At 41.7% G+C, this 284,268-nt stretch overlaps 20 protein-coding genes and 1 long non-coding RNA gene across 30 annotated transcripts in view; 11 read left to right on the forward strand and 10 right to left on the reverse strand.

Annotated features, from left to right (window-relative positions):
* Nucleotides 1–13,182: 13,182 nt before the first annotated feature.
* Nucleotides 13,183–19,959, reverse strand: LOC133452254 (deoxyribodipyrimidine photo-lyase-like). The gene is made up of 5 exons (XM_061731474.1): nucleotides 19,947–19,959; nucleotides 18,851–19,000; nucleotides 18,614–18,735; nucleotides 15,496–15,655; nucleotides 13,183–13,794 (listed from the first exon to the last, which is right to left on the reverse strand). Exons 1-5 carry the CDS (start codon nucleotides 19,957–19,959, stop codon nucleotides 13,646–13,648), a joined length of 594 nt encoding a protein of 197 aa, XP_061587458.1. The 3' UTR covers nucleotides 13,183–13,645.
* A 363-nt stretch (nucleotides 19,960–20,322) lies between these two features.
* Nucleotides 20,323–23,000, forward strand: LOC133453041 (tripartite motif-containing protein 16-like). The gene has a single exon (XM_061732881.1). It carries the CDS (start codon nucleotides 20,362–20,364, stop codon nucleotides 22,033–22,035), a length of 1,674 nt encoding a protein of 557 aa, XP_061588865.1. The 5' UTR covers nucleotides 20,323–20,361; the 3' UTR covers nucleotides 22,036–23,000.
* Nucleotides 23,001–24,887: 1,887 nt separating this feature from the next.
* Nucleotides 24,888–30,627, reverse strand: LOC133452255 (deoxyribodipyrimidine photo-lyase-like). Its single transcript, XM_061731475.1, has 5 exons — nucleotides 30,594–30,627; nucleotides 30,371–30,520; nucleotides 30,134–30,255; nucleotides 27,808–27,967; nucleotides 24,888–25,094 (listed from the first exon to the last, which is right to left on the reverse strand). The coding sequence occupies exons 1-5, from the start codon at nucleotides 30,625–30,627 to the stop codon at nucleotides 24,946–24,948; spliced, it is 615 nt and encodes a 204-aa protein (XP_061587459.1). The 3' UTR covers nucleotides 24,888–24,945.
* A 2,619-nt stretch (nucleotides 30,628–33,246) lies between these two features.
* On the forward strand, nucleotides 33,247–35,998 carry LOC133453042 (tripartite motif-containing protein 16-like). Of its 2 annotated transcripts, XM_061732883.1 has the most exons (2): nucleotides 33,247–33,744; nucleotides 33,856–35,998. In XM_061732883.1, the coding sequence occupies exons 1-2, from the start codon at nucleotides 33,304–33,306 to the stop codon at nucleotides 35,008–35,010; spliced, it is 1,596 nt and encodes a 531-aa protein (XP_061588867.1). In that variant the 5' UTR covers nucleotides 33,247–33,303; the 3' UTR covers nucleotides 35,011–35,998. The 2 variants fall into 2 exon arrangements, with proteins under 2 accessions (XP_061588867.1, XP_061588866.1); XM_061732882.1 differs by having other exon boundaries at nucleotides 33,247–35,998.
* Nucleotides 35,999–37,598: 1,600 nt separating this feature from the next.
* Nucleotides 37,599–45,135, reverse strand: LOC133453043 (deoxyribodipyrimidine photo-lyase-like). The gene is made up of 3 exons (XM_061732884.1): nucleotides 45,027–45,135; nucleotides 42,938–43,097; nucleotides 37,599–37,943 (listed from the first exon to the last, which is right to left on the reverse strand). The coding sequence occupies exons 2-3, from the start codon at nucleotides 43,089–43,091 to the stop codon at nucleotides 37,795–37,797; spliced, it is 303 nt and encodes a 100-aa protein (XP_061588868.1). The 5' UTR covers nucleotides 43,092–43,097; nucleotides 45,027–45,135; the 3' UTR covers nucleotides 37,599–37,794.
* A 1,641-nt stretch (nucleotides 45,136–46,776) lies between these two features.
* On the forward strand, nucleotides 46,777–48,444 carry LOC133452076 (tripartite motif-containing protein 16-like). The gene is made up of 2 exons (XM_061731268.1): nucleotides 46,777–47,445; nucleotides 47,527–48,444. Exons 1-2 carry the CDS (start codon nucleotides 46,777–46,779, stop codon nucleotides 48,442–48,444), a joined length of 1,587 nt encoding a protein of 528 aa, XP_061587252.1.
* An 11,372-nt stretch (nucleotides 48,445–59,816) lies between these two features.
* LOC133452256 (deoxyribodipyrimidine photo-lyase-like) lies at nucleotides 59,817–67,713 on the reverse strand. Its single transcript, XM_061731476.1, has 5 exons — nucleotides 67,525–67,713; nucleotides 65,457–65,601; nucleotides 65,220–65,341; nucleotides 62,457–62,616; nucleotides 59,817–60,080 (listed from the first exon to the last, which is right to left on the reverse strand). The coding sequence occupies exons 1-5, from the start codon at nucleotides 67,711–67,713 to the stop codon at nucleotides 59,932–59,934; spliced, it is 765 nt and encodes a 254-aa protein (XP_061587460.1). The 3' UTR covers nucleotides 59,817–59,931.
* A 619-nt stretch (nucleotides 67,714–68,332) lies between these two features.
* LOC133453044 (tripartite motif-containing protein 16-like) lies at nucleotides 68,333–70,058 on the forward strand. The gene has a single exon (XM_061732885.1). It carries the CDS (start codon nucleotides 68,352–68,354, stop codon nucleotides 70,056–70,058), a length of 1,707 nt encoding a protein of 568 aa, XP_061588869.1. The 5' UTR covers nucleotides 68,333–68,351.
* A 3,420-nt stretch (nucleotides 70,059–73,478) lies between these two features.
* On the reverse strand, nucleotides 73,479–80,190 carry LOC133452257 (deoxyribodipyrimidine photo-lyase-like). Its single transcript, XM_061731477.1, has 5 exons — nucleotides 80,148–80,190; nucleotides 77,195–77,344; nucleotides 76,958–77,079; nucleotides 75,388–75,547; nucleotides 73,479–73,685 (listed from the first exon to the last, which is right to left on the reverse strand). Exons 1-5 carry the CDS (start codon nucleotides 80,188–80,190, stop codon nucleotides 73,537–73,539), a joined length of 624 nt encoding a protein of 207 aa, XP_061587461.1. The 3' UTR covers nucleotides 73,479–73,536.
* A 113-nt stretch (nucleotides 80,191–80,303) lies between these two features.
* LOC133452077 (tripartite motif-containing protein 16-like) lies at nucleotides 80,304–83,032 on the forward strand. Its single transcript, XM_061731269.1, has one exon. It carries the CDS (start codon nucleotides 80,335–80,337, stop codon nucleotides 82,072–82,074), a length of 1,740 nt encoding a protein of 579 aa, XP_061587253.1. The 5' UTR covers nucleotides 80,304–80,334; the 3' UTR covers nucleotides 82,075–83,032.
* A 1,962-nt stretch (nucleotides 83,033–84,994) lies between these two features.
* On the reverse strand, nucleotides 84,995–107,431 carry cpdp (CPD photolyase). Of its 5 annotated transcripts, none has more exons than XM_061732890.1 (12): nucleotides 107,240–107,431; nucleotides 106,246–106,426; nucleotides 106,192–106,206; nucleotides 105,789–106,155; nucleotides 105,237–105,385; nucleotides 103,409–103,591; nucleotides 100,499–100,657; nucleotides 98,837–99,035; nucleotides 89,816–89,965; nucleotides 89,579–89,700; nucleotides 87,525–87,684; nucleotides 84,995–85,826 (listed from the first exon to the last, which is right to left on the reverse strand). In XM_061732890.1, exons 1-12 carry the CDS (start codon nucleotides 107,260–107,262, stop codon nucleotides 85,678–85,680), a joined length of 1,857 nt encoding a protein of 618 aa, XP_061588874.1. In that variant the 5' UTR covers nucleotides 107,263–107,431; the 3' UTR covers nucleotides 84,995–85,677. The 5 variants fall into 5 exon arrangements, with proteins under 5 accessions (XP_061588874.1, XP_061588873.1, XP_061588872.1 ...); XM_061732889.1 differs by having other exon boundaries at nucleotides 105,789–106,029; nucleotides 106,066–106,155; nucleotides 106,192–106,426; XM_061732888.1 differs by having other exon boundaries at nucleotides 105,789–106,074; nucleotides 106,129–106,426.
* Nucleotides 95,557–97,379, forward strand: LOC133453046 (tripartite motif-containing protein 16-like). Of its 2 annotated transcripts, XM_061732892.1 has the most exons (2): nucleotides 95,557–96,678; nucleotides 96,757–97,379. In XM_061732892.1, the coding sequence occupies exons 1-2, from the start codon at nucleotides 95,576–95,578 to the stop codon at nucleotides 97,301–97,303; spliced, it is 1,650 nt and encodes a 549-aa protein (XP_061588876.1). In that variant the 5' UTR covers nucleotides 95,557–95,575; the 3' UTR covers nucleotides 97,304–97,379. The 2 variants fall into 2 exon arrangements, with proteins under 2 accessions (XP_061588876.1, XP_061588875.1); XM_061732891.1 differs by having other exon boundaries at nucleotides 95,557–97,379.
* Nucleotides 107,432–107,542: 111 nt separating the features above from the next.
* LOC133453049 (UAP56-interacting factor-like) lies at nucleotides 107,543–122,527 on the forward strand. 2 transcript variants are annotated; one of them, XM_061732894.1, is made up of 9 exons: nucleotides 107,543–107,697; nucleotides 107,796–107,924; nucleotides 108,019–108,185; nucleotides 111,743–111,891; nucleotides 113,668–113,740; nucleotides 113,826–113,881; nucleotides 117,153–117,227; nucleotides 121,016–121,142; nucleotides 122,375–122,527. In XM_061732894.1, the coding sequence occupies exons 1-9, from the start codon at nucleotides 107,625–107,627 to the stop codon at nucleotides 122,474–122,476; spliced, it is 951 nt and encodes a 316-aa protein (XP_061588878.1). In that variant the 5' UTR covers nucleotides 107,543–107,624; the 3' UTR covers nucleotides 122,477–122,527. The 2 variants fall into 2 exon arrangements, with proteins under 2 accessions (XP_061588878.1, XP_061588879.1); XM_061732895.1 differs by having other exon boundaries at nucleotides 108,022–108,185.
* A 1,598-nt stretch (nucleotides 122,528–124,125) lies between these two features.
* LOC133453048 (TSC22 domain family protein 2-like) lies at nucleotides 124,126–163,327 on the reverse strand. Its single transcript, XM_061732893.1, has 3 exons — nucleotides 161,537–163,327; nucleotides 127,016–127,067; nucleotides 124,126–125,976 (listed from the first exon to the last, which is right to left on the reverse strand). The coding sequence occupies exons 1-3, from the start codon at nucleotides 163,084–163,086 to the stop codon at nucleotides 125,626–125,628; spliced, it is 1,953 nt and encodes a 650-aa protein (XP_061588877.1). The 5' UTR covers nucleotides 163,087–163,327; the 3' UTR covers nucleotides 124,126–125,625.
* An 11,479-nt stretch (nucleotides 163,328–174,806) lies between these two features.
* LOC133453050 (profilin-2-like) lies at nucleotides 174,807–180,965 on the forward strand. Of its 2 annotated transcripts, none has more exons than XM_061732896.1 (3): nucleotides 174,807–175,128; nucleotides 177,587–177,779; nucleotides 179,139–180,965. In XM_061732896.1, the coding sequence occupies exons 1-3, from the start codon at nucleotides 175,000–175,002 to the stop codon at nucleotides 179,234–179,236; spliced, it is 420 nt and encodes a 139-aa protein (XP_061588880.1). In that variant the 5' UTR covers nucleotides 174,807–174,999; the 3' UTR covers nucleotides 179,237–180,965. The 2 variants fall into 2 exon arrangements, with proteins under 2 accessions (XP_061588880.1, XP_061588882.1); XM_061732898.1 differs by having other exon boundaries at nucleotides 179,477–180,965.
* A 9,757-nt stretch (nucleotides 180,966–190,722) lies between these two features.
* Nucleotides 190,723–193,203, reverse strand: LOC133452078 (alpha-2-HS-glycoprotein-like). The gene is made up of 7 exons (XM_061731271.1): nucleotides 192,931–193,203; nucleotides 192,259–192,369; nucleotides 192,051–192,132; nucleotides 191,794–191,948; nucleotides 191,608–191,703; nucleotides 191,349–191,417; nucleotides 190,723–191,259 (listed from the first exon to the last, which is right to left on the reverse strand). Exons 1-7 carry the CDS (start codon nucleotides 193,126–193,128, stop codon nucleotides 190,918–190,920), a joined length of 1,053 nt encoding a protein of 350 aa, XP_061587255.1. The 5' UTR covers nucleotides 193,129–193,203; the 3' UTR covers nucleotides 190,723–190,917.
* Nucleotides 193,204–198,046: 4,843 nt separating this feature from the next.
* On the forward strand, nucleotides 198,047–216,576 carry LOC133452079 (sentrin-specific protease 5-like). 2 transcript variants are annotated; one of them, XM_061731272.1, is made up of 10 exons: nucleotides 198,047–198,213; nucleotides 200,798–201,776; nucleotides 205,285–205,390; nucleotides 205,483–205,630; nucleotides 205,739–205,786; nucleotides 208,089–208,166; nucleotides 208,289–208,426; nucleotides 208,517–208,600; nucleotides 215,947–215,997; nucleotides 216,091–216,576. In XM_061731272.1, exons 2-10 carry the CDS (start codon nucleotides 201,098–201,100, stop codon nucleotides 216,205–216,207), a joined length of 1,449 nt encoding a protein of 482 aa, XP_061587256.1. In that variant the 5' UTR covers nucleotides 198,047–198,213; nucleotides 200,798–201,097; the 3' UTR covers nucleotides 216,208–216,576. The 2 variants fall into 2 exon arrangements, with proteins under 2 accessions (XP_061587256.1, XP_061587257.1); XM_061731273.1 differs by having other exon boundaries at nucleotides 208,122–208,166.
* Nucleotides 216,577–218,788: 2,212 nt separating this feature from the next.
* LOC133453051 (protein crumbs homolog 1-like) lies at nucleotides 218,789–240,700 on the reverse strand. The gene is made up of 8 exons (XM_061732899.1): nucleotides 240,542–240,700; nucleotides 238,735–239,691; nucleotides 234,317–234,867; nucleotides 233,099–233,264; nucleotides 224,165–225,080; nucleotides 222,558–222,599; nucleotides 222,351–222,470; nucleotides 218,789–219,556 (listed from the first exon to the last, which is right to left on the reverse strand). The coding sequence occupies exons 1-8, from the start codon at nucleotides 240,588–240,590 to the stop codon at nucleotides 219,304–219,306; spliced, it is 3,054 nt and encodes a 1,017-aa protein (XP_061588883.1). The 5' UTR covers nucleotides 240,591–240,700; the 3' UTR covers nucleotides 218,789–219,303.
* Nucleotides 240,701–246,296: 5,596 nt separating this feature from the next.
* Nucleotides 246,297–262,685, forward strand: zbtb41 (zinc finger and BTB domain containing 41). The gene is made up of 11 exons (XM_061732900.1): nucleotides 246,297–246,420; nucleotides 248,446–249,699; nucleotides 251,866–252,073; nucleotides 254,332–254,401; nucleotides 254,634–254,781; nucleotides 254,991–255,120; nucleotides 255,232–255,327; nucleotides 255,415–255,521; nucleotides 255,642–255,747; nucleotides 259,779–259,867; nucleotides 260,001–262,685. Exons 1-11 carry the CDS (start codon nucleotides 246,312–246,314, stop codon nucleotides 260,624–260,626), a joined length of 2,943 nt encoding a protein of 980 aa, XP_061588884.1. The 5' UTR covers nucleotides 246,297–246,311; the 3' UTR covers nucleotides 260,627–262,685.
* Nucleotides 262,686–267,169: 4,484 nt separating this feature from the next.
* On the reverse strand, nucleotides 267,170–275,199 carry LOC133453053 (complement factor H-related protein 1-like). Its single transcript, XM_061732901.1, has 9 exons — nucleotides 275,105–275,199; nucleotides 274,811–275,002; nucleotides 274,280–274,459; nucleotides 274,006–274,194; nucleotides 268,706–268,762; nucleotides 268,323–268,484; nucleotides 268,073–268,237; nucleotides 267,502–267,527; nucleotides 267,170–267,392 (listed from the first exon to the last, which is right to left on the reverse strand). Exons 1-9 carry the CDS (start codon nucleotides 275,160–275,162, stop codon nucleotides 267,381–267,383), a joined length of 1,041 nt encoding a protein of 346 aa, XP_061588885.1. The 5' UTR covers nucleotides 275,163–275,199; the 3' UTR covers nucleotides 267,170–267,380.
* An 8,697-nt stretch (nucleotides 275,200–283,896) lies between these two features.
* The window catches only part of LOC133452080 (uncharacterized), a 1,593-nt gene continuing 1,221 nt past the window's right edge, over nucleotides 283,897–284,268 (forward strand). The window contains exon 1 of the long non-coding RNA XR_009783237.1: nucleotides 283,897–284,192. This is a non-coding gene — a long non-coding RNA (uncharacterized LOC133452080). The remainder of the gene's footprint in view (nucleotides 284,193–284,268) is intronic.

Raw genomic sequence — 284,268 nt, forward strand, 5'->3', positions numbered from 1 at the left:
ACGCATTAATAACTCGTGGCCACGCATTAATTATCTCGTGGCCACGCATTAATTATCTCGTGGCCACGCATTAATTATCTCGTGGCCATGCATTAATAACTCGTGGCCACGCATTAATTATCTCGTGGCCACGCATTAATTATCTCGTGGCCACGCATTAATAACTCGTGGCCACGCATTAATAACTCGTGGCCACGCATTAATAACTCGTGGCCACGCATTAATTATCTCGTGGCCACACATTAATAACTCGTGGCCACGCATTAATTATCTCGTGGCCACGCATTAATTATCTCGTGGCCACGCATTAATTATCTTGTGGCCACGCATTAATAACTCGTGGCCACGCATTAATTATCTCGTGGCCACGCTTTATTTTATTTTTTTCAAATGTCACCAGAGGGGCTCCGTAGAATTCTGCTTTTAGTGGGCAAAACATTTTAACAGTCAACTGGCTGAAACCACAGTCCCCAAGCATGACACACTGGAGAGAGAGGATAAGACGTGTATATGATGGAGAAAATTACAGCAAGATTGAGGCTAAAAACGAACCAGTTCAGTGACCGCTGGTCGCTAGTAACAGAAGCATTAACAAACCTATGAACACCTACTGTTAACCTTTTGTATTTCTTATTTTTCTCTCTCGTCTTTTATTTTTTTGTTTATTATTATTTATTTATTTTCATGTCTTTTATTTCATTGTACACGATTGCACCTGTTCTGTTAGTATCTGTTAACATGGATAAAGAGTGTAAATGTGTATTAATGTTAATGTGTATCTGTTTGTGTTCAATAAAAAATAAGTTCAAAAAAAGAAAAAAAGAGGCTGGATGTGGGAACGTAAACGAAACTCTGCTTTCTAATGGACTGGAGATAATTGGACAACTGTCCTACATCCTATATAAGCTCGAGTCCCATCCTGCTCTTATTTGAACACGGTGTCGGAACTTTGGAAACAGAATAATGTTCATTTCTCTGAATGCAACGTTTTATTGGTGTTCTGGGTTGAGCACAAAGAGAAAACAAAGATTTGAAAGTCTCACTTAGCAGGAGATGAGGTGCAAGCCACACTTCCAACAATGCATTTCTTCACGCAGCCTGCATTTGCACGAGAGCAGCTGGATGGAAACCTGCTCACGCCCAGTACTGTGTGAGGTGGTGGAGGAATCTCCAACCGAGCATCACAGCCAGGCTCTGCAGACTCCTCAGCAACTCCACCGGGGTAACCGGGGTAACCGGGGTAACCGGTGTAACCAGGGTAACCGTCTCTTCAACAAAGCGCTGCAGAGCGTGTGGGTAACTTCCCACTGCTGATCACCGGCCTGCTGCTCTGGAAGCTGGAGGAGTAAACTTAGATGTCCTTGCAGGACTTACTCACACTTGTACGTGTGTGTTGGTGCCACCCCTCTTATTTCTAGGGGATAGTGGGGTCTGTCATCATGACTAACGATAACAAAAGAAACAAATACAACCAAAACTTCCTGCATGGACAGACGTCGCTCACAGCGATCAGATCTCTACACCACCAGACACCGGCCAAAGGTTTCCTGATTTTTCCTGATTTTAAGATGTTATTTTCCTTCTGGATTTACTTTACTTTACTTTAAGATGTTATCTTCCTTCTGGATTTACTTTACTTTACTTTTTAAAATGTTATTTTCCTTCTAGACTAACTTTACTTTACTTTCTAAGATGGTATCTTCCTCCTGGTTTACTTTAGTTTTGAAGATGTCATCTTTCTCCTGGTTTACTTTACTTTACTTTCTAAGAAGTTATCTTCCTCCTGGTTTACTTTACTTTCTAAGATGTTATCTTCCTTCTGAATTTACTTTACTTTACTTTCTAAGATGTTATCTTCCTCCTGGTTTACTTTACTTTTTAAAAGGTTATTTTCCTTCTAGATTAACTTAACTTTACTTTCTAAGATGTCATCTTCCTCCTAGTTTACTTTAGTTTACTTTCTAAAATGTTATTTTCCTTCTAGATTAACTTAACTTTACTTTCTAATATGTTATCTTCATCCTGGTTTACTTTAGTTTTTAAGATGTCATCTTCCTCCTGGTTTACTTTACTTTACTTTCTAAGATGTCATCTTCCTCCTGGTTTACTTTAGTTTACTTTCTAAAATGTTATTTTCCTTCTAGATTAACTTAACTTTACTTTCTAATATGTTATCTTCATCCTGGTTTACTTTAGTTTTTAAGATGTCATCTTCCTCCTGGTTTACTTTACTTTACTTTCTAAGATGTTATCTTCCTTCTGCTAAAGGTGTCGATCAGGACTTGTGGACATGTGGGACGTGTCTCATCTTCACACTGGTTACCTGCTCTGTTTACCTCAACTTTGAAACAATGAGTAAAGTGATGAAAATAAAGTGGTTACAAGAATTTATGAAAAAAGGTGTAGCTCCATCTTTCACCCAAAGAGAGCCTAAAATAGTTGGATGTAGTTTATGGAGGGATGGATGGATGGACAGATAATGGGATGGGCACAGACTAAATAAAATGATGAACATACCAGTGCAGCTGTCTTGGGGTTATTTTCAAAGCTGCAGATGCCTTTACTTAGTAGAGATGATTTACTTGACTTTTTTCCTTTTTTAAATGGACCAGAGATGTCTTCGTCACTGAAGTTTCCTCCTTTAAAAACTAAATATTCAACGACTGAAGCTGAGACTCGCTAGGTGGATGTAATAAAATGATGGCAAGAATGAAAAGCTCTGATTTAGCTACACACACACACTCACACACACACACACACACACACACACACACACACACACACACTCAACTTTAATTTTCACTCTGCAGCTCGTTCATTGGTAAAAGTAATAGAAAGGAGGCTGACAAGTCACAGAGCACGTGCACTTTAAGGTAATGAAAGTGTGTGTGTGTGTGTGTGTGTGTGTGTGTGTGTGTGTGTGTGTGTGTGTGCGTGTGTGTGTGTGTGTGTGTGTGTGTGTGTGTGTGTGCCAGAGGGATGCAGAGAGAAAAGAGCAGTGATAAAAAGCTGAATCATCCCAGAGAGATAAGAAAGTAAAGGTGCGGTGCAGAAAAGGAGCAGGATGCTTGGAGGACGGGAGGGAAGGAGGGACAGAAAGACAAAGGCGGCGTGAACGCCGGCGCTGAAGCCCAGGAAACGGGAGCAGCGGGGACTCACTGAAGCACTGAAGTGCTGCAGGTAGAGAGTCTGAACCCCGACGACTTCTGTCTCTCCTTCAGACCTCGTTCATCAAACAGGAAGAGGAGAAAATCCACAACTTCAGGTGAGCCCCCCCCACTCCACTTCAAACACTAAATCTGCAGAGTTCAAAGCATGCACAGTGTTATCATCATCACTAATTATATCTCTTAATCTAATTCCCACCCGTCCACACTCTGAATCACGTGTCCCAGTGTCCTGATGAGCCCGCGGCCAACAACAAGAGAGCTTGTCTGCAGCTGACAGCGACAGTAACCTACCTGGTGTTTATCAGCAGGTGCTGGCAGAGGAGAGGGAGGATCCACATACTCAACAGTTTGGTCTTTTTGCCTATTTGTACTACATTTAGGGCCCGATTTACTAAGATCCTAAATAAAGAGTACTAAATTGCGTGTGCACTGAAAAAGTTTGCACGTGCTGTTGTTGCGTGGTTTGCGGGTGATCAACTAAGATTGCGTGCGCAATTGATAACAGGTGCAAACAGCGCCATGGAGAGTCTGGATGGAAAGCACAGTCACAAGTCACAAGCGCAAAATGAAATTTGACGAGTTGGAGTTAGAGATATTAGTGGAAGAGGCAAATAAACACATTCATGAACTACAGCAAAGAAATTTAAACATTACCAAAAGAAACGCAATATCGGAGAAAACCTGCGATAGAATAAATGCAGTTTGTAACACAAAAAACGGAAAAACGTCTGGTTTTTCATATTTCAATTTTAGGCACAGATCAAAAATACGAAATAGAAAAACGGGCCACAGGACTGAATTTGATTTTAATATTGAATTAGTCGGGTTTGCGTGAGCCGGCGGTGCTCGGCATGATCTGAGGAGAAAAAGACAATCAGACACAGAGCTGGAGAGCGCTTTGATTCATCTATTTATGAGTTAAGTTTTTATTCAGATGTCCACAGTATATTGCAAATATTATATATTATATAGCAAACACTGACAGTAAATGTGTGACAGACGGGACCATCATATGGCAAGAAGAGAAGAGAAGTGTTCAGAACAGCGTACAGAGCGCACACTAAAGGCTGATTTATGGTTCCGCGTCACACCAACGCAGAACCGACGGCGTAGGCTACGCGGCGACGCACACCGCACCGCGACCCTATACGCCGTCGGCTACGCCGTCGATTTAACGCAGAAGCATAATTCAGGCGAAGCTGCAGTCTCTGCGCTGATCCTGACACAGCGGGTCGGAGCGGATTTGGTCATGATGTTTAACCTGTGTTTTGTGATTAATAAGCACGGGTTTTAATTAAATGTAATTTACGAAGGATGATTTCACGTTCAATAAGTAATCAATAAAATACAAGTTGGCACAAAGGCTTGGCCTGCTTGTGGGCGAGTGGAGGGGGGTACATTAAAAGAAGATATAAGGCGAAGAACTAAAGAAAAAGTGGCCTTTAATAAAACTTGTGCAACCATTTTTAAAATAGCATGCAGCAGAATAAAGACTCTCTCTCTGCGTATTCTTTGATTTTGGATGTCGCCTCCTTGCCACGATAACAGCAGCAGCAGATTAGCACCTTCCTTTCAAACGTATTAAATACAGACGCAATCACAATCCACGCAATTACTTTCAGGCTTGGTAAATCTCATTGCGCGTGGTAAATGGAGCAATTTGCATCTTCCCCTCCCAGTATTTAGGATTTCTGCCGGGTACGTCCCATATTGATTATTCATCAGGGCAAAAGTACTAACTGAATTGCGTGTGCAATTTTGCGCATTTCAGAGACGCAGTCCTCTTTGCACGCTGTTAGTAGATCAGCTGGCACTTTGGTTTGCGGGTGCTGTCAAGTGTGCACACGTTTTTACACACGCAAACCTTTAGTAAATCGGGCCCTTATACTATAAAGGAGTAAAAATGTTTATTCCTTGGATGTAAATACACTGCAAAAACACCGTAAGAGCTATAGCTCTTACGGTGTATTTACATCCAAGGAATAAATTTACATCCAAGGAATAAAACATTGTGAACCATCAGTTTGAGAGTCAACCATCATCAGTCGGGGCTACAGAAATGATTTTTTCTCTCTGTGCGGCCCGGTACCAGATGACCCACGGCCCGGTACCGGGCCGCGGCCCGGGGGTTGGAGACCACTGTCCTAGAGGAAGAGGAGGGAGATCACAGCTTTTCGAGAACGGTGCAATGACTCAAACCCGATTTTAAATACTTATAAGAGTAAAGAAATGTCCTTTGAATTTACAAGATCACAAATCACAGTTAATGAAGAAACTATTCAGACTTTCTCCAACGACAAGTGTCTTGGCATTTGACGAGGAGCTGAAGTGGGACTCACGGACGGATCTTTTCCACACTGAGACGCAGCAAAGTAATGGATTTTTTTAATGAACCTGCTTGTTTTTAATGTCAACAGCTGAACGCTTCAGATGTTTCAAACAGCCTTGTGATTGTGGCCTTGCTGCGATCTTGCTGCAAAAACCACCTGCCCCACGGGGGCAATTAAGTTATCCCCTTCTACTTGTATTAATTAAGCTGCTAAGCAGCGGGGAAACTGGAAGTTTTCATTTCTGAAGCCTTAAAAATACAGTCACCCGCACACACAGGACCATCCAGGCTGGACAACTGCAGCAACCGTCCACCTTATCTTCACTTGAACCCCCATAAAGCAGTGGTGGGGCATTTCCATCGGGTTTAACTTTGAGGGTCAAAGTCAGGTCAAAGGGGTGTGTTTAGAAAGGTACGGAAAAGTATTAGGGCCAGGCAGGAGAAAAAATAAATATACTATTTTAGAGGAAGAAGATTTTTCTTTCATTATGCACTTTGAGAAAAAAGTCGAAATGTTGACTTTTTTCTTGAAATTGTATTTCAACATTAATCTCGAAATTTCAACTTTTTTCTCAAAGTGTACAATAAAAAAAAATGTTCCCCTCTCAAATATGTTTTCTCCTGCATGGCCAGTACTGGAGTTGAGGGGGGATGAGGGGGGATGGCATCCCCCCCTGAAATAAAAACGGTCCAAATCATCCCCCTGTAAAACTGCCATCCCCCCTTTCCATCCCTTATGTCATTTCATCAATGAATGTGGTTTTACTGCTATTTCAATATTTAGAGGCATCACCAGAAAAATAACACCAGAAAAAATGACTTATTTGACAATTTTCACCTGTTTCAAGTACATTTTCACTTGAAATAAGTAGGAAAATCTGCCAGTGGGACAAGATTTATCTTCTTATTACAAGCAAAAAAATCTTGTTCCACTGGCAGATTTTTCTACTTATTTTAAGTGAAAATCTATTTGAAGCAGGGGAAAATTGTTGTTTTTTCCAGTGATGAGTCTTTTGTCTTTGAGTCTTTTTTTTACTAAAATGAGACATTTTAACTAGAAATAAGACAAATATTCTTGTTAATATTTTGAGTTTTTACAGTGATCCATTTTACTTATCCTGTGAAGGACAGAGTCATATTGATAAGTTCAGAAAACTGTTTTTTATTTTTGTGTTTTGATGTATTTGATGTAAGCCCAGTGGATATTTAAAGCTTACAGAAGGCTGCATTTAACTGCTGCTATGTCATTCCTGCAGTATTTCTGCAGGTGTTTTGGTCACTGCTATTATTTGTAATATATTATATTATTTGTAATCAGCACAAATTATCTGTCCCCATATGATAAAATCCACCATACCCCCTGATTTTTTTTTTACAACTCGAGTACTGTGCATGGCCCTAATACTCTTCCGTAGAAAGGGGAGGCAGTGACATCACATCACTAGTCTCATGCTGATAGCCGACCTGCAGCTAGGCCACTTCCTCATTAATTATTTTTCTACTTAAAGGCTCCGTGGAAGACTAGGTTCACTGTAGAAACAGCGTGTGCTGGGGGAGCCCCCAGCTTGCCTTTCAGTAACCAATTTTATTACAAAAGAAGTCTTTGGTTTTGTAATATCTGCACCAACTGTCCCTTAACTGTTCGGTCTTTGAGCCAAGTTACATGTAGATGCAGGAGCAAACTGTCAACATCAGTTTGAACTCTTTCCGTGTTTTGGTTTATATCTGTTTAGAGGCCCGTCCTTTAATCTTAGTTTTGACTTCCATCAGTCTCACAAGTGAAACAGGAAACCCTCGTCCACACCAAACTGCTAAAGTAGACCTTCTCCTAACAAGAAAATAAAACACTTATATGCATGATGCAACTTGTTTTAGCTGCAGTTGCAGATTTGCTGCCGCTGATGATTTCTTCTTCAAAGGTTGGAACAACTTCAGGTGTCCTGTCGGGGCAATCCTTCAATCAGAGTCAAAAAGGACCACAGGGGGGGGCGTTATTCCTGTTGAAACGTCTTCAGGTCCCTCCCACGTGAAGAAAGACACCGAGAACACAGACCGGGATCTATTTCTCCCCCGCGGCTGCTTCCTTCTTCAACAGCAAATTATGAAGCTGTTTTTGCAGAAATACTACAACTGATTCATATGCACATTTTATTGCCCTTCCAACACTTGACGCCGTGATATTTTCCTTTAAAAGAGGAACGTAACCTGTAATCTACCTCAAATGTCAAACATGTAGATGAATGTATTTGTTGTAAACTGTCAACTGCCAATCATGACATTTCCAGGCCTGCTCATTAGTTACCGCCTTATAACGCCAGTTTGGCAGCAAAGAACCAACACACAAAGCTCCTGCTGTGACATTTGTGGGTGAATATATTAAGAAGTGAAAATGTTAATCAAAAGAAGCCGGAGAATTGACAAAAGATGATGTTATGGTATTTGTAATGAAGGAAGAAGCTGTGTATGACACATGACTCGTCACATGCCTGACGAATGCCCTCTGAGGGATAATCGTATTATATTCCAGTTATTTCCACACATGATGATGGATGTATCGTCTACTTTTCCTTTTTACTTTCCACATATAATAAACATTAATCACATTATCTAGGCCTGCACGTCTGAGGCGACCGGATGAAAAACTCTACGAGACACAATCCTGTCGCTTCGTTTGCTGCTGCCTGCATCTGAAAACATGGCAGTCAATGATGTGTTCAGATTTGAGGATTTCTGTGACATCACAGACCCTCGTCAAAGTAAAAATACATTCTTATCTTCACCTGGCGTCATCAACTGCACATCATCCAGCTCTAACTGCCCTTCTCTTGTGGGTAGCACAAAGCTGTCAAGCTGATTTCAAGAGGCTCAGTTTGTGATTCCACCTCTAAAACGGTTGCTATGAGCACGCCCGCCGATAGAGGGGGACAAACGGGTCTGTTGTCCCGGGCCCAGAGTGGGGGGGGGGGGGGGGCCAGAACTGAAAAAAAATAATAATAATAATTCTCATTAAATTATGGAATCTTTTGAATTTGAATTTTTCAAAATGTTTAAAAATATGCCTATTTGTGGAAAAAATATGTAGTATTTGAGTTACATAAAAGCCGCTGATCAAAATTTGATTTTATTTAATTCAACCATTAGAATGGTCAAAATGTCCGGTCAGCACAAGTCCGGTCCTCAGAAAAGAAGAGAATAGAGAAGAAGAGAAGAAGAAAATAGAGGCCTCATAGATTCTCTACACAAATATTTTAAAAAGGTGGTGACGGTGAAGCTGGAATTAATAAAGTCAGCGTAGAGCAAGGTAAGTGTAGCAGGGCGAGTGCTACGAGGGCCCGACCGACAGGATAGAGAGGACACGGAGTTTAGTGCAGAACCCTTTATTTGCAGTTAAACACCGCCACACCTGCACAAACACAGCATCCAACACGACATCAGCAGATTCAGCTTCAGTCTCCCACCCCCTTGCTGCTGTCCAGCCCTGCCTTATAAGGCAGGCAGGGTGGAGAGGTTGACGGGCCACACCTGTGTCCCATCAGCCTGAGTGGCTGCAGCTCCTCCACCCTGCCACAGTAAGAAACAGCACAGCCAACGTTTACCAACCTTGTAACTTAACCTAACTGGCTAGCTCTAATGTTAACGTCCATTAGCTTGTATAAAAACCTGAAGAGCAGAGGGAGAGGAGAGGAAGAGGAGAAGGAGAGATCCGGGCGCAGGGGGGCCCATCTTAGATTATTTTGTCCGGGGCCCCGGCAAGACTGTCAGCTGGCCTGGCTATGAGCATGGCTGTAATGACATGGTTGAAACGGGAACTTATTATTATTTCTGTCTTATATTTCATTAAGACTTCTAGAAACTATCTGCTTTGGGAAAGAAAAGGTCATAATGTGTCCTTTTTTATGTTTATCAATATATGTGGCACAGTTTCTGAAATGATAGATTAGAGTTTTGTTGTTTCATATACTGAATGAACCTCTAACCCTTTGCTGTATGTGTATGTATATGTACCGTAGTGAACAGGAATACTGGTCATCCTGTTTTTAAAAATATCAGCACTGGCTTTAATGTAACATTCAGGGATATTTGATGTTTTCCCTCTTCAAAAGCACCGTGTTTGCTTTATTTTCACCAGCTCCAGGCTAAATGTGCCAGCAGACCTTTCTCTTATTAGCCCACTGGTTTAAAGTGGAATGAAATGAGCAGAATGAGCCACAGGGAATAAATGTGTTCATATGTAAACATCTCAGTTGAAGTGCTGGCAGAGCAGTTTGAGCGGCGAGGCGCGGCGGGGCGCAGGGAAGCGGGGCTCCTGTGTCACACGACGCACAGAGACAGAAAAACAACTTAAACAGATGGAGATGGCGATGATGAATACAGGGAACCGGGTTGAAAGATGATGCTCGCAGGTCAACAACACCGGAGAGATTAAAAACGAGGGAGGAGGCGGCGATGGCGCAGCGTTATCTGCGAGCCACAGCCGCAACAGCGGCCTCCTCTGCAGCCCCGGCGAGGAGAGAGAAGCCTGCAGGCTGCAAACAAACCTCCTCACAAGGCCGATCACAGCCTCGCCCCAGGAACCCTCATCATTGCACTACAAAGACCTCTGTGAAGGGACTGCTGCACGATGAGAAGGGAGATTTGTTTCAGTTTCAGAGAGCAGCAGCGTGTTTCTGATCTCATCCATCCCACCTGGAAGATTGATGAAATAATAATAAAATGTTGATGCTTAATGGAAAGGTCAGCTTTATATAAGGAGTCTGTGATGAACCCTGGAAGCATTAAAACGCTGCTATTTATTTTCTTTCTTTCTTTCCTTTAACAATTGCTACAACATGCACCTCATTATTATTATTATTTCTTTGTCACCTATTTATCAGATATCAAGGTAAATTCTCTATGTGCTCAAGAGTAATATGGATTTAAGTATGATATGGACTGAATTCAAATCCCACTCAGGACCTGATTGAAGCCTCCTGTCACCATTACTCTCGGTGGAAATGTTGGAAAAGTAACCCAGAAAACAAGAAATGAACTCAGAAAAGACAAACTGTATTGTGCCGACCCTGGTATACTATCTGTTCATATGTTAATCAGCATGTACATCCGTGTTATATTTGTGTTACTGTAAAAACTAAAATACAAAAATAAAGTTAAGTTTTCATTCGAACTTCTTTTGAGACCAAAGTGAGAAATGCAGACATGTGAGACATGGAGATGTGCAGAAGTGAGTTGGAGACAGACACAGAAAGGAAGACTGTCTGTCCAAGAAGAGGGTGAGGATTGTTATTTTAAGCCCCTTTCACACAGAGATTCCGCAATATTGGTGTAAAGAAGTCCTGCCAATACGCCGCCTTTGTTGGTTCACACAGAACCATACAACGCCGGCATAACGCCGCTCCCGTCTGTAAATTCACACAGCATGCCGGCGTTCCGCAATCAGAGGCGTGACGACAGCGTCAGCGTCTAGTGGCATGCCGGCATGCCGGCTGTGTCATTCACACAGACCCCGTTTCGGCTCTGTGACGGCTCTGTGACTACCTCCGCTGCCGGCTTATTGGTGGGGCCACTTGGCCCCCCCATTCCGCCTCCGTGACTTTCACACAGAACAGCGAGGCGGCTTAAAGGCGCAACGTTCCCGCCTCGAACTGGCTGTGTGAAAGGGGCTATAGTGAGACGACTTTAAGTCGTATAAGGATGGAGGTTGAATCTTAAATATCAGTAGCATCAATAAAAGTTAAGAAAACCGGACAGAGACGTGCATGAATCCCTCACCTGATGCAACTGCTGCTGCAGCACCTGCACCAACTCCTCATCGTTCTTCCCTCAGCGTCGGAATTTGGGGACCTATTTGTATTTGGGAAGTCAGATTAGTTTTTCCCCATCATTTGGTTTACTCATCGTTTCTCATTGTTGCTGAAAAGTGTCAGAATTACCAGCTGGAACTGTGTGAACGCAGCACCAAACCAAATCATTCATAAAACAAAAAAAAAAAATCTGCAAGATGTTGCAAAGACAGAAACGACCCGAGCTGCGTGCCGCCTTTCACCGTGATCCGTGTCATTATAAGCATGGGTGAAGAGGAATAAAGCAAGGAATCTCTTTATTATTCTGTAAATAAAAGTGAGTGGTAAATCTCCCACCATCTTCACATCCAGCTTCTGCTGCACGATGGAGCTTTGACCTGCGGTGAACTGTACAAAAATAGGTTCTGTGCCATGATTCCATGATTGCAGTTTTTAATGCCGAGCCACAAACATTACACGCAAGTTCCCATCCCGAGTCGTAGGGATTTCTCCAGATTTTTTCAAATCTTTTGTTGATATTATGTTTCTATAAATGATGACTTATTCAAATAGTTGAATACATCATTAGAAATAGTGGAAAATAGAATATTTTATAGAGACCCTGGTCACTCACGAGGTGGGAAGATCATGCCTTTTCAGCATCTGACGGTTAAGTTTTGTTTTGAACATTATAAGTCAAATAGAAATCTTTTTTGGAATCTGGGTTTAACCCTTCTAGATGTTCTGAGCGTGATCTTCAAGCCATTTCCTCCTCAGTTTCAGGGGCGTGTATCCTCGCTGGAGTTATCATCTGAAAAGGTTTTGGTTTCTGGTGAAGTACAACTGGTTCAGTGATGGCACATCTGTGAATGTGAAGCTCTGAAGTTCTGAAGCCCCAACATCTGTATGAGTATCTGATCACGGTTGAGTGAATAAAGGATTTAATAAGCTTATTGAAGTTTGGAAATAGCTCAATGAGAGTAGCTCAGAGGAGGCCGTATTTAAACTTGTAACTTAATCTGAGTTCAGTTCAAATAAGAGTCTCCTGAAGTTTTACATGTTGTAGTTCAGGTTTTATTCAATTGTATTGAGAAAACTGTAAACAGAAAGTAACTCAATCAGGTTGGTGGGCATTTACCCGTTTTTAATCCAGTAATATTTTATTTGTAACAATAACGGCTACTGGAGTAGTAGAAAAGACATAAAAATGATAAAACATTTCCCATCCAAATATAGCTGATATAAAAAAAAAGCATGTACAGGTTAAACAAGTTAAACAACAAACGTTTCTCCAACTTCCAACAAACAAAATTAAAATGCAATTCGGATTATATATTATCAATTTTATTTTTGACTCAAATAATGCAGCCACATTCTTAAAATGAAAAAGCATTTCTGCAAATGCATTTTAATGTTCAAATTTTAGATTTATAATTAAATATTGGGAACTATTTGCTGACTGAGGCATGATTTGAAAATTAAATCTCAAACGTCTTTTTCCTTTTAATTTAAATTAAGTACAAGAATGAGCAGTGTTGAATACGAAAATTAAAATGCAAATTGGATTAAATATTATTAATTTGATTTATGGGTCAAATAATGCAACCACATTCTTACAATGAAAAGGCATATCTGGAAATGCATTTTAATTTTCAAATTTTAGATTTAGAATTGAGTATTGGTAACTATTTGCTGAGGCATGATTTGAAAATTAAATCTCAAACGTCTTTTTCTGTTTAATTTGAATTAAGTACAAGAATAAGCAGTTTTGAATACGAAAATTAAAATGCAAATCGGATTATATATTATCAATTTAATTTTTTACTCAAATAATGCGGCCACATTCTTAAAATGAAAAAGCATTTCTGCAAATGCATTTTAATTTGAATATAGTCCCTCATATGCTTCCATATGAGAGTAGCTCAGAGGAGGCCGTATTTAAACTTGTAAGTTAATCTGAGTTCAGCTCAAATAAGAGTCTCCTGAAGTTTTACATGTTGTAGTTCAGGTTTTATTCAATTGTATTGAGAAAACTGTAAACAGAAAGTAACTCCATCAGGTTGGTGGGCATTTACCCGTTTTTAATCCAATAATATTTTATTTGTAACAATAACGGCTACTGGAGTAGTAGAAAAGACATAAAAATGATAAAAACATTTCCCATCCAAATATAGCTGATATAAAAAAAAGCATGTACAGGTTAAACAAGTGAAACAACAAACGTTTCTCCAACTTCCACAAACAGCTTCCAGTGGTGATGGGAGTGGACGAATATCAATAAGACTAATAATGCAAAGCGTAAGGCCTGCACTGCTGGAGGTGGTGGAGAAGCTCCCTGAGGTGAGACAACACGTCCTGGAGGAGCCTCACAGCTTCTTAGGACAGTACTTCCTCTCAAACTCGGCCACCTTAAACTTCCGAAGGCAGCCTTTGTAGTTCATGAAGCGGATTTTCCCGAAAACGGGCCTCTCTGCCCAGCCCTGGTCGTGGATGCCGCAGATGGACCACATGCACCCTGTGGAGGAGAACCGGTGGGGAGAACGTGAAGGACGGGCGGCAGCCGCGTGGGGAGACACTGACTACGTTTACATGCAGTCAAAACTCAGGTTAAGGTCAATATTCCAGTTACTGAAACATTGGGAATAATCTGTTTCCATGCGTGAGCAAACAGGGTTATCCCTGTATACATGGTGATTAATCATTTGAGATATCTGGATCAAACCAGCGACGCACGGAGAACGTCATGACGCAATTCCCGTCATTTCTGCTTCTTCTTCCTGTATCCAAATCCATAACAGCAACAATAACAGCAGCACGGTGGATAATCAACAGCCCAGTAGAAGTCGCCTTTTTCAGCGTCTTCCAGCGGAGCTTGATCTGGTCTGGCGTTCGTACAAATCCTGCTTTGAGCAACTTTTCGCTCACCTTTTTGTAAATCTGGCTATCCCGGTACTTTCTACCGTCTACAAATGACAAAATGTTCATATCTTTCATTACATTTATGAAGTGATTCGTCTCCTCCTGGTCTTGTGATTCTCCATGTTTATAAGAACTTCCTGGACTCAAAAGAACAAGATTCCTTGTGAAAAGAACATGCGCAGAAAACAAACTCCTGTTCCTTTTGATGGGGAAATCCCGTTAGGCCAGGGGTGTCAAATGTGCGGCCTGAGAGAGATTTTCATGCGGCCCGCGAGAAGTTTCCAACGCAAAAAAACTAAATGTTAATTTACTAAAAAGGAAGGCATAAATATTTGCCATGAATCGCAGCATATCCGATAATATATTTCTTCTACAAATCCATCGTTATTCCACAAAGAGAGCAGGTTTCGACATTTTTTTAGTTTTCTAATATGTATTTGCTGATTTTATTTCTTTGTAGATGGTCGTTTATTTTTATAAACTGACTACTATTATATATTTTCGCAGGAAAAATATCACGGCTAAAAAAGATGATAGAAGATATTTATTCGGAGAATTTCAGTTTTGAATACGAGGATAGTGACAAAGTAAAACAGTTAAAAGAGAAGTACTGACTTTTTCGGCACACTGGCGTAAATATCCGCGCCATTTTTTAAAAATAAATACACTTAATTGTACTGGAAAAATCTCTAAATCACAAACAAAACACTCTCGGATGTAATAAGAAAGATTTAGCTTTTAATTAAATTTCCTATAAAAAAGCGAAATATAAAAAAAACATACTTGTTTCTGTTTATCTTTGTAAAATGATATTAAAAGTATCTTACATAATTTGAAAAAAAAACGAGAAATTTCAAGAAAAGATCCTGAAGAAATATATTTTACATAATTAGAGTGTAAACAAAGTGCATATATCCTTTAAAATTAACTAAACTGATATTGGATTAGATAACAATAGTAAAAAAAAAGAATTAAAAAAAAAATGTTCGCACCGTTTTTGTTATTTTGAGCGTGCAAGCGAGAAAAGAATTGGTCAAATCTGGCCCGCCAAGCAAAATGAGTTTGACACCCCTGCGTTAGGCGTTTACATGACCAAATATTCGGGTTACAAAAGGAGTAACCCAGGGGTCATATTCAGGTTTTTAAAAACCGGAATATGAGCAAATTCCGGTTATTCAAAGGGGTTATTGGTGTTTACATGGCCGTGTAACCGGGTTATTGCTAATATTCCGGTTAGAAAAGGGTTATTGATGCATGTAAACGTAGTCACAGTTCAAAGGCGTGGAGCCCAGCTTACCCACGAAGCCGTTGGGGTCCTGGCCGTCCAGCTCGTAGCGGTCGTTCAGGTACAGAGCGATGGAGAGAGCCTCCTCTGGCGAGCGGGTCCACTCCAGAATCTTCTTGGCCCAGTACATCCTCAAGAAGCCGTGCATCTTCCCCTCCGTCACCATTTGATACTGAAGAGAAACAAATATACCGTGTTGGTCACTGAGAGCCTTCCAGATCCTCTCAATCAGTTAAACCAGTTTCCGCGTGGCCGTTACGGCGTTGTACACTGTAACGTGCTGCACCCAGGGCCGCCCCTCCCTAAACGCAGAACACGTGCTCTGCGTAGGGGCCTCGTCTTCCAACGGGGGCCACGTTTTGCGCGAGGGGACGCATTTGCACAGTAGCTCATATACGGAATGGATGCACATATGCGCGTTGAATCTTTTTATTTAATATTTAATTATTTATTTAAGGTTGATTTTTTTATTTTATTTGACTCATACAGCCAAACTACAGTATCTATACTTACAGTACAACTGTTACTATTAAAAAAAGTTATCAAGTTAAAGTGATGAGTAATTGATGGCTATTTGTGACTCAGATTTGTTTATTTGTTTATTTCAATTTTAATTTTTTCATTTAATATTTACTTATTTATTTCAGGTTGAAGCTTTTTATCTAATATTTAATTATTTATTTCAGGTTGAATTTTTTATTTTATTTGACTCATACAGCCAAACTACAGTATCTACACTTAAGGGCCTGATTTACTAAAGGTTTGCGTGTGTAAAAACGTGTGCAAACTTGACAGCACCCGCAAACCAAAGTGCCAGCTGATCTACTAACAGCGTGCAAAGAGGACTGCGTCTCTGAAATGCGCAAAATAGCACACGCAATCCATTTAGTACTTTTGCCCTGATGAATAATCAATATGGGGCGTACCCGCCAAAAATCGCTAAATACTGGGAGGGGAAGATGCAAATTGGTCCATTTACCACGCGCAATGAGATTTACCAAGCCTGAAAGTTTTTGCGGGGATTGTGATTGCGTCTGTATTTAATACGTTCGAAAGGAAGGTGCTAATCTCCACATGCAAAAGGAGAAATATTTTATTTGAATGTTAAATCGAGTATTATTCAGCAAAAGTTTGCCACAGGAGGCACATTCATTTTTTTATCTGTGATAATAAATAAATCACGTGTTTTCATGGAGAAAAAAGTGTTTCTTATTGTGCGCCTATACTTTTAAGGTTCTTTTACTGGTTTTTAAGTGTCTTAATGGTCTTGGGCCTTCTTATTTGTCTGCACTACTTTTACCCTATCGACCCTCACGGACCCTGAGGTCCTCCGGTGCTGGCCTTTTAACCATACCAAAAGTTAGAACTAGGACACACGGGGAGGCGGCATTCAGTTTTTATGGTCCCCGATTGTGGAACAGCCTCCCGGAGAACCTCAGGGCCGCAGAGACTGTTGATGTTTTTAAAAAGAGGCTCAAGACCCATCTCTTTAATCCGGCTTTTAACTGACTCATTTAACTCTTTTAAATTTCTTATGCTCACCCTTATTTTTATTGGATCTTACTGCTCTGTTTTATATTTAGTTTATCCTTTTTTATCATATTTTATTTCTGTTTAATTTCATGTTTTATCTAAATATTTTAGTCGTTATTTATGGTCTATTTTATACATTCTACTGTCTTATTCTTTTAGTTTTTAATGTCTTGCTTTTTAGACATACTTTTAGGATTTTACGTTATGTTACACTTTTTTAAACTCTATTAGTGTATGTTATCCTGCTTTCTTGCAGCTTTTATCTCCAGTGTTTCCTCATGGGGAGCCTCCATGCTGGGAGTGACTCTGGCCTGCAGGGGGGCGTCCTGGGGGTGGTTCTGGCCTGGATGGTTGTGGAGCTCTGTACCACGGCTTCACCGCTGTGGTGTGGACTCCTCTATCCGTCCGGGCCGGGATGGTGTCTGAGGGCCCCCCCCCTTGTAGCTGCGGGCTATGAGACCTCCTGGCCTGGACGGCTCCCTGTTACCGTTTCCTCACCTGGATCCTCTGTGCCTAGCCATGTCTGCACCGTGTGTCTGTGTGTGTGTCTGTGTGTATAACCTAGGTGAATTGTAGTGTGCTTGTGTCTGCGGGGATGGGGGAGGGGGGGGGGCATTAATAAGTTTTATGGTTATTTGTTTTATGTTAAGCACTTTGTGTTGCATTATGTGTATGAGAAGTGCTATACAAATAAAGTTTGATTTGATTTGATTTGACTTGTTCTGCAGTCATACCCCGGTGTTATGCCGTATTCAGCACCCCTGCCGTGAAAAGCACCCCCTCGTCTGATATTCTCATTCCGTGTCATGTTCTGTTTAGCGTCCAGTTTTGTGTTAATGATTCATGTTTAAATGCGCTCATGGATTCCACAAGTCATACTTTCCCACAATCACAGTCACAGATAACAAAAATCGGGTAAATGGTTATTGATGTCATTAATTAATAGCCTGCTTACTGTGTTGTCTTCCATAATATTTGTAAATATATATAATATAAACTCCTAAGTATGTGTTTGTGTGAGTGTGTATATATAAATATATTGAAGTGTCAGTGTGTTGTTTTTTTCTTGGTCTACTTATCATTGAATATACGAGGGGGTGCTTTTCACGGCAGGGGTGCTGAATACGGCACAACAATTTGCCTCTTCCACTAATATCTCTAACTCCAACTCGTCAAATTTCATTTTGCGCTTGCGACTATATCCTGCTTTCCATCCAGACTCTCCATGGCGCAAAGTTTGCGCCGCAAACCGTAAGACGCTCAACACCTAATTTAAATACTGCAGTTTGCACCTGTTATCAATTGCGCACGCAATCTTAGTTGATCACCCGCAAAACACACAACAGCACGCGCAAACTTTTTCAGTGCACACGCAATTTAGTACTCTTTATTTAGGATCTTAGTAAATCGGGCCCTTACAGTACAATTGTTACTATTAATAAAGGTTGTCAAGTTAAATGGCCTGTTGTGATACGGTCATTTTGTACCTATGATACATTTGGGCTGGGGAGAGGTGCAGGGATGTGGTGCGGGGGTGGGGAGGGGCCTCCAAATAAAATTTGGCTTAGGGCCCCAACGTGCTCAGCCCTGGCTGTACCTGAGCACCGTTCCACAGCTTGTCATGCGTCTGGGCCTTCTCCAGCTGCTCCCGCGTGTACAGATACTCCCTCTTGTCTCCGGCATGATCCTGCAGCGTCTTCTGAGCCCACGCGTACGCCCCTAAACATCCACAGTCAGAGGAAAGGGAGGGAAACTCATGAGAAGGGCCGGCGGTTCCTCTGCCAGCCGCCGGTCACGGCTGAGGGAGGAGGGTTATGACGACGCTCCCACTGACCTTCCACGCTGTCGTACTTCTCGTTGTAGAAGCAGAAGTTATCCGTCAGCTCTCTGCGCACCACCAGCTCCTCGATGAAGGGGGGGACGGACTCACTGGCCTTCCCGTACCGCCGGACTTGCAGCGCCACACGCTGGGCCGACAGCTGGCCTGGTGGGACGAAGAGCACAAGTGGAGGAAAGAATCAGGACAGTCCTGTGGTCTGGAGCTGGACTCAATATACCACTGTTTGTGAGAAGAGAGCATTAAAATGACATTATTGAACATGGATGACCTATGTTTGTATAACACACACTAGGCCTGTGTTGAAAAAAAATTGATTTTCCGATTCTAAATCGATTCTCATGTTAATTCCTAAAAATCGATTCGTATGTCTAAATATCGATTTTTTTTCATTATTACATTTTAGCCCAGTGAACTTTAACCCAGTAGTCAGGTCATTTAATTAGTTGCAATTTCTTTCTTTTTTTGCACTTTAAATGAATATTGAAAGGCATATTTGACTAATTTATTTCATACAAATAATTTTGGGATTTTTTTTGTTTATGCCCAAAAAAGGAATGTTTTGTTGGACACGAGAATAACTGGTTTTTGCCTTTAAATATGTTTAAAAGTATGAAAACATTAAAGTTTTCAGTTATCATTGCTTTATATACTTTCTTGGGGTTAAATTTGCATAAAATGCTAAACAAAATTCTCAAAAATTAAAAACCGAAATAGACTGAAAATGGAAAAAATAAAAAAACGGAATGTGTTAAAAAATAAAACCGATTTAATCTGTTTGCTGCCCTGGATCTGTTTGATAATCCTCCCCCACACGATGTTTCTGAAAGCAATTATATCAGCATTCTGGGAGCTGATTGGTCCTTACAGCATCATTAGCTGCAATACTTGCTATTGAATCTCAATATAATACTAGTATTAATATGTTGCATAACTATGTGTGTGTGTGTTTGTGTGCGTGCGTGCGTGTGTGTGTGTGTGTGTGTGTGTGTGTGTCATAAGACAATTATTAATAACTCTACTACCTGAACTAGCACTCCCTTTGTTGCACAACACTGTGATGCAATAAAGTCCTGCGTGTTTCAGTCTGAACAAATGACTTTCATGTGAACGTTAAATGTAAATGTAGACTTTCATGAAAATCCTAGAGTTCATCTGGTTTCATCTATAAAAGCTACATTAAGTCTGCTCATGTGAAATGTATAAGAATGATACACTATAAAGTAATTAATCTGTCTGAAATGAAACCTAAATTACATGTATTATTATTATTATTATTATTATTATTATTAGTTGAGGTAAAAAGTTGTTTACTTCTAAACTGATGTCTGATATAAAAGGGTTAAATCCAGAGTTGGTCCTCTTCCTGTAATCTGATGCTGGTGAACCTCCCTCTTCTTCCTGCTCTCAAAATAGCAGATTCAGTCGGACCACGTGTTTCTGATTCTCAGGCAAGTTTCATGTTTGAGGAAGTGAAACTGTCTGAGTCTCAGTTATCGAGAGGAGAAATGGCGCAGAAAGGAGATCAGCTGGACCAGGAAACCTTTTCTTGTTCGATCTGCTTGGAGATTTTAAAGGATCCGGTGGCTATTCCCTGTGGACACAGTTACTGTATGAACTGTATTAAATCCTACTGGGATGAAGGAGAGAAGAAACTCCCCAGCTGTCCTCAGTGTAGACGAACTTTCACTCAGAAACCTGAGCTGGTGAAAAACACCATGTTAGCAGCTTTAGTGGAGCAGCTGAAGAAGACGGGACTCCAAGCTGCTCCTGCTGATCACTGCTATGCTGGACCTGAAGATGTGGCCTGTGATTTCTGCTCTGGAAGAAAACTGAAAGCCACCAAGTCCTGTTTGGTCTGTCTGGTCTCTTACTGCAAGAATCACCTTCAACCTCATCATGATGTGGCTCCATTAAAGAAACACAAGCTGGTGGATCCCTCCAAGAACCTGCAGGACAACATCTGCCCCCGTCATGACGAGGTGATGAAGATGTTCTGTCGTACTGATCAGAAGTGTATCTGTTATCTCTGCTCTGTGGATGAACATAAAGGCCACGACACAGTCTCAGCTGCAGCAGAAAGAACTGAGAGGCAGAGAGAGATGGAGGTGAGTCGACAACAAATCCAGCAAGAGATCCAGGACAGAGAGAAAGATGTGAAGCTGCTTCAGCATGAGGTGGAGGCCATCAATCAGTCTGCTGATAAAACAGTGGAGGACAGTGAGGAGATCTTCACTGAGCTGATCTCTCTCCTCCAGAAAAGAAGCTCTGATGTGAAGCAGCAGATCAGATCCCAGCAGGAAACTGAAGTGAGGAGAGTCAGAGAGCTGGAGGAGAAGCTGCAGCAGGAGATCACTGACCTGAAGAGGAGAGACGCTGAGATGAAGCAGCTCTCAGACACCGAGGACCACAACCAGTTTCTCCACAACTACCCCTCACTGTCACCACTCAGTGAGTCCACACACTCCTCCAGCATCAGCATCCGTGCTCTCAGGTACTTCCAGGATGTGACAGCAGCTGTGTCAGAGGTCAGAGGTCAACTACAGGACATCCTGAGAGACACGTGGACAAACATCTCACTGACCATCACTGATGTGGATGTTTTACTGTCACAACCAGAACCAGAACCAAAGAGCAGAGCTGGATTCTTGAAATATTCATGTGAAATAACTCTGGATCCAAACACAGTACACACACGGCTGTTACTGTCAGAGGAGAACAGAAAGGTGACTTTAATGGACAAAGATCAGTCTTATTCTAGTCATCCAGACAGATTCACTACATATTATCAGGTCCTGAGTAGAGAGAGTCTGACTGGACGTCATTACTGGGAGGTGGAGAAGAAAGCAGATGTAGTTTATGTAGCAGTTTCATACAAGAATATCAGCAGATCAGGGAATGAAAGTGGATTTGGATATAATGACAAATCTTGGTCACTATATTGTTGCTCAGACAGATATGTATTTTGTTACAACAACATCACAACCTCCATCTCAAGTCCTCAGAGCTCCAGAATAGGAGTTTACCTGGATCACAGAGCAGGGGTTCTGTCCTTCTACAGCGTCTCTGGAACCATGACCCTCCTCCACAGAGTCCAGACCTCCTTCACTCAGCCGCTACACGCTGGAGTTTGGGTTGGTGACACTGATGGAGACTCAGCTGAGTTCTGTAAACTCAAATAGACTTGTTTCCTTTTCATGTTTTCATCTCAGTTTTTATTGACTTTCTTTTCTTCTCAGAGATGAACGTCTCAAGCTCTGACTGATGGAGGGAAGTTTTTGTTCTATAAGTTGATGTTTTGTTGTTACTTCCTCTTTTGGAGGTGGAAGTTGTTCTTTTGTAGTTCCACCTGGGAAATATTCATATTATTAACGTCTTTTATTTCAGTATAAAAACATAGAAATAAACCTGTGTTGTAATTGTTGTTAGCTGTTAGTTTGGATGTGTTTCTATGTTGAATTTCTCTTTTCTTCCACTTCATGGACTCCAACAAAGTGTTTTCTTCAGTCTTCATTCCAGGATTTGACTCAGATCTGAGGGAGAAAACATTAATCTAATAATCAAGTAAAACTAAGGCAGTTTTCCTCCTGAAATATCCCAAAGTCCAGAGTTCATGTTCAGAACAGATCATATTTCTGGATTTAAATGTGTCTTTACTGGTTTTACTGCTCTTTTTCTGGCCAGACCTCCACTCCCCAGCAGTGCAGTGTCAGGTTTTCCTTCAGCATTCATCCAGACAGACTTCTGTTCACATTTGATCATCTACAATATTTATGTTTTACTTGTTTTTTTTTTTAAGGTTTCTGCTCTTTCTGTAACTTTTTTTCCTGAACATTGTATCCTGGTTCACGTCTGCAACCTCAGGACCTGGAAACAGTGAAGATCAGGAGTCTCGGGAGTGACGTCACACCGCCCCCTACAGGAACATGATTGCATGACACGTAAAGAGGTTTTTAAAGAGGAAAGAAGTCACGTGTTTAAACACTTTTCCTCCAGTCTGGGTTTCATGTTTTATTTGTTTAATCAAGAAAATACCCCCAATTGTTTTGTCATCTACAATTTAGGAAAAGGGTTTTGAGGTAAAGGATGTTATTAAAGATTTTTTTTTTTGTTGCTGGATATGAAAGTTAATATTATTAGGGATGCAGAATGTAAAATAATTGAATGTTACTATGTTTAAACACTTAAAATAAAATGATTACTCAATAGTTTACCTGTCTGACATGTGTCTTATTATAATTATAAAGTCTTAAATATGTGGATCCAGACTTCAGCAGATATTCAAATGTAAACTCAAACGTCCCAACTGGAGCCTGGTGTTGGTTTCCGGTGTTTTAGGGTGCTTTCACACCTGTCCCGTTTGGAGCAGTTGCAGGACTTTTCCCTCCTCTCCTGCTCCCAGGGTTGCAGGGAACTCTTATTTTAGCATGAAGAGCTACCAGCTACGGGCCGGCCTCCTCCGTGATTGTGACCTAAGAAGTGTCTGTCTGCAGCGCTGCAACAAGTGACCCGTGAATGGATTGTTATTTTAGTGAGACGACTTTAAGTCGTATAAGGATGGAGGTTGAATCTTAAATATCAGTAGCATCAATAAAAGTTAAGAAAACCAGACAGAGACGTGCATGAATCCCTCACCTGATACAACTGCTGCTGCAGCACCTGCACCAACTCCTCATCGTTCTTCCCTCAGCGTCGGAATTTGGGGACCTTTTTGTATTTGGGAAGTCAGATTAGTTTTTCCCATCATTTGGTTTACTCATCGTTTCTCATTGTTGCTGAAAAGTGTCAGAATTACCAGCTGGAACTGTGTGAACGCAGCACAGAACTAAATTATTCATAAAAAAAGAAAAGGCCCTTTATAAAATCTGCAAGATGTTGCAAAGACAGAAACGACCCGAGCTGCGTGCCGCCTTTCACCGTGATCCGTGTCATTATAAGCATGGGTGAAGAGGAATAAAGCAAGGAATCTCTTTATTATTCTGTAAATAAAAGTGAGTGGTAAATCTCCCACCATCTTCACATCCGGCTTCTGCTGCACGATGGAGCTTTGACCTGCGGTGAACTGTACAAAAATAGGTTCTGTGCCATGAGTCCATGATTGCAGTTTTTAATGCCGAGCCACAAAGATTACACACATCCGACTAAGTTCCCATCCCGAGTCGTAGGGATTTCTCCAGATTTTTTTAAATCTTTTGTTGATATTATGTTTCTATAAATGATGACTTATTCAAATAGTTGAATACATCATTAGAAATAGTGGAAAATAGAATATTTTACAGAGACCCTGGTCACTCACGAGGTGGGAAGATCATGCCTTTTCAGCATCTGACGGTTAAGTTTTGTTTTGAACATTATAAGTCAAATAGAAATCTTTTTTGGAATTGGGGTTTAACCCTTCTAGATGTTCTGAGCGTGATCTTCAAGCCATTTCCTCCTCAGTTTCAGGGGCGTGTATCCTCGCTGGAGTTATCATCTGAAAAGGTTTTTGTTTCTGGTGAAGTACAACTGGTTCAGTGACGGCACATCTGTGAATGTGAAGCTCTGAAGTTCTGAAGCCCCAACATCTGTATGAGTATCTGATCACGGTTGAGTGAATAAAGGATTTAATAAGCTTATTGAAGTTTGGAAATAGCTCAATGAGAGTAGCTCAGAGGAGGCCGTATTTAAACTTGTAACTTAATCTGAGTTCAGCTCAAATAAGAGTCTCCTGAAGTTTTACATGTTGTAGTTCAGGTTTTATTCAATTGTATTGAGAAAACTGTAAACAGAAAGTAACTCCATCAGGTTGGTGGGCATTTACCCGTTTTTAATCCAATAATATTTTATTTGTAACAATAACGGCTACCGGAGTAGTAGAAAAGACATAAAAATGATAAAAACATTTCCCATCCAAATATAGCTGATATAAAAAAAAAGCATGTACAGGTTAAACAAGTTAAACAACAAACGTTTCTCCAACTTCCACAAACAGCTTCCAGTGGTGATGGGAGTGGACGAATATCAATAAGACTAATAAAGCAAGGCGTAAGGCCTGCACTGCTGGAGGTGGTGGAGAAGCTCCCTGAGGTGAGACAACACGTCCTGGAGGAGCCTCACAGCTTCTTAGGACAGTACTTCCTCTCAAACTCGGCCACCTTAAACTTCCGAAGGCAGCCTTTGTAGTTCATGAAGCGGATTTTCCCGAAAACGGGCCTCTCTTTCCAGCCCTGGTCGTGGATGCCGCAGATGGACCACATGCACCCTGTGGAGGAGAACCGGTGGGGAGAACGTGAAGGACGGGCGGCAGCCGCGTGGGGAGACACTGACTACATTTACATGCAGTCAAAATTCAGGTTAAGGTCAATATTCCGGTTACTGACACATTGGGAATAATGTGTTTCCATGCATGAGCAAACAGGGTTATCCCTGTAAACATGGTGATTAATCATTTGGGATATCTGGATCAAACCAGCGACGCACGGAGAACGTCATGACGCAATTCCCGTCATTTCTGCTTCTTCTTCCTGTGTCCAAATCCAAAACAACAACAATAACAGCAGCACGGTGGATAATCAACAGCCCAGTAGAAGTCGTCTTTTTCAGCGTCTTCCAGCGGAGCTTGATCTGGTCTGGCGTTCGTACAAATCCTGAACTTTTCGCTCACCTTTTTGTAAATCTCTCTATCCCGGTACTTTCTACCGTCTACAAATGCAGAAATGTTCATATCCTTCATTACATTTATGAAGTGATTACTCTCCTCCTGGTCTTGTGTTTCTCCATGTTTATAAGAACTTCCTGGACTCAAAAGAGCAAGATTCCTTGTGAAAAGAACATGCGCAGAAAACAAACTCCTGTTCCTTTTGATGGGGAAATCCCGTTAGGCCAGGGGTGTCAAATGTGCGGCCCGAGAGAGGTTTTCATGCGGCCCGAGAGAAGTTTCCAACGCAAAAAACCGAAATGTTAACTTACTAAAAAGGAAGGCATAAATAATTGCCATGAATCGCAGCATATCCGATAATATATTTCTTCTACAAATCCATCGTTATTCCACAAAGAGAGCAGTTTTCAACATTTTTTTAGTTTTCTAGAATGCATTTGCTGATTTTATTTTTTTGTAGACAGTCATTTATTTTTATTAACTGACTATTATATATTTTCGCGGAAAAATATCACGGCTAAAAAAAGATGATAGAAGATATTTATTCTGAGAATTTCAGTTTTGAATACGAGGATAGTGACAAAGTCACTCATTCACTCATCTTCTCCCGCTTCATCCGTTACCGGGTCGCGGGGGCAGCAGCCTCAGCAGGGATGCCCAGACTTCCCTCACCCCAGACACTTCCTCCAGCTCTTCCGGGGGGAGTCCGAGGCGTTCCCAGGCCAGCCGAGAGACATAGTCTCTCCAGCGTGTCCTGGGTCTTCCCCGGGGTCTCCTCCCGGTGGGACATGCCTGGAACACCTCCCTAGGGAGGCGTCCAGGAGGATCCGGTACAGATGCCCAAGCCACCTCAGCTGACTCCTCTCAATGTGGAGGAGTAGCGGCTCGACTCCGAGCTCCTCCCGGGTGACCGAACTCCTCACCCTATCTCTAAGGGAGCGTCCAGCCACCCTGCGGAGGAAACTCATCTCGGCCGCTTGTATCCGCGATCTTGTCCTTTCGGTCACTACCCAAAGTTCATGACCATAGGTGAGGGTAGGGGCGTAGATTGACCGGTAAATCGAGAGCTTCGCCTTTCGACTCAGCTCCCTCTTTACCACGACAGTCCAGTACATCGACCGCATTACTGCGGACGCTGCACCGATCCGCCTGTCAATCTCACGCTCCATTGTTCCCTCACTCGTGAACAAGATCCCGAGATACTTGAACTCCTCCACCTGAGGCAGGACTTCTCCACCCACCCGGAGAAGGCATGCCACCCTTTTCCGGTCGAGAACCATGGCCTCGGTCTTGGAGGTGCTGATTCTCATCCCTGCCGCGTCGCACTCGGCCGCAAACCGCCCCAGCACATGCTGGAGGTCCCGGTCTGATGAAGCCAACAGGACAACATCATCTGCAAAAAGCAGAGATGAAATCCTGAGGTTCCCAAACCGGATCCCCTCCGGCCCCTGGCTGCGCCTAGAAATCCTGTCCATAAAAATTATGAACAGGACCGGTGACAAAGGGCAGCCCTGCCGGAGTCCAACATGCACCGGGAACAAGTCTGACTTACTGCCGGCAATGCGAACCAGACTCCTGCTTCGATCATACAGCCCAGATAGTGACAAAGTAAAACAGTTAAAAAAGAAGTGCTGACTTTTTCGGCACACTGGCGTAAATATCCGCGCCAATTTTTAAAAATAAATACACTTAATTGTACTGGAAAAATCTCTAAATCACAAACAAAACACTCTCGGATGTAATAAGAAAGATTTAGCTTTTAATTAAATTTCCTATAAAAAAGTGAAATATAAAAAAAACATACTTGTTTCTGTTTATCTTTGTAAAATGATATTAAAAGTATCTTACATAATTTGAAAAAAAACCGAGAAATTTCAAGAAAAGATCCTGAAGAAATATATTTTACATAATTAGAGTGTAAACAAAGTGCATATTTCCTTTAAAATTAACTAAACTGATATTGGATTAGATAATAATAGTAAAAAAAAGAATTAGAAAGAAAGATTTTCGCACCGTTTTTGTTATTTTGAGCGTGCAAGCGAGAAAAGAATTGGTCAAATCTGGCCCGCCAAGCAAAATGAGTTTGACACCCCTGCGTTAGGCGTTTACATGACCAAATATTCAGTTAGAAAAGGAGTAACCCAGGGATCATATTCAGGTTTTTAAAAACCGGAATATGAGCAAATTCCGGTTAATCAAAGGGGTTATTGGTGTTTACACGGCCGTGTAACCGGGTTATTGCTAATATTCCGGTTAGAAAAGGGTTATTGATGCATGTAAACGTAGTCACAGTTCAAAGGCGTGGAGCCCAGCTTACCCACGAAGCCGTTGGGGTCCTGGCCGTCCAGCTCGTAGCGGTCGTTCAGGTACAGAGCGATGGAGAGAGCCTCCTCTGGCGAGCGGGTCCACTCCAGAATCTTCTTGGCCCAGTACATCCTCAAGAAGCCGTGCATCTTCCCCTCCGTCACCAATTGATACTGAAGAGAAACAAACATACCGCGTTGGTCACTGAGAGCCTTCCAGATCCTCTCAATCAGTTAAACCAGTTTCCACTGCACCGTTACGGCGTTGTACGCTGTAACGTGCTTCACCCAGGGCCGCCCCTCCCTAAACGCAGAACACGTGCTCTGCGTAGGGGCCTCATCTTCCAACGGGGGCCACGTTTTGATCGAGGGGACGCATTTGCACAGTAGCGCATATGCAGAATGGATGCGCATATGTGCTACCGTGAAGCGGAGGAGAGAGGCAGGCACTTGCAGAGCTGCAGAAGGTGAGGAGATGTCGACATGTCGTCCAAAAGACATCACGAGTCAGGACAAAGAGCAAGAGAAAGAAAAAGGCAAAACACGAGGAAACTCGTGCTTCACTTGAAGGTGGGGATGTTGTTGAAATAAAACTTTGTGGCACAAACACCTAAGATGCCACTTATTAGATAGAAATCTCTGTCTCCAGTCTCGCTCTAGACAGGAGAAATTTCTTTTTCCAGCTTCCCTGATGAACATTTATTGAATGCCTTGTTAACGCCCTATACATTCACCTCTGTTGAAAAGGAGTGGAGAAATGACCAGTTAGGGGTCGTATATAAGCTATAAACTTTAGCCATTGATGACTTTACATCCAGAAAATGCAGATGTGTGCATCTGTAAAAGACACACGTGCATGTTTAGTTCTGCTTTCAGACCTGCTAGACCTGCTTTCAGTTTTTTGTGGGGGATTGAGGTGGAAGTTACTTTCTTTTGATGAGTAATTGATCCTATTTGTGACTCAGATTTGTTTATTTCAATTTTTTTATTTAATATTTAATTATACTCAGGTTGAAGTTTTTTATTTAAAGGGATTGTGACATGAAAAACACATTTTTCTTGATTTTCTTGTGTTTTGTTGGGTGTCTTGACATCAATTACACCCAAAAAACAACGAACTTTTAACATTCAGTGTATTGTGTGCTTTCTGGGATTTGCCGCATAACTATGTAAAAACGGCGCATGTGGTTTGCTGGCGGGCCGTTACGTAACGGCCCGCTAAATCACCGCCCCCTCCACCCAGCTCCCTGCCTCCTCTCCTCTCCAGCGCACCATAAAGGCTGATTTATGGTTCCGCGTTACACCGACGCAGAGCCTACGGCGTAGGGTTACGCTGCGACGCGCACAGTACGCTGAACCCTACGGCGTAGGCTCTGCGTCGATTTAACGCGGAACCATAAATCAGGCTTAACACGGAGCTGTTTAGAGCCTCTTCTGTTCTAATCACCGGAGGAAAACTGCTAAGAAGACCCGCGGCCACTGACTGGACTTAAGATAAGGGGACACTGCTGCTTCGCATGCCTTTATTTTTATGATTGTTTGCGGTGGACTGCTTTTCTGTGCATGCTTCGCCTGTCGCTCACGGCTTAACTCTCCGACGCCGCTGTTAGAAGTCCTGTTCGGTGTGCGCACGGACTTCATCCCCGGGCTGTAGTCGCCCTGTCTGGGCTGTGTGTGTGGGTGTTTGTGGCATGGATGTATTATAGAACATTATAGATACATTATATGTATTATAGGTTTGTGGTCGGTGTGCGCGCGTGTGTGTGGAGATAATTATATAATAGATCCATGGTGGAGACGCGGGCAGAAGTTTGTAGCAGTTGGTTGGAGGAGGAGGTTTGGAGGAGGAGCGGAGCAATGATTGACAGGAAAGGGGGGAAAGGAAGCGTTTTTCACGGCGCAAAAAAAGACTGTAATAAAAAGCCAGGAATGGAGTACTAGAGTGAAGTTTTTCTTGTTACACTCTTTTAGACACATTTGAGGGATGTTGGCCAAGACTTTTAATAGTGTTAAAAGCATTTTAAAAATGATGTCACAATACCTTTAATATTTACTTATTAATTTCAGGTTGAAGTTTTTTATTTAATATTTAATTATTTATTTCAGGTTGAATTTTTTATTTTATGTGACTCATACAGCCAAACTACAGTATCTACACTTACAGTACAACTGTTACTATTAATAAAGGTTGTCAAGTTAAATGGCCTGTTGTGATACGGTCATGTTGTACCTATGATACATTTGGGCTGGGGAGAGGTGCAGGGATGTGGGGCGGGGGTGGGGAGGGGCCTCCGAATAAAATTTCACTTAGGGCCCCAACGTGCTCAGCCCTGGCTGTACCTGAGCACCGTTCCACAGCTTGTCATGCGTCTGGGCCTTCTCCAGCTGCTCCCGCGTGTACAGATACTCCCTCTTGTCTCCGGCATGATCCTGCAGCGTCTTCTGAGCCCACGCGTACGCCCCTAAACATCCACAGTCAGAGGAAAGGGAGGGAAACTCATGAGAAGGGCCGGCGGTTCCTCTGCCAGCCGCCGGTCACGGCTGAGGGAGGAGGGTTAGGACGACGCTCCCACTGACCTTCCACGCTGTCGTACTTCTCGTTGTAGAAGCAGAAGTTGTTCGTCAGCTCTCTGCGCACCACCAGCTCCTCGATGAAGGGGGGGACGGACTCACTGGCCTTCCCGTACCGCCGGACTTGCAGTGCCACACGCTGGGCCGACAGCTGGCCTGGTGGGACGAAGAGCACAAGTGGAGGAAAGAATCAGGACAGTCCTGTGGTCTGGAGCTGGACTCAATATACCACTGTTTGTGAGAAGAGAGCAGTAAAATGACATTATTGAGGAAACATTAGTTTGCATCTGAAGATCCACATACTTCACGCCACTGGAGTTAGAAGTGTTAATACGTGCATATGGCAAGTATGAGAGCATAGCATTTAGATCAGGGCCGGGTACGGCAGCTGCCACACCTCGGCTTCAGGGGAAAATGTAAATGTTTTTTTTTTGTAATACATTTATGGAATTACTCTGCATCTATTTGTATTGATTTATTCTATTACTTAATACATATAAAATAACTACAAATGCATATCAGAACAACATGATGGATTTCACTAGGTATTATCTTTCCCAACACCTTTACCCCCCTCATATCTTGAAATGTGATGTCCCAGCGTCCCTGACGACAGTGGTTGCTATCAATCTGGTTTTTAGCGCGCTCTGCAGTGTTACTAACTTACAAAAATGAAAAGGAAGCAGACAACCACGCAATTTTAAAAAAAAGAAAGAAAGAAGGCCAATGTTTCCCCAGCAGCAGAAGATATTAACGAGACTGTTAGCCACTGATGGATTAATTATAGAAGTTCATTTTAAGGTAAGATATCAAATCACCCTACCCTCTTATAAATCTGTTTAAGGGAAATATTTGACTTTTTTTACTCTCTCTCTTTCTATCTTCTGCTCCCTCCCTCTCCTTTTTGCATTTGGATTTTAACTGTTTGAAGTTAAACTCTGATGTCCCTGTGATATTGTTGCACTGACATAGTGAACAAAGTGAACAGAATGAGTTAAATTGCGTTTGTTAGATACGCCTTTTCTGCTCTCTAACTCTGCTCTTGTTGTCCGTGGTGCAGAAAACGGATGTGTATTGCGTAAAGGCCCATGGGCTGAATTGACGCCACTGAGGGAGGAGACACAGAGAAACTCCAGGTTCATTGAGATAAACCTGGTCCCGATCAGGTTAGGTTCAGAGCGTCTGTTACTACGGTAACTGACCGAGAGCTTAAGTTACCTCTCTTTGTGAAACGGGTTAGAGTTACCTCTCTTTCTCTGGTTTGAGTTACCTCCCTTTGTGAAACGGAAAACTCAGAGTTTCCCTCATTTCAGGGTTAACAGACTCAGAGTTTTCACTAAACCTGCTTTGTGAAACGGACCCCAGGCCTGTGTTGAAAAAAATTGGATTTTCTGATTCTAAATCGATTCTCATATTAATTCCTAAAAATCGATTTGTATGTCTTAAGATCGATTTCTTTTCATTATTACTGTAACACAGCGTGTGCTACGGGGTTCACAGAGACAGCGGACACCGGGATCTTTGCAGGACTTTTATTTACTGCACGTGCACAAACACTCCAGAGGCTTTGTCAGCCGAGCTGCTCGTCCCCTCTGCTCTGCTTCCGTCCTTCTCCCGTCTCCAGAGCCCACACCCTACTGAAATACACAGAGAGTGATTAGACACACCTGTGTACCGTCAGCTGTTCCAGCCGCGTCACCTGTGCGCCACTCCCCCGCACTCCCTCTCTCCCCTGCAGACCACGCCCCAATCCTGCACCCTGCCACAATTACATTTTAGCCAAGTGAACTTTAACCCAGTAGTCAGGTCATTTCATTGACACATGTGCTGTTGAGCTGTTGCAATTTCTTTCTTTTTTTGCACTTTAAATGAATATTGAAAGGCATATTTGACTTATTTATGTCATACAAATAATTTTTGGATTTTTTTGTTTATGCCCAAAACAGGAAAGTTTTGTTGGACACGAGAACTATTGCAATGTTTTTACCTTTAAATATGTTTAAAAGTATGAAAACATTAAAGTTTTCAGTTATCATTGCTTTATATACTTTCTCGGGGTTAAATTGACATAAAATGCTAAACCAAATTCTCAAAAATTAAAAACCGAAATAGACTGAAAATGGAAAAAATTAAAACGGAATGTGTTAAAAAATAAAACTGATTTAATCTGTTTGCTGCCCTGGATCTGTTTGATAATTCTTCCCCACATGATGTTTCTGAAAGCAGTTCTATCAGCATTCTGGAAGGTGATTGGTCCTTACAGCATCATTAGCTGCCAATACTTGCTGTTGAATCTCAATATAATACTAGTATTAATATGTTGCATAACTGTGTGTGTGTGTGTGTGTGTGTGTGTGTGTGTGTGTGTGTGTGTGTGTGTGTGTGTGTGTGTGTGTGTGTCATAAGACAATTATTAATAACTCTACTACCTGAACTAGCACTCCCTTTGTTGCACAACACTGTGATGCAATAAAGTCCTGTGTGTTTCAGTCTGAACAAATGACTTTCATGTGAACGTTAAATGTAAATGTAGACTTTCATGAAAATCCTAGAGTTCATCTGGTTTCATCTATAAATGCTACATTACGTCTGCTCATGTGAAATGTATAAGAATGATAAACTATAAAGTAATACATCTTTCTGAAATGAAACCTAAATTACATTTATTATTTATTATTATTCTTCTTCTTCTTCTTCTTCTTATTATTATTATTTCTGAATACGAGTTGAGGTAAAAAGTTGTTTATTTCTAAACTGTCTGATATAAAAGGGTTAAATCCAGAGTTGGTCCTCTTCCTGTAATCTGATACTGATGAACCTCCCTCTTCTTCCTGCTCTCAAACCAGCAGATTCCGTTGGATCACGTGATTCCTGGTTCTCAGGCAAGTTTCATGTTTGAGGAAGTGAAACTTTCTCAGTCTCAGTGATCGAGAGGAGAAATGGCGCAGAAAGGAGATCAGCTGGACCAGGAAACCTTTTCTTGTTCGATCTGTTTGGAGGTTTTAAAGGATCCGGTGGCTATTCCCTGTGGACACAGTTACTGTATGAACTGTATTAAATCCTACTGGGATGAAGGAGAGAAGAAACTCCCCAGCTGTCCTCAGTGTAGACGGACTTTCACTCAGAAACCTGAGCTGGTGAAAAACACCATGTTAGCAGCTTTAGTGGAGCAGCTGAAGAAGACGGGACTCCAAGCTGCTCCTGCTGATCACTGCTATGCTGGACCTGAAGATGTGGCCTGTGATTTCTGCTCTGGGAGAAAACTGAAAGCCGTCAAGTCCTGTTTAGTCTGTCTGGCCTCTTACTGCAAGAATCACCTTCAACCTCATCATGATGTGGCTGTATTAAAGAAACACAAGCTGGTGGATCCCTCCAAGAACCTGCAGGACAACATCTGCCCCCGTCATGACGAGGTGATGAAGATGTTCTGTCGTACTGATCAGAAGTGTATCTGTTATCTCTGCCCTGTGGATGAACATAAAGGCCACGACACAGTCTCAGCTGCAGCAGAAAGGACTGAGAGGCAGAGAGAGATGGAGGTGAGTCGACAACAAATCCAGCAGGAGATCCAGGACAGAGAGAAAGATGTGAAGCTGCTTCAGCAGGAGGTGGAGGCCATCAATCAGTCTGCTGATAAAACAGTGGAGGACAGTGAGGAGATCTTCACTGAGCTGATCTCTCTCCTCCAGAAAAGAAGCTCTGATGTGAAGCAGCAGATCAGATCCCAGCAGGAAACTGAAGTGAGGAGAGTCAGAGAGCTGGAGGAGAAGCTGCAGCAGGAGATCACTGACCTGAAGAGGAGAGACGCTGAGATGAAGCAGCTCTCAGACACCGAGGACCACAACCAGTTTCTCCACAACTACCCCTCACTGTCACCACTCAGTGAGTCCACACACTCCTCCAGCATCAGCATCCGTCCTCTCACACACTCCTCCAGCATCAGCAACCGTCCTCTCAGGTACTTTCAGGATGTGACAGCAGCTGTGTCAGAGGTCAGAGGTCAACTACAGGACATCCTGAGAGACACATGGACAAACGTCTCACTGGCCATCACTGATGTGGATGTTTTACTGTCACAACCAGAACCAGAACCAACGAGCAGAGCTGGATTCTTGAAATATTCATGTGAAATCACTCTGGATCCAAACACAGTACACACACGGCTGTTACTGTCAGAGGAGAACAGAAAGGTGACTTTAATGAAGAAACATCAGTCTTATTCTAGTCATCCAGACAGATTCACTGAATCTGGTCAGGTCCTGAGTAGAGAGAGTCTGACTGGACGTCATTACTGGGAGGTGGAGAAGAAAGCAGATGTAGTTGAGGTAGCAGTTTCATACAAGAATATCAGCAGATCAGGGGATGAAAGTGGATTTGGATATAATGACAAATCTTGGTCACTATATTGTACCTCAGACAGTTATGCATTTTGGTACAACGACATCAGAACCTCCATCTCAGGTCCTCAGAGCTCCAGAATAGGAGTTTACCTGGATCACAGAGCAGGTGTTCTGTCCTTCTACAGCGTCTCTGGAACCATGACCCTCCTCCACAGAGTCCAGACCTCCTTCACTCAGCCGCTACACGCTGGAGTTTATGTTGATAACACTGTTGGAAACTCAGCTGAGTTGTGTAAACTCAAATAGACTTGTTTCCTTTTCATGTTTTCATCTCAGTTTTTATTGACTTTCTTTTCTTCTCAGAGATGAACGTCTCAAACTCTGACTGATGGACGGAAGTTTTTGTTCTATAAGTTGATGTTTTGTTGTTACTTCCTCTTTTGGAGGTGGAAGTTGTTCTTTTGTAGTTCCGCCTGGGAAATATTCATATTATTACCATCTTCTATTTCAGTATAAAAACATAGAAATAAACCTGTGTTGTAATTGTTGTTAGCTGTTAGTTTGGATGTGTTTCTATGTTGTATTTCTCTTTTCTTCCACTTCATGGACTCCAACAAAAGGTTTTCTTCAGTTTTCATTCCAGGATTTGACTCAGATCTGAGGGAGAAAACATTAATCTAATATTCGAGTAAAACTAAGGCAGTTTTCCTCCTGAAATATCCCAAAGTCCAGAGTTCATGTTCACAACAGATCATATTTCTGGATTTAAATGTGTCTTTACTGGTTTTACTGCTCTTTTTCTGGCCAGACCTCCACTCTCCAGCGGTGCAGTGTCAGGTTTTCCTTCAGCATTCATCCAGACAGACTTCTGTTCACATTTAATCATCTACAATATTTATGTTTTACTTCTTTTTTTAAGGTTTCGGCTCTTTCTGTAACTTTCCTTCCTGAACATTGTATCCTGGTTCACGTCTGCAACCTCAGGACCTGGAAACAGTGAAGATCAGAAGTCTCGGGAGTGACGTCACACCGCCCCCTACAGGAACATGATTGCATGACACGTAAAGAGGTTTTTAAAGAGGAAAGAAGTCACGTGTTTAAACACTTTTCCTCCAGTCTGGGTTTCATGTTTTATTTGTTTAATCAAGAAAATCCACCCAATTGTTTTTTCATCTACAATTTAGGAAAAGGGTTTTGAGGTAAAGGATGTTATTAAAGACTTTTGTTGTTGCTGGATATGAAAGTTAATATTATTAGGGATGCAGAATGTAAAATCATTGAATGTTACTATGTTTAAACACTTAAAATAAAATGATTACTCAATAGTTTACCTGTCTGACATGTGTCTTATTATAATTATAAAGTCTTAAATATGTGGATCCAGACTTCAGCAGATATTCAAATGTAAACTCAGACGTCCCAGCTGGAGCCTGGTGTTGGTTTCCGGTGTTTTAGGGTGCTTTCACACCTGTCCCGTTTGGAGCAGTTGCAGGACTTTTCCCTCCTCTCCTGCTCCCAGGGTTGCAGGGAACTCGTACTTTAAGTCGTATAAAGATGGAGGTTGAATCTTAAATATCAGTAGCATCAATAAAAGATAAGAAAATCGGACAGAGACGTGCATGAATCCCTCACCTGATGCAACTGCTGCTGCAGCACCTGCACCAACTCCTCATCGTTCTTCCCTCAGCGTCGGAATTTGGGGACCTTTTTGTATTTGGGAAGTCAGATTAGTTTTTCCCATCATTTGGTTTACTCATCTTTTCTCATTGTTGCAGAAAAGTGTCAGAATAACCAGCTGGAACTGTGTGAACGCAGCACCGAACCAAAACATTCATAAAAAAAGAAAAGGCCCGTTATAAAAATCTGCAAGATGTTGCAAAGACAGAAACGACCCGAGCTGCGTGCCGCCTTTCACCGTGATCCGTGTCATTATAAGCATGGGTGAAGAGGAATAAAGCAAGGAATCTCTTTATTATTCTGTAAATAAAAGTGAGTGGTAAATCTCCCACCATCTTCACATCCGGCTTCTGCTGCACGATGGAGCTTTGACCTGCGGTGAACTGTACAAAAATAGGTTCTGTGCCATGATTCCATGATTGCAGTTTTTAATGCCGAGCCACAAAGATTACACACATCCGATTAAGTTCCCATCCTGAGTCGTAGGGATTTCTCCAGATTTTTTCAAATCTTTTGTTGATATTACGTTTTTATAAATGATGACTTATTCAAATAGTTGAATACATCATTAGAAATAGTGGAAAATAGAATATTTTATAGAGACCCTGGTCACTCACGAGGTGGGAAGATCATGCCTTTTCAGCATCTGACGGTTAAGTTTTGTTTTGAACATTATAAGTCAAATAGAAATCTTTTTTGGAATTGGGGTTTAACCCTTCTAGATGTTCTGAGCGTGATCTTCAAGCCATTTCCTCCTCAGTTTCAGGGGCGTGTATCCTCGCTGGAGTTATCATCTGAAAAGGTTTTGGTTTCTGGTGAAGTACAACTGGTTCAGTGACGGCACATCTGTGAATGTGAAGCTCTGAAGTTCTGAAGCCCCAACATCTGTATGAGTATCTGATCACGGTTGAGTGAATAAAGGATTTAATAAGCTTATTGAAGTTTGGAAATAGCTCAATGAGAGTAGCTCAGAGGAGGCCGTATTGAAACTTGTAACTTAATCTGAGTTCAGCTCAAATAAGAGTCTCCTGAAGTTTTACATGTTGTAGTTCAGCTTTTATTCAATTGTATTGAGAAAACTGTAAACAGAAAGTAACTCCATCAGGTTGGCGGGCATTTACCCGTTTTTTAATCCAATAATATTTTATTTGTAACAATAACGGCTACTGGAGTAGTAGAAAAGACATAAAAATGATACAAACATCTCCCATCCAAATATAGCTGATGTAAAAAAAAGCATGTACAGGTTAAACAAGTGAAACAACAAACGTTTCTCCAACTTCCACAAACAGCTTCCAGTGGTGATGGGAGTGGACGAATATCAATAAGACTAATAATGCAAAGCGTAAGGCCTGCACTGCTGGAGGTGGTGGAGAAGCTCCCTGAGGTGAGACAACACGTCCTGGAGGAGCCTCACAGCTTCTTAGGACAGTACTTCCTCTCAAACTCGGCCACCTTAAACTTCCGAAGGCAGCCTTTGTAGTTCATGAAGCGGATTTTCCCGAAAACGGGCCTCTCTGCCCAGCCCTGGTCGTGGATGCCGCAGATGGACCACATGCACCCTGTGGAGGAGAACCGGTGGGGAGAACGTGAAGGACGGGCGGCAGCCGCGTGGGGAGACACTGACTACGTTTACATGCAGTCAAAACTCAGGTTGAGGTCAATATTCTGGTTACTGAAACATTGGGAATAATCTGTTTACATGCGTGAGCAAACAGGGTTATTTTTTTATTTTATTTAACCTTTATTTAACCAGGAGAAAGTCTCGTTGAGATTAATAATCTCTTTTACAAGAGAGTCCTGGCCAAGACAGGCAGCAACATGGTTACAAAAACAAACAACATAAGAACAATTTATAACAATTAAAACAGTTTTAACAAAACAGTAAACAGATCGCAAAAATAGTCAAAATCAACAACAATCAAAGCACCTACAGCTAAATGTACTTGCTTCCAAGTCTTTCAGGAGAACTTTAAAAGCATCAAGTGAGACCAGATCTCTTAATTTTAAAATTTTCTGCAACTCATTCCATGCATAAGGAGCAGCATAGCTGAAGGCCCTACTACCTAGTTTAGTGCGGACCCTAGGTACAGACAATACAAATAAGTCCTGGGAGCGAAGGTTATGACTCCCAGTGCTTTTTTGAAAAACATAATTTCCTAAGTAGAGTGGAAGTAGGCCAAGAATGGCCTTATAAACAAAGACATGCCAATGATAGAGTCTACGGGTGGACAGAGCAGACCATCCGACCCGAGTGTACAAAGAGCAGTGGTGAGTACGAGATCTAAAATTTGTTATAAATCTCAATGCTCCATGATAGACAGTATCCAATGAGTGAAGACATAGAGCAGATGCATGCATGTATAGGACATCGCCGTAGTCAAGCACAGACATAAAAGTGGTGGCAACAAGTCTCTTTTTGGCTTCGAAGGAAAAGCAAGCCTTATTTCTAAAATAAAAACCCAATTTTAGTTTCAACTTTTTTACAAGATGCTGAATATGAGGCTTAAATGAGAGCGAATCATCAATTATGAATCCAAGATACTTAAATTGCGATACAGATTCAATCTCAGAACCCTGAAAAGTAGTGATGGACGGGAGATTCACTGGCTTGGATTTTGCATTAGAAAACGTCATGAGTTTTGTTTTGTCAGCATTTAAAAGAAGCTTCAACTCAAACAGGGTACATTGCACAGTATTAAAAGCAAGCTGTAGCTGACAGAGTGCCTGATTTAAAGTAGGCGCAGAACAATAAATCACTGTGTCATCGGCATAAAAATGAAAATTTGCCTCAGCAGCATTTTGATCAAGACAGTTGATATAGATAATAAAAAGTAAAGGCCCAAGGACCGACCCCTGGGGCACACCATTTGTAATATTAAGGGGGCTGGAGGTGACACCTTTAGCCTGCACACACTGTGATCTACCTGATAAATAATCTCCAAACCACAAGACAGTCTGTTCAGAGAGTCCAATATTCACAAGTCTTTGAATAAGAATAGCATGATCAACTGTGTCGAAAGCCTTAGACAGATCAAGAAAGAGGGCTGCACAGTGTTGATTATTGTCTAAGGTTTCAATGAAATCATTAACTACCTTTAAGGCTGCTGTCGTTGTGCTGTGTTTCTTCCTAAAACCCGATTGGAAATTTGACAAACGATTGTTTGTTGATAAAAATTCTTTTAGTTGTTGACTCACGAGGGATTCCAGAACTTTCATCAGGGCAGACAATTTAGAGATGGGCCTGTAGTTGTTTAAAATACTAGAGTCACCACCTTTTAACAGAGGGAGAACAAAAGCAGATTTCCATATAGTCGGGATTTTGTTTGTGAACAAGGAAAGATTAAAAAGATATGCTATAGGTTCTGCAATAAAATCAGCTGCTAACTTTAAAAAGTAAGGTTCAAGATTATCAGGGCCCCCAGATTTTCTAATATCTAAGGATTTCAAGGCCTTTTGTACCTCAGAGACTGTGACAGGCTTAAAGCTAAAGATTTGACCGTCTGTAACATGGACATCTGGACTAATAGTAGTAGAGCGACTAGGAGCTGGCATAGACCCAGCACTAACAGTGTCGAACAAGGAACCAGAGGAAATGGAATGCTCATTAAAACAATTCAGCATTTTTGCCTTGTCAGAGATTTTATGAGAGCCCTTGACAATACACGGAGGGAGCTCTAATTCAGTGATGGTTCCAGCTAAGGATTTTATAGTTTTCCAGAATTTTAAAGGGTTATTTAGATTTTTCGAAATATCAGAGAGAAAATGTTCAGCCTTAGCTTTTCTAATTGCAACAGTGCATAAATTGCGCAGTCGCCTAAAAAGCAGCCAGTCTGACTCAAGAGTCGTTTTCCTGGCTTTAGACCATGCCACATTCCGCTCATGCAACAAATTCGATAGATCAGTGGAAAACCATGCATTATTTCGGCCTTTTACCCTATACCTTCTGAGGGGAGCATGCTTGTCAACAATTTTGATAAAACCATCATAAAAGAAATTCCAGGCAACTTCGACATCAGCAATGAGATTAATTCTCTCCCAATCATAGAGAACCAGATCATGAAAAAACCCTTGCTCCACAAAATGTTTTATGTCACGCTTTAAGACAATGCATGGCTTGGTTTTAGGAATTTTAGTATTTCTTACTGTAGCAACAACACAGTGGTCACTAATGTCATTTGCAAATACCGAGGCAGCTGTGTATTTGCAAGGAGCATTAGTTAAAATCAGATCAATGAGAGATGATTTTTCCGGACACTTAAGATTAGGTCTGGTGGGACTATCAACAATTTGGAAAAGATTTAGTGAGTCACAATAAGCTTTAAAATCATCAGATACTGGTTGAAGCCAGTTCCAGTTTAGGTCACCAATAATTACTGTTTCAGTAGAATTATATTCAGATATAAGCTGCATTAAGGAAGATAGAGTACCACTGACAGCTGACGGTGTCCTATAACAACCAATGACAGTAATATGAAGGGTTTTGGAGACCTCGAGATCCAGAGCCAAAAATTCAAATTGTTTACTCTGGGACACAGAGTGAAGCACATTGACATGAAATTTACTTCTGGTATAAATTGCAACACCACCGCCCCTTTTGGGTCGGTCAGTCCTAAATATATTATAGCCATCAATACGAACATCCTTGTCCAGAACAGACTTGCTCAGCCAAGTCTCTGAAATAACAATAACATCAGCATCAGTTGAGAGTGCCCAAATCCGAAGCATATCCATTTTAGCAATCATACTCCGTAAATTCAAGTGAATGAAACCAAGACCTGTCCTTGATTTAAAATCAGCAGGAGTGTCAAAATGTGTGTCTGGACCCGGGTTAGGTTGCACATTCCCTGAGATCAATAACAATAAAACTATCAGACACCTCTGAGTTTGCTTAAATGGTATAATGGATACATCCTTCTTAACAGGCCTATTCACTTCTAATATAAAATCACGAAGACAACTTAAAGAGACAGTAAAGTTGTCTTGAAGAGCCATGACACTGATGAGATTAACCCAAACCTTTGTGTCAGAGGGGAAGAACAAAGGCTGGGGTAAGGGTTTTCCCTGTTTACATGGTGATTAATCATTTGGGATATCTGGATCAAACCAGCGACGCACGGAGAACGTCATGACGCAATTCCCCTCATTTCTGCTTCTTCTTCCTTTATCCAAATCCACAACAACAACAATAACAGCAGCACGGTGGATAATCAACAGCCCAGTAGAAGTCGCCATTTTCAGCGTCTTCCAGCGGAGCTTGATCTGGTCTGGCGTTCGTACAAATCCTGCTTTGCGCAACTTTTCGCTCACCTTTTTGTAAATCTGGCTATCCCGGTACTTTCTACCGTCTACAAATGACAAAATGTTCATATCTTTCATTACATTTATGAAGTGATTAGTCTCCACCTGGTCTTGCGTTTCTCCATGTTTATAAGAACTTCCTGGACTCAAAAGAGCAAGATTCCTTGTGAAAAGAACATGCGCAGAAAACAAACTCCTGTTCCTTTTGATGGGGAAATCCCGTTAGGCCAGGCGTGTCAAATGTGCGGCCCAAGAGAAGTTTTCATGCGGCCCGAGAGAAGTTTCCAACGCAAAAAACCGAAATGTTAATTTACTAAAAAGGAAGGCATAAATAATTGCCATGAATCGCAGCATATCCGATAATATATTTCTTCTACAAATCCATCGTTATTCCACAAAGAGAGCAGTTTTCGACATTTTTGTAGTTTTCTAGAATGCATTTGCTGATTTTATTTCTTTGTAGACGGACATTTATTTTTATTAACCGACTACTATTATATATTTTCGCAGGAAAAATATCACTGCTAAAAAAGATGATAGATATTTATTCGGAGAATTTCAGTTTTGAATACGAGGATAGTGACAAAGTAAAACAGTTAAAAGAGAAGTACTGACTTTTTCAGCACACTGGCGTAAATATCCGCGCCAATTTTTAAAAATAAATACACTTAATTGTACTGGAAAAATCTCTAAATCACAAACAAAACACTCTCGGATGTAATAAGAAAGATTTAGCTTTTAATTAAATTTCCTATAAAAAAGCAAAATATAAAAAAAACATACTTGTTTCTGTTTATCTTTGTAAAATGATATTAAAAGTATCTTACAGAATTTGAAAAAAAAATTTGTTTAGAGTGTAAACAAAGTGCATATTTCCTTTAAAATGAACTTAACTGATATTGGATTAGATAACAATAGTAAAAAAAAAAGAATTAGAAAAAAAAAATTTCGCACCGTTTTTGTTATTTTGAAGAAAGCGAGAAAGAATTAGTCAAATCTGGCCCGCCAAGCAAAATGAGTTTGACACCCCTGCGTTAGGCGTTTACATGACCAAATATTCGGGTTACAAAAGGAGGAACCCAGGGCTCATATTCAGGTTTTTAAAAACCGGAATATGAACAAATCCCGGTTATTCAAAGGGGTTATTGGTGTTTACATGGCCGTGTAACCGGGTTATTGCTAATATTCCGGTTAGAAAAGGGTTATTGATGCATGTAAACGTAGTCACAGTTCAAAGGCGTGGAGCCCAGCTTACCCACGAAGCCGTTGGGGTCCTGGCCGTCCAGCTCGTAGCGGTCGTTCAGGTACAGAGCGATGGAGAGAGCCTCCTCTGGCGAGCGGGTCCACTCCAGAATCTTCTTGGCCCAGTACATCCTCAAGAAGCCGTGCATCTTCCCCTCCGTCACCATTTGATACTGAAGAGAAACAAACATACCGCGTTGGTCACTGAGAGCCTTCCAGATCCTCTCAATCAGTTAAACCAGTTTCCGCTGCACCGTTACGGCGTTGTACGCTGTAACGTGCTGCACCCAGGGCCGCCCCTCCCTAAACGCAGAACACGTGCTCTGCGTAGGGGCCTCATCTTCCAACGGGGGCCACGTTTTGATCAAGGGGACGCATTTGCACAGTAGCGCATATGCAGAATGGATGCGCATATGCGCTACCGTGAAGCGGAGGAGAGAGGCAGGCACTTGCAGAGCTGCAGAAGGTGAGGAGATGTCGACATGTCGTCCAAAAGACATCACGAGTCAGGACAAAGAGCAAGAGAAAGAAAAAGACAAAACACGATGAAACTCGTGCTTCACTTGAAGGTGGGGATGTTGTTGAAATAAAACTTTGTGGCACAAACACTTAAGATGCCACTTATTAGATAGAAATCTCTGTCTCCAGTCTCGCTCTAGACAGGAGACATTTCTTTTTCCAGCTTCCCTGATTAACTTTTATTGAATGTCTTGTTAACGCCCTATACATTCACCTCTGTTGAAAAGGAGTGGTAAAATGACCAGTTAGGGGTCGTATATAAGCTATAAACTTTAGTTATTGATGACTTTGCATCCAGAAAATGCAGATGTGTGTAGGCCTGTGTTGAAAAAAATCGATTCTCCGATTTTAAATCGATTCTCATATCAATTCATAAAAATCGATCCATATGTCTAAAGATCGATTTAAAAAAAAAAAAAAAAAAAAAAAAAAAAATTCTTTTCATCATTATATTACAACTTTTGGTCCTTTTTTGTTTATGCCCAAAAAAGGAATATTTTGTTGGACAGGAGAATAACTGGTGCCATGTTTTTGCCTTTAAATATGTTTAAAGTTATGAAAACATTAAAGTTTTGAGTTATAATTGCATAAATTGTCTATATTTCTCTGCTTTATATACTGTCTTGGGGTTACATTTGCATAAATGTTAAAAACCAAATTCTCATAAATGGGGAAAAAATAAAAGCGATTTCTTTCGTTCTCTGTTTCCTCCCTGCATCTGTTTGGTAATTCTGACCCACACGATGTTTCTGAAAGCAGTTCTATCAGCATTCTGGGAGCTGATTGGTCCTTACAGCATCATTAGCTGCAATACTTGCTGTTGAATCTCAATATAATACTAGTATTAATATGTTGCATAACTACAGTCATATAATTCATGCAACAGCTGAAAAAACATTTTTATTAACAGTAACCTAAATCAATATCGGATCGAATCGAATCGGATCGAATCGGATCGTGATAATCGATTCTGAATCTTAAGAATCGGAATCGAATCGATTCTTGATATTTGAATTGATCCCCAGCCCTGGATGTGTGCATCTGTAAAAGGCACACGTGCATGTTTAGTTTTTCTTTCAGACCTGCTAGACCTGCTTTCAGTTTTTTGTGGGGGATTGAGGTGGAAGTTACTTTCTTTTGATGAGTAATTGATGGCTATTTGTGACTCAGATTTGTTTATTTGTTTATTTCAATTTGAATTTTTTCATTTAATATTTAATTATTTATTTCAGGTTGAAGTTTTTTATTTAATATTTACTCATGTATTTCAGGTTGAATCTTTTTATTTAATATTTAATTATTTATTTCAGGTTGAATCTTTTTATTTAATATTTAATAATTTATTTCAGGTTGAATTTTTTATTTTATGTGACTCATACAGCCAAACTACAGTATCTACACTTACAGTACAATTGTTACTATTAATAAAGGTTGTAAATTTAAATGGCCTGTTGTGATACGGTCATTTTGTACCTATGATACATTTGGGCTGGGGAGAGGTGCAGGGATGTGGCGCGGGGGTGGGGAGGGGCCTCCAAATAAAATTTCGCTTAGGGCCCCAACGTGCTCAGCCCTGGCTGTACCTGAGCACCGTTCCACAGCTTGTCATGCGTCTGGGCCTTCTCCAGCTGCTCCCGCGTGTACAGATACTCCCTCTTGTCTCCGGCATGATCCTGCAGCGTCTTCTGAGCCCACGCGCACGCCCCTAAACATCCACAGTCAGAGGAAAGGGAGGGAAACTCATGAGAAGGGCCGGCGGTTCCTCTGCCAGCCGCCGGTCACGGCTGAGGGAGGAGGGTTAGGACGACGCTCCCACTGACCTTCCACGCTGTCGTACTTCTCGTTGTAGAAGCAGAAGTTGTCTGTCAGCTCTCTGCGCACCACCAGCTCCTCGATGAAGGGGGGGACGGACTCACTGGCCTTCCCGTACCGCCGGACTTGCAGCGCCACACGCTGGGCCGACAGCTGGCCTGGTGGGACGAAGAGCACAAGTGGAGGAAAGAATCAGGACAGTCCTGTGGTCTGGAGCTGGACTCAATATACCACTGTTTGTGAGAAGAGAGCTTTAAAATGACATTATTGAACATGGATGACCTATGTTTGTATAACACACACTAGGCCTGTGTTGAAAAAAATCGATTTTCCGATTCTAAATCGATTCTCATATTAATTCCTAAAAATCAATTTGTATGTCTAAAGATCGATTTTTTTTCATTATTACATTTTAGCCCAGTGAACTTTAACCCAGTAGTCAGGTCATTTAATTGACACAAGTGCTGTTGAGCTGTTGCAATTTCTTTCTTTTTTTGCACTTTAAATGAATATTGAAAGGCATATTTGACTTATCTATTTCATACAAATAATTTTGGGAATTTTTTTGTTTATGCCCAAAAAAGGAATGTTTTGTTGGACACGAGAATAACTGGTGCCATATTTTTGCCTTTAAATATGTTTAAAAGTATGAAAACATTAAAGTTTTCAGTTATCATTGCTTTATATACTTTCTTTGGGTTAAATTTGCATAAAATGCTAAATCAAATTTTCAAAAATTAAAAACCGAAATAGACTGAAAATGGAAAAAATAAAAACGGAATGTGTTAAAAAATAAAACCGATTTAATCTGTTTCCTCCCTGGATCTGTTTGATAATTCTCCCCCACACGATGTTTCTGAAAGCAGTTCTATCAGCATTCTGGGAGCTGATTGGTCCTTACAGCATCACTAGCTGCGATACTTGCTGTTGAATCTCAATATAATACTAGTATCAATATGTTGCATAACTATGTGTGTGTGTGTGTGTGTGTGTGTGTGTGTGTCATAAGACAATTATTAATAACTACTACCTGAACTAGCACTCCCTTTGTTGCACAACACTGTGATGCAATAAAGTCCTGCGTGTTTCAGTCTGAACAAATGACTTTCATGTGAACGTTAAATGTAAATGTAGACTTTCATGAAAATCCTAGAGTTCATCTGGTTTCATCTATAAATGCTACATTAAGTCTGCTCATGTGAAATGTATAAGAATGATACACTATAAAGTAATTAATCTGTCTGAAATGAAACTTAAATTACATTTATTACATTTATTATTATTATTATTATTATTTCTGAATACGAGTTGAGGTAAAAAGTTGTTTACTTCTAAACTGATGTCTGATATAAAAGGGTTAAATCCAGGTTGTCCTCTTCCTGTAATCTGATACTGATGAACCTCCCTCTTCTTCCTGCTCTCAAACCAGCAGATTCAGTCTGATCACGTGTTTCTGATTCTCAGGCAAGTTTCATGTTTGAGCAAGTGAAACTTTCTCAGTCTCAGTTATCGAGAGGAGAAATGGCGCAGAAAGGAGATCAGCTGGACCAGGAAACCTTTTCTTGTTCGATCTGTTTGGAGATTTTAAAGGATCCGGTGACTATTCCCTGTGGACACAGTTACTGTATGAACTGTATTAAATCCTACTGGGATGAAGGAGAGAAGAAACTCCCCAGCTGTCCTCAGTGTAGACGAACTTTCACTCAGAAACCTGAGCTGGTGAAAAACACCATGTTAGCAGCTTTAGTGGAGCAGCTGAAGAAGACAGGACTCCAAGCTGCTCCTGCTGATCACTGCTATGCTGGACCTGAAGATGTGGCCTGTGATTTCTGCTCTGGAAGAAAATTGAAAGCCGTCAAGTCCTGTTTGGTATGTCTGGCCTCTTACTGCCAGAAACACCTTCAACCTCATCATGATGTGGCTGTATTAAAGAAACACAAGCTGGTGGATCCCTCCAAGAACCTGCAGGACAACATCTGCCCCCGTCACGGTGAGGTGATGAAGATGTTCTGTCGTACTGATCAGAAGTGTATCTGTTATCTCTGCCCTGTGGATGAACATAAAGGCCACGACACAGTCTCAGCTGCAGCAGAAAGGACGGAGAGGCAGAGAGAGATGGAGGTGAGTCGACAACAAATCCAGCAGGAGATCCAGGACAGAGATAAAGATGTGAAGCTGCTTCAGCAGGAGGTTGAGGCCATCAATCAGTCTGCTGATAAAACAGTGGAGGACAGTGAGGAGATCTTCACTCAGCTGATCTCTTTCCTCCAGAAAAGAAGCTCTGAGGTGAAGCAGCAGATCAGATCCCAGCAGGAAACTGAAGTGAGGAGAGTCAGAGAGCTGGAGGAGAAGCTGCAGCAGGAGATCAGTGACCTGAAGAGGAGAGACGCTGAGATGAAGCAGCTCTCAGACACCGAGGACCACAACCAGTTTCTCCACAGCTACCCCTCACTGTCACCACTCAGTGAGTCCACACACTCCTCCAGCATCAGCATCCGTCCTCTCAGGTACTTTCAGGATGTGACAGCAGCTGTGTCAGAGGTCAGAGGTCGACTACAGGACATCCTGAGAGACACGTGGAAAAACGTCTCACTGACCATCACTGATGTGGATGTTTTACTGCCACAACCAGAACCAAAGAGCAGAGCTGGATTCTTGAAATATTCATGTGAAATCACTCTGGATCCAAACACAGTACACACACTACTGTTACTGTCAGAGGAGAACAGAAAGGTGACTTTTATGAACCAACATCAGTCTTATTCTAGTCATCCAGACAGATTCAGTGAATATTCTAACGTACTGAGTAGAGAGAGTCTGACTGGACGTCATTACTGGGAGGTGGAGAAGAAAGCAGGTGTAGTTGGTGCAGCAGTTTCATACAAGAATATCAACAGATCAGGGAAGGAAAGTAGATTTGGATATAATGACAAATCTTGGTCACTATATTGTGACTCAGACAGATATGGATTTTGGTACAATAACATCGGAACCTCCATCTCAAGTCCTCAGAGCTCCAGAATAGGAGTTTACCTGGATCACAGAGCAGGTGTTCTGTCCTTCTACAGCGTCTCTGGAACCATGACCCTCCTCCACAGAGTCCAGACCTCCTTCACTCAGCCGCTACACGCTGGAGTCTCGGTTGGTATCACTGATGGAAACTCAGCTGAGTTCTGTAAACTCAAATAGACTTGTTTCCTTTTCATGTTTTCATCTCAGTTTTTATTGACTTTCTTTTCTTTTCAGAGATGTACGTCTCAAACTCTGACTGATTTAGTTTTAGTTTTTGTTCTATAAGTTTTTTGTTACTTCCTCTTTTGGAGGTGGAAGTTGTTCTTTTGTAATTACACCTGGGAAATATTCATATTATTACCGGCGTCTTCTATTTCAGTATAAAAACATAGAAATGAACCTGTGTTGTAATTGTTGTTAGCTGTTAATTTGGATGTGTTTCTATGTTGTATTTCTCTTTTCTTCCACTTCATGGACTCCAAAAAAATGTTTTCTTCAGTCTTCATTCCACGATTTGACTCAGATCTGAGGGAGAAAACATTAATCTAATATTCAAGTAAAACTAAGGCCGTTTTCCTCCTGAAATATCGCAAAGTCCAGAGTTCATGTTCACAACAGATCATATTTCTGGATTTAAATGTGTCTTTACTGGTTTTACTGCTCTTTTTCTGGCCAGACCTCCACTCTCCAGCGGTGCAGTGTCAGGTTTTCCTTCAGCATTCATCCAGACAGACTTCTGTTCATATTTGATCATCTACAATATTTATGTTTTACTTCTTTTTTTTTAGTGTTTCTGCTCTTTCTGTAACTTTCTTTCCTGAACATTGTATCCTGGTTCACGTCTGCAACCTCAGGACCTGGAAACAGTGAAGATCAGGAGTCTCGGGAGTGACGTCACACCGCCCCCTACAGGAACATGATTGCATGACACGTAAAGAGGTTTTTAAAGAGGAAAGAAGTCACGTGTTTAAACACTTTTCCTCCAGTCTGGGCTTCATGTTTTATTTGTTAAATCAAGAAAATCCCCCCAATTGTTTTGTCATCTACAATTTAGGAAAAGGTTTTTGAGGTTGAAGGATGTTATTAAAGACTTTTTTTTTTGTTGCTGGATATGAAAGTTAATATTATTAGGGATGCAGAATGTAAAATAATTGAATGTTACTATGTTTAAACACTTAAAATAAAATGATTACTCAATAGTTTACCTGTCTGACATGTGTCTTATTATTATTATAAAGTCTTAAATATGTGGATCCAGACTTCAGCAGATATTCAAATGTAAACTCAGACGTCCCAACTGGAGCCTGGTGTTGGTTTCCAGTGTTTTAGGGTGCTTTCACACCTGTCCCGTTTGGAGCAGTTGCAGGACTTTTCCCTCCTCTCCTGCTCCCAGGGTTGCAGGGAACTCTTATTTTAGCATGAAGAGCTACCAGCTACGGGCCGGCCTCCTCCGTGATCGTGACCTAAGAAGCGTCTGTCTGCAGCGCTGCAACGAGTGACCCACGAATGGATTGTTATTTTAGTTAGACGACTTTAAGTCGTATAAGGATGGAGGTTGAATCTTAAATATCAGTAGCATCAATAAAAGTTAAGAAAACCGGACAGACGTGCATGAATCCCTCACCTGCACCAACTCCTCATCGTTCTTCCCTCAGCGTCGGAATCTGGGGACCTTTTTGTATTTGGGAAGTCAGATTAGTTTTCCCCATCATTTGGTTTACTCATCGTTTCTCATTGTTGCTGAAAAGTGTCAGAATTGCCAGCTAGAACTGTGTGAACGCAGCACCGAACCAAATCATTCATAAAAAAAGAAAAGGCCCTTTATAAAATCTGCAAGATGTTGCAAAGACAGAAACGACCCGAGCTGCGTGCCACCTTTCACCGTGATCCGTGTCATTATAAGCATGGGTGAAGAGGAATAAAGCAAGGAATCTCGTTATTATTCTGTAAATAAAAGTGAGTGGTAAATCTCCCACCATCTTCACATCCGGCTTCTGCTGCACGATGGAGCTTTGACCTGCGGTGAACTGTACAAAAGTAGGTTCTGTGCCATGATTCCATGATTGCAGTTTTTAATGCCGAGCCACAAAGATTACACACATCCGACTAAGTCTCCATCCCGAGTTGTAGGGATTTCTCCAGATTTTTTCAAATCTTTTGTTGATATTATGTTTCTATAAATGATGACTTATTCAAATAGTTGAATACATCATTAGAAATAGTGGAAAATAGAATATTTTAGAGATCCTGGTCACTCACGAGGTGGGAAGATCATGCCTTTTCAGCATCTGACGGTTAAGTTTTGTTTTGAACATTATAAGTCAAATAGAAGGGGCTTCCGGCTTAGCTATACATGGGGTGAGACGTGCTTAGCGGAGCTCCTGCAGAGTTAATGTAATTCTCCATTTTTTGGCACTATTTGAATTACTCCCACGGCTTGGGTTTGAACAAATTTTTTTTTCAACGCGGTTACATCGTGAACTCACCAGAAAAATGCCTCCAAAGTCCATCAAAGCGGGGAATAACCCTCCAGCTAACCCGCGGCCTGCGGCTCACGCTGTCTCCTCGCCCCGCGGTGATTCTCCTCCTCCGGAAAGCACCTGCGCCGGCGCGGAGTTCAGCCAGCTCAAAAAGGAACTGCTCTCCGCGCTTCGCAACGATGTTGCGGCTATATTTAAGACAGAGCTTCAAGCAGCACTGAGTGACAATTTAACTTCTATTAAGTCCGAGCTGCTTTCACTTAAAGCGGATCTCTCCGGCAGTATTTCCTCCATGAAGGCGGACGTCGCGGGTCTTACAGCCACGGTTGCTGTGATGGAGCAGGCTCTCTCAAGCTGCTCAGACGACATAGTTGCTCTCCAGAAAAAAGTTGATCACTTGTCAAAAGAATGTGTGAGGCTGGAGGACAGATGCGAGGATTTGGAGTCAAGGTCTCGTCGGCAGAACATACGGATTATTGGTGTCCCGGAGGAGGATCCTGACTCTTCATCTGCAGCCGGTGTTTCCAGGCTGTTATCGGAAGCCTTCGCCCTCGACGCGGAGCTGGTGGTGGACAGAGCCCACCGCACCCTCATGCCGAGACCCCAGCCCGGTGCCCGGCCCCGCGCAATAGTGGCCAGGCTCCATTATTACACGGACTGCGCTGACATCCTCAGAAAGGCGAGAGAGCGGCAGCGGATAACGGTTCGGAATATGACCATCTCCGTCTTCCCGGACCACACCGCCAAGACAGCGCGGGCGCGCGCTGCCTTTAATGAGGTGCGCCGTCAGCTGCGGGAGATTGAAGGAGTCCGGTATGGATTGCTGTACCCCGCCCGGCTGCGTGTAACTCATAACGGCCAACAACGTGACTTCACGGCGCCAGATGAAGCCTTGGCATTCATCAAGAAAATAAAAAAAGTGACTACCAGCTAGTTTTCTGGGACGATTTATCCAGCTTGCTGTCCATGCTGGACTCTGGCCCTGGGTGAGTGAGTGAGTCAATTCATAAAACGGGACTTTATGTCTTAATTAATTTTTTTTTTTTTTTTTTTTTTTTTTTATTTATTTATTATTTTTTTATTTTATTATTTTTTTTTGATTTATCCAGCATGCTGTCCATGCGGGACTCTGGCCCTGGGTGGGTGAGTGAGTGAGTCAATTCATAAAACGGGACTTTATGTCTTAATTATTATTTTTTTTATTTTTTTTTTATTTATTTTTATTTTTTTTTATTTATCCAGCATGCTGTCCATGCGGGACTCTGGCCCTGGGTGGGTGAGTGAGTGAGTTAATTCATAAAACAGGACTTTATGTCTTAATTTTTTTTTCTTTTTTATTTATTTTTTTTTTTTTTTTTTTTTTTTTTTTAATTTTTTTTTTTTTTTTTTTTTTTTTTCTTCTTTCTTTCTATCTTTCAATGGGAACAGCACCGTTTAAAATTGAAGGCCTAATCATTTCTCTGGTATGATGCCTTGATTAGAAATATGCACACACCCCTGTCTATTGTTTAATTTGTGTGTATGTGTGTGCGTGTCTGTGTGGGTGTGCGAGTGCATATATGTATATATCATTGTTCTACAGGCCAAAGATCTACTTAATTTAATTAATGTTTGTTGTTACCCTGACAAGACAGCGATTGTCAGAATGGCTCAGACTGTTGGTCTTATATGCCTGATATTTTATTTTTATTTTTTTAAGGTTTTAACTCTGCAGGAGCTGACTTTGTTTTTGTTTTTGTATTTAGCTTTATAGTCGAAAGCATTTCTTTTTTGAGAATGGCTTCCGTTGAAGCCTGCACGGCTGTTTCCATCGTTTGGGGATGGGATCATCAAATGTGCGACGGGTGGGTGGGCGGGAGTTATGGGTTGTTGGCTTTCGGATTATGTCTCTGTAGGTATGTATATACTCCCGAGTTTTGTTTGTTTTGGTTTTCCTTTTTACCCCTTTTTCTTATATTTCTTCTTGTGGTGGGTGAGTCTGTCTTATTTTCTCTCAAAGAATGCCCATATGAACGATCGTAATCTGCACAAGCCTGATACTGGATCAATCATCAGATTCACTAGCTGGAATGTTAGAGGTGTGAATAATCCAATTAAGCGATCAAAGATTTTTTCACATTTGAAACGCTTGGACACTGACATAGCTTTCCTTCAGGAAACTCATTTGCGAAATAAAGATCATTTTAGACTCAAACGTGCTTGGGTGGGTGATATTTTTCATTCAAATTTTGATTCTAAGTCTAGAGGAGTAGCAATTTTGATCAACAGAAGAGTTAATTTCTCCGTCTCCAGGACAATATCCGATAAGAATGGTAGATATCTTATTGTGGCGGGCACTCTATACTGTAACCCTGTATTGTTGGTGAATATATATGCCCCTAATTTTGATGACCCCAATTTTACAGATAGGCTGTTTGGCAACCTCCCTTTCTTAAATACGCATATTACAATTCTGGGCGGTGATCTGAATTGTGTTATTAATCCTTCTTTGGACCGCTCGAATCCTCGTACTTTGACTCAATCCTCTATGTCAAAATCTATTACCGATTTTACAGTCAAGAACGGGCTTGTTGATCCGTGGAGGTTCTCACATCCTGGAGATAAGGAATTCTCTTTTTTTTCACAAGTACATCAGTCATATTCACGTATTGACTATTTTTTTGTTGATGGCTCTCTTCTCCCCAAAGTTACTTCTGTCGTATACCACCCAATTGTTATTTCGGATCACGCCCCTCTAACTTTGAATATAACATTGTCTGAGCGCCCCCGTTTTTCTTCTCCCTGGAGGTTTAATCCATTGCTTTTATCCGACGATGCATTTAATGTTTCTATATCTGCTTCAATAGATGATTTCATTGCATTGAACAAAACAGATTCTACCAGTTTTTCGCTAGTATGGGAATCACTCAAAGCATATTTGCGAGGACAGATTATCTCTTATTCAGCATATGCCAGTAAAATCCGCAGGGCTAAATTACAGGAGCTCACATCTAAAATTCAGGACATAGACAGACTTAATTCAGTTAACCCAAGTCCGAATTTACTGAAACAACGGCTTGATTTGCAATCAAAATTCGATCTTATAGCGACAGCCGATTCTGAACGGCTCCTATTACGCGCTCATGCCAACTATTATGAACACGGCGATAAACCAAGCAGGTTATTGGCTCATCAATTAAAAAGGCAAGCAACGTCGAGACTGATTCCCAGCATTAGAGATTCTACTGGCACACTTACCACCGATCCAGTCGCCATCAACACAATTTTTAAGTCATACTACTCCCCTCTATATGAATCAGAATCTCCACTTGACACAGCAGAAATGACCTCCTTTCTTGAAAGTATCACTGTTCCTACTATCAATTTGGATGTGGCTAATGGCCTCGATGCTCCTTTTAGCTTGCAAGAAATTGCTGCCGCCATTGAAGCTACGCAAAGCAACAAGGCCCCTGGTCCGGATGGGTTCGGCGCTGAGTTTTTCAAAAAATTCAAAGACAAATTAGCCCCCCTTCTACTCTCAATGTACAATGAGTCCCTTGATCATGGCTCATTGCCTCCTTCTTTAATGCAGGCGTCCATTGCCCTCCTTTTGAAGAAGGACAAAGACCCTGAATCATGCACTTCTTACAGGCCCTTGTCTTTACTGAATGTGGATGTCAAAATTTTAGCAAAAGCACTAGCAATTCGCCTTGATAAGATCCTTCCTAGCATCATATCTGAGGAGCAGAATGGTTTCATCAAGGGACGCCAGCTCTTTTATAATGTTCGTACACTCCTAAATGTGATTTTCTCTAAAGATTCTTCCCCACTTCCTGAAGTTGTTATCGCGATTGATGCTGAAAAAGCGTTTGATCGTGTCGAATTTAACTATCTTTTTGCAACACTTCATAAATTCGGATTTGGACACAGGTTTATATCTTGGATTAGACTTCTTTACACTTCCCCTCAGGCCAGCATTCACACCAATGACAACTACTCCACTTATTTTACATTATCACGTGGCACGAGACAGGGCTGCCCTCTCTCCCCTTTGCTTTTCGCTCTATCCGTCGAACCACTTTCAATTGCTTTAAGAACTCTTCCTTTATTTCGCGGAATCTCTAGGTCCAATGTGGAACTCAAATTGTCACTTTATGCAGACGACCTCCTTTTATATGTATCTGACCCTTTAACCAGCATTGCACCAATATTATCTCTGTTGAAGAATTATGGATCCTTCTCCGGCTATAAGGTCAATCTTCACAAGTGTGAATGCTTCCCCATAAACACTTCTGCTTTACTACTCAAACAATCTGATATCCCCTTTAAACTCAGCCCGTCGGGCTTTAGATACTTAGGGATTAATGTGACCCGCACTCTGCCCTCTCTTTTCACCGCTAATTTTTCCTCACTGGTAACTCGAGTGAAGGCGGACTTACAGAGGTGGAACTCCCTACCATTGTCGCTAATAGGAAGAGTTAACACAGTGAAGATGACTGTATTGCCTAAATTTATTTTTTTGTTCCAATGCACTCCTTTATTTCTACCAAAATCTTTTTTTAAATCACTTGACCAAATTGTTTCCAACTTTTTATGGGCCGGTAAGACACCCAGAGTGAGGTATTCGCTTCTCCAAAAATTTAAATTTAATGGGGGTCTAGCACTACCAAACTTTTTGCTTTACTATTGGTCAGCGCATATTCACAAACTAATTTACTGGCTTCAGTCTCCTGAGTTATTATGGTGCAGATTGGAGGCTCAGTCACTCTCTTCATCCTCTGTAACGGCCCTACTCTCCTCCTCTTTACCATTGAATCCCTCTAAGTTCACAAATAGTCCTGTGGTGCTTTCCTCCCTTAAGATTTGGTCACAGTTTAGGCGCCATTTTAAATTTGCTTCTCCATCCGCCTATACACCTGTTACTAAGAATCATCTGTTCCCTCCATCACTAATAGACACCACTTTTATGATTTGGCACAGCCGGGGCATTAAGCACTTCAGGGATCTGTATAAGGATGGGATCTTTTCCACATTTTCAGATCTGAGGTCAAAGTTCAATTTGCCTGCCTCCCATCTGTTTCGCTACTTCCAGCTTCGACACTGTGCCTCTGCTCTGTTTCCATGCTTCCCTTCCCTTCCTGCTAACCAACCGTGGGATGATCTTCTAACAATGAAACTTAGTCAAAAGTCTCTCATATCTAGGATATATGCACTGTGTATGACATTTGATGGTCATTCTGTAGATAAAGCTCGGGAGGGTTGGGGACGGGAGTTGGGCCTGGACTTCACAGGGGAGCTGTGGGATAAAGCTATCCGTAGCATACGATCTAGCACGCCTTGCGCTAGACTTGAACTTATTCAATTCAAGGTGCTGCATAGAGCCCACCTATCAAAATCCCGATTATCCGAAATATATCCCAATGTTGCAGACTTATGCGACAGATGCCAGGGCTCTCCCTGCAATTTAAGTCACATGTTTTTCTCCTGTCCTAGATTACAGAAATTTTGGAGTGACTATTCTGTGATCATGTCTAAAGTTCTGGTGAAAAATGTTGTTATGACCCCCCTCATAGCAATATTCGGACTTTCGGTTGACTCCTCACATATCAGCCCCGTACAGTCAGAAGTATTGGCTTTCACATCTCTTCTAGCTAGACGTCGTATCCTACTCTCATGGAAATCCCCCAAGTCTCCGTCTATTGCTCTTTGGCTTAGTGATGTTATGTTTTTTCTAAAATCTGAAAAGGTGAGATATTCAGTAAAAGGCAACTCATCTAAATTTGTTCGTAAATGGCAATCTTTCGTAGATTATTTTAACTCATTGAAGACTCTACCCACCGACTGATCCCTCCCCCTTACCTTAATTTTCTTTTCATTTCTTTCATTTATTTATTTGTTTTGATTATTGTTATTTATGCTGCATTTTATGTTGCTTGCTTTTTTTTTTATTATTATTTCCAATTAATGGGATATTAGTGATGGGCATTTGCATTTATCACTGCATTTGTTTTTGTATGCCGCATTTGCTCATCCATACTCTACTCCATTGTTCATTTGTTGCTCATCTGTTTATTTTTTTTTATTTAACTCTACAGAGACTCTGTTCTTAGTTCTGTGTGTTTATAAAAAAAAAAAAAAAAAGGACAATGTATAATGCATAATTCATATTTTTGATTATTTGTGTCCATGTTGTCATTGTATGTTGTTTTCTTTTCTAAAAAGATTAATAAAAAAAAAAAAAAAAAAAAATAAGTCAAATAGAAATCTTTTTTGGAATTGGGGTTTAACCCTTCTAGATGTTCTGAGCGTGATCTTCAAGCCATTTCCTCCTCAGTTTCAGGGGCGTGTATCCTCGCTGGAGTTATCATCTGAAAAGGCTTTTGTTTCTGGTGAAGTACAACTGGTTCAGTGACGGCACATCTGTGAATGTGAAGCTCTGAAGTTCTGAAGCCCCAACATCTGTATGAGTATCTGATCACGGTTGAGTGAATAAAGGATTTAATAAGCTTATTGAAGTTTGGAAATAGCTCAATGAGAGTAGCTCAGAGGAGGCCGTATTTAAACTTGTAACTTAATCTGAGTTCAGCTCAAATAGATAGATAGATAAAGCTTTATTTATGTGTCACCCCCCAGCGTACAATATCATTATACATTAATAAAATTGGCAATAATAAAAAGTTGAGGGCCACTCACTAAGAGTTGTGAGACACAATACATATTCATATCGATAAAAAGTAACATACATTAAAGTATTAAAATCATTTGACTGTTACAAAAATCACAGTCATATTACAATAAAAACTCAATGGCTTAATCAATTAGGTTTACAATAAAAGGAGGAAAAGGGGAAATTAAGGGCCAGTACATATAAAAGCTGCTCTACGCTTTAGGATGAGGTGGCAGGCTTTGGCTGATTCGTTAAAGAGATGTTTAGCTGCTAAAATGTCACATACTTTATTAACATCATCGAGGTCTTGAAAATGTTCCTGATTCTTTGAAAATGAGATAAAAAGGTCCTCGCGAATGTCTTTGTAAAGTTCACAGTGTAGAAGGACATGGGACTCAGATTCGATGGAACCGCTGTTACATAGTGTGCAAACACGCTTCTGTATTGGGATGTTGGTATATCTACCGGTTTCAAGAGCCAATGGAGCAACTCCACACCTAAACTTGGCAAGGGCACTTCTATGCTGCCTGGGCATAATACTTTGTACATACGGCTCTGTATCAAAGGCATTCTTAAAGGTACAGTAAGTGCGAAGCTTGTTTCCCTCTGCTCTATTTATCTGCAGGAGCCATTTCTCCTTCTCTGCCTCTGCAACTGCTTGGTCAAGCCTGTTTAGATCGTTACTTGAGAGGACTAGGTCAGTGCTGGCGAGGTGGGATAGATGCAGAGAGGAGAAATATGTCCGTACCGTATGGGGATAGTTTTTCACATTTCTCATCTGATTAGCCCACAAAAACACACGCTTACATAACCGGTTATCTGGCATACTGCATAGTCTCTTCCAGTTCTTAAAAATACATGACCACTGGTGTTGCCAGGTCGTTTTCCATCCCATGTCACCTTGTATGGCAGCATTTGGGGTATATTTACCAACACCCAGAAAGAAGCGGCATGCTCTATTAAAGACTGCATTGATACAGGAGTAACTTCTGTAACCCCATACTGCGGATGCATAAGTAAGGATGGGTAGGACCAAAGAGTCAAAAAGTTTGGTAAAACATTTAAAGGGGAAACCACCCAAAACTTTACTTTTAGCTATAATTGCTCCTAGAGCTCTGTTGGCATAGAGGGCTAGTTGCCTAGCGGTTACATTGTAGTCTAAGAACTCAGTGAGCAGTAATCCTAAATATTTATACTCTTTGGTGACCTCTAGTGGGAAAGACCCGCAAGAGAAGCTGAAGCAGGTCAGGGGCTTTGCTGGGTTTCTGAAGTGCACTACTTTGGTTTTATCCACATTTATATTTAAATTCCATTTTTGGCACCAACTATGAACCAATGAGAGCATCTCCTGTAGCTCCTCTTCTGATTCTGAGATCAGGACTATATCGTCCGCGTAAAGGAGTACAGAGATGTTTTCATTTTCCATAGGTACACCTTTTCCTAGGGCCTTAATTGCTAATGTTAGGTCATTTATGTACATTGAAAATAACACTGGTGACAAAATACAACCTTGTTTCACACCGATGTCAACTGGAAAGGGATCTGTAAGATTTCCATTTATACGGACACAGCATTTCACACCCTCATATAAAGAAATCAGACAGTTAAGGATATTACCATTCAGACCTAAACTTCTCAGCTTTTCCCATAGCTTATCTCGATTAATATGGTCAAATGCTTTCGAAAAATCAATGAATGAGCAGAACGTAGACTTCTTCAGCTTTTTCCTTGAGTCAATTATAGTAGTTAGGGTGGAAATGTGATCTATACAACTCCGTTCCTTTCTGAACCCATTTTGCTCATCTGTTATGATGCTGTTGGACTCCGCCCACTCAGAAATCCTGTTGTGCAACACACAGCAAAACAGTTTGTATACAGAAGAGGTCAAAGTAATCCCTCGATAATTTGCTGGTATTCTTTTATCCTTACCCCCGCCTTTATAAATAGGGTTGATAATACCAAATTTCCACATTTCTGGGATTGTTCCATAAAGAAAACATTGATTAAATAACTTGTGCAGTAAACCAAGTGCATTGCCATTTTTCAGTACATCAGCAGGTAACCCATCGTAACCATATGCTTTCCGTTTCTTGACTGCTTGCAGAACTTTAATAATCTCCAGCTCACTAATGGGCTGGCAAATAAGAGTCTCCTGAAGTTTTACATGTTGTAGTTCAGGTTTTATTCAATTGTATTGAGAAAACTGTAAACAGAAAGTAACTCCATCAGGTTGGTGGGCATTTACCCGTTTTTAATCCAATAATATTTTATTTGTAACAATAACGGCTACTGGAGTAGTAGAAAAGACATAAAAATGATAAAAACATCTTCCATCCAAATATAGCTGATATATAAAAAAAAGCATGTACAGGTTAAACAAGTGAAACAACAAACGTTTCTCCAACTTCCACAAACAGCTTCCAGTGGTGATGGGAGTGGACGAATATCAATAAGACTAATAAAGCAAAGCGTAAGGCCTGCACTGCTGGAGGTGGTGGAGAAGCTCCCTGAGGTGAGACAACACGTCCTGGAGGAGCCTCACAGCTTCTTAGGACAGTACTTCCTCTCAAACTCGGCCACCTTAAACTTCCGAAGGCAGCCTTTGTAGTTCATGAAGCGGATTTTCCCGAAAACGGGCCTCTCTGCCCAGCCCTGGTCGTGGATGCCGCAGATGGACCACATGCACCCTGTGGAGGAGAACCGGTGGGGAGAACGTGAAGGACGGGCGGCAGCCGCGTGGGGAGACACTGACTACGTTTACATGCAGTCAAAATTCAGGTTAAGGTCAATATTCCAGTTACTGAAACATTGGGAATAATCTGTTTCCATGCGTGAGCAAACAGGGTTATCCCTGTTTACATGGTTTGTTTGTTTGTACTGTTTATTCAGAATATGCCAGGAACCAAAATAATAAAGCATAGAAAAACCGAAAATAAATGACATATTTGAAAAGGAGTGAGAAGAAGCATAGCTTATTAGCTCTCACCCCTTTGTCTAAAATAAAAAATATATATATATACTGTATATTATATATATATACACATATACATATACACTGTATATATATATATACATACACACATACATATACACATACATAGTCTAGAGATACTGTATCCATATATACACATACACACATACCTAAACATACATGCACATACATGCACACATATACATATACACATATATATACCCACACATACATACACACACACACACACAGGCTTCTCTGCCTCTCATCACCATGCCATATCAAATGAATGATAATAAACAATAATCATACATGAACTTTATCCTTTATACCCTTTAAACAACATATTTTTGTACATTTTCTTGAACTGTTGGATGTTTGGACTTTGTTTGAGTTCCTCACTTAGGTTGTTCCATAGCTTGACACCGGTAATAGATATACAGAAACCTTTCAAGGTTGTTCGTATGTTTAAGATTTTGAAGTTATGTTTCCCTCTTAACTGATACCCTCCCTCCCGATTCCTAAATACATTTTGGATATGTTCTGGTAATTGTCTGTTTTTTGCTTTATACATGATGATTGCTGTTTGGTAAGATATGGTGATTAATCATTTGGGATATCTGGACCAAACCAGCGACGCACGGAGAACGTCATGACGCAATTCCCGTCATTTCTGCTTCTACTTCCTGTGTCCAAATCCAAAACAACAACAATAACAGCAGCACGGAGGATAATCAACAGCCCAGTAGAAGTCGCCTTTTTCAGCGTCTTCCAGCGGAGCTTGATCTGGTCTGGCATTCGTACAAATCCTGCTTCGTGCAACTTTTCGCTCACATTTTTGTAAATCTCACTATCCCGGTACTTTCTACCGTCTACAAATGACAAAATGTTCATATCCTTCATTACATTTATGAAGTGATTCGTCTCCTCCTGGTCTTGCGTTTCTCCGTGTTTATAAGAACTTCCTGGACTCAAAAGAGCAAGATTCCTTGTGAAAAGAACATGCGTAGAAAACAAATTCCTGTTCCTTTCGATGGGGATATCCCGTTAGGCCAGGGGTGTCAAATGTGCAGCCCGAGAGAGATTTCCAACGCAAAAAACCGAAATGTTAATTTACTAAAAAGGAAGGCATAAATAATTGCCATGAATCGCAGCGTATCCGATAATACATTTCTTCTACAAATCCATCGTTATTCCACAAAGAGAGCAGTTTTCTACATTTTTTTAGTTTTCTAGAATGCATTTGCTGATTTTATTTCTTTGTAGACGGTCGTTTATTTTTATTAACCGACTACTATTATATATTTTCGCAGGAAAAATATCACGGCTAAAAAAGATGATAGAAGATATTTATTCTGAGAATTTCAGTTTTGAATACGAGGATAGTGACAAAGTAAAACAGTTAAAAGAGAAGTGCTGACGTTTTCGGCACACTGGCGTAAATATCCGCGCCAATTTTTAAAAATAAATACACTTAATTGTACTGGAAAAATCTCTAAATCACAAACAAAACACTCTCAGATTTAATAAGAAAGATTTAGCTTTTAATTAAATTTCCTATAAAAAAGCGAAATATAAAAAAAACATACTTGTTTCTGTTTATCTTTGTAAAATGATTTTAAAGGTATCTTACATAAAAAAACGAGAAATTTCAAGAAAAGATCCTGAAGAAATATATTTTACATAATTAGAGTGTAAACAAAGCATATTTCCTTTAAAATTAACTAAACTGATATTGGATTAGATAACAATAGTAAAAAAAAAAGAATTAGAAAAAACATTTTCGCATCGTTTTTGTTATTTTGAGCGTGCAAGCGAGAAAAGAATTGGTCAAATCTGGCCCGCCAAGCAAATGAGTTTGACACCCCTGCGTTAGGCGTTTACATGACCAAATATTCAGTTAGAAAAGGAGGAACCCAGGGGTCATATTCAGGTTTTTAAAAACCGGAATATGAGCAAATTCCGGTTAATCAAAGGGGTTATTGGTGTTTACACGGCCGTGTAACCGGGTTATTGCTAATATTCCGGTTAGAAAAGGGTTATTGATGCATGTAAACGTAGTCACAGTTCAAAGGCGTGGAGCCCAGCTTACCCACGAAGCCGTTGGGGTCCTGGCCGTCCAGCTCGTAGCGGTCGTTCAGGTACAGAGCGATGGAGAGAGCCTCCTCTGGCGAGCGGGTCCACTCCAGAATCTTCTTGGCCCAGTACATCCTCAAGAAGCCGTGCATCTTCCCCTCCGTCACCATTTGATACTGAAGAGACACAAACATACCGCGTTGGTCACTGAGAGCCTTCCAGATCCTCTCAATCAGTTAAACCAGTTTCCGCGTGGCCGTTACTGCGTTGTACGCTGTAACGTGCTGCACCCAGGGCCGCCCCTCCCTAAACGCAGAACACGTGCTCTGCGTAGGGGCCTCATCTTCCAAACGGGGGCCACGTTTTGATCAAGGGGACGCATTTGCACGGTAGCGCATATGCAGAATGGATGCGCATATGCGCTACCGTGAAGCGGAGGAGAGAGGCAGGCACTTGCAGAGCTGCAGAAGGTGAGGAGATGTCGACATGTCGTCCAAAAGACATCACGAGTCAGGACAAAGAGCAAGAGAAAGAAAAAGACAAAACACAATGAAACTCGTGCTTCACTTGAAGGTGGGGATGTTGTTGAAATAAAACTTTGTGGCACAAACACCTAAGATGCCACTTATTAGATAGAAATCTCTGTCTCCAGTCTCGGTCTAGACTGGAGACATTTCTTTTTCCAGCTGCCCTGATGAACATTTATTGAATGCCTTGTTAACGCACTATACATTCACCTCTGTTGAAAAGGAGTGGAGAAATGACCAGTTAGGGGTCGTATATAAGCTATAAACTTTAGCCATTGATGACTTTACATCCAGAAAATGCATACGTGTGCATCTGTAAAAGGCACACGTGCATGTTTAGTTCTGCTTTCAGACCTGCTAGACCTGCTTTCAGTTTTTTGTGGGGGATTGAGGTGGAAGTTACTTTCTTTTGATGAGTAATTGATCCTATTTGTGACTCAGATTTGTTTATTTCAATTTTTTTATTTAATATTTAATTATACTCAGGTTGAAGTTTTTTATTTAAAGGGATTGTGACATGAAAAACAAATTTTTCTTGATTTTTTGTGTTTTGTTGGGTGTCTTGACATCAATTACACCCAAAAAACAACGAACTTTTAACATTCAGTGTATTGTGTGCTTTCTGGGATTTGCCGCATAACTATGTAAAAACGGCGCATGTGGTTTGGTGGCGGGCCGTTACGTATAGACCCGCTAAATCACCGCCCCCTCCACCCAGCTTCCTTCCCTCCTCTCCTCTCCTCTCCAGCCACCATAAAGGCTGATTTATGGTTCCGCGTTACACCGACGTAGAGCCTACGGAGTAGGGTTACGCAGCGACGCGCACCATACGCTGAACCCTACGGCGCAGGCTCTGCGTCGATTTAACGCGGAACCATAAATCAGGCTTAACACGGAGCTGTTTAGAGCCCCCTCTGTTCTCATCACCGGAGGAAAACTGCTAAGAAGACCCGCGGCCACTGACTGGACTTAAGATAAGGGGACACTGCTGCTTCGCATGCCTTTATTTTTATGATTGTTTGCGGTGGACTGCTTTTCTGTGCATGCTTCGCCTGTCGCTCCCGGCTTAACTCTCCGACGCCGCTGTTAGAAGTCCGGTTCGGTGTGCGCACGGACTTCATCCCCGGGCTGTAGTCGCCCTGTCTGGGCTGTGTGTGTGGGTGTTTGTGGCATGGATGTATTATAGAACATTATAGATACATTATATGTATTATAGGTTTGTGGTCGGTGTGCGCGCGTGTGTGTGGAGATAATTATATAATAGATCCATGGTGGAGACGCGGGCAGAAGTTTGTAGCAGTTGGTTGGAGGAGGAGGTTTGGAGGAGGAGCGGAGCAATGATTGACAGGAAAGGGGGGAAAGGAAGCATTCTTCACGGCGCAAAAAAACACTGTAATAAAAAGCCAGGAATGGAGTACTAGAGTTAAGTTTTTCTTGTTACACTCTTTTAGACACATTTGAGGGATGTTGGCCAAGACTTTTAATAGTGTTAAAAGCATTTTAAAAATGATGTCACAATACCTTTAATATTTACTTATTAATTTCAGGTTGAAGTTTTTTATTTAATATTTAATTATTTATTTCAGGTTGAATTTTTTATTTTATTTGACTCATACAGCCAAACTACAGTATCTACACTTACAGTACAATTGTTACTATTATTAAAGGTTGTCAAGTTAAATGGCCTGTTGTGATACGGTCATTTTGTACCTATGATACATTTGGGCTGGGGAGAGGTGCAGGGATGTGGTGCAGGGGTGGGGAGGGGCCTCCAAATAAAATTTTGCTTAGGGCCTGATGAAGCATTTTGACCATTTGGCCCCCCTGCAGGGACACAACGACGCCTTGCAGATTGCTCAAGCCCCCCCTTATGACATAGACATGCGGGTTCCAGTTCCTGGGGACCTCTGCCGGGACATTGTCACGCAAGGTCCGGCGTCTTGCATCCCTGCAGAGACTTCCAGCCCCCACAGAGACAAAGAACATATACGGACTTCCTGATCCCTCAGGGGTGGTCCCAAAGCTAAAGGGTCCCACCTCTCTCACTGGGCTGGTTTATTCCTGTAACTTTTGTATAAAAACCCTTTGAACAAACCAATTTGTGTCGACACACCAAATACAGACTCGATCTGCGATGGTCATGTCGACCTCCGGCTTAACTGATTAAAACCTCTCTATACCACGAGCGGACTTCTGAACTGGTTTTTGATAAATTCCACAACAGGCCCCAACGTGTTCAGCCCTGGCTGTACCTGAGCACCGTTCCACAGCTTGTCATGCGTCTGGGCCTTCTCCAGCTGCTCCCGCGTGTACAGATACTCCCTCTTGTCTCCGGCATGATCCTGCAGCGTCTTCTGAGCCCACGCGTACGCCCCTAAACATCCACAGTCAGAGGAAAGGGAGGGAAACTCATGAGAAGGGCCGGCGGTTCCTCTGCCAGCCGCCGGTCACGGCTGAGGGAGGAGGGTTAGGACGACGCTCCCACTGACCTTCCACGCTGTCGTACTTCTCGTTGTAGAAGCAGAAGTTGTCCGTCAGCTCTCTGCGCACCACCAGCTCCTCGATGAAGGGGGGGACGGACTCACTGGCCTTCCCGTACCGCCGGACTTGCAGCGCCACACGCTGGGCCGACAGCTAACACACACTAGGCCTGTGTTAAAAAAAATAGATTTTCCGATTCTAAATTGATTCTCATATTAATTCCTAAAAATTGATTTGTATGTCTAAAGATCGATTTTTTTTCATTATTACATTTTAGCCCAGTGAACTTTAACCCAGTAGTCACGTCATTTAAAGGTATAGTCCCTGATTTTGGAGAGCTAGCAAGATTTGAAAGTGGCACCTCCTCTAAGCCCCGCCCCCTCCTCTAAGCCCCGCCCCCTCCTCCCCCTCCCGTCAGCGCTCCATCCAAAGCGACGCCCCCACAGACTTTGGGGAACGCGCATTTACAGAAGTCGAGTTTTCCAGGACATTTGGGACAGCACATTTTCAACAAAACTGCCCCATGTCTCATTCACCTGTAAGCGAGGCCGGTTTTAGGGGGGGGCAGGGGTGGGCTGTGTCCACCCAAACGTGTGTCCTGCCCACCCAATCAAAGTTATGGGGATCCTTTATTCTTTTTTATAATTTTATTGTTTTATAAATATAAAAAAATATCACAGAATATCTGTACCGTTTCTGATTGGGTGGGCACTGCGCATCATTTTTAGACACAACAATGAACGCATACCGCAAAAGTCCCAGCAAAATGAGACAACAGAGAAGTTCAGAACAGCACACAGAGCACACACTGAAGGCTGATTTATGGTTCCGCGTTACACCAACGCAGAATGGGGGGCGTGCACTCGTCACGTCTCTCTGCTTCCAGCCCCCGTGTCCACTTCCCACGGGTCCTCCTCGGCTCAGAGTGTCCCAGTGGGCGGGACTTAAAATGAAGGCATCTGATTGGTTCTTTCCCCCCTGCCAATCCTCTGGTCCTCTGACCAATCCGTGCCACTCGGTGCGCAAAAAACAGATTGGTCAGAGTTTTTACAGGATTAAAGCTGTCAGAGAGGTCAGATTTTTTTCTTTCCTTTTTCTAAACACATTATTCACTGGCTACTCTCAGGATGGAAGGACCATTTCACCCAGTATAACAATAAATGCTTTTGAATACGATTACAGACCATACCTTTAATTGACACAAGTGCTGTTGAGCTGTTGCAATTTCTTTCTTTTTTTGCCCTTTAAATGAATATTGAAAGGCATATTTTACTTATTTATTTCATACAAATAATTTTTGGAATTTTTTTGTTTATGGGTTAAATTTGCATAAAATGCTAAATCAAATTCTCAAAAATTAAAAACCGAAATAGACTGAAAATGGAAAAAATAAAAACGGAATGTGTTAAAAAATAAAACTGATTTAATCTGTTTCCTCCCTGGATCTGTTTGGTAATTCTGCCCCACGATGTTTCTGAAAGCAGTTCTATCAGCATTCTGGGAGCTGATTGGTCCTTACAGCATCATTAGCTGCAATACTTGCTGTTGAATCTCAATATAATAGTAGTATTAATATGTTGCATAACTATGTGTGTGTGTGTGTGTGTGTGTGTGTGTGTGTGTGTGTGTGTGTGTGTGTGTGTGTGTGTGTGTGTGTGTGTCATAAGACAATTATTAATAACTGTACTACCTGAACTAGCAATCCCTTTGTGCAATAAAGTCTTGCGTGTTTCAGTCTGAACAAATGACTTTCATGTGAACGTTAAATCAGCATGTTAAAGCAACTGTCCAGTCTTGTTTCATCCAACTACGCAGAATCTCCAAAATCCGGTCCTTTCTGTCTCCCAAGAACCTGGAAATTGTCATTCATGCATTCATCACATCCCGTTTAGATTACTGTAACTCACTCTACTCCTGCCTAAGTAAACATAATCTCTCCAGACTTCAGCTTATCCAAAATTCTGCTGCCAGACTCCTCACAAATTCAAATAAAAGAGTACACATAACCCGGATTTTAGATTCATTACACTGGCTACCTGTGCGTTTTAGAATTGATTTTAAGATTTTAATGATCACGTTTAAGGCCCGGATGGGACTGGCCCCTGAGTACATCAAAGACTGCTTAGTCCCATACGAGCCAAGGTGTAGCCTGAGATCCTCCGGCGGGTCCCTAAAAACTAAGGGCGACCGGGCCTTTGCTATCAGGGCCCCGTCGCTCTGGAATGACCTGCCGGAGGAGATCAGGCGAGCCACATTTATGTCCATTTTTAAATCTCTTTTAAAAACACACTTTTTTAAATGTGCTTTTACTTAACATCTAATAATGTACTCTATAATATCCAATGTTAGTATTTTCTAATGTTTTATTGTATTTCTATGTTCTTATGTTTTTATATTTTTGTCATTTTATTGGATTCTGCCTTTTAATTCTGCTCTTGTAAAAGCACCTTGTAACTGTGTTTGGAAAGGTGCTATACAAATAAAGCTTATTATTATTATTATTATTATTATTATTATTATTAAATGTAAATGTAGACTTTCATGAAAATCCTAGAGTTCATCTGGTTTCATCTATAAATGCTACATTAAGTCTGCTCATGTGAAATGTATAAGAATGATAAACTATAAAGTAATTCATCTGTCTGAAATGAAACTTAAATTACATTTATTATTATTTCTGAATACGAGTTAAGGTAAAATGTTTTTTACTTCTAAACTGATATCTGATATAAAAGGGTTAAATCCAGAGTTGGTCCTCTTCCTGTATCTGATACTGATGAACCTCCCTCTTTTTCCTGCTCTCAAACCAGCAGATTCAGTCAGACCACGTGTTTCCTGGTTCTCGGGCAAGTTTCATGTTTGAGGAAGTGAAACTGTCTCAGTCTCAGTGATCGAGAGGAGAAATGGCGCAGAAAGGAGTTCAGCTGGACCAGGAAACCTTTTCTTGTTCGATCTGTTTGGAGATTTTAAAAGATCCGGTGACTATTCCCTGTGGACACAGTTACTGTATGAAGTGTATTAAAAACTACTGGGATGAAGGAGAGAAGAAACTCCCCAGCTGTCCTCAGTGTAGACAGACATTTATACCGAAGCCTGTGCTGGTGAAAAACACCATGTTAGCAGCTTTAGTGGAGCAGCTGAAGAAGACGGGACTCCAAGCTGCTCCTGCTGATCACTGCTATGCTGGACCTGAAGATGTGGCCTGTGATTTCTGCTCTGGAAGAAAACTGAAAGCCGTCAAGTCCTGTTTGGTATGTCTGGCCTCTTACTGCCAGAAACACCTTCAACCTCATCATGATGTGGCTGTATTAAAGAAACACAAGCTGGTGGATCCCTCCAAGAACCTGCAGGACAACATCTGCCCCCGTCATGACGAGGTGATGAAGATGTTCTGTCGTACTGATCAGAAGTGTATCTGTTATCTCTGCTCTGTGGATGAACATAAAGGCCACGACACAGTCTCAGCTGCAGCAGAAAGGACGGAGAGGCAGAGAGAGATGGAGGTGAGTCGACAACAAATCCAGCAGGAGATCCAGGACAGAGAGAAAGATGTGAAGCTGCTTCAGCAGGAGGTGGAGGCCGTCAATCAGTCTGCTGATAAAACAGTGGAGGACAGTGAGGAGATCTTCACTGAGCTGATCTCTCTCCTCCAGAAAAGAAGCTCTGATGTGAAGCAGCAGATCAGATCCCAGCAGGAAACTGAAGTGAGGAGAGTCAGAGAGCTGGAGGAGAAGCTGCAGCAGGAGATCACTGACCTGAAGAGGAGAGACGCTGAGATGAAGCAGCTCTCAGACACCGAGGACCACAACCAGTTTCTCCACAACTACCCCTCACTGCCACCACTCAGTGAGTCCACACACTCCTCCAGCATCAGCATCCGTCCTCTCACACACTCCTCCAGCATCAGCATCCGTCCTCTCAGATACTTTCAGGATGTGACAGCAGCTGTGTCAGAGGTCAGAGGTCGACTACAGGACATCCTGAGAGACACGTGGACAAACATCTCACTGACCATCACTGAGGTGGATGTTTTACTGTCACAACCAGAACCAGAACCAACGAGCAGAGCTGGATTCTTGAAATATTCATGTGAAATCACTCTGGATCCAAACACAGTAAACTCATATCTGTTACTGTCAGAGGAGAACAGAAAGGTGACTATTATGAATCAACGTCAGTCTTATTCTAGTCATCCAGACAGATTCACTGAATATGTTCAGGTCCTGAGTAGAGAGAGTCTGACTGGACGTCATTACTGGGAGGTGGAGAAGAAAGCAGATCTAGTTCTTGCAGCAGTTTCATACAAGAATATCAGCAGATCAGGGAATGGAAGTGGATTTGGATATAATGACAAATCTTGGTCACTAGTTTGTTCCTCAGACAGATATGGATTTCGGTACAACAACATCCACACCTCCATCTCAGGTCCTCCTAGCTCAAGAATAGGAGTTTACCTGGATCACAGAGCAGGTGTTCTGTCATTCTACAGCGTCTCTGGAACCATGACCCTCCTCCACAGAGTCCAGACCTCCTTCACTCAGCCGCTACACGCTGGAGTTTGGGTTGGTTTAACTGATGGAGACTCAGCTGAGTTCTGTAAACTCAAATAGACTTGTTTCCTTTTCATGTTTTCATCTCAGTTTTTATTGACTTTCTTTTCTTCTCAGAGATGAACGTCTCAAACTCTGACTGACTGAGAGAAGTTTTTGTTGTATAAGTTGATGTTTTGTTGTTACTTCCTCTTTTGGAGGTGGAAATTGTTCTTTTGTAGTTCCACCTGGGAAATATTCATATTATTAACATCTTCCATTTCAGTATAAAAACATAGAAATAAACCTGGGTTGTAATTGTTGTTAGCTGTTAATTTGGATGTGTTTCTATGTTGTATTTCTCTTTTCTTCCACTTCATGGACTCCAACAAAATGTTTTCTTCAGTCTTCATTCCAGGATTTGACTCAGATCTGAGGGAGAAAACATTAATCTAATAATCAAGCAAAACTAAGGCAGTTTTCCTCTTGAAATATCCCAAAGTCCAGAGTTCATGTTCACAACAGATCATATTTCTGGATTTAAATGTGTCTTTACTGGTTTTACTGCTCTTTTTCTGGCCAGACCTCCACTCTCCAGCGGTGCAGTGTCAGGTTTTCCTTCAGCATTCATCCAGACAGACTTCTGTTCACATTTGATCATCTACATTATGTTTTACTTCTTTTTTTAGTGTTTCTGCTGTTTCCGTAACTCTATTTCCTGAACATTGTATCCTGGTTCACGTCTGCAACCTCAGGACCTGGAAACAGTGAAGATCAGGAGTCTCGGGAGTGACGTCACACCGCCCCCTACAGGAACATGATTGCATGACACGTAAAGAGGTTTTTAAAGAGGAAAGAAGTCACGTGTTTAAACACTTTTCATCCAGTCTGGGCTTCATGTTTTATTTGTTTAATCAAGAAAATCCCCCTAATTCTTTTGTCATCTACAATTTAGGAAAAGGTTTTTGAGATAAAGAATGTTATTAAAGACTTTTGTTGCTGCTGGATATGAAAGTTAATATTATTAGGGATGCAGAATGTAAAATAATTGAATGTTACTATGTTTAAACACTTAAAATAAAATGATTACTCAATAGTTTACCTGTCTGACATGTGTCTTATTAATATTATAAAGTCTTAAATATGTGGATCCAGACTTCAGCAGATATTCAAATGTAAACTCAGACGTCCCAACTGGAGCCTGGTGTTGGTTTCCGGTGTTTTAGGGTGCTTTCACACCTGTCCCGTTTGGAGCAGTTGCAGGACTTTTCCCTCCTCTCGTGCTCCCAGGGTTGCAGGGAACTCGTACTTTAAGCCGTATAAGGATGGAGGTTGAATCTTAAATATCAGTAGCATCAATAAAAGATAAGAAAACCGGACAGAGACGTGCATGAATCCCTCACCTGATACAACTGCTGCTGCAGCACCTGCACCAACTCCTCATCGTTCTTCCCTCAGCGTCGGAATTTGGGGACCTTTTTGTATTTGGGAAGTCAGATCAGTTTTTCCCATCATTTGGTTTACGCATCGTTTCTCATTGTTGCATAAAAGTGTCAGAATTGCCAGCTGCAACTGTGTGAACGCAGCACCGAACCAAATCATTCATAAAAAAAGAAAAGGCCCTTTATAAAAATCTGCAAGATGTTGCAAAGACAGAAACGACCCGAGCTGCGTGCCGCCTTTCACCGTGATCCGTGTCATTATAAGCATGGGTGAAGAGGAATAAAGCAAGGAATCTCTTTATTATTCTGTAAATAAAAGTGAGTGGTAAATCTCCCACCATCTTCACATCCGGCTTCTGCTGCACGATGGAGCTTTGACCTGCGGTGAACTGTACAAAAATAGGTTCTGTGCCATGATTCCATGATTGCAGTTTTTAATGCCGAGCCACAAAGATTACACACATCCGATTAAGTTCCCATCCCGAGTCGTAGGGATTTCTCCAGATTTTTTCAAATCTTTTGTTGATATTATGTTTCTATAAATGATGACTTATTCAAATAGTTGAATACATCATTAGAAATAGTGGAAAATAGAATATTTTATAGAGACCCTGGTCACTCACGAGGTGGGAAGATCATGCCTTTTCAGCATCTGACGGTTAAGTTTTGTTTTGAACATTATAAGTCAAATATAAATCTTTTTTGGAATTGGGGTTTAACCCTTCTAGATGTTCTGAGCGTGATCTTCAAGCCATTTCCTCCTCAGTTTCAGGGGCGTGTATCCTCGCTGGAGTTATCATCTGAAAAGGTTTTGGTTTCTGGTGAAGTACAACTGGTTCAGTGACGGCACATCTGTGAATGTGAAGCTCTGAAGTTCTGAAGCCCCAACATCTGTATGAGTATCTGATCACGGTTGAGTGAATAAAGGATTTAATAAGCTTATTGAAGTTTGGAAATAGCTCAATGAGAGTAGCTCAGAGGAGGCCGTATTTAAACTTGTAACTTAATCTGAGTTCAGCTCAAATAAGAGTCTCCTGAAGTTTTACATGTTGTAGTTCAGCTTTTATTCAATTGTATTGAGAAAACTGTAAACAGAAAGTAACTCGATCAGGTTGGTGGGCATTTACCCGGTTTTAATCCAATAATATTTTATTTGTAACAATAACGGCTACTGGAGTAGTAGAAAAGACATAAAAATGATAAAAACATCTCCCATCCAAATATAGCTGATATAAAAAAAAGCATGTACAGGTTAAACAAGTTAAACAACAAACGTTTCTCCAACTTCCAACAAACAAAATTAAAATGCAATTCGGATTATATATTATCAATTTTATTTTTGACTCAAATAATGCAGCCACATTCTTAAAATTAAAAAACATTTCTGCAAATGCATTTTAATGTTCAAATTTTAGATTTAAAATTGAATATTGGGAACTATTTGCTGAGGCATGATTTGAAAATTAAATCTCAAACGTCTTTTTCTTTTTAATTTGAATTAAGTACAAGAATAACCAGTGTTGAATACGAAAATTAAAATGCAAATCGGATTATATATTATCAATTTAATTTTTGACTCAAATAATGCGGCCACATTCTTAAAATGAAAAAGCATTTCCACAAATGCATTTTAATTTGAATATAGTCCCTCATATGCTTCCATATGAGAGTAGCTCAGAGGAGGCCGTATTTAAACTTGTAACTTAATCTGAGTTCAGTTCAAATAAGAGTCTCCTGAAGTTTTACATGTTGTAGTTCAGGTTTTATTCAATTGTATTGAGAAAACTGTAAACAGAAAGTAACTCCATCAGGTTGGTGGGCATTTACCCGTTTTTAATCCAATAATATTTTATTTGTAACAATAACGGCTACTGGAGTAGTAGAAAAGACATAAAAATGATAAAAACATTTCCCATCCAAATATAGCTGATATAAAAAAAAGCATGTACAGGTTAAACAAGTGAAACAACAAACGTTTCTCCAACTTCCACAAACAGCTTCCAGTGGTGATGGGAGTGGACGAATATCAATAAGACTAATAATGCAAACGTAAGGCCTGCACTGCTGGAGGTGGTGGAGAAGCTCCCTGAGGTGAGACAACACGTCCTGGAGGAGCCTCACAGCTTCTTAGGACAGTACTTCCTCTCAAACTCGGCCACCTTAAACTTCCGAAGGCAGCCTTTGTAGTTCATGAAGCGGATTTTCCCGAAAACGGGCCTCTCTGCCCAGCCCTGGTCGTGGATGCCGCAGATGGACCACATGCACCCTGTGGAGGAGAACCGGTGGGGAGAACGTGAAGGACGGGCGGCAGCCGCGTGGGGAGACACTGACTACGTTTACATGCAGTCAAAATTCAGGTTAAGGTCAATATTCCGGTTACTGAAACATTGGGAATAATGTGTTTCCATGCGTGAGCAAACAGGGTTATCCCTGTATACATGGTGATTAATCATTTGGGATATCTGGATCAAACCAGCGACGCACGGAGAACGTCATGATGCAATTCCCGTCATTTCCACTACTACTTCCTGTATCCAAATCCAAAACAACAATAACAGCAGCACGGTGGATAATCAACAGCCCAGTAGAAGTCGTCTTTTTCAGCGTCTTCCAGTGGAGCTTGATCTGGTCTGGCATTCGTACAAATCCTGCTTTGAGCAACTTTTCGCTCACCTTTTTGTAAATCTGGCTATCCCTGTACTTTCTACCGTCTACAAATGCAGAAATGTTCATATCCTTCATTACATTTATGAAGTGATTAGTCTCCTCCTGGTCTTGTGTTTCTCCGTGTTTATAAGAACTTCCTGGACTCAAAAGAGCAGGATTCCTTGTGAAAAGAACATGTGCAGAAAACAAACTCCTGTTCCTTTTGATGGGGAAATCCCGTTAGGCCAGGGGTGTCAAATGTGCGGCCCGAGAGAGATTTTCATGCGGCCCGAGAGAAGTTTCCAACGCAAAAAACTGAAATGTTAATTTACTAAAGAGGACGGCATAAATAATTGCCATGAATCGCAGCATATCCGATAATATATTTCTTCTACAAATCCTTCGTTATTCCACAAATAGAGCAGTTTTCGACATTTTTTTAGTTTTCTAGAATGCATTTGCTGATTTTATTTCTTTGTAGACGGCCGTTTATTTTTATTAACTGACTACTATTATATATTTTCGCAGGAAAAATATCACTGCTAAAAAAGATGATAGAAGATATTTATTCGGAGAATTTCAGTTTTGAATACGAGGATAGTGACAAAGTAAAACAGTTAAAAGGGAAGTGCTGACTTTTTCAGCACACTGGCGTAAATATCCGCCCTTTTTTTTAAAAAATAAATACACTTAATTGTACTGGGAAAATCTGTAAATCACAAACAAAACACTCTCGGATGTAATAAGAAAGATTTAGCTTTTAATTAAATTTCCTATAAAAAAGCGAAATATAAAAAAAACATACTTGTTTCTGTTTATCTTTGTAAAATGATATTAAAAAGTATCTTACATAATTTGAAAAAAAACGAGAAATTTCAAGAAAAGATACTGAAGAAATTTATTTTACATAATTAGAGTGTAAACAAAGTGTATATTTCCTTTAAAATTAAATAAACTGATATTGGATTAGATAACAATAGTAAAAAAAAAAAGAATTAGAAAAACATTTTTTTGCATCATTTTAGTTATTTTGAGCGTGCAAGCGAGAAAAGAATTGGTCAAATCTGGCCCGCCAAGCAAAATGAGTTTGACATCCCTGCGTTAGTCGTTTACATGACCAAATATTCGGGTTACAAAAGGAGGAACCCAGGGGTCATATTCAGGTTTTTAAAAACCGGAATATGAGCAAATTCTGGTTAATCAAAGGGGTTATTGGTGTTTACACGGCCGTGTAACCGGGTTATTGCTAATATTCCGGTTAAAAAAGGGTTATTGATGCATGTAAACGTAGTCACAGTTCAAAGGCGTGGAGCCCAGCTTACCCACGAAGCCGTTGGGGTCCTGGCCGTCCAGCTCGTAGCGGTCGTTCAGGTACAGAGCGATGGAGAGAGCCTCCTCTGGCGAGCGGGTCCACTCCAGAATCTTCTTGGCCCAGTACATCCTCAAGAAGCCGTGCATCTTCCCCTCCGTCACCATTTGATACTGAAGAGACACAAACATACCGCGTTGGTCACTGAGAGCCTTCCAGATCCTCTCAATCAGTTAATGCAGTTTCTGCTGCACCGTTACGGCGTTGTACGCTGTAACGTGCTGCACCCAGGGCCGCCCCTCCCTAAACGCAGAACACGTGCTCTGCGTAGGGGCCTCATCTTCCAACGCGGGCCATGTTTTGCACGAGGGGACGCATTTGCACAGTAGTGCATATGCGGAATGGATGCGCATATGCGCTACCGTGAAGCGGAGGAGAGAGGCAGGCACTTGCAGAGCTGCAGAAGGTGAGGAGATGTCGACATGTCGTCCAAAAGACATCACCAGTCAGGACAAAGAGCAAGAGAAAGAAAAAGGAAAAACACGAGGAAACTCGTGCTTCACTTGAAGGTGGGGATGTTGTTGAAATAAAACTTTGTGGCACAAACACCTAAGATGCCACTTATTAGATAGAAATCTCTGTCTCCAGTCTCAGTCTAGACTGGAGACATTTCTTTTTCCAGCTTCCCTGATTAACATTTATTGAATGCCTTGTTAACGCCCTATACATTCACCTCTGTTGAAAAGGAGTGGAGAAATGACCAGTTAGGGGTCGTATATAAGCTATAAACTTTAGCCATTGATGACTTTACATCCAGAAAATGCAGACGTGTGCATCTGTAAAAGGCACACGTGCATGTTTAGTTCTGCTTTCAGACCTGCTAGACCTGCTTTCAGTTTTTTGTGGGGGATTGAGGTGGAAGTTACTTTCTTTTGATGAGTAATTGATCCTATTTGTGACTCAGATTTGTTTATTTCAATTTGATTTTTTTCATTTAATATTTAATTATTTATTTCAGGTTGAAGTTTTTTATTTAATTATTTATTTCAGGTTGAATTTTTTATTTTATTTGACTCATACAGCCAAACTACAGTATCTACACTTACAGTACAACTGTTACTATTAATAAAAGTTGTCAAGTTAAAGTGATGAGTAATTGATGGCTATTTGTGACTCAGATTTGTTTATTTCAATTTAAATTTTTTCATTTAATATTGAATTATTTATTTCAGGTTGAAGTCTTTTATTTAATATTTACTTATTTATTTCAGGTTAAATCTTTTTATTTAATATTTAATTATTTATTTCAGGTTGAATCTTTTTATTTAATATTTAATTATTTATTTCAGGTTGATTTTTTTATTTTATGTGACTCACACAGCCAAACTACAGTATCTACACTTACAGTACAATTGTTACTATTAATAAAGGTTGTCAAGTTAAATGGCCTGTTGTGATACGGTCATTTTGTAGCTATGATACATTTGGGCTGGGGAGAGGTGCAGGGATGTGGCGCGGGGGTGGGGAGGGGCCTCCAAATAAAATTTAGCTTAGGGCCCCAACGTGCTCAGCCCTGGCTGTACCTGAGCACCGTTCCACAGCTTGTCATGCGTCTGGGCCTTCTCCAGCTGCTCCCGCGTGTACAGATACTCCCTCTTGTCTCCGGCATGATCCTGCAGCGTCTTCTGAGCCCACGCGTACGCCCCTAAACATCCACAGTCAGAGGAAAGGGAGGGAAACTCATGAGAAGGGCCGGCGGTTCCTCTGCCAGCCGCCGGTCACGGCTGAGGGAGGAGGGTTAGGACGACGCTCCCACTGACCTTCCACGCTGTCGTACTTCTCGTTGTAGAAGCAGAAGTTGTCCGTCAGCTCTCTGCGCACCACCAGCTCCTCGATGAAGGGGGGGACGGACTCACTGGCCTTCCCGTACCGCCGGACTTGCAGCGCCACACGCTGGGCCGACAGCTGGCCTGGTGGGACGAAGAGCACAAGTGGAGGAAAGAATCAGGACAGTCCTGTGGTCTGGAGCTGGACTCAATACACCACTGTTTGTGAGAAGAGAGCTTTAAAATGACATTATTGAACATGGATGACCTATGTTTGTATAACACAAACTAGGCCTGTGTTGAAAAAAAATGTATTTTCCGATTCTAAATCGATTCTCATATTAATTCCTAAAAATCGATTCGTATGTCTAAAGATCGATTTTTTTTCATTATTACATTTTAGCCCAGTGAACTTTAAAGGTATTGTGACATCATTTTTAACATGCTTTTAACACTATTAAAAGTCTTGGCCAACATCCCTCAAATGTGTCTAAAAGAGTGTAACAAGAAAATATTCACTCTAGTACTCTATTCCTGGCTTTTTATTACAGTGTTTTTTAACGCCGTGAAAAATGCTTCATTTTCCCCCTTTCCTGTCAATCATTGCTCCGCTCCTCCTCCAAACCTCCTCCTCCTCCAGCCATACGCTCACAGCGGCGTCGGAGAGAGCCGGGAGCGACAGGCGAAGCATGCACGGAAAAGCAGCACGGCGAACCACAGCAAACAATCATAAAAATAAAGGCATGCAAGCAGCAGTGTCACCTTATCTTAAGTCCAGTCAGTGGCCGCGGGTGTTCTTAGCAGTTTTCCTCCGGTGATTAGAACAAAAGAGGCTCTAAACTAGGGTTGCCACCTTTTCAGAAATAGAAATAAGGGACGCCCTGATTTCAGCAGCGCAGGAGCCAAAAAAAAGCCCCAAAACTTCTAAACTGAGTAAAAATTTGTTTATTTTATATGAAAAAACAAAACGCTTTGATTTAAAGTTTAAAGTGCGTTAATAGCATTGAACTTGCATGACTGTACAGACAGACAACCGTACTAGCAACTGAAATAGCCTCCTATGCTCTTTATGTCCACATCAGCCCAGATGTAATATAGCCTACAGGTGAAGAATATGGTGTAAAAGTTAATTTATTTTAATAATTCAACTAGAATATGGTGTAAAAGTTAACTTATTTCAATAATTCAACTAGAATATGGTGTAATAGTTAATTTATTTCAATAATTCAACTAGAATATGGTGTAAAAGTTAATTTATTTCAATAATTCAACTAGAATATGGTGTAAAAGTTAATTTATTTCAATAATTCAACTAGAATATGGTGTAAAAGTTAATTTATTTCAATAATTCAACTAGAATATGGTGTAAAAGTTAATTTATTTCAATAATTCAACTAGAATATGGTGTAAAAGTTAATTTATTTCAATAATTCAGCTAGAATATGGTGTAAAAGTTAATGAAAATACGGTACAAATCGTGTCCCGTATTAGTTCAATACGGGACACAACATTTTTTTCTAAAATAAAGGACAATTCCGTATTTTACGGGACGGGTGGCAACCCTACTCTAAACACTAAACAGCTCCGTGTTAAGCCTGATTTATGGTTCCGCGTTAAATCGACGCAGAGCCCTACGCCGTAGGGTTCAGCGTACGGTGCGCGTCGCCGCGTAACCCTACGCCGTAGGTTCTGCGTCGGTGTAACGCGGAACCATAAATCAGCCTTTATGGTGCGCTGGAGAGGAGAGGAGACAGGGAGCTGGGTGGAGGGGGCGGTGATTTAGCGGGCCGTTACGTAACGGCCCGCCACCAAACCACATGCGCCGTTTTTGCACAGTTATGCGGAAAATCCCAGAAAGCACACAATACACTGAATGTTAAAAGTTCGTTGTTTTTTGGGTGTAATTGATGTCAAGACACCCAACAAAACACAAAAAATCAAGAAAAATGTGTTTTTCATGTCACAATCCCTTTAACCCAGTAGTCAGGTCATTTAATTGACACGTGCTGTTGAGCTGTAGCAATTTCTTTCTTTTTTTGCACTTTAAATGAATATTGAAAGGCATATTTGACTTATTTATTTCATACAAATAATTTTTGGAATTTTTTTGTTTATGCCCAAAAAAGGAATGTTTTGTTGGACACGAGAATAACTGGTTGCCATGTTTTGGCCTTTAAATATGTTTAAAAGTATGAAAACATTAAAGTTTTCTGTTATCATTTCTTTGTATACTTTCTTGGGGTTAAATTTGCATAAAATGCTAAACCAAATTCTCAAAAATTAAAAACTGAAATAGACTGAAAATGGAAAAAATAAAAACGGAATGTGTTAAAAAATAAAAAACTGATTTAATCTGTTTGCTGCCCTGGATTTGTTTGATAATCTTCCCCCACATGATGTTTCTGAAAGCAGTTCTATCAGCATTCTGGGAGGTGATTGGTCCTTACAGCATCATTAGCTGCCAATACTTGCTGTTGAATCTCAATATAATACTAGTATCAATATGTTGCGTGTGTGTGTGCGTGCGTGCGTGCGTGCGTGCGTGCGTGCGTGCGTGCGTGCGTGCGTGCGTGCGTGCGTGCGTGCGTGCGTGCGTGCGTGCGTGCGTGCGTGCGTGCGTGCGTGTGTGTGTCATAATACAATTATTAATAACTCTACTACCTGAACTAGCACTCCCTTTGTTGCACAACACTGTGATGCAATAAAGTCCTGCGTGTTTCAGTCTGAACAAATGACTTTCATGTGAACGTTAAATGTAAATGTAGACTTTCATGAAAATCCTAGAGTTCATCTGGTTTCATCTATAAATGCTACATTAAGTCTGCTCATGTGAAATGTATAAGAATGATAAACTATAAAGTAATTCATCTGTCTGAAATGAAACTTAAATTACATTTATTATTATTTCTGAAAACGAGTTGAGGTAAAATGTTTTTTACTTCTAAACTGATGTCTGATATAAAAGGGTTAAATCCAGAGTCTGTCCTCATCCTGTAATCTGATGCTGGTGAACCTCCCTCTTCTTCCTGCTCTCAAACCAGCAGATTCAGTCGGACCACGTGTTTCCTGATTCTCAGACTAGTTTCATGTTTGAGGAAGTTAAACTGTCTCAGTCTCAGTTATCGAGAGGAGAAATGGCGCAGAAAGGAGATCAGCTGGACCAGGAAACCTTTTCTTGTTCGATCTGTTTGGAGATTTTAAAGGATCCGGTGGCTATTCCCTGTGGACACAGTTACTGTATGAACTGTATTAAATCCTACTGGGATGAAGGAGAGAAGAAACTCCCCAGCTGTCCTCAGTGTAGACGGACTTTCACTCAGAAACCTGAGCTGGTGAAAAACACCATGTTAGCAGCTTTAGTGGAGCAGCTGAAGAAGACGGGACTCCAAGGTGCTCCTGCTGATCACTGCTATGCTGGACCTGAAGATGTGGCCTGTGATTTCTGCTCTGGGAGAAAACTGAAAGCTGTCAAGTCCTGTTTGGTATGTATGGCCTCTTACTGCAAGAATCACCTTCAACCTCATCATGATGTGGCTCCATTAAAGAAACACAAGCTGGTGGATCCCTCCAAGAACCTGCAGGACAACATCTGCCCCCGTCACGGTGAGGTGATGAAGATGTTCTGTCGTACTGATCAGAAGTGTATCTGTTATATCTGCCCTGTGGATGAACATAAAGGCCACGACACAGTCTCAGCTGCAGCAGAAAGGACGGAGAGGCAGAGAGAGATGGAGGTGAGTCGACAACAAATCCAGCAGGAGATCCAGGACAGAGAGAAATATGTGAAGCTGCTTCAGCAGGAGGTGGAGGCCATCAATCAGTCTGCTGATAAAACAGTGGAGGACAGTGAGGAGATCTTCACTGAGCTGATCTCTCTCCTCCAGAAAAGAAGCTCTGATATGAAGCAGCAGATCAGATCCCAGCAGGAAACTGAAGTGAGGAGAGTCAGAGAGCTGGAGGAGAAGCTGCAGCAGGAGATCAGTGACCTGAAGAGGAGAGACGCTGAGATGAAGCAGCTCTCAGACACCGAGGACCACAACCAGTTTCTCCACAACTACCCCTCACTGTCACCACTCAGTGAGTCCACACACTCCTCCAGCATCAGCATCCGTCCTCTCACACACTCCTCCAGCATCAGCATCCGTCCTCTCACACACTCCTCCAGCATCAGCATCCGTCCTCTCAGGTACTTTCAGGATGTGACAGACGCTGTATCAGAGGTCAGAGGTCGACTACAGGACATCCTGAGAGACACGTGGACAAACATCTCACTGGCCATCACTGATGTGGATGTTTTACTGTCACAACCAGAACCAGAACCAAAGAGCAGAGCTGGATTCTTGAAATATTCATGTGAAATCACTCTGGATCCAAACACAGTACACAGACAGCTGTTACTGTCAGAGGAGAACAGAAAGGTGACAGTTATGAAGAAATATCAGTCTTATCCTAGTCATCCAGACAGATTCACTAAATGGTCTCAGGTCCTGAGTAGAGAGAGTCTGACTGGATGTCATTACTGGGAGGTGAAGAAGAAAGGAGATGGAGTTTCTGTAGCAGTTTCATACAAGAATATCAGCAGATCAGGGGATGAAAGTGGATTTGGATATAATGACAAATCTTGGTCACTATATTGTACCTCAGACAGATATGGATTTTGGTACAACAACATCGGAACCTCCATCTCAGGTCCTCAGAGCTCCAGAATAGGAGTTTACCTGGATCACAGAGCAGGTGTTGTGTCCTTCTACAGCGTCTCTGGAACCATGACCCTCCTCCACAGAGTCCAGACCTCATTCACTCAGCCGCTACACGCTGGAGTTTATGTTGATAACACTGTTGGAAACTCAGCTGAGTTCTGTAAACTCAAATAGACTTGTTTCCTTTTCATGTTTTCATCTCAGTTTTTATTGACTTTCTTTTCTTCTCAGAGATGAACGTCTCAAACTCTGACTGATGGAGGGAAGTTTTTGTTCTATAAGTTGATGTTTTGTTGTTACTTCCTCTTTTGGAGGTGGAAGTTGTTCTTTTGTAGTTCCATCTGGGAAATATTCATATTAATAACGTCTTCTATTTCACTATAAAAACATAGAAATAAACCTGTGTTGTAATTGTTGTTAGCTGTTAGTTTGGATGTGTTTCTATGTTGTATTTCTCTTTTCTTCCACTTCATGGACTCCAACAAAATGTTTTCTTCAGTCTTCATTCCAGGATTTGACTCAGATCTGAGGGAGAAAACATTAATCTAATATTCAAGTAAAACTAAGGCAGTTTTCCTCCTGAAATATCCCAAAGTCCAGAGTTCATGTTCACAACAGATCATATTTCTGGATTTAAATGTGTCTTTACTGGTTTTACTGCTCTTTTTCTGGCCAGACCTCCACTCTCCAGCGGTGCAGTGTCAGGTTTTCCTTCAGCATTCATCCAGACAGACTTCTGTTCACATTTGATCATCTACAATATTTATGTTTTACTTCTTTTTTTAAGGTTTCTGCTCTTTCTGTAACTTTCTTTCCTGAACATTGTATCCTGGTTCACGTCTGCAACCTCAGGACCTGGAAACAGTGAAGATCAGGAGTCTCGGGAGTGACGTCACACCGCCCCCTACAGGAACATGATTGCATGACACGTAAAGAGGTTTTTAAAGAGGAAAGAAGTCACGTGTTTAAACACTTTTCCTCCAGTCTGGGTTTCATGTTTTATTTGTTTAATCAAGAAAATACCCCCAATTGTTTTGTCATCTACAATTTAGGAAAAGGGTTTTGAGGTAAAGGATGTTATTAAAGATTTTTTTTTTTGTTGCTGGATATGAAAGTTAATATTATTAGGGATGCAGAATGTAAAATAATTGAATGTTACTATGTTTAAACACTTAAAATAAAATGATTACTCAATAGTTTACCTGTCTGACATGTGTCTTATTATAATTATAAAGTCTTAAATATGTGGATCCAGACTTCAGCGGATATTCAAATGTAAACTCGTCCCAACTGGAGCCTGGTGTTGGTTTCCGGTGTTTTAGGGTGCTTTCACACCTGTCCCGTTTGGAGCAGTTGCAGGACTTTTCCCTCCTCTCCTGCTCCCAGGGTTGCAGGGAACTCTTATTTTAGCATGAAGAGCTACCAGCTACGGGCCGGCCTCCTCCGTGATTGAGACCGAAGAAGCGTCTGTCTGCAGCGCTGCAACGAGTGGACCAGGAATGGATTGTTATTTTAGTGAGACGACTTTAAGTCGTATAAGGATGGAGGTTGAATCTTAAATATCAGTAGCATCAATAAAAGTTAAGAAAACCGGACAGAGACGTGCATGAATCCCTCACCTGATACAACTGCTGCTGCAGCACCTGCACCAACTCCTCATCGTTCTTCCCTCAGCGTCGGAATTTGGGGACATTTTTGTATTTGGGAAGTCAGATTATTTTTCCAATCATTTGGTTTACTAATCGTTTCTCATTGTTGCTGAAAAGTGTCAGAATTACCAGCTGGAACTGTGTGAACGCAGCACAGAACCAAATTATTCATAAAAAAAGAAAAGGCCCTTTATAAAAATCTGCAAGATGTTGCAAAGACAGAAACGACCCGAGCTGCGTGCCGCCTTTCACCGTGATCCGTGTCATTATAAGCATGGGTGAAGAGGAATAAAGCAAGGAATCTCTTTATTATTCTGTAAATAAAAGTGAGTGGTAAATCTCCCACCATCTTCACATCCGGTTTCTGCTGCAGGATGGAGCTTTGACCTGCGGTGAACTGTACAAAAATAGGTTCTGTGCCATGATTCCATGATTGCAGTTTTTAATGCCGAGCCATAAAGATTATACACATCCGATTAAAGTTCCCATCCTGAGTCGTAGGGATTTCTCCAGATTTTTTCAAATCTTTTGTTGATATTATGTTTCTATAAATGATGACTTATTCAAATAGTTGAATACATCATTAGAAATAGTGGAAAATAGAATATTTTATAGAGACCCTGGTCACTCACGAGGTGGGAAGATCATGCCTTTTCAGCATCTGACGGTTAAGTTTTGTTTTGAACATTATAAGTCAAATAGAAATCTTTCTTGGATTTGGGGTTTAACCCTTCTAGATGTTCTGAGCGTGATCTTCAAGCCATTTCCTCCTTAGTTTCAGGGGCGTGTATCCTCGCTGGAGTTATCATCTGAAAAGGTTTTGGTTTCTGGTGAAGTACAACTGGTTCAGTGACGGCACATCTGTGAATGTGAAGCTCTGAAGTTCTGAAGCCCCAACATCTGTATGAGTATCTGATCACGGTTGAGTGAATAAAGGATTTAATAAGCTTATTGAAGTTTGGAAATAGCTCAATGAGAGTAGCTCAGAGGAGGCCGTATTTAAACTTGTAACTTAATCTGAGTTCAGCTCAAATAAGAGTCTCCTGAAGTTTTACATGTTGTAGTTCAGCTTTTATTCAATTGTATTGAGAAAACTGTAAACAGAAAGTAACTCCATCAGGTTGGTGGGTATTTACCCGTTTTTAATCCAATAATATTTTATTTGTAACAATAACGGCTACTGGAGTAGTAGAAAAGACATAAAAATGATAAAAACATCTCCCATCCAAATATAGCTGATATAAAAAAAGCATGTACAGGTTAAACAAGTTAAACAACAAACGTTTCTCCAACTTCCAACAAACAAAATTAAAATGCAATTCGGATTATATATTATCAATTTTATTTTTGACTCAAATAATGCAGTCACATTCTTAAAATGAAAAAACATTTCTGCAAATGCATTTAAATGTTCAAATTTTAGATTTAAAATTCAATATTGGGAACTATTTGCTGAGGCATGATTTGAAAATTAAATCTCAAACTTCTTTTTCCTTTTAATTTGAATTAAGTACCAGAATGAGCAGTGTTGAATACGGAAATTAAAATGCAAATTGGATTAAATATTATTAATTTGATTTATGGGTCAAATAATGCAACCACATTCTTAAAATGAAAAAGCATTTCCGCAAATGCATTTTAATTTGAATATAGTCCCTCATATGCTTCCATATGAGAGTAGCTCAGAGGAGGCCGTATTTAAACTTGTAACTTAATCTGAGTTCAGCTCAAATAAGAGTCTCCTGAAGTTTTACATGTTGTAGTTCAGCTTTTATTCAATTGTATTGAGAAAACTGTAAACAGAAAGTAATTCCATCAGGTTGGTGGGCATTTACCCGTTTTTTAATCCAATAATATTTTATTTGTAACAATAACGGCTACTGGAGTAGTAGAAAAGACATAAAAATGATACAAACATCTCCCATCCAAATATAGCTGATATAAAAAAAAAGCATGTACAGGTTAAACAAGTGAAACAACAAACGTTTCTCCAACTTCCACAAACAGCTTCCAGTGGTGATGGGAGTGGACGAATATCAATAAGACTAATAATGCAAAGCGTAAGGCCTGCACTGCTGGAGGTGGTGGAGAAGCTCCCTGAGGTGAGACAACACGTCCTGGAGGAGCCTCACAGCTTCTTAGGACAGTACTTCCTCTCAAACTCGGCCACCTTAAACTTCCGAAGGCAGCCTTTGTAGTTCATGAAGCGGATTTTCCCGAAAACGGGCCTCTCTGCCCAGCCCTGGTCGTGGATGCCGCAGATGGACCACATGCACCCTGTGGAGGAGAACCGGTGGGGAGAACGTGAAGGACGGGCGGCAGCCGCGTGGGGAGACACTGACTACGTTTACATGCAGTCAAAATTCAGGTTAAGGTCAATATTCCAGTTACTGAAACATTGGGAATAATCTGTTTCCATGCGTGAGCAAACAGGGTTATCCCTGTATACATGGTGATTCATCATTTGGGATATCTGGATCAAACCAGCGACGCACGGAGAACGTGATGACGCAATTCCCGTCATTTCCGCTTCTACTTCCTGTATCCAAATCCACAACAACAACAATAACAGCAGCACGGTGGATAATCAACAGCCCAGTAGAAGTCGCCTTTTTCAGCGTCTTCCAGCGGAGCTTGATCTTGTCTGGCGTCGCGCAAATGCTGTTTCGCGCAACTTTTCGCTCACCTTTTTGTAAATCTGGCTATCCCGGTACTTTCTACCGTCTACAAATGCCAAAATGTTCATATCCTTCATTACATTTATGAAGTGATTAGTCTCCTCCTGGTCTTGTGTTTCTCCGTGTTTATAAGAACTTCCTGGACTCAAAAGAACAAGATTCCTTGTGAAAAGAACATGCGCAGAAAACAAACTCCTGTTCCTTTTGATGGGGAAATCCCGTTAGGCCAGGGGTGTCAAATGTGCGGCTCGCGAGAAGTTTCCAACGCAAAAAACCGAAATGTTAATTTACTAAAAAGGAAGGCATAAATAATTGCCATGAATTGCAGCATATCGGATAATATATTTCTTCTACAAATCCATCGTTATTCCACAAAAAGAGCAGTTTGACATTTTTTTTAGTTTTCTAGAATGCATTTGCTGATTTTATTTCTTTGTAGACGGTCGTTTATTTTTATTAACCGACTACTATTATATATTTTCGCAGGAAAAATATCACAGCTAAAAAAAGATGATGGAAGATATGTATTCGGAGAATTTCAGTTTTGAATACAAGGATAGTGACAAAGTAAAACAGTTAAAAGAGAAGTGCTGACTTTTTCGGCACACTGGCGTAAAATATCCGCGCCAATTTTTAAAAATAAATACACTTAATTGTACTGGAAAAATCTCTAAATCACACAGAAACACTCTCGGATGTAATAAGAAAGATTTAGCTTTTAATTAAATGTCCTATAAAAAAGCGAAATATAAAAAAAAATACTTGTTTCTGTTTATCTTTGTAAAATTATATTAAAAGTATCTTACATAATTTGAAAAAAAAACGAGAAATTTCAAGAAAAGATCCTGAAGAAATATATTTTACATAATTAGAGTGTAAACAAAGTGCATATTTCCTTTAAAATTAACTAAACTGATATTGGATTAGATAACAATAGAAAAAAAAAAAGAATTAGAAAAAAAAGTTTTCGCACCGTTTTTGTTATTTTGAGCGTGCAAGCGAGAAAAGAATTGGTCAAATCTGGCCCGCCAAGCAAAATGAGTTTGACACTCGCCTAACGCGGTCATGTAAACGCGTTAGGCGTTTACATGACCAAATATCCGGGTTACAAAAGGAGTAACCCAGGGGTCATATTCAGGTTTTTAAAAACAGGAATATGAGCAAATCCCGGTTAATCAAAGGGGTTATTGGTGTTTACATGGCCGTGTAACCGGGTTATTGCTAATATTCCGGTTAGAAAAGGGTTATTGATGCATGTAAACGTAGTCACAGTTCAAAGGCGTGGAGCCCAGCTTACCCACGAAGCCGTTGGGGTCCTGGCCGTCCAGCTCGTAGCGGTCGTTCAGGTACAGAGCGATGGAGAGAGCCTCCTCTGGCGAGCGGGTCCACTCCAGAATCTTCTTGGCCCAGTACATCCTCAAGAAGCCGTGCATCTTCCCCTCCGTCACCATTTGATACTGAAGAGAAACAAACATACCGCGTTGGTCACTGAGAGCCTTCCAGATCCTCTCAATCAGTTAAACCAGTTTCCGCTGCACTGTTACGGCGTTGTACGCTGTAACGTGCTGCACCCAGGGCCGCCCCTCCCTAAACGCAGAACACGTGCTCTGCGTAGGGGCCTCATCTTCCAACGGGGGCCACGTTTTGCGCGAGGGGACGCATTTGCACAGTAGCGCATATGCGGAATGGATGCGCATATGCGCTACCGTGAAGCGGAGGAGAGAGGCAGGCACTTGCAGAGCTGCAGAAGGTGAGGAGATGTCCACATGTCGTCCAAAAGACATCACCAGTCAGGACAAAGAGCAAGAGAAAGAAAAAGGCAAAACACGAGGAAACTCGTGCTTCACTTGAAGATGGGGATGTTGTTGAAATAAAACTTTGTGGCACAAACACCTAAGATGCCACTTATTAGATAGAAATCCCTGTCTCCAGTCTCGGTCTAGACTGGAGACATTTCTTTTTCCAGCTTCCCTGATTAACATTTATTGAATGCCTTGTTAACGCCCTATACATTCACCTCTGCTGAAAAGGAGTGGTAAAATGACCAGTTAGGGGTAGGCATGGGACGATATGAAAATTTTATATCACGATATTAGTGGAGAAAAATATCACGATTACGATATTATCACGATATTAGCGTGTCGCTTATAAAATTCTTAAAATGCAAGGAAAAACACTAACCGTGGATCCACTGGTTCCTTCAGAACATTTATTCTCAAATCATTCTCAACACAGTGACACTTGAGGTAGAGAGAACAAATAGTGTACTGTAAATGTTATGTATTACAAAGTGTAAACTATAGTACCGGTACCGGTACTTATATTAACTTTCTTTTTTTGTAAGAAAATACTTCCCTGAGAGTCGAAAGAAATAAGTGACAAATAGAAATAAAGTGACAAAGTAGAGCCAAATGCACACTGATTGTATTACTCTCTGAAACTTTAACAGTGGCTGGCTGCCTGCTACTTAGTACGGCTCTCTGGAAAAATAATAAAATAAAGGCACTGCTCTGTAGTATACAAAACAAAAGCTGCATGGCCAACACAAAGATTGAGTGAAAATAAAGTGCCACAGTAGTCAAATGCACACGGATTGTACTACTCTCTGAAAAAATACTAAATAAATAATAATAATAATAAATAATATTAATAAAATACATGAAAAAAATAACACTGGCTTCTACCTGGCTGGTAGCCTTGTGTGACCAAAAATAAAAAATAAAAAAAATAAATAATTGGCGATAATTACAGTACCCCACGATAACGTTATCGCGGCCGTTTTTTATCGCGATATACGATAATATCGTATATCGCCCCATGCCTAGTTAGGGGTCGTATATAAGCTATAAACTTTAGCCATTGATGACTTTGCATCCAGAAAATGCAGACGTGTGCATCTGTAAAAGGCACACATGCATGTTTAGTTCTGCTTTCAGACCTGCTAGACCTGCTTTCAGTTTTTTGTGGGGGATTGAGGTGGAAGTTACTTTCTTTTGATGAGTAATTGATCGTATTTGTGACTCAGATTTGTTTATTTCAATTTGAATGTTTTCATTTAATATTTAATTATTTATTTCAGGTTAAAGTTTTTTATTTAATATTTAATTATTTATTTCAGGTTGATTTTTTTATTTTATGTGACTCATACAGCCAAACTACAGTATCTACACTTACAGTACAACTGTTACTATTAATAAAGTTGTCAAGTTAAATGGCCTGTGGTGATACGGTCATTTTGTACCTATGATACATTTGGGCTGGGGAGAGGTGCAGGGATGTGGGGCGGGGGTGGGGAGGGGCCTCCAAATAAAATTTGGCTTAGGGCCCCAACCTGCTCAGCCCTGGCTGTACCTGAGCACCGTTCCACAGCTTGTCATGCGTCTGGGCCTTCTCCAGCTGCTCCCGCGTGTACAGATACTCCCTCTTGTCTCCGGCATGATCCTGCAGCGTCTTCTGAGCCCACGCGTACGCCCCTAAACATCCACAGTCAGAGGAAAGGGAGGGAAACTCATGAGAAGGGCCGGCGGTTCCTCTGCCAGCCGCCGGTCACGGCTGAGGGAGGAGGGTTAGGACGACGCTCCCACTGACCTTCCACGCTGTCGTACTTCTCGTTGTAGAAGCAGAAGTTGTCCGTCAGCTCTCTGCGCACCACCAGCTCCTCGATGAAGGGGGGGACGGACTCACTGGCCTTCCCGTACCGCCGGACTTGCAGCGCCACACGCTGGGCCGACAGCTGGCCTGGTGGGACGAAGAGCACAAGTGGAGGAAAGAATCAGGACAGTCCTGTGGTCTGGAGCTGGACTCAATATACCACTGTTTGTGAGAAGAGAGCTTTAAAATGACATTATTGAACATGGATGACCTATGTTTGTATAACACACACTAGGCCTGTGTTGAAAAAAAATTGATTTTCCGATTCTAAATCGATTCTCATGTTCATTGCTAAAAATCGATTTGTATGTTTAAAGATCGATTTGTTGTTTCATTATTACATTTTAGCCCAGTGAACTTTAACCCAGTAGTCACGTCATTTAAAGGTATACACGAATCCGGCGACCGGTTTGTGTGCGCCGCCATCTTGCGGCGGCGCCATCGCTGCGGTGGCAGGTGTCAATCTGCCACCGCAGCGCTGTTATTGTAACCTGACGCTCTACAGCATCATTATAGCTGGATTGATGATGTTAGACAGTGGCCTTCCATAAATAATGAAGGTATCTTAAATTAATGCTGATGTTAATTTATAAATAATGATTTGTTTGAGCGATAAGCAGGAAAGAATAGAGGAATAGGGAGATAAGGGAGTGTATGATTAAACACTGTAATATAGCTCTCTCCACCTCCTCTCCTTACGAGGCACGTCTGCACAATTAAATATTACCTGTTTATGTTTTGTTTTATTTTAGGTATCCAAGAATATTTTATTGATCGCCTGGCGTCCGATGACGAAAAAAAACGCAATTACAGGTCTCTAATTGAAGGTGATGAAGCAGCTTGGCCCCCTGCAGGGGCAGGTTGCCCAGTCCTACCCCCTACAGGGCTTTGAACTGGACTCAAGAACTTTTGTTGTGACTCCAATTTCCTACCCCATGTGAAGGTCCCGACACCTCGGAAGTTGGTTCAAACAGATTTGAATCAAGAGAGCACCCCATGGGGTGATTTGGAGGTCTGTGTCAGTCATGCCAAATGTCTGATAATGACATTTGGCCCGATTCACATCCGACTGTAAATTACTTTTTGTCTCTCGTCCTGATTTGTGTATTCCTGAAACTTCTTGTATAAAAATCTGATTACAACGTCACTCGAGGTCAGCATTTCTACCAGACCTCTGGTCTGTGCAGACGTGCTCACCGCCGGCTCAATAAAACCTCATAAAAACCACAAAGCGGACTTCTGAACTGGTTTGATAAATTCCACAACAATTGGCAGAACTATCTCAGCTCCGGATGATACAGAATACATACATACATAACCCCAATCTGCAGATAAAACTAGTTTGTTGAGGAAAAAATATCAACTCTATTTGTAGCTGCAGAAGAAAAAAATAATCTCATGAGGAAAAGAAAAATATTGCTCACGCCATCGGAGCCTCAAAAAAAAGAAAAGAGAAGTAAGAGTAATAAAAAAGATGTAGGCTACTGTATGTTGTACTATTATACTAATTTATTGAAACACATGGCGAGTCAAACATTTACCAAAGCAGCTGCCAAACACTAAACAAGGTAGTAAGACGGTGGTTCTGCAGAACTGCGGCAGTAAATCCTCATCGGAGCTTCATTCTTTAGTAGTAATTTCATATGAACCCAAACCGTTAATAATCATTATTTTCTCCATATACCGCTCCCTGGCTTCCTTGTTTAAGGTATCCAGGTAAATTCCAGTTCCTTTCCAGCAGTTTAACATCTTTTTTTGCGTTCCGTCTGTTCACTTGGTGAAACGGAAAAGTAGTTTTGAAAGTCCCTCCCGTCTTCATTCACTATCAAAACAAATGCACGTGACGGGACAGGAGTGTTCCGATGATACAAATACATTAAGAGAGCCTGGCAGGGAGCGGAGTAATAGATCCATACGTATATATGTCTATGGGCTGGAGCGGAGGAGCGGAGCCGCCACCGCAGTAATGGCGGCCGCTCGACTTCCGGGTTTCGCCGGATTCGTCTATAGTCCCTGATGTTGGAGAGCTAGCAAGATTTGAAAGTGGCGCCTTCTCTAAGCCCCGCCCCCTCCTCTAAGCCCCGCCCTCTCCTCTAAGCCCCGCCCCCTCCTCCCCCTCCCGTCAGCGCTCCGTCCAAAGCCACGCCCCCACAAACTTTGGGGAACGCGCATTTGCAGGAGTCGAGTTTTCCAGGACATTTTGGACAGCACATTTTCAACAAAACTGCCCCATGTCTCATTCACCTGTAAGCGAGGCCGGTTTTAGGGGGGGGCAGGGGTGGGCTGTGTCCACCCAAACGTGCGTCCTGCCCACCCAATCAAAGTTATGGGGATCCTTTATTTTTTTTAAATAATTTTATTGTTTTATAAATATAAAAAAATATCACAGAATATCTGTACCGTTTCTGATTGGGTGGGCACTGCGCATCATTTTTAGACACAACAATGAACGCATACCACAAAAGTCCCAGCAAAATGAGCACAACAGAGAAGTTCAGAACAGCACACAGAGCCAGTGTTGGGTGTAACGAGATTACATTTGTCAGTAACGCAGTAATGTAACGCGTTACAGTTGTAATTTGGGTAATCCCGTTATAGTTACTCTAAGACAAGAACAAATACGTTACTTTAGTTACTTTAAGCTTTTCAACTACATGTAGAACGGGAGAACAGAAAAGAAAATCAAACTTGCCTTTCATGCGTCTTCACCATGCGCTGCAACACTTGTCTGACATGAGGCTGATTTATGGTTCCGCGTTAAATCGACGCAGTGCCTACGGCGTAGGGTATGTGGCGACACACACCGTACGGTGCGCGTCGCCGCATACCCTACGCCGTAAGTTCTGCGTTGGTGTAACGCAGAACCATAAATCAGCCTTTAACGTGATCTTACGGGATTTTACGGGATTTTACGGGATTTTACGGGACTTCTGGTGCTGATCTGGGCACTGCAGTAATAAAGTTCCAACTACAGGACTGTCTCAGAAAATTAGAATATTGTGATAAAGTTCTTTATTTTCTGTTATGCAATTAAAAAAAACTAAAATGTCATACATTCTGGATCCATTACAAATCAACTGAAATATTGCAAGCCTTTTATTATTTTAATATCGCCGATTATGGTTTACAGCTTAAGATTAAGATTCCCAGAATATTTTAATTTTTTGAGATAGGATATTTGAGTTTTCTTAAGATGTAAACCATGATCAGCAATATTAAAATAATAAAAGGCTTGCAATATTCCAGTTGATTTGTAATGAATCCAGAATGTATGGCATTTTTGTTTTTGTAATTGCATTACAGAAAATCACAATATTCTGATTTTCTGAGACAGTCCTGTACATGTTGTTCATTAGCAATCGAGTTATGGTGCAGCTCAGGTGATATTTCGGAGTAATCCAAAAGTAATGTAACTAGTAATGTAACTAGTTACTTTCAGCAACCAGTAACTAAGTAGTGTAAGGGATTACTTTTTTTAAAAGTAACTAGTAATATGTAATGGATTACTTTTTTTGAGTAACTACCCCAACACTGCACAGAGCACACACTGAAGGCTGATTTATGGTTCCGCGTTACACCAACGCAGAATGGGGGGCGTGCACTCGTCACGTCTCTCTGCTTCCAGCCCCCGTGTCCACTTCCCACGGGTCCTCTTCGGCTCAGAGTGTCCCAGTGGGCGGGACTTAAAATGAAGGCATCTGATTGGTTCTTTCCCCCCTGCCAATCCTCTGGTCCTCTGACCAATCCGTGCCACTCGGTGCGCAAAAAACAGATTGGTCAGAGTTTTTACAGGATTAAAGCTGTCAGAGAGGTCAGATTTTTTTCTTTCCTTTTTCTGAACACATTATTCACTGACTACTCTCAGGATGGAAGGACCATTTCACCCAGTATAACAATAAATGTTTTTGAATACGATTACAGACCATACCTTTAATTGACACAAGTGCTGTTGAGCTGTTGCAATTTCTTTCTTTTTTTGCACTTTAAATGAATATTGAAAGGCATATTTTACTTATTTATTTCATACAAATAATTTTTGGATTTTTTTTGTTTATGCCCAAAAAAGTAATGTTTTGTTGGACACAAGAATAACTGGTGCCATGCTTTTGCCTTTAAATATGTTTAAAACTATGAAAACATTAAAGTTTTCAGTTATCATTGCTTTATATACTTTCTTGGGGTTAAATTTGCATAAAATGCTAAATCAAATTCTCAAAAATTAAAAACCGAAATAGACTGAAAATGGAAAAAATAAAAACGGAATGTGTTAAAAAATAAAACTGATTTAATCTGTTTGCTGCCCTGGATCTGTTTGGTAATTCTGCCCCACGATGTTTCTGAAAGCAGTTCTATCAGCATTCTGGGAGCTGATTGGTCCTTACAGCATCATTAGCTGCAATACTTGCTGTTGAATCTCAATATAATAGTAGTATTAATATGTTGCATAACTGTGTGTGTGTGTGTGTGTGTGTGTGTGTGTGTGTGTGTCATAAGACAATTATTAATAACTGTACTACCTGAACTAGCAATCCCTTTGTGCAATAAAGTCTTGCGTGTTTCAGTCTGAACAAATGACTTTCATGTGAACGTTAAATCAGCATGTTAAAGCAACTGTCCAGTCTTGTTTCATCCAACTACGCAGAATCTCCAAAATCCGGTCCTTTCTGTCTCCCAAGAACCTGGAAATTGTCATTCATGCATTCATCACATCCCGTTTAGATTACTGTAACTCACTCTACTCCTGCCTAAGTAAACATAATCTCTCCAGACTTCAGCTTATCCAAAATTCTGCTGCCAGACTCCTCACAAATTCAAATAAAAGAGTACACATAACCCCGATTTTAGATTCATTACACTGGCTACCTGTGCGTTTTAGAATTGATTTTAAGATTTTAATGATCACGTTTAAGGCCCGGATGGGACTGGCCCCTGAGTACATCAAAGACTACTTAGTCCCATACGAGCCAAGGTGTAGGCTGAGATCCTCCGGCGGGTCCCTATTAAAGATTCCAAGATCTCGACTAAAAACTAAGGGCGACCGGGCCTTTGCTATCAGGGCCCCGTCGCTCTGGAATGACCTGCCGGAGGAGATCAGGCGAGTCACATTTCTGTCCATTTTTAAATCTCTTTTAAAAACACACTTTTTTAAATGTGCTTTTACTTAACATCTAATAATGTACTCTATAATATCCAATGTTAGTATTTTCTAATGTTTTATTATATTTCTATGTTCTTATGTTTTTATATTTTTGTCATTTTATTGGATTCTGCCTTTTAATTCTGCTCTTGTAAAAGCACCTTGTAACTGTGTTAGGAAAGGTGCTATACAAATAAAGCTTATTATTATTATTATTATTATTATTAAATGTAAATGTAGACTTTCATGAAAATCCTAGAGTTCATCTGGTTTCATCTATAAATGCTACATTAAGTCTGCTCATGTGAAATGTATAAGAATGATAAACTATAAAGTAATTAATCTGTCTGAAATGAAACTTAAATTACATTTATTATTATTTCTGAATACGAGTTAAGGTAAAAAGTTGTTTACTTCTAAACTGACGTCTGTTATAAAAGGGTTAAATCCAGAGTTGGTTCTCTTCCTGTATCTGATACTGATGAACCTCCCTCTTCTTCCTGCTCTCAAACCAGCAGATTCAGTCTGATCACGTGTTTCCTGGTTCTCGGGCAAGTTTCATGTTTGAGGAAGTGAAACTGTCTCAGTCTCAGTTATCGAGAGGAGAAATGGCGCAGAAAGGAGTTCAGCTGGACCAGGAAACCTTTTCTTGTTCGATCTGTTTGGAGATTTTAAAGGATCCGGTGACTATTCCCTGTGGACACAGTTACTGTATGAAGTGTATTAAAAACTACTGGGATGAAGGAGAGAAGAAACTCCCCAGCTGTCCTCAGTGTAGAGAAACATTTATCCCGAAGCCTGTGCTGGTGAAAAACACCATGTTAGCAGCTTTAGTGGAGCAGCTGAAGAAGACTGGACTCCAAGCTGCTCCTGCTGATCACTGCTATGCTGGACCTGAAGATGTGGCCTGTGATTTCTGCTCTGGAAGAAAACAGAAAGCCGTCAAGTCCTGTTTGGTCTGTCTGGCCTCCTACTGCCAGAATCACCTTCAACCTCATCATGATGTGGCTCCATTAAAGAAACACAAGCTGGTGGATCCCTCCAAGAACCTGCAGGACAACATCTGCCCCCGTCATGACGAGGTGATGAAGATGTTCTGTCGTACTGATCAGAAGTGTATCTGTTATCTCTGCTCTCTGGATGAACATAAAGGCCACGACACAGTCTCAGCTGCAGCAGAAAGGACTGAGAGGCAGAGAGAGATGGAGGTGAGTCGACAACAAATCCAGCTGGAGATCCAGGACAGAGAGAAAGATGTGAAGCTGCTTCAGCAGGAGGTGGAGGCCATCAATCAGTCTGCTGATAAAACAGTGGAGGACAGTGAGGAGATCTTCACTGAGCTGATCTCTCTCCTCCAGAAAAGAAGCTCTGATGTGAAGCAGCAGATCAGATCCCAGCAGGAAACTGAAGTGAGGAGAGTCAGAGAGCTGGAGGAGAAGCTGCAGCAGGAGATCAGTGACCTGAAGAGGAGAGACGCTGAGATGAAGCAGCTCTCAGACACCGAGGACCACAACCAGTTTCTCCACAACTACCCCTCACTGTCACCACTCAGTGAGTCCACACACTCCTCCAGCATCAGCATCCGTCCTCTCAGGTACTTTCAGGATGTGACAGCAGCTGTGTCAGAGGTCAGAGGTCAACTACAGGACATCCTGAGAGACACGTGGACAAACGTCTCACTGGCCGTCACTGAGGTGGATGTTTTACTGTCACAACCAGAAGCAGAACCAGAACCAACGAGCAGAGCTGGATTCTTGAAATATTCATGTGAAATCAGTCTGGATCCAAACACAGTACACACACAGCTGTTACTGTCAGAGGAGAACAGAAAGGTGACTTTTATGAACCAACATCAGTCTTATTTTAGTCATACAGACAGATTCACTGAATATTCTAACGTACTGAGTAGAGAGAGTCTGACTGGACGTCATTACTGGGAGGTGGAGAAGAAAGCAGATGGAGTTGGTGTAGCAGTTTCATACAAGAATATCATCAGATCAGGGGGGGGATGTAGATTTGGATATAATGACAAATCTTGGTCACTATATTGTTTCTCAGACAGTTATGTATTTTGGTACAACAACATCAGTACCCTCATCTCAGGTCCTCAGAGCTCCAGAATAGGAGTTTACCTGGATCACAGAGCAGGTGTTCTGTCCTTCTACAGCGTCTCTGGAACCATGACCCTCCTCCACAGAGTCCAGACCTCCTTCACTCAGCCGCTACACGCTGGAGTTTATGTTGGTTTAACTGTTGGAAACTCAGCTGAGTTCTGTAAACTGAAATAGACTTGTTTCCTTTTCATGTTTTCATCTCAGTTTTTATTGACTTTCTTTTCTTCTCAGAGATGAACGTCTCAAACTCTGACTGGTTTTGTTTTTGTTTTAGTTTTTGTTCTATAAGTTGATGTTTTGTTGTTACTTCCTCTTTTGGAGGTGGAAGTTGTTCTTTTGTAGTTCCATCTGGGAAATATTCATATTATTAACGTCTTCTATTTCAGTATAAAAACATGGAAATAAATACTCAATAGTTTACCTGTCTGACATGTGTCTTATTATTATTATAAAGTCTTAAATATGTGGATCCAGACTTCAGCAGATATTCAAATGTAAACTCGTCCCAACTGGAGCCTGGTGTTGGTTTCCGGTGTTTTAGGGTGCTTTCACACCTGTCCCGTTTGGAGCAGTTGCAGGACTTTTCCCTCCTCTCCTGCTCCCAGGGTTGCAGGGAACTCTTATTTTAGCATGAAGAGCTACCAGCTACGGGCCGGCCTCCTCCGTGATTGTGACTGAAGAAGCGTCTGTCTGCAGCGCTGCAACGAGTGACCCGTGAATGTTCTCAGCCCCAGATGAGCTGAACGAGGGACCCTTGTATATTAATACTAGTATTATATTGAGATTCAACAGCAAGTATTGGCAGCTAATGATGCTGTGAGGACCAATCACCTCCCAGAATGCTGATATAACTGCTTTCAGAAACATCGTGTGGGGCAGAATTACCAAACAGATCCAGGGCTGCAAACAACGAAATGAAATTTCGGTTTTTAATTTTTGAGAATTTGTTTTCTTTTTTGCATTTTATGCAAACGTAACCCCAAGACAGTATATAAAGTACTGAAATATAGACAATTTATGCAACTATACAGGACTGTCTCAGAATTTAAATCTATTTTCTGTAATGCAATTAAAAAAACAAAAATGTCATACATTCTGGATTCATTACAAATCAACTGAAATATTGCAAGCCTTTTATTATTTTAATATTGCTGATTATGGTTTAAGATTAAGATTCCCAGAATATTCAAATTTTTTGAGATAGGATATTTGAGTTTTCTTAAGCTGTAAGCCATGATCAGCAATATTAAAATAATAAAAGGCTTGCAATATTTCAGTTGATTTGTAATGAATCCAGAATGTATGACATTTTTGTTTTTGTAATTGCATTACAGAAAATCACAATATTCAAATTTTCTGAGACAGTCCTGTAACTGAAAACTTTAATGTTTTCATACCTTTAAACATATTTAGGCATATTAAGGCAAAAACATGGTAGTAGTTATTCTTGTGTCCAACAAAACAGTCCTTTTTTTTGGGCATAAATACCAAAAAAAAAAAAAAAAAAAAAAAAAAAAAAAAAAAAATCGATCTTTAGACATACGAATTGATTTTTAGGAATTAATATGAAAATCGGTTTAGAATCGATTTTTTCAACACAGGCCTAGACACTTTACCGTCTCCGTACCGACCAGCATGATCCCGGCGAGCAGCTCGATGCTGCTTTTCAGGGTGAAAGTGGGAGCAGTGGAAAGCAAGCGTACTGACCGAAGCGTAGCCACGGCGACAGCTGGCTGAGGGCGGCCACGTTGGGGTCGTTGCGCTGGGAGCCGAACAGCTTCAGGCGGACGTCGATGAAGGACTCCAGCATGGCCGCGCCCCCCGCGGGCCCGGGCTCCGCCCACTGCGGCTCCGCCACCGTCCGGTCCACCTGCAGGGAGGCCAGGGTCCCGGCCCAGTCCACGGGCTGGGGGGGCAGAGAGGTCAGAGGTCAGAGGTCACAGTCATACCTAGGTCATACCTAGAATTAGGGCTGGGCGATATATCGAGATTTTAATATATATCGATATATTTTCAAACGCGATATGGTACAAGACAATATCGTTTATATCAATTATTAAATTTTTTTTTTTTTTTTATGATTTTGATATAACTTATTTTGTGACAAATTGACTTGAATGTTTTATTTGAGATTTGCACAAATGTTTTGTTATTTGCACAACTGTCAACCTCAGTGGAATGGTCTGCCTGTTACTGTCTACATTGTATTAATTGCAAAGTGTATTTGAATTTAATTGTTATGCACGAAAGGGATATTAGTTTTATTTTATTCAAGAAGCATTTTTATTCTATATATGCAGGCAGTTTATTTTTATTTCATTTGTTTTACACATTTTGATATTGTGCAGACCTCTGTTAATAAAAGGAACCTGTGTGACATTTGGCACGAGGCTTTGTATTAAAACTGACTGTTTTTTTAAGGGTTTGCCTCAGAAAAAAATGAAGCTAACAGAGATGCTATGCTATAATGCTTTGGGGGAAACCCCAATTATGTCACAGAAAAAATATCGATATATATATAGTATCGCCATTCAGCTAGAAAATATCGAGATATGACTTTTGGTCCATCTCGCCCAGCCATACCTAGAAGAATCCACACTAGATCTGCTCATGGTGCTTTCAGTCACTACGGTCCCACTCTCTGGAATTCCTTGCCACAGGAACTAAGGTCTGCTCTAACAGTGCCCACTTTCAAAAGCAGACAAAAAACTTTTTTGCGCCTTTTTGCACAGGCGTTTGAGTAAACTCATGGTTGGCAGGGTGATCACACTTTTGTTAAAAATTTAATTATGGTTGTTATTATTGTTTTTTCTCTTGTCATACTTGTTATCTATTTCTGTTATTGTAAACTTGTAATTTTGTTTGTTTATGTATTTTGAGCACATTGAGTCCATGTTCATAATGTGAAATGTGCTTTATAAATAAATTTGGCTTGACTTGACTTGACAGTGGCGTCAAAACGGGTTAAAAACAGTTACATAACAGCCGATCAGGGACAAAACTGCAGCAAAAACACGAAACCCGCAGCTTCAAAACGGCCGAGGGAGGAGACAGGAGAGGGAGAAGCATCTTAAACTTTTTAGAAATACATCTCTCCTCACTCGCAGCCCCCCGGGGACGTCAGGGACTCCTTTGTTGAGATGAGAGACTCAGCCCGCTTCAGTTTTGTTCATCAATAATTAATGTGAGGAGAAGACAGGCGACGCGTTTGCTTGCATCAGCTCGCAGCTCGCAGCTTCACCTCTCTGTGAACTTTGGAAACGCCGCGGCAGCAAGACGCGGATGAAAGACGACAAATTACCACCGTGTTGTGCTAAACCACAAATATCAGTTGGAGACGACGTCAGAGACGACGTTTGCCCCGCTTACTTTGGCGGTTCCCGCGGCGGCGTGCGGGTGCTCCTCTACGGCAGGGAAGTCGGTGAGGAACTCCGGCAGCAGCTTGGTGATCTTTCCTCTGATGGTCCGGGCCCCGTACTCCAGCTTGGGCGACGCCACCCAGCACGGCACCACGTTGTGAGCATCCACCTGGGAGCAAACCAGACAGTGAGCCAGGCCCGGCCCAGGCTAAATGTGATTTATCTATCTCTATTACTGCCAATAATACTGATTATTGATCATTCACACACCCACTATAAACTTATTTCATGTTCTTCCCTGTCATTACAAATACACTTGTAAACTAGATGGAAGAACTTTTTGTTGTAGTTAGATTGTAATCCACACTGATTTAGACCATGGAAGCAGAACGACAGATTAACAAACTTGCAGAAAATGTTTCAATGAATATTGATCAAAGTCAGCAACTGCCCCTACTGGCCACACAGAGAAGCAACAGATAAAAAGGTCAAAGGTCACAGTTGCAGCAGAGTTGTTTCATCATCCTATTGTCAGCCTGGCAGGTTTTTACCATCTATGGTTTTTAATCTGAAATGGAACAAATTCAGCTAAAAGAGCGGCCTGGGGTTGATTTACACTTAATATTTAAAGTGATATAGTACTAAGTGTGATACTGAGTGTCATCGAAAGTGTAGGCCTACTAAAAGAAACAAAATAATCAAATAGATCATTTATAAACCATTTACTGTAAACACATTATTTATTTTATTTTTGGTTTTAAATAAACTGCAACAGCAATGTGCAACAACAAAGTACTACAAAAACTAGAACTATAATTAAAATAACTCAACCTAGATAAACAGTACCTCGTCAATATGTGTATTGATGTAGAAATAATTGTATTTATTTATTTACTCTTGCGTGCCCCCTAGTGGTCACGGGGCCCTAAGCAGCAACTTAGTTCACTTATGCCTTGGACGGCCCTGCGGTGAGGCTACCGTGGAATAAAGAGCTCACACGTAAAACACTCACGTAAATATAACACACAAGCAGCTGAAAGTCCTTTCAAAGAAAACTCAAGACTCATCTTTTTAATTGATTAAACTGATTAAACTATATTTTACAGTTTTATTGTCATTTGATTTATCGATATATACATACAGTGGGGCAAAAAAGTATTTAGTCAGCCACCAATTGTGAAAGTTCTCCCACTTAAAAAGATGAGAGAGGCCTGTAATTTTCATCATAGGTAACTTCAACTATGAGAGACAGAATGGGGGGAAAGAATCCAGGAAATCACATTGTAGGATTTTTACTGAATCAATTGGTAAATTCCTGGGTTGAATTAGTATTTGGTCACCTAAAAACAAGCAAGATTTCTGGTTTTCACAGACCTCTGTCCTCCACTCATTACCTGTATTAATGGCACCTGTTTTAACTGGTTATCAGTATAAAAGACACCTAAGAAACATCCCTGCTCTAGAGGAGATCTGCAGGGAGGAACGGGCCAAAATAGCAGCAACAGTGTGTGAAAACCTTGTAAAGACTTACAGAAAACCTTTGACATCTGTCATTGCCAACAAAGGGTATATAACAAGTATTGAGATGAACCTTAGTTATTGACCAAATACTTATTTTCCACTATAATTTGTAAATACATTCTTTAAAAATCAGACTCTGACTTTCTGGATTTTTTTTTTCGTTTTGTCTCTCATAGTTGAGATATACCTGTGATGAAAATTACAGGCCTCTCTCATCCTTTTAAGTTGGAGAACTTGCACTATTGGTGTCTGACTAAATACTTTTTTGCCCCACTGTATGTGTGTATAAATGTACATGTTGTTTTAACTCTGCCCACATTTTCTACGTTTAGTAAGTAATTCGTCCACTTGATTATTATTATATCCCAGTTTTAAAATTCACCTGCTATTTATTTAATTATCCACAGATCTTATTTAGATGTATTTTAGTTGTCTTTCTTCAGTGTTTTCTCCAAAAGACTGAAGATAGTTTTTGCTCCATCTTTTCCATATTACTGGTGCGTTTCTACGTGTGTGATGTGTTATGTGATGATGTGGTGCAGGGCCGCCGCAAGGGGTGTGCGAACCGTGCGACCGCACGGGGCCTCGCGCTATGGGCCGTTTTTTTTTTTTTTTTTTTCAAAAAGAAAAATTTTTCAATTTTTTTTTTTTTCGTTTTTTTTTTTCGTTTTTTCCCTTATAAATATCAACAGTCACGTTCCATTACAGACCTAAATGTGTACTAGTCTGTGCATATCAATAAATATATGTGCAATGATGCGCGTGTCTGTTGTTCAATACAACTGATCAGACCAAGCGCAGACACAAGCTGCTCTGATCCAGACGGTGGAGTTGGAACAAACTGTCACACAATGTCGAGAGAACGAGACAGATTCAGGAAATTTCCATCAGGGGATGAAAAAAGAAAAAAACTAAAGAAAATGGAAGAGTTTAATGTCTCTCTGAAAGGCACGTTTGATAAATTTGTTACAAAAATCACCGACCCGACCGGGTCTCAAGCAGGCGTGGGGCCCCACGTCGAGGCAAGAGATGATGATGAGGCAGGGGAAGATATCCAGTATTTTGCTAATTGGAGAGTTAAAATTGCGCATATAGACACCCGATCCGACCCGAAAAACCCCAAAATTTTGCGCGCGCTCGCGACGCTCACGTGCGAGGGCCCCCCCAGCCATTTCGCACAGGGCCTCGCAAGTCTCCAAGGCGGCTCTGATGTGGTGAACGAGGCTGGTTTGAGCTGGTTTCTTATTCAGCTCTGTAAAAGCACCCTGTTGCATAAAAAGTGCTTTATGAATAAAGTTTGCTTGAAAATGAGAGAATGCTGTGGTGATTAAATATCTCCGGGGAGGAGAATGTGGAAGAACAACCTCCCGGTGACTGAGAGGCGTCTGCAGCGTCCCACCTGTAGGAGGGGCACGTCCTCTGGGAGCTTCTTCTTGACGTCCTCCAGCCACTGCAGCGGCTCCCTGAGGGGGGAGAAGTCGGTCACCACCGCCCCGAAGCCGTGCTCCGACACGAAGCCGGGGAGGACTCCTCCCGCAGCCCCGTGCAGAAGGTGGAACTGGATGTTCAGGCGTTTGCATTCCTGCGTGGTGGAGAAGTCCATAATATTACCATCGCTGGTATTTCATTATTGTAATATGCATTTTTTGCTCAAGTCACTTTAAACTCAAGTCACTTTAGATACAATTCATACTGCTTTTAAATGCTGCTAAATCTATTTTGCTACTATGTATGTTTTATGTTTGTTCCCTTGTTTGATTGTGTTGTTTGACTGAATTGTTTTTATGTTTTCTGTGGGGACTGCGGGTGGAAACTAACATTTCTGCTAAAACCCGGTGTATTTACACTGCTTAATGTAGTGTTCATTAGTATGCATTGTCCCGTCTAAATAAACTTTGATTTGATTTGAAGGGCGGGGTCAATGACATGCAGTCTGCTTGTCTGCCTCCTGAATGACAGAACCCCCCCCCCCCCCCTCCTCACACAAGAGCACGAGGAAACACGTTACAAGAGTTACTCCAATAAAAGCTACTTCCTGCTGAACTTTCCGCCTGCTCTGGATCGTCACACTCACAGGGAACATGGATGGAATGTGAAACACGTTCACTAAGTCTAACGTGGATGGAGGGTGTTCTTTATCCCCCCGGCACCAACTAAAACGGGATGCAGGTTCATTTAAAACTAGACTGAACTGATGTGCACTTTGACACGTTCTTCTGTCTGTAACACTGACAAAACAAAAATGACATTCACATGTTCTGATGACGTTTTATGTTCTGAGATACTGGGTGGCCAAATATTCTAAATCAATATCAATAAGTATCAATACCTTATCAATAAGTACACCTGGTGCAACGGCTTCTTGTACAGCCGTATTATACAGAATCATTTAAACCCACACCAGTCGTTTATCATCTATGAAACAGTTTTCACTTCATTTATTCTTTAAGATGAAATACGGAAGGTATAAACACTGTTCTTCTAGGTTTTGGACATTTGGGGCTATTTTGTCCTCACCTTTTCATGGAAAGGGGGCTACTTACATCTCATATCTGGTGTATATGTGTATACATATATACATACACACATATTATCTATCTATATACATATATATATATATATATATATATATATACATACACACATATTTTTTATATATATATATATATATATATATATATATATATATATACATATACACATACACACACGCACACATACAGATACTTTTTTCTCTCTGCTGGCCCATGTTATGATAGATGAGGTTAAAAAAAGTCCTTTACAAAAACATCTCACTGCATCCACTGATAAAACTATAAAACTGCCGCCATGGAAATTCAAAGAAATAAGACAATATTTTCAGAAACAAAGAACACCATTTGAAAGTTCAAACAGAATTTCGTAAAACTAAAATAATCGCTTCAGATTGATCAGACTGTTAGGAATCAGACCATCTTATTTACGTTTCTACAAAAATGACAAAAGAACAGGAAGTGAGGCAAACCATCCTAATTTAAAGCTGTCAATCATTTGCACTTAGGAATTAAAAAAATAAAATCCCCAAATGATTGCTAATCTAAAACTACTACATCAGGATGATTCTAACATAAATACAGAGAACATGAAAGAGCATGCAGGGTGAGGTTTAGAGCCTCTCAGCCAGTGCTGCCTGGTTAGTCACTAATGGGAGTAAATGTGAAATACCGAGTTAATGTTCAAGTTCGTACCTTTGCAACTTGTTTCAGACCTTTCAGCAGAAAGGCGTAATGTCTCAGCGTGGACAGCTCGGATTCGGGGACAACCAAGCAGTAACACACGTGCAAGGGGAGGCTCTCCTTCGCAGCCAGCTGCTGGGCTCGGATCAGAGCCCAGTTATCTACGAGAAACACACGAGCCGTCAGCAAAGGACGGGGAGAAAACACAAGCCAGGAACGTTTGTTGAAAGGGAAACACAGTTATCACGGGGAACAACTAAGAGAAAAAATGACTTTTACTTGGAAGGATGTGTGTGTTCCTGAAGAGACTGCTTACTCAAAACCAATCACACCCATAATAAAGAGGAAACTGTCAAGCTTGTTTCCCTCTCCCTCCCGTACCTGCATTTGCTCTGGGATGGGCGTCACACCCATTTAATAGCGCCATGTGACTGGACGGCTCAGCCGAATACACATTTTCAGAGTTATGTAGCTCGAAAAAGGGAAGAGGTTGACTAGAAAACCCCGTTAGAGACCCCGACACATGCTTTCAAACACATTTCCTCTGGTTATCCAGGTACTTACCTTGCACTCGTTGGTCTCTCAACATCCAGTAAAGCACGCCCTCCGAGTCCTTCCTGATCTTCTCACAGTCGGTTATGAAACGTTGACGCTTCTTGTTGAATTTCATGTCCTTGTTCTCGGTCCTCTGCTGATGGATGAGGCTTTGCAGCCAACCTGCAGCTTTCTTCTCCTTGTTAACCTCCTTCCCCTCCTTCACCAACTTAACCTGCTTCAGCTCCTTCACCAGCTTCAATTGCTTCACCTGCTTCACCTCCTTCTTCAGCGTAATCTTCTCCACCTGCTTCACCTCCTTCTTCAGCGTAATCTTCTCCACCTGCTTCACCTCCTTCCCCAGTTTCACCTCCTTCTTCAGCGTCACCTGCTCCACCTTCTTCACCTCCTTCTTCAGCGTAATCTTCTCCACCTTCTTCTCCTCCTTCCCCAGCTTCAGCTCCTTCTTCAGCTCCATCCTCTCCTCCCCCAGCTTGGGCTGCTTGGCGCTGGGCTCCTTGCCCTCTGCAGCAGATGTTGCTTTCCGTTTCTTGTCTGACATGGCAGGTTCAGGGGCGGCTGGTCTGAGCTTGAAGAGGAGGGTCGGTCTGGGCCGATGAAGAAAGCAAACTCCCAGCAACAGCTTTGATGCAGAAGAAATGGACGAGCTGCAGCCAACCAACAAAAACAAACTATTACATCATCATCATTATCATCATTTATTTAACTCACCACGATCACATGGTATGGAGCACAAGTATACAAACAATTGTACATTTATAGCAAGTGGCGGGCTGTACATGTTCAATTAAAATACTCAATTTGGCAAAATGAATATCATTTGAACAGAGGAAGGACATTCTTCAAAAAGGCGCCTAATTTATAAATAACATTTAACGTATTAGATTGTAGTAACAAAATCAATTTAAACATAGACGGTCGGTTTGTATAATACTTTGGTAAATATTTTTGTCTGAGATTCATTATATTTACATTCAAACTAAATATGAAACTCATCTCCAATACGGTTGACATTACAGAGTTACAGAATCTCTGACTTCTATCCAGACCTTTATAATAATAATAATAATAATAATAATAATAATAATAATAATAATAACCTTTATACCTTCCAGTGTCTTTGGGGATTCTGATGTTATTCATCCTAAAATTACAAATGGCCTGTCTATACTTTTGATTTTGACACAATAAGTACTGTTCTAGCTTAAACTCTTGCTTAATCTCTACATAAATATCACATGATGTCATCCTATAGAGTTCACGTTGCCATTTCTGCAGAAATTGAGGTTTCAACCAGTCAATGTTATTACATGTTTGAGAGCCAGAGGGAAGATAATTTTGAACAAGCACTGACAACACAACTACACAACTGGGAAAACGCAGTTCAAACAAAAATGTGACTACATAGAGGAGAAAAAAAGTGAAAGAACAGAAACAACCAACATGATGTGAATACATACCTCTTCCACAACCCGATCAACATGCAAGATGCGAAGCTTCAAGTGAAGCTGCTGTGACTGCAGCTCGAAACGAAGAAATAAATAGGATTTAGGAGAACAATGACCAGCGAGAGGGGAGCTGCTGTTGTAGAGGAAGCGTAGTTCACACACGACACCAACCCGTCTTTACACAACCAGTTACATGAGCACGCTAGTAGACGTTTTGTAACGCTCGGGTTTTGTATTATGTAACTACACTTCCCAGAATGCACCTGTCTATTCTGTCCTCATGGCGCATGCGCGGCGCTGATGACGTACGGGGGGGAGGTTTGTGTTGCAGCAGCTGTAGCTTCCACTAGCTGCTAAAACGGCTCATATTATTGTTCGCTTTGGCGCCGTCTAAACCATGAATAAAGACGGTTTTACAGCGGCACACGGGAAAAGGCCACCAGTTCCCGATAAAGTCGATATGTCCTTGGGTAAGGTTCTCATTAATCCTGCTGTATGGTGTCAACAGTGGGGTGAGACTGATAAATAAATCCTTTGCTTATGATTACTGTCGTGGTGGTTCTGACAGATGACATCATTCGGTTGAACAGAAGAGAGACACAGCTAAAAAGGAGACACGCCGGCAGCGTCAGCCGCAGACCATTCAGAAGGAAAGGCCCTTTAAGTGAAGAGAGAGGAGTTTCCCAGAGGACTGGAGGTGCGTGCTGTCCCCGGTCACGTGATCACCTGGTCACGTGACCACCTGTCCAGGTGGCCACGCCCCTGTGTGTGACCCCTGCTTTGATCCTCAGCAGGAGGCGCTGCGCCGCCAGGGCTGATGGCTAGACTAAGAAACAGGAGGCTTCCTCCACCGCTGGGTCGCCGGCGGGGTCAAGGGGTCATCACAGGCCTGGCAGCCAGGAGGACGTCTGTCCTGCTGAGACGAGCTGGACCCTTCACCAGAGCTGCAGCCGGACAGGTAAGAGCAGCCAGGTAGGAGCAGCCAGGTAACAGCAGCCAGGTAAGAGCAGCCAGGTAACAGCAGTCAGGTAACAGCAGCCAGGTAACAGCAGTCAGGTAACAGCAGCCAGGTAAAGCCGGGCAGACACTGTGCGATTGTCGGCTCGTTTTTAACTGATTTTCCTCTCGTGCATCTATTTTTTGGATCGGGCCAGATTTCAACCCAATCATTGGTCGTGCCTTGTGCAGTAAACGTGGGGTAACGCAAGAAAATCAAACATGTTTGAAATCCTGGTCGCTCCTCGTGAAGGAATCGCACAGTTGAAGCAGCTACGACCCGATTGGATCATCCTTTCACAGAGAGCATGCGCAATCTCTGATGTCACGTCAAAAACTATTATTTTTAGTTTAAGTGTTGCAAATTCACATTACAAATCATGTTTTAATAGCAGAAAAAAGGCTGTATTTCCCACGTCTGCCCAGCCAATTCCTTGTCCAATCACGACGTTGTCTAATCTTTTTTCATTTATCGCCACACAGAATGGCACTAATTGGCAGCGTGTTTGTTTTTGCTGAGCATCTTCGGTGTTTCCCACTTCTGGGTTCCTCCATTTCCACTTCTGTTTGACGTTGTAGTTCCAGTAACAGAAGTCCGACATGAGGATTATGATCGTATAGTGTGAGCAGACGGAGCATCAGAGCATCGGGTCGTACAGTGTGAGACTATAAATCGTGGGCTGTGAACTTTTGAAGTCAGTGATCTAGTCGTGCAGTTTGAGATGGGGCTGAATCAAACGATTTAAAATATTGCGCAGTGTATGCCCAGCTTAAGAGCAGCAGTCAGCCAGGTAAGAGCAGCAGTTACCTGGCAGGATGGCACTAAAGATTCAGGCCACACTGTGAAGCATTTGGATGCAGTTTGTAGGTAATGAAAACGAGCAGAACAGAGCAAGGTTGTAAAGGCTTCTCAGATGACAGAAGAGGTGAAAACACCTTCTGTTGAATAGCTTTGTCAGGCAGGCCTCAGTCCACTTAAACATACAACCCCAAAACCAAAACTGTGAGGACACTGCGTAAAATATAAATGAAAACAGAAAGCAATGATTTGAAAATGGCATTATCTCACTTTATATTTGTAGTGCAACATAGAAGCAAATGTCTTAATAGAGTAATGTACCTTCTTAAGTAAAAGTGAAGTAATTTTGTACTTGATGTAAGGCAGTAATGCGTCTGAAAAAAGGTGGTACAGCACAATGTTTACCACATTGAAACATCCCCCAACAGTTCTCATCTGCCTTATAACTGAGGAGACCCGTTACTGGAGTTTCTGGAAAAAAAAGTTGTCCCATCCATTTTATTTTATTTATTTTATTTTTTCAGGATGCGCCAAATGGTGTAAGATTTGGACTGCAAACAGACAAAGTTTGCTCCCAGGCTTTTCTATTACAAGCTTGTACTTTGGTTCACGGTTGTCTCTGTGAAATTTCCAGACTTCTCTTCCAAATGTGGCTACATGAGCACACGTTGCTCCCAAGCCTGTATGTGCATTTCAGCAGAGATGTTTCTTTTTCAGATGTGCAAGCTGCCCATCCCGTAGGCACTAGTGCAAACCCCATACACCATGCAGGTTTTTAACTGAATACTGATAAAATAACTGGATGGTCCATCTCCTCTTTGGTCTTCGGCCTTCATTGTTTTCAAATAGATTTCCAAATTAAGATTCATCAGACCGCAGGACAGTTTCCCCACTTTGTCTCAGTCCATTTAAAATAAGCTTCGGAGCTTCGGGTCGTGTTCACATACGGCTGCTTCTTTGGATAAAACTGTTTGTGTGATATAGTCAACTATCTGATTCCCGGAAGTGATCTGAGCCCATGCAGTGAATATTCATTAGAAAATCACGACTGATTTTAAAGCATTGCTGTTTGAGGGCCTGAAGATTGTAACCATCCAATAATGATGTTCAGGGTTGTCTTGAGTGTACAGAGATTTCTTTGGATTCTGGAAATCTTTTGATGATATTTTGTACCGTAAATAATGGGGCGTTCAAGGTCTTTGCAACTTTTTAATCTGGAACATTATTCTGAAAAGGTTTCATACTTTGTAAATGCAACTTTTGGGTAGTCGCTGGCAATCAGCATTGATCTTTCAGCCTTGTCCCTTGTGGACAAGTTATTTTAGCATCAAGTAGAGGCTGAAACTGGGATCAGAGACCAGAGCCATTCTTGACAGCTGAACTGCCAGCTGCCAGTTATGAATCACAAAGTGTGCATATTCTTATTTATTAATGTATTTTTTTTAATGAAGTCAATTTTTTTTAAGTTTTCATGCAGCATTTAGTATCTCTAGTTTGGTTGTCGTCTTCTAAATGTGCTGTAAGACATCAGTTGCTTGTTTGTCTTTTTTAAATAAAGCGAATAAGAGGGAAACAAAAAGAACATAGGAATAGACTAATCTAATTATTATAAAGCCTACTGACTAACATTGTGGAGTTGTCTCCATTTTAACAATAATAAATTACCGATATCCCCCCCCTTTCATGAAGAAAAACAAAAAAAACAAGCAGAAACAAAGCGACCTGTTGTATTTTAAAACACTGAGCTATGCAGGTATGTTGTTCTTGTTATGAGCCAAAGGGTCGGATAGTTAAATGTATTATAGTTGATCTAAACTGAGACTAAAAAAGAAAAAAAAGTAAAAGAATAATCCTGAAACAAAAACTAAAGATGTTTATAAAAAAAAAAAAAAGAATCTTAATGAAAAACTAAAATGAACAATGTAAAACTAACTGAAACAAAACACAATTACAAGTAAAATGTACTTGTTTTTTTCATTTTGTGTGTTTTTTATTTTCGGCATTTCATTTTTCCAAGTACTGTTTTCTAATTTAAATGACTCAAAGGAATAAATAAAGGATTTTTGTTCTTTATGCCATTGTTGATAAGATTCTTTCATCCTATATATGTTTTGACAGTATCTGTAAGTCAACACCTCTAAAACCAACCATTTTTTCAAAACTAAAATTACTGATTTGTTAAACTAATTAAAACTACACTGATCAAACACACTGGAAAAAAACTATAACTATTATAACTTTGTTGTAACCATGTCTCAGTTTGCCTTGTTAATGTTGTTGACTATTTCCATTTTGGCCAGCAAGTGTCGCTTTTTATTCAAACATACTTGACATCCAAAGAGAAAAATCCAGTCTTTTTTCTGACTTTTGCACCATTTAATCTTCTTAAATGGACACATGGCAACTCATTGAAAAGTGCGTGTGAAATAATCCCAGCAAACCTAAAACGCTGCTTTTTAAATGTTAATGTTAAAGAGCATTTTTAAAGAAAAATGTCTAATATGATGTGAAAATAAATGTTTGTGTACAGTAGATACTGCTGTCTGTAAAACTCCTGCCTGCCATGTTTTGATAGCTGTTAAACACATCGCTGTGCAGTCTGGTTATGCCAAAAACTCCATGTATAGTCTCTTGATTGATCTAAAGTGAATGTTTTATCAATGATTTGTTTATTAGATAACTACAGTATAACCAGATCCTAACTTGTCTTGACTCCTCAGAGATCGAGACAGAAAACGAGGCCCTTCCCTCAGCACACAGAGACCCAGTACCGGAGGCCGGAGGTCCAGCATCAGCCGTACGGGCCGGCCGACCCGCTCCGGGGCCAGAACGCACCGTCTCCCCGGAGACCCTTCCAGCTGCGGCGGCGGTGAGAACATCCTACGAAACACGGCGCTGTAACGTTGGTCACATCCGTGTTACTGTTTTATACTGAAGTATTTTAATTTGTGTACTCGCCGATACAGAGTACCGATACGATACTTCTACCACAAAAATAACTAGGCTAAAAATGCAATGAAAAATGCAATGAATTGGAAGACAGGTTTTATTTGCAATGAATAAATTCAATCAAAATAAATAAAATGAGTGGTATAACTATCTTAAAAAAAAATTAATCTTTCTGTGTAAATAAAAAGTCTCCATACCGGCACTGTCTTCACATTTAATAAAATATCAAACATATAACACATCAATGAAACATCATATCGCGGCTCGAGTGCGTCGAGAAGACGGAAAAATGCTTCGTCTTCTCCAACTTCAGTGGCTGCTCATCCAGCTATATAACGGGTTAGAGCCTCCGTTATTTTAACGGCCCGTGGGTCGTCTCTTGTCTGTCTCTTTTGCAGAACCTGAGCTAATGTTGGCTGTTTTGTTCTTGCAGTAACATTAGAAAACTCCGTATACTCAGCTTTATGATGCGTCTTGAGATGTTTTATCAAGTTGCTGGTATTAAACGACGTATTCTCCTTCCCTCCTCTTACCTTAGCAGCAGTAGCTTCAGTCTGCCTTGCTTCTGTCGTCGTCCCTTATTTTGAAATATGTCCACACTGCTGACGTCCCGCTGCATTAATTGTCGCTATCTTGCCTGAAACGGCGCTGCCAGTCTCACTCATGGGTATCACCAGTACTCGAGTTGTAAAAAGAAATCAGGGGGGATGGTGGATTTTATCATATGGGGGCAGATAATTTGTGCTGATTACAAATAATATAATATATTACAAATAATAGCAGTGACCAAAACACCTGCAGAAATACTGCAGGAATGACATAGCAGCAGTTAAATGCAGCCTTCTGTAAGCTTTAAATATCCACTGGGCTTACATCAAATACATCAAAACACAACAATAAAAAAAAGTTTTCTGAACTTATCAATATGACCCTGTCCTTCACAGGATAAGTAAAATGGATCACTGCAAAAACTCAAAATAAGAATATTTGTCCTATTTCTAGTTAAAATGTCTCATTTTAGTAAAAAAAAATCTTATTACACTTAAAACAAGAGTCATCACTGGAAAAAACAACAATTTTCACCTGTTTCAAGTAGATTTTCACTTGAAATAAGTAGAAAAATCTGCCAGTGGAACAAGATTTTTTTGTTTGTAATGAGAAGATAAATCTTGTTCCACTGGCAGATCTTTCTACTTATTTCAAGTGAAAATGTACTTGAAACAGGTGAAAATTGTCAAATAAGTTATTTTTCTGGTGATGACTCTAAATGTTGAAATAGCAGTAAAACCACATTCATTGATGAAATGACATAAGGGATGGAAAGGGGGGATGGCAGTTTTACAGGGGGGGATGATTTGGACTGTATTTATATCAGGGGGGATGCCATCCCCCCTCATCCTCCCTCAACTCGAGCACTGGGTATCACTCTCTTCTCATCACCACGCTGCCTGCAGCTCAACATCTCCCCCTAGAGTCACTAATCAGTAACTACAACAACAATGAAGTGGTTTAGGAGAATTTTTGCGAGTACGAGTATATTAGAGCAGTATCGGCCCCGATACCGATACTGGTATCGGGGCATCCCTAGTTTCTCCCAGTATTTGATTAAATGCACCACATGCAAGTCCCTCTGATGGACCTGCACTGTTTACGCAGCTGCATTTCACTCCTCTTTCTTCTTGTTTTAACAACGCAGACCTCCTCCGCCGGTCCAGCAGACCCAGAGGGAAGCTCGCCAGGCCACGTTTCTGTTTCACAGAGGGCTCAAGGTGCTTAAAGACGGTTTGAACGTCCCGCTTTCAGTTGAAATCTGTGCACGGTAAGACTGGTCATCCTGCTGCATGTCCTCTGCAGGTCCAGGCCCAGGTCCAGAAGCCGGGTCCCCGCCCCCCTCCAGTCAAAACACGCCAGTAAGTCTCCTCACAGGCCGTCTTCTTTACTTTACTGATAACTCACCACAATAATCATGAACACTGAGGTTTTCATAAGCTTTAAAGGGCATATTATGGCATCTAATCCCTATTTTAAACAGGCCTGGAATGTCCTAAAAACAAGCTTTTGATTGTTTTTGCTAAATAAATTAGAAATTCAGCCTCTAAACCAGGGTTATGCAACTGGCGGCCCGCGGGCCACTTGCGGCCCGCCAGGAGCTTTTATGTGGCCCCTGGTCATATTTCAAAAAGGGGGGGGGAAGTACTGTTGTCCCGATCGATCGGCCGTCACTTCCGGCCGGCAAGCGAAACTAACATGGTTTACATATGGCATTTTGTTAATTAATAAAAGTTTAAAGGAGCATGAGGCAAGAATAAGAAAAGAGACTCATTAGCGCCACGACGGCCGTCGGGGTTCCTGCAGCCAACAGCGAAGCCGGCACGGGAGCGCCGTTCAAATCAAGCTCTAAATATGACTTACAATGTTATCTTACCTGGTCAGTAGGAAATGAGCCATGTCAGCATCTGTTTTCAGTCCCAATTCAAGTTGAAGCTGCCTCCGTGACTCAAACGCGTATCCAATGTTTACTCGTGCGCCGCCGAGAACGTGCATGCAGCGTCATTTGACGTCACATCCGCAGGACAGCGCGGGAAATTCCGGTCACAATTGCAGCACATTTTGCAGCACACAGCCTGTTCAAGGCAACGGAGAGATTCACTAGAGGAATCATTCTTTTGGGTTTGGAACGCTTCATCTGACATTATTACTAGAAAACTTAAAACGTATACAATTTTTTTTCATAAATCCTGCCTCAATCCTGCCTCATGCTCCTTTTAAGATGCTTGGTAGCCTTTTCAGTTGGTTAATGATTCATTGGACAGTGTTTGTACATGTTAATCTCTGTTGGAGATGTTTTTTACTACTTCTGATTTTTGGCCAGTGTTGCACAGTGATAATGTTTGTCACATTATTTGTTATTAACCTCCGTTTATAGAGGACTTGTTTACATCATTAGGCTTCTAGGATTGGCCTGAATTTTTTTCATTTGAATCTCTAAATGAGGACTTTGCATTTCAGATGAACTTCTAAGCCTCCTATAATTTCATGCGATTGTTTTGTTTTGCTGATATAATGCACAGATGTGTCATAAATAAAGGAATAAAGGAAATAAATGGACTGAAATGCTTGTGCTCAATGCTTAATATAATATTCAAATAAGGAAATCTTGGTGGAAAGTGGTGCTTTGTCATTAAGGCGTGTTTTATTAAAAGTAGATCAATATCAACTTCATTAAGTTTGTACAATGCATGGTTTCAAAATGAACTTGCATTTAAAATAATATTTCTTTATCTGAATATTATATTTAACATTCACAATGACTAAATGTGGAGACAATTAATACATAATTATTATGTAAACTAGACAGATATATATTCTCCTGCTCATTCCTGAGCACAAATGTATTATATATACATAAATCTTCGTCTTTGAGTGCAAAATACATTTTGAAAACCCCCAAATTTCCAGTGCGGCCCTCTCCATACAGTCTTTTTGCAGATGTGGCCCCCTGCCTAATCTAGTTGAAGACCCCTGCTCTAAACATGTCTTTATCTTCCCATTCTCTAACCTCATTATATATGCAGGATTCTGAGTGGGCGGGGCTATGATAATGAGGCTCTGTGCTGATTGGCTGCCTGAATGACGCGATACACCGCTACGAAAAAATGGTGGAAGCTCCGGCCGGCAGAGTTACACCGTGTCATAACTGCATGCGATGCGAGTGAGCGTCAGCGACAAAATCAATTCCATTGCTTTATTTTCTATTGGACTGTCCTAACTGGCCGCAGCGACGCGGCCGCCGTTTTGAGCTGAACATTTGTCGGACACCCTGCTTCTATTTTCTTGTCGCTTGTGTCAAAAGCCGGTTGAAAGCGCTGTAGGAAACAGTCACGGATGAAGAACGGCTGATCCAGTTAGTTGAAATGAGAAGTTATCTCTATGATTCCTCCTCATTTCACTACAAAAACCTCAATAAAGTGGCAGCTGCTGGAGGGAGATGGACAGAGAGCGTTCGATGTCATGCAGTGCTACGATAGTCGGACTCTCACATGCAGTTACACGGTTTTATAGTTGTGGGCGTGGTTTGCATTTTGCTTACGTAACGAAAATGCGCTAATCTGATTGGCTCGTAGATCCACATCACACTGGATGTCTCATCCGGGCGGCTGTACAGACACTGCAGAATTTGGTTGCTTTCCTCCTTCTCTGAGTTGGCAGGCTGAGGGGAAACCACTTTATATATGTTAAAGCAAGAGAAAACCTGTTTTTCATAATAGGTCCCCTTTAAGTAAACAAGACACATTTTCTCGGGTACCTGTGACCTGTACAGGATAAATGGACGGATGCTTTTTGTTTTGTCCACTTGAAGATCTATCCAGGCCCAAGCATTTTGGCTGGTCTCTTGAGATATTTTATCCACGAGGTCTTCTTTCCTCATGGCTCCATCAACATGATGCTGCCACCGCCGTGCCTTACAGTTGGGATGGTCCTCAGGCCTGCAGACTCCCCCCTTTCCTCCAAACAGATCTATGACTATAAAGACCAAACGCCTCCATTTTAATCTCATCAGACCACAGGACACAGCTCAAAAAATAATGATCATAATAATAATATATATTTTTCAAATCATGGGGGAGAATTTTTTTTAGCTACAAACTGTAATCTGGCTTCTTCTATGGTGGTTTTAGAGCAGTGGCTGTCTGCCTGTCTATACATATCCAGCATCTTCACAAAGTCTTGTTGTGCAGGTGTTGATCAGCGCATTTCACCCTAAATTACCTTCATCTTGTGGACACAGAAGCCGCCGGTGCGATGGCCGTGTTTCGTATTTGTGTCTTCATATTTAGATGAACGTGGGACCTTCAGGTGTCTGGAAATTGATCCCAACTATGAACCAGACTTCTGAAGGTCAAAAAGTCTTCTCAAACGTTTTGGTTGGTTTTTGAAGACATAACTGAACCTCCACTCAACTCATGTCAGTTGGCAAAAAAACAAACAAAAAACCCTCATGTGGAATTTTCCAAGTGGTTTAACGGACGTTTCCTCTATTTTACCATCAGACATGAAACATTTTTCTTTTATAAATCTTTTGTTGCAACCGTATATGTACAAAAGCTAAAATAAACCCCTGATTTGGTATAATTGGGTCTTTCTGTTGTGTGACTGACACATGTGCCGTTTGTCCGCTAGGTGGCGCCCACCAGCAGCTACGACTGGAATCTTGACGGTTTCAATTGACAACCCCACAGCCAGGACTCAGCCAGAGTAAGTCTGCAGCACAAAGAAGCCGTCACCTGCACACAATAGTATGAATATGAAATAAAACCATGTTGTCAGACCTGATCACACTCGAGTCTCAGAGTCTAGACTCCCTCCAGTCCACCGTAACTAGGGTTGCCACCTTTCAGAAATAGAAATAAGGGACGCCCCGATTTCAGCAGCGCAGGAGCCAAAAAAAAGCCCCAAACGTTCTAAACTGCATAGAAATGTGTTTATTTTATATGAAAAAACAAAATGCTTTGATTTGAAGTTTAAAGTGCTTTAATAGCATTGAACTTGCATGACTGTAGAGACAGACAACCATATAGAAACTGAAATATCCTCCTATGCTACTGTTTGACCACATCAGCTAAGATGTATAATATAGCTACAGGTGAAGAATATGGTGTAAAAGTTCAATAATTCAACTTAAAAGGTGAAACTAATATATTGCCTAGTCTTATTACATGCAAAGCAAGATATGTTAAACCTTTATTTGTTATAATTTTGATGATGGAATTGTTTATTGATTTCATAAAATATTCTCTAATTTATTTTTTATTTGGGGTTTTCATAAACTGTAAGCCATAATCACCAAAATCATAACAAATAAAGGCTTGAAATACCGTATTTTCTGGACTATAAGCCGCACCTGTATATAAGCCGCACCCGCTCTATTTAAAAAAAAAAACAATAAAAAAAAGATATACAAGCCGCACCTGTATATAAGCCGCACCCACTTTTATTTAAAAAAAAAGATATGCAAGTCGCAGATATTTATGTTGTTAGATTAGATATTTACTACATGTACAGAAGGATTTTGAACTGTAAATGATGTACATGTTTGTACTTAAATAGATCCTTTCCTAACAGTGTCTTTTAACACGGCAGCAACTTTGCTTATTAAAACTGGACTGAACCAAGAGAAAATAACCGGTATTTATTTATCTATTTATCTGTTTGAAATCTGCTTCTACCTACTTCTATCTGCTAAAGAAGAAGTAGCATATTCTTCTTTGCATTTATTTTGTCTTAGTTTTGATTCTAATTCCGGTTAGAGCGCCCCGAGCGGTGGAAGAAAAATCCACAGAATAGCCTCACCTTTGTATAAGCCGCACGGTTCAAAACCTAGGAAAAAAGTAGCGGCTTATAGTCCAGAAAATACGGTATGTCACTTTGAATATAGTGGGGAAATAATATATATTTATAACAATAACATAGAAAGATAGGCGTTAATGTTTCCTGTGTTTTATTTTGTTCATTATTGTTAAATTTAGTGTTGATGTGTGTGTGACAGACGTGTGTATGGGGCGTTAATTAAAATACGGGACAAATCACGTCCCGTATTAGTAACTATAACCTCGTCCTTTTAAAACGGCTTGTTGACAACCCAAGGTGGCATGTTTGTTGTCATGTAATCAGAGAAGCCTCCTGCACTCCCGTTGACTCTGGCTGCTGGGATCCTGTACTGCTGCAGGAGTTCTGCTGATGTGTTGCTGGGGGACCCCTTGTTTTCTCATGGTGATCCTGGGGGTTTCTGATGGTTTGTCTTGCGTTCTCAGAACCTTTCTGCCCCATATCATCTGTCTTTGTAATCTTCTGACTGAAACAGAACCCGGGGCCAGATTCACCAATATGTTCTTAAGAACAATCTTAAGAAAAGTCTTAACATCTAAAATTAAGAAGTTCATAAGAAAGTTCTTAAGTGCAATTCCTCAATATTTTCTTAAGAACTGTCATTTCTGACGAATTTCTTATTTTTCCTACTTAAGAACTTCTTAAAATATGTCATTGCATTGCACGCGCCAACAAACAACATTTATAGGTAGTTTGGGTCTTAACCGTCAGTCACTCACTAAACATGGAGAAGGAGAAAAAGAGAAGCAGGAACTTTTCAAGGTTATGGTGGATGAGATTGATGTGTTGAAAAAAAATACTATTGGGGAAAATTAATAATAATGAACTACCACGCTAACTAACATGCTAACAAACATTTAAAGGAGCTGTATGTAAGAGCAATAATAAAACGAATCATAAAATGACCCCGATATGTCAACAGACATTTAAAAATCATGTTCATTTCAAATACTTATGTCACTGACAACAGCACTCAAGCCAGGATATTCCAGTTTAAAAAGAGGAGTTGCAGCCCTCAACTGATGTTTATGTTGTCATTTTTTGTTTTGGCCTGAAGCTCCACCCTCCACCTATCTCCCAATCACCAAGTCAGTATTGTTTCTGAAGCTCCACCCTCCACCTATCTCCCAATCACCAAGTCAGTATTGTTTCTGAAGCTCCACCCTCCACCTATCTCCCAATCACCAAGTCAGTATTGTTTCTGAAGCTCCACCCTCCACATATCTCCCAATCACCAAGTCAGTATTGTTTCTGAAGCTCCACCCTCCACCTATCTCCCAATCACCAAGTCAGTATTGTTTCTGAAGCTCCACCCTCCACCTATCTCCCAATCACCAAGTCAGTATTGTTTCGGCATCCGGGTTGCCAGCTCGGCTCTAATTATCGCAGCCATGGCAGCCTACGTTCCTGCTGCATTCTGCAGCCTACCTGGCAACCTCTGGTCGGGGGGAGGAGGGGGAGGGTACACGCCGCTCAACAATATTTTGAAAGTGACTGCAGTACCAGTTTTGGCCATTTCTTACAGACGGCTCCTTTAACAGGCTCTTTGTGTAATTAATTACAAAGTATATTATTAGTATATCCTCAAACTATGACCTACTAGTCTAAACTTGTCTAAAATGTGTTGAAAAAGGTGATATTAGAGAAATTTTAAGACAGGTCAAGGTTGTCTTAAAGTTAAGAAAAAAGTCAAGAACAAATTTGAGAACTTTTATTTCAAGAATACCATTTATTCTTAAGTTTTTTCTTAATAAGAAACTTAAGAAGAAAGTTGAGAAAATACTTAGAACTTTTTTGGAGAATATGACTTCTTCTCTTTTTTCTTCTTAAGACTGAACTTAAGAAAAAAATGACACTTTTTTCTTTAAGAATGTTTTGTGAATCCGGCCCCAGATCTGTGTTTTTGGTTCCCTCCTTGGCTTGCAGTCTTACCAGCGTGCTTTTCCTCTGCGGTTTAGAAGTCATCGTCCATCACTAAACCACTCCTCGTTATGAGCTGCATTCATCTCTACATGTCAGTTCAAGTTCAAGTTTATTTGAAATACATCATTGCATAATAATATGAATTATGATGTTTTTCACACTTTGAGACAAGAGGACGGCTCTATTGGGAAAAAAACAACAACAAAAAAATAAATAATCAACTGTCAAACAATGCTAAAAAAAGTTTACTTCTGATAAAGCTTGTACACTAGTTGGTGTTGCGTGCAGAACCTTTTTAGCTCCCCAGCAACCTACGCACTACAGTACCTCTGACCTGGGCCTTTTTAAATCAAACCTTAAAACCTATTTATTTAATACACTACCGGGTTTTTAATACCCAGTAGTGTGGTGACACTTTTTACTCTTTTTCTTTTATTCTATTTATCTTTTTGCTCTGTCTTATGATTGTATGTTGTATTTCTGTATGTTTTATTCTGTAAAGCACTTTGGCTCACCTAGAGGTGGCTGTAAAGGGCTATAGAAATAAAGTACATTTACATTTACAACAGATAATTAAATGATTGGAGCCACGCTGCCGAGGCTTTATTTTAGAGTCACGTGATTTCAGTCCCACTCCGGTAGCGCAGTCACCCAGGGGTTAAAGTGAGTTCATACAGAGGTGTTGGATCCTTTTCTCCACCACAAACATGTCATGAACTTCCTCGTCTCCGCAGGCCTGCCAGCGCCTGGACTCTCCATCCCCCGGCTCCCAGCGCCGCTCCGGTCGCCATGGACACCGCGGAGAAGAAGGTCCCGAAGGGAGTCCCTCTGCAGTTCGACATCAACAGCGTGGGGAAGCCGGTGAGGGGGGGGTTGTTGTAATATACAGGTGAAGGTCGGAAAATTTGAAACAAATATATTATTTCCCACTTCATGCAAAATGAGATATTTCAAGCCTTTATTTGTTATAATTTTGATGATTATGGCTCACAGTTTATGAAAACCCCATATAGAGGGTTTGCATTGAAGTCACTTCCCCACTGGACCAGCCCCCTTACTCACACTGAGTGGTAAAACATCAGCAAAAACAGCTGCAACTAGTGGAGAAGACTGGATAACAGCTGATTATCAGCTTAAATTAGTGTCAGTTGGACTTGACAGTGACCCGTACAGTTACCCCAAGAACCAGTGGTCCATGGACATTAATATTTGGTACAGTTACCAAGAACCAGTGGTCCATGGACATTAATATTTGGCCACGAATCCAGTTTCCTGATATTTATATGTACTTAATTTCTACTCCGGGGAAATACACGAAGCAAAGCTTGAAGGAATACAAAAGTCTTGACACTTGGTCCGACTTCAAGACAGGATTTGTTGTAGAAATTAAAGTGATGAGGACACCGAACTTTATGATTTGACTGTTTAACGTTAGCTACCCAAAAATCCAACATTACCTGATACAAAATGGGAACCACAAATCCACGTTTCGGTGCCTGGAATCCAGTTGTTTCTGTGAATTGCAGCGATCCATTTGTCTCTCTTAAGCTTATTTTTTGGCAGTCTGTAAAACAATAACTCCGATTTCTTGCCAAATCTATGAGTACAGTCGATCGCACAATAACTCTTTCCCATTTTAGATGTTTTCCAGTTGCTCAAACTGAAAGTTTACACTGCCACTCAGTCTTTCTGACACTCAGTCTTTCTGACACTCAGTCTTTCTGACACTCAGTCTTTCTGACACTCAGGGGGCGTAACCCGCTGTGAAGTCGCATCTGTGATGTCATGCGCATTCCATCTATAAAAAATCTCAAAAAATTTAAATATTTTATGAAATCACTTCAATCATCAAAATGACTATGACCAGGCTCAGGTTCAGGCTGTCTCTACAGTCATGCAAGTTCAATGCTATTAAAGCACTTTAAACTTTAAATCAAAGCATTTTGTTTTTTCGTATATAATATTTAAATTTTTATGCATTTTAGACGTTTTGGGGCTGACGTTGTGGAAAGGTAGCAACCCTAGGAGGGCGACTGACCTCCTGCTCGGGGCTCTGACCCGGTGTCTGACCCGGTGTCCTCATCTGTCCACAGCAAACCTCCATGACTCTGAACGAGCGCTTCCGTATCCTGAAGGACCGCCGCGCCTCGACGGAGCCGGTCGGGAAGGGCAGCAGGTTCGTCACGGTGGCCTAGCCGGTCGCCATGGAGACGGGGAACCCCAACCTGCTGGGACTCGAGGGTGGGGGGGGGGGGGGGGGGGGCGCCCGGGCCGGGCCGAGCCGGGCCGAGCCGGGCCGGTGCTGACCCACCGGCTGGGAGGCGGTGAGGGGGACCGGCACCGCTGACCATCACCACACCTGGAGGATGTTGTTGGAAGAACCTGCCATTGTCGTCCGTACCGGTAGATACAACACCCCTCCCCACGTCTGGACCTGAAGCACTACCAATATTCTGTCAAGTATTTGTTTTCTACGATGGAGTATTAGAGCCAAACTAAGACAAAAAAAATTGGAAATTAAGCGAATAAAGTTGTAATTTATGAGAACTCTAACAGGAAGAGCACATACGTCTTTTGTGGAAGAGGAGCTGTCTAGTATAGTATAGTATAGTAATGGTCAGGGCTAGCGGTGGTTCCATCTGCTTCCATTCAAAGAGGTTTTGTTTTTTCTCAGGAAACAATGAGGATGATCAGAAAGATTTTCCTCTTCCACAAAAGACGCAATTTCTTCCAAGTCTGTGGTTCCTTCTTGGAAATAGACGCAGTCGTTTGCACAATAGTTTTAAAGTCCTTATACTGATAATAATTCGATGCTCATGTGCCAAAAGATTAAGTATTTTCTTATTTGTGAAACCGATACCAAAATATAATTTCACAAGATGCTCAATATTCCTCATTTTAACACAGGGAGAAGAAGCTCTTCCTGTTCGAGCTCTCATAAATTACAACTTTATTCTCATATTATGACTTTATTCTATCAATTCTACGACATTATTCTCGTAATTTCCCTTTTTTTTTGTCTTAGTTTGGCCATAATACTCAGTTTTCAGAGGGCACCGCTACGTATTTGCTAGAAAGGTGTGTATTCGACGCCTTTTTGTGACACTTGAATTGTTTTGCAGTTTCTTTAAATAAACGAGTTTCTCCAGGTCTGCGTCCTCATCCATCGCGGGAGCAGCAGCAGCAGCAGCAGGGAAATCATTCGGAACCTGAATATTGCTTTTATTTAAATACATTAAAATTTGCAAAGTAACAAAACTATCGGCATATGAAATTCAAACACCATTTAAATGAACAAAACATGGCTCACTACATTTCTGTGACTAGTGTCGGTAACACTAGGCTGCTTTTCCACTCGCGTCTCCGCTGCCCCCCCCCCATTTACACTGTTCACAGACTATCTTACAATAAGAGTGCTGAATAAAAATGAGGTAAGAAAGTGGTTTGAAGATTACAGATCATGCAGAACATGCTGAACAGCAGCAAAATATTCTGTGAAAGAGGAACAAAACAAAAAATGTGTGCATTTCAAAATCAATTTTACACAGCTTTGCATCTTTGGTTGACGTACGTTGAAATGTGTTGGATGGTTTCACAGCTTCTCCCCCCTGGCCCACTCAGGAAAGACGATAGACAAAAAGGGGGGGGGGGGGGGGGTACGGCAATACTCATTCAATTTTCAGATAAATTTGACCCCCCCGCCTCCGTATTAACATAGATGTACAAATGAACCACCGATCAAGGCGCCTAATACTTTTGAATATACAAACATTTACATTCAGCGGGGCCAGAGCTCGGGACGGGCAGCTGCAGCCTCGGGTCCAAGTTAGTGTTCAGACAGCTGTCAGAATTGGGTTGATTTTATTTTAGCCTCCATTTTCACAAAACTTTGCCAGGGAAGTGTGATCGAGCTTTAAAAAAAAAAAAAACACTGAAAGAAAAGAAGAAACAGGCTGCTCTTCGACAGGATTCATGACACTGATCGTTTACGAGGAGCAGCCGCAATAAATACAACACTAGTGACAGTAGAACTCAGAAGACTGATGCAAAAGTAACGGCAGCAGTGTGGTGCCCCCCCCAAAAAAAACAAAACAAACCACTCCCAATTTTCACTTTACAACATGAAAAAGCAAGGTGAAAGGTCTGCGTACTTCAGCCATCCTTTTGTTTGGAAAAGACAAAATAAAAATGGAGAAAGAATCCAAAATAATCCGTTTCCCGTTTCTTTTGTTTTGATAATAAAAAACGGAAAACGTATCGTTATCCATTATCTGTTATCCGTTATCCGATTTCATTGATGTGTTTGAAAATCGAAATTGGGAATTAAAACAGCGAGTGGAAAACTCTTTTCTCTATTTCCTATTGGTTTCCAAGGATACTGAAAACAAGGATTGGACAAATGGGGGGATTGCACATGCGCAGTAATACATGAAGAAAGTTGTTTCTGCTTCTTTTGTTCATCAGATTGAAAATTAAGTTTTAGATTTTTTTAATGTTGAAACAGAAAATAAATCAAATATGAAACCTGGGAGTGAAACATGAGTTTAATCTGTAATCTGTCTTCACTCCGTCATGAAACTGCAGTGATGTTGTGACAGTCCGTTCAGCTGCAGCGTCCAATCAATAACATGTACTGAACTCTAACATACTGCCCCCCTGTTGGAAACGAATAGGAAATAGAGAAAAGAGTTTTCCATTCGCTGTTTTAATTCCCAATTTTGATTTTCAAACACATCAATGAAATCGGATAACGATCCGTTTTCCGTTTTTTTATTATCAAAACAAAAGATGGGAAACGGATTATTTCTCTTTTTATTTTGTCATTTCAAAACAAAAACCAATGGCCGTGAAGTACACGGACCGTGAAAAATACCGCTTTACCTGCATTCTCTCATTTAAAAGGAAACCCCACTCCCGTCTGATCCTCACAAGAGACCCCCCCCCTCCTTTATTTCAACTCCCCTCGTCTGAGCAGTGGCAGGTCTGCAGAACACTGAGGTCAGTCCCGTCAGTCGTCCCATCAGTAAGAGGTGTAAAAACCAAAGGAAACCATGCATGACCCGCGGTGCCGCCGCTACGCCCTCCGCCTCAGTCTCCGTCGCTCTGATGATTGCATTAACACTGGAAAGGCCCACAGTACAGATGCACACGCACACTTCAACAGGTTCACAGTCGCTCTGGCCGACTCTCGTCGACACACACACACACTGACACACACACACACACACTGTACTCTGTGGTCAAGCTGGTGGCTAAGAAGACAAAGTTTTTTTTCTTCCTTTTAATTTCACATATACTAATTATAATAAGTTGTACAAGAAGATGCTCTTCTCTCAGTGTCTCTTTAGTTGCTGATGCACTTCAAGCGGAGGTGACGTTGGGCTGCAGCTGCTGGCCCGGCTCCAGCTGGGGCTGCTGGGGCTGCTGGGGCTGCTGGGGTTTGGGGAGGAGCCGGAGCTGGGGGTGCGGCGGCGGCGCCGGCTGCTGCTGCTGCTGAGGGGGGGGGGGCCGCACCCGAGCTGGCGGCCGGCGGAGGGGGGGACAGCTGGGACAGCTGCTCGCTGTTGGCCAGAGATTTCAGTACAGCGTTCTCCTTCTCCAGCACAGAGTTCCTCTCGTACAGCTCCTTGATCTGCTCCTTCAGCACCTCCACCTCCTCGCGAACTGCATACATCAGATGGCTTTTCACCAGGTCCTGAAAGCAGCACAGCGGGGTTTAGAATGAGCCGCTGGAGCAACAATGGAAATTACCTGCATATCTGAAGCCCTTTAGAGATGTTAGTGTCCTCTCTCTCTTTAATGAGGAAGGAGAAAAACCTCATCATCCTATCATAAATACTTATCACTGCATAAAAATCAAACTGTGTATAATAATATAACCGAGCAGTCAAAGACAGGAAGCAACTGAATCATGGGAAACTTGGGACTGCCCAAATAGTTTGATCTTTTCAAGTTTAATTTTTGTTAAATAATGGAACCGTGAAAATAGTAAGTAATAGTAAAATAGTAGTTACTTTTCTGAGGAAATTTTTTATTTTATTATTTAACCAGGAAGTCCCTAAAATCTCTTTTTCAAGGGAGACCTGGCCAAAATATCACACCATTACAGTTACAAAAATTATATATTAAAAAAAGTGTGAAAAACAGACAAAGAACAGACACATACAACAAAATCCAGTTTAGAAAAAGCAATTGCACTCTTCAGACAGTTAGTTTTTTATCAGAGCTTTGAACTCTCCCAGAGATACCAAATCATTAAGCTGTAATGTCTTCTGAATTCTATGATCATGTTTTTTTTTTATGATTCTACACAAAACAAAAAAAGGAAGAGTCGGCAGCAATATTTGTCATAAATATAAAGTCGTAATTCCAGCAGTGTTTAATGTTTATTCTCAAAGACAGAGACAAAATAAATGTAAAGTGTGAGCGACACTAAAGAAGACAACTTAGGATTTTATCTGCACTCCATTTTTAATTAATTATTATTTTTATGTTCTTTAGAATGATTTTCTTTGCCTTCTTGTGATCGTATGTAGCTGGAAAGCACTTGGACGTCCCTGGTGTTTGAACGTACCGGTAGTCTACAAATAGCCTTGCCTGGAAATGCACAAAGAATCTGGGTGTGTTTAAACTGGGATTAGTTTTCACCATCTGTCATGCAAGTTTATACTTTTGCATTAAAAAAAGTGACAAAAAGTGTTTTAAATGATAAATGAGATAAACCGTGTACTCACCATTGCCTGTTCAATTTTATTATCGATGGCAACAATGTTGGTTCCAGAGGCACTGCAGGAAGAGGAAGACAAGGACACATTATGTTAAATAGTCAAACTTCAAGAAATAAAAAAAATACATAAAAATAACTTTGTTTTGGTCTGTTGTGACTTCACTCCAGAAGAGGATGAGCAGACAATACTAAACAACATTAGTGTTTGCTACAGTTATACAAAAATAAAAATATCCCTGTGATCACTCTAAAACCAATCAGACAAGACAACACAGGACCAGTGGGTTCAGGTATGAGCTCAAATGATCCTCATAAAAGTCATGTAGGTCACATCCAAACTGGCCCAGACAGCAGCAGGTGGCTGGTGCGAGATCGAGATAAACTGCTCTCTGGTGCAGCAGTTGTCCTCAAAAGCTCTTCAATCTAAGAAATGAAATAAGAAAGCAGCAGCTGCGGTTTCAGCTGGGCTGCTTCCACGTGTCTGCGCCTCAGACGGGCCGCTCACACCTCTGCGCCTGCGCAGTGCGGCGGACACCTGCCGCTTACCTGCCGGTGTAGCCGCGGTAGCAGCGGCCCCGGCTCCGGCCCGCCAGGCAGCGGGGCGGGCTGACGGAGGTGAGCAGCATGGCCGGACCCCCCACGGTGACCCACGGTGGCCCACGGACACCGACGGACACCCCACGGACACGAGGCCGCGCACAGGCGCGTCACCGCATTTAGAAGGAGGAAACTCGAGCCGGGGGCGGAGACGCGCCGCCCACCGCGTGTTCACGGCCCTCTGTATATACTGTAAAGCCTGATTTATGGTTCCGCGTCACACCCACGCAGAGCCTACGGCGTAGGGTACGCGGTGACGCACGCCGTAGGCTACGCCGTCGACAGAGGTGTCAGAAGTATTCACATTCATTACTCAGGTAGAAGTATAGATACTAGAGTTTAAAAATACTCCTGTAGAAGTTGAAGTATCAACTCAAGTTTTTTACTCAAGTATAAAAGTACTGGTTTCAAAACTACTTAAAGTATAAAAGTAATGTAAGGGGGGAAAAAGCCATTAAGGACAAAAGCCATTGAAAATGAATGCATCTTAGTATAATGCAAATATATTAAAGAACCATATATGTGTACTATTGAGCATTAACATGTGTTTCAGAGAGCAGAAGATATGATGACTAGTTGCCTATAAGTATTGTAATGGTGCAAAAAGTCAAATTTCAGAGGCATGTTATCATTTATCCTAACCTTTATTGGAATGTACATCCAAGTTTAGTTGCAGGAATCTGAGGGAACGGATGTAAGAACAAAACTGGACAAGAACATCTGAAACAACCACAACCAAATTCACTCTATCCGGATGGAGCAATTTAACTGGATAGTTTTTCTTTTACAGGCCGAAATGAAATGGAGTAACGTTAACTTCGTTACTTGACACCTCTGGATGTCGATTTAACGCAGAACCATAATTCAGGCTTAACCCACCAGCCACATATGCACTAACAATAATCAGAAAACAAATGAGCAAACATGTACGAGTTGCTGCTCCCTTCATGTGATTGTAAGACACACGGTGCGTCCGAAATGCCATACTAAACAGTATATACTGAAAAAGTATGCTTAAGTTCGGCACGCTTTTGAGTAAATATCAGTAGTATGCATTAATTTGGACGTACTACCAAAGATACTCTATACAGAAGATCAAGCATTACCGTTACTGCCAATGGTATGAAATGGTATACACTACTGTCTCCTAAGTGGGCGTGAACGCCCCTCTCCCCACATCGTTTTGGAACATACAACAGTAGATACAGTACAACTTTAATATTTGCGCCTTATTTTGCCGCTTGTTTTTTTTTTTATCTGCTACCTTAATGTCTGATATCAACCCAATACAAGATCATCGGATCAAGTCTTCTTTTTTTCCCTTCCAAAAAGACTTCAATAATAACAATAACAGTATTATTAAGCAATAAAGCAAGTTTTATTTTAGTTTTAAACTTCAGTTTATCCGATGGGCTTTGGCAGTTCTGCAGATCTCCGATTCAGCACCAGAGAGGAGAGCTATGAGAGCCAAATCTCGCGAGAGTGTGTAGCTCAGACAGAGACAGGTTATGACATATACGTATCACTTAGCAACCAAACACCGCTGCATTGCATTGTGGGAAGTTTCTGCTTAGCTACGGTGCGTCCGAAATGCCATACTAAACAGTATATACTAAAAGTATACTTAGGCAGCACGGTGGCTTAGTGGTTAGCACTGTTGCCTCACAGCAAGAAGGTTCCCGGTTCGACTCCCAGGCCCAGCAGGGCCTTTCTGTGTGGAGTTTGCATGTTCTCCCCGTGCTTGCGTGGGTTTCCTCCGGGTACTCCGGTTTCCTCCCACAGTCCAAAAACATGCATGCTAGGTAAATTGATCATTCTAAATTGCCCGTAGGTGTGAGTGTTCGAGTGTGTCTGGTTGTTTGTGGGGACTGCGGGTGCCAAAAAAAAAAAAAAAAAAAAGTATACTTAAATTCGGCACACTTTTGAGTAAATATCAGTAGTATGCATTAATTCGGACGTACTATTAAGAGCGCACATGTCACTTCCTGCCGTTGGGAGGGAGTGACGTGTCACAGCAGCAGTAGCAACTGTTACCATGGTAACAGCAGCAGTAGCAGCACCGCTCTTTCCCGTTTATTCTGGCCAAAACAAGATGACATTATATAATATTATTATATACCAATATTATAATATTATATAATATTATTATACTTAATATTATACTTATGACATATACGTATCACCAGAGACGTTCTATAAAACGAGACAGCCCACTAAGGTTCGAGTTGCTGTATCTGTGTCACGTGACTGCCACGCCCCTTTAGGAGACCGGAAGTAGGTCCTGAGTCTATTGAGTCCTATGGGAAAAGTGAACGTGAGCACAGATTATTACCAATTCCTTCGCCCCATAGTAACCTAAGTAAATATGGGACCCATTTTTCAAAAGCCACAAACCTTCTGAACATTCTGACACCAAAATGGAAATTTTCAGACCGACAGATTAGGAGAAAATGAACTTTGTTTGAGACCTGTCTCTGTCTGAGCAACACACTCTCGCGAGATTTGGCTCTCATCGTTTTCCCAACGGATAAAATGAAGTTTAAAACTAATATAAAACTTGCTTCTTTGGTTAATAATACTGTTATTTTTATTATTTAAGCCTTTTTTGGAAGAAAGTTGTACTGTATCTAGTGTTGTATGTTCCAAAACGATGTGGGGAGAGGGGCGGCCACACCCACTTAGGAGACCGGAAGTGTATACCATTCCATACCATTGCCAGTAACGGCAATGCGCTATCTTGTGTATAGAAGATCTTTGGCTCCGCTCTTTCCCGTTTATTCTGGCCAAAACAAGATGACATTATATAATATTATTATATACCAATATTATAATATTATATAATATTATTATACTTAATATTATACTTATGACATATACGTATCACTTAGCAACCAAACACCGCTGCATTGCGGGAAGTTTCTGCTTAGCTAGTGTCCATCAATCCATACTAATACATTTCTCCAGAATGAGTATGGATAGAGCTACTATTGAGTACGTACTAATGTTTCGGACACACTAAAATAATCTCACATACTGTTTTTGCTACTCATTAGGGTGGAAGTATGGGATTTTGGACACAGCTACACTTTAATATAGGACGCCATCATGAGACACTTTAGGTGTAACGGTGTATTGAGTGACCCGTCGGATTCTGGGGCCAAACACGAAGTGCAGCTATAGACTCACACAGACTGGAACAAACTCTTCATTTTCAACTGGTAGATGTAACTCAACTCAAGATTCATAAACCATCATGATTTTCTATCCCCTCAAATTACCAAATTCTCTTTTTTTGTGGTACTCATGATTCAATAATTTTATCAGCTTAATTTGAAATTACATTTTGACCCTTAAACATTTGTATACTATGCTGTTTGACGTAAACTTACTGCTCTGGGAGCATGAAAGGAGGCATATTAGGAAATTACTGACATCTAGCGGTGAAGTTGGACATGGCAACCAGTGGCATCTGAAAAAAACTGATTATAAAATCGATGCCAACTGAAATGGGCCGTGTAACCTGTGACTTCAGTACACAGCTTTTTAAATAGTCCTTTAACACACTCTGTAGTGTTTTTCATCTGCAGTCTGGCAACAGAGTGGTTCCAGAAACTTAGTCAATTGCTGTATTTTGATTTGTCTCACTGACTGACCACCCAACGTGTTTATGTGGAAGGGAGAAAGGTGGATGAGGCACGTCCGGCTGCAGGAGGAAAAACTGAGCAACACGTTTATATTTACACAGGCAGAATGGTCATCCGGTGCTCTGCACCGTAGCAACACATGGAGCTCAATCAGAGCCATGACGTATGTTTATTTGAGGAAAAAAAGTAAACATGAGTTGAGGCTCAAAGTTAGGTTTTTATGTTGAACTTTGAAAAACAAGAAACTGTCAAATAAAAAGAAGTGCAGAAACAAAGCAAAACAAAGACACCCATAACTGACAAAATTTGTAAGGAACTTAAAAAAAAAAGAACAGGGAAAAAAACTGTCAATAATATGATGAACTAGCAAATAAGATTTCTTCACATTGATTCATCATATACAGGACTGTCTCAGAAAATTAGAATATTGTGATTTTCTGTAATGCAATTACAAAAATGTCATACATTCTGGATTCATTACAAATCAACTGAAATATTGCAAGCCTTTTATTATTTTAATATTGCTGATCATGGCTTACAGCTTAAGAAAACTCAAATATCTTATCTAAAAAAAATTGAATATTCTGTGAATCTTAATCTTAAACTGTAAGCCATAATCAGCAATATTAAAATAATAAACAATATTTCAGTTGATTTGTAATGAATCCAGAATGTATGACTTTTTTTTTTTTTAATTCATTACAGAAAATAAAGAACTTTATCACAATATTCTAATTTTATGAGACAGTCCTGTATATGTATATGTATATATATATATGTATATATATATATATATATATATATAAAATAAAAAGAACAGCTCAACAATATTCTTCTTCTACTTCTACACAGCAGACCATAGTGATAACGTGTCTCCATTCTCCCATGTAGAAGCACCTGTTGTGCAAATATTCCCTAAAACGTTGAAAATAAACTTCTCAACATGAAGAGTAATTAAATATTGGAGGTGGAGTCGAAGCTCGGAGGAGTGTTACAGCCTACAGATATCACCATCTCTTTAAAGACAAGGTGTCGCTTGGATGAAGTGTAATATTCCACTTTCTCCACCAGGGGGCCACAACGAGCTTCATTTCATTAACTTTATCTTCCAGTGCACACTTTTGCTTAAACAAAATAAACTTATTTAAAACCAAACCAGCTACACCGGTGATATTTTTTCCAAGTATTTGTTTTTGGTTCTGTGTCAACTGTTCTGTAACAGGCATCTGCTCCAGAGCCATGAGGCAGCATCATGTCGTTAGGAGACTTGGATGCGACCATGTGGTGGTTCTGGTGAGATGCCCTGGAGCGCTGATTGCTCCCCTGGGGACGAGATGTTTTGTTTCTCCACAACATCCAGTTTATAATGAGAGGTGGGCGGAGGCCCTGAGCCGGTTGTTGTCAGCGGGCTGTACTGGGATGGAAATGTTTGCCATACCTCTGCTGCCGTGATGAAACCCCGTCACTCACGGCCCGCGTTTGATCTCTAGATAAGATCATAACCGCTGCACGACAAAGCCACGCACGATGACACGACCGAGGTGCGCTTAATGACGCATAGTCATCACCACTTTAGGAAATAAATCACACAAGTACATTCCAGCAGTCAGGAGTCGTCGCTCATTAGTATTCCTCTCTTCCCTTTTCAGCCCATGTTATGTGACCCCCCCCCCCCTCCTAGTCAGTAGTTTCATAACCTAAAAGCTGTGACAAAAAAAAAGAAGAAAAATTCATCAACCGTGACTTCATCCTGTACCAAATGTGTGTTTAATTTTGATGAGGCGTTGCTCTCCTAAAACGTTGCTCCCCATGAGAGCTTTACAGAGGCCCGTGCTTACAGGAATTTCTACGTGTAGAAAACACGGGCCCTGAATGGACCTTCAGTCACACCCCCGTCGCTCCGTCCGCCGCTTCGGTTAGGAAAGAGAGCAAAGCATGCTCCAATATTGTATTTATGGCAGACCTTTATTTACTGGAACTTTTTAGGTCTTCTTTTCATATCTTATTTGTTCACGTTTTTAGTACGACGTCTCATTTTGTGAGAGTGGTAACCATTAACACCTCCTGCACGCAGGAGAGTCAACCAGAAGTCTCTCCCCTCTTACAGGAATCCTTTTTTAAAATCGCTGACAGGTGTAAAAAAAAAAAAAAAAAAAAAAAAAAAAATCTCTTTCTTTCTCCGTTTTGGTTTATTTTACTTCCCCCACCTCCAGAAATGGGCTCAAACATGTTGAAAAGTTTTACCTTAATTGGTGTATTTCAGAGGCAGCTACATACTTTGAAGGTCAACTAATCACTACATTTTGAACATATTCAAGTAAAAACTTGACAGTTGAATATTTAACCAGCCCTGCTGACAACAGGGAGGGGCTACGTGGAGTACAAAGTACAAGCAGAATCACTTGTACATCTTTTAAGAAGGAAGGAAACATTCCTCCCTGGTATTACTTGTGTTTTGCGAGGACAATCTTATGCACACATCCCATAAGAAAGCTGTTAAAACCATCTCTTCCAAATGCTGAAGTTCACCTGGAGGCTTTTAAACTCATCAACAGGGTCTTAACTCTGCTAGAATTTGAGAGTCAAAATAGATGTGCAGGAAAAAACTCAATATTTGCCTAATATGTATACAATTAATATGTACTATGTTGATATAGAAGACTGCAGCAGTGTAGTAAACGTCACTGATGGGATCAATGCAGTGGAACATGATCCAATACTAAACCATGATCTGAATCTGATCAAGTATCTGATGATCAATTTTTTTCATATCTCATCAACAATCACGAGTTTTCATTAAGACATTAAAACTGATTTCTGGGTGTGAGAGCAATGACAGCAACAGAGTGATGTGGGAGTGACGGAGGCGTCTCAGTCCAAGCTGCTCGTCCCGCCCCCCCCACGGCTGGTCAGCTACCGGAGAACATGCAGTACAAGAGCACAGGAAATCACTCCTGCCTGTGGCCATCAAACTGTACAACTCCTCCCAGAGTGGCAGTGGCTTAATAATGTGCAACAATTACTCTGCACATAGTGCAATAACTGCATTTATCTCCAACGGTTGGTAAACTGTTGAGTATCTATCACCCAGCCATCTCCGCATCCAGGAAATTAAACCATTAAACGGGTGCTGTTTTGAAGGCAACTATATCCAATCTATAAAACAAACAAAACAAGCATCTCTGCTGTCTGCGGGACTTGTGTCACTTTATCAAGGCTCTGTGCTCTAAATAAAGCTGAGTAACTTCTTCTAACGGTCTACCTTTAATTTTTTTTGTTATTTATTACGGATCCCCATTAAGCTTGAGTTCTGGTTCTGCGTCAAAATGACGCCGTGCCTACGGCGTGTGGTATGCGTCGACGCAGACCACACGCCGTCACTGACGCCGTCACTGACCTGCACCTCCCGAAAATTGTAACTACGCGTCGAGGCGACGCAGACCACACGCAGACGGAGAGGGGTGTGATTGGTTCGCTTGGTAGCAACGCATTTCCGGTTTCCGGTTTGAAGCAGTCGTGAACTTTCAGGGCTCTTTTCTTCGTGTATGTGTGATTTTTTTTGTTTTGGTTTTTTGCACAATAGTTGTCCTTATCTCTTTGATTCACTGTGACCGGAAAAAGTCGGATAAACCATTCAGGAAAAGATCACGAATTAGCGGTCACGGGGGGTACTGCACCGCGGAGAAATGGAGTGACGGAGAAGTCCGAAGGGTTCACGACGGCGTCACGGTGACGGCGTGTGCTCTGCGTTGGTTTGACGCATAACCATAATTCAGGCTTTAGTCCTCACTGCAGTGAAGACTATTCTTCCTGGGGTCCAACATTGCACACATAAAACACAATCCTTACAATTAAAACATAGCCAGATCTAAACAAAAATCATCTGAGATGTAATGGAATTCAACCCTTAAATTGTTGAAACCACCCAGAACCAAACAACAACAAATATTCCATTTTACACACTCAGAATTTCAGAATAAACCAACTAACTAAAACTGACTTCCTTGCTAAGTACTGCTTTTCTGAACTTATTTTTGAATCTAGTTTTATTGTTTATCATGGTTAAATGTGGTGGAAGCTTATTCCTTTAAAACAATCCCTCTGTTTTCAACGGCAGGCGTCCCACAGCCCTACGTGCTGCACGTAATCGCTCTGCCCCGAGTGGGCGCATGGCTGCAGAAACGTTAAATGTGGTGGATTAAAGTAGATCTCTGGAGAGAACCCGGGAGAATAAACAGCGGTAAAAAACAAGCTGGTTTCCCAGAATGTGATGTGGATCAAAAGAGGTTGTTTTTTTTTTTTTTCCTTGTCCGAACATTTTCTCAGCCAGAGATCAGATCTGTACCATACTCCGAGCTGGAGATTCTCTGCTGTAGTCACTCGTCCCATCCACTCGGAATTACCTCACTCTTTTAAAAAGCTGGGAGGACGAAGCCTTCCCTCCAGAGGTTTTCCTCCAAACAGTTTTATGTGGAGGCAAATGGAGTGAGACTACTGTAATCACATCAGGGGATAAAAGAAGAAAGAATTAAAAGGTTTATATGTGCCGTCAGCGGGACACTTGACAGTCCAGCAGTGGACCTGTAGCTATGGAGACAGAAAAACATTAATAACACAAAAATAGTTTCTAAAGGAGTCAGATGGATTTGGACACAGGCCGAGCCAAGAGGATGATGACAAACCGTTGCTCTGCTTCTGGAGTTACCGCGGGTAAGATAATAGCGTTGTGATGGCTCAAGCAGACCCTCATTGTTTTAGTTGCAAATGCACGAGTTGGAGTGGGGCGAGCAGGAATAACAATCAGGCCACAGCCATATTAAGACACCATCTGCTGCTCCAACAAGAACTTCCAAGAACAACTGGCACCGCTGTGGAGGAGGGGGGTTTTGGAAACCGCATGAGTGAGAGGTGCTGCAGCAAAACCTCCACAACACGGGAACTCGTTCCGCTTCCAGACTAAACTGGTCGGAACAGCTAACATCAAACCCAGAATGTTTGACAGAGAGCGAAGCCGCCGCCTCCTCGGGGTTTTACACAACTAAAAACAACAGCAGTGCTGTCGCCTGTCAGGCCGAGCCTCGGAACCCGACAGCAGATGAAGAGCAACTGAATGCTAACAGGCTCTGATTACGCAACCAACACTTCTGTAAACTTTGCTTTCTACATCAACAAGGCTGTCATTTATAAACCCCGCATCAGTGGCGTCAATTCAGTCGAAGCTAAGGTATGGTAAGGTTACGAGTCACAGAACTTAACTAGAGTATCAATCCACATGTCCAGCAAATACTCATCACAGAAGTAGCTTATCTGTGTGGTCAAGAAAAATGGAACTTTTTTAAATGCAGTCTCACTCACTGCAAAAACTCAAAATCTTACCAGGAATATTTGTCTTATTTCTAGTTAAAATGTCTCATTTTTAGTCAAAAAATCTCATTACACTTAAAACAAAAGTCATCACCAGAAAAATAACTTGTTATTTGACCATTTTCACCTGTTTCAAGTAAATTTTCACTTGAAATAAGTAGAAAAATCTGCCAGTGGAACAAGATTTATCTTCTCATTACAAGCAAAAAAATCTTGTTCCACTGGCAGATTTTTCCACTTATTTTAAGTGAAAATCTACTTGAAACAGGTGAAAATGGTTGGTTTTGAGTCTTGTCTTAAATGTAATGAGATTTTTTTTGCTAAAAATTAGACATTTTAACTAGAAATAAGACAAATATTCTTGTTAAGATTTTGAGTTTTTGCAGTGTGTAATAACTAGTGAAATCGATCATGTTGTTCTGATTTGCATTTGTAGTTATTCTATATGTATTAAGTAATAGAATAATCAATACAAATAGACAGAGTAATTCCATAAATGTATTTAAAAAACAAACATTTACATTTTCCCTTGAAGCCGAGGTGTGGCGGCTGCCGTACCTTCATACCCAATTGACGCCCCTGCCTTACATCAAGTTAGCTAGAGGTAAAACAGGAACGTCAACACCAGTCCATTAGAGGAAAGAAATATGCACTCGAGTGTGTGTGAGCAAGCAGAGCAGCGAGGATGAGGAACTGATCTGGGCATCAAATAGTTGCGATTCCTCACCTCTGGCAAAACTGCTGACTTACTTAAGAGCAACAACGCAGTAACAGTAACTGTAACGCTGTCCTCGTTAATAACAAGTTCAGCGGTTGGCAGGCGACTCAGGCTTATGTGTTTGGGTAAAACAGGTGCACCTAACTAATCACCTAACATTTATAAATATCTAAGATATGAACGCAGAAATTACAGAAGAGTAGTAGGGCCAGGCAGGAGAAAAATAAAAATATTTTAGAAGAGGAAGATTTTTTTTTTCATTATGCACTTCGAGAAAAAAGTCGAAATGTTGAGAAAAAAGTTGAAATATCGAGAAAAAAGTAGAAATGTTGAGAAAAAAGTCAAAATTTCGTGAATAAAGTTGAAATGTTGAGAAAAAAGTAGAAATGTTGAGAAAAAAGTCAAAATTTTGTGAATAAAGCTGAAATGTCGAGAAAAAGTTGAAATATCGAGAAAAAAGTCGAAATGTTGAGAAAAAAGTCAAAATTTCGTGAATAAAGTTGAAATGTTGAGAAAAAAGGCGACATTTCGACTTTTCAACTTTTTTCTCGAAATTGTATTTCAACATTAACCTCGACATTTCGACTTTTTTCTCAAAGTGCACAATAAAAAAAAATCTTCCCCTCTCAAATATTTTCTCTCCTGCCTGGCCCTAATACTCTTCCGTACAGAAATACACCAGTTTGGTTTTGTAAATGCTTCTCTCACACGTCTGTACCTGCATGCAGACACGCACGACTGATCCGTTTAGACGGACCGGCGGAGATCCCGGGGGCAGCGCCGCCATAACAACCGGGCAAACATCACAACTCGGGTGCAAATGGAAAGCAGCGGTTAGACATGATGGTCTGATGGCGTGTGTTTAAAGTTTAATCTAAACAAGCAAGACATAAATAAATCCAAGCTAATGAACAGGCGGGCCTGAGTGTTATGTTACAAACGACGCAGGAACTCTGCTCCTGACCTTGCTGTCGTGTTCGTATACTAGTTGTAGTCACTTTTGACGAGGCTAAATGCACTGATGTCATTTGTTGTTGCTCAGTTTATTCTCTTTGTGGTAATCTCTGAGTTGCATAAGTCTGTGTTTTGACAAGCACATGGATACTTCAACATTAATCCAGTTATGACCAAACTATGAACAATGTTCACATAATAATAATAATCCCACCAATTCTCTGAAGTCCCAGTCACGTCTCAAGTCTTTCATGATTTATATTGAGTCTTGGGATTTCCTGCATCCAGTCATCTTTAAACACTGCACTGCTTTACATAAAAAGATTCAAAGCTTGACCACTGTCATCGTCACTTAAGACATCCAATAATCTAATACGCCCTGCCTTTGAACTAGAGATGTTCAGATACCAGCTGTTTTCTATCCAATACCAATTGAGAAACCAGACCAATTTCAAGTATTGTTCTACTATCTTTGTGAAATTTTCTAAATAACAAATACATTTTTTCTCAAATTGACATAAGACAAAAAAAAAAAGATAAAAACAGTAATTCCGACCTGGGAAACGGTACCGCGGCTCCAGATGTTCAGTTATGCAGAGACATCCCACATTTCTATCAGCCAACAAGTACTGATCATCTTGATCATCAGTCATCTGAAAACCACAGCCTTGCTTGAATATGTTGCAGTTTTCCAGCCTAAAATAACAATATTACAAACATAATGCTGATGCTCAATAGCAATCCAAGTCCAACAACTCATGTCCCGCCGCTTTTACACCTGAAGACCCACAACAGCAACTTCCTGTGCTGATCAGATGCTGCGTGGACATAAATACCCTACCTTTATGCTTATATATCGGTACAAAAACAACTCTACTTTGAACCAAATGGAACAGTAAACTACTGAACATGGTTGTTAAATCCGTAACCTGCCTGTAGTTGACATATTTCAGTCATCATCATCATCAGGCAGCCGATGGTTGAACAGACAAAGCCGTGTGTGCACAGGCAGAGACAGGTGTCTCAAACAAGCAATCATTCCTCTTTTCAAAATGTTCAACAAACGCCTCTCTAATCAAATCAACCTCTCTTTGGTACAAAGATGGTTCACCTATACAGGACTGTCTCCGAAAATTAGAATATTGTGATTTTCTGTAATGCAATTACAAAAACCAAAATGTCATACATTCTGGATTCATTACAAATGAACTGAATTATTGCAAGCCTTTTATTATTTTAATATTGCTGATCATGGTTTACAGCTTAAGAAAACTCAAATATCCTATCTAAAAAAATTAGAATATTCTGGGAATCTTTATCTTAAACTGTAAGCCATAATCAGCAATATTAAAATAATAAAAGGCTTGCAATATTTCAGTTGATTTGTAATGAATCCAGAATGTATGACGTGTTTTTTTTTTTTTTTTTTTTTTTTTTTTTTTTAAATTGCATTACAGAAAATAAAGAACTTTATCACAATATTCTAATTTTCTGAGACAGTCCTGTATATACACAACGGGCCACGGTTGCTAATGTTGTTTTCAGAATTCTTTGCAAACGAAGTGACTGATCTATACGGACGAGTTTTGGAGTCTTGGATGAAATTATATGTTGTCATTCGACAGCGTTGATTCTTTAACCAGACACATAAATGGCAGCTTCGTTATTTGTCCCACGAGCGTTGTTGCTGTAAAGAAACATGATCACAAAAGGCCCCGCATCCACATGAGCGGTAGCCAAGGTCGTTGTCGTCATACGGCGTGTGGTTGAGGCACATGTGCGCGCAGCGTTACATCTGACAGGGGAAAGAATGACTCTCCGACTGACAGTAGATCATGAGATCATGTGAAACGTGCTCCAGACTCCTGCTAAGTCGGTCAGAAGTGGACGACTGCAGGAAAAATTAAGATACACTTTTTAGGGTGATGGAAAAAACTAAGTAACGCTGTTTTTAGGGTTTGCTCCGTTATTTGAGATACTCTTCCTTCCACCGTTACAGGGGGGGGGACATGCCATTTTTCAGTGTTTTGGATTCACATATCTGGACTAGCCAGCCAAAAAACTTCACCTCCTTCATCAACCAGAGCTCGGAGGTGAAGCAGCAGCCCCTCATGTCTCATTTGTTGCTATGGCAACATGAGGAGAAAAAAAAAAATCCACTTCATCCAGACTCACCTACACCTCATTGTCTTTGTATCCAAAACACAGTGAAGCTACCACTTGATGCCAACAGTGACCAGCGCTGTGCTCTCTTTCAGTCAAACAAGTGTGTGCCAGGGAGAAGCAAGTCTACGGCTAGGGAGAAGTACATCCCTCTACAGTGGGGAAAAAAAAAGTATTTAGTCAGCCACCAGTTGTGCAAGTTCTCCAACTTTAAAAGATGAGATATACCTGTAATTTTCATCGCAAGTATCTCTCAACTATGAGAGACAAAATGAAGAAGAAAAAAAAACAGAAAATCACATTGTCTGATTTTCAAAGAATGTGTTTTCAAATTATAGTGGAAAATAAGTATTTGGTCAATAACAAAAGTTTATCTCAATACTTTGTTATATACCCTTTGTTGGCAATGACAGGGGTGAGATCTTGGTGGAGCCCCAGATGGAGGGAGATTATCAGTGTCTTGTATTTCTTCCGTTTTCTAATAATTGATCCCACAGTTGATTTCTTCACACCAAGCTGCTTACCTATTGCAGATTCAGTCTTCCCAGACTGGTGATGTCAGCTCTTTGGTCTTGCCCATAGTGGAGTTTGACTGTGTGACTGATTGTGTCTTTTATACTGATAACCAGTTAAAACAGGTTCCATTAATACAGGTAATGAGTGGAGGACAGAGGAGCCTCTTAAAGAAGAAGTTACAAGTCTGTGAAAGCCAGAAATCTTGCTTGTTTGTAGGTGACCAAATACTTATTTTACCCAGGAATTTACCAATTAATTCAGTAAAAATCCTGCAGTGTAATTTCCTGGATTCTTTCCCCCCATTCTGTCTCTCATAGTTGAAGTTACCTATGATGAAAATTACAGGCCTCTCATCTTTGGAAGTGGGAGAAGTTGCACAATCGGTGGCTGACAATACTTTTTGGCCCCACTGTGTAAGGAGGAAAAAAAAACACAACAACATAGCCTTGTTTACTAGAGGTCTGCAAAGCATGACAAGTAACGTTCATGACGTTCAGTTCACATCAATCAAACCTGTTGCATATACAGTATGTTGCTGAGAGATGCTGCAAAAGTCAGTCACCATTTATATTTCATACATCCAACTATGTCCTCGGCTGGGCATAAACATTTCCATGAATCACTGTTTGATGTTTGGAAACAGATAAAACAAAAATTCAAATGGTGACATTTGAAGACAATTAAAACAATAGAAGAAAAAAGAAACAAATGTTTAGGCTGCTGAGACAGAGAGAAATGTGGAGGAGGACGAATGACGCACTATGAAAGGGTCTTCTGCCAGGAACATGAGCCACATGAGCCATGAGGGTGTCTAACCGGGACTCTGCTCAGCATCTGACACTGGGCCGCTCTCAGCCAGATCACCAGGCAATTTAGGATAAATATTAACCCACGACAATATTTTATAGGTGACTCTGTGGTCTAATTCTGACGGAGGGATGGCAATAAGAAAAAAAAAAGTTTTATTGAGGGATTACAACACTGTGGTAAAAGAAATCTGTAAGAAAATTAAAGTCAGCACTCTCACTTTCACAACCTCTTCCATGCCTTTATGGAGTTTCCTCAGAGATGACCCCAAACAAATGGGAATAAAACCGGTCCATTATTATGGGTCAATAACACCAAACGCCATCACCAAACAAATCCTCAGTTATTCTTGCTTCCATGGCAACAAAAACAGCCTCGGCCGAACAGTGTACCCACAACACCACCGCTCGAAAAAGAAGAAAGGAAGCAAAGCATAAGACGTCTTCACTGCGTCGGCCTTCCATGAAGTGGAACTTACCCACACTTCACAGCATATTAGCTTCGCTCTTGCGTCGCAGTGTTGATCTACTTGTATGCATCTAAACCCTCATGATTAAAGCAGCAAAGCGAGTAATTATACTGTGCACATGTTTCAGTGGTTGGTGACGGTGCGTCAGCTGTACATTTCTATCAACAGTTTCATTTCCTGTCCCTCAGACGCAGTGGCATGTGTTTCATTTTTCTTCTCGTACACTGGCATGCATGCATATATATATATATATATATATATATATATATATATATATATATATATATATATTTATATTTATTAGGGCTGTCAAAGTTAACGCGTTAACTTAACGTCCTATTAACGCCGACAATTTTTTTAACGCATCAACGCTCAGGATATTAAAAAAAAAGCGCATTATATAAGTCCTGGCCGTCGACGGCACCCGTAGCCTGAGGAAAAGTACGGTGGACTGAAAGATGGAGAATGAAAAGGGACTTTTGAACGGCTAGTTCACTTTCAAAAAGATGCCCAGATGGTTCGCTGGTACGTCGAGTCTCACTTGCATCCAAACACGACTGCTGCAGAGAGCGCAGCATAAAGCAGCATATTGGCCCTTTCTCATGTTGTTAACAGTATTAAAAACATTAAAAAAAATACCTTAAGGTAAATTAGAACAGCAAAAGAATGTGTGAATAAATGTGCGATTAATCGCGAGTTAACTATGGACAACATGCGATTAAAAAAAATGTATGGTTTGACAGCCCTAATTATATATATATATATATATATATATATATATATATATATATATATATATACACACACACACACACACACACACACACACACACGTTCAGTTCATCTGAAGATGATCACTCACTATCCACAAATTTTGCTGGCAGTTATAAGTTCAACATTAACAAGAAATCTGAAACTGAAATGTGAATAAATATTTTTTTAACAGAGAAATACTGCAGACACTTTACTTTAATCCTGTTACAGCGATCATACAAACACTCTTCAGTCCACTGGAACCGCTACAAGGCTAAAAACAACAGCTTTATGGTATTACTCAAGTAGCTTTGCAACAAAACAAACACCTTATACTTACATTGCAACAAAAAATAAGTTACATCCCTTGCAGAGTAAATACATAACAGTGACATGATCCTATTCTGTAAATTATAAAGAATTTGGCCATTCAAAATATGCCGACAGGCTCCAGAGCTGCTCATCAAACGGACGATGATATAAACTAATGTTCTTTGTGTTTTATGATCTCGAGTCTTTGTTTTGTCCTCGTTGGACAAGGACAAAAATCTGTGGCAGATGAACTAATTAAAATCAGGAGTACGACTTTGCTTTTAATATTTGTTAGTGAGAAAAATCTAAATGCGTTTGTAAATAAAATCTATGAGCCAAGCCCACTAGAAGCCAGCATGTTAGACTCTTTAAGACAGACGGCAGCAGGCGCTACTACTGCGTTAAGGTGGTCCAAAACGCTAAAGTGGGCATGGCCCGGATCCCAGAGCCCCCCAAAGTGATAAATGCTTTGGCATGTTGTGACCATCTGAGGCACTAACGTAAACACTGAGGCGCACAGCACATTTCAGAAAGAGAGATGCCAGGAAGCTGCCAGGAACGACAACAAAATCAAGACACGCTGACTGCTCGTGTCCAGAATGACATTTCTTAGATTAATGATACTGTACGGCAGCGGCTGTCAGGTTTTGTTCCCGGCAGCTGCTGTCCTGCAAAAGTTCAGACGCTCCTGCACACCCAAGTCAAATGAATCTATCACCATCAGCTCAACTTCAAGGTCTCTCAACGAGCCATGCGGTTGAAGCAGGGGAGCAGATACCAGGAGGACCAGAACCGAGGAACACATCTAGAAAAACGCAGCCTGAAAACAATCCATAGGTGCTTCCGATCAAAGGGTTCTGGTTAGTGAGCGATGTAGGGAACGTAGGCCGGAGAGAGAGCTGTGTAGGAGTAGATTCAACTTTTCCTGCAGCTTGTCAGCTAAACACTAGTATTGAAAAATAAAAAAATTTTCCGATTCTAAATCGATTCTCATATCAATTCCTAAAAATCTATTCGTATGTCTAAAGATTGATTTTTTTTTTTTATCATTATATTAAAACTTTTGGTATTTTTTTGTTTATGCCCAAAAAAGGAATGTTTTGTTGGACACGAGAATAAATGATGACATGTTTTTGCCTTTAAATATGTTTAAAGGTATGAAAACATTAAAGTTTTCAGTTATAATTGCATAAACTGTCTACATTTCATTACTTTATATACTGTATTGGGGTTACATTTGCATAAAATGCTAAAAACCAAAGTCTCAAAAATTAAAAAACGAGAAAGACCTAAAATGGAAAAAATAAAAATGGAATGTGGGAAAAAATAAAACTGATTTTGTGTTTGGTGCCCTGGATCTGTTTGGTAATTCTGCCCCACGATGTTTCTGAAAGCAGTTCTATCAGCATTCTGGGAGCTGATTGGTCCTTACAGCATCATTAGCTGCAATACTTGCTGTTGAATCTCAATATAATACTAGTATTAATATGTTACATAACTACACATTCATATAATTCATGCAACAGCTGAAAATACAGTTTTAATAACACCAACCCAAATCAATATCGGAATCGAATTGATTCTTGACATGTGAATGGATCCTCAGCCCTGCTAAACAGCAAGTACATCTGCCTTGCACAGGGACGGTCTGAATGTCGCCTTCTGTTCAATTTTTGAAGAAAACGTCTGAATCTTTAACTGTTGATGCCAGAGCTGTTAAAATCGGCCATTGATCCTCGACCGAAGCCATCTACCCCGTTTACCCCCAGACTATGTCCCCGCTCTGTCGTCATCGTGTCCAACCCGCGCAGTACCTCTACATTTCTGGGCTAAAGTTCTGCAGAACCCCTTTAATCTACAGGAGCCAAATGCCAAATAGTTTTTCTTTCTGATTGGTCATATTTTCTCTCTTCAACAGTGTTGCAAAACTGCCAAAAAAGAAGTATTTTTTAGCATATTACATTTCAAATATTTAGATGTTAGACTGTTGGCCACATCAAATACGTAAACATCCCTATATTAAATTAAGCAATTTAATTTCTGACATATTTTAATTTCTTATTAAAAAATAAATAAATTAAAAAAAAAATAAGAATTATAGATGCAACCCTGACTGGATTAAATGAGGAGCAAGTCTCTAAATTGAAATACTGACAAGAAATCCCATAACCCATGATGACACGATATATGATGCCCACTGCCCTTTTTTTTTTTTTTTTTTGCCTTGTACGCTTTTTCTTAAAATTTTGATTGTAATACTACTCATCCTGCTAAAGGTTCTGGTGACCAGAAAACTAACAATTATATCCTCAATCAGATACACTCAGCTCCTTTTATCTCTAAGACGGGTCAAACATATTTAAAATCTGAATCTGGGACTCTTTGTTTTGCTTGTTCCATTTGAATTTTTTTTGTTGTTTTTTTTAAACTAAATAACACCAACTAGGCAGGTATGCAAGGTTAAAGAAATGGTGGACAAATTAGGGAAAGTAACACTCAGAGACTAAATGAAATATAATTTTTAAGTAACAGAAAGGATGAGAGGGAGGCTGAGAGAAAACTACAGGCAGAGACTTAGATGCTGCTGAGAAGTCTACTGGCAAACCCTGCGATTGCTGCCAAGCTTTGTTTCTAAACTCAACCCATGCACGTGTAGAAAGCAAAGCTTATGGCAACTAAAACATTGCACACACAGAAGCCCTTTTCACACTGCCCCTTCAAAAGGGTGTGACAGAAGCCCCATGGCTCTGCATCCGTGTCCTGCACAGAGGAGGATGGGGGTTAAAGTGGGACACCACTGATGCACCTCTGGGTGCAGCGTAGGTAGGGTTGCCAACCGTCCCTTCAAAAACAGAATCGTCCTGTATTTATGAACTAAAGTACGCGTCCCATATTGAGCTGAAAAGGGACGCACTTTGTCCCGTATTACTGTGAGAGTCAGAAAATAGTCATAAAATGCCAATGGAAGATGGCATTGAGCTGTTGAGTTCATAAGTTATTTTTTTCTGTTTTACTACAACTGTAGCTACAGCCATGGCCTTTGAGGCACAAATATGTTTACAAGTTTTCTACAGACTTTCTGTTTGCACTTTTGTTGTTGCACTAAAAATGTGCACTATTCCAGAATGGATGTTCTGCTTTCTTTCTATTGTTTTCTATTAATTTATACAATTTTAAGTTAAGCAGGACAGGTTTCTGTTTAAGAAAGATACTTATTTTATTCGGTTCATTTTGTTATTTTGTATTAAAGTGAATTGCTGGATAATAATTTGTTTTCCATGTGTTCATGGCATTCAAAAATATGCATCTAATTCAATTCAGGTTCGAGTCAAATAGTTCAAAAAATCGTTTCACTCACAAAAAAGGGGCTAAATAAATTCACCACGCCAGGAAAGGTGAATGTAATCGGCTCATTTATTTTTTAGGGAGTTGGCAACCCTAAGCGTAGGTGTCACAGAACTGAACGTGGGGGCAAACCTGCACGGTGAAACACATCAACCCCCACTGAGTCTGTGATGCCAATTTGATGTTTGCAGGAAGACGCTGATGCAGCGGCGGGTCACCAGTGTAATCTCTGTAATGGATGACCACAGTAGCGTTTTTTTTTTTGTGCTAATATGACACAACTGCTGTGTGAAAAGGGCTGTAGTTACACGCTTACAGGCCTGCCCAGTCCAATCCAGCAGAGTACTGTACCTATCACTGTGGGCCTTTGAGTCTCTTAATCTGCTTCCAGATTGGAAGGCCTTGTAGAAAGCCATGGAGGGGTTCCTGTGTCAACCACAGCCGAGGAAGAGAGAAGAGACAGACATTGAAAAGATGAAACAGAGACACACTCAAATCTGCTACCTAGAAAAGCTTCAAGACATTATGGCGAACTCAATGAAATACTTGGAAATTTAAATAGTCAAACCTACAGGGTTATTGGAGAGTAATACCTTGCTTGCTTTCATTCATTTTTTTCCAACATTTTTCATGTTATAACTGCCAGGTCAAGATGACAAACAGTTCCTAAACAACTTTAAAACCCTCAGAATTTTTTATTTTTTTTTTTAAATGGTAATTTCAGTTTCAAGTCCAAGTAAAGCTGGAATAGTTATGAATCGTGGATTTGCCACGTCACTGCAACACGAGTTATTAACCCTTATCTGCAGTGAGGTCATGGACAGTTGGAGATAATCCCTCTTCTAGGCACACAGCTGATGGAGAATGGAAAAACATACCACAGATATGCAACTCCCAGCCAGTTGTTCAGAAAGTCCTCCATCACAATTAAGCTTGAAAAGCCACACTGTTGCTCCATTCTTGTGTTTGGTTAAAGTTTAACATTAACAACTGTTGCTCAGATGAGAAAACCACCCTGAAAAACCCGGGTTTTCAAGTAGAAATGATGCTGTATTCTATGATAAATGGAAAATGGGACTTTCAACTGCTGATTGAGGAAGAAGTGAGTAATTACGCGTACATTAGAAGATGGATTTCCAAGATAAAAGTAAAAAACTTAAAGAGCTGCTGATTAGAATTTCCCTTTAATAGCAAAATGTAAAAGCACTTTCAAATTCTTGGGGGGGGGGGGGTGTATGATTTGAAGTTTTGGCTGCAATAAAGATGAGGAGGCTGGATAATCCTGCTCTGATCTGAGGGTGTAAACACTGATCTCACACGGTTCAATGCACTGTTTAATTAACAAACATCCCAAAACAGCTCCATCAATTTCCCTTCGGAGGATTAATAGTATTTTGAATTGAATCATATCACATTGGTTCGAACATTTCCAGATGTGTTCGGTCCGACTTGTCCTGAGAGAACTTACAAAACTCACACAATCCTCTTTTAATCCAAAAATACAACAACGCATGTGCTGATGATATTCATTACTTGTCTGATAATAAAGATAACAACATGGCATGTGCAGGGGCACGTGTACCCAGCATCCCCTGCTGAGCACCAGAGACGCTGTAAATAGTCGTACCGTTTTAAATGTGTTAATTTGGTGTTCCTAACTGTGTCATAATTACTTTGTGCACCAGTCCAGTTGTATTGCGTCAACACTACGTCAGTAGTTGTGTGATGACATTAACATCTGTTGTATTGGGGCTGGGACTGTATATCTGCACATGTAGTGCAGTTTGGTAGACTCAGAAGTCCTTTCTTAGTTAGAAACTTCGGAACGGCCGACATCAGTCTGTGTCCTGCACCATCGATGGTGAAGAACGGCCGACATCAGTCTGTGTCCTGCACCATCGAAGGTGAAGAGCGGCCGACATCAGTGTGTGTCCTGCACCATCGATGGTGAAGAACGGCCGACATCAGTGTGTGTCCTGCACCATCGATGGTGAACTCTGCAAACTGCTCTGCTAGCTACAGCTTGAGAGCTGCAGTCTGAATGACACTACCGAGCCACAGTAAATCCACGCATTTATGCAGACCGCGGTTTTGGGAAGCACCTGTGTTGCTTGACATATGAATAGGGATGGGAATTGATAAGATTTTTCCAAGGACTGGCTAACGTTGTCGCTGCTGCTGGGTTGAGAAGATTCACTCCGGACTCGGAACAGATCAAACACGCGACATTCATTAAAAGTTATTGGATGCTGTGTATGCAAATGCTAACACTGCTAGTGTTTTCCTCCCTTTGTTGAAATGTCCAAATTGCAAGTATTGCAAGTCGCCCTATTGTCATCCTTTTTGGTAAAATGTAACCAAACTTTCGAGCGTTTATGCCGCTTTGTCGCCATGTTTTCCTGCTGGGCGCGAATGCGCACGTTGCCTCACCACGCCCACTGGAATTGATAAGGGAATCGATTCCAAGGAATTCAAACACTGGGAACCGGTTCTCAACAAGAACCGGTTTTCGATTCCCATCCCTACATATGAATCAGACAATGTCAGTTCACAACGTATAGTTCAAACTGGGCTTTGTGGAAACAGTTGCCGTTTCATGTTTCACCCCACAAAAGTTGCTTATGTAGTTAGAAACTATGCTGGCTGGTGAATTCAGAGAACAAATTGGATATTTTCAAACTTAGATGGCCTCAAGCAAATATGGTGCAGTTGTTTTTTTGTTAGAGTTTCAGTTTGACTTCATGCTCACAAAGACTGAAGATGTGATTATGACCGAGTCCCCTTTAAGAACTCCTTCCCTAAGGCCATTTATAGAGTTTGTTTATCAAAAGTGGTACAAGTCTTCTTACTTGGAAAAAAAGAAAAAGAAAACTTGCAAATGGAAAAAGAAATAGAACATTAAAAGCAGGGTATTTTCCTACATACATATTTTAATTTCTTTGAAGCTGTTTGAGAAGTGAAAATACTGCCACTGTACGTTTTTACATCACCCCCCGTAAATGCTGCTGGGACACGGTGTTCTGTGGACGGGGATGTCTGCTGGGGGCTGGAAACGGAAACCCCCTGCTGCCCCCCTCACACAGTCCTGCAGCTTTACGGCCCTAACCGCTTCTCTCAAATATTCACATAAACCTAAATGTACAGTGACCTCAGCACAAGCACACACATACACAAACACTGACAAAGGGGACAAGGAGTTGATTTACAGCATGTGTGTGAATATTATAAGGGCCAAGACTCTTTTCCTAGAAATCTCTGGCACAAACTACATTTGTCACATTACCTCATGACTAAACACTCTCACTCTCTCCAGTGGCTCTGCTTTATATTACTTGGCTGGCAACTGTGCTGAACCTTCACACACGTACACGTGACGCACACACCTCCAAAGAAAGACTCCCTTTTTCTCGGCTGGAGCTCGGAATTCGGTGCAAGTCTTCCAACAGCTGAAATCAACAAAAATCAGATGACTTGAGGTCTTCTTCGTGAACGCAGTAGGAACCCGAGTCATCATTCCTTGTTTTCAAGCAGCAAACACGCTCTTCTCAATGGCTCTCTTTATAAAACCCAACATGTCAATATCAATGTATGAAAGCCTCTCTTTGTAGAGTAGTGTGTTCAGTAGTGTGGTCTCCTCCATAAAGGTCCAAGTACAGAGCATCATGACTCTAAACCTTCTTTTTCTTCAAAATATGTGGCTCAAAACACATTGGCTAACCTGAAAAAACAACAGCCGCACATCTGCAACCTTTCTAGATAAAGGAAACCTTTCCAGATAAAGGAAATGCCACAGAAACAGACTAAAATAACCTTTTGGCATTTTTTTTCCTGGTTGATGGCACCCATCGGGCTGAGCGTGACACAAATGGCACCGGTGGCTGTTTCATGGGACACTTCCAAACCCTTAATCGGAAAATAAAATCAACAATCTCCAGCTAGGAGCGAAGGGCCTGGGTGAGAGCAGACATCAGAAAAGAAGAGCAGGCGGAAGTGCAAAAATAGGCAAGAGCAAAATGTGAGAAGGTGTTGCAGAGTGGGTATCATCCTATCATCCGAGTCGAGCAGAAGTGCTACAACATACCTACAAATGTGGGCTGTGCTGTGGAAGCGGCAGCACCATCGCATGAAAACCACAAGCACTGCGACGGGCCCACGTGCTGCTCCGTTTCCACGGCTGCACTCCGCTTCAGTGCGGCGGTGCAGAAAAGCTGAGGCACGGTATCAACAACCCAAGCAGTCGGGTTATAGGGCTGCAAAACGGTACCTTTCTGGAAACTTTTCTAAACCTCTGCATGGGAAGTTAAACTGGGGAATTTTGGAAATAATTGTAAACTTTCCATTGGAATTAATTGGAAATTGAGTGTAATATAAACACACTATCATGTCCAAACATAAAACATTTTGTTTTGTCAAAGGTGCAATCAATGCGAAATAACAAAACATTACATTTCACAAAATGCATTTGTAAGAAGAAGTTTTGTTCGACAAAACAATTAAAACTTTTTTCTATGAAAAATTCTTTCATCGAACAAAAGCGTGAAGGTTAACATTACTCACCCCCAATACCAACCATTCAAAAAAAAAACTAAAAAAAAACTAATTCATAACTTTAAAAGAAGAAAAAGAAAACATTCAATTCAACATGGAAATCTGAAATATATATCTTTCCTCCTCATCCTTCAGCCGAGATTCTTTCAGGCAACAGCCTCTTCCTGGGCCTCATCAACATCCTTCATGTTCACTTCCTCTACACCCAAGTCCTCCTCTTCACCGACTGCGTTTACATGCATCAATAACCCTTTTAAAACCTGAATATTAGCAATAACCCGGTTGTGCACGGCCATGTAAACACCAATAACCCCTTTGAATAACCCGAATTTGCTCATATTCCGGTTTTTAAAAACCCGAATATGACCCCTGGGTTACTCCTTTTAAAACCTGAATATTGGGTCATGTAAACGCCAAACGGAATATCCCCATCAAACGGAACATGAATTTGTTTTCTGTATGTTTTCTTTTTGCAAGGAATCTCGGTCTTTTGAGTCCAGGACGTTCTTATAAACATGGAGAAATGCAAGACCAGGCCACACTTTTGGAGTGAGGAGGAGACTAATCACTTCATAAATGTAATGAAGGAATTAACATTTTGGCATTTGTAGACGGTAGAAAGTACCGGGATAGCGAGATTTACAAGAAAGTGAGCGAAAAGTTGCGCGAAGCAGCATTTGTTTTGAATTTGGATACAAGCGGAAATGACGGGAATTGCGTCATGACGTTCTCCGTGCGTCGATGGTTTGATCCAGATATCCCAAATGATTAATTACCATGTATACAGGAATAACCCTGTTTGCTCACGCATGGAAACGGAATATTCCGAATGTTTCAGTAACCGGAATATTAGCAATAACCCGAATTTTGACTGCATGTAAACGTAGTCACTGTCACTGCCCTGCCTTGTTGAGGACTGCTCCGTGTCAGGCTCAAAGAGCCTCCAGAGTCCAGTTTGCTGAAATTGACACCAATTTTCCAAGAACCAATAGTCCTAAGCCCCTTATGGGGAGCTTTGATAAGAGCATCCACTGCCAGCAAACCGAGGAACATCATAATTATAACTACAAGCAAGGGATTGGTCAAATGCTCCTCCCGGGTTGCTTCTTCCATGTCCTTTAAAGTTCTGTTAAAAGTAGGGGCTGGTGAGTAAAAATCTGATGTTAGAGGGCTTTTCCTGAAAATGAATTGTACAGAGACAAACTGGAGGAAAATAAATTACAGATACTAGATAAGATACTAGATAAGCAAAAGCTTACTTCAGTGTTTTCCAGAGGGACATACATTTGGGAAAAAGCAGGCAGTTTGATGTAAAATGTCATAATAATTTCAATTCGTTGGCACATTCCTAAGCTAAGATAATAATAGCACATTTAGAGGAACTGTGTTTGACAATTTCTGACAAATACTGTTTAAGTAGGAGAAAGCAAGCGTCTCAAAAACTATATTGCATTTAAAGTGGGACGCTAGTAAACATCCGAGACGAAAAAGAAACACTTGTGATTTCCATCCGCGAAGTCAAGCCAATAACCTGAAATCACCTGTCTTCTTCATGTTTCTGCCTTGTCAAAGTGCTGATTCACAAGCACTCATCTGTTCTCACATTACATCATAATAACTAATAACTAGGAGGCCACACATTTCTCAGATGGCTACCTTCAACGCACAAGTTCTTCTGCTTTGTTTCCTCGTTCCTCTTCTAACACTTTTTATGTCCAATAAATCAGACAAACTCCACAGATTAGTGGAGTTGGTGAGTTTGTTCCTGTGGCATAGTAGGAAAGATTTGAGTCTTTGGTCTTAACATTAACTCAAAAGACTGAAAATATTATACTAATCACAATCTTTCTGTGGTCTGTTAATGTTATTTCAATATAAACGAGGAAGAGATGGACCTGGATACCAGATTGGTAGCTTCAACGTGGCAGCGCTGTCCCATAATGGACAACTCTGGGACGTTAGCTGTCAACACTTTTAAATCACAGCACATTTTAGCTGCCAAAGCCTTCAGAAAACAAATGTAATAAATAAATGAAAATAACAACACTTGCGTTCCTTTTACTTTCCCTGCAAACCTTGACAAAGAGCCAGTGTGCTCGGCACCGGACTCCTCCCAAACAGGAACAGAGCCAACATTAATAGAGCCATGCAGTTCCATGCCACGCTAAAATCTCTTCTGAAGCACATCTTTACGTCGTCAAATTAACTGTGTGCCCAACTTTCCATCCAGAGTCCTTTACCTGGAACTGTAATACTTTCCAACTACTAATCATACCAGTAATTTCCAACCATATTTAACTGGCCTGTTATCAAAACAAGCAGGTAACAAATAAAGCAAGGCAGGTCTGGTACGGATACTCATATCGGCTAGAAGGCCCAATATGTCTAAATATGTGAAGTAGGTATCGGATAATGGCATGAGTCTGTTCTAATAACCTGGTCTTCTGCTTTAATTTGCTATGAAATGTGATCTGATTTTCATCTAAATCACAATAAAGAAGCACAGTTTTTTGCCACTGTATTTTAGTAATAAATAACAACCAACCTATAAGTCCTACTACCCTCAGCTACTGTTGCCAACAGACAGTCAGCGTTGTTTACGTTACTTTGCAATGGCAACTGCCTTCGTGACGACCTTAGTCCAAGATGTTTTAGGCAAAGTTAATACTGTACGTTTAATTGCTTTTAAACACCAAAAAACAGATGAGAGGTAAGGATCTTCCAATGCTTTTCAATTGAGCTGAAAGCTTCAGATGTCCGATTTCCAATCCTTGAAAAACGGATAGTGTATGAATTTTTCTTGTTCATGCATGTTATTTTGCCTTCTACAGTTCATATTGTTTTATTCATGGTGTAAACGGTTATTTTAATGGTAGCAATATCGACCGTTAATATTCTTCTTCTGTGGTTTTTTATACTGCGACTCGGTTTAACCGGTGAAGTGAGCTGGTGACTTTAGTATACAATATCATTTTAATTTGTGTTAAATATCATAAATGTCTGAAATTAATATAGGAATGTTTATATTTATACAGTTTATATTTATATGTTTCAGTTGATTACCTGCTGACAGCACGATCGTTGTTTAAGTTGGCATGTGTGGAGTAGCTAACGAGGAAAATAAACCCGTGGAGAGACAACGGTTGTGTGTTGGGCTTTAGTGTGACACTGTTTCGCTGGTCAAGCGCACCCCGTGCGGCGGGATTTATTAGTCCAACAAAGTTAGGCTGGTAAAAAACCGTACAGATACTCAACAGCCACTGGCTCGTCTTCGGCTCACCATTTCAGTACATTCAAATGCATTCAATATGTATGTTTTACAAAGCTGGGAAAATAATGCTCAAGTCAAGCCTGATGCTTCAGTCTGCCCACATCAATACTATCAGATCAGCGTCAGTTATTGGTAGAAATGCAAAGCCCAGGGGTCGGTACGGGAATAAAGACTGAAAAGAAGGATCGGTGCATTCCTAGAAGGAATATGACCAGAGAAAATATACTTTAAGTCTGACAACTTGTCAAGTCTCTCAATGCTGAAATATTTAATTCAGTTGATAATGAATGGATCAAATGCATTCCAAGGTAAAATAATAATAATAATTAGGTAATTCCTATACTATGTACAGGACATCTGTGTTGCACCTTGATAAGATTATAGATGTGAGGCCCCGTACTAAAACACTCAGGATGTACAGTGTCAATGCCGTATGGCAGCTCTTATTGAGAGTGAAACCGTTGATGTCAGCCTCAAAAATGTATTGACGTCCACCTCAGGAAAGCAGTGAATATCGTGTGCCAAATGCCATATGATATAAGCAGAGTCCCTGTGCGGAAACGTTGGGTAAGCTGAGGAATATCTACTGAATAGAAGGTGGATCACTATGAGGGACACTGACTAAAAACAGGATACAGCAGTTAAGAGTAGAGGTCACCGAGGGGAAAAACCCTGCAGTACATGGTGTCTCTCTCTATCACTGCCATGAACATACACACACACACACACACACTTCCACCATGCCTCCTGAGGTCTGTGGTGAATCTGCCCAGTATTGCCACACTGTGCAGCTTTTCTCAGCAAGCATCTCCAACCCCCAGCACAGATCCTCGTACACACACACACACCCAATCCACCCGTCCCTTTACAGACACACCCCTCATCCACACACACACACACACAGACACACACACACACACAAGTAGAGCCTCTCATTTGACAGGGCAGCAACTATATCACAGACCTGGACTTTTCCTCTTTTCCCTCCCCTCCCAAGCGGTCCAATCTTACATAAGCTCCCATTATGTGAGGACAATAAACCATACCTCCTCAGCAGGAGCTCCATATTACACAAGCTTCACATACAATACATCTACGCAAACCACGCCACAAAAACAGACGCAACTGCTCACCACTGTTATTTTTTACATCTTGAAATGCAAGAGCGGGTGGTAAACTTTAATCTGAGCGCACAGCATTTTAAAGTTTGACGACAGCATCTTCAATCCGTCATGTCTCTCCAAGCCGTGCACGCATTATAAACTCTACGATCCTCCAAAACGTATAACTGATAGATATTAGATTCAGAAGGCCCATTTAATCCGAAGACTAGCCGTTTCTTGTGTAAGATGAGGCATTGAGAGGCTGCAGTGCAGTAAAAAAAAGTGTAGAAAGTAAGCACAGAGGAAAGAACCTGGGGGAGGGAAGGTGAGGATGTGTTAAGCATAACTAAAATGCCTTCTTGAAGAGCGGCTCTGAGAGTTTCGCTGTACAGCTTCCTCCAGCTCTTGTGAGCATACCACAGTTGCTGCAGTAAAGGAATGTCATCTGTATGTGAACAACTGCCGTGCCTCGTCTGCCACTCAATCAGGCTGCTAGTTTGGACAAAGCCCTGACCGCACTAAGGTAGCAGCGGCTGGGGGGGGGCAAAAAACGATTTTCCGATTCTGAATCGGTTCTCATTCATTCCTAAAAATCTATTCATATGTCTAAAGATAAATTTTTTTTCATCATTACATTACAACTTTTAGTATTTTTTTTGGTTTATGCTCAAAAAAGGAATGTTTTGTTGGACACAAGAAGAACTGGTGACATGTTTTTGCCTTTAAATATGTTTAAAGGTATGAAAACATTAAAGTTTTCAGTTATAATTGTATAAATTGTCTATATTTCATTACTTTATAGACCGTCTTGCATGAAATGCTAAAAACCAAATTCTTGAAAATGGAAAAAATTAAATCGGAATGTGGGAAAAAATAAAACCGCTTTCATTCGTCCTCTGTTTCCTGCCCTGGATCCGTTTGGTAATTTTGCCCCACAAGATGTTTCTGAAAGCAGTTATATCAGCATCTTGGGAGCTGATTGGTCCTTAAAGCATCATTAGCTGCCAATACTTGCTGTTGAATCTCAATATAGTACCAGTATTAATATATGGCATAACTACACAGTCATATAATTCATCCAACAGCTCTAAAAACAGTTTTAATAACACCAACCCAAATCAATATCGGAATCGAATCTTGATAATCGATTCTGAATCTTAAGAATCGGGTTCTTGACATTTGAATGGATCCCCAGCGTTAGCTACCAGCTCTGCCAACTCCAGGCTCAGATATTTACAGGCTGCTGGAGTTTGGCTTTAATGCCATGCGAACCTTTCCAAAGATTTGAAACTGAGCATACAATAATTTGGCCAAAGCTCGCATTGCAAAAGAAAATGGTCATTCGTTACAACAGGCAAAGTCAGCCGACACACCCCACTGTCAGGTCTCTTATCAGCACAGCGGGGGCCCAGTGAGAAGCCACTGCTCAGTGTCTGATAGGGCTCGGCCGCCATAAGAGCCCTTCAGTCTTATCAGTGGAGGAGCTGGGTTCCCTCACATGCTGAACATAGGTACTCTGGAAACACACCGCCTGAACTCACTAGCACTGTCAAACCCAGAGATGTGTCTGAAATGACCATAGGATAATAATCACCAGGCGCTGACGAATGCAGGCACGGCACTTGGTCGCTCACACACCTTGGCATGAAATATCTTTCAGCTACTTGCCCATAAATAAACATGTTCCTTTCGCATTATCAAAAAAAAAATGAATGACACGTGTTGGGAAATTAAAACAAAAAAAAGAATATCAACAAGGACATGACCATTTATTAAAAGTCATCAACACATTGAACATATAGTTGCCGTAATGATTTGAGTCATGGGATGTGCTGAAACGGGATAGTAAAAATGGCATGTCACTTTTATGCAAATTTGTGGCTCTTTTTTCCACCTTTATGCCTAAAATGTAATAACTATAAAAATTGTATGGTTTCACCCTTTATGCGTATTATTAGATTAATCTATCCCATGTGAAAGAAATATGTGGTAATCTTTGAGGATGCAATGATTGAGCAGCTGATTTCTACCCATATCAGTGCCGGCATTGAACGTTTTGTGCACATGCATCATATGCACAGTCAAACTCTTCCAATCAGTTCACTGCTAATTAACGCACGCTGCTGATTACAGTCCTAAATAAAACCAGAATTAGCAGGCCAAACCTTTATGAAAACTGGTATCAAAGTGTCTCTAGTGTAACGATGAATCTGAAACATGTTACTAAGCGGATCCCTCAGCCCAAACCAATCACTGAGCCTGTTCTATAATGGGTTAATCCAGGTTTTGCTGGAGATTTAATACAGAGTCAAGGGGTGTTTTTAGATGGGATCCCGCTAATATCGCAGGATGATGAACGCGCGTTGGCAACGTAAACACAAGGCGTGTTATTACCTCGGGCCTGAAGGCAAGTTGAGGGGAGGGAAGGGGAGTTAGTAGGCATTAACGGCGTTAACAGATTCATACGCCGTCAGACAGGTGCAATTATCAAGAACGAGGATGGATGAGCCCCGGAATGACTGATTTTTGGCTGGGTTGTGCTTCTTGCAAAGCCCCAGTTTGTCATCTTTGTGTCCAGTTGTTCAAACAAGGAAGATCCTTTGTGCATCTGGACAAACGCGATTTATGGCGTCCTCGGCTCTGAGGCTGAGGAGCTTGTGGATAAAAGGTGCAACCTTTGACGTCCTGCTGCTGCTGTTAGCCGTTTCCTTATTTCATAAAATAATATAAAAAATAAATAAAAACTTCCCTGGTGGGCTGTACTCAACTCATGTGATCACCAAACCCCTCCCACGCCCCGCCACCCCGCGTTAGTTCTGTTTACATGAGACCTAACCTGCGGTTAAGACTCGGAGGCGAGTGATTCGTCAACGTAAAAGGGGCTGATGAGAGATTTCCAGATTGTTAGAGTTACACAAGAGCAGTCCAGCCTCCTCACAACTCCAAGGAAGTGCTGAGTGAGCAGAGTCGCTCAGCGCGGTTCCATGCACATCTAAAAATCAAGCTATTGGCAACAATCTAACTAAGGATTAAACTAGAGGTTCCCAGAGATCCAAGGAAACATGTACGAGAAGATGATTGATTATTGAGTGAAGTGTGTTCGACTCCGGGGCGCTAGGTGGCGCCACACGCACTTTCACGTTCTTCCAGTACAATTAGTAAACAAGCACGAAGGAGGACAACGCGCAAAAATATGGATGCTAACGATGCAGCAGCTCTGTAAATGTTGTACATACTAAGCTGATCATGTTGCATGTAAGATGTACATAAAGTCTCCCTCTTCTTCCTCTGTTATTATGACTGTTATTATTTCCACTCTTGCGGCTCGTCACTTCCAGAAGAGGCAGTCCCGGGGCGGTCACTAGCTCGGCTAACGTGGTCTACGTATACATGCCAAAATAACTCGAATTAGGACGCATTATCTGGCACCAACAGCTCGATCTCAAGAGCTCCCGTTCGGCCCAGCTAAGATGTATACATGTCTTTTAAAAATTCAAAATCGGTCGGATTAAGGCAACAATTCGGTTTTTCTGTTAGTGCATGTAATTGTACTGTGTGAATCAGCTGAATAATCTCTGCATAAAAGTGTTTTGAGCGTCTATTAAGTGAAGCAACATGAAGGGTCACCGTTACTGTCCTTTCATAGATTCTTACAACATACAGTATATCAACTGTTATAACGTCACCCATTTGGAGAAGAAATTTTCACCCAGTTTAAACTTCAAAGTCGTCGATCAGATTCACTTTTTGTTAGAAAACTAGTTTGGAAAATGGGATTGAGTGCCATTTGTCAAGATATCTGTTCTTCCTTGTTGCAGTGCATTATTAAAGTTGTTAGAAAAGTCTGAAAATCCTGATCTGATCCTGAACACCAGTTTTTAGCAGGGAAAGGAATTAAGACAAATACTACCACAACATTTAATGGTGCCAGCTTGGTAAAATGAAAATTAAGACTGAAAAAAAAAGTTCCAGGCAAAATTATACTTTAAATTTTGAACTGCAAAAGCATTATTGCAACTGCAATTAGCAAAGACACACACAAAGACTATTTTACCGTGTTTCAACTATTGTTGTTATATGATTTTGATGAGGTAGTAGCAGTAATAACTGAAAAGACAGAAGCCTTCAAACTCAATGCAAGCTTCATTCAAAGAATGTCAAAAAAAAAATAGAGAAAAGCAAACCCATAATCTGAACTGTTTTAACATCCCTGAGCTGCACGTGATAAACAGAAATACCTCAACGACACCGTTGAAAGGAGCGTCGGTGTTTGAAAGACGGCATTTCTTGTCTGTTTTAAATTGAAGCACATCTGTACAACCGTAAATGGAAACCACTGACAGATTTCAGACACTATCACTTCCGCTTATGTGCGCCTTCTACTACCTCTATGAACTGAGGGGGAAAAAACGCAACACTCTTGGAAAGAAAGTGAGATGAGTGACCTTAAAATGTAATAATCTGCTATCATGTTATATTTGCTTGTATATTTACACTCACACAGGATTATGACACATGATCTCGGTGCAATACAGTACAATCTGTGTGTTTAAAAGCACTAATCTCCTCTGTGGAAGTATCTGACAGGGTGCGAACGCAAACTGTGCTGTCATAAGTGTGGCAACAGAAATCAAACACTCTTCACTGTGTTTATATTAGAAAGTATTTCCCAGAGCAGGAACTTACTTATTAAAAGGTTAGGCATGCGGCTCTTTTACACCACTAGCTCAAGGCTAAAAAGACACGAGGCCACCTTACAGAGACTAGTAACACCTTCCTGGTGTGTGTTTTATTACCTGCTGAAACGTGTGTGTGCTTTTACCATCCAAACGGTCAGCATCAATGTTTTTAAAACACAAACTCACGAGTTCTGTGGTTTCTTGAGCTGAGGAAGCCACGGCTGCCTCAAGTGTGCAACACTCCACCCACTTCTTACGGCCATAATAAGAAACAAACATATTTCCTTCCTGTGTTCGACTGTGGTGCTCCCACACACCCCCCTCCCTCCCTCCATGCCACCCTGGAACTAAAGGGAAACCCTGTCCTTGTGACAGGCTGAATGACCAATGCCACGACAACGGAGAGCTGCACCTCTCTGAGTTTGGACTGTTGTCATAGCGGATGTCGGTTTGCCGGCCACAACAAACTTTTCGCCCAGCTGCAGCCAAAGTGGACAGTTAAGATTTACACAGGTGCTGCTGTGGCTCAAACTGAGCTCACCGTGGTGAAACGTGTGGAAGAAAACTGTTTGTGTCAAGCCCAGGGGTGCAGATCCGATGTCAGGATTGGGGGGGGACACAGATTTAAAATTTTTTGCCAATATGCAACTCATACCATGACATAAATTGGTAAAGGCTTGCCAAAAAATACTGCACAGGGAATCATTTATTGTGCTTACCTTTCTTGTTTATTTGTCCTAAACAGCCAACAGTGTGTGTCACTGCTTACTTAACTGTTATAGTCGTAAATCATAATTTTAAGGGTTTTGGGCATGTAGTGTCTACTCATCTCAAATTCTTCTCACCATCTTCCTTTTATCCTATGGGACTACTTTATGCACAACCAATTGATATATGGATGAAATATGAAGCCCTAAACAAGTTGTTTAAACTAACTGATCATGTTTTAACACAGTTATGGTGGTAAACAGTTCTTAAAAAAAAAAAAAAAAAAAAAAAGGACCCATTGCTTTCATTCTCTACACCTCAAAACGCACCGTGGATGTATTATTTTTTTAGAAATATATTTTTAATAAATATTCTACATATTCAACCTTTAAGTCTGAAAATACATTTGTTCAATTTTGAATAATTTAGGGTATTTTTATTGGGGTGGACAATTCATGTTTTTCAGAAATTGGGGGGGACATGTCCCCCCCGTCCCCCCCGGGATCTGCACCCATGGTCAAGCCCAAAAGAGAAGAGGAGGTTTAAAGGCTTCACACAGAGAGTAGGTGTGTTTTACCTGTCTTCCTCCCCGTCTACAGGTATGTGGATTCCAAACAGGCTGTTGACAGTCGGGCCGCTGAGCTGCAGGGTCTCCGACATGAAGGGCTTCACCACGTCCCTCCCAGAGACGAGCGGAGACTGTGCGTTGATGAGTCCCTCCGACTTCCGTCCCCCAGCCTCCATCTGTCCAAACCCGGCTGCTGGGAGGCCCCCCAGGGCCCCCAAGGCCCCCGGAGCCCTGCTGGGAGGCAAACTGAAGCCCGTAGCATTTGGCAGGGCTGAACTGGAGGCACTGAGCATGGCGGCGGACACGGCGGCGAGCACGCTGGAGCTCACCGCCATGGCAGGCACGATCTGTCCCCCCGAGGACCCGGGGGGGCCGAGGGGCTGGGGCGGCCCCGGGGCAGCCGCGTACTGGCCCACAGTCTGCTGCGGCGGAGCGGGGCCCCCGGCCAGTGCGGGGCCTCCGGTACCTCCAGCTGCAGCTGGTAGTCCAGCGGTCACACCCCCCCCTCCTGCTCCAGGACCCTCTCCGGCCTGACTCGGCCCCGACGGGGGACCTTGTCCACCGGGCCCCGCGGACAGGCTGGACAGAGGGAGGGGCGGCCCTGACTGCTGGGGCTGGTAGTACTCGGTCTGGCTGGCCAGGTGGTGACCCACGGCAACCTGCTGCTGGGGGGGGAATGGGACGGGCTGGGCTGCCGGGGGCATGACGGGGGACTTCTGTAAGTGGACGCCGGGCTGAGAGAGGCCGTTCTGTCCGACAGGTAGCAGGTTCTGCGCCGCAGGCGGCTGCAGCGCTCCCTCAGCGGCCGTGGGCTTGATGTTCAGGGGAGCAGCGCGGGCCGACCCGCCCACACCGGGCTGGGGGGCACCGAAGTTCTGCTGCAGGGTTTGCTGCGGCTGCTGCTGGGAGAGCGTCTCTACTGAATGCAGACGGGTTGACAAATGCGACGCCTCTGCCGTGGAACCCAGGCCCGAGTGCGTCGCCAGGGGGACAGCAGAACCCCCCGGGAGCCCCGGCCCACTTTCTCTGTCCGCAGCTGGGTCCAACGTCACGCTGCCGTGCCGTATGCTGTCTGCAGTCCTGCCGGCCTCCGAGTCCCGCTCATAGAACTCTGTACAGGTCCACCTGCCCCGTCTGAAGGGTTCTCCGGTACCGTGGTCCAGTTTGATCACTCTGAAGCGTGAGGAGCAGGTGGAGGTGGCAGGGGGGGCGGCGGTGCTGGCAGCTGCAGCAGGCTGGGGTGAAGGTGCCGGGAGGCCCACTCCCACTAGGGGAGCAGCAGCGGCCCCCCCAACGGAGCCGGACACCCCCGCCGGCTCCCCGGCCAGGGGGGCCGGCGCCGGCGCCTCCGCCTCGCCCTCGGACGAGCTCCGGTCACACACGGGCTCGTACTCGGCCCGGGACACGTCGTATATCTCCGACGAGACGTCTTCGGTCCGCGACTCGTCCGGGTCGTCCAGACTCTCGGTGTCGTCGGCGGCGCCGCCGGCCGCCACCTGCGCCTGCGTCACGCTGGTGATCTGGAAACAGCTCTTCTTCTTGGCCGGCATCTTCGACATCCTGGCGGCTGCAGGTGCGTCTCCAGGTGCAGGTGGGGTTACGGCTGCAAGTATGGCTGCAGCCCCAGGTGCGGGTATAGGTGCAAGTGCAGATGCGACTGCAGGTGCAGGTATGGCTGCAGCTCCAGGCGGCTGCAGGTGCAAATGTAGGTCCAAGTGCGACTGCAATTGTAGGTGCAGGTCCAGGTGCGGCTGCAGGTCCAGGTGCGGCTGCAGGTGTGGCTGTAGCTCCAGGTGCAGGTGAGACTGCAGCTCCAGGTGCGGCTGCCGGTGCAGGTGTGGCTGCAGGTGCAGGTGCAGGTGCAGGTGAGACTGCAGGTGCAGGTGAGACTGCAGGTCCAGGTGAGACTGCAGGTCCAGGTGAGACTGCAGGTCCAGGTGAGACTGCCGGTCCAGGTGCAGGTGAGACTGCAGGTCCAGGTGAGACTGCCGGTCCAGGTGCAGGTGAGACTGCAGGTCCAGGTGAGACTGCCGGTCCAGGTGCAGGTGAGACTGCAGGTCCAGGTGAGACTGCCGGTCCAGGTGCAGGTGAGACTGCAGGTCCAGGTGAGACTGCAGGTCCAGGTGCAGGTGAGACTGCAGGTCCAGGTGAGACTGCAGGTCCAGGTGAGACTGCGGGTGCAGGTGAGACTGCGGGTGCAGGTGCGGCTGCAGGTCCAGGTGAGACTGCAGGTGCAGGTGCGGCTGCAGGTGAGACTGCAGGTGTCTCCTCAGAGAGATGCCAGCTGACGGCAGCCCTCACAAAGCCCAGATCCGATCCAGCCGCACACTTGCATGTCTGTGTCCCGGCGCACTTGTGTGTAATGGAGGTGAATCTGCGTCATCCTCTCCTGGTCTGGAGCAGCAGCAGCAGCAGCAGCGGCTCGGCGCGGCTCGCCGGGCCGCCTGAAGGGCCGCCTGGGCTCGGTCCTCCTCTCCCGCTCCGGTGTGTCCTAGTCTCCCGGAGAGGGTCGGGAGTCGGGGGGGCTGGGGAGGCCCGCGGTCCTCCACTCACCCAGCCAGCTAACGAGCCACCGGGCTGCCGCCCCCCCTACGTCCGTGCAGGCGGGTGACACATCCCGACACTCCCGACACTCCTCTCAGCCCGGCGGCCGGAGCTCTGCGGCGGCGGCTCTGTCCGGCTCTGGCCGGCTCTGCCCGGCTCTCTGGGGCTCTGCGGCGGAGGAAGAGACGCGGTTCCAGCAGGGGACTCTCTCCAGCTCCGTGCAGCTCCGTCCAGCTCCGCAGCTCCGCGGCCGCCTCCCTCACCCGACAAGATGGCTATGTTGTGTGCCGCCGCGCTGCATGCCGGGAAGGAGGCGTGCGCCACTGTTTACGTGCGCCGGTTTGAATCCCGCTACGTGCTGCCTTCACGGACCGCCGGAAAAACTGGGAATAAATCCATCATAATCAGGTTTATTGGCCAAGTCAGGGACAGGGAATTTGACTCGGTTATTTTCGCTCACTGTACAGTAAATAGAGAAATGACAGCTCTTATTAACATATAAATACAATTTTAAAAAAAGTGAAAGGTGCAGCAGTATGAGGTAGACATGGTTATTGAAAAACAGACACTATAAAGAAATGTTCGTGTCCACCTTTTGGCAGTTATTATTATTATTATTATTATTATTATTATTATTATTATTATTATTATTATTATTATTATTATTATTATTATTATTATTATTATTATTGTTATTATTATTATTATTACTATTTTTATTATTATTACTATTACTATTATTATTATTATTATTATTATTATTATTATTATTATTATTATTATTATCATTTTAGAACACTTCATAGTATTTTTATTTTGTATTTTATTTTTATTTTATAGATAGATAGATAGATAGATAGATAGATAGATAGATAGATAGATAGATAGATAGATAGATAGATAGATAGATAGATAGATAGATAGATAGATAGATAGATAGATAGATAGATAGATAGATAGATAGATAGATAGATAGATAGATAGATAGATAGATAGATAGATAGATAGATAGATAGATAGATAGATAGATAGAAAAGTAACGTCATCCAAATTAACCTTTTTTTAATACTGCCTGACCACTCGGCACATTGTCATATTAATTTAACAGTCATTTACAAATACACCCTACAAAACCTAAAGTAAGGTCTGGATCAAAACAAATGCTGGCCATGAAGAGCTGTAGCAGAATGTATTATTAGCATGTGCAGCCTGCTTGAATAATTGATGTGACTGAGACAATTCCTTCATCCTATGATGTTGAGTTTTCATGTATTTTTTGTAAACACCAACAAACAACAAAACGTTTTTGGCATAATTTTTCTTTACAGCTGATGGTATTTCATTTAGTTATCCTGTGTGCTTCGTTTATCAAACTATTGGCAAACGATGTAATAGTCAAATTGTACCAACGACACCTGAGGACATCATCATCTCCTCATGTTGCAGTGTTGCACTGCTATGTGAGTTGTAGATGACCCCAAACCAATGACAAAAGAGTTTGTTTTCTGTGGGTTCTTTGTATAAAAATACCTATAAAAGACGTCAAGATGGTTTGGTTAAATATGTGGGGGCCTGTTTCAAAAATAAGGTTCAACAAACTAAGCTGATATATTAACACAAAGTCAATATACCCTGAGATGAGAAGCTCAGAGTTCTTTTGCTTCTTGACTTGGTTCTGTTGACTCTATATTGACTCCAAGTTACAGTGTAAAATGATATCATCACTGCAGATTCATTACCATGATTCACCACAACGTCAACTAAACAGGAGCAATCCTTCACTTTTCTTGTTTTCTACAGTCAATTTCAGCTTATCTTTCTGTGGAAAAGGAAAAGTACCAGCTGCAGAAGTAAGGCAAATAGAGTGTGGTGTGAGAGAAACTGCAGAAAATGAAGGTGAAACATGATATTTATTCCATGTCACAATGTCCCATGAGTAACAATGGATGGAATAAAGAAATAATATATATAATATCTACTTACACAGGCACAATTCTGTTGGTGAAAAAAAAATATTGAAAGCAATTAAAGATACAATTTTAAAAGAAATCATACTAACAGGCTCATGGGTTGATAACTTTAACAATATTTTACCCCTGGAAAGAAAATAATATTTCAAAGAGCTTTGATTGGAATAGCCACATAGGAAATACCCTATGGGTGCCATCAATACATCCAATCACATTGATAAATCCAAAAATAAAAATGTATTTATTAGTGAGAACAAGATGCAATTTTAATATTAATAATAATAATAATAAGTAAATAACATTTCTAGATCAAGTATGCTTTACTAATTTAGGGGTTTATGACCATGAAGTAGCTACTAGGCTCCCATAAATAAAATTAGATAAAATTCAAAGTAACACAAAGCCCTTTTTGTTTCTGTTTGAGTTACAGGCGTGGTGGAAATGGGTGATATCTGTGATGTAGCTACAGATGGTTGAGATCATGTCTGTGTAGGGTGTGTGCAGAAACACAGTAATGCTGTAGAATAAATCATCAGGGTGTGCAAAACACTAATATTCTTGATCCAGATGCAGCTCCATTCAAACCAGTGCAGTCTCTTCATTAATAAAAGTACATTTCATGGTTCAGATACCAACAAAACTGGTTTTATAAGATCAATTGCGTCATGAAATTAAACATGTTTCCGCTTTGTTAAGGGATGAGGAAAGAGGAAAGGCTGCTCTGACCAGGTTATTTTCAATGAGTAAGTTACCATGGTAACATACTCCAAATAATAAAAAGTTTCGTATACTTGAATCGAAGGGCCTTTTACTTGGGTTGAAGTTACCTCACGATATGTAACAGAAAACCCTGAGTTTGTACAAAACCTCATTTCTTCTGGGGTTTGAAATTTAAGTATGTTGATAAAAAGCGGTTTTGATCATTCAGCAAAGGCTTGATCTTTAAGAAAACTCACATTGTTTTCTTTTTATTTAGACTTCACAGTGACAGCTTTTCACTGGGTCTCAGTTTGTTGGTTCTGGGGCCTTAAATGTTTAACCAGGGTTTTTTTTACAGCCCTGCTTTGACTCAAACGTTGACCGGTCATGATAAATATAAATCATGGAGCATACTGCCCCCGGTGGTCAATTTTATTATCTTCTACTTTGTATGTTTATTTTCAGTTACCTTGAAACTTTTTATCATATAAATTGGATTGTTAAACTGTTGGAAATTGTATTTCAGTTAACTGGGGAGCATATCTTATCATTTCTTTCTCCCAAAATATCCTAATAAAAATCTTCACCTCATTGTATTTACTATCATTTTAAAAATAAAAACATTTAATAACAAAAAGCAGACCATTATTATATATGACTGTGTTGTTAGGATAAATCTATATTTATTTGGGGAATTTAACAGTGTATTAGGGCCAAACTAAGACAAAAAAAAATGGAAATTACGAGAATAATGTCATAATAATATGAGAATAAAGTCGTAATATTTTGAGAATAAAGTTGTAATATTTTGAGAATAAAGTCGTAAAATTACGAGAATAAAGTCATAATATTACGAGAATAAAGTCATAATATTACGAGAATAAAGTCGTAATATTTTGAGAATAAAGTTGTAATATTTTGAGAATAAAGTCGTAATATTACGAGAATAAAGTCGTAATATTAAATATATTATAAATATATAAATATAACTTCATAAAATGCTCAATATTCCTCATTTTAACACAGGGAGAAGACTGCTCTTCCTGTTAGAGTTCTCATAAATTATATTCTCATTATATTACGACTTTATTCTCATAAATTTACGACTTTATTCTCATAAATTACGACTTTATTCTCGTAATATTACGACTTTATTCTCATAATATTACGACTTTATTTTCATAATATTACGACTTTATTCTATTACGACTTTATTCTTGCAACATTATGACTTTATTTTCATAGTTTTATGACTTTATTCTCATAATATTATGACTTTATTCTCGTAATTTCCAATTATTATTTTTTGGTCTTAGTTTGGCCCTAATACTCTGTGGTAGGAGAGCAACATGGAGATCATAAATATTGGAAGGCTTCAGGAATGTGATGAATGATCCCTAAGTAGGCAGGCTGATCCTCCCCAGAGCGGCTGCAGCGTGCCGTGCTGCTGTCTGGAAGTTTAGGGTGAAACGGCATAGTTGTTTTTTCCTGGGTGGCCCTTTGATGGACGGTGGACCTGTCTGTCTCAGACGCCCCCCCTCTGTCCCTGACAGCTGGCTAAGCTCCAGCAGGCCCGGAATGGCAAAAACAGCTGAATGTGGAAAAAGAGTAACTCAATGACTGGACTGAATTGGATTTGAAATGCATAGTTAGACTGTATTCTATTGGACTGAGCTTGCACTTGCTGTGATTAGACACCACACAAATAAGATCAACTGATTAGTTCCTCCGTCAGCTGGGAGACTATAGCCTACACACATCTGAGAGAGTTTTCATTTCCTTTGAAGGACCAGGATCGGATTGGTTGATAAAAAGTTTGTCAACTCACTCAACAGCTGAGAACCAGAATTATTTTTACATTAAAAGGCACATACATTTGTTTTAAATGTACCTCATTTAAGTACAACCCCCTTCAAACACGCCTAAGCAAACAACTTATTAATTTGATTTGAAGTGTGATGTGTTTTTCAAATCCTTGAAGGAATGAAAAAAGAAGTAGGAGGAAAATGCAGGTAGATGAAACCCCCGAAAAAGGTTCAAAGAGCACATGTGAAAGGTAGAGGTGAAAACACAGGTTTTAATAACAATACAATTTTACATGGAGAGTGATTTTACATTCACATCAAATCGCAGTGAGAAACTAAAATCACATTTGACATTTCTTGTTTCTGGGTTCAACAAGGCTGTTAGAAGAAAAACAAACTGTTCCTTAAATAAAAATATCAAACAATAAAACAAAGGCTGCATGCTTACACCATGTATGCATGATGATTACATGTATTGATGTCTGATCAATGTTTACATTTTATATGTTATTGACCTAATCATCATTAAATCGATCTATCAGTATGGATCAATGGATGGTTACACTACTAATCATGTGTTGTTTGGATTTTCTGGACCATGAAGAACAAAAGCAAATGAAAATCTTCCTTGTGTAACAGAAATGTTGTCTTTACAGCGGAGCTGGGATAAGCTGCCTTCAGTGAGCTTCTTTCAGCCAGTTTTTAACCATTTGCATATACTTTGTACACTCACTATTTTTGGTACACCTTGCCTGCAGAACTGCCTGCAGAACTGCCTTACATTTTTTGCTGCTTGGATTCAACAAGCTATTGAAAACATTCCCCAGATATTTCTATCCATATTGACATGATAGCATCGTGCAGTTGCTGCAGATTTGTCGCCTGCAAATCCATGATGTGACTCCCCTGTTCCACTGCATCCCAAAGATACTCCAGCGGATGGAGATCTGGTGACTGATGAGGCTATTGGAGCACATACATGTTCAAGAAAACCAGTTAGAGATGATTAGATTTTTTGTGACACGGTGCAAGTGTCCTGGTGGAAATACTCATCAGAAGATGGCTACATTGTGGTCCTAAAGGGATGGACACAGTTAGCAACAATACTCTGGTAGTGTGTTGTGTTCTGTGCATGGGCGCAATTTCCACTGGGGACAGGGGGGACATGTCCCCCCCACTTTTCAAAATCATGTTTTTGTCCCCCCCACTTTTTACAGTTTAAAAACTAACGGTAGGCTCAGCCTGTAATTGCGAATCATCAAGACACACTTTGCGAAGGTACTGACGGCCCTTTGTTTATAAGGAAAGGAAGGAATGAACATGATCTATTTTCATATTTCATAGGAGAAATATGTGGAGACAGGCGCAAATGAAGAAGTGCAGGCAGGAACCCAACCATGTTAGCCCAAAAGTGATTGTAGAACAGCATCTCAGCAACAAAACCTTAAGATTTCAAGAGAAGTGGTGCTGTGAATTTCCTTGGCTCCATTATAAACAAGGAGGACTCAATGGAATCCTATGTTTTTTCTGTGCCCAAGCTTTTGAAAATGAAAAATCAAGCCTGGCCAAGAATGCAGATCCAGCATTTTCCCAAAATGGGCAAAAAAAAAGTTAAAAAGTGTCTAAAAAAGTAAATGCATATTCAAATTGTTTGATTGTTCGCATTCACACACACATAGTCTTACAAAGCCACACTGCACATCCACGCTACAGCTATATGCACAAATTTGCCATTCCTACTTGTGTCCCCCCCACCTCTGAAACTAAAGTTTCGCCCTTGGTTCTGTGGCTCGATGCTCAGCTTCTATTAAGGGTCCCGGGGTGTGCCAGAGAAACCCCCCCCCCCCACCACCACCAACCTGAACCGCTGATACAGGCAGGATAAATCCATGCTTTATAGTAGTAGTGTGAAGATTGAACAAGTAGTTTTGAGAATTTCAATTCTGATATGAGAAATGTACCAAAGCGACTGAGAAAAACTGTAAGCTGAATCCTGACCCAACCAACTGAATGTAGCAGCTGATATTGTGATTAAAGGGGACCTATTATGGCATCTAATGTCTATTTTAAACAGGCCTTGAATGTCTTAAAAACAAGCTTTTGATTTTTTTTGCTAAATAAATTAGAAATTCAGCCTCTAAACCATGTCTTTATCCTCCCATTCTCTAACCTCATTATCTATGCGGGATTCTGAGTGGGCGGGGCTATGATAATGAGGCTCTGTGCTGATTGGCTGCCTGAAGCGATGACGCGAATGACGCGATAAACCGCCACGAAAAAACTAAACGAAAAAAAGCTCTGGCCGACGTAGTTATTTACACCGTGTCATAACTGCATGTGATGCGAGCGAGCATCAGCGAGTGACAAAATCAATTCCATTGCTTTATTTTCTATTGGACTGTCCTAACTGGCCGCAGCGCGACGCAGCGCGACGCAGCGCGACGCAGCGCAACGCAGCGCAGCGCGATGTTTTGAGCTGAACATTTGTCGGACGCCCTGCTTGTATTTTCTTCCTGTCACTAACGTTGAAAGCCGGTTGAAAGCGCTGTAGGAAACAGTCATGGATGAGGAACGGCTGATCCATTTAGTTGAAATGAGAAGTTATCTCTATGATTCCTCCTCATTTCACTAAAAAAACCTCAATAAAGTGGCAGCTGCTGGAGGGAGATGGACAGAGAGCGTCCGATGCCAGGCAGTGCTACGATAGTCGGACGCTCATGCAGTTACACGTTTTATAGTTGTGGGCGTGGTTTGCATTTTGGTTACGTAATGAAAATGCGCCGAATCTGAACGGCTCGTAGATCCACATCACACTGGACGGTTCATCAGGGCGGCTGTACAGACACTGCAGAATTTGGTTGCTTTCCTCCTTCTCTGAGTTGGCAGGCTGAGGGGAGACCACTTTATATATGTTAGAGCAAGAAAAAACTCCTTTTTCATAATAGGTCCCCTTTAAGTTCAGAGATGGTATTATACATTTAATATTACTGTTGGCTTTCTATCATCTCTCCTCTGAACTATGACATCAACAAGGCATTTTTGTCCAGACATTTACTGCCGCTCACTGGATATTTTCTCTTTTTCAGATGCTTGTGTCAGATGCTTGTGTGTGAAAATCTCAGTAGATCAGCAGATCCTGGTATATTCAGACCACCCATTCTGGGACCAGTTCAAAGTCCGTTTAAATCACATTGCTTTCCAGGTTTTACCTTCAGCAAGTTTTGACCATGTCTGCATGCCTTAATGCACTGAGTTGCTGTCATATTGGTTTTGATATTTTAAAGAGCGCAATAGTTTGAAATCCAAATGCATGGGAGTAATGATAGCTACTTTGTTGCGTCATTAAAAAGCACGAGAGAGGCATTCCCAGACCATATGCATGAAGGTTCCTGGTTTATTCTGAGAGCATAATGTACATAAAATGGTCCGGGAATGCCAACCTGCAAACTTCTGGCAACAGGTTGCAACTGCATTATCCTTGATAACAGTACAGAACATTCCAGCAAACCTTCAAACACTTATTTTAAATAATGTATCCACAATTAATGCTTCACTATGTCAAAAACAAATTTTGCTTGCTGGTCTAACAGCAGCAAAAAAGATAATTGCAGTAGATAGATAGATAGATAGAGTGGGGAGAACAAGTATTTGATACACTGCCGATTTTGCAGGTTTTCCCACTTGAAAAGCATGTAGAAGTCTGTAATTTTTATCATAGGTACTCTTCAACTGTGAGTGATGGAATCTAAAAAAAAAAATCCAGAAAATCACATTGTATGATTTTTAAGTAATTAATTTGCATTTTATTGCATGACATAAGTATTTGATACATCAGGAAAAACAGAACTTAATATTTGGTACAGAAACCTTTGTTTGCAATTCCAGAGATCAGACGTTTCCTGTAGTTCTTGACCAGGTTTGCACACACTGCAGCAGGGATTTTGGCCCACTCCTCCATACAGATCTTCTCCTGATCCTTCAGGTTTCGGGGCTGTCGCTGGGCAATACGGACTTTCAGCTCCCTCCAAAGATTTTCTATTGGGTTCAGGTCTGGAGACTGGCTAGGCCACTCCAGGACCTTGAAATGCTTCTTACGGAGCCACTCCTTAGTTGCCCTGGCTGTGTGTTTCGGGTCGTTGTCATGCTGGAAGACCCAGCCACGACCCATCTTCAATGCTCTTACTGAGGGAAGGAGGCTGTTGGCCAAGATCTCGCGATACATGGCCCCATCCATCCTCCCCTCAATACGGTGCAGTCGTCCTGTCCCCTTTGCAGAAAAGCATCCCCAAAGAATGATGTTTCCACCTCCATGCTTCACGGTTGGGATGGTGTTCTTGGGGTTGTACTCATCCTTCTTCTTCCTCCAAACACTGCGAATGGAGTTTAGACCAAAAAGCTCTATTTTAGTCTCATCAGACCACATGACCTTCTCCCATTCCTCATTGGCAAACTTCAGACGGGCCTTGACATGCACTGGCTTGAGCAGGGGGACCTTGCGTGCGCTGCAGGATTTTAATCCATGACGGCGTAGTGTGTTACTAATGGTTTTCTTTGAGACTGTGGTCCCAGCTCTCTTCAGGTCATTGACCAGGTCCTGCCGTGTAGTTCTGGGCTGATCCCTCACCTTCCTCATGATCATTGATGCCCCACCAGGTGAGATTTTGCATGGAGCCCCAGACCGAGGGAGATTGACCGTCATCTTGAACTTCTTCCATTTTCTAATAATTGCGCCAACAGTTGTTGCCTTCTCACCAAGCTGCTTGCCTATTGTCCTGTAGCCCATCCCAGCCTTGTGCAGGTCTACAATTTTATCCCTGATGTCCTTACACAGCTCTCTGGTCTTGGCCATTGTGGAGAGGTTGGAGTTTGTTTGATTGAGTGTGTGGACAGGTGTCTTTTATACAGGTAACGAGTTCAAACAGGTGCAGTTAATACAGGTAATGAGTGGAGAACAGGAGGGCTTCTTAAAGAAGAACTAACAGGTCTGTGAGAGCCGGAAGTCTTACTGGTTGACAGGTGATCAAATACTTATGTCATGCAATAAAATGCAAATTAATTACGTAAAAACCATACAATGTGATTTTCTGGATTTTTTTTTTAGATTCCATCACTCACAGTTGAAGAATACCTATGATAAAAATTACAGACTTCTACATGCTTTTCAAGTGGGAAAACCTGCAAAATCGGCAGTGTATCAAATACTTGTTCTCCCCACTGTAGATAGATAGATAGATAGATAGATAGATAGATAGATAGATAGATAGATAGATAGATAGATAGATAGATAGATAGATAGATAGATAGATAGATAGATAGATAGATAGATAGATAGATAGATAGATAGATCTTTATTGTCATTATAAATATGTACAACGAAATTAAAAAAGTGCTCTCCAGTCAGCGCATCATATAAAAAAGATTAAATAACTGAAAAATAATCAGTAAACGCTTAACATCTCCCATTGGTATTTGACTTTTCGTGATATTATCTATCTGGAAATATACAGCCGAATCCATAGTGCAAAACAGCAAAATATGTTATTTTGGCATATAGCAGCAGATCGAATTAAAGCCAAACTTGAAAGATGTATTTAAATTTGATATAGACTACCTTATTGCAGCTATCCTTGTCCAGTTTTTGATATTATTATGTTTTGCCTTTGTTTTATTTTATCAGGCCTAAAAACATTACTGTTTACTGAAGTGTACTCTTAAATTAAATACTTACCTGCTGGACTCTACTGCCCTTATTTCTAACAGCTTGTGCTTTTTATTATTTTACTTATCTTCTTATTCATATACATGGTCATTCATTCATTATTCATAATTTTATTCAATCTTATTTGTTATTTACTGACTAATTATGTCTTGCCGCTTTTAATGTCAATGTAAAGCACTTTGAGTTACCTTGTGTTGAATTGTGCTATATAAATAAACTTACCTTGCCTTGCCTTGCCTTGTATTATCTTTTTTTTTCTGTTTTCCTTATTATTAATTATTAATTGTTTTCATCGAATGCTTAGGTCTGAGGGGTGGGTTTGGAAGGGGGTGAAAATATGTGTATAATTTTTGTTTGACATCATTGTGGGTGCCACCGTTTATAATAAAAAGAAAAGATGAAATATAAATAAAAACATTTGATCACAACGATCGACCTCGCTCAGCTGATCAGTCTCCCATTGTGCGGAGTGATCTGATACGGACTACACCCAGGCGCCGCCGCGCCTCCTCACCGCCCCGGCTCCCTCCGCCGCCCCAGCCTTCGCCTTGCTCTCCGTCGAGGTGCGGGTTAGACCGGGAGGCTTTATATTCATTGGTAGTTTTCTCTCCCCCACCCTCCGTTCTGGTCGTGCCCTTTTTTCTGGCTCACCTCACCTCCCCCCCACAGAGCTGCTGGTTATCACTATTGTCTGAATTATTTTTTTATTTTTTAATCCAGCATCATTTGTGGAGCATGTCTTGGCAGAGCTACGTGGACAACCTGATGGCGGACGGCAGCTGTCAGGACAGCGCCATTGTTGGCTACACGGACGCCAAGTACGTGTGGGCGGCGCACGCCGGCGGGCTGTTCACAAACATCACGGTAAGGGTTTAGCGGGGGTGGCGCCGGCCCCGGCCCCGGCTAAAGCGGGGCTAAAGCGGGGTGGCAGGCGGGGGGCCCGGGGCGGCTGCTGCCGCGCTCAAGCGCCGCTGCGGGATTAAAGGCTGGTTTATGGTTCCGCGTTAAGTCGACGCAGAGCCTACGGCGTAGGGTACGCGGCGACGCGCGCCATACGGTACAGGCTCTGCGTAGGTGTAACGCGGAGGCATAAATCATGCTGTAGCGCTGTGCGGGCAGGTGAGGGAGCTCAGCTCCGTTATCCCCGCAGGGGAAGCGCGTGTGGACGCGGCTGGTTTAGCCTGGCCTGGGGCAGGAGCGGCTCTGTGGGGGGGCGTGGGGGGGCCGGGGCCTCTGGGAAGGGTTTATATTAACAGGAAGATATTTATCTAACAGTAATAACTGTTTGTGCATTTTATTATTATTATTATTATTATTATTAGTATTATTATTCATTGAGAGGGACGGCGAGGGGCTGGTGGAGACGCCACACTGCTTTCCTTATTCCACTTTAAAATATTCCTCGTGTTTGATTTCATGTTTTTTTTTTTTACAATATTTTTATTTTTAAGTTCAACAAGTATATAAAAAAAAATGTCAAATTTGCAAACATTTCCACATATGTGTGTGTGTGTGTGTGTGTGTGTGTATATATATACAGGACTGTCTCAGAAAATTAGAATATTGTGATTTATTTTTTTTTTTGTAATGCAATTACAAAAACAAAAATGTCATACATTCTGGATTCATTAACAATCAACTGAAATATTGCAAGCCTTTTATTATTTTAATATTGCTGATCATGGCTTACAGCTTAAGAAAACTCAAATATCCTATGTCAAAAAAATTAGAATATTCTGGGAATCTTAAACTGTAAGCCATAATCAGCAATATTAAAATAATAAAAGGCTTGCAATATTTCAGTTGATTTGTAATTAATCCAGAATGTATGACATTTGTTTTTTTTAATTGCATTACAGAAAATAAAGCACTTTATCACAATATTCTAATAGAGAGTGTGTGTGTGTGTGTGTGTGTGTGTGTGTGTGTGTGTGTGTGTGTGTGTGTGTGTGTGTGTGTGTGTGTGTGTGTCCCCTCAAACAATCACACAGTAAAAAAAAAAACACAACAAATGAATACATAAAAAATAATTAAAGAATAACTACAGACATCAAACTAATAAAGTGCCTTAAAATTAAAAAGGCAGGATCGGTACATTCACATCGCAAGTGTAAGTTTTGTTATTCAGTGTTATCCATTTCGTTGGTCAAGAAAGACATAAATGAGTCCCAAATATCTATAAATTCTGTCTGTTTACCTTTGACTATATAAGTCAACCTCTCCAGTCCAAGACTGTTTGATTTCATGTTAGTGTTTCACTGATTCAGTTTTAATGTTTGGGATTGTAAGTTATTCATCAGTGCACACCGGCTCATGTGGCACATTTTTTAAAAGGTGGAGAATTTTCTGATTGTATGTATGTAGGTAGGTAGCAAAGGAAGTTTATTTGTAAAGCACAATTCAACACAAGGTAATTCAAAGTGCTTTACATCAACATTAAAAGTGGCAAGACACAATTAAACAGTAAATAACCAATAAAATGATAAGAAAGAGGTAAAATAATAAAAAGCACAAGTTGTTAAGAAGTAAGGGCAGTAGAGTACAGCAGGTACATCTCATTCTTACTATGGCCAGAATTACGTTACTATACGGTCAAAACGTACAAAGACCGGGTCAAATACAGTATTCCAAAAGTAATCTTTGATAATTCTATGCTACAATGCCTGTTTCCAGGTCATATATATATATATATATATATATATATATATATATATATATATATATATATAATGTGTGTGTCTGTCTGGGCCAACAAAAAAGGAGCTGAGAAATAAGCTGTTTGTGTATATACTTATCAACCTTTAGTTTTTGTTGGCCAGTTAAATTTTTAATGGAGGATCTTTTAAAATGTTGCTGTTAATTAAGGGGGAAAAAAGGAGGTTAATTTAGAAGTTAAGCAGTAGATTGCCTCTCTGTTCAGCTGCAGGGACGCTTGAAGCAAGAGCGGGCTCCTTTTATAAGAAATTAAAATGGAAAAGTTGAGATTAGTTTTTTCCAGTTGGTTTTGCTGATTGTATTAAAGTAACAAACATTACAGAAATTATTTTAATTTCAATGTTTTATGTTAAAAAGTAAAGAATACATTTACTCAGTAAAACAAGGGGCAGTTGTGGGTTCTATTAGTCTATTACAATTAAGATGAATAAAAGTTGTTTTAAAAATAAATAAAATTAACTTAATTCTCATGGCTGTATGTTTTTTGTCAATTTTGGTTGGTTTCATTGATTTCATATTGTATCATTTAAATACAGATGTATCTGAAGCCTTTGACAATGATAAACCTTGTGCATTTTGTTGTCTTTTTTTCTTTCTTTCTTTTTAGTCTCAAGAAATAGATGTCCTCATTGGCAAGGACAGAGAGACCTTTTACACCAGCGGTCTCACTCTTGGCTCAAAGAAGTGTTCGGTCCTTAGAGACAGTCTCCAGGATGAAGGGGACTGGACAATGGACATCAGGACAAAGAGCCAAGGAGGGGAACCCACATACAATATTTCCGTGGGAAAAGCTGGAAAAGGTAAAAGCCTAATCAGTAACATGCTTCCTCCACAGGTGGAGAACTCTGACAAGTCAGGAACGGGACTGCAATAGTCAGGTGGCAGGTGTCTATATTTTTTTTTTTTTTTTTTTTTTTTTTTTTTTTTTTTTACAAATATTTAAAAGCATTATAGACAATACTTGGATGCAACAATAAGTAAACATAATTTATTATAATACTTTACTGCAGTATCTTTTATGTTCCACCTTTTGGTGCATCATGTTTTTGAAAAGATGCAATCACTAAAATGTGATGATTTGCAGCTCTTACATGATGTGCTGAATTTCAGTTTATTCTGCAGACAGTAGTTTTCACATGCTGCAGGTCGCTGCATTTCTCGCTGGGTGGTTGACGCCTCAAGTCTGACTATAACCGTGCTGAGAATCGTACATGAAATGGCCAGTTTTCCTCTTCTGACAGTGTAGAAGGGATGTGCAGCTGGATCACAACTGTTGTTCCAACACACGTCTTTAGTCCAGCTTTGTGTTTCATGAAATGCATAGGCAGACCAGTTCTCGCCCCCTCCTGGTGTGTCAGGTTATATCATTGTAGAGTTGATGATAATGGGGCCTTAATTTTGTACTTCTGCCCCATAAAGTTATGATAGAATAGGATTTAAGTGGTCACAGTTTGGAGCCCAGAAGCTCGTACTTGTACTTCATCTTAATGTCACTTGGTAAATCAAGGGGAAGCAGCAACTTGCAGCCACACTCATTCTGCCCTCAAACAATCAAAAACGGAAAGTAAGCTATGAACTTAAACAAAGCAGTTGCTCAAACTTTTAATTTAATTAATGATTTAGCTCTAAGTTCCATTAAACTGTTTTGGATAAATATTGTTTTTCTTTTCTTGGATGAGAGAAAAATAAAGGGTTGGTCCCAGTTGAACTGAATATTAAATTCAGTTTTAAAACGGAAGAGGAATAAAGTCGATCCTTCTTAAATGGGCAGCTAGATTTTTGGACAACAAACAGTGACAACCAAACTACTTTCCTTTTCTTCTTCCAATGATTTCTTTTGCTTCCTTTTTTCCCTGTTTTATTCTGCTCCGCATGTTCATAGTTAAGAGCAAAAATTAACTGCACTGTAAACATTGAACTTGTGCTAATACCAGTTGAGATATTATAGTTTACACGACTGCATGAAAAAGCCTGGGAATTTAAAAAGAAAAAAAGGTTTTAACTCCCTCACTCTTTGGTCTTTTTGGTCACATCTTGGCAAATTATTGTACTATACATTTTATTTTTTACATGCTTTACGACTGTACTGCACTTTTCTTACTTTCCTTGGTTACTTTTCTTAACTGTCCCCTTTTTTTTCTCTATCTCTTCTCTTTCAGTTTTGGTTCTTGTAATGGGCAAAGAAGGGGTCCATGGAGGCGGATTGAATAAGAAGGCTTACTCTATGGCAAAATACTTGAGGGATTCCGGGTTTTAATGTTCTCCAGCTCATTTAGATCACATTGAGGGACAAAAATAAGAGAAATGTATTGCTGTTAAGATTTCTCCTGCAAGCAGTCAATTGTCTTGGAAACTTTTAATAGCGATGAAGAGTGATGATGCTGTGTTACCCCCTTCATCCTGTAGGGGGCGTGGCTCTTCAATTATTTTCATTTCTCCCTCTTTTTTTTTTTTCTTTTTTTTTTTTTCTCCTCCTTCTCCCCCTTGTGTGCTCCAGTATTGGTTATAGTCATGGGACGGGAGGCGGTCCACGGTGGAAATCTTAACAAGAAAGCACATTCAATGGCTGATTACCTGAGGAAGACTGGATATTAAACCACCCATTCGTCAACTTAGCACCTCACTCCCGGTCACTTTATTTTGAGACAACTAGGCTTCGGTGGGATACAATGTCTGCTTTGTACACACAGCTTTTTGTCCGCCCTGCCTTCTCCCTTGTAATAGGCGTTTCCCACTGTAACATTGTTCATCTGATGCTTTTTGGCACTGCAGTTGTGGCATGTTCATTGAGATGTTTATTGATCAAAATAAAATGTGGAGGGAAAAAAAGGTCAAATAAAACAGGTAAAACACATTTGGGCTCGCTTTACATAACATGAACTCATTTGTAAGAGGAAGTGCACATGTATCGGTGGTAGCAGTTTGCCTCGTTGCGTCTTACTGAACAGATGGCAGTTTTTTGTTTAAGTCAGCATGTGGGGGTTCAGAGCCGCATGCATGTTCTCACCCACCGTTCTTATTTGTCTCGGTCTTCAAACCTCCGTTAAGGAAACGACAAACTTCCTCTGGAAAAGCTGTACGCACTGATTGGCTGTACAGTTTTCTTCTTTTTTTTTTTTTTTCTTCCCCCCCCTCCTCTACCACCTGATTTTTGCAGTTGTACCTGAATGTGGTTGTGAAAGTCAGTACGGTGTTAGGCTGTTCCGGGACTGTAATACTTCATCACATTTTTGCGTCTCAGTGGACATTCCACCTTTTTGACCGCAGACGTGCTCGTTTCTCTTAGCTGTAAATCACTACACACTTTGGACCAGTTTTCTGTACTAGAGGGTCATCACTACAGCTTACTCTGATGGATGATTGTTGACCGTTAATTAGAAACGACTTCAAATGACTGTAAACCATCTAACTGCTTCTTTAGACTAAAACACTAAATCTGCATCACTAATTGATTTGTCGTTAACTTCATGTTCATTTAATGAGTCGTTTAACTACAGTGACTGCATTTTGCATTTTGACTTAACCAAGGCTGCTCGGTTAAGTCCTTGGACATTTTTTTGCCTTGTGCTTTAGTCATCAAAGATGTATTCACAAATTGTCATAGTATGCTACTTAAAATTCTATTTAAAAAGAGAAAATGCTGTGTTCACTAAACATTGAAAATGGTGTTGGTTGGAAATAAGAACATTTGTAAGTTGTCTTGTGAAATCTTTTGAATAATTGTATTCTGTGCCATAAAAAATCAATATCTGATGTGTTGCTACGAGTTGCATTTTTGTCTGCTGCCCTGGCAAGAAACAACTTTCAATGGCACTCCTAAGGGATATTTTGGCATCTCTAATCTCCAGATTTGTGGAATATGTAAATAAACAGAAAGTTTGTAGTATTTTGAGTTGGAAACTTCTGCCACAAAATCTATTTCAAATGCCATGAATTGAAGATGTCTTGTTTACAGACGAATGAAATAAAAGTTATTCCAACCCGAGGTCAAGGCCAGAGTGTTGTGTTGCTTTCTGTGTCCAAACAAATGTCTTTTACAGAAAAACCCCAGTGTTTTTTAATAATGTTCAGGTCTGTCGTATATGCTTCCCCTGGGGGCAGTGTTTTGGAAATACAATCTGCACTTTATTGTCCTGTGGACGAAATCCAAATGTATTTGCCAATATTATCCAACAATGCCTGCAGTGAAACAGAACTACTAAACAGCCTCAGTTATTACAGGAACTGGCTGGATGTTAACTTTCTCCATTTCAACCAAAGGGAGAACTGGTTTGTTATCCTGAACAGTGGAGTGAGTGAGCTGCCCCTCAGCTCCTGGATGGGATTTAGGCATCAGTTTGCTCAAAACCTTGGTGCTCTGACAGCTATTTACATTTGATAAGCAGAGTAGTTCTACTGTAAAACGCAGCTTCTTCATTTGAGATTGTCGATCTAAGTGCAGCTGTACCCAGTACTCCAGTTGTAACAAAAAATCAGGGGGGGATGGTGGATTTTATCATATGGGGACAGATAATTTGTGCTGATTACAAATAATATATATTACAAATAATAGCACTGACCGAAACACCTGCAGGAATTACATAGCAGCAGTTAAATGCAGCCTTCTGTAAGCTTTAAAATCAAAACACAACAATAAAAAACAGTTTTCTGAACTTATCAATATGACTCCGTCCATCACAGGATAAGTAAAATGGATCGCTGCAAAAACTCAAAATCTTAACAAGAATATTTGTCTTTTTTCTAGTTAACATGTCTCATTTTAGTAAAAAAAATCTCATTACACTTAAAACAAGACTCATCACTGGAAAAAACAACAATTGTACCTGTTTCAAGTAGATTTTCACTTGAAATAAGTAGAAAAATCTGCCAGTGGAACAAGATTTTTTTTGCTTGTAATGAGAAGATAAATCTTGTCCCACTGGCAGATTGTTCTACTTATTTCAAGTGAAAATTTACTTGAAACAGGTGAAAATTGTCAAGTTATTTTTCTGGTATTTTTTGTGGTGATGACTCTAAATGTTGAAATAGCAGTAAAACCACATGCATTGATGAAATGACATAAGCCTTATGTCATAAGGGATGGAAAGGGGGGATGGCAGTTTTACAGGGGGGATGATTTTGACCGTTTTTATTTCAGGGGGGATGCCATCCCCCCTCATCCCCCCTCAACTCCAGTACTGGCTGTACCTATCTTAAATAGACATGCTTTTATAACTACACAACTAGACTGGTAATTGTGTATAGGTTTAGATCAGTCATCCCTTCATCTGCTTCAGTAGGTGTAAGATGCTGCTGCTGCTCGGCTCTTATGGACAAGCTCAGAACAAAAAGACCATGAGTATTTACAGGACGCCAGCAACGTGTCCTCTGTGTGGGCAGAGGAAGCAGGTACCACAGTGATGGAGGAGGTGAGGACACTCACTTGTGGCCTGTAGAAGTGGGGGTGAACCTGGGGGGAGACGGTCTGAGGAAGAACATCCTCTGGTGCAACGTTTGATGACCTTGGATGAACGAGTCTCCCACCTGAGGTCGCTGATGATGCTGGGGCCCACGAGCTTCAGAGTCCACCTGAACTGCAGAGCTGCTGATAAGTGTGTGTGTGGGGGGGGGGGTATCTCAAAGGAACACTTCTTCGAATTGTGAGACCACTGGTGTAAAAGGTCTCTCTATCTATTTCTTGAGACTAAAAAGAAAGACAAAACGCACAACGACCATCAAACTGTTCAACCGGACTGTGCAGTAACCAGGACAGTGCAATATTACACACTTTTTCTATCCTCATTCTTTTTATGGCACCGCACCCTCTATTTTACTTTTATTTTTATCTTTATTTTTTAATTTTCTTATATTTTTATCTTTATATGGGTGTTTGGCTTTTGGGGTGTTTGATTTGTAAATGACAGTGCTGAGTGAGTGAGATGGAGATGTCAATTTCCCCGAGGGAACCTCCCAAAGGGATTAATAAAGTCGTCTGAATCTGAAAATGTTTGGCATTGTCAAAAGCTTCAGATACATCTGTACTTAAATTATACAATATGAAATCAAAGAAACCAACCAAAATTGACAAAAACACACAGCCATGAGAATTAAGTTAATTTTATTTATATTTAAAACATCAACTCTTATTCATCTTAATTGTAATATACTAATAGAACCCACTACTGCCCCTTGTTTTACTGAGTAAATTTATTCTTTACTTTTTAACATAAAACATTGAAATTAAAATAATTTCAGCAATGCTTGTTATTTTAATACAATCAGCGAAACCAACTGGAAAAAACTAATCTCAACTTTCATTTTAATTTCTTATGAAAGGTGCTCTTGCTTCAAGCGTCCCTGTAGCTGAACCCAGAGGCAATCTTCTGATTCATTTCTAAATTTTTTTTCCCCCCTAATTAACAGCAACAGTTTAAAAGATTACCCATTATATATATATATATATATATATATATATATATATATATATATATATATATGTGTGTGTGTGTGTGTGTGTGTGTGTGTGTGTGTGTCTGTGTATGTATAGCTGCTAAAACTGTTGCTGGATTCAGATCTTTCCTCAAAACATCTCTATTTGGCCTTCGATTCATGCTGAACATTGACATCTTGTAAACACTTTATCTTTGCTTTGCTGTGCATTAGTCAATGTTTGAGTTTTGCCTGTCCAGAACTTCGGTCAACCTCTTTTTTCCTTTTCAAATGGCCTGTATAAATAAATAAAATCTACCTTGACCTCTTCCTTTATTTTTCTGGTAGCGCTGCACACAGTCCAAAGTGGTAAGAGCTGACATGAGCAGGCTTACACTCGTAGTTAAAAACTGTTCAAATCCTTGAAGCACTTTTTAAAAGTTAGGCATGTTTAGAAAAGTTGTGAGCTTAGGAAAACTGTAAAACACACTTATCGGACAAGTCCTCGCAATTATAGAAACTTATGAAGATGCCAATGAAAATGAATCAATGCATGACTTGCATGTGTCTTATGCACAGTATAAAAGAAAACTACTTATAGAATAGGTTTATTATAAAAGACTAGAAGTCTAAACAAGGAATTAGGTGAAATCCATCCAACATGCTTTGAAAGAACACTTTGTTTTGCAATAAAACCCATCTCTCATGTTACCTGAATGCCAGACTGCTTATCAGCCTGCCCTGAGAATACAATTGCAAGCACCTGCTACAATCAGGTGTCTGATTAGCCATAATTAGGATCAGCATTACAACACGCAGAGGAACAGTTTTTCAGCGTTCTCTGGGACACTGCTAAGGCTGTTTGCCTGTGTGCAGTGCGTTTGTTCGTTGTTCTAATGGCGTGTAGAGGAACAGGGGGCAGTATACTTTTACTGTGTTTAGGCTTTTTAGTGTTTGTGACGTCGCTTTGCCACTGTGCCAGTCTCACGAGGCTAAAGGCACTGGATGAGACTAGAGAGGCAGCAATGCACACGGAAAGTCAAGCTGAAACATCTCAGCAGCACCATGGGAGGCTCTTGATTGGACAAAACTTGCAAAATTCCAAATTCAGTGTAACCAACTCCACTGAGAATGTGCTGGATGATGAAACGGATTACCAGGCAGACATGGGTCAGTATAACTTCAACGTTAATTTGACATTATCAAGCAGTGTCATTAGGATGGATGAATTACTAGATGGCAATACTTAATCCTTTCTGTATAACTTTTATTCTTCCCTGAAGACTGGTGGCAGGCTAAGCAAGATCATGGGTCTAAGCCAGATATTGAGGCAATACAACAGCTTCTGACAATGGACCCGAGGGTTGAATGCACAGGAGACTCAATGAAGCTGCTTGTCCAAGACGCTGCTTCTACTCCTGCATCTCTGCTCTTTGTGGATAGAGGTAAATATTTCCAGTGCTTTTTGAAAAAAGTTACCGGTATGCATATTGTTGACAAATCTTAAATTTATTTTCTCAGGTAACTTGTCTCCTTTATCGCTGTCAAAGTTGCCTTTAAGCTGTGGTTACAACATCAGGTCAACTCGACGCGATTTGGTCTTAATTGCACCTTACAACGGCTGCTTTATTATCATTGAGGTGGGGTGTCTTGTTCTGAACACACGGCACATTTGAACCAGCTATGGTCCACATTATCTCACGTTGCCTTGTCTGTTGTAGGACGACAGCTACGTCCTTCCGTTGCGTTGGTGGGGTCTACCCGTCAGGATGTCTTGTCCTTTGACACAACACCTGATGTCTAGTCCTCCAATGGTCACCTGCCATGTTGAGGGCATGGTTGTCAAAACGGAGTGGGCTGCCTCTAAAATCAAAGTAAATGGTAAGTTTTGGTGCTGTTTTTATATCACGTTATCTACAGTTGACCTATTGTCTGACATCTCAAAGATGATCGTAAATGGCTGCATTCTTTTTCTAGCTGTTCCATGTAAAAATGACTAAACTGCTAAAACATGGTACAACCTAGATGGCAATAGGTGTGCAGTGCTGAGGTAGGGGATGGGGGGAGTTTGTGCATCAGGTGCAATTAAGGCAATTGTCTTCAAATAATTCAAGCTAATCAAAAAATATTACCAACTTTTTGCCTAAGCTTGTGATTTAAAAAAACAAAACAAATCAGATGCATTAATTGCAAGCTTATGGGAAATTTGATCTACTAGCAACGGCTCTGTTTTTGGAAGCCGCCGTATTTTCCGCACCGTAAGGCGCACTTAAAATCCTTAAATGTTTTCTCAAAAATCGTCAGTCATCTATGTATGAATTTTGTTGTACTTACTGACCTCGAACCAGTTTTCTGTGGTACACTGCGCTCAAAAATCTGTCAATGTTTTGGTGCGACTTTGGTGGCGACCAAGCCGCTCCACTCGATTTTCGATCATTCAGCTGACACAGGGATGGTTGGATAGGGGTTGCAATGTTCGATGACTAATTATGTAGTGCTTGCAAGCAGCCATTATCCAACATCTTTTCAATGTTAAAATACAATAATTAGATGTCAAAGTTAGGTTTTCGGAGTAAACCCAATTTTCAAATCTAGATCATAATCCTTTTTAGGAATGCGTTGTGGATTTGTGATTTAAGATATTTTTATGTATTAGTTACAACTGAACGATATTCGGAATGAGTTGAATAAAGTTCGACTTACCAGACTGTCACTTTGGTTTTATCATGCGCCTCATAACCCAGTGCACCTTATGCATGAAAATGGATCAGTTCATTGATGCGCCTCATGCCTGATTTATGCTTCTGTGTTAAACCAACGCAGAACCTACGCCGTTGCCGCGACGCCGTCGTGAACCCTTCGGACTTCTCCGTCACTCCATTTCGCCGCGGTGCAGTACCCCCCATAGCACTAGGGGGTTGCGTTCTTTTCCTGAATGGTTTATCGTCTTATTTTTTTTTACAATTTTTTTTGTTTATTTTTATTTACGGACTTCCTCAATGAGTCGCTCCTCGACTTGGTCCATGTTGATAATGTTCTGTCCATGTACAACAACAAGATGTTTAAAAATGGCGGGGATGGCGCAGTCTGGAACCGGAAATGCATTGCTACCAAGCAAACCAGTCACAGCCCTCTCGGTCTGCATTGGGTGTGCGTCGCCTCGACACGTAGTTACATTTTTTGGGAGGTGCAGGTCAGGCTACGGCTTAGGCTATGGAGAGCCTCCCACGTACCCTACGGCGTAGGCTCTCCGTTGATTTAACGCAGAACCATAAACCAGGCTTAATGGTCCGCAAAATACGGTAGTGCTTTTTCTCCCCTCAGACATATAACTGGATGTAATGAATTTATTTTTTTATTTTTTTCCCCTTTTTGTCAGTGGATGGAAACTGGGAGCCTCTATTGAGAGCCACAAACAGGTGTATGTTTAGTATTGTTGAACATCCTGAAGGTGTAGTTATCTCCATACGCTATGCACCCTGCCTGGCAAAGAAGGTATGTTTTGTCTAAATGACATCCCCCACATTTTTCTTTGAAGCTGTTTGTTTACATTATATAATGTATTGACACTTGTCCACAGGATGGATTATATACGCTTGAATTGGGTGGCGAAGGAGAAACGAAAATTTCCTGTCCATCAATGATTGCCCAACCTGAACCCACAAAACCTGCAGAGGGTCCTGCCCAGCAAAGTGGAAGCAGATGGATGTATACCTCTGCAGCACATGTGACTTCAGCCCATCCTCCCTCTCAAACTGGCCCCCAGGCTCCAGGCCTCCCCCCAAAATCACAAATTCCAAATGAACCAAATCGGGGACCACAGAGACTGGATCGTCCTCAACTTCCGTACTATCCGCTATTTCCAAGTTTCCTTAACCCTCATCTGACAAGTCCAGATAGTGAAGCGCTTCCGCCAAAACCTACATCTCCAACTGTACAAACGGGGGAAAGGCAAAGTTTGCACCCTTTTCCATTTTATTCTCAAAGACCTGTGTATGCAATTCCCACAATGCAATCATTGGGGACTAAACCACCACCAGGTAAACATTTGGATATCTCATATCAAAGTAATTCTAATGTCACAGTTAGCTCTCATCAAAAACCTTTGGGACCACTTCCAAGCCAGTCAAGGATAGTCAAGCCAGGGCAAGGACAGAAGCCCCAACATCCATTGCTTTACCCACCGCGTTTAGTTTCTCAAGCACCCCATTTTCCTCCGCTGTATCAAACACCGCCTGAGAAACCTAGTCCTTCATATCCTACAGTATCTGTAAAACCTCAAGGTGAATTATACCAGCCTTACTACCTCCTCTACACCCAACAGAAGCCTACCTCAAAACCCACTGGAGTTTCACAGAAACCCCAACATGAAACTCTCAGTCAAATGTATCAGCAATTCTACTTTCCTCACCTGTACAATCAAACAAATCCAGGCTCCAAACCTGGCTTGGGGGCATTGCAGCCTGGAACTCCCCATGGACCACATCAGCCATCTTACCCTTACTACTACTACAATCAAACAATGCCAGGTACAACACCCACTAGTTCAAAGCCCCAAATGCCTCTTGACCAGATGTACCACCTATTAAACCCTTACTACATACATCAAGGAAAGCCAGGTACAAAACCCGCTGATGGTTCTCAGCCACAACAACCCCAAATGCCACTTGACCAGATGTACCGCCTAGTAAACCCTTACTACGTACATCAAGGAAAGCCAGGTACAAAACCTGTGGATGGTTCTCAGCCACAACAACCCCAAATGCCACTTGACCAGATGTACCACCTATTAAACCCTTACTACGTACATCAAGGAAAGCCAGGTACAAAACCTGCTGATGGTTCTCAGCCACAACAACCCCAAATGCCACTTGACCAGATGTACCGCCTAGTAAACCCTTACATCCACAGTCAAGGAAAGCCAGGATCAAAACCCTCAGTTTCTAGGCCACTGCAGCCTGGGGCGACTCAGGATCATGTCCAACAGCCACCCAAGCCTCAACCAAAGCCTGGTATTCCGCTTGTTTCAAATCCTACTGCTGTTCCTCAAGGATTGCAGCCTGGAGCCTCTCAAGACCAAATAAATCAAGGAAGGTGTTTTTACCAAATGGCAGCTGAAAACCAGCCTGCAAACATGCCAACGGGCGCCCCAGGAACTGGAACTACTAGAAGACAACTATATGATCCGTGTCGGTTATTCAGAATACCAGGTAGTGCAAAAAATGATGGCACTCCTATAGCAATTCCCACACAAAGTGCACAGTCCCCTAATGTAAATCTCCAACAGGTTCAGATGCCTTACCCCTATAACCTGCTTTACTCACAGCAGCAGCCCCCGGCTACTCAAGGGCAACAAGAAGCTACTTCTCTAGCAACCAACAAAAAGCTGTTGGACTCTACAATTCAATATATGAGTAATGTTGGCATTTCCTCACAAGGTCCTCAGGCTACTTCTTTTGTGCAACCTATGGTCTGCCCTCAAGTTTGCCCATATGGATTTGTAAATTGCTGTCCTCAAATTGCTTTTCATCAGCATCTCCATATTTCTCCTGTCTCTGACAAAGACGGAACTATATTTCATCCAGGTCTGCCGTTTCTATCTATGGTAGCATTTACTGACTTGAGCAATGGCCTGGATGTTGCCTCACTTGTACAAACACTTGCTGAAGCTGCAATACCACAAACTGAGGGCAGTAGCACCTCTACACAAATATTGCCAGAATCCCCTCTGTCTCAGGGTGAAAAGCCATCAGATGGCAACCCTGCTGCACTTACTGGAAGTAGTCCAAGCAAGACCCTAAATGAGCAAATGGTTTCCCCTCAATTTCTAGGAGGGTCGTCATATCCCTACTGGCCATATGTACTAAACTTTGACCAAAGCAGTCCTGTGGCTCACTCCAGTAATCCTTCTAAATATCAGACCCTAGGTGAGCCACCATCACAGCCAGTGGTGCAATACGAGTCATTTAACCCTCACCTTCCCAACCCACAAATTGGCCATATTCTGACGACGGCTAAACCTGGAGAGATTCATCCTGATCTCATGTCTTATATCAGCCAATATGCTCATGTACCTGAACAACAGAATTATCATGCAGCCAATGACCTGCAGTCACTAAACAGAAATCTGGGACACACAGGTTTAACCCATGACTCTCAACGTGGAATTGATCAGTTTCTCTTTCCTCACTTTATGCCCCAGGATGCCCCAGTGGCCACTCAAAACAACTCGCAAGAAAAGTTGGAGAGTCCTTCAAAGACCTCCAACAAAAGTGAGCAGACTCTGAAGTCCCACTCTGTACCCCAGAGTTATGTACTGCTACAGTATGGCCCACCAGGTAGGGAGCCCAACAGTTTCAGGGACTCCGCAATGCCTTTACAAGATCTGGTTAGTGGAAACTCTGAGACGCTGAATGTAATGATGCATCCCAGTGATGATCCTCAGAATTTGGAGCCCTTGCAGCAAAAGGATCAACAGCTAAAATTGTTTTCTCCCCTTCCTGGTGACTACATGCAAAAGTCTGATGGACTGGCTTTGCCACCGTCTTCCCCACCTTCAGATGATTCTCAAGTGTACTTGCCCCCAGGAAACTTCTTAAGTGCAGCCAATTTAAAGCACGAGGACCTCTGGAAATCCCTGAAACTTTCAGATTTAAGCCAACGGTTTCCACCCCATGTTTCTGAAGAAATGCTTCAAAGGAGTTCTGACCAACCAGCCAAGGGTAAGGTTGTTTTGTTTTAACTCGCACATTTTTGTGGGGGTCTTGGGTTTTTGACCCTAATGTACAATGTCTTCTCTAGGTTTGAACCAACCTCTCCAGACAGAACATGGAAGTCGTAAGGTGTAAAGAGTTGCCAAATGTGATCTAATAAAATGAGACTAAAATGACTTCTGGCTGACTTTGTTTTGTCATTTGACACCAAATATTGGAACAGGCACTTCTTAGCCTTGGTCACTGCCACTTTGAAATTATTTGCATTGCCTGTCGCTTCCTGAATGTTGACCCATTTGTGTAAACATTTTTGTTACAATGAATGTGCCTGTTCCCCCACAAAGCAGTTTTTTTTTGTTTTCCCTCCTAGATTATCCTTTTTAATAGAGGATCTTTTTTTTAATGCTTAAGCTTTACACAGGGAGCCACTGATGCATACCTTTTTTTTTTTTTTTTTTTTTTTTTTTTAAAACCTTCAATGCCAGTGGATTCATTTGTATGACTTGAACACTTTTCAACACCATATAACAGTTCTGTATCTTTAAAACCAAAATTGTAATCTGACAGCCAACAGTTGTATTGCAGACAACCACTTCAAAAAAGGCACAATGAGTTGCAGCTGCAGATTTTACTTATGATTTATTCAATGGCATTACATGCAAATCTTCCATTTTCTAGAGACAGAAGTCTTGCAATGCTCGTGATCTCAATTTCAAATGATTACTTGTCGAGTGTACAGCCACCTACCACAACATAAGTTGGTTACGCTAGCACCAGTGCAGTTCTCATGTTTTGAGTCTTTGAAATATTTCAGCACCTAGAAAAATCTGACCCTTCCTGGGCACACTGGCACGGGGGACATGGGTCCTGCTTGACCAACCTCTTCTACTATCGCAGCAGATAAATCTCTCTTCTGCAGGGTGATGGGCATCTCTGCACTGTCTGAGGCGTCTGAAGCTGACAAAGAACCTGGAGCGATATCTGTTAAGTTGGAGACTACGGACACAACTTCCACTGACTCTGCAGACAACAACGTGCTCAAAAGAGGATTATGGAAAGCAGTAAGTTTGTGGTGCCTCACACCGTGTTTGTGAGTGGCAACAACTGGTGGGAAGGCAGGCTCTGCAGCTGCAGTACTGTTGGCATCCATGAGGGGCATCTGAAAAATGACACGCATCAACATAAGTGAGAAGTGGCTCTGTCTGGTAAATGGTTCAGATTAAAAATTTACATCTAAAAGTATTTTACCAGAGTGGAAAACATCTTGCAGTCCACAGTGGCATTTTGTTGACCTTCAGCAATGCAAATTCCACGTGCCTGATGGAGAAAAGAGCTGCTTTGTTCATTATCAGCTCCACTCATGACAGCTTTGGAAAAAAATGATCATATTTCTGTCTTCTTGGTTTAACTTGTCAGTATGATTTAAAAAGTATTCACTATCTCACACCAAAAAAGCTTTTAAAGATGTTAGTCCTGCATTCTTTTAAAGTCCTGTCACTGTACTTACGGCCATGGAGTCGTTTAAGGGCACACAAGTATCGTTGATGCAATTGGCCTCAATTACAACATACTCAGCTCTGTACATCGCTCCCCCTGACACAACCTGAAACAAAGGGAGTGGGAAGAATTGATGTACATTTCAAAATATGCGAGTACGTGTAGTTCAACTGTACATGAAGATGCTTAGGCCCACCGTTGAAGACATCCTTCCAACCTCCAGAACGGTGTAGGTTACATTTTCATTCAGGTTGTTGAGCGCTGTCAAAGAGGCCTGGACAAAATCCAGACCTCCAGTGTGGTTTAAGGGAAGGAGGGTGGGGCAACCAAGGCACAAGTCCTCTGTGGATTCTGAAAACCATCCAGGAAAAGAAACGCAGAATTTTTTTAAGTAAATTGAAATTTGTCTGTATGTGCAGTGATGGAGTTTAAAGTTTAAGCTATAACTTTTACCCTCTGTTTTACACTTGAAGGCTGTGACGGTGAAGACCCCGCTAACTCTCTTCAACACCACATCACAATCTCCTTCGACTGCCTGTGTGAGATCAGATGCTTGTTGGGTTGGAAACTTTCAGATTGTGGTATTTTGGGGGCTTTAGGGTTGAATTATTACTCTGGTTTAAAAAAAAAAACGTAATGTGTAATGTTTTTTTTGTCTCACCGTCAGTCTTTTGGGCCTGACTGTGCAGTTGGCAACAGGTGTAGGGTCCAACACGTGACAGTCTGTCTCCAGCAAGTCCAGCTCCAGGACAAACGTGTGGTTTCCATCAGGCTATAGAGGAAAACAATATCAGCATTAATCATAATGGGAAAGTGTATACACACATACCTTTATTTATATTTATATATATATATATATATATATATATATATATATATATATATATATATATTTTATATATAATAAAAAAAAATATATATATATATATATATATATATATATATATATATATATACATATATATAAGATATATATTTTATTACATATATATAAATAAAATATAAATTTTATATATATATATATATATATATATATATATATGTGTGTGTGTCAAATCTACTGCAAAAGCTTTTGTTTTTTTTATTGCATTTGGCCATCTAGGGGATACTGAATTTCCTAAATAACATTGTAGTTTTTACAAAAAAGGACATAAATGTAGATCTATCACAAGTAGAATATATAAAAATTTGATTTGCAATTTTTTGAGAAAAGGTTGAAGTCATCAATCACCATCTGCATATGTGTAAATGCGGAGCGTCAAAGAAAGAGAGAAAGAAAAACAGGCGAATGTCCTTGAGCTGGACTGAGCAGCCTCTGCTCCGGCCATCTTACCATGGTGTTGATCTTGATGTCTTCGATCCTGTTCCATGCGTACTTGTAGCCATGGTTGTGCTGGGCATTGAGGTAATCCTGGGCCGCCAGCGCAGCGTCCTCAGCCTCGGGGGAGTCGCACGGGGGCCGCAGCACATTAATCTGAGCCCGTATCCCTGCCAGCAGTCCCAGAGCCACAGTGAAACCCAGGAGATTCATGTCTGTAGGAGATGCAACAGGCGTCCAGAGCGGTCAGGGAGAAGATGGTGAGATGAGGGGGATCTCGCGCAGTCTGAGGTGTATTTATCACGCGCTTTTAACATGAGAACAGAGCCAAATCAAACATCATGATCCTTCCTCCTCACGCATGCGTCACATGTGGGTTGCCCTCTGTATTGAGAGCACTGCCAAAGCAAACAGAAACAAAGTCTGGCAGGACGTGAGAGGCCTTTGGTTTAAATCAGTGGCCGTTAGCGGTTTTCATGTGAGACGCTTTGCTTAGTGTCAAGACATTCAGTCTGATTGCTGATATGGTATGATTGTTTCTTAAATGTCATGAAAGTGATCGAAGATTGATGTTCTGAAACAGCCAGATTGTGTAACCAGCTGTCTCTGCAGAGGTCAGACCGAGAGGACTCGCTGCAAAGCTGGGCCTCACTATCAGCAGGGATTCTGTGATAGCTCAATGAATCTTCAGAAAAGAGGATGTTTATCAATGGGGGGGCATTTTAAGGGACAGGGACACTCAAAGCTGCAGCTCTCATGTTTGTTTTGTGTAAGACCATCTGCACGTTACACTGTAGTGTCACTCCAGGTCGGAACCAGGCTGCAGACAGAGATACTGACGAGATCATCCAGTGAAACTTCAGTGTTTGCTAAAATAAACCTGCACTGATCAGTTTATCTCATTTACACTTTATTTGAAAGCTTTACGACACGCCAACTTTTTTTTTTTTTTTTTTTGTAAATTTTATTTATGCAACGCAAGTCAGAGGCAAACAACGTATACAAATGAACAGTGGTTTCCTTTTTTTTAAAAACATAAATGAACATCTCCGTCCCTCTCCCTCCCCCCTCCCAAACCCCATAGACCTATTGCACAACTAACATGTTACCTCAGGCATGACAGGGCAATGTAACATGCGAGAAAATAAGAAAAAATAAATACCGCCGGTAACCATAATATCAAAAAAAAAAAAAGGTGCTTGTCAATCGTGCAAAATGAGAGATGGTGGCTGCCTACTCCTCGGTCAACAACATTTTCTTGATATAAATGTGATGTAATTCTTTATACCTCCTCAAAAGATTGAAATCTTCAGACACTTGAAAAGTACTTTAACACACGGTGTGTAGATGTCATTTGTTATTGTTGTGTGGCTGTGCAGAGATTTGAAAACCAAAAAAAGAAAAAGATATCAAAGCAGCTGGTCAAAACTGTTGGATGTCTTAAAATATTAAGAACATGATCCAGTCTAACCAGATACTGACTTCTTGTAGAGGTGTCACACGTGCCACGTGCATCAGTTAGTTAGTTAGTTAGTTTCAATTTATTGTCCTTTCGAAAATTAATTTTGCATCTGTGGCAGTCAGAATACATGGTCAAAAACAAAAAAAAAACAATATACAAGACAATTCGACATAGAACGATTAAGTGCAGTACAGTACAAAACTATACAATAACATAACTTAACACAATTAGGTTAGGTAGGTAGTTAGGTAGTTAGGACCCTCCCTTTGGTGGACGTGTTTAGAAACACAATGAAATACTCATCCCTGTAGTGGCTCTTAACCCGTGACTCGCTGGCTTGCACATCCTCCCGTAGCAGTGATAAGGTGAAGTCGCACACAGCGTTTCAGTTCTGCTGAGGCAGCAGAACAAGCCAGAATCATCAGAGGAGGGGGGGTGGCGTTTGGTTTCTACCTAACTTGGTGCAGAGCACTACGGCCAAACAACTCCACGTTGGTGTCGTCTGTACGGAGGACTTTCATTCAGGAGGGTTGTGGATTGTTCAGATCACGCTCAGTCACACCTGCAAGCTTGTTTCCCCAGTTTTTGTGGCTCTACTGGCCTTTATTCAAGGGGTAGACAGGAAGAGGGTAGAGGGAGAGAGAGAGAGGGAGAGAGAGAGGGCGACATGCAGCAAAGGGCCACAGGCTGGGACTCAAACCTGCGACCGCTGCAGGTACATGGCCCTTTTCCTTTAGAATTGTCAAATTGGTCTGATTCACTGCACAAATCGGCACAGATTACTTTTGTAATATTGTATTTGACCCGGTCTTTGTACGTTTTGACTGTATAGAAACATAATTCTTGCCATTTTAAGAATGAGATGTACCTGCTGTACTCTACTGCCCTTATTTTTTAACAACTTGTGCTTTTTATTATTTTATCTCTTTCCTTATCATTTTATTTCATTTTATTCGTTATTAACTGTTTAATTGTGTCTTGCCGCTTTTAATGTTGATGTAAAAAATGCGTTATTTGTGAAGTTATTTCTTGGAAAAAGGGGCAGATCAGATAAGATTCTTCTTCTTTCGGCTCCCTTTTCATTCACAATTTAAGAACATTTGTATTTGTATTGAATTGTATTATTTTTTTTGAATGAAATAAAGAATAAAATGAAATGAAAAATGAATAAAGCACTTTGAATGACCTTGTGTTGAATTGTGCTCTACAAATAAACTTGCCTTGCCTAACCACTGTGCCACCCAGCAGCCCGGAGATATTTTTAATATCAAATTGCTGAAGTCAAGTACTCAGAGAAGAGTCTTAGACAGTTACTTAATGGTGTTGCGTGGAACCACCACAACATTTTCTAACGTCTGAGTTGTTTTTGCGTGAAACGTCTTTCATCGTGGTAGAAATTCAATTGTCATCATAAGTCTGGATTTAGATTTGAAGTTGTAATAGTCATCTCCCTGTTCTGATCTATCCAGCAGTTTTTCTCCACTCTTCACCACATCGCTGCACCGAACCCAGTGACCTATGTGTAAAGGAACTCTCCTGGTGTTTATTTGCGTATTAACTTTGATCCCTGATGTTTAAACTCCTCCTCCAGTCGACCTCAAAGAACCCTCCTGCTGAAAGTTCAGGACCAACCGAGCCAACTGACCACACCTTTTAACCTGTTTAATGAAACAGATCATCCTTATTTTTAACTTCGATTTTGTCTTATTATCATTTTTATAGCTATCATATGTATCTAATCGTCCTTTATGTCCATTGGTGGGAGGAATATGAAGCTGCGTCTCTGCCCCACTATTATGGTCACATAATTGTGTAATGAGACCTCGTCTGAGCCCGGTGCCAACAACCCAACATCAGGGATGAAGCCAGCCCAGAAATAACAACAGCTGCAGTTCGTGGCCACTGGGTGCTGGATCCGGAAACGGGTCAATCTCCATTGACTCCTCTGTTAAAATGGGCAAATTTTCAGGGTGTAGTGAATTTTTGTAAAGTAATTTGACATGATTGAGTGTCAGTGATGCAGGGTGAACCAATCAGCAATGTTCTTTACACCTATTCACAACATGGTGCGAGAGCGGTATGAGGAAAACAAGGTTTCAGAAAACCAGAGGGTGACATCATGACAGATAGATAGATAGATATGTGTTTATTGTCCCCGCACTGCAAAAACTCAAAATATTACCAGGAATATTTTTCTTATTTCTAGTTAAAATGTCTCATTTTTAGTCAAAAAATCTCTTTACACTTAAAACAAGACCCATTACCAGAAAAATAACTTATTATTTGACAATTTTCACCTGTTTCAAGTTAATTTTCACTTGAAATAAGTAGAAAAAATCTGCCAGTGGGACAAGATTTATCTTTTTTCTACTTATTTTAAGTGAAAATCTATTTGAAACAGGTGAAAATTGTTGTTTTTTCCAGTGATGAGTCTTGTTTTAAGTGTAATGAGATTTTTTTTTTACTAAAAATTAGACATTTTAACTAGAAATAAGACAAATATTCTTCTTTTGGGTTTTTGCAGTGCGTGGGGAAATTTGTTTACAGCAAAAGACACACATGGCAATTTGACAAACAGCATAAAAACAGGGACACAGAACAGCAACACAGACACGGTGCATCCACTTGTACATGGTATTGTCCAGCCAGCTGGGGTGCTATTTCCTAGAAATATTTAAAAGTTTAATGGCTTGGGGTATAAAAGACTTGTTAGGCGTGTTTTTAGTGAACAAGGGGGAGCAATAACGCCGAGCTGATGGCAACAGTTTAAAACTGGAGGTAAGTGGGTGCTTCTCATCAGCAACAATGACATTTGCCTTGTTTGTTACCCCGTCTCTGTATCTGCTTTCAAGCTGGGTAGGGTGGCTGTTGTTACCGTCCTCCTAACAGACCTCTGTTGTGCCTCAGAGGCAAACCAGCAGATGATGCAGAAAGTTAAAACACTTTCAATAAAAGCACAATAAAACATGTGGACCATTTTGCCATTAACATTAAAAGACAACAGTTTCTTTAAAATGTACAGTCTATGTTGGGCCTTAGATTGCAACCGAGGTCAACCACTTTGGGCCCCTGAGCAGGGCCCGTAACCCTTACTGCTCCCTGGGCGCCGTGCAAATGGCAAACCACCGCTACTAGTTCGACTAGAAAATGGGTTAAATGCAGAGAAAGAATTTCCCCATTGTGGGATTGATAAAGGAAAATTATTATCATTATTATTATTATTATTATTATTATTATTATTATTATTATTATTATTAGTGCACAGGCAGTCAGACCAATTGTCCCATTTAAGTTTGTGATCAAGCACAACCCCAAGGTACTTGTATTCGGTGACAGACTGGATCACCTCTCCGTTGATAAAAGTGGGCTGAAATTAATTCTGCTTCATTTGACTTCATCTTTGACATCAGGCTTTGTCCAATAATTGTACAGTTTATGGTCTGGAGCCTGGCAGAGGTTGACGGATGCCACGACGACTCAGTCTGAATGTGGAAAATGAGAACCAACTAAATGACCGAGATACATTTGTGCCATTTGATTCTCCTGACTTCGTGGGCATGCTGATTATTTCATCAAACGGCGCGCGAAAATCCCTTTAAAGTCATTTTAAAGGAAAGTGGACTGTGATTGGTCGACGCCTGCGTGACGTCGTTAACATGCGACTCCCGTGTTTACTGTGGAGGCTCGTGTTTACTGTGGTCTCCGCTGATGAAGGGGCTTTAAACCCGCTCCTTTACCACAACCAGCAGCTGCTGCCCGCCGGAGAGTCGCAGGGGAGCTGATAGGACCAGAACCCGCTCCAGCAGGGCGGTCGGTGGAGGTGAAGGAGCAGCCAGGTGAGTGTGAGCCTGCGCGGCTAACGGCACTTTGTTGTATCAGTGCTGCTGGTAACGGGGGCTGCTGCTGGGACCACGTGACCGGAAGAGGTCGAGACCTGTCCAGAACGGAGGGTCCGGTGATTGACAGCCGTCAGTCATCCACATGTGGACACACACGTGTGTGTCTGGCAGGGGTCGAGACAAGTGCATGAGCCTCGGGGAGGTGGGGGTACAAGATGTGGACACATCCTTCTCTTAAAAGAAAATAAAACATAACAATGAAAGCATCTTCAGTTTACCTGTGATTAGTCAGCAGCACACATAGTGGAAGTGAAGTCATCAAAACACACTTAGAGGTCTGAACTATACAGAGGTGTCAAAAGTATTCACATTCATTACTCAGGTAGAAGTATAGACACTAGAGTTTAAAAATACTCCTGTAGAAGTATCAACTCAAGTGTTTTACTCAAGTAAAAGTATAAAAGTACTGGTTTCAAAACTACTTAAAGTATAAAAGTAAAAGTAATGTAAGGGGGAAAAAAGCCATTAAGGACAAAAGCCATTGAAAATGAATGCATCTTAGTATAATGCAAATATATTAAAGAACCATATATGTGTACTATTGAGCATTAACATGTGTTTCAGAGAGCAGGAGATATGATGACTAGTTGCCTATAAGTATTGTAATGGTGCAAAAAGTCAAACTTCAGAGACATGTTATCATTTATCCTAACCTTTATTGGAATGTACATCCAAGTTTAGTTGCAGGAATCTGAGGGAACGGATGTAAGAACAAAACTGGACAAGAACATCTGAAACAACCACAACCAAATTCACTCTATCCGGATGGAGCAATTTAACTGGATAGTTTTTATTTTAAAGGCCGAAATGAAATAGAGTAACAAGGCTGTTTTTAAAATGTAAGGAGTAAAAAGTAAAAAGTCGTCTGAAAAATAATTACTCCAGTGAAGTATAGATAACCAAAATTTCTACTTAAGTAAGGTAACGAAGTATTTGTACTTCGTTACTTGACACCTCTGGAACTATAAGTGTCTTCATCATGGTGAAAGATCCTTGTGTTCGTTTGTCTGGTGCACAAGTTTTTATTAAATCATGCACAATGTTTTCCAGTCGGAGGTACACTGGTCTCAAACCACATAGGTAGGACAGAAATGCACACTGTGGTCATCAATCCAGTCATATTTTTTACTGAAAAAGGGAGGTGTTTTGTACGTTGTAGGAGCCGATGTTGAACCTTATCTGTTGAACTTTATCTAGGAGGCCGACTGCAGGGAAACTTAAACATGTCACACTTTCAGCCATATATTTTCTGTTGTCTATCTAATCCGACATGCCAACCCAGCAGAGATCTACGGCGACCAGAACCCAGAGAAAAACAGGAAGGGACCAATCAATCTTAAACATCCGTTTCTCTTCACCATCCTCACCTAAAGAAGAACTCAGCTAATCAGTCTGGTCATAAAAACAGAACGTGGTTCTGCACTGAGAGCAACCATCAGTGTACAATCTTATAGAAAAAACCCCTCATACTTTTAACAATTTCATAAAATCCTAACAATGGTACATCCTGTTCAGATCATTACTTTCTTTTCACCACTCCATCTTTTTGGAAAATGCTTTTCTAGTAGCGTTCAACTTAGGGTGGCCAACCATCCCTTGAAAAATGGAATCGTCCCGTATTTATAAACTAAAGTATGCGTCCCGTAATGAGCTGAAAAGGGACGCACTTTGTCCCGTATTACTGAGAGTCCAAAAATAGTTGGATATGCCAATGGAAAATGGCATTGAGCTGTTGAGTTCATAAGTTATTTTTCTGTTTTACTACAACTGTAGCTACAGTCATGGCCTTTGAGACTTTCTGTTTGCACTTTTGTTATTGCACTAAAAATGTGCACTATTACAGGATAGATGTTCTGCTTTCTTTCTATTGTTTTATATTAATTTATACAATTTTAAGTTAAGCAGGACAGTTTTCTGTTTAAGAAAGATACTTATTTTATTCAGTTAATTTAGTTATTTTGTATTAAAGTGAATTGCTGGATAATAATTAGTTTTCCATGCGTCTCTGGAACTCATTACCATCCCAACTCATTCACTCACTTCAAATTACAACTCAAAACTCATCTGTTCAAGACTGCCTATCTCATTTAACGATTCATCTCTTGTAGTTTTCTTACCTCTGCTGTTTTTAAATGCTTTTGATGTTTCTTTTAAATGTATTCTGCTGGCTTTATTCTAATTTATTTTAGTTGTGTACGCCGACCTTGAGTGCCTAGAAAGGCGCCTTAGAAATACAATTTTATTATTATTATTATTATTATGGCATTCAAAAATATGCATCTAATTCAGGTTTGAGTCAAATAGTTAAAAAATCGTTTCACTCGCAAAAAAAATTCTCCACGCCAGGAAGGTAATCGGGTTGGGCGGCCCTGCAGATGAGGTGTGCCTTTATTTATTTTTCAGGGAGTTGGCAACTCTAGTCCCACTAGCTCAGTCCTAATCTCCATGAATGAAAATGCAGGTCATCAAACGTCAATAAAACAGCAGTTTCTGATAAAACCCTGACTCTTCTCTGCACCAGGTCCTCAGATCTCCAGGGAGTGTACAGGGACGTAAAGGAGTGTTGCGTGACCCGGATACTTCACCTTCCAACCTCGGCATCGTCTCCCCGCCCGGTTCCTCTACTCCGGCAGCCGCCGACCCGAGGCTTCGGGGCGGCGTCTGAGACCGCGGACCATGGCCTGGATGTTATTGAGACCCTGTCTGTTGCCAAGTAGAAAACTTTTGATTGTTTGAGCCCCAAAGCAAACCCTCGCTAAAGACGGCGCGATTCCCGCCCCCATGTGAGTCCCTGTCACTCCGTGCATTCAGCCTCTGTCTGATGCAGCAACCGCGCTGTCGAAAAGCACAACGTATGAAGAGGAGGAAGGGCTTCATGTCGTCAGTCAAAGGAGTGTCTCATCTGTCCAGGCGAGCCAAGAGACGCTTGTATTGTAAGTTGCAGTTTTGGATGTGGAGGAAGCGGCGGGAGAAGTCTCGATTTGGGATTTTAAGAAGTAGAAGGTGCACACACAACTCACTGGTGAGAACGTCAAGCTTGGTGTCGCCTCTTGGATGTGACGCAGGAGGCTCAGAAGACGCCGTCAGATTGCACAACGGCCTGCCGACGCAGAGCGAAGCGGCCCGTCTTTCCGGAGCGCTGGCTGGCGCCAGGTGCTCGCAAGTTACTGATGCAAACGTTTACGGCGGCGCTGCCAGTCAGACGCTACCAGAGACAACCATGTTGTGTCAGAATGGAGAAACTTGGTTACGGCCTGACCAACCTACTGGAAAACTTGACCACACTGCCCCGCCCCCTCAGTGCACGGACAGTAAAGCATGTGACGGGAACAAATGGTGCACCGCACCAAGAACACAAAGGCTGGAGGTGGAATATCTGTCACAACACCACAGTCGGAACCAGAATCCCTACAGAGCGACGGACGAGACGCTCGGCGGGAAAAAGGCGCCTTCTGCTCAGCAGGAAGTCGACGTCGGTGCTTTGACGAGAGACATCCAAGGTATGTTTTGCACTTTTGCTTTTATGATTTTTGGGTTTCCATCTTATGTGGCAGGCTGGAATACAAACTCAGCAGTCACTTTATGATATACAGCCTGCTCATACTCAGCTGGACCTCCGTTTACCTTTACAACAGCCTCGCTTTTCTGAGTATGCTCCTATGGAGACAAAATCTACATTTAAAGACACTGCAACTGCCTGCAAGTGCAGGGAATCTGTTACAAGAGCAAACTGCAGCACCTCAGAGATTTTGTCCTGTTGTCACTCCAGCCCAGTGAGCCGGGTGGCCGTGCGGTGGGTCTCACGGTTGCTGCAGATTCATTGGCTGCTCGTCCGTGACTTAAATTTCCCGTTCTACGACGTGCCCAAGGTGCTGTGTTGAACTGGCGTGCGGTAACTGTGGAGGTTATTTAGTTACGACTACCTCCAAACCAGTTTGAGATGATGCGAGTAGCGACGGGGCGCGTTATCTGCTGGTCATTAAGGTCAGCCGCAATACTCAGGTGGACTGGCATTTAAACGATGCTCAGTTGCTCAAGTCTAATGGTACTTTTCCACAAGTACCTACTCGGCTCTACTCATCTCAGCTTGGTTTCTTTTCCATAACAATTCAGCTGGAGCAGAAGTAAGAAGGTTGGAGCGAAGCTGCTGTGACGTATTTGATTGTGTGATGACATCAGATGCAGCCGGACTCAGCCGCTTAGAACCTCGGCAGAATAGTTACAGAAAAAGTATCTATTCGGCACTTTAGACCCCTAGTGGGAAAGAACCAAACCCAGTGGAGGCGAGTCAGGCTGAGTAGGTACTAGTGGAAAAGTAAAGACGGTATCCCATGTAACATTACCACCATCATCAGTCTGGATCACTGACTCAAGGTCATCCCAATGTCACATCAGTATCGGTTAAATGGACCACGGCTGTGGTCAATTCAACACCAAATGTCTTGTGAATCAAAAACCAAAGTCTGCGGGGCACGGTGGCGCAGCAGGTAGTGCAGCCGTTTCACAGCAAGAAGGTCCTGGGTTCGGTTCCCGCCGGGGACGCTGTGGGCGCTGAAGTGCGTGTTAGTTCCCCCATGACTTCAGAACCACACCCTGGGTGGGGTTGGAGAAAGGATCTTTCTGTGTGGACTTTGCATGTTCTCCCTGAGTTACCTTAGTAGCTAATGTGAGCTACCCCTCACAAAAACATGCAACAGTCCTGGGCTATACTGCCCCCTCTGGCCAACCGGGGCACCAGATGGGGTGGGGAGGATCTGGCCGGAATAACGTGATCCTTCCATGCGCTACGTCCGGCCAGAGAAACCCCACCCTGTCTGGTGAAAAGATGCGGCCTGCTCACTCCTCAGGTTAAGGAGGAGACCTGAGCTCAGTGCAGGGCCCTCCCGGGGTTGGTAGAGGATGGCAATGCACAGGACTGTTAGGTAGGAGCACTGGGTGATAAAATGGGGAAAAAACCGGGATAAAAATATAAAAAAAAACAAAGTCTACGACTCAAAACCCTTAAGCAAGAGTACCTTTCTCTCTTGCTTGTGTTGGATTACCTGCCTGTGGAGGTAGCGTCCTAATCTTCTGTTGTCCAGTGGTGGGAACCCGTGGAGGTAACGTCCTAATCTTGTGTTGTCCAGTGGTGGGAACCCGTGGAGGTAACGTCCTAATCTTGTGTTGTCCAGTGGTGGGAACCCGTGGCGGTCGTAGCTTCGGTTTCCCGGCCTGCTGCTGCGTCCAGGTTAACGTCCAGGGGGCTTCTTCCTCGTATCCTGGTTGTAATATATGTGGATCTTGGAGTTACTTTTGGCTTTCCGTCATCTGGAACCAGTCTAGCCAGGGGCCTGTACTACGAAGCGGGATTTGGGGTTAGCGAGGTAACTTCAGGTTTAACCCTGGGTTTTCAGGACTACGACGGTGGTTCACTTCTTACCGGGGTACATCGCCATGGTAACTTATGCTGAACAGTTAACCTGCTCCGGAGCAGGTTATGTTCGAGATACAGATCGCCGGGTATAAAAGCACCGCCCACTGACCAATCAGCTCTCTTGGAAAATGGCATGCCCTTTCGAAGAGAATCCAGTGGAGCTCGGTGCGCGGATCGTGAGAGGAAAAAAAAAAGAGTGGGCTGACTTTCAACAAAAATTTAATTAGTCAAGAAACTAAGCAATTCCTTTCATACCCAAGTATCAACACTTTATCATTTCTTTTCTCCTGACAGAGAGGTATGCAAGTACGTTTGTCTTTGCTGTAGATACCCTCACTCCGTCTTTCTAAGAAAACTACTTTTGCAAATAAACCTTTATGTACAAACTGTAAATATACTGTAGAAACAAGGTATGAGTCATTTGAGAGAGGATGAAATGTCAGACCTCGTTTAATTTGAACACGACATGAACTTTTAATTTCAAGTCTAAATATTAAGTTAAATCACAGTGTAATTTATCCTTTGCTCTTCGCTACTGAAATAAGCGGCTCTGACAGCGGACTTCTCCATGCTTGCGATTGGTCATGCGCTGAAAACACCGCCCCTTTTATGTGCACGCGCTCATATCCAGATTGGAGAAACCTGGGTTGATATACCGAGTTGATAACCACCGTCGTGTGACCGCTTAGCGTGATTGCAATTGTCCGGGTTAGTGAATCTGGATAAGGAAAAGATATCCTGGGTATGTTGAACTTGCTTCGTAGTACAGGCCCCAGGTCTCTTCTTACGTCTGGCATCAGGTCGCCTTCACCATGAACGCTTTGGCATTTCCCCACTCAAGGAAATAAGCTTTCTTGTAACTCCAGACAAACTCGTGCCACCTGGTAAGGGCTGGGGATCGATTCAAATGTCAAGATTCGATTCCGATTCTTAAGATTCAGAATCGATTATCAGGCTTTGATTCGATTCGATTCGGATATTGATTTGGGTTAGTGTTATTAAAAACGTTTTTTTCAGCTGTTGCATAAATTATAAGACTGTTTAGTTATGCAACATATTAATACTAGTATTATATTGAGATTCAACAGCAAGTATTGGCGGTTAATGATGCTGTAAGGACCAATTTCAGAAACACTGTGGTGCAGAATTATCAAACAGCATTTTATGCAAATGTAACCCCAATACGGTATATAAAGCAAAGAAATATAGACAATTAATGCAATTTTAACTGAACACTTTAATGTTTTCATACCTTTTTTTTTAAAATATTTAAAGGCAAAAACATGGCATTAGTTACTCTGATGTCCAACAAAACATTCCTTTTTTAGGCATAAACTAAAAAATACCAAAAGTTGTAATGTAATGACACATTTTTTTTTTTTTTTTTTAAATCGATCTTTAGACATATGAATCGATTTTTAGTAATTAATATGAGAATCGATATAGAATTGGAAAATCAATCTTTTCAACACAGGCCTACTGGTAACGATCTCACGCAGCTGCTGTGAACGGTAACGTCCAGCATCCGTCGTTTCCAGCTGGGTCTGCGTCGCTTTTCCACAGCTGCCAATGACAGTTTCTCCTCGTTTGTCTAGACTTTCTCGGTGGCTTCTACAGAAGATATGGGAGTTTCATCCCACTTCGCAACAGCGACGTGCTGAAACATCTGAGGAGGAAGTTTAACCGCGACTTCAGTGGCGGGTAAGACCTGAACGGGCCAAGCTCGGAGGTATGTGGCGAGGAGGGAGGTGTTTGGTCTTCCTGGATAAACTGATCTTTTCCTACCTGTGCAGGAAAACCGTAATCTTCTCAGAGGTTTCAAGATGGCAAAATGCCATCATTCAGAGAAGCGTCCCCTGCTTCCGGGTGGTTTACAAGAAACACGTACTGACCCTGGAGGACTTGCTGACGCTGGCAGATCAGAACTGGCTCAATGACCAGGTTGGCATCAAACGCACCGAGAACATTCAGATTCTTGAGAGGAAATAATGACATGTTGTTTTTTAAAAGTGAATTTTCCTGGCGTGCATTTATTTTTTTCTGTTGAAGGTCATGAACATGTACGGAGAGTTGATCATGGAGTCGTCTCATCATGAGGTAACTGCTGAGAAGCTGTTACAGTGTTGTGTTTTTATGTGTGAATATTTCCCCCAGAAGGTGTTTCTAAGTATGAACAATAAGTACAATAACAGTAAGTAACTATGTAAGGAGCACTTTTCAAACTGCTTTAAAACAAGGTAACAGTCGAATAAAAGGGAATGAAACCACAAAAAACAACGGCATAAAGCAATATGTATAATAATAATAATATTAATAATAATAATTAATAATAAAATAGTTAGAATAAACTGTTTTATTATTTAGAATAAAATCGTTTTCAGCAGTTTTTATTTTTTTCATAGTCTCTTCCAAAACTATAAAACGAGGAGAATCCAGCATCTCCGTGTCGTCACCACGTGTTTTAAAATGAAGACAAGACAGTGTTTTTACCTCTTGCATTGAGCGACGGCCCACTCGCCCCTCAACGATGTAGCCAGTCGGCATATGCGACTTATCAAAGAGTCTCTAAAACGCTGGAATACACTGATCTATGTTTTTTGTTTTTAAATTCTGGGTGTATAAACAGACTATTTACATCAAGTTGAACGTTGACATAATAGATACACAACATATCGGTAATTTTTATAGAAGACTTCAGTAACGTGTAGATGACATATACCATCAAATTTCCTTGCATGTTGCCGGGTTTCACTGTTGTCTAAACAGTTACTAATAGTTAGATAATAGTCTAAATTAGGTGTCAAAATCGGGGCCCGCCATATGTGGCCTTCTATTGTCCAATCAAAACAACCGCTCCATCATGCAGCCACCTTAAGTATCCCTCAAATGGCTCTTTGAGGTGTGAAAATGAGTTTGGCACTAAACCGTCCATAGCGCACGTCAGTGCATCACGGGTTATCACATGTCGTAGCCAATAAAAACACTGCAACTCAAAGCTGCAGCAGACATCGCAGAAATTTCAGTATCAACTTCACTAAAGACGCTGAAGTGCGTGTTAGTTCCCCCATGACTTCAGTGCCCACACCCTGGGTGGGGTTGGCGAAAGGATCTTTCTGTGTGGAGTTTTTATGTTATCCCCGTGTTCCATTGGGTAGCTAATGGGAGCTACCCTCACAAAAACATGCAACAGTCCTGGGCTATATATGCCCCCTCTGGCCAACCGGGGCGCCGGGTGGGGTGGGGAGGATCCGGCCGGAATAACGTGATCCTTCCACGCGCTACGTCCGGCCGGAGAATCCCCACCCTGTCTGGTGAAAAGATGCGGCCTGCTCACTCCTCAGGTTAAGGAGGAGACCTGAGCTCAGTGCAGGGCCCTCCCGGGGTTGGTAGATGATGGCAATGCCCAGGACTGTTAGGTAGGAGCACTGGGTGATAAAATGGGGAAAAAACCAGGATAAAAAATATATATAAAAAAAAAAAAAAAACTTCACTAAAGACTAAACTACAGAGAGGAGGGCCCACGTCTGAATTTAAGCTGCAGTAAAACCTGAATAAGCCTCACAAAAGAGAACAGCTGTTGTCTGGTGACGTACATGGGTCCTGTATTCACGCACTAAATTGTCCGCAAAGCATAATTTATGGACATGGTAGTTTGTAGGATAAAATGAAGATTGTGCACCTTAAAGGGCTGAAATTTATTAAATTAATTATTATAAATTCTTATTTGGATGTGAATATTTGAACTTTCTTATTTTGATATTTGTTTTAGTCAGATGTTTAGATCCAGAGTTGACGTCCTCCAAACATGTAACCCCCACCGTTATTCCACCTTCCTATATAGGCTGGAAACATTAGGATTACTTCCTCTGATGTAAATGAATACATGTAAAAATAAGGTAGTGCATGACACGACAATGTTATGATGTTTTTGAAACTGTTTTCACTAATATGTACGACTTGACGCAAGCTTTCTCCGTACTGTGTTGTTTTCTTTGCTGCCCCTGTTTGTGCATGATGTGATCTAGGTTTGTTATTTTTACAATTTTAACAGTTTCCTCTGTACGGAAGAGTATTAGGGCCAGGCAAAATAAAAATAATGTTTTAGAGGAGGAAGATTTTTTTTTCATTATGCACTTCGAGAAAAAAGTCGAAATGTCGAGATTAATGTTTAAATGTTGAGAAAAAAGGGGAAATATCGACTTTATTCTTGAAATTGTATTTCAACATTAATCTCGACATTTCGACTTTTCTCGAAGTGCACAATAAAAAAAAATCTTCCCCTCTCAAATATTTTTTCTCCTGCATGGCCCTAATACTCTTCCGTACCTCTGTGCTCGTGCCATGATCAATCTTTATTCAGAGCACAAACTTCACAATCTTTTCTTAAATTTTCTTCAAGGTTCATTTTCTCAACAGTTTCTTCCACCGGCAGCTCATGACCAAAGGCTACGATGGGGTGAAGCGATGGACGAAGCAGGTTAGGTCTAACATTGACGTGGTGACACTTTGTTTTTGAGATCTTTTAACAAACAGCTGAGTCCCTGTAATCAACTTATGATTACAAGCAGATGACTAAAGGCACGTTTCCCTGCAACTCAGGTGGATTTGTTCTCCAAGAGTCTCCTGCTGGTCCCCGTCCACCTGGAGGTTCATTGGTGTCTCGTGACGGCCAACATCGCCACGAAGAAGATTTGCCTTTATGATTCTCAAGGGAATGCTCTGCAGAAGGTTGCAAGGGTAATTAGATTAAAAATAAAAAAAGAAGAAATCCACCTATTTCTTCTTGCGGGACAAGAAATCCTCATTCAGGTGCTTTATTTCCAACAGAACATCCTGAAATACCTAATGACGGAAGCGAAAGAGAAGCAGCAAACTGCCTTTCAGGACGGTTGGAGTGTGTCGTTCGATGAGGTACGTGGAGTGGACACGCCTTCTGAGCCCAAATCAGTCCTGATCAGTTTTCAAGCTCGTGTTACTGTATGATCCAGTATCCGGCGCTAAAGCTCACACAGCCACACACCATCACAGACCAGAGACACACCAGAAACACCTGATTGGAAGCTTAATTCTTCAATTTCCCTCATCTGGGATTCGGTCATTAGCAGTTCAGCCCCGATCCCTCTGTTTATACTTAAGTGTGGTCATGAACCTCTGTAACTTTCACACAAATTTCTCCAAATATCTGACTTGCCTCGCTTCGTCTTTGTTTTGTAAAGATCTTCTTAGAGGTTTTTTTCCACCTCATTGATTTCCATCTTGTCGCTAGACTACATCCCGATCCTGCAGTGTTTTTTTTTTTTGTTTTTTTTTTAGCCGCCCGCAGCAAAGTTCAAACCGCCCGATTTGCGTTGGGTCCCTCGGGACTCAATCCCAATGCAGCTCTCTACCCCCCGTACCTAACCCTCCGTACCTAACCCCCCGTACCTAACCCTCCGTACCTAACCCTCCGTACCTAACCCTCCGTACCTAACCCTCCGTACCTAACCCTCCGTACCTAACCCTCCGTACCTAACCCTCCGTACCTAACCCTCCGTACCTAACCCTCCGTATCTAACCCTCCGTATCTAACCCTCCGTACCTAACCCTCCGTACCTAACCCTCCGTATCTAACCCTCCGTACATAACCCTCCGTATCTAACCCTCCGTATCTAACCCTCCGTATCTAACCCCCTGTACCTAACCCTCTGTACCTAACCCTCCGTACCTAACCCTCCGTACCTAACCCTCTGTACCTAACCCTCCGTACCTAACCCTCCTTACCTAACCCCCCGTATCTAACCCTCCGTACCTAGCCCTCCGTACCTAACCCCCTGTACCTAACCCTCCTTACCTAACCCCCTGTACCTAACCCTCCGTACATAACCCTCCGTACATAACCCCCCGTACCTAACCCTCCGTACCTAATCCCCTGTACCTAACCCTCCGTACCTAACCCTCCGTACATAACCCTCCGTACATAACCCTCCGTACCTAACCCTCCGTACCTAACCCTCCGTACCTAACGGACATAACCCTCCGTACCTAACCCTCCGTACATAACCCCCCGTACCTAACCCTCCGTACCTAACCCTCCGTACCTAACCCTCCGTACCTAACCCTCCGTACCTAACCCTCCGTACCTAACCCTCCGTACCTAACCCTCCGTACATAACCCTCCGTACCTAACCCTCCGTACATAACCCCCCGTACCTAACCCCCTGTACCTAACCCTCCGTACCTAATCCCCTGTACCTAACCCTCCGTACCTAATCCCCTGTACCTAACCCTCCGTACCTAACCCCCTGTACCTAACCCCCCGTATCTAACCCCCCGTACCTAACCCCCCGTACCTAACCCCCCGTATCTAACCCCCCGTACCTAACCCCCCGTACCTAACCCTCCGTACCTAACCCTCCGTACATAACCCTCCGTATCTAACCCTCCGTATCTAACCCTCCGTATCTAACCCTCCGTATCTAACCCTCCGTATCTAACCCTCCGTACCTAACCCTCCGTACCTAACCCTCCGTACCTAACCCCCTGTATCTAACCCTCCGTATCTAACCCTCCGTATCTAACCCTCCGTACCTAACCCCCTGTACCTAACCCCCCGTATCTAACCCCCCGTACCTAACCCCCCGTACCTAACCCCCCGTATCTAACCCCCCGTACCTAACCCCCCGTACCTAACCCTCCGTACCTAACCCCCCGTATCTAACCCTCCGTACCTAACCCCCCGTATCTAACCCTCTGTACCTAACCCTCCGTACCTAACCCCCTGTACCTAACCCCCCGTATCTAACCCCCCGTACCTAACCCCCCGTATCTAACCCCCCGTACCTAACCCCCCGTACCTAACCCCCCGTACCTAACCCCCCGTACCTAACCCCCCGTACCTAACCCCCCGTACCTAACCCTCCGTACCTAACCCCCCGTATCTAACCCTCTGTACCTAACCCTCCGTACCTAACCCCCCGTACCTAACCCTCCGTACCTAACCCTCCGTACCTAACCCTCCGTACCTAACCCTCCGTACCTAACCCTCCGTATCTAACCCTCCGTATCTAACCCTCCGTACCTAACCCTCCGTACCTAACCCTCCGTACATAACCCTCCGTATCTAACCCTCCGTATCTAACCCTCCGTATCTAACCCTCCGTATCTAACCCTCCGTACCTAACCCTCCGTACCTAACCCTCCGTACCTAACCCTCCGTACCTAACCCCCTGTACCTAACCCTCCTTACCTAACCCCCCGTATCTAACCCTCCGTACCTAGCCCTCCGTACCTAACCCCCTGTACCTAACCCTCCTTACCTAACCCCCTGTACCTAACCCTCCTTACCTAACCCTCCGTACCTAATCCCCTGTACCTAACCCTCCGTACCTAACCCTCCGTACATAACCCCCCGTACCTAACCCCCCGTACCTAACCCTCCGTACCTAATCCCCTGTACCTAACCCTCCGTACCTAACCCTCCGTACCTAACCCTCCGTACCTAACCCTCCGTACCTAACCCTCCGTATCTAACCCTCTGTACCTAACCCTCCGTACATAACCCTCCGTACCTAACCCTCCGTACATAACCCCCCGTACCTAACCCCCCGTACATAACCCCCCGTACATAACCCCCCGTACCTAACCCTCCGTACCTAACCCTCCGTACCTAACCCTCCGTACATAACCCCCCGTACCTAACCCCCCGTACCTAACCCCCCGTACCTAACCCCCCGTACCTAACCCTCCGTACATAACCCTCCGTACCTAACCCTCCGTACATAACCCCCCGTACCTAACCCCCTGTACCTAACCCTCCGTACCTAATCCCCTGTACCTAACCCTCCGTACCTAATCCCCTGTACCTAACCCTCCGTACCTAATCCCCTGTACCTAACCCTCCGTACCTAACCCTCCGTACCTAACCCCCTGTACCTAACCCCCCGTACCTAACCCTCCGTACATAACCCCCCGTATCTAACCCCCCGTATCTAACCCTCCGTACCTAACCCTCCGTACCTAACCCCCCGTATCTAACCCTCCGTACCTAACCCTCCGTACCTAACCCTCCGTACATAACCCCCCGTACCTAACCCCCCGTACCTAACCCCCCGTACCTAACCCTCCGTACCTAACCCTCCGTACCTAACCCTCCGTACCTAACCCTCCGTACATAACCCTCCGTACATAACCCCCCGTACCTAACCCCCTGTACCTAACCCTCCGTACCTAATCCCCTGTACCTAACCCTCCGTACCTAATCCCCTGTACCTAACCCTCCGTACCTAATCCCCTGTACCTAACCCTCCGTACCTAACCCTCCGTACCTAACCCCCTGTACCTAACCCCCCGTACCTAACCCCCCGTACCTAACCCCCCGTACCTAACCCCCCGTACCTAACCCCCCGTACCTAACCCCCCGTATCTAACCCCCCGTACCTAAGCCCCCGTACCTAACCCTCCGTACCTAACCCCCCGTATCTAACCCCCCGTACCTAACCCCCCGTACCTAACCCCCCGTACCTAACCCTCCGTACATAACCCTCCGTACCTAACCCTCCGTACATAACCCCCCGTACCTAACCCCCTGTACCTAACCCTCCGTACCTAATCCCCTGTACCTAACCCTCCGTACCTAATCCCCTGTACCTAACCCTCCGTACCTAATCCCCTGTACCTAACCCTCCGTACCTAACCCTCCGTACCTAACCCCCTGTACCTAACCCCCCGTACCTAACCCTCCGTACATAACCCCCCGTATCTAACCCCCCGTATCTAACCCTCCGTACCTAACCCTCCGTACCTAACCCCCCGTATCTAACCCTCCGTACCTAACCCTCCGTACCTAACCCTCCGTACATAACCCCCCGTACCTAACCCCCCGTACCTAACCCCCCGTACCTAACCCTCCGTACCTAACCCTCCGTACCTAACCCTCCGTACCTAACCCTCCGTACATAACCCTCCGTACATAACCCCCCGTACCTAACCCCCTGTACCTAACCCTCCGTACCTAATCCCCTGTACCTAACCCTCCGTACCTAATCCCCTGTACCTAACCCTCCGTACCTAATCCCCTGTACCTAACCCTCCGTACCTAACCCTCCGTACCTAACCCCCTGTACCTAACCCCCCGTACCTAACCCCCCGTACCTAACCCCCCGTACCTAACCCCCCGTACCTAACCCCCCGTACCTAACCCCCCGTATCTAACCCCCCGTACCTAAGCCCCCGTACCTAACCCTCCGTACCTAACCCCCCGTATCTAACCCTCCGTACCTAACCCTCCGTACCTAACCCCCGTATCTAACCCTCCGTATCTAACCCTCCGTATCTAACCCTCCGTACCTAACCCTCCGTACCTAACCCTCCGTACCTAACCCTCCGTACCTAACCCCCCGTACCTAACCCCCCGTACCTAACCCCCCGTACCTAACCCCCCGTATCTAACCCTCCGTACCTAACCCTCCGTACCTAACCCCCCGTACATAACCCTCCGTATCTAACCCTCCGTATCTAACCCTCCTTACCTAACCCCCCGTATCTAACCCTCCGTACCTAACCCCCCGTACATAACCCCCCGTACATAACCCCCCGTACATAACCCCCCGTACATAACCCCCCGTACATAACCCCCCGTACATAACCCCCCGTACATAACCCCCCGTACATAACCCCCCGTACATAACCCCCCGTACATAACCCCCCGTATCTAACCCTCCGTATCTAACCCTCCGTATCTAACCCTCCGTACCTAACCCTCCGTACCTAATCCCCTGTATCTAACCCCCCGTACCTAACCCCCCGTACCTAACCCCCCGTACCTAACCCCCCGTACCTAACCCCCCGTACCTAACCCCCCGTACCTAACCCCCCGTACCTAACCCCCCGTACCTAACCCCCCGTACCTAACCCTCCGTACCTAACCCTCCGTACCTAACCCTCCGTACCTAACCCCTCCGTACCTAACCCCTCCGTACCTAACCCCTCCGTACCTAACCCAGGGCTCCAGACTAACTTTTTTCACTAGGAGCACAGTAGCCCCTAACTGAAAATTTTTAGGGGCACAATCAGAAATTTTAGGAGCGCACATCGTTTATCGACACGTTAACCAAATTTTTACATTTCTACTACATTTCAGTGTATTAGTAATACATATTTCATAATAGATTAACGAATTCAGGGATTAAAGCAAAAAAAAATATTTTTGACTGAAAACATTTTTTCAGGCCAGTTCATATCCCCCCTCCATCTATGCGCTGCATCACACTTTAAGAATGGCCCCTTTTTTGCCGTGCGGTCGTTTCCCAAAGGTTTCAAGTAAAAAAGTTAAATGCTGTATTAGCCCTTCTGTTTTCTGTTTTTTATCACCATTTGATTCGATCCGATATTAATGTGGGTTAGTGTTATTAAAAATGTTTTTTGAGCTGTTGCCTGAATTATACGACTGTAAAATAACTAGTGAAATAATAATTTCACAATAATTATTGTGAAATAACTAAAAAATAAATAACTCAAATGGGTCTTTCAATATCCATTTAAAGTGCAAAAAGAAGGAAATATCAACAGCTCATGCAGTAAACAAGTCATTTTAGCTTGTCTAATTTATTCTGTCACCAGACACACAGCTTGCCATGAAGCATCAGGGATTTTTCAGGTATGTCATGACAAACTGTGTGTCCAATAACAGAAAAAACCAAACAAGCTATGAACTTCATTGAACTTATATAACATTTTGAAATTTAAGCTGAAATATCCAGAACACTGAACACTGGTTGTGCCCGGGTGGAGGTGTGTATGAGTGTGTATGAGTGTGTATGAGTGTGTATGAGTGTGTATGTGTGTGTATGTGTGTGTATGGGTGTGTCCTTGTCTGTGTGTAACGTGCCTGGCGATTCAATGATCTGCAAGTTTTGCCCGCACACAGTTGACAGGACACGAAAAGATACATGCGAAAAAAGATCATTTACTTTAACGGCGACGTCTGTAGGTGTAATAATCATAATTTTGTATTACAGTACGACGCGCTCTCCTCACGTGGAGCGCGAGAGCGGGGTCTGTTTCTTAACGCAGCTGGTTGTCTGTGTGAGCGGAGATTGACGCACATGGCAGCATAAACACAGTCTCAAACAGCAAGTAATTTCCAGCATTAACAGTCCTGCTCAGCCCGCCGTCTGTACGGAGTAAACGGTTGTTCTGTATTTTCTGCGCTGGTTTCTCAGGCGGCCGCTTCGACGTTTGTTTTCTTCACGAGGGCAGCGGGGGCGGGCGGGGGAAAGAAGCGCAGGTTCCCCGGCTCTTTTTTCAGCATTTTTTCAAAAGAAAACTTAATTTAGTTGAAGTTTTAAAAACCAGCGCTTTGTTAACGCTACCGCTGCTCTTTGACGCCGTGTTCATTGTTTGATAGTTTCACACCACACGCATGTGTGAATTAAATGACGTGACTGCTGGTCCCCCAGTCTCTGACAAGTCGTCTTCCCTGAGGGACGGGGGCGAACCCGCCCTCCTCTGTTTCTGATTGGATAATACCAAGGCTCTGGCAGCTTTATTGGTTTACAACAGCGTCAGTTTAATGTCCAACATGATTTAATTGGATAGTCTAACGGCTGATTTATGGTTCCGCGTTACACCAACGCAGACCCTACGGCGTTGGTGTAACACTGGCAAATTTACTGGTCGCACGTGTGCGAGTGGACATGAAATTCAGTCGCACATACTCAAATTTTGGTCGCAAAATGCAAGCATTTGGTCGCAGTCTGGAGCCCTGACCTAACCCCTCCGTACTTAACCCCTCCGTACCTAACCCCCCGTAGCTAACCCCCCGTAGCTAACCCCCCGTACCTAACCCCCCGTACCTAACCCCCCGTACCTAACCCTCCGTACCTAACCCCTTGTAGCTAACCCTCCGTACCTAACCCTCCGTACCTAACCCTCCATACCTAACCCCCCACGTGTCTTTGAACGATACCCTTTCAGGCTTTCCTGAGAACCAGATACTGACCTAATCAACCACACATTTTTCTACCAAGCAGACGGTAGCAGATTATGTTTAAAATCCACCCTCTGATGGGATAACCCACATCACGTCAGCTCGGGTAAAAGGCCCCAAAAACGCTGTTGCAGACTCAGCACAGAGCTGAACTTGTGCTGATGTGCATCTTTAAACATTGACTGGAGATCTGAACGTAGGTTTTTTAAGACATGAGTTAATAACGCCGTCAGAAGCCCTACGAACACAAACCTGCTCACTTGTGACGCCTGTGTCTACCTGCTCTCCCCAGGAGGTCCCGCAGCAGAGCAACGAGAACGACTGCGGGGTCTTCGTCTTGGAGGTAAATCAGGCCTCACACACGCGGCTGCATGCTGCATCTTCGTCTGGTTTGTATCAGCTGCTCATTTGGCGTGTCTGTATCTTCCTCCGACAGTACTCCAGATGCCTCGCTCTGTCCAGACCCTTCCAGTTTTCACAAACGGACATCCCAAAGATACGAAAGAGGATCTATAAGGAGCTCTGCGACCGCAAGCTCCACGAGCCGGACTGACGGGACGCTCGCTGCCGCCGGTGACGGCGGACGCTGCGTCTGATGGACCCGTCTCCTCCTGTCGGGCAGCTCTGCAGCTGCCTTACTGAACTGCACACACATAAGTGCAATGGATACGTGCAAATCCAGCACGGGAGTGTCAGTCTGGCGTCAAGTGCACTGATTAAACTAATAACTTATTGTTTTGTCATTGTTGTATTTATAAAATCATCCCACCACCTGAGGGGCGTCAGCACAGCCTCATCCAGGCGGCGGGGGTTCAGGTGTTGCTCGTTTCCTCTTCTAGTCGCACACTTTAATCGCACATTCTACACAAATGCTGGTTTCTGATTATTTAACAGGAAGTTAAAGGTTTATATTTCACCAGAGAAACAAAACGTTTTAAATAAAAACCATTGTTCTCCCAAGCTGTTGATCTTTATTTTATTTTCCTCTTAAATATCAGGTACTGTACATAGAAGAACCTATATTAGGGTACATGAATGTCATTTCCTAGATAAACGCAGGAAATCGATAATGTTCACTCCGTCATAAGTGGACGTGAATCCGCCCCAGAACCGTTATAAAAACAAGCAGCGCTCCAAATAGGACATGAAAGGCACAAAGAGCTCTCAAACGTTCCATCAACGTATCACGCGTTGTGATAAACGTAATATTAAATACCACATCCACAAAACACCTCTATTTTTGATCTCAGTACACTACATGGACACAAAACATGGGCTTATTTTTCACCTCTAAGGTTTTAAGTATCAGCACTTAAAAAAATCATCTGGTCCTAAGTTTTTAAACTCAAATATATTTTTGGATGAACAGATGGATCTGATATCCTAACAGCAGCACGTGCTTGTATCAGCTTCAGCTTTGATTGATAATAGCACGGGTTTTATAAATGTGCGCTTTGCAACTCCTGTTCCTGTGCAGCGCTGCATTCGCTGTGCGGAGGGTCGATGTTGCAGCTCTGTGGTCGAGGATCAACATGTGAAAATGTCCTTCCAGATGTTTGTTTTCTTTCAGCTGCAGTTTTGTTCCTCAAAAATGACTTCACTGCTTCCGAGTACATGTCAGACTATTGAACTGTTTTGCCTGATGCAGACCCTTCTGGAAAAGTAACGTATTTGAGGTTGTTGGAGGGAGCAGCAGCTCCTCGAACATTAAACTCTTTATTTACTAAACTAGACTGCAGAACCTGTGTTTGCACTTGATTAAATGACCATCAGCGAGTGCGAGGAACCCTGTTGCAGCTTTTCAGATGTGTGTTTGCACAGTGCCAAAGAGGAAAGACATCATTTATCTTTACAAAACAACTTCTGCTTCCTATTAATGTGGGAAAGGTTAAAAATAATAAAGAAGTATAACACCAGCTTTGGCATTCACACCATTATCTGTCCATTAAAGAATGAGAAAGCCCACAAAAATTACCAAAATAACTGGTGAAAGTAATGATAAATAATTTTCTAAAACATTGAGAGCTGCTGTAGGTTGTAAGCTAGTTGCAAAGTTTCTACATAAAGGTACAAATCATGGTTTTTAAGTTAATTTTCATGCGATTTCCAATCAAATCTCCAAAGTGATGTTATATTTTCACTTCACTTCACTCCATACAGCACGTGTGCGTCAACCGTGAACTCTTCTTGTTTACCCAAGCGTTTCAGCGTAAAATGTGGGGAGGGTTATGCAAGACAGGACCCCAAACACACAGCAAGGCTAAAGAGGACATGTTTTGCAACGAGCCAACATTGTAAACAAAAGTGGGCCAAAATTCCTCCACAAGAGCGTTAGAGCTTTACAGTAAAACCTCAGACGGGAAATGGTTGTTAATTCTGCCGACGCTACTCCCGGCTGCTGAGTCCTGGATGCTCCTAGTTGTTTGAACACTACTCTGACATTTTGGCTTCATTTTTTGTTAAAAAATGATAGAGAAATGTGTTGTTGGCTATCTGAGGTTAGACTTGGGAAGGACCAGTACTGGAGTTGAGGGGGGATGAGGGGGGACGGCATCCCCCCCTGAAATAAAAACGGTAAAAATCATCTCCCTGTAAAACTGCCATCCCCCCTTTCCATCCCTTATGTCATTTCATCAATGAATGTGGTTTTACTGCTATTTCAACATTTAGAGTCATCACCAGAAAAATAACTTATTTGACAATTTTCACCTGTTTCAAGTATATTTTCACTTGAAATAAGTAGAAAAGTCTGCCAGTGGTAATAAGAAGATTTATAAGAAGATTTATCTTCTCATTACAAGCAAAAAAAATCTTGTTCCACTGGCAGATTTTTCTACTTATTTCAAGTGAAAATCTACTTGAAACAGATGAAAATTGTTGTTTTTTCCAGTGATGAGTCTTGTTTTAAGTGTAATGAGATTTTTTTACTAAAATGAGACATTTTAACTAGAAATAAGAAAAATATTCTTGTTAAGATTTTGAGTTTTTGCAGTGATGCATGTTACTTATCCTGTGAAGGACAGAGTCATATTGATAAGTTCAGAAAAGTGTTTTTTATTGTTGTGTTTTGATGTATTTGATGTAAGCCCAGTGGATATTTAAAGCTTACAGAAGGCTGCATTTAACTGCTGCTATGTCATTCCTGCAGTATTTCTGCAGCTGTTTTGGTCACTGCTATTATTTGTAATATATTATATTATTTGTAATCAGCACAAATTATCTGTCTCCATATGATAAAATCCACCATCCCCCCTGATTTTCTTTTACAACTCGAGTACTGGGAAGGACCAGATGATTTCTTGTTACATCCTGGTGCATAAAACCATCTATTTAAAGTTGGTATCTGAGTTTCCTTCAATGACTCTGTTGTAGTTCCCACTTTTACGTCTCTGTTGTTGTGAACTCGTCATCAACACATTTCGCTGAGCTGAGATCAATAAAACACGTAAGGAATGACTTCATTAGAGACTAAGGAGTCGTATCAGCCAACAGGAAGTGACAGAAGTGAACACAGTCATGGATAAGGCTCTATTATCGATGTACTCGTGGTTACTGATTAACACAAAAAGAGTTTGGAGGGCAAAAGTACCCCAGTGTGACCTTTTACATCGAGTTGGGTCCAGTCCGATCAAAATGGACGAGGAGATGTCTAATCATTGACGTGGAATCCCCAATCGATTTCGGGCTCGTCGTCGAGGCGGATCACGAGGTAGGACACCAGCTGGAAGAGGTTCTGCCACAGGCCCAGGAAAAGGTACATGTAGAAATCGCTGACATCCATTTGGCAGTAGATCCCCGAGTAATTCATGTCACACACGCACTCGAAACTGTTGACGTAGTTGATGCAGAAGCCTCCGTTCATGCACGGGTCCGAGGCACATTCATCCACGTCCTTCTCACACCTGAGGAGAAAATGCAGAGAGAAAGAGTTGAGCAACGAGCAACGAGGACGACCTGAAGGAGATCTGTTGCTCTGTCAATGCTTCACGGCGATGATGTTACAAACATTTAATTTCATTTCATTTATTTATTTAGCACAATTTTTTTTAAACAATGCATGGAAGGAACGAAGCCTGAAGGGCTTGTACAGAGTTACACTCCCATCAACAACTGTGGTGAAATAAAGATAATTTACAACAAATTTAAAAAAATTATAAAAATAAACGTAAAAGAGAACATGGATACAAGGCCTGCATTACATTTAAGATAAAAGCATTGAAGGTTAAGACAGAATATAATAACTTTCTGGAGAAGGTTAAAGGAGCTTGAGGCTCCTTTTAAGAAATGAGACTCTCTAGCGCCACCCTTCACCACGACGGCCGTTGGGGGTACTGCAGCCAACAGTGAAGCCGGCACGGGAGAACGGGGAGAACGCGCATGCAGTGTCATGTGACGTCACATCCGCAGGACAGCGCGGGAAATTCGGGACCGAATTGCAGCACATTTTGCAGCACACAGCCTGTTCAAGGAAACGGAGAGATACACTAGAGGGCTCATTCTTTTGGGTTTGGAACGCTTCATCTGACATTATTACTAGAAAACGTAAAATATATACGGATTTTTTTCATAAATCTTGCCAGAATCCGGCCTCAAGCTCCTTTAAAGATAATGTTGACTTCAGCGACACATTCAAGTTATTCCACAGTTTTGGATCTAAATGTGATATTGATGAGCAGATGTTCGACAGATGGGTAAATGAAGATTGCCACTGTGTCTAGTTGGATATGAATTAAAATCAGATGAAAAAGTAAAAAACTGCTGGAAAGTGACAGGAAGATCTTGTTTTCTATTGATAAACTTATGCACAAACAAGCAAGAGTGAAAAACATTACGTTTATGAATGGATAATAGTGAATATTTCATAAAAAGAGGTGCAGATGTTTCATGTTTACCAGACTGAGAGACCGTTCTTAAGGATCTTTTTTGGATTATCAGTAATTTTGTTGAGAAAAGTTGGATAAATTGCAGACCAGACAATATTGCAGTAATTCATATATGGAAATAGGAAACTATAATACAGAGTCAAGTGAGCAGAGGGATGGAACAAGGGACAAACCTATTTCAGTATGCCAAGCATTTTCATTGATCTTTCATTGATCAAACTTAATATGATCATTCCAATTTAGGCCTTTATCCAAAACAACACCCAGCTGGAACGCAGAGAGATGACCTACCAATGCGTCCTCGTAAGAAACTTCTTATTCTACATCTGCTGCTCATCCTTAGTGATTCGTGAACTGACCATCAGCGGGTTTGCAGGCCTCTATAAAAGCAGACGTCTCTGCTCTGCAGCATTCAGGTGTGAGGAAACACAATGCCAAGAGGGAAAGACGTGAGCAGTGGTCTTAGAAGAGCCATTGTAGCCGCACATCAATCTGGGAACGGTCCGGAAATTATTTCCAAACAAGTTGGGGCTCAACGTTCTCCAGTGAGAAAGTTCATTCACAAAGGAAATGCCTTCAAGACAGTTGCCAACATTCTCAAGAGTGGGAGTCCTAGTGGATCGACTCCAAGAGATGCTGCAATGCTAATGAAAAATAAAAAGAATCTGCTTCTCAGACCCCGGGGAAGGGGGTTGCCATGAGAAAAGCCTCTTCTGTCTTAAAAGAACGATGTGTGACTGAAAAACTGCATGTGAACAATCAGCAGACTTTGAGGACAGCGTCCAACGGGGAGAGGAGAGAGGGAGTCGTTTGGCCTTGATGCCTCAGCACCGTGTTCGTTGAAAAAGGGAGGAATCTCTCACACCTGCTGTCAACTGCGGCTGGGGGAAACGTGACGATTTGAGGAGTTTTCCAGTCACGGGACCTCTGTACCTCGACTCAACTACAAAATCCTCCTGGGTTCGGGTTTCCTCCTTGTTGGCTTCTGGTCTCTATCGCAGTAGCCTAGTCTGGATTCAGTCTCAGAGACCTGAAATGGTTGCTGTTTGTGTCTCTGCCTGTTCTCGTGTCTGTTTGTGTTTTTTTTCTCTTACAGATTTCAAAGGCTTGTGTTTCCCACCCCCCACCACGACCCCCCCTTCTATATATATATACATATATATATATATATATATATATATATATATATATATATATATATATATATATATATATATATATATATATATATATATATATGTATGTGTCTTGGGTTTTTACCTACTTGGTATTAACCATTTATGCTAGACATAAAAAAAAAGAAAAAAAAAAAGAGTATGTTAACATCTGCCCGACAGATTCAAGGTTTTGAAGTCAAGGCCTTGTAAAGTCCAAGTCCAAGTCCAGACCTCAACCTCACTGAAATTCTGTGCAGAGTGTTTCAACTTTCCCTTCTGAGGGGCCACAGCACTTTATTATCCTCATATTGATTTAGCTCAGGCTTTACATCAGATGCCCTTCCTGGCGCAACTCTTCCCGTCTATCCAGGCTTGGGAACGGTCCAACCACCGTCCTATTGGAGAGCGACCAACTCCACCCGCTATCCCACGGCCAGATAGCGCAAAAGCAAACAACAACATATTGGATAAATATGGGAAAGAAGAGTCAGAACTCCTCCAGAAAAATGTGAGACTTGAAAAATTCCCACAGGAAACCATGATTTTAGTATTTAGTATTTCTGAATCCTGCAGTCCTGTCCATGTGTTTTGTTTTTTTTAATCCTAATGTTTGTCGTGTCAATATTGTACATCAGGTTGGATGTGGATCCTCGTACCATTGTCCCGTGAAGCCGGGCAGGCAGGAGCAGGTGTTGTCCTCGGAGCAGTTTCCTCCGTTGAAGCAGCTGTAGTTCCACCTCGTACCCGGACATGAAGAGAAGGGCAGCTGAGGGAGTCTACACGGGCAACACAAGTCGTCAGGCATCTGCATGGCTCGGTTTGGTGCAAATGTGCTCATTTTTGCTTCATGTGAGGGCACTTACGGATCCGTCTCAATGTACCAGGGGATTTCAGGGATTTTCTCACTGCAAGAGACAAAGGGCAGGGCGTTACAATAATCTAAACGACATGAGATAAAAGCATTAGCACCTCCGTACTAGCCTGAGAGAAAACTCGGGCGGACTCTGGCTTAGTTCTTAAGATGGTAAAAACCTATCTTTGTTATGTTTTTAATATGTGGAATAAAACTGAGCTCAGAGTCGAAAATCACGCCCAGATTTTTAACTGATTTTGAGGGTTTAAAATCCTGTAACTTTGGTAAGGACCAATACGGACGAGTATTAGGGCCAGGCAGGAGAAAAATAAAAACAATATTTTAGAGGAGGAAGATTTTTTTTTCATTATGCACTATGAAAAAAGTTGAAATGTCGAGATCAATGTTGAAGTCAAAATTTCATGAATAAAGTTGAAATGTTGAGAAAAAAGGCGAAATGTCGACTTTATTCTTGAACTTGTATTTCAACATTAATCTCGACATTTCAACTTTTTTCTCACCATTTCGACTTTTTTCTCAAAGTGCACAATAGAGGGAATGCGCATGACGTCACAGATGCGACTTCACAGCAGGTTACGCCCACTGAGTGTCAGAAAGACTGAGTGACAGAAAGACTGAGTGGCAACGTACACCTTCAGTTTGAGCAACTGGAAAACATCTAAAATGTGAAAGAGCTGTTGTGCGATCGACTGTACTCATAGATTTAGCAAGAAATCGGAGTTATCATTTTACAGACCGCCAAAAAATAAGCTTAAGAGAGACAAATGGATCGCTGCAATTCACAGAAACAACTGGATTCCAGGCACCGAAACGTGGATTTGCGGTTCCCATTTTGTATCAGGTAATGTTGGATTTTTGGGTAGCTAACGTTAAACGGTCAAATCATAAAGTTCGGTGTCCTCATCACTTTAATTTCTACAACAAATCCTGCCTTGAAGTCGGACCAAGCGTCAAGACTTTTGTAAACCTTCAAGCTTTGCTTCGTGTATTTTCCCGGCGTAGAAATTAAGTACATATAAATATCAGGAAACTGGATTCGTGGCCAAATATTAATGTCCATGGACCACTGGTTCTTGGTAACTGTACCAAATATTAATGTCCATGGACCACTGGTTCTTGGTAACTGTACCAAATATTAATGTCCATGGACCACTGGTTCTTGGTAACTGTACCAAATATTAATGTCCATGGACCACTGGTTCTTGGTAACTGTACCAAATATTTATGTCCATGGACCACTGGTTCTTGGTAACTGTACCAAATATTAATGTCCATGGACCACTGGTTCTTGGTAACTGTACCAAATATTAATGTCCATGGACCACTGGTTCTTGGTAACTGTACCAAATATTAATGTCCATGGACCACTGGTTCTTGGTAACTGTACCAAATACTAATGACCATGGACCACTGGTTCTTGGTGTAACTGTACGGGTCACTGTCAAGTCCAACTGACTTTAATTTAAGCCCATAATCGGCTGTTATCCCGTCTTCTCCACTAGTTGCAGCTGTTTTTACCACTCAGTGTGAGTAAGGGGATGTGGTCCAGTGGGGAAGTGACGTCAATGCAGACCCTCTCTAAAAAGGTCAACTCACTCGCAGAACTGTCCCGTCATGTTGCGGGGGCAGAGACAGGCGTAGCTCTGCAGGCCCTTGAGGCAGGTGGCGCCGTGGCTGCAGCTGTTGTTTTCACACATATCCACCGCCGCCTCGCACCGCTGCCCTGCGTAGCCGGGCTCGCAGGCACACCGGTACCCCCCCGGCAGGTCGCTGCAGGAGCCGTGGATGCAGGGGCCGGAGCTGCAGGAGTCAGCGGGGTCCTGGCACAGCGGCCCGGTCCAGTCGGAGGGGCACGAGCACCGATGCAGGTGGAACAGGTCCTGGCACGCGCCCCCGTTCTGGCAGGGGTTGGGCGCGCACACGCTGGCCCCCCGGCAGCCGTAGCTGGGGGCGGCACCGCCGCTCATCCTCACAAACTGCTCCTCCTGAGGCCGGGGGAAGTTCAGCTCCGTGTCCAGGTAGACCGGGAGGAGCAGGCCGCCCAGCTCCACCGGGCCCAGGCAGCCGGACAGCCCGACCCCAGAGTCCCCGCCCGCTCCTCCCAGGAAAATGTCCGCGCCCTCTCTCAGGAAGTTCAGGTCGTCCACGGCGGCGGCGGCCTCGCTCTCGTCCTGCCTGACTCCGTCCACAACCATGATCCACCTGGATGGCAGCGTCCGGTTCTCCACGCTGATCTCTACGGAGTGCCAGTCTCCGTTGCTGAGCGGAGCCCGGCTCCGAGCCGTCACCTTGGGGGAACCCTCGTCGCCCCCGACCCGGAGCTCCGCCACCAGGTAGGAGTCCAGGAGGGAGACGGTGAGCTGGTCGGACCGTCTTTGTGCATGAAGCAGCGTGGCGGCAGGCTGTCTGGTGCGGAAGCTGAGGGAGACGCCGGCGATGCTCCTCTTGACCTGGCCGTTGCTATGGTAATGCAGAACGCTGCTCTCAGGTCCAAAGGTCACATTAGACAAACCTGTAGCAGAGAATTGAAGAATAAAGACACTTTAATTGTCAAACATGTATTCCATCCCCAGCCATAATGAGCTTTTCACTCTTATGGCGCTTTTCCACTAGTACCTACTCAGCTCGACTCGACTCGCCTCGGTTTTGTGCTTTCCCACTAGGGGTCTAACGTGCCGAGTAGATACTTCTGTATCTATTCTGCCGAGGTTCTAAGCGGCTGAGTCGGCTGTATCTGACATCATCACACTACAGGCCACCGATTGGTCGGAGGGTTGGAGTCAGACGTCTGAGTCAGGAGGAGGAAATCAGCGAAAGAGACTCTGACGGCTTCTTGTTCATTTTATTCGACAGGCAATGGCAGCAGAAGTCTGTTTGGTGATCCAACTCTGAGGTGCAGATGTTCATAAACCTGGTGGCTGAGGAGAGAAGAAACCAGGCCAAGTTGAGTAGAGCCGAGTAGGTTCTAGTGGAAAAGTGCCATAAAAGTATCAATTTACCAATCACATACACCCATATTTTACTTGTTGATAAAACATAGAAAGCACATAAAATGTTGAAAACAAGGAGATGCGGTATCTTAAGAAAAAACATGGTTGTATCATGTTGGGACGAAGAAAAACATGGGAGCTCATGTTTTAACGGTTTAGCACTCCCACTTGTTTTTGAACTGAAGCGCATGTACACCTGGTGTGAGGAGATCTGGGAGAGGAGCGCTGTCTTATGGCACTTTTCCACTAGTACCTACTCAGCCCGACTCGACTCGCCTCTACTTGGTTTGGTTCTTTTCCACTAGGGATCTAACGTGCAGAGTAGATACTTTTTCTGTAACTACTCTGCCGAGGTTCTAAGCGTTGGCCAGTCAGATGTCTGAGTCAGGATGTGACATCATTTCAAGAGCGACTGGCGGCTTCTTGTTCATTTTTTTCAGCAGCATTGTTTAGTGATAAAATGCTTTTCTAAAAAGAAAAGTTTTTAGTCCTCTTTTAAAATTGTCTGTGGTTTGTGGAAAGTCTTAAACTCGTCTGACTTTTCTTTAAAAAGAAAAAGAGGTTTTCTGTAGAAGTGAGAAAAAAGAGCCACATTGAGGTAAATAGATATTTTGTAAGATGGTAACATCATTGTCATCATATTATAACACTCACTTTTTCTTTTTTCTAACAAAAAACAGATCCTGAGAAGGTCTTTAAGCTCAATTTTCAGTAAGAATATTTCTACAAAGCTCCCAGGAATCCTCAAACTGGCAACAAGAACGAGCTTCTGTCTTAAAGGAGCTGTATGTAAGAGCAATAATAAAACGAATCATAAAATCACCCCGATATGTCAACAGAAATTTAAAAATCATGATAATTTCAAATACTTATGTCACTGACAACAGCACTCAAGCCAGGATATTCCAGTTTAAAAAGAGGAGTTGCAGCCCTCAACTGATGTTTATGTTGTCATTTTTTGTTTTGGTCTGAAGCTCCACCCTCCACCTATCTCCCAATCACCAAGTCAGTATTGTTTCTGAAGCTCCACCCTCCACCTATCTCCCAATCACCAAGTCAGTATTCGGCTCCACGGGAGTGACTATTTTCTGGCCACACCCACACTCCCAGCTCTGGCCCGGAGTCTTCCTCTTCACCTGTGGAGCCAGCCGCTCACAGCACTGCCCCCCTCTCCAGCTTCCCCCACAGGTCACAGTCATCATTGCCACCCCCACCAGATAATTCTTCCATAAAACCAGCTACATCTGGCGCCACCCACACACCAGATCCTCAACCAATTCATCCCCTGGTCACCGCCCGTTTTCCCCGTCAGATCCACAGACCCACTGGTTTTAACAGAGACAATCTTGTTTTTATCAACCCGGTACGTTGTGGTCGTGAGCGCACGTCCAACACAGACATTAACTTGGCTGTGTTGAACGTGCGCTCTCTTTTAAACAAAACCTTTATTTTAAATGATCTTATTGTGCATCATAAACTTGATGGTATTCTTTTAACAGAGACATGGCTTGGCACGGACGCTGCATTTTCCCTCATCCAGGCTTCTCCACCAAATTTTAATTTTTTATTTACTACACGGGGTGTTAGAAAGGGAGGCGGCACAGCTTCAATTTTTAAAAACATATTAGCTACAAAGGAGGTCCCTTTTAACAACTACTCCTCATTTGAACACCTTGCCTTTGTTTTTAGCAGTCCTCCTATTCTTTGTTTAACTGTTTATAGACCACCCCATCACTCCACTGTTTTTATCAGTGAATTTTCAGAGCTTTTATCAATCATACATACCACTTACAACAGAATTTTAATAACTGGTGATTTTAATCTACACATTGACAATACCTCCGACCCACTGTCGAGAGAATTTTTAAACCTTTTAAACTGCATGGATTTTACCCAACATGTCACACAGCCGACTCACAACAGAGGACACACCCTGGACCTAGTCATAACCTATGGCCTGTCCACCGGTGTGTCCTCTGTTGTCGATCTGGCTGTGTCTGACCATTACTGCGTGTTTTTTAACGTCACCAGTCTTAATCATCAGGAAGCCTCGATGAGAACGGTGAGGAAACGCTACCTAACTCCTGAAGTGGCTGCAAATTTTATTGAGATTTTACAGAGCACTCCTGCAGATGTTTTACCTGCATCATGTGATTTTATTGTTGATAATTTTAACAGGAAACTAGAATCCACTCTGAACTCAGTTGCTCCACTTTTAACAAAAACCATAAAAACTAAGCCTACACCCCCATGGAGAACTGAGGAAGTCAAAAAATCAAAAAGAAAATGCAGGAGTGCTGAGAGAAGGTGGAGAAAAAGCAAACTTACAATACATTATCAGATATTTCGTGATCAACTCAAATCCTACAATAAAACCGTCAAACAAGCAAGAATTGCCCATTTCTCAAAACTCATTACAGACAATAAAAACAATTCTAAATTTCTTTTCTCCACCTTCGATCTTTTAACAAATGTACATTTTAAGAATTCCTCACAACCACCAACAGACAATCTTTGTGAGGATTTTGCAGACCACTTCAGAAGTAAAATTGACAACATTAGGTCCAGTCTTTTACCACATCAAAATGTCATTTTTAACACATCTGGACAGTTGCTTTTACCCGAGGAAACACTGGAGAGTTTTGCCCTGGTTGATGCGAGGACACTTGGTCGAGTTTTCTCCCAGGTAAACCCAACAACCTGCCTTTTAGATCCCATTCCCACATCACTTTTAAAGACATTTTATGAATTCTTTGAGGAACATATTTTAAATATAGTAAATTACTCTCTTCAGACGGGTGTCTTCCCTGCCGCCTTTAAAATGGCGGTGGTGAAGCCCCTTCTGAAGAAGAGTAATTTAGATCACAGCATTTTTAATAACTACAGACCTGTATCCAACTTACCCTTTTTAAGTAAGATTTTAGAAAAGCTGGTTTTTAACCAAGTAAATTATTTTTTAATAAGAAACAATATTTCAGAGAAATTTCAGTCTGGCTTTAGGATGAACCACAGCACCGAGACAGCCCTTTTAAAGATTTTAAATGACATCAGGTGCAATTTAGATAACCGCAAACTGACAGTCTTGGTTCTACTGGATCTTAGTGCCGCCTTCGATACAGTAGACCATCACATTTTATTAAACAGACTGAAGCACCTGGTGGGCCTCTCTGGTACTGTTTTTAACTGGTTCCGCTCCTATCTCACAGATCGATCTTTCTTTGTAAGTTTGGATACATGTTCCTCCAGAATGCATGAAATTAAGTGTGGGGTCCCCCAAGGGTCAATTTTAGGTCCGCTTCTTTTTAACCTTTACATGCTTCCCTTGGGGGACGTCATCAGGAGACACGGCATCAGCTTCCACAGTTACGCTGACGACACACAGCTGTACATCGCCGTGTCTCCTGATGACACAGGGCCACTTGATGCCCTTTTTAACTGTATTTTAGATATTAAGTCATGGATGGCAGATAATTTCCTACAGCTCAACCAGGACAAAACAGAGGTTTTAGTTATTGGTCCTGAAGGCCGGAGAGAGAAACTTTTACCAAAACTACAAGATTTTAAACCTTCGCAACGTGTAAAGAACCTGGGTGTTATTTTTGACTCTGAGCTCACTTTTATTCCACACATAAAGAATATCACGAAAATAGGTTTTTACCATCTTAAGAACATAGCCAGAGTCCGCCCGTTTCTCTCTCAGGCCAGCACGGAGGTGCTGATGCATGCTTTTATCTCTAGTCGTTTAGATTATTGTAATGCCCTGCTCTCTGGTCTTCCTAAAAAGAGTATTAAGAACTTACAGCTATTACAGAACTCAGCCGCTCGCGTGCTGACGAGGACCAGAGGGCGGGAGCACATTACACCTGTTTTAAAATCGCTGCATTGGCTCCCCGTCCGTTTCAGGATTGATTTTAAGGTTCTTTTACTGGTTTTTAAGTGTCTTAACGGTCTTGGGCCATCTTATTTATCTGATCTGCTTTTACTGTATCAACCCTCACGGACCCTGAGGTCCTCTGGTACCGGCCTTTTAACCATTCCCCGAACCGCGACCAAAACCCACGGTGAGGCTGCATTCAGCCATTATGGCCCCTCTTTATGGAACAGCCTGCCAGAGAACCTCAGGGCCGCAGAGAATGTTGATATTTTTAAAAGGAGGCTCAAGACACACCTTTTTAGTTTGGCTTTTATCTGATCTCATTTACCTAGTGTTTTTAGCTATGTATTGTGTGTACTTCTTTAGCTCTTTTATCATCTCTAAAACTTTAATCCATTTTAATGACTTTTTACTTTATGTTATTTATTATTCATCTTAAGTTTTATATATATTTCTCTAAAATTTTACACTTTTAGGCATTTTTTACTTTCTTTTAATCTTTTAGTTTTTAGCTCCAGTGTTTCCTCAGGGGGGTCGTTCACACTGGGAGGTGTGCCTGCTCCGCCCATGGGGGTGTCGTCATGGGGATCCCTCAGGCCTGGGTAGCTGGGGGGGGGGCTCCACCTTCTGTGTGGGGTCTGCCCCGGTCTGTCCGGGTTGGGGGGGTCTCTGTGGGGATGCTTCTGGTGGTCGTGGTCGGTGATGCCTCTCGGTGTGGACGGCCACCCATAGGTAGTGTTTTCCTCACCTGGATCGTTAGTGCTAAGCCATGTCACCAGTCCACTTATTGTGTGTGTGTGTGTGTGTGTGGGCGTGTGAGTGTGTGCACAGGTATATGAGTGTGAGTGTGTGTGTACGCGTGAGGGGTGGGGTCGTATGGAATGTTTTAAATTGTGTTTTTTTATTGTTATTTTATTCTGCATGTAAAGCACCATGTGTTGCATTTTATATTGTATGATTTGGCGCTATACAAATAAATAAAGTTTAAGTTTAAGTTTATTGTTTCTGAAGCTCCACCCTCCACCTATCTCCCAATCACCAAGTCAGTATTGTTTCGGCATCCGGGTTGCCAGCTCGGCTCTAATTATGGCAGCCATGGCAGCCTACGTTCCTGCTGCATTCTGCAGCCTACCTGGCAACCTCTGGTCGGGGGGAGGAGGGGGAGGGTACACGCCGCTCAACAGTATTTTGAAAGTGACTGCAGTACCAGTTTTGGACATTTCTTACAGACGGCTCCTTTAAGCCGAGAGCTGTGAGGGGGAGTTAGTGAGGACTGTGTGATGGAGGCTGCCGGTAGACCGGGGAGGTTAAGTTGTGTGACGTAGGCGGACTAATTCAGGGCCATTAGCAGGCCCACCCCTGGTGTGGACGCTCTCAGCTCCCTCCCTTCCTCTCCGGGAAAGCTTGTCATCAGAAACTACCTCAGCATGTGGCGGAAGAGCTAATCTGACCAGGGATTACAAAGTCTTAGAGGAATCCATGGAGGATCCCTGTCTCAACTCTGTTCCCTCCTGTAATTAGCCACTCTGTAATTAATCGGTCGGAGTTATAATTATGCTCCTGGAACTATTTTCTTGTGTCCCGGTTAAAGAACAGAAGATCTCTCTGCACGATTCCCTCCTCCCTCCTGCTGTTCTGGTGTTAGCTGGTGTGAGAGAAGGTGCCGGTCTCACACCTCACACCTCCAAGATTACAACAAATGAAACTGAGAGATAATCCATATTGCGACTTCTGTTCAGACAATACCGTTGGCAGCTTTCTTCATATGGTTTGGCCGGAGTGTCTGGACCAGTACTGGAGTTGAGGGGGGATGGCATCCCCCACTGAAATAAAAACGGTCCAAATCATCCCCCCCAGTAAAACTGCCATCCTCCCTTTCCATCCCTTATGTCATTTCATCAATGAATGTGGTTTTACTGCTATTTCAACATTTAGAGTCATCACCAGAAAAATAACTTATTTGACAATTTTCACCTGTTTCAAGTAAATTTTAAATTCAGATAAGTAGAAAAAATCTGCCAGTGGGACAAGATTTATCTTCTTATTACAAGCAAAAAAATCTTGTTCCACTGGCAGATTTTTCTACTTATTTTAAGTGAAAATCTACTTGAAACAGGTGAAAATTGTTGTTTTTTCCAGTGATGAGTCTTGTTTTAAGTGTAATGAGATTGTTTTACTAAAATGAGACATTTTAACTAGAAATAAGACAAATATTCTTGTTAATATTTTGAGTTTTTGCAGTGATCCATTTTACTTATCCTGTGAAGGACAGAGTCATATTGATAAGTTCAGAAAAGTGTTTTTTATTGTTGTGTTTTGATGTATTTGATGTAAGCCCAGTGGATATTTAAAGCTTACAGAAGGCTGCATTTAACTGCTGCTATGTCATTCCTGCAGTATTTCTGCAGGTGTTTTGGTCACTGCTATTATTTGTAATATATTATTTGTAATCAGCACAAATTATCTGTCCCCATATGATAAAATCCACCACCCCCCCCTGATTATTTTTACAACTCGAGTACTGATCCGGAGGTTATTAGATTTTGGGAAAATGTTTCAAGCATTATGTCTAACGTCTTGGCGAGAGCCATCCCTCACTCACAGTGTCTGCTGTTGCTCAATGACACTTCCTCTTTGGAGCTCACCGCCAATGAAAGGCGTCTTAAAACGATGATTGGCTGCCGATGGAAACCACCACACACACTGTCTGTGAGGGAGTGGCTCTCTTCATTCCAGGATATTGTATAGTTGGAACCACAGCACGTTTACATTATGCCAAAGCACAAAATGTTATTTGTTGGTCGAATTTACTGAAGAAAATCAGTGTATTATTATAACCATCCTTTGTCAACTGTCTTTTACCTATTATATGGTTCTAGGTGTTTTTTTTATTTTGCTTGTATGTCTACACTGCAATTCAAAATCTTAACAAGAATATTTGTCTTATTTCTATTTAAAATGTCTCATTTTTAGTCAAAAAATCTCATTACACTTAAACACTTAAAAACATAATTACCAGAAAAATAATTTGTTATTTAACAATTTTCACCTGTTTCAAGTAGATTTTCACTTGAAATAAGTAGAAAAAATCTGCCAGTGGGACAAGATTTATCTTCTCATTACAAGCAAAAAAATCTTGTTCCATTGGCAGATTTCTTCTACTTATTTTAAGTGAAAATTTACTTGAAAGCTGAAAATGGTCAAATAAGTTATTTTTCTGGTAATGAAAAGAAATAAGAAAAAGAAATAAGACAAATATTCTTGTTAAGATTTTGAGTTTTTGCAGTGTAGAATACTTTGTATATACATTATATATACATTATGTGGACTTTTTGTTCATTCTCTAGTGGATACATATACTTTCTATGGATATCATCGTGAATGGTGGAGGAAATTAGCATTGTTGTGCGTCATTGGATATCATAATGTTGATGGTTTGTAGAGATACTGGGATTCCTGGGTGTTTTATTATTGTTGCTGTAGTTTTTTTGTTTTGTCATATTTTGTATTTTTATTTTATTTTTTAGCATAGTAAGAGGAGAGAATCTCTGACTGTACTGCCTCCATTCTCATGCCATTTATGACAGTACTATGATCATCTTTTTACCATGAGTTTCTTAATAAAGAATTGATCACAAAAAAAGGTGCTGGTGTGGGGATACTCACACTCGAAGCCCTGGGAGTAGGGCCGGCACACGGCCGTGGCGGGACAGGGGGACAGCTCGCACCACCTCACCTCCTCGCAGCGCTGGCCCGCGGTGTTGGGCGGGCAGCTGCAGATGAAGTCGTCCCACATGGAGTAGCACTCCCCTCCGTTGAGACACGGGTCGGCCTGGTTGGGGGGAAAGGTGGAGGTGAGTGTCACTGACAGTCAGTGTTGTGCATGAACGAGTTCAAATGAACACCTTCATTTCTGTGAGAACGTTGAACTGAACGCAACATATTTGCAAATAAAGAACTTGAACGTGAACTTTCATTCTGCAGATCACTAACTGGAACTTGAACTGTGCAGATTATGTGAGTTTCAGCTTCACTGTTTAGGTCCAATTATTACGGGATACATTTCACCAGCGGGCGGCGCGCACATTTAAAATACTCAACGAGACGACGACTTTACACTACATTACCCACAATGCAGTGCACACTAGCATAGCAACGGGCACCAGCTCCATGGCAACGGTGGTCCGAGCCCGTACAGTCTTTACATGACCAGTGAAGAGAGAGACGTTGCAGACGCAGCGTCAGCGAGCCGTCAGATAATGATCCGTTTATCATTATCTGCAGGAATTTTACACATCGTCTTCCAAAGAGTCCGACGGTAAAAATCTAACCTTTCTGTGCAAATTGTGTCCACCTGCGCTGAGAAAACAAGTCTGAGCGTCTGCCTCGTCAACTTCACATTTGAAACGTCATGTGGAGTTAAAGCATCCGTCCAGTGTGAGAAATTATCTGCAAATCCTTGATAATCAAACAAAGTCATCAGAGACCAAGAAGACCCAACAGCTCCAAACAACCCCAGTCCCACTGCTGCTCCTTCAGGGGGAGGATTTACCTGCAACAGGTAGACAAACTGATAATGGACGACATTGTTGGAGATTTACAGCCTCTGAGGAAAGTTGAAAAGCCACTAGGAAAATACATGATTGTACAGTGAACAGTTTTAGGATAAGGTGGTGTTTCATTCGTACTTCTCACCTAAAAATATTGAAATGAACTAAATTTGAACTAGCTATGAACGTGAACTATTCACTTTTAAACTATGCGAATTGAACTTTGAACTAGTTCATGAGCAGTATGAACTTGCACAACACTGGTGCCAGTGTGTGAGGTCATTGCTTGCTCATTTATGGTAATCATCATCATCACTTCACCCCCAGAACTCACAGCACAGGCGTTGTCACTGCTGCATCCCTCTGCAACGAAGGTGAGCTGCTCTGGGCTGGCCGAGTCCACCGGAGACGCTATTGGATAAAACTGCAGCCGTTTGCCGTTGATCCTCAGATCTTGCACGCATCCTTTAAAGTAACCTCCGAATGACGAGGAAGCCCTCGAGTCCGGCAGGCCCCCGACGAAAACGGCATCCCCGGCCTGGACGTGGACGTGCCTGATGGCCATGGAGGCCTGGGTCTGGGTGGACTGCAGCAGAGTGGCCGTGGTTCCCTCCAGCCTCACGGTGACCAGGTGGAAATGGCCGTCGCTCACCGCGTTCTGGCCAACCAGGGTCTCAAAGTTGTTGATCTGAACTTTGACCCTGCCGGCCTGCAGCCACAGGCGCAGGTACTGGCTGGTGCTGTTGGTCAGGACGAGCAGCAGGCCGCTGGGCTGCCTGGTGCGAAGGAACATGGAGATGAGCACCGTCTCGCTGGGCTCCTCGTCCAACGAGAAGATGGCGTAGCTCTCCAGGTCTTGGTTTCCAAACCTGGCGGTGATGTACTCTGCAAAGGAGAGAGAGCGAGGACATCAACAACTGCAATTTAACCCACTATGAAAACTGACTCATCTTTTTGTCGTATTAACTTTGCTTGAAGGCCAGAAAAAGGGGAGATGTCAGATGCATTTGTGTGAGGATAAAGTCGGGTCCTAACACTCATGAAGCGATTATGTTCTTTAACTATTTGATTGATTTGATTGAATTCTTTATTTCGAACACATAAGGAAAAAAAATATAAAATTTTAAAACAAATTCAAAACATACAAAAAAAAAGCAACAACATCAAAAACATAATACAAACAGGGGAAAAAAAAACAGTGTCCGAAAATGAGCAGGTAGAAGTTAAACTTATTTAACCCTGCCCCTTTGTTACCTCTATCATAAATTAAACATCAATATTAATAATAAATAGCTGCTAATTTACCTATTAGGCTACCGATTTTCTAACCAACGAACAAACACAATATTTCCTTAACATAGCTCCACCTCAATCAAATAACTTCCCAGAACTTCCTTTTTTACCGTTTTTTTAATTGATTTATATTTGTACATTGCTTCAACCCATCACCCAACCCACTCCATAAATCCACTCCAACACCTGATATACACTTGCTTTTCCTTTTAGAATGAAAACATTTTTTTTTTTATTTAAATTTTCCTCTTAAATTATAACCCCCCTCCCTGTCACAAAACATTTTCTGTAAATTGCCTGGAAGTGAATCAGTTCTCGCTTTGAATATGATTTGTAGAGTTTTTAGTTTGACAGTGTCCCAGAATTTCAACCCATGCGACTTTAAAAACAGCGTGTTTGTGTGATCCTTTATAACCCACATTGTGAAGTTTCCTGATTGCTTTTTTTTGCATTCTGAATAGCGGTTGTAAATTGCTTATATATGTGTTGCCCCAAACTTCCACACAATAATCCAGATATGGTAATACTAGTGATGAATACATGATGTGCAACGATTTATAATCCAGCATGTGTCTTGTTCTCCCCAATATTGCTACACTCTTTGCCAGTTTTGTTCTTATATGATTTATATGGGGTTTCCAGCAGATTTTGTGATCCAGTATCACTCCCAGAAATGTATTTTCATACACCCTTTCAATATGTACATTATTGATCGTTATTTGCACAGTATCAATTGGGATTGTGCGATTTCCAAACAACATAAATTTAGTTTTCTCAAGATTTAAAGATAATTTGTTAACATCAAACCAGTGTTTTAATTTTTTCATTTCTGCCATGACTATACTATGACTATACTATACAACGTGACTATACTATACAATACTTGATATGCTCTACTAAGTAGAGCATATCAACTGGCTGGTTCACTTTTTGCACCTAAAAAAAGAAGTATATTAACGAGGGCTCTCCTTTCTTCCTACTCGGTTTCCAGGTGGTGCTTTTAATCAACGTATGGCAATGACACGAGTGTTGGTAGCAGCTCCTTGACCAGGGTTATCCTGACTCATGTCTCGTGTGTCTCGTGTCTCATGTGTCTCATGTGTCTCATGTGTCTCACGTGTCTCATGTGTCTCACGTGTCTCATGTGTCTCACGTGTCTCATGTGTCTCATGTGTCTCACGTCTCGCGTGTCTCATGGCTCATGTCTCGCGTGTGGTCTGAAGAAGAGCAAAATGCGCTCCAAACGTTATGACGTATTGATGTGCTAAATAAGTCTCCTCTCTTGTTTTTTCCTGGATCTATACTTTGAGACCAGCACCTGTTGAGCTATTGCAGGGCTATTCAATTGGCGGCCCGCGGGCCACATGCGGCCCGCCAGGAGCTTTTATGTGGCCCCCGTCATATTTCAAAAAAGGGGGCGTTTCTTGAATTTTTTTTTTTTTTTTTTTTTAATAATATTAACTGGCTACTATGGACTGAAATGCTTGTGCTCAATGCTTAATATAATATTCAAATAAGGAAATCTTGGTGGAAAGTGGTGCTTTGTCATTATGGCGTGTTTTATTAAAAGTAGGTCAATATCAACTTCATTAAGTTTGCACAATGCATGGTTTCAAAATGAACTTGCATTCAAAATAATATTTCTTTATCTGAATATTATATTTAACATTCAAAATTACTAAATCTGGAGACAATTAATACATAATTCATATGTAAACTAGGTATATTCAAATGTATAATACAAATGTATTATATTTACATAAGTCATCGTCTTTGAGTGCAAAATACATTTTGAAAACCCCCACATTTTCAAATTGTGCGGCCCTCTCCATACAGTCCTTTTGCAGATGTGGCCCCCGGCCGAATCTAGTTGAATACCCCTGAGCTATTGGATGTGCGCAACCTATTTTACCCTCATGTCTCGCGTGTCTCGTGTGTCTCATGTTTCGCGTGTCTCATGTCTCGCGTGTCTCATGTCTCGCGTGTCTCATGTCTCGTGTGTCTCCTGTCACGTGTCCAGGACTCCCACGTGTTCATAATCCTGGCTGCAGGTGCTGCTGATACTTTTTAAGGTGAAGGTTTGGCTCGACTTCTGCTCTTCCTGTTATTACTGCCGGCTCCTTAAGCCACTTGGAAATCTTCCGTCCAACTTTATGGTTGAAGCAGCTCATTGAGACATCTGTGGTGACCTGACCGGACCTGACCAGGGGTCACATGTCCAGGTGCACACGCTGAAACCACCAACACACCACAGCCCAGCGCTGCTGAAGGCTCTCCTGGCTGTGTTTATGTTAAAGAAGCAACAGTCAAGTATGTGATGAGACTTCGCAGGAAGGAACTCCTTCCTCCAAGCTCGTAGCGCTGCTTTAAGCTCCTCTCTCTTATCTGAGGTTGATTTTTGCCCAGCTCTGTTACTGTTATAATAATAATGACTATTTTGCTCAAACCTATCCAAGCCGAGGTGAAAAGCATCCAAGGGTGCTTTCAGACCTGTGGCCCGTTTGTTTTGTTCCGATTCAGGGGCTAAATGGATACAGTTGTTTTGTTTTTGGTTTGTGGCGTTTGTGTTCACAAGGCAGCCGTCTGTAGCGGTTCAAAGCTGTTAACAAATGCCATGCGCGAACCAAGTGTTCTCTCATTGGTCAGAAATGAACGTGGAAGGAGTTTCCTCTTCCGTACCCCGGGAAAAACAACAACTATGGAGCATCGTAAGCGAGTGTGGCTACTTTGTTCCTGTGTGTTTCTGTGTGCTGTGTGGATTCTGTTCTCACTGCAAACGAACCGCTCCAGGTCTGGAATGGAAGTGAGCCGAGACCCCCTCTCCTAGGAGATCTCATCCGAGTGCAATTGTTGTGTTCAGATGTACCAAATGAACCGATCTTTAGGGGGAAACACTCCCTGTTTCGGAACAACTGCTCCAAACGGGACAGGTGTGAAAGCACCCTACAGCCGAGGACACACCAACCCGACGTTTCCCGCTGTCGGCAGACTGCTGGGTCGCCTCGCGTCGCCTGTGTCGGGCTGGGTCGGGCTCAAAAGAAGCACTTGGACACACCGCAAAGACGACACCCAACGGCCAACTAGCACGTACGTTCTGCGCATGCGTGAGAGGTAATTAGGCTTAAAAAACAAGGGAAAACCGGAAGCTGTTTGTTTGCTTTCGTCACTTCCGTTTCTCTTCTCGTGCACTGATTCGCTACCTGAACAGCCAATCACAGAGTGAGCTGTTTGACCGACGGCAGACGCCGATTCGACATGTCAAATTGGCTGAAAAGCTGCCGACGGGCGCCCGACCTGTGGCGACGTGCGGGACACACCGGGGAAACTAGGCCGACAGACGCACCGACGCTCATCGACGGCCCGACGGCCAACAGTCGGCTTAGTGTGTCAGGGCCTTAAGAGAGTGATCCCTGCTGACTGTGGGGTGAGGTTTGGGGGTGTGGGCTGCTGGGGTCTCACCGTCTCCACAGCTGGGCCCCTCATAGGGCCGGTGGCACTCGCACACGTGCCTCCTCCAGCCCCGGCTCACGCAGCGGCCTCGGTTCTGACACGGCCCGTCGTCACACGGGTCCCTGTCGCTGCAGCCCAGCGTGACGTTGGCCCCGGCGCCGGCGGCCTGCAGCACTTCCCCAGGCAGCACCAGGTGCGAGTCCACCAACACGTCCCTGAAACAGCCCAGGAAGGCCGGCGGGCCGCTCGCCTCGTCCTCAGGTCCCCCCCCGACCGCCCCGATCACCAGGCTCTGGCTCCGGGTTCCCGGTCCAGGGGCGGCGGTGACCGGATCAACCGGCTGCGGCTCTCCTCTGGAGTCCGTGGTGCAGTTTCCTTCGCTGCAGAGCAGCTTGATGAGGCTGACCACGCCGCCCAGCGACGCCTCCACCGTGTGCCACCGGCTGTTGGACAGGAAGTCCGGCAGCTGCTGGACCAGCGTGCCGGAGCCCTGACCTCTCCGGCTGAGCAGGCAGAGGCGGCCGTCCCTCAGCTCCACGCTGAGGACCAGGTCGTCCACTCGGCGCTGGAACAGCGTCCCCGTCGCTCCGTCCGTCCTGAAGCTCAGCGTCACCCTGAGAGGAGTCTCCGGGTCCAGCTGCTGCGCGTCTACCGACATGTGACCTCTGGACTCGAAGGAGAAGACGGTGGAGGTGTGGCACTCGGGGCCCGTGAAGCCCTTGGGGCAGATGCAGGTGTGAGAGTGCTGCTCGTTCACCAACAAGGGGGAGCATATCCCCCCGTTCTCACACTCGCTCTCGTCGCAGCCCGACAGCTCCACCGTGCAGTTCTGGCCCCCGTACAGGCGTCCACGTTGGCTCTCCAGCGAGCAGCGGCATCGGGACGCTCCGTCGTGGCTCTCACACACGCCGCCGTTTTGACACGAGTGCTGCTCACACCGGCTGACGTCCTCCACGGACAAACCGCCTGCAGGGACAAACAGCACAAACACAGCTCATTCTGGGCATCACTACTCACATTCAGATGAGATGACAAAGAAAAATACGCTTCTCACTTCCCTAATGATGCAGCAGGGAATATTCTCAACATGTTTCTTTATTTCATTCATTAAAAGAAAAACAAAACAGTTCAATATAATTACAAGTCTCTTTTCTTGAATTAAAGGGAACAGAAAGAAGACTAAGCTTATTTTATCTGTCCTTTTTTCCTAAGAAATCAAATTTCAATTAATGTAATAATGAAAAAAAAAATTACAAATTACGCAATTTAAAAAAAAAACACTTTCTAATAAACGTGATTTAAAAAAGGCTGCTGGTTTTTTATATTTATTTATTTATTATTTATTTCATTCATTAAAAGAAAAACAATACAGTTCAATATAATTACACAAATCCCTTTTCTTTAAATGAAAGTGAACAGAAAGAAGACTAAGCTTATTTTATCTGTCCCTTTTTCCTAAGAAACCAAATTTCAATTAATGTAGCCTAATAATAAAAAAAAACTAAAACTAATTACACAATTAAAAAAACACTTTCCGATAAACGTAATAAAAACAAACACAGATATTCTTTTGGATTCAAAGAAAAAAAATATGACAATGATGCTAAAAACAGAAAAAAAAGAAAAGAAAACCCACCTAACTTAACAATTATCACGATATTTCTTCATCAAACTGGCTTTTATTATTCTTTTAAATGTAATGTTTGATTTGCATTCTTTGGCTTCTGTATCCAGATTGTTCCATAAACTGATAACTTTTACAGAAACACAAGTTTCATGTGACCACAACAACACACACACTTTGTCCAAAGATTACCTGCCAGAATCAGCCCTAGCATCCACACAGGGCAGGTGAGTCTCATCATGGCCCTTTCCAAGTCCTCCAAAATGTTAAATATTGAGGAATGTGCTCATGTTAGAGCAGAGACAGGTAGAGTGTGAGCCTGCTGCATCTTCAGGTGTGTGTGCATGTATGGGATACTGAAGCGCCTGGGTGGCTGCATGATTGGAGGGATTAGGCTAATGTACTTACAGGTTTCTACACGTGGAACCTGCAGCAGAAGGAGCAGCCAGGAGGATAATCTGAGCAACTGCAGGTGTTTGACCAGGCAGAGCTGCGGGGGTGCTGTTATATAAGTGACAGCAATGACATTTTGGAGTTTTGCCGCCAATCAGGGAGCTCTCTGAAGGGGAAGACGCATCAGAGCTCCTTGATCGCCCCGTCACACAAACACAAACAGCCACACGCAGGGCAGATTAGGTCCTGGGTGAGTTTTAGACGCCTGCAGTTGGCTGGACCACGGCCCAGTCCTCCTGAAGTAAACAGGGGCTGGCGCTTCTAATCTGGGAAGCATCTTTGACAGTAACACCACACCAACGTCATCACAGGTGATTTTACTGTTAGAGCTGTTTTAAAAGTGTTGCGTGCTCCTTAAGTGGTCACAATTTTAGGCCAAGGTTCACAATGTTGTACAGCAGTGGTTCCCAACCTTTTTTCCTTGGAGCCCCCCTACTTGTGTCTAAGACCAGCCGGGCCCCCCGACCCGTACGTACTAGCACCAAAATAGTCTTTAATTAAAAAAATGAACATTAATTATGTTTTTGTGATACATTTCTCTTTGGTTTACCCTGTATACATATGACTTTGTCTTTCTCACCTTCATTTTGTGTCACCAATGTATAAAATACGCACAGAAAATAATTGCAAGGACATAAAATATTTTCTGAAAAATGTCTCTTTTAAAATGAGCGCAAACATTTTTAACATTTTTCCTTTAACAACCTGTCGGAGTAGTAGTATGATTAAATGTTGAATAATGATATAATAATAAGTTATTATGTTTTTATCCTGCTAAATAACTTAGAAATATATTTTGGCCATTTTAAAATACTACGTGGGTTTATACAGACTTGGATTACAGTATTCCATTAGGTGTGTTATTTTTATTTAATTTATTTAAAGGAGCTTGAGGCTCCTTTTAAGAAATGAGACTCTCTAGCGCCACCCTTCACCACGACGGCCGTTGGGGGTACTGTAGCCAACAGTGAAGCCGGCACGGGAGAACGGGGAGAACGTGCATGCAGCGTCATGTGACGTCACATCCGCAGGACAGCGCGGGAAATTCGGCCCCCGAATTGCAGCACATTTTGCAGCACACAGCCTGTTCAAGGCAATGGAGAGATACACTAGAGGAATCATTCTTTCTGGTTTGGAACGCTTCATCTGACATTATTACTGGAAAACTTAAAACGTATACAAATTTTTTTCATAAATCCTGCCTCAATCCTGCCTCATGCTCCTTTAACATGCGCAAATATAGTTTTTACAACTGCATATCCTCAAAGCAGACAAAGTTTCGCGCCCCCCCCCAGAGATCTCAGGCGCGCCCCAGGGGGGGCCCGGACCCCAGGTTGGGAGACACTGTTGTACAGTATTATTGCAGGTAATTGGGGCCCCTGATCCCACATGGGAGCCAAAATAACTGGACCACAATCAGCTGCAGATGATACTTTAGAAATGAAAAATGTTATTTTTATGTTTTATGTTATTGTAATAATTACTTTCTCAATGATGCTGCAGCAATCTAAATTCAAAGACATCTGGGAGCAAAGGAAAATGTATATTTCCCTGAAACACCTTGCTTTTTTAAAATTTTCTTTTCTTTTACCTCTTTTAAACACGATTTGTTTAAGTATCTATTTTCTTGTATTACTATACTAGATAAGATAAGAGATAAGATAAACCTTTAATAGTCCCACAGAGGGGAAATTTGCAGAAAGAAAACACCCCATGTTCATGTGTTCTGTTATAACATGTTTTGTGAATGGAAAAAACTAATTGGAGCACTGTGTTGAAACAAGTAAGTATTTGATAAAGATGTATTGTTTAAATGTGATTCCAAACAAAAAGAAAATAAAAAAAGTAAAAATGTCATTATACTTGAAACAAGTACACATAGAGGTACCACAAAATACTAACTAAAACCCCTTGATATATCACTGCAAATAAAGTTATGAATAATTATAGTATAGTACATAATGTATTAATTGTATTAATAAGTTCTGAGATTGTGCATTTGCAGGAAGGCTGCAACTAAGTTGGTGGTCAAAGGTTTTGGTGAGTCAACAATTATTTCTGTCACGCCGTCCACAGGTCTTCTTCTGCTGCTGCAGACATTGCATTATGGGATATACTGTATAATGTCTGGTGAACACTGGAAACTGTCCAGGATGTGACAAACAACCTGGGCATTTCTTGCATACAACAGACTACTCACATATTGAACACTTTTTGCAACATTTTGGTCAAATCAGTTGACACTTGCAGTATATTATGCTGCTTTCAAAACATTCACTATGTGCTAACATGGACCCCTGGACCAGCATGAGGCACATCAGGTATACTGTATAATTACATAGGGAGTACATATTGTGTGGTTTAATAAGCAGGTTGTGACATGCATGTAGTTTTAGACACAAATATCACACTAAAGCATAAGTAAAATGATATATTAAAACTTTTGCATTGGTAACTTTCCATAATGTACATAACTGCTCATGTTTAGTTGTTGTTGCAGACTTAATTTGCAACATTTATCCCTTCTATTGTCCTCATTTTCTGAATACACCCTGTGTCCTCTGGGTCAAAATGACCGGTCTTCAGTAAACCCCTATTATAAGCACCTGAGTTGAATTTAAACACCAAATTTCATCTTGAAGAAACAACTTGTCATTCATCACAAAATGTGTGAATGCTTAAGTTTTCCCTCTTTATTTGTATTTCTATAGGTAAATAAAAAAATATGCAAAAAGGAGTTTTGAATGCATTGTAATTCATCCCAATTACTCGGTTTCTTTTTTTTCTCCAGTGAACAATTTTAGGTAATGTACAGTACAAAAACATGAAATATAACATATCCCATTCAACTAATTAGCACATACAGGACTGTCTCAGAAAATTAGAATATTGGGACAAAGTCCTTTATTTTCTGTAATGCAAAAATGTCATACATTCTGGATTCATTAAAAATCAACTGAAATATTGCAAGCCTTTTATTATTTTAATATTGGTGATCATGGCTTACAGTTTAAGAAAACTCAAATATTCTATCTCAAAAAATTAGAATATTCTGGGAATCTTAATCTTAAACTGTAAGCCATAATCAGCAATATTAAAATAATAAAAGGCTTGCAATATTTCAGTTGATTTGTAATGAATCCAGAATGTATGACATTTTTGTTTTTTTAATTGCATTACAGAAAATAAAGAACTTTATCACAATATTCTAATTTTCTGAGACAGTCCTGTATAGGCCAGTATGGAAGTGTACAGCCTTTGCAGATATATTTATTTCACCTGCAGCACACAGTATAGTCCTTCTTTTGAGGGTAGAACTGACACCTCTTCCTCTTATTTGCCCGAACTGGGGAAGGTAAATTTCAAGTTAAAAAAATATCATTTAAAATATTTTTTCGGGGGGTTTAACACAGTGGAGGGTCATTGTGATCCGTGGACAACAGGAGGGTTAAAGCTCTGACGCCCTGAGGAAATTAATAATGTTTTGTCAGTTTTACATTCTTGTAACCCCATCCAGAGGGTAGAATGGCAATCATGTCGTGGATGTGTTATGGGATGTATTAAGCTGGTCCTGGTCCTGGAGCTGGAGACGCCTCCAGAGGAGTCAAGGAGCAGCCACTGATCATCTGCAGAGTCATGACTTACACAGCTGTCTTCCTGTTGACAGCAGAGCAGCCAGAAGATCACGTCGTTATGCAGGATCCCAGCATGCTGTCTTGATGGTGTGGAGGTACAAGGTAACTATTTTAAGTATCCATAGCAGTCTTAAAAAGTACAGAATCTGCAGGAATTTTATTTAGAAACTGTACATAAGGTGCAACTCATGATATTATTCTGAATAAATAACTATATGACAAGTATTAATGACGACCAAGCGGAAGGCTGCTGGTTTTTTAATTCATTAATTTATTATTTATTTCATTCATTGAAAGAAAAAACAATACAGTTCAATATAATTACAACAAATCCCTTTCCTTAAATGAAAGGGAACAGAAAGAAGACTAAGCTTATTTCATGTGTCCCTTTTTCCTAAGAAACCAAATTTCAATTAATGTAGCCTAATAATAAAAAAAACAAAAACAAATTACGCAATTTAAAAAAACACTTTCCAATAAACGTAATAAAAAACAACAACAAAAAAACTAAACCAAAACTAAAACAAAAGTTCTAAAATAACACAAAATAGCTGTCGTCAAACACAGATATTCTTTTTTGATTCAAAGAAAAAAAATATGACAATGATGCTAAAAAGAGTGAGAGAAAAAAGAAAACCCACCTAACTTAACAATTATCATGATATTTCTTCATCAAACTAGCTTTTATTATTCTTTTAAATGTAATGTTTGATTTGCATTCTTTGGCTTCTGTATCCAGATTGTTCCATAAACTGATACCTTTTACAGAAACACAACGTTCCATTAATTTTGTCCTGAACTTTGGTTTTTTAAAGATCTCTGTTCCTTTTAAGTTATACTTATTTTCTCTTTTTTTCAAATGTTTTTTGTATTGATTGGCACATTTTTTTATGAGCTTTCCACATAATTTGCAGAATTCTGTGGTCCACTAATTCAAGAAATGTCAACAGTTTTAACTGAAGGAATAATGGATTTGAAGGATGACAGGTCAGTAGTTTCAGTGTGGTACAGAAGAGGAGGCACACAAGTTGATTTGAATGAGATTCTGCTGGTTGTATTTTTACATTTCAGAAAGGCTTGTACCTTAAGTACGTTGCCCTTTTCTTTTTTTGTTTGTTTGTTTTGTTACAATCTGTGTTTACTACCAGCTCGACGACCGCCCTCTAGCGTCTGAATGAGGAATACCACCGTAGGGATAAATCCACAATAAAACCACGAGTGACTAATCGATGTAAAGTAATAATGAGGGGGCTTGTTTTTTTATTTTTTATTTTGAATGCATTTTTTATTGTTTTATTTGCATTAATTCATTTTAGAGTCTCTACAGTTATACATTTCAGAATTATTTTAACACTGAAAGAAGTTCTGCGCTCAATAACTTCGATTAACAGTCTGTACCTGAAGCATACATTTACGTCTCTCGGTGTTAGATTAATATAGCAAACTGCATTAATATAATTTACAATAGTTTGATAAGTAACAACACAATTTGCAGTCAATGGATATAGATTTTTAAATTCCTATATTATAATTTGTACATTAAACATCTAAGTGAATTGAAAAATACTTGGGAATGAACTAATCTGACTACATTACCCATAATGCCCTCTCGCAATTAACGCTTAGATGTTTTCGAATACGTCACATCCTTCACGTTTAGTTAAGTTTTTTGCATTTCATTTCTGAATGAAAATGTTTCCTACAGAAACATCATTCGTTAACTTATATGCTGGTTAGGCTATATTTCTTAAATTGTTTTTTATTTTATTATTCTTTTGCATATGATTACGTCACACAACATGAGCGCCGCTGTAGCTGCATCAGCCAATCAGCGAGCGGCTTGTTTCGGGGTGTAAAACGTTTCTGGTGGCTGTATGGGCGTTACAGACATCAGGAAATTTGTATTCCTCTGTCTATTTTCTTACTTTGTCTTATCACCCGGGGGGGAAAAATCACTCTACAAGCACCTCACGTGTGTCATAGGTAAGGATCCTTTGGACACATGTTGTTAGATAGTTTGTGCGTTTCAGAGGGAATGTAAAAGGTCGTTTGTCAACACTCTCCTCGGTGGGGGCCCCGCCCGTAGGGGTCCTTGAGGTGGGACACGATTTACAAATGCAACTGTCTTACTGTCAATGATCACGATGAGGCGTGTTACCTCTGTCATACCTGCAGAATGCAGCGCTAATAGACTATTTCCAGCGTTACAACAGATGCAGGAGTGCATCAAACGACCACAAAAGATCGTCATTGCAAATGTTTTTAATGCACATCCTTGACATTTACAATTTCCCACAACAACTTGCAATAATATTAGCTTCGTTTTATAAATAACATCGTGCTTTAAGAGTCCAAAAAGGAAGTTATCTTGGCTTGAAGGCATATAGCCTATGTGGATGTCTGAAATCTCTAGAAAACCAAAAATCTGACATGAACACAAAAACTCTGCCTCTTAATATGGGACAGATTTGTGATATTTAATGAGCTGTTCACATTTGTAGGGTACTGTGACGTCAGAGACCCGAGTAAAATGATCCATTATTCCAATTAGTATCTCACTTCATATTGTATTGGATGTACATTAAACGTGAACACGGCTAAGCTTTTATACAGATTAGAAGAGAGGGGGCTGCTGATGAGAACACATGTGTAATTGCATTGTTGTACTCTATGTAAGTGGTATTTTAAGCCATGCATGTCACAGACATTTGATTAAAATTTCAGGCTGCATATATATATAGAATAGAATAGAATAAACTTTATTGATCCCCCAGAGGGGAAATTCACTTGTGCAGCAGCAAACATACACACGCTCTACAATTTTTACAAAATATACAGAAAAGTACGAAAAGGTATAAAAAAGTATATTCTAAAAAAATAACCAATAAATAGCTAAGTAAATAAAAAGAGCAATATTAAAAAAAAGGCAATGTACAAAAGAAGTACTAAACAAATAAAATATACATGTGCAAAGAGACAAATATACCAGTGATGCATTGAGAGAGAGAAGGTTATTGCACTTTTAAACTGTACTTGTGGAGTGACGTGAGCCATTACTTGAGCAGAAAGCAATTTACAAAAATGCTGACCATAAAATATATATATATATATATATATATATATATATATATATATATATATATATATATATATATATATATTAGTACTGGAGTTGAAATAAAAACGGTCCAAATCATCCCTCCTTTCCATCCCTTATGTCATTTCATCAATGAATGTGGTTTTACTGCTATTTCCACATTTAGAGTCATCACCAGAAAAATAACTTATTTTCACCCGTTTCAAGTAAATTTTCACTTGAAATAAGTAGGAAAATCTGTCAGTGGGATTTTTCTACTTATTTCAAGTGAAAATCTACTTGAAACAGGTGAAAATTGTTGTTTTTTCCAGTGATGAGTCTTGTTTTAAGTGTAATGAGATTTTTTTTACTAAAATGAGACATTTTAACTAGAAATAAGACAAATATTCTTGTTAAGATTTTGAGTTTTTGCAGTGATCCATTTTACTTATCCTGTGAAGGACAGAGTCATATTGATAAGTTCAGAAAACTGTTTTTCATTGTTGTGTTTTGATGTATTTGATGTAAGCCCAGTGGATATTTAAAGCTTACAGAAGGCTGCATTTTACTGCTGCTATGTCATTCCTGCAGTATTTCTGCAGCTGTTTTGGTCACTGCTATTATTTGTAATATATTATATTATAATCAGCACAAATTATCTGTCCCCATATGATAAAATCCACCACCCCCCCTGATTGTTTTTTTACAACTCGAGTACTGCATATATATATATATATATATATATATATATATATATATATATATATATATATATATATATATATATATATATATATATATATATATATATATATATATATATATATATATATATATGTGTATATATATGTATATATGTATATATTTATATGCCCATTTTCACATGGGTTAGCACATGTATTCATTCTCACTGTTTTTACTCTGCTTTTCAGGAACTGAACATGGTAGCCCAATCAACAGCCCAATGACAAGAAAGGCGACTACAATGTTGCGTCCCAAGCGTGGGAAGCTGGTCGGTTCCAGCAGTGTCTGTCCCACAGACCCGTCCACTGCACCGGGCTTCAGTCTGCCGGCGAACTCCAAACCTGTCCAAGAGCCGCCCTCAAAAACCCGCCGCCTGACTCTGCCGCAGCACAGCCAGAGCCTCCTCCGGTTTCTGAACGAGGATCGGACCCGCCAGACGTTCTGTGACGTGACAGTGTCCGTGGGCAGGAAGGTCTACAGCGCCCACAAGGTGGTGCTGGCTCACGGCAGCAGCTACTTCCACGCAGAACTGTCCAAGAGCTCCGCTCCAACAACACACGTGACTCTAGACCATGTGGAGGATTCAGTTTTCCAGCACCTTCTGGGCTTTTTGTACACTGCAGAGTGTCTCGTTGCAGATACGGACCTCCCAGCTCTCGCTGAAGCAGCTCGATTCCTGGATATGATGGATATATTAAAGCTGGTATATGAGGAAGAGGTTTGCGACCCTGCTGATGTAATCCATGCCCAGGCTGAGCTGAGAGAGTCTTCCCAGGTGGAGGGAACCTCCACTGACGTGGCAGGGACTGATCCGGACATGCAATGCCCATCTGAGTATAAACAAACACTGTTCAACCGTCAGTTTGGCTTTGAAATATCGCAGCAGGACAGCGTTGCTGAGAGCACTAAGGGACATCAGGAGGCCTCCCCTGAAGATGTGAAGATGGCAGGTCAAACGGGGGCAAACACGCGGAGATCAGCTCGTAGGAGGAGAACACCTACCAAATATAAAAGGGATGATGTACAGCACTCCGTCACGGCCCCTCTGGAGAAACATATAACCTCCAGGAACGAGGCTGAGGGAGCCGGAGACGATGCTGCAGAAAACCAAACCCTCAAAGTGGACGTAAGTGAGATCCCTAAACCAGATCAGAAGGACGACATCATGGACGAGGATGGGGAGGATGACGAGCGAATGGACACGAACACGGGCGGTGCTGCCCAACAGAGAGGTGGTGAGGCCGGCGGGGCGGAGAGGAGCGGAGGTGAGGGCAGTTCCTATGGAGACGGGACGGAAGAGCAGTCTGGAGGAGTCCCAGCAGCCGGGAGGTCCAACCAGAGTGTGATGGTGTTTCCTGAGGGCCTGGCCCCCATCATCATCCAAGCCGCCAGCAAAAGGATCCTCAAGTGTCCCAAATGTGACAAGACGTTTGATCGTGCAGGTGAAGACCATGAAGTTAGATTTTTATTCACAACACTGTTATAAATCCAGCAGGCGTCCTTCAGCCTGAAGCACAATCGGCAGAGGTGTCTTCAGTATTCACATTCATTACTCAGGTAGAAGTATAGATACTAGAGTTTATAAATACTCCTGTAGAAGTTGAAGTATCAACTCAAGTTTTTTACTCAAGTAAAAGTATAAAAGTACTGGTTTAAAAACTACTTAAAGTATAAAAGTAAAAGTAATGTAAGGGGGAAAAAGCCATTGAAAATGAATGCATCTTAGTATAATGCAAATATATTAAAGAAGCATATATGTGTACTATTGAGCATTAACATGTGTTTCAGAGAGCAGGAGAAATGATGAATAATTGCCTATAAGTATTGTAATGGTGCAAAAAGTCAAACTTCAGAGGCATGTTATCATTTATCCTAACCTTTATTGGAATGTACATCCAAGTTTAGTTGCAGGAATCTGAGGGAACGGATGTAAGAACAAAACTGGACAAGAACATCTGAAACAACCACAACCAAATTCACTCTATCCGGATGGAGCAATTTAACTGGATAGTTTTTATTTAAAGGCCGAAATGAAATAGAGTAACAAGGCTGTTTTTAAAATGTAAGGAGTAAAAGTAAAAAGTAATCTGAAAAATAATTACTCCAGTGAAGTATAGATAACCAAAATTTCTACTTAAGTAAGGTAACGAGGTATTTGTACTTCGTTACTTGACACCTCTGACAATCGGCATACAGACGAGGGCAAATTACTTGGTAATTACTTGGTACTGTAACTGCCATGCAAAAGAAAAGAAAAACCCACAAGAAAAGTAAATCGATCAATCAGTTAAACTTTATTGGTAAAGCACTTTTCTACAACTGGAGCAGCACAAAGTGCTTCATATAACTAAAAAGCACAATAACAAAAGAAAAGAACAGAGCCTCCCAGCTTTGACCAACGCACATCACCACTGTCGTGCACGTGAAAGCAACACACACGTAAACATCTAAATGATGTTAAAAGTAGAGCAAGAACGGAAGCAGCTATCTTCAGTTTTTTGAGAAAACAGCATCATTCATAGCTCAACTCAAACCAGACTTTGGTTCTCATTTTAAAGAATATTTAAGGTACTAAAACAATTGAAGGAGGCCTTTGCTGAAAGCTAACGTCTCTCCAGGGGTGTTTGGCGCCCACAAACCCTGACAACCCCACAGGAGCGCTGAGAACAAACCAGGGTTCCTCTCCCCTTCAGCCGGGAGGACGGGGTGTCTGTGCTTTCTAAAAATGAGCAGATTTTCCACTTTTCCCCACATTCACAGGAATCCAGCGCTGGTTTTTGATCTTCAGCAGGATTTAATCCTTTTCTTAAAGAACTTTTAGGGTGTGATTAATAGGCCTGTGTTGAAAAGATCGATTTTCCGATTCTAAATCGATTCATATGTCTAAAGATCGATTTAAAAAATCATCATTACTTTACAAATTTTGGTAGTTTTTTGTTTATGCCCAAAAAAGGAATGTTTTGTCGGACACGAGCATAACCATGTTTTTGCCTTTAAATATGTTTAAAGGTATGAAAACATTAAAGTTTTCAGTTGTAATTGCATAAATTGTCTATATTTATTTGCTTTACGTACCATCTTGGGGTTACTTTTGCATAAAATGCTAAAAACCAAATTCTCATAAATGAGGAAAAAATTAAACTGATTTCATAGGGCCCTATCTCTGTTTCCTCCCTGGATCTGTTTGATAATTCTGACCCACATGATGTTTCTGAAAGCAGTTCTATCAGCATTCTGGGAGCTGATTGGTCCTTACAGCATCATTAGCTGCAATACTTGCTTTTAATCTCAATATAATACTAGTATTAATATGTTGCATAACTACAGTCAGAAAATTCATGCAACAGCTCAAAAAACAGTTGTAATAACACTAACCCAAATCAATATCGGAATCGAATCGGATCGAAAAAAATCCTAATAATCGATTCTGAATCTTAAAAATCGGAATTGAATCGATTCTTGACATTTGAATGGATCTCCAGCCCTAGTGACTAAACTGTGGTCACGGCTGTAGAGGTGTCAGGTTTATCAACTTCATTGATCGTATTGGATCAGAAGGGCTTCTGACTGCATCACTTAACCCTTGTTTTTGCTGCTTTTGCTTACAGGGAAATATGAGAGTCACACGAGAGTGCACACAGGAGAGAAGCCGTTCCAGTGTGACGTCTGCCTCCAGTGCTACTCCACCAAGTCCAACCTGACCGTGCACAAGAAGAAGCACAGCAGCGACGCTCCCTTCCAGAAGAAGGAGCACAAATGTCCCTTCTGCAACAAGCTCCACGCGAGCAAGAAAACTCTGGCCAAGCACGTCCGGAGGTGAGATGGAGCTACACTCATCAACTTTACGCTGAGGAGGCTGTTGTAAGGGGGTGGAGCCGGACGCAGCTAAGAGCACAGGTCACACATTTACGCCTACACAGAAGACACGCTTAGGGAAAACTTCACACTCGTTAGTCATGAAAAGCTTGAGTTCAAGCGTCATTAAGCCTAACCCCGCCCGTCCATGCAGACCGGCGGCCACAGGTGGACGAGGGAGGGGAGGCGGGATCCACATACGTGAGCCATTAGAAGCTTTTAGTCCTTCTCTGGGTCTAAGAACGAGATGACGAAGCTGGAATGAGGCATGCTGAGATGATCTGCCCGAGTTAACGCCCACAGATCGTTTCACTTATCACTCAGTTCATATGTTTTGTTAGTATTAGTTAGTGTTGGTGATGATCTCATGCTGTATTCACTTAATTTTAAGCCTTGGTACGGACAACCTGTTCTTTTTTTATTATATAGATATATAAACACTATTAATTGAAAGAAGATCTTTTTTTTCTTATCTATATATATATATATATATATATATATATATATATATATATATATTATAATAATCCATTTAATAGTACCTTATACGTGTATATATATATATATAGTAGTAATAAAGTATATATATATATTTTACGGTTAATGTAGAAAAACAGCTATTTTGCAAAATAGCCGGCTAATGTGCAAAATAACCGTCAGGGCGGTTAATGTAGAAAAACGTCTATTTTGCAAAGTACATACATTTTTAAGCTCATGGTGCGCGTACATCACATTTTTAATCATCTCTCCAGTCTCGATGCTCCGGTCTCGTGGCATGCCGTGGCAATTATAGCAATTATTCTGAGTCCAAATCCCATGCAGTATATTCCTAACTTGAGTATTCCAAAACGAATAATGCAAACTACGGATCACGTCATTGGCAGCCCAGAATAGAGCGCCACCGAGGTGGCAAAGCTCAGTGGAGTGAACTCACCTCTACCAGCCTTGTAGGTCTGGGAAATGTACTCACAAATATCCAGTGTGACAGTCTTTGTGAGGAAAGATCTATTCTTCTCTTTGCACCTCCAAAACAGACAAACAGTTGTTGCGTCTCTCTCATGGAAGGTGAAGCTCCTAAACCTGGATCGCGCAAACCCGAATCGTGCAAACCCGAAGCGCATGATGAGATGAGGTCTCTCCTCCTCCTCCATTTGCACAAATTGATGAAACCAAAACAAACTAAGCAAACGTAATTCATGTGGTAGATAGAGTCCAGTTACTACAGAATAGCCTATGGTTCAGTTGAATGGATGAAATTCGCGCTTCAAACCAGTCACTTACAGTCGCCAATCAGTCCAGTTGGTGCGTAGCAGCCAATGGAAGAAGCCGATATGCTGCACATGCTTGTTGTTGACAAGGCTGTTTATGGCTGTTGAAGAAGAATAACGTTACACTCCCCGAAAAAGTGTCCACAGCATTAACCGGCTACTGCCGTTTTTCTACATTAGCCGCCCTGACGGTTATTTTGCATATTAGCCGGCTATTTTGCAAAATAGCCGCTTTTCTACATTGACCGTAACATATATATTATATAAGAATACATTTAATAGTACAGTACCTTATACGTGTATATATATAGTAGTAGTAAAGTGTATGTATATATATATATATATATATATATATATATATATATATATATATATATATATATATATATATATAAAATCATGGTGCTCTGTTGAAAGCTGTCAAACCAATTTTCACTTCCAGTCGTCTGATATGACGTCTGTAATAAGAACTCTAATTTCACACCTCAGGATTGCAGTTGTTGGATGAAATTCCCCGGAGGCAGAAAATGATTTAAACAGTGTCGGTTATGTTGTAAATCAGGGGTGCCCAATCCTGGTCCTCGAGAGCCCCTATCCAGCATGTTTTAGATGTTTCCCTGTTGAAGCACACCGTGATAAAAGTAGCTGTTTCAACAACAGAACTGTCCAGACCTTTATGACAAGCTAATGATGACCACTAATTAGAATCAGGTGTGAGGAAGCAGGGAAACATCTAAAACATGCTGGATAGGAGCTCTCGAGGACCAGGATTGGGCACCCCTGTTGTAAATGATCGCTTTGACTTTTTTTTTTTTTTTAGATAAAATACATCATTTTTTGTCAGTGTCACTGGTTGTTGATTCTCTCCTGATATGTTTTGTGAGCGTGTGGGTGGATCTGCTGCTGGAGGATTAACCCCCAACCCCGTCCCCACCCCTCTTTACCTTCCAGGTTTCATCCGGATCACACTCAGGAGTTTTTTACCAAGAGGAAGAGGAAGAGCGAAGGCTGGAAATGTGCTGTAAGCAATAACTTCTGTTCTAAAACTCTTTTATCTAACTGTTCTTGCACGTCTCAACGCATTTGGTGTTCTCTGTCTATTTTACTTTTTTGTTTGTTGCAATCGTTGGATATAAATGTATTAAATGGATATATACCTTTTAATTTGTTAAACAATCCTGAATCAAGCCCCCCCAGCACCCACTATATTTTAAAGTCTTGACCGTCACTAATTGTGTAATTTTCTGAAGCAGATTTGCTCAAAGATGTTCAGCCGCAGGCCTCACCTGCAGGAGCACATGATCCTGCACACGCAGGACCGCCCGTTCAAGTGCTCCTTCTGCGACGAATACTTCAGGTCCAGGTTCGCCAGGCTCAAGCATCAAGAAAAGCATCACTTAGGTGGGAAATAGTTCATGAAAAAGAGTAGATCTTTGTCACAACTTTAAAACTGAGCTGTAAAACAAAAAGATTCTATTTTCCAAGTGACGATAAATGACAAATGTTCAAGGCTTAAGATGATTTTATGGCCATACGTCTTACAGCTTCTAAAGCATTTAGAGATTCTGCATTTAACCTTGTTCAGAGATTTAGTTTTGTTTCGTTCGCAGGTCCGTTTCCATGTGAGATCTGCGGCCGTCAGTTTAATGACACGGGAAACAAAAAGAGACACATAGAGTGCACACATGGAGGCAAAAGAAAATGGACCTGCTTTGTTTGTGGAAAGTCAGTAAGAGAAAGGTACCGTTTTATTTAGCTTTTATTCGCCACACTTGGTCTGTTTAAAATCACACCGCTTGAGTCGTTAGAGTAAACGGAGGAAATGTTGCCCCCTGTGTGTTGCCCTGGCAGGACGACGTTGAGGGAGCACCTGAGGATCCACAGCGGAGAGAAGCCTCATCTGTGCAGCATTTGTGGTCAAAGTTTCCGTCACAGCAGCTCCTACAGGTGACGTCGGCGTCCGTCGCAGGTTGCGGTGAATATTTCAGCCGTTCAGAGGCTCACTAATCAGGTCTAAACATCCTTTTTGTACAGGCTCCACCTGCGGGTTCACCATGACGACAAGCGCTACGAGTGTGACGAGTGTGGGAAAACCTTCATCCGCCACGACCACCTGACCAAACATCAGAAAATACACTCTGGTCAGTGTTAAAGACGCCACAGTCGTGATCCTGAGTTGTTTCTGCGGCTCACGCTGGCACGCGTCAGCAGCACTTCCCCCTAACTTACCCAGTCTTCAACGCAGTCTGTGTTTGTTACAGGGGAGAAAGCCCATCAGTGCGAAGAGTGTGGGAAATGCTTCCGGCGCCATGACCATCTAACCGTCCACTACAAAAGTGTTCACCTGGGAGAGAAGGTCTGGCAGAAGTACGTGGCTTTTGCTCCGGTGATGGTGATGGTGATGATGGTGATGTGATAGTGATGGTGATGATGAAGAAGAAGAAGAAGATGATGATGATGATGATGATGATGATGATGATGATGATGATGATGATGATGATGATGATGATCATAGACATATATACGTAGACGCCACATCGAGTGTTCTTGCTCGCTGCTGCGATACATCAACGTCGCCGCCTTATTGGATGTTCAAGACTGCGCTGTAAACTAATACAAGTAAATTGACTTATTTTCATAAAGCGCCTTTCTACAAAGAAATTTACGTTTTACGCCCCATTTATTCATTCACACACGCACTAATATACTTGGGAAACAGTTAGGCACCAAATATAATATATTTAATAGGAGTAATTCATGTTATATCAGCTATACAAGCTGCTATACAAGGTGGTACAAGGTAGTGCCGAAAAACAATATATATCCTCCCTCACAAACATAAGAAAAATAGAGAAACATATTTTCTCATCAACAAAACAAATTTTAAATTTGTCAAATAACAAAATAACATATTTGAACCATTTGTCAGAAAATAAAATAACATTTGAACCATTTATCAGAAAATAAAATAACATTTGAACCATTTTTCAGACAATAAAACAATAAAAATCTGAAAAATGGTTCAAATATGTTATTTTGTTACTTGAAAAATTAAAAATATGTTTATGTAAAATATGCTTTGTTGATGAGAAAATATGTTTCTCTATTTTTCTTATTTTTGTGAGGGGGGATATATATTGTTTTTCGGCACTACCTTGTTCTCTATAGCTGATATAACATGAATTACTCCTATGTGGGATTAATAAAGTTCTTATTTTTAAGAATCTCAGAAAATTAAATATATTATATTTGGTGCCTAACTGTTTCCCAAGTATATTAGTGTGTGTGTGAATGAATAAATGGGGCGTAAAACGTAAATGTATTTGTAGAAAGGCGCTTTATGAAAATAAGTCCATTTACTTGTATTAGTTTACAGTGCAGTCTTGAACATCCAATATGGCGGCGACGTTGACGTATCGCAGCAGCGCTCGATGGGGCGTCTACGTATATATGTCTATCAGAGGTGGAAAAAGTACAAAAATATTGTACTTAAGTAAAAGTACAAATTTTCTGCTTGAAAATTACTTAAGTAAAAGTAAAAAGTACCCATTAAGAAAATTACTTAAGTAAAAGTATAAAAGTACCTCAACTTAAATATAATAAAGTACAACAAGTACATGGGTTAAAATGTACTTAAGTACAAAAGTAAAAAGTACAAAGTACAAAGTACAAAATTCAAAGTACAAAATTATTTTCAAAAGGATTGCAAAGAAATGAAGAATCCAAGAATTTGCTTACAACTCTAAATAATGGTGATATTATTCTGACCCCTTTAGCGTTTGTTTCCATTACCCCATTTTAATTTCTCCCTTTGCTCATCACTGCTGCTGTACCCCATTGGCCCCGCTGACAGGTTCACCCCCAGCCTGTAGTATGCAGTGACAACATTAAGCAACCCCAGCTGATAAAGGATGAGACTTTTGAACTTTTAAATGCCAAAATCACCTTAGAAGGGGTGGAATCAAAGAATGGTGCGCATGGACACGCGTCGGCTGCCGCTCAAGGCTGATTTATGGTTCCGCGTTACACCAACGTACCCTACGGCGAGGCTCTGCGTCGATTTAACGCAGTACCATAATTCAGGCTTCAGTCCTCCTCGGTACTCGACGCGACGGCGGTTCCCCCGGCCTTCCGGCCCGCCTCTGCGGCGCAACTCTCCCGGGAGCTGCGGCTCCTTCTCGGTATATTCACGCGCCCCCCTTCCTTCCCGCCCGCCTCATGGTTCCGCGTTAAATCGACGCACACCTTACGCCGTATGCTACGGCGTAGGGTGTGCGTCGCCGCGTACCCTACGCTGTAGCTCTGCGCCGGTGTAACGCGGAACCATAAATCAGCCCCCGCTGTGCTGTTCTTTAATTTGTAGCGAGTAACGACGTGTCCAATTTTAAATGTAGCGGATTAAAAGTACGATTATTTCCTTGAAAATGTAACGAAGTAAAAGTAAAAGTACAGAAAAATGAAAGTATCAATAAAAGTACAAATTCTCAAAAATCTTACTTAAGTAAAATAACGAAGTACTTGTAGTTCGTTACTTTACACCACTGATGTCTATGATGATGATGATGATGTTGGTGATGATGATGGTTATGGTGACGTGATGGTGACAATCTTCACTTTCCTGATCAACCTGGACGTTTAGTTTTGTTTCCACAAAACACAGTCAAACAGAAAAGACTTTCAAACTAACAAACAACCGTCATCAGTGAAACTGTAAACGGCAATTCAAGTGCGTCTTGTCTCAAGTAAACTAAGAATCCAGAAGTTTTGTTTGTTAATGGTTTTGCTAATTCAGCATCGTTGTACGATGACTTGAAAGTTGAAAGTGCGTTTCTGTTTGATTGCATCTTAAAGCAACATGTGGAGATTTTCTTCTAACGTGTGTTTTAATCACATCAGCGACGGTGATTAAGAGGTTATACTGCCAACGTTTGACCGATCAAAACTGACAGATCTGGACGTCACTTAAACAAACTCTCGACACAGTGGAGTGAATGAATGAATGAGTGAGTGAGTGAGTGAATGAAGGAATGAACCAACCAATGATGCACCACACACACTTGTTTCCAAACCAAGAAGCCTTTTAAATCCTGATTTGAGCTCGGACGTGCAACTGGCCTCCTCGTCTGTTTCCGTAGCAACGGTTCTTCAGACCGTCCAACAGACATCCTGAAGTTTATCTTCAAGTGTCTGTATCATTTGAGCTCTGAAGTTCTCCTGTCTCCCTCAAAATGGGATGTCGACACAGGGGCTTTTTTTATTCCCTTTTTCAGTAAAAGCAAAACAAGATCATCGTAGAATCCTAATATTTTACTCTCACATTCACGTTGTTCTTGATGTGAAGAGCCAAGTACATCGATATTTCCCCTTCAGATTATTTTCAGTTTTACACCGTTTACCTGTGTGTTGTAAAAGTGATTTAAGCTCCGCGTCTATAGTGGGAGCCTCTGAGCTAAGAATGGCAAAGGTTCCTTTCTGTTGCTTTAAAGCCACAAAACCACTTGTGACCACTCGGAGGCTTATTGATCTGTTCACAGAGCAGCAACTGACACCTTGTACTGACGAGGGGACGGGACGGCACATCTGTAAAACCCCTTCATTCATTCCCTTTAATGCCATCTGCTGACACATGATCAATATTGTGATGTGCTGCCCTCATGTGGTCAGAGGTCATACTGCTACTCAGAGTGACCGAAGAAACAAAAATGACTGCATAAAAGCGTGATTTTTGAAAGCGATTTTTCATTCTGTGCTCTTATCACGGTTCATACGTTTTGAAAAAACCTGGAAAAGTCATGGAATTTGAAAATTTCATTTTCAAGGCCTGGAAAAGTTTTGGAAACATAAGTTCACCCCAAAAGTTTTGGAAAAGTCATGGAATTTATTTTTCTCACTTGATAACATTTAGTAATAACAGCCTATAAGGTAGATTTAAAGGAGCATGAGGCAGGATTTATGAAAAAAAATGCATATACGTTTTAATTTTTCTAGTAATAATGTCAGATGAAGCGTTCCAAACCCAAAAGAATGAGCCCTCTAGTGTATCTCTCCGTTGCCGTTGTCCTGTGGATGTGACGTCACATGACGCTGCATGTGCGTTCTCCCCGTTCTCCCGTGCCGGCTTCACTGTTGGCTGCAGTACCCCCAACGGCCGTCGTGGTGAAGGGTGGCGCTAGAGAGTCTCATTTCTTAAAAGGAGCCTCATGCTCCTTTAAAATTGATCAATAGATATTTCGTATAGAAAAGTCTTGTGTGTTCTCACGTGTGATGTGCCTAGTATCTTCAGAGGTCATGTATAATCATGGAAACTTGCTGCCAAGTCATGGAAAAGTCATGGTTGGTTAAAATGTGTCTGAACCCTGTCTTATGTACTTTTCTTTTGTTTTTATCATGATGTTTAGGTATAAGACTGCTGTTCATCAGTGTGAGGTTTGTAAGAAAGAATTTAAAGGAAAGTCCAGCTTAGAAATGCACTTCAGGACTCACTCAGGTAAGAAAAAAAAGCATTCAGTACATTAAATTCAAAGACTTATGAGGACAGAACAGTAGAATGGTTAATACTCATTTTTTTTGAATGTCCCTGACATGATGAAACACTGTCTGAAAACACTCTTGCGTTCCAGGTGATAAGCCCTACCGATGTCCAGAGTGCCATCAAATGTTTCGGATTAAGAAGACCTTAACCAAGCACATGGTGATTCACTCAGATGCTCGTCCTTTCAACTGCCCCCATTGCAGCGCCACCTTTAAAAGAAAAGACAAGCTCAAGTACCACGTGGACCATGTTCACAGCGCCCGTTTCAGTGAACGGCCCCTCGGCGAGAACAAAGTGGTCTCTGTTTCTTTTGAAGAAAACCCAAAGACATACCAGGATGAACACAAGTCATCCCTGCGGAGCAGCTCCCCCCCCACCGGCGTCTGCATACCCATCACCATAGTGACCGTCCCCGTGACGGGAGCGGCGTCGGGCGACCTGCACGCCCACCGGGCCTCGCCTCTCTCTTCCCAGACTCACGCCGTCGTCGGCATGCAGGCTCCCGGGCAGCAGCAGGGCTCCGGCTACCAGGCGGCGGCGGACCTGGCCTTCTTGGAGAAGTACACCCTCACCCCGCAGCCCGCCAACATCGTCCATCCGGTGAGGCCCGATCAGATCCTGGACCCTCGGGAGCAGTCCTACCTGGGCACGCTGCTGGGGCTGGATGCAGCTTCCTCGGAGCAGAACCTCTCCAACTCTGATCACACTCACTGACTGCGTTTACATGCATCAATAACCCTTTTAAAACCCGAATATTAACCCGAATTTGCACGGCCATGTAAACACCAATAACCCCTTTGAATAACCCGAATTTGCTCATATTCGGGTTTTTAAAAACCCGAATATATGACCCCTGGGTTACTCCTTTTTAAAACCCGAATATTTGGTCATGTAAACGCCAAACGGAATATCCCCATCAAACGGAACATGAATTTGTTTTCTGCGCAGTTCTGTTTGCAAGGAATCCTGGGGCCGGATTCACCAATATGTTCTTAAGAACTATCTTAAGAAATGTCTTAAGATCTAAAATTAAGAAGTTCATAAGAAAGTTCTTAAGTGCAATTCCTTAATATTTTCTTAAGAACCGTGTTAAGAACTGTCATTTCTAACGAATTTCTTATTTTTCCTACTTAAGAACTTCTTAAATTATGGCTGTATCTGAAATGGCATACTAAGTACTACATGCTACATACTGCATCAGTATGTACTGTATACTGCATACTAAATGAAGGATTCAGTACGCCGCTCCAGCAGACCGTTCACACAGCAGTAGCAGCCAAGTATCCCAGAATTATATTATTATTATTATTATTATTCATTTCATTATACTATGTCGATGCACCGGAAGCGAGACTTCACTACACTGATGCATCGCTAAATGTGTTGAAAAAGGTGATATTAGTCTTACCTTTTCACAGAAGACATTTTAAGACAGGTCAAGGTTGTCTTAAAGTTAAGAAAAAAGTCAAGAACAAATTTGAGAACTTTTATTTCAAGAATACCATTTATTCTTAAGTTTTTTCTTAAGAAGAAAGTTGAGAAAATACTTAAGAACTTTTTTGGAGAATATGACTTCTTCTCCTTTTTCTTCTTAAGACTGAACTTAAGAAAAAAATGACACTTAAGAAGATTTTTTTTCTTAAGAATGTTTTGTGAATCCGGCCCCTGGTCTTTTGAGTCCAGGACGTACTTCTAAACACGGCGAAACGCAAGACCAGGCCACACTTTTGGAGTGAGGAGGAGACTAATCACTTCATAAATGTAATGAAGGATATGAACATTTCTGCATTTGTAGACGGTAGAAAGTACCGGGATAGAAGATTTACAAGAAGGTGTGCGAAAAGTTGCGCGAAGCAGGATTTGATTTGAATTTGGATACAGGAAGAAGAAGCAGAAATGACGCTAATTGCGTCATCACATTCTCTGCGCGTCGCTGGTTTGATCCAGATACCCCAAATGATTAATTACCATGTAAACAGGGATAACCCTGTTTGCTCACGCATGGAAACGGAATATTCCGAATGTTTCAGTAACCGGAATATTAGCAATAACCCGAATTTTGACTGCATGTAAACGTAGTCACTGAAACTCCCGCGGCAGGCAAAAGCCCTGATGGCAAGAAAAACGGTCGTGCAGTTTTCCATATGAGGACAAACATCTGTGCGTGCAAGAACTTTCTACAAGTGTGATGAAATGCAATTAAGAAAAGAATAAACAGTAAAATGGTCAAAATCTCTTGTTCTTTAGTTTGTTGGAATTAAAATACACCGTCACAAACGGTGAACAGTATCTTCGACCCCCTTAGGTCTGTTGGCACCACTTACCATCCAGGAAAGGTCTCTCCTATTGGTACTTTTCCACTAGTACCTACTCAGCCCGACTCGCCTCGGTTTGGTTCTTCTCCACTAGAGGTCTAACGTGTTGAGTAGATACTTTTCTGTAACTATTCTGCCGAGGTTCAAAGTGGCTGAGTCGGCTGTATCTGACATTATCACACTACAGACCACCGATTGGTCGGGGGGTTGGAGTCAGACGTCTGAGTCAGGATGTGACATCATTTCAAGAGCGACTCGCGGCTTCTTGTTCATTTTTTTTGCTGAGGAAAATATCCAGAGAGAGCTAGATGGGGCCACGAGGAATGAAAAAATATACCAATATTAATATAATTAAAGTAGAGTTAGTTGTAATTATAGTATAGTTAGTTATTATAAATACTTGTTAATAAATGATTAGTGAGTGGGGGTAGGATTAAATAAGTTTACACTTCTTCCTACTCCTTTTTGCACATGTAAATTAAGATATTAAGTGTTAAAGGATGAAATTCTTTGTATTTTTTTGTTTTGTTCTCTTATCTTCTCTTTTAATTGTTGTCTTTTTACATGTACAAAATAAATCAAATCAATCAATCAAAAAAAAAAAACAGGAGCTGTTTCAGTCCATGTCTGCTCAAGGCTACAAACGTCAGAGCAGCTTCGCTCCAACCCCGCCTACTTCTTTTTTTTATTTTATTTTTTTTGTTGTTTTTCCTGATAGAGACATGTTTACAGCTTTATTGAATTCCCATAGCTGTATTACCAAAACTACAGCAACACAGGATTTGGAAAGTGCCCAAAGGTAAACAGATTAAACACAGCTTTGATGCAGTAGTCACACTGACGCTGCACAACAACACAAAATACAAAAGCTCTTATTTTTAATTACATTTTCAAATAAAGTGCATTTTTAAATATCCGAGAACAGTTACCCAAAAGAAAAATGATGCTGTATTACTTCAAAGTATCTATCTATCTATATACTATTCAAGTATCACAGAAGAAAACCAAACATTTGAACATCCAGTAAAAAGAATTGTTAAATTATTCCTACAGATACATTTGTAAGGAATCTCCGATGTCAAAACATCCACAAAGCAAATGAGGGTAGGCAGAAAATTAAGAAAGAACATTTCCTTTAACTAGTTTTGCCTCACTTATTTCTTCCCCTTATTTACTTAAAAAGGCATTCAAGTGGTATTGGTGTGATATATGCACAAATATTAGAAAATAAAAAACACGTGCAGATGAAAGCTGACCATAGGTTGTTTTAAAGCTGAATGTTACACAAAACAGTTGACAGTGTGTACTGATAAGAACAGGCTTGGGTTTGGGTTGAACGAGCGTGTGCTAATAGAGAATACTCTGCTCATTAGCTGAGAGAGCTAATTGTGTCTTTTGTAGTGCACAGTATCTGCAGATGTATCTATACACAGATTCCTATGGGTTAGTTAATTATAGTATAGTTAGTTATAATTATAGTATAGTTAGTTTTAATTATAGTATAGTTAGTTATTATAAATACTTGTTAATAAATGATTAGTGAATGGGGGTAGGATTAAATAAGTTTACACTTCTTCTTACTCCTTTTTGCACATGTAAATTAAAGGGGACCTATTATGGCATCTAATACCTATTTTAAACAGGCCTTGAATGTCTTAAAAACAAGCTTTTGATAGTTTTTGCTAAATAAATTAGAAATTCAGCCTCTGAGCCATGTCTTTATCGTCCCATTCTCTAACCTCATTATCTATGAGGGATTCTGAGTGGGCGGGGCTATGATAATGAGGCTCTGTGCTGATTGGCTGCCTGAATGACGCGATACACCGCTACGGAAAAATGGCTGAAGCTCCCTAACGACGGGAGCAGAATCTTATTGGCTCGTAGATCCACATCACACTGGACGGCTCATCCGGGCGGCTGTACAGACACTGCAGAATTTGGTTGCTTTCCTCCTTCTCTGAGTTGGCAGGCTGAGGGGAGACCACTTTATATATGTTAAAGCAAGAGAAAATTTGTTTTTCATAATAGGTCCCGTTTAAGATATTAAGTGTTAAAGGATGAAATTCTTTGTATTTTGTTTTGTTTTGTTTTGTTCTCTTATCTCCTCTTTTAATTGTTGTCTTTTTACATGTGCAAAATAAATCAAATCAATCAATCAAAAAAAAAAAAAAAAAACCAGGAGCTTTCTCAGTCCATGTCTGATCAAGGCTACAAACCCGCCTACTTCTGATCTGGGTATTTAAAAGAAACGAGGGCAAGGCGAGTCGAGTTGGGCTGAGTAGGTACTAGTGTAAAAGGGCCATAAGAGAGCTTTCCTCTGAAATCTCAGGCTGGGACCTCCTCTTCCAGAGGAAAAACAAGACAAGTGGGACACTTGGAGAGAATCACTCGCGTGCCACATCCTTATTCGAACATGTCCTTTCTCAAAGCTGAGCACACTGAACTATTGGCGCTTTTACACTAGTACCTACTCAGCCCGACTCAACTCGTCATGCTTTGCCCTCGTTTCGTTTCCATACCCAGATAAGAATTAGGAGGTTGGAGTGAAGCTGCTGTGACGTATTTGATTATGTGATCTAAACGAAGAAGACAACAACACTAAAGATGTAGAACCTGGAGGAGATGATAGATGTGCTGCTGGGTGTTCCATATAAAGTTAAAAAAATGAGAGAGAGAGAAGCTTGAAGCGGCAACGCTTTGTTTTTGTTTGTTTGTCTCGGCGCTGCTGAAAAGTCAGCTGGATCCACGAGCAGCTATGAAGAGACAGAGCTCCTGGTAGATCTGGTCGTTCCTTATCACCCGTCTAGATCCCTTTTTAATTCTCTCCTCAGCACCAGGTTTATGAACATCTGACCCTCAGAGTTGGATCATGAAACAGACTTTTGTGCTGCCATTGCTGGTTGAATAAAATGAACAAAAAGCCATCAGAGTTGCTCTTTCTCTGATGTCACATCCTGACTCAGACGTCTGACTCCAACCCCCCGACCAATCAGTGGCCTGTAGTGAGCAGCAGAGTAGTTACAGACAAAGTATCTACTCGGCACGCCTCCACCTGAAAAGCGCAAAAAAAACGCTGAGTAGGTAATAGTGGAAAAGCGCCATATGTGTTTTCAGATGCCTGGACGAGCGCAATCGGATCTGTTTTATACTTGAAGACTTTCCAAAAAGACGGACAAACCGAGGTTGGATTTGTCATGCAGGTCGCATGAAACTCGTGGCCTATGGCAAGGGTTATTACCACGTTCCCTGGGAAAGATGAACATGTCAGGAAAGTTGAGGTTAAGACAGCAACCAGGGTAAGAATTGAAGAGGAGGTTCTGCTTCTCCAGGAAGACATAGCAAGCCTGATTAGGTGTCTTATGGTTGGAGTTCGTGACCCCGTAGAGGTCAGGCGGGGAGTGTGATGTCTCTGTGATATATGTTTAAAGGAGCCGTCTGTAAGAAATGTCCAAAACTGGTACTGCAGTCACTTTCAAAATATTGTTGAGCGGCGTGTACCCTCCCCCTCCTCCCCCCGACCAGAGGTTGCCAGGTAGGCTGCAGAATGCAGCAGGAACGTAGGCTGCCATGGCTGCCATAATTAGAGCCGAGCTGGCAACCCGGATGCCGAAACAATACTGACTTGGTGATTGGGAGATAGGTGGAGGGTGGAGCGTCAGAAACAATACTGACTTGGTGATTGGGAGATAGGTGGAGGGTGGAGCTTCAGAAACAATACTGACTTGGTGATTGGGAGATAGGTGGAGGGTGGAGCTTCAGAAACAATACTGACTTGGTGATTGGGAGATAGGTGGAGCATGGAGCTTCAGAAACAATACTGACTTGGTGATTGGGAGATAGGTGGAGGGTGGAGCTTCAGAAACAATACTGACTTGGTGATTGGGAGATAGGTGGAGGGTGGAGCTTCAGAAACAATACTGACTTGGTGATTGGGAGATAGGTGGAGGGTGGAGCTTCAGAAACAATACTGACTTGGTGATTGGGAGATAGGTGGAGGGTGGAGCTTCAGAAACAATACTGACTTGGTGATTGGGAGATAGGTGGAGCATGGAGCTTCAGAAACAATACTGACTTGGTGATTGGGAGATAGGTGGAGGGTGGAGCTTCAGAAACAATACTGACTTGGTGATTGGGAGATAGGTGGAGGGTGGAGCTTCAGAAACAATACTGACTTGGTGATTGGGAGATAGGTGGAGGGTGGAGCTTCAGGCCAAAACAAAAAATGACAACATAAACATCAGTTGAGGGCTGCAACTCCTCTTTTTAAACTGGAATATCCTGGCTTGAGTGCTGTTGTCAGTGACATAAGTATTTGAAATGAACATGATTTTTAAATGTCTGTTGACTTGTCGGGGTCATTTTATGATTTGTTTTATTATTGCTCTTACATACAGCTCCTTTAATATGTCACAACAGTTGCTGATTTGTGATGCTTTTATTTTGAAATATATGAGTTGATTGTCACATGATATCCTGTTGGTCAGATCAGCAAATGCAGGGAAGTTGTAAGTTGTTTGATTTGATTATGTACGTGTTTAAGTTAATATATTAAGGATTATTTCATTAAAATGTGGCTAATAAGTTAAGGTTAAAAAGGCATTTTTTAGAAGTCATTGTGAAAGAGTTAGCAGTAAACCAGTGTAAGATTAAAACGACTAATTTCTTCATTTTGAGTGGAGTTTAGCTTCGTGTTTAGTCTGCAGCTCTTACGCTTTGATGAGAACACTATAAATTGATCACACTCACTGAAACTCCGACGGCAAACAAAAGCCATGAAGGCACAAAACGGTCGTGCAGTTTTCCATAGGAGAACAACATCTGTGCTTGCAAGAAATATCTACAAGTGTGATGAAATGCATTTAAGAAAGAAAAGACATAGTGATCAGTAAAATCAGTCTTGCAAACACCAGCGAGAATTTAAGAACAAAAACACAAGTCAGAGTTGAATGTTTAGTGTCTCAGATGAGGACTTTATTCAAACTAGAGCACATTTACAAGTTGATTCAGTTATTCAGCTTTGAGCTCACAAACCATTGGCTGCGATTCATTAAGACTGAAAAGCTACGTAGGGCGTGATCATAACCGATCGTCTCAAGTCTTCTGTGATGACATTTCATCAGCAAATCTGAAAGCAGCATCTTCATAATCTGGTCTCAGCAGATACCCTGGTCACAAGACAGAAGTTTCATGGATCAGTTTTTGTTTGAGACACTTAAAGTGTGAATGAATGAAGAAACCAGAAATTCAGTTTGTTTACAGAAGAGTGACACTTACTGTAGTTATTTGGAAACTGTTACAACCTGTAGATTCAAATAGAAGCACAGAAGAAAGTTTTGAGGATTTGCCGGAAGAAACAAATTCCTTACATTTTAACAGGCGTCTCTGTTTTTATTAGATTGTATTAGCTTTTTAAAAAAAAGGACTATCTGAGACCAAAAGAACGGGAACAAAACATCTGGTGTTCACATCTGTCTGGTCAAACTGGCCGTGCTGAAATCAGAGTCCAGCAGCGTTTCCCTGCCCCTTCTCTTCCAATGGAGGTCCGGTTCAGCGCAGGATAAACATTCACACTTTAACCACAAGTTTATCTAATTTCCATAAAACTATGTTCTGAGGAATATTTAAACTTTTACTCAGATTTTCCTTTTTGATGGTAAATTAATGCTGATTTCAAAAACACATTTACCAGAAACCATCTACACAACAAGGTCAAGAGAAAGTCTCCTTCTGGATTTAATTTATCAAATATCAGAGAGCCTCCCACTGGAGATATTACCACCATGATTAACATGTTCTCTTTATTTGTATGTCTTATAAAATAATAGTAATTTAAAGTAGTACTTACATCTGGATAAAATGGGTTGTAGATCTTTGCACTGGAATAGAGCAAAGTTTTCAAATTTCCACTTATCTTCACAAGCAAGCCACATTGTCTCTCCGTTTGCTAAGAAAGCAACTCCAGTATTTTTTAATTCAGGGTCGGCGTTAGTGTCCACAGAGCAGAAGTTTTCTGTGTAAAACAAACAAAAGCTTAACATTTCCCCACATTTGCTCCATCTGTGGAGTAAAAGCTGTTTGGTTTGACTGGTATTTACCTCTGCAGGTGGGTAAGTCGGACCACTTTCTGTTGCTGTGACACACCACAGTCTCTGGACCCTGTAGTTCATAAAGGTTTACACATTTGTACTTCAAAGACCGCTGACCCTGCGGCTCAGCAACACTATTTTCAACTACAGGGAATTTTCCACATCTGTGAACTGAAAGAAGAGAAGCAAGTGTATCAGAAAACAAATCAAGCTGTCATAGTTAATCCACTAAACTGTTTTCCTCAGCGTCACAGATGCTGCATCACTTTATCAGGAAACCTGTGAGGATCATATGAACCTTATGATTCATGTAATCCTGGAAAGGATGTGTTTGGTGCAGAAGTTAACTGATACGTGATGATGTAAAAGGAGCAATAAATCTGCAGGTTTACTTGATGTAAATGAAGGTCTAGTGTCTTCCTCATCCAAACTGGAGCTGGTAGAAGAACCTGGAAGAACCACAGCAGAGACTCTGGTTAGCTGGTGCTGTGAGCTGCTCCCTCCATGTCTTCCACATGGAGGGATATAAAGAACAAAATAAACTACCATAGTTATGCAGGTGACACAAATATATATTACATTGTCACCAGGAGACCGGGGCCGTCTAGGCTCTTGGTAAATGCATTGATGAAATTAGTGACACTGCTTGCTTCCACCTGTCTGTCAGTGAAGACAAATCTCCCTACGGGACAAATAAATCAATGAATCATCTGCAGTTCCAAAATCAATGTTTTTGCTCAGATTTCTTCTATGTGGCCGTGTATGTGGGCCAAAAAAATAAATAAATAAAATTAAATAAATAGGATGAATAAATAAGGAAAAATGAGGGGATGCGCCAAGGCGGGACCGGTCCGGACGGCAGAGCCAGAGCAGAGCCAAATACATTTGTGTTTTTTTTGTTTTTTTTTTCCTTTTCACTTTTAATTTGCTTTTTAATTTGGTATGTTTCCTGCCAGTCAAGAGCCTGGACACACTCCCCCCATTGACTTGAATGAGAAGATGTGTCCTTGGAAAACATTTTTAATGAATGATTTCATCACTGAGCACCTGGCCGTGCAAATACGGTGGCTGACCTCCTATCAAGAGCTGTTGCGGTGACCAAGGAGACAGGTGGGTCAACATCGGATGTGGAGAGTGACGAAGATTGGGTCCACATCCTGCATCCTACCCTACCTAACACAGCTTCTGCATCTGCGCCCTCCCCCTATACACAACACCCGTTCTGCCCCTCTCATCCTGTTAAATGCTCCACGGTCGCACTCTTCCCTGGGCCGTTCCTCCTTCCAGGTTGCTGCTGCCGACAGCTGGAATCAACTCCAAAAATCCTTACAGTTACAAACTCTTACCTCTGTCAACTCCTTCAAAAATGTCATAACTAAATCCATGAAATATACCTGCAGCTGTCCCAGCCAAAGCTCTCTCTGATCCTGTCACCTCACTAACCTGACTAGCTGCTGTTGTTTTGTTACAGTCTCATTTATTCCTTTTCTGTTGTGTCACTGTTGTTGTATGTGCTTTTATTGTCTACTGTATATCTTAATGTTACTCCCCTTCTCCCTTCCCCTTAGGAGATCTTTCACCTCCTACCAGGCCATTGCCTTAAATAAGAAAAAAATCTTAGCAATTCTTGCCTGGTAAAATAAAGGTTTACTACTACTACTACTACCACATCCTGCACGGGCCCTTTTTGGACCTCAGCTGATTATCACACTTTCACAACTCTCTGTTCCTCCATCCATGACTACCACCGTCTCCGGGACGAGCTGTCCTGCTGGGGGGCAGTGTGCCTAGCTTGTGGCCATCAAGTTGTTGTTCCTGAGACCCTAAGGGCCAGAGTCCTTCACATGGCACATGATTGGCATTTGGGTGTGGTCAAGGTAAAGCTACGCTGCCGATACAGTCTAGTAGCCCCACATAGCCTCTGACGTAGAGGAGCTGGTACGCATGCTGCCTCCTGAGCGGGAAAATGCGGCAGCCTGCCACAGCACCACTCACTCCAACTCCTTGGCCGTCTGCACCTTGGAAACATATCCAGATTGACCTTTGTGGGGAGCTCCATGGGACTCCCACTCACGCACGATACCTTTTGGTCGGACACGATCTTCATTCAAAATCTTCCAACTGAGCTCCATCACCACACGCACCGTCATCAGCCACTTGAATGATCTGTTTGGGCGCTGGGGGCTTCCCATTGTTGTTACTACAGATAATGGGGCCCAATTTCCATTGGCTGAGTTTCTGGCGTTGCAGTCCATCAGGTCCATCAGGACAGCATTGTATCATCCTGAGAGTAATGGAGCGGTGGAAAGGTTGAATAAAACTCTCAAGAATGGAATTCGAGCATACCTGGAAGAAGGGAAAACCTTCAAACCAAACCCTCCTGTGTCACGTGTGGGGGTAAGGTGTGGACCCAAACGCAGGAGAGAGAGGGAGGCCAGAGGCAGGAGTTCTCAAAAACAAAAGGATTTATTCCACAACTGGTAAAAACAAAAGCACTGCTTGGCAGGATCTAAACTCAACAAAAACAGGAATCCAAAAAACCAGGGGAAACATGGAGGGAACAAACAGTACGGACCGACAGGCAACAAAGGAATGACAAAACCAGATATACACAGGGGATAACGAGACACGACGAGACACAGGTGCAGACACAATCAGGGCAAATGGGAAACAGGAGGGACAGAACTGAAACTCAAACTGGGGGGGAAGTGTCAAACCCTGACATCCTGACCATCCATCCATCCATCCATTCTCCAGCGCTTATCCGTTACCGGGTCGAGGGGGCAGCAGCCTCAACATGGATGCCCAGACTTCCTTCACCCCAGACACTTCCTCCAGCTCTTCCTCCAGCTCTTCCTCCAGTTCTTCCTCCAGCTCTTCCGAGGGGAGTCCAAGACGTTCCCAGGCCAGGCGAGAGACATAGTCTCTCCAGCGTGTCCTGGGTCTTCCCCGGGGTCTCCTCCCGGTGGGACATGCCTGGAACACCTCCCTAGGGAGGCATCCAGGAGGCATCCGGTACAGATGCCCAAGCCACCTCAGCTGACTCCTCTCAATGTGAAGGAGCAGCGGCTCGACTCCGAGCTCCTCCCGGGTGACCGAACTCCTCACCCTATCTCTAAGGGAGCGTCCAGCCACCCTGCGGAGGAAACTCATCTCGGCCGCTTGTATCCACAATCTCGTCCTTTCGGTCACTACCCAAAGTTCATGACCATAGGTGAGGGTAGGTGCGTAGATTGACCGGTAAATCGAGAGCTTCGCCTTTCGACTCAGCTCCTTCTTCACCACGATGGTCCGGTACATCGACCGCATAACTGCGGACGCTGCACCGATCCGTCTGTCAATCTCCAGCTCCATCGTTCTCTCACTCGTGAACAAGACCCCGAGATACTTGAACTCCTCCACCTGAGGCAGGACTTCTCCACCCACCCGGAGAAGGCACGCCACCCTTTCCCGGTGGAGAACCATGGCTTCGGTTTTGGAGGTGCTGATTCTCATCCCTGCCGCGTCGCACTCGGCCTCAAACCATCCCCAGCACATGCCTCCTGACCATCCTGGCATCCAAACATTCGGCTACGAGGGCATCACCTGCGCTGCTCATGATTGGACGTAAGCTAAAGCAACCACTTGACCGCTTGAGAGTGTAGCCAGTCCCTGTGTGTGAGAGTCCAGAACCCTTCACTTTCGGCAGGGGACTGGGTTAGGATTAAACGGCCCCACCTCCAGAATAAGCTGCAGTCATTCTGGTCAGAGTCTCTCCAGGTGGCAAAGAGGCTGGGACCAGTCACCTACAGGATGGAAAAAGGGCCTCGTTGGCATTAAAACTGCCTGCACAGAGACACAGCTCCCGCAAGGCCTGCAGCATCTCTGTCTTCAGCAGCAGCTCTGGGTTGGCAGCTCCGGCCAAGCTTGTAACATGGGGGCAGTTGAGTAGTAATGAAAGTGCAAAGTATTGAAATGAAGCTACACTGTGTGATCATTGTCTTTTAGCAAGCATAAGAAGTCTCCATGGCGAAATTCCACATTATGAAAAAATGAGGGAAAAGAGAGAGTCAGAAACCTGAGCACAGATGGAGAAAAACAAATCTCCAGGTTCACTATGACATCTATAAAGAGAAACTTCACTCTTATAACGTACAACTGAGTAATGCTTCTCTGACATCATCAGTAAAAACAGTCCTAATGCTCAGGCCTTATTTACTACAGTTGACAGGCTGACAAACACTCCTGTGTCGGTTGCTACAGAGGTTTTAGTTTTTTTCACAGTTTTGGTTTGATACGTTCCCGTTTTATTTTGAAACCCCATGTCCTTGTGTTTAAGTTATGTCTTGATATCCCTTCCCATCTTCCCTGATCTTTTGCACCTGTGTCTCCTCAAACCTTTTGTGTATATCTTGTCTTGTCTTTCCCTTGCTCCTTGCTGGTCCATACTGTGTCTACCTCCACATGTCATGTCAGGTTTTTGATTTTCTTGGTCATGTGTAAGCTCTTGTTTTTTTTTTTTCAATCCTGCCAAGCAGCGCTCTTCTTTGATGTAAGTTAATAAATTGTGTTTTTTGTAACTCCTGCTGCCTTGGTCTCCTGTATCCGGGATCTCCTCAACCACGTCCTTGACAGCCTATTTTGTTATTTTTTATTTTTTGTCATTATGATATTAAGACAAATAATTTAATATAGCATGAATATTGTGAAGAATCAATAGCCACTACAGTGATTTCCTTTGTTATAGAATAAATAAATGTATTTGATATAGTCAAAGTTTGAGAGCCGTGGCCTGCAATGACTTTACCAAATTCTTCACAGACAAAATCCTTATGTTTAACATATACATGCTTCCACTGGCACAGATTATAAAGAACAAAATAAACTACCATAGTTATGCATGTGACACAGATATATTTCATTGTCACCAGCAGACTGAGGCCGTCTACAGGCTCTTGGTAAATGCATTGATGAAATTAGTGACACTGCTTGCTTCCAACTGTCTGTGTGGGTGTCTGAGGTGCCTGCTGACATCCTGACCTGCTGAAATGAACTGTCAGTGAAAAATCTCCCCACAGGACAAATACATCAATGAATCATCTGCAGTTCCAAAACTTAATCATATTTTAACTACTGATTTTATCGTTGTTATTTCTTTCTTTTTTGTTTACATTGTAAATCATGCTTTTTACTTATGTTTACTTATTGTCTTTGTTAAGCAATTGTGCTGTAGTAATAAACTCACCTTGCCTAAGTACAAATAAGGTAATTTCAGTGGGAGATTTTAAACTCCCTGAATATATGTAAAATAGAATAGAAAACTTTATTTATCCCCCAGAGGAGAAATTCAGTCGTGCAGCAGTCAAACAAAGACGTAAAAAGTAAAAAGATTTTGTGTCACCGGTGGTCTTTATTGGGGGTGAAACCCAAGCCAGTTGCACGAGGATTAGTTGCCACTCAAACAGATAAGCTGTTGGTCCCTCCCCTGACTCTGATTTATTGCTTTGGAACCAGCGCTACACTCCAGCCATCTTCCAAAGTTGTCCTTGCTAACTTTATCTAGCCCTATCATAAAATTCAGTTTTCATTCCTTATTTCTTGTAATCCATTTGTTTTCTGTATTCGGATTCTGTTCCTTCAAGGGACAGATGACTCACTGTTGATGCACATATTTATCGTTATTGCTCCATATCTCAGCATGTTGTCCACTTACTGCACGTTGGAGCTTCATCCCAGGTACCACGACTGCATTGGATGGATTTGGAGATTTCTCTTTGCTCTGTAGTGTATCCGGTTTTACAGCGATATTCCACTTTTGAACCATCAGGGAAGACCTCCTTGTACTGATGCATGATGACTGCATTGGGGACTTTAGGTGGAAAAATGCAAGCGTCGACACTCTCTGCAAGTGATGAACATAAATGAGAGGTAGAAACCGGGGAAACATTCTCTCCAGTTAACAGAAGCGACACGTTTAAGAGGCTTACTCTCACAGGTAGGCACAGACGACCACTTTCCATGTATACATTCAGCTGTGACATCGTGGTCTCTGTGTGTATATCCTTGGTTGCATGTTATATCTATTACATTTCCCTCCTTGTACAAACCGTCTGACGTTTTAGTGTACTTTGCATTGCGGATGGTTGGAGATAAGCAGGCTGTGTCCTCTGATGAAAAACACAGACACATAAACACACACTCTTTCAAACTGGACCTTTCATGAAATTCAGTCAAGTCTTTTATCTCAAGTCAGAAGATCAGAGAATTGTTTTGTACTTTATTTCTTATTCCTGCTTTCTGTTGGTTACATGTTTCTGTTGTTACGTCTCTACGCTGGACTTTGAGAGCCGCCGTGTGAAAATGAATTTACATTTGCTGTTATAATTTACAGTGATTGTCTTTTAATAGTTCTAAACTTACACACTTCCAGATTATTGTATAAAACCTTTGTTCCTTTGAATCAAAAGCTGTCTAAGCACTCTTTCACAACCATTTAAAGTATTGAATGAAATGCTTACCTATACACTGAGGTTCAGGAGACCATTTGCCATTTAGACATTTGCTTGTTGTCCACCAGCCCTCTGCGACTGGTTTATGTCTGTTTTCACAGGCGTAAGTGATGGTTGTTTCATGACCATAAGATTTTTTCACAGGCAGGAAATAACCCTTATTAAGGCTGGGAGGGCCACAAGACGCTCTGGGTCTCTGTGCTGAAGAACCACAAAAAAACAGATGCACCCCAGAGGATATTAAATCAATACATGTTCGATTCATGAACTATTACAAAATCAAAAGAAATTCAACATACTTACCATCCAAAACCCCAGCAAGCCAAACCAAGAGAGCGACATGGTAAAACTTGATCTGCATGTTGTCTGAGATTAAATCACAGCAAGAAGAGCCTCGTTCTGAGCTGGACGAGTTAATATTTGTTCATTTCGACTACGAGATAAGAAGTGAAGAAAGAGTAAACATTCTCTTGAACATTTACAGCGTTTTTGCTCAGAGCTCAGGGCAGATGTAGAAATAGTATTGGGCATTTTATATTTTGCCTAATTGGGGATTTTTTGGGGGGACAAGTGTAAAAAAACAAAACAAAAACATTTAATTTAGCCGCTGAGCAACTTGTGATGACATTCAAGATATAACTATTGTTAATTCTTTTTCTTTCTTTTTATTTTATAATGTTTTAACATTTAAAGACATTGACGCATCTCTAGATTGGCAAAATTTACGGGAATGTTTTCCTCATTTTGGATTTCCCGGACTACTGTGATCAGAGGTCAGTATGATGAAACACCAAACCACAGTCATGTTAACGGACAGACCTTTAAACCACAGATCATCCTTCTACTTATTTGTTTTCCATTCCTCCTCTGTATATGTCCACCCCATCTCAGTCAGTCACTCTAATTTTCTCTCTGCTTCCTTTGGCTTCACTGTTCAACTCGGATACCTCTCATGTAGTCTGTTTTTCTGCAGCAAGCCTTCAATCCTCTCCATGCCATACCTGCACATCTCTGGATCCTCCTCCAACTGCTCCCTGCTGTCACTACAGATCACAATATCATCTGCAAACATCGCGGTCCATGGAGATTCCTATTTAACCCAATCTTTCAATCTGTCCATCACCAGAGCAAACAAAAAGGGGCTCAGAGCTCAGAGCTGTTCATTGATGCAGTCCCACCCCCACCTTGAACACCTCTTTCACACCTTGTCTTAAGCCTGAATTATGGTTCTGCGTTAAACCAACGCCACAGTCACAGTGAATCAAAGAGATAAGGACAACTATTGTGCAAAAAAACAAAACACCCCCCCCCCCCCCAAAAAAAAAAAAAAATCACAAAAACACGAAGAAAAGAGCGCTGAAAGGTCACTACTGCTTCACGAACCGGAACTGGAAATGCGTTTCTACCAAGCGAACCAATCACAGCCCTCTCGGTCTGCTTTGGGTCTGCTTCGCCTCGACGCGTAGTTACATTTTTTGGGAGGTGCAGGTCAGGCTACGGCGTAGGCTACGGAGAGACTCCTGTGTAGCCGCGTACCCTACGATGTAAGTTTAACGCAGAACCATAATTCAGGCTTTACAGCTCCCAAACACGCCCTGCACCACCCTGACACACGTCTCTGCTACTACACACTTCCTCATGCAGTACCAAAGCTCCTCGACCAGTCACCTTTCATATCCTTTTTCAAGGGATACAAAGACCCAATGCAGCTGCCTCCGACCTTCTCTGTACTCTGTATAAATCCTCAAAGCATCTGTAGTATTTATTTTTTGCAAGAAACCATACCTCTGTTCATAAATGTTTACCTCTGCCCAGGGGCGGAGCAGGGGTCCCAGCCTAGGGGGAGCGAAGCATTCTTGATGGGCCCTTGTGGCCTAAACATCCTTGTTAAAACATAATCGCTAAAAAAATGCCACAGATCAGCTCCTCTGACACACAACCACAGCACGCAGGCGACACGGTCAGAACCTTCACATGAGGTTTCAGCACCATGGATTTACCAGTCATTATGTCAAACCTAATTATGAGCCTAATGCAGACTTTAAGATATAAGTATCAAACTGGAGATAAAAATCAAATGACATCCAGTGATGTCTATGGAAGCCCATTTCCGCCAGTAAAAGAAAAAAATAAGATGAAATCTTAGCCTTAGAAATAAAAATATCCCCATGGTAAGTCATGATTATGACATAAAAAGTCATAATTTCAACTTTTTATCTCGTAATTATGACTTTCTATCTCATAATTTCGACTTTCTATCTCATAATTACGACCTTTTATCTCATAATTATGACTTATCGTGGGGATATTTTTATTTTTAAGGCCAAGTTTTCATCTTAGCCATAGATGTCGGATTCGCCGAGTAGATCAATTCAGACATGAACAACCTACACGACAACAGTTTACAACAACGACATGTATTTAACACAATGAGCGACACGGCGGTCAAACAGCAACAAACAATATAGGAAAGGCCATATATTCAGCGTCATGACAATGTTATCAGAAATAATTAATATTATGACAGCTTACCAATGATGGCTTCATCCAGCGATGGGCAGAGAATCACAACAAAACATATTTCCATCCAAGGAGGGGGAGGGGTACACATTTAACAATCAGCCGGTTCCTCATCGCCGCAAACCTTTCAATCACTTTGCTCTCATCAATGGCGATGTCCCTCTTGATTGAGAGCAAAGTGAGGTTTGAGGCCTCATCCATGCAGCCCCGAGATAGTTTTTAATCATTTCAGCTGCTGAAACTCAGCATGACTTTCCTGCTTTAAGGCTCCACTTCTGATGCAGCAACTGGCTAATTTATGGTTCCGCGTTACACCAACACAGAGCCGATGGCATATGGTACGCGGCGACGCGCACCTTAAGCCGTACCCTACGGCGTAGGCTCTGCGTTGGTGTAACGCAGAACCATAAATCAGGCTTAAAGGAGCTTGAGGCCGGATTGTGGCAGGATTTATGAAAAAAATCCGTATACATTTTAAGTTTTCTAGTAATAATGTCAGATGAAGCGTTCCAAACCCAAAAGAATGATTCCTCTAGTGTATCTCTCCTTTGCCTTGAACAGGCTGTGTGCTGCAAAATGTGCTGCAATTCGGACCCGAATTTCCCGCGCTGTCCTGCGGATGTGACGTCACATGACGCTGCATGCACGTTCTCCCCGTTCTCCCGTGCCGGCTTCACTGTTGGCTGCAGTACCCCCGACGGCCGTCGTGGTGAAGGGTGGCGCTAGAGAGTCTCATTTCTTAAAAGGAGCCTCAAGCTCCTTTAAAAGTAAACAGACAACATGCGTGCACGTACCCGTGCATGACAGACAGACACACAAGAACACAATTTTATTCAGAACACTTTTTTTTTTCCCCCTTCGGCGTGGGCCCCCCCCCCCGAGCAGTGGGCCCGGGGCGGCCGCCCCCCCTGTCCCCCACGCCTGCTCCGCTAGTGCCTCTGCCCTTAGTCCAGCTTCCATGACTCTTTCCCATAACTTCAATGTTTGGCTCATCTACTTTATTCATCTGCAGTTGATTCCTCAAAAATCCTCCCACCCTCTACGATCTGTTGAAGGTCTTAATCAAAAGCTCTACTGCCACCTCTTTCAGAGACTTCAACAACTCCACAGGTGTGTTATCAGGACCAGCTGCCTTTATATATTCATATATATAGTGTTGTGAAAGCTTTATCAAAATGGATAATCAAACATACCTCAGGCATGCAGCGCCTGCTTCATAGTTCAGGCCCCAGATGTTCAACAGAAAGGTTCATGCGTGGCTTCATAAGATCAAAGATCTTTGTTCCTCTTGCTCATAGTGTCCACATGGTTTAATTAAATTCAAATGACTAGTTAATCCACTCAGTCAGAGTCCCTTTTCTTGTAGTTGTGCTAAATAAAAATCCTCACTGATGGAGTGCTGCTGAGTTCAGTATTAGTAATTAAAGTAACACATTTTAGTGTTAAATAAACTTGCTGCCCTAGAATGAAATGTATTTCTTGTTCTTTCTTTGTTAAAATTGTCCTATGCTGTAGTCTTTTTTGAAGGAGAAGTTTAATTTCAAAACAAAAAACAAACATCAAGAAAAATATGTAGCAGAGTAACAGTTTTCCATAAAGGTGCGTGTGTTTGTCCTGCATGTTGTTATACATATGTGTGAAAACTGCAACTGAGCTGAATGGACCCGCAGTTACAGTTGTGATGATGTTCTGACCGTCAGAATCTAAACCAATTAAAGAATACCAACAACACTACTGAAATTCAAGATGATGCTTTCCCTTTTTCACTCCCAGAAGAAAAAAACTGAGATGTTTATGAAACAGTCAGTTGTCAGGTTGTCAGTTTTCCAGCAGGTTGTCAAGTTCTGTGTTTAAAGAGAACTTTAGAAGCGTCACAGTGACTTGTGGAGGTCCTTGTGATGTCGTAAGTAGGGATGTCCCGATACCATTTTTTTCACACCGAGTATGAGTACGAGTATTTTAATTTGTGTACTCGCCGATACCGAGTACCGATCCGATACTTCTACCACAAAAATAACTAGGCTAAAAATGCAATGAAAAATGCAATGAATTGGAAGACAGGTTTTATTTGCAACAGAAATTCAATTTTAAACAAAACTCGGCCAGCGGGGCTTTCCTCCGTGCTGCCATTCATTGTCTATGAAAAACAGGCGTCGAGAGGCGGTGGGAGCGGCGGGGGCGGCGCGTCAATTTAAAGTTGAAAAATCTGAACTTTATGCAAATGAGCAGCGGCGACGCCGAGGCGTCGTCCAATCACAGACCGGGATTCCCGAAGCGAGAAGCCTCAATGCAGATTGTACTTTCATGTTCACACAAACATGTACACTCATTCACATGCGTACAGGAGCAGAGCTGTGCACTAACAAACTTATTTTATCAGGAATTAATATATTTCATCCAGCAAAATGACATTTTTGCTGGTTTGACTGCAGTTTTTTACCTGAACTGATCACGTGAAACACGTATCTGATGGATGAGGAGCTGGATGGTCCCAACTATTTTATTTGCTACATTGATCCAACGAAAAATAAAACCCGTGCTTATTAATCACAAAACACAGGTTAAACATCAGGACCAAATCCGCTCCGACCCGGTGTGTCAGTGATCAGCGCAGACAGACTGCAGCTTCGCCTGAATTATGGTTCCGCGTTAAATCGACGGCGTAGGGTCGCGGTATGGTGTGCGTCGCCGCGAACCCTACGCCGTAGGTTCTGCGTTGGTGTGACGCGGAACCATAAATCAGCCACCGGGAGCAAGGGCTCGCTGGGTTGATGTTGATCCAGGACCAAACTTGTTAAGGAGCATCAAACTCACTCTTATCTACGCAGAAATAACGCTAAAATATAAAGAAGGTGTCCCAAAGTGTGATCCATGGTGAAATAGGAAAATTAAGATGTGTACGCTATATGTGTAGGCTGTTCCCACTGTTCCCTTCAGTTCTGCAGCACAGCTTGAAACCCCGCCCGCCCCCGCCCCGCTGCAGGCACTGATGCTTTCAGTGTGAATGCACCAAGCGGCGAGATGCTGGCGTCGGGACGCCCTTGACGCTTTCAGTGTGAACGCAGGGAAGATCCTTGTGATGTCGTAAGAGTTCTTTGTGATGTCATAAGAGTTCTTTCCCTGTGATGTCATAAGTGACTGTGATGTCATAAGAGTTCCTTGTGATGTCGTAAGAGTTCTTTGTGATGTCATAAGAGTTCCTTCCTTGTGATGTCATAAGTGACTGTGATGTCATAAGAGTTCCTTGTGATGTCATAAGTGACTGTGATGTCATAAGAGTTCCTTGTGATGTCATAAGTGACTGTGATGTCATAAGAGTTCCTTGTGATGTCATAAGTGACTGTGATGTCATAAGAGTTCCTTGTGATGTCATAAGAGTTCCAGCCCCTGCCAGCAGCCCCTCCCATGGTGGCCCCCCCAGGACTAATGTGGGAAACATGGGTGTAGGAAGACCTCACTCCTGCCCCTGGTGGTGAAAGTGTGGGTGTGAATAATGCGGTGAAAACAAATTGTGTGTGTGTGTGTGTGTGTGTGTGGGTTTGTGCCAGTTCTGGGTAATGTTTAATCTTTGTGTGTGAACGCAGGGAAGATCCCTGTGATGTCGTAAGAGTTCTTTGTGATGTCATGCACAAAAATTTTGCACAAAAATATTGTGCCAGTTCTGGGTAATGTTTAATCTTTGTTCACTTCTTATCTCTGACAGACAACCGTTAAAATAGACTACAAATATTAACTCGTCCACATCAGAACTGGACTCGATATTAGGATGATGTTTTTCCCTTTCGCTCTCTTGGTTTGGCTTTCTGGAGGGTTGGATGGTAACTATTACTAATTTCACTTATAAAGAGACCTCTTACTTTGTCATAATTCAAGTATTTATACTCTCTGATCTTTTTTTTTCTTGTTGTGTTTCAGCACAAAGCGCAGAATCGCATTGTATTTCTCCCACCCTGGATTATGGTTATTTCATCCCTCCAAATGTGTCTTATCCTCATGAAACCCACATCGTCTATGTCTGTGAACACGGATATAAACCACCAGGGGAGGGCTGGTTTACAACCAGCACATGTCAGAATGGTCACTGGTCTCCTGAACCTCGGTGTGTAGGTAAGTATTTAAGTCCTTAAAATGTTGGAAACCTCTAAATTTAATGCTTCGAATTCTATGAGATAAGATGACCAGAAAGAAGTTTAGCTTTAACAAAGTATGAAAAGACAATGACAGCAAAGTAGATCAGCTGATGGTGAATAAAATGGAGTTTTAATTTTAGACAGTAGTCAGGTCTGGACTGGGACTAGATCAGACCTGGTGGTTTTGGTCCAGATGACCCAACACTACAGTCTAGAACTGGCCAAGTACAGTATAGTATATCTAAAGCTAAAATAATGTAACGCAGCATTGTTTTGTTGTCTTTTAGTTAGGAAGGGTGATTTATGTTATGTCAAAAATGTTATGTCATAAAAAAACAGACATTGCAACATCTTGAATAATGTTTTGTTTTTTAATTTATTTGCATCCATGTAGATGACAGCACAGAGGAAGCTCAGGAAAACAGTTCCGTACAACAATGATTCACAATCTGCACTTTTACATCCAATATGTTGCTTCTGAGTCCTGAGTCTCTGGATATGTGAAGAAGGAAAACTAGATTTTATGATAGGGCCAGAGAAAGTTAGCAAAGAAAACTTTGGAAGATGGCTGGAGTCTAGCGTTGTGCTGGTTCCAAAGCAATAAATCAGAATCAGTGGAGTCTGACAGCTTATCTGTTTGAGTGGCAACTAGTCCTCATGCAACTGGCTTGGGATTCACCACCAATAAAGACCACCAGTGCCACAAAATTACTAACTGGGGCCAGGTGGACGATACACAACCACAAACTAAACAGATTTTTGTGATTTCTAAAATATATAATAAATAATATATATATATAAATTGGATGAGACTAAGGGCCAAATCCACAAAGAATAGATTGCACCCGCACATAGCGCTGTGAATTGAGCCGCATTTGCGCCCGCAATTTGCCCCGCTTTAGGGTCCTATTCACAAAAGTTTTGCTCTAATGATATGCCGGCGCAAACACGCCCATAAAGTTTTGCAGCTGAGTGCAATTTTCCCTTGTCTGAGTAAGTGAGCGGAGCTGTTTCCAGCAGGCCCGGTTCTACGAGGGTGAATAAGCATGCATTGCACCCTCAAAAAGACGAAAAGAAAACTGACAAATGCGCACTTGTTAAGCCTGATTTATGGTTCCGCGTTAAATCGACGGCGTAGCCTACGGCGTAGGGTACGCGGCGACGCGCACCGTACGTTCGCGTCCCCGCCACCATAAATCGGCCAGTGTCCGTCACTCATGCTTCCAGCAGTTTCCTGCACCAGCTGTCTCAGAAAATTTGAATATTATGATAAAGTTTTCTGTAATGCAATTAAAAAAAACAAAAATGTCATACATTCTGGATTCATTACAAATCAACTGAAATATTGCAAGCCTTTTAATATTTTAATATTGCTGATTATGGCTTACGGTTTAAGATTCCCAGAATATTCTAATTTTTTGAGATAGGATATTTGAGTTTTCTTAAGCTACGAATTGTTTGTAATAAAGACGACAACTGTATGGATGAATCCTGAGCTCCGTCCTGTTATTTTTATTTTTAAATCCGAGATAAGTCCACAACCCCACTTGATCTGACTGTCTACAGTCATGTCTGACTGTAGATTTCACCCTTAATATCATTCAGTATCACACAGGCTTGAATGATATTGAAGAGAGAGAGAAACAGAGACAGAGGGGGAGTGAGGAGTGAGTTTGCGCGCAGTTAATACACGCTTCGAAAAGACGGTATTTGCTCCACTATTTTTGCGTGTGGCAAATAGCGCTGGCCTTTGTGAATTAGACGGTTTTTGCAATGAGGCTTATTTGCATAGAAAGGGGGCAATTTTGCGCCTAATGTATGAATATTACCTAATTTACATGCATGCAAATGGCACAGGCCCACCATGACACTATTTGCTTGGTGCAATTCGCCCTTTGCGGGTGCTTTGTGAATTAGACGCTCTCTTTTTGTCTAATTTGCAACCGTTTAGCGGCCGCAAAAGCTGCGCAATCCTTTTGTGGATTTGGCCCTAAGAGTCCAGGATTCAAAAGACCTGAAGGTCATCCTTGGTCTTGGAACCCTCATTTAAAAATTGCTCCAACTACTGCTGCTCGGCCTGGGATACGAGGAATGTGATCATTAAAATAGTAAGAGAGAGTTGATTAGTGGAAGCTAACATGGTCCTCCTGAGAGTCCTTCATAAGCTACCACTCATCATTGAAAGATGGGAAAACTGATAAAAGTTGTAAACTTGCTGATTGCTGAATATATTTAAATATTGTGGAAGACATGGAGGGAGCAGCTCACAGCACCAGCTAACCAGAGTCTCTGCTGTGGTTCTTCCAGGTTCTTCTACCGGCTCCAGTTTGGATGAGGAAGACACTAGACCTTCGTCTACATCAAGTAAACCTGCAGATTTATTGCTCCTTTTACATCATCAGTTAACTTCTGCACCAAACACATCCTTTCCAGGATTACATGAATCATAAGGGTCATATGATCCTCACAGGTTTCCTGATAAAGTGATGCAGCATCTGTGACGCTGAGGAAAACCGTTTAGTGGATTAACTCCACGCAGCTTTATTTGTTTTCTGATACAGTTGCTTCTCCTCTTTCAGTTCACAGATGTGGAAAATTCCCTGTAGTTGAAAATAGTGTTGCTGAGCCGCAGGGTAATTGGTCTTTGAAGTACAAATGTGCAAAACTTTATGAACTACAGGGTCCAGAGACTGTGGTGTGTCACAGCAACGGAAAGTGGTCCGACTTACCCACCTGCAGAGGTAAATACAAGTCAAACAAAACAGCTTTTACTCCACAGATGGAGTAAAGGTGGGGAAATGTTAAGCTTTTGTTTGT

This window comes from Cololabis saira, chromosome 10 (assembly GCF_033807715.1).
Source record: "Cololabis saira isolate AMF1-May2022 chromosome 10, fColSai1.1, whole genome shotgun sequence".
Lineage (NCBI taxonomy): Eukaryota > Metazoa > Chordata > Actinopteri > Beloniformes > Belonidae > Cololabis > Cololabis saira.

What these genes read in the sequence shown, in the direction of transcription:
- LOC133453048 (XM_061732893.1), bottom strand. Translation starts at nt 163,086, where the DNA reads ATGTCGAAGATGCCGGCCAAGAAGAAGAGCTGTTTCCAGATCACCAGC. An exon ending in GTAGACGGGGAGGAAGACAG is followed by an intron (nt 127,068 to 161,536) that starts GTAAAACACACC and finishes CTCTTCCTGCAG; the next exon opens with TGCCTCTGGAACCAACATTG. An exon ending in ATAAAATTGAACAGGCAATG is followed by an intron (nt 125,977 to 127,015) that starts GTGAGTACACGG and finishes TGCTGCTTTCAG; the next exon opens with GACCTGGTGAAAAGCCATCT.
- LOC133453041 (XM_061732881.1), top strand. Translation starts at nt 20,362, where the DNA reads ATGGCGCAGAAAGGAGATCAGCTGGACCAGGAAACCTTTTCTTGTTCG.
- zbtb41 (XM_061732900.1), top strand. Translation starts at nt 246,312, where the DNA reads ATGGGCGTTACAGACATCAGGAAATTTGTATTCCTCTGTCTATTTTCT. An exon ending in CTGGCCAAGCACGTCCGGAG is followed by an intron (nt 252,074 to 254,331) that starts GTGAGATGGAGC and finishes TTTACCTTCCAG; the next exon opens with GTTTCATCCGGATCACACTC. An exon ending in GCGAAGGCTGGAAATGTGCT is followed by an intron (nt 254,402 to 254,633) that starts GTAAGCAATAAC and finishes TTTCTGAAGCAG; the next exon opens with ATTTGCTCAAAGATGTTCAG.
- LOC133453049 (XM_061732894.1), top strand. Translation starts at nt 107,625, where the DNA reads ATGAATAAAGACGGTTTTACAGCGGCACACGGGAAAAGGCCACCAGTT. An exon ending in CCCTTCCAGCTGCGGCGGCG is followed by an intron (nt 111,892 to 113,667) that starts GTGAGAACATCC and finishes TTAACAACGCAG; the next exon opens with ACCTCCTCCGCCGGTCCAGC. An exon ending in CCTCCAGTCAAAACACGCCA is followed by an intron (nt 113,882 to 117,152) that starts GTAAGTCTCCTC and finishes TTTGTCCGCTAG; the next exon opens with GTGGCGCCCACCAGCAGCTA.
- LOC133452078 (XM_061731271.1), bottom strand. Translation starts at nt 193,128, where the DNA reads ATGAATCTCCTGGGTTTCACTGTGGCTCTGGGACTGCTGGCAGGGATA. An exon ending in CTTCAAGTGTAAAACAGAGG is followed by an intron (nt 191,949 to 192,050) that starts GTAAAAGTTATA and finishes GATGGTTTTCAG; the next exon opens with AATCCACAGAGGACTTGTGC. An exon ending in TTGGAAGGATGTCTTCAACG is followed by an intron (nt 191,704 to 191,793) that starts GTGGGCCTAAGC and finishes CCTTTGTTTCAG; the next exon opens with GTTGTGTCAGGGGGAGCGAT.
- LOC133453053 (XM_061732901.1), bottom strand. Translation starts at nt 275,162, where the DNA reads ATGCAGATCAAGTTTTACCATGTCGCTCTCTTGGTTTGGCTTGCTGGG. An exon ending in GCTTGCTGGGGTTTTGGATG is followed by an intron (nt 275,003 to 275,104) that starts GTAAGTATGTTG and finishes GTGGTTCTTCAG; the next exon opens with CACAGAGACCCAGAGCGTCT. An exon ending in TAGACCTTCATTTACATCAA is followed by an intron (nt 268,485 to 268,705) that starts GTAAACCTGCAG and finishes CTCTTCTTTCAG; the next exon opens with TTCACAGATGTGGAAAATTC.
- LOC133452257 (XM_061731477.1), bottom strand. Translation starts at nt 80,190, where the DNA reads ATGAGGACAGACTCTGGATTTAACCCTTTTATATCAGACATCA. An exon ending in CCCTTTTATATCAGACATCA is followed by an intron (nt 77,345 to 80,147) that starts GTTTAGAAGTAA and finishes TCGTCCCACCAG; the next exon opens with GCCAGCTGTCGGCCCAGCGT. An exon ending in GAAGTACGACAGCGTGGAAG is followed by an intron (nt 77,080 to 77,194) that starts GTCAGTGGGAGC and finishes GTGGATGTTTAG; the next exon opens with GGGCGTACGCGTGGGCTCAG.
- LOC133452256 (XM_061731476.1), bottom strand. Translation starts at nt 67,713, where the DNA reads ATGGACATAAATGTGGCTCGCCTGATCTCCTCCGGCAGGTCATTCCAG. An exon ending in GTCCCATCCGGGCCTTAAAC is followed by an intron (nt 65,602 to 67,524) that starts GTGATCATTAAA and finishes AGTGTGTGTTAG; the next exon opens with CTGTCGGCCCAGCGTGTGGC. An exon ending in AGCTGTGGAACGGTGCTCAG is followed by an intron (nt 62,617 to 65,219) that starts GTACAGCCAGGG and finishes GTGTCTCTTCAG; the next exon opens with TATCAAATGGTGACGGAGGG.
- cpdp (XM_061732886.1), bottom strand. Translation starts at nt 107,262, where the DNA reads ATGTTGATCGGGTTGTGGAAGAG. An exon ending in CCGCCGCGGGAACCGCCAAA is followed by an intron (nt 99,036 to 100,498) that starts GTAAGCGGGGCA and finishes CTGCCCCCCCAG; the next exon opens with CCCGTGGACTGGGCCGGGAC. An exon ending in GTCGCCGTGGCTACGCTTCG is followed by an intron (nt 89,966 to 98,836) that starts GTCAGTACGCTT and finishes TCGTCCCACCAG; the next exon opens with GCCAGCTGTCGGCCCAGCGT.
- LOC133453043 (XM_061732884.1), bottom strand. Translation starts at nt 43,091, where the DNA reads ATGGTGACGGAGGGGAAGATGCACGGCTTCTTGAGGATGTACTGGGCC. An exon ending in GGACCCCAACGGCTTCGTGG is followed by an intron (nt 37,944 to 42,937) that starts GTAAGCTGGGCT and finishes TCTCCTCCACAG; the next exon opens with GGTGCATGTGGTCCATCTGC.
- LOC133453051 (XM_061732899.1), bottom strand. Translation starts at nt 240,590, where the DNA reads ATGATGAGACTCACCTGCCCTGTGTGGATGCTAGGGCTGATTCTGGCA. An exon ending in GCTAGGGCTGATTCTGGCAG is followed by an intron (nt 239,692 to 240,541) that starts GTAATCTTTGGA and finishes TTGTCCCTGCAG; the next exon opens with GCGGTTTGTCCGTGGAGGAC. An exon ending in CTACTCCCAGGGCTTCGAGT is followed by an intron (nt 225,081 to 233,098) that starts GTGAGTATCCCC and finishes TCTCTGCTACAG; the next exon opens with GTTTGTCTAATGTGACCTTT.
- LOC133452255 (XM_061731475.1), bottom strand. Translation starts at nt 30,627, where the DNA reads ATGTCATTTTACTGCTCTCTTCTCACAAACAGTG. An exon ending in AGCTGTGGAACGGTGCTCAG is followed by an intron (nt 27,968 to 30,133) that starts GTACAGCCAGGG and finishes GTTTCTCTTCAG; the next exon opens with TATCAATTGGTGACGGAGGG. An exon ending in GGACCCCAACGGCTTCGTGG is followed by an intron (nt 25,095 to 27,807) that starts GTAAGCTGGGCT and finishes TCTCCTCCACAG; the next exon opens with GGTGCATGTGGTCCATCTGC.
- LOC133453050 (XM_061732896.1), top strand. Translation starts at nt 175,000, where the DNA reads ATGTCTTGGCAGAGCTACGTGGACAACCTGATGGCGGACGGCAGCTGT. An exon ending in GGCTGTTCACAAACATCACG is followed by an intron (nt 175,129 to 177,586) that starts GTAAGGGTTTAG and finishes CTTTCTTTTTAG; the next exon opens with TCTCAAGAAATAGATGTCCT. An exon ending in CGTGGGAAAAGCTGGAAAAG is followed by an intron (nt 177,780 to 179,138) that starts GTAAAAGCCTAA and finishes CTTCTCTTTCAG; the next exon opens with TTTTGGTTCTTGTAATGGGC.
- LOC133452077 (XM_061731269.1), top strand. Translation starts at nt 80,335, where the DNA reads ATGGCGCAGAAAGGAGATCAGCTGGACCAGGAAACCTTTTCTTGTTCG.
- LOC133452079 (XM_061731272.1), top strand. Translation starts at nt 201,098, where the DNA reads ATGCAGCAACCGCGCTGTCGAAAAGCACAACGTATGAAGAGGAGGAAG. An exon ending in AACCGCGACTTCAGTGGCGG is followed by an intron (nt 205,391 to 205,482) that starts GTAAGACCTGAA and finishes CTACCTGTGCAG; the next exon opens with GAAAACCGTAATCTTCTCAG. An exon ending in GGAGTGTGTCGTTCGATGAG is followed by an intron (nt 208,601 to 215,946) that starts GTACGTGGAGTG and finishes TGCTCTCCCCAG; the next exon opens with GAGGTCCCGCAGCAGAGCAA.
- LOC133453042 (XM_061732882.1), top strand. Translation starts at nt 33,304, where the DNA reads ATGGCGCAGAAAGGAGATCAGCTGGACCAGGAAACCTTTTCTTGTTCG.
- LOC133452254 (XM_061731474.1), bottom strand. An exon ending in GAAGTACGACAGCGTGGAAG is followed by an intron (nt 18,736 to 18,850) that starts GTCAGTGGGAGC and finishes GTGGATGTTTAG; the next exon opens with GGGCGTACGCGTGGGCTCAG. An exon ending in AGCTGTGGAACGGTGCTCAG is followed by an intron (nt 15,656 to 18,613) that starts GTACAGCCAGGG and finishes GTTTCTCTTCAG; the next exon opens with TATCAAATGGTGACGGAGGG.
- LOC133453044 (XM_061732885.1), top strand. Translation starts at nt 68,352, where the DNA reads ATGGCGCAGAAAGGAGTTCAGCTGGACCAGGAAACCTTTTCTTGTTCG.
- LOC133453046 (XM_061732891.1), top strand. Translation starts at nt 95,576, where the DNA reads ATGTTTGAGGAAGTGAAACTGTCTCAGTCTCAGTTATCGAGAGGAGAA.
- LOC133452076 (XM_061731268.1), top strand. Translation starts at nt 46,777, where the DNA reads ATGGCGCAGAAAGGAGATCAGCTGGACCAGGAAACCTTTTCTTGTTCG. An exon ending in TGAAGCTGCTTCAGCAGGAG is followed by an intron (nt 47,446 to 47,526) that starts GTTGAGGCCATC and finishes TCTTTCCTCCAG; the next exon opens with AAAAGAAGCTCTGAGGTGAA.